The sequence below is a fragment of the Budorcas taxicolor genome, chromosome 11, assembly GCF_023091745.1.
Source record: "Budorcas taxicolor isolate Tak-1 chromosome 11, Takin1.1, whole genome shotgun sequence".
Taxonomy (NCBI): Eukaryota; Metazoa; Chordata; class Mammalia; order Artiodactyla; family Bovidae; genus Budorcas; species Budorcas taxicolor.
Window position 1 is genome coordinate 56,198,187 of NC_068920.1, and position 243,793 is coordinate 56,441,979.

Genomic DNA, 243,793 nt, shown 5'->3' on the forward strand with positions numbered 1-243,793 from the left:
AGTCACCGACGACTTACCTGGGGGGCCGGGGGCCGGAAGGCGCGTTCCGGACGCCTTGAACGCAGTGGGGACAGCCCGCAGGGCGGGTTGGCTGCTAGGCCATCAGTTTAGAAGTTTCAGGGAAAGTTTTGGGGGAGTTAGGGCGCCCCGAAGTCTCCCTGCCCCAGGCTCCGGCGCCGGGGGGCGCGGGTGGAGGCGGCTGCCGCAGCCTGGACTCGGCTCGGTCACCCCGGGCTCGGGCGCCGAGCCCGAGCGTCCGCCGCCTCCCCTCTCCCGGAGCCGTGCGCGCCGCGGGCACCACGACCCGGCGGACCGGAGGAGGCGGCCAGGGCTTGAAACACCGAAGCGCACCGGGCCGGGGGAGCGAGAGCGAGGACGCGGTGGGGGCAGCGGCGCGGAGGGAGCGAGCCGCGTTCCCCTCTCCAGACACGCCGAGCGGTGCCCCCGGCCCCGAAGAAGCCCGCCGCGACGCGCCTCACCTCGGCTCCTTGAACGACCCGAAAAGACCGATTTCATGGGATGCCTCCCCTTCTGGAGCCTGCGGTGCCAGCAGCAGAAGAAGACGATGGTGGCGATGGTGCCCAGCAGAAGCAGCAGGAGGAAGAGGGCACATTGGATGCTATAGGGTCTCAGCAGGACGAGGAACGCGGCGGCGATCATGGTGCGGGCGCGGCGCGGCCGGCCGGCGGGCGGCGGGACCGGAGGGCGGCGGCACAGGCACCCGCGCGGGGCGCACGCGGCGCGGCGAGCGCGGCTCAGAGCGTCATGCCCGGCGCTCGCGGCCCCGCGCCGGCCCAATGGCTGCGCACCCGCGCCTGCCGCGCTGTGCGAATGAGCCCGGGCTGCGGGCAGCGCTGCCCGTGACTCAGCAGACGACGGCCCGGCGGGCACTCGGCGGCGGGGAGCCGCCCCCGCCCCCCGCGGGCGCCCCCGCCCCGCCCCGCGCGCAGCCCCCGGGCGCAGCCCCGCCGCAGACGCGGCGCGGGGGGAGGGGGAGGGCCCGCCCCGCCGGCCGCGCCGGCCCCGCCCGGGCCCCGCGCATCGCCCTGCGGCCGCCGCGGCCGCAGCATCCCGAAGCCGGAGCTCGTAGGGCGGGGCGGGCGCGGGGCGCGGGGGGCGGGCGCGGGGCGCCGCGGCGGGGGCCCGCGGATGACATCACGGCCTGGCTGCGGCGGCGCGCGCGGACATGGCTGCGGCGGCTCCGGCGGCCCCCGGCTGCGCCCCGGCCTGAGCGCCCTGCGCCCTCCCGCCGGGCCGCCGGCCGGTCCGCGCCGTCCGCGGGGCTCCGGCCGGGCGCCCCTTCGCTCCCTAGCGCCGGGGCTGCCGCCTCCCTGGCCACGCGCGGCCGGATCGCTGGGGAGTCCAGCGGCAGGGGGCGCCCGGGAGCCGGGGGTAGACCGCAGGGCGCCGGCGGGAGCCGCCGGGCGGTGCTGCCCCCGCCTCCCACCTCACCGCGCCCCGACCCGCGCGGCTGGGGCTTCGGAGGATGCAGCCGGGTGAGCGATTGCTTGCGGGAGGGGGGAGTTCCTGCACGACCACGCGTGAGCCCCAGTCAGGGCCTCCCTGGGATTCGGGGTTCCCCGGAACAGGGGGCCCACTACCTCTCCGGCCCCCCTGAACTGGACGCGCGCCCCAGCTCGGGTCTGCAGACGTGACCCCGACCACCCCTAACTTGGCACAGTTTGGCAGCCGAGAAGTGGGCACTTGCCATCCCCCTCTATCCATCCATTCGTTGACCCTAAAACCTCGCCTCCTTAGTGCAGCTGGAGGGAGAAGCAATTTCAGTTTATGGAACCGGCAGATGGAGAAGCTGGAGGTTGACTTGTAAATGCTCGGAGGAGAGATTTTGTAGGCAGAGGGAGGAAATAGTGATCTGTCACACTCAAAAGGCACACACTCCTCTCCATCTTGCCCGCTCCCCTTCCTTCGTCATCAGCAAAAAGGATCCTGCAGTTGGAGGTTGTCCCGGGGCCGCTGGCGCAGTGCGGACGCAGGAGGCGCGGAGAGGGCGCCGCAGCGGCCGCCGGGCACCGGGGTCGGAACCAATGACAACAGCGACCTCGGCCGGCCGGTTTTGAGCCTCTGGCTGCTGCCCCCTAGCCGGGGCTGGTTTGTTCGTGCGGGGCTGGGTTTTGCTGGTTTTATTTACTTGAATAATGAAACAGCAATTAGAAGGACAAGGTAACCCATTACTACATGTGTGGAGTTTCTGCTAACTACTAAGGAGAAAAATATTTAAGAGGCTGAAGAAATCGTGTAATTTTGTAAAATTCTGGAAAGCAGTTAAAGAATTGATGGCAATTCTTGTTTTGTTACTTGCTTGTAGGATATCAAAATCCGTATAGTTTTCTAACTATATGTAATCTACTGTTCAGCTCTGCATAAAGGCTTAACTCTTGATGTTCTTAAGGCCTTTAACCATCATCATATCTAAGCGTTATGGGACACTCAAAAAGGCATTGCCTAGCACATGTCTTAAATGCGATTCATCACCACGGGAAACATGGGGTTGAGTTTTCTTATGAACATCTTGTTTCTTAAAACAACATGTTCTGGTTTGAAGATGGACCTTGCTTGCAGTGGTTGTATAAAGTGAGAATGGTGGATCAGAGCGCCTGCAGGATGGGCTTACCAGCAAGGTCCCAGGCTCTTGGGCTGACAGGTAGCACAGTATCTGTGCAGGTAGCTCAAAGGTTTCCTGATTCTGCAGCCACTGCAGTGAGACACCACATTCCCATCCACTGTGCAGGGGTCATTGAGGAAAAGTCTGGGAGCCTGCCCTGAGGGGCACACCAGAAAAGAAAGAATTCCATATCCCTTTGCTTCGCAGAGGCACAATGGAGTAATTTAAAGCAACAACAAAACTGAATTAACCTTTTGCAAACATTGGGAGAAATTTATCCTTCTTATTGAGGAGAATTTCTGAGTGAGAAGAAATGGCCTAACTCTCCTTGAAACATGCCTAAGAGCACAAACACAGCATAGTAACCAGTTTGCCCCAAACTGTACATTTATAACAACAAAAAGCAACTAAATAGCAATTTTGGTTTTCTGAGCTATAACTTGAGCACAACTGTTATCATCCTGAGTCTTACTGCAGCCATTTGTTAAGTTTCAAGTGCACACAAGAACATCATTTATCTCTTTTGGCAGGCAAATACTTTACTGCCCTGCAGTTAAGATTATAGATACTTCGTTTTAGAGCTGTTCATTTCTGTTCTTTGCATCAAAATCTCAAGGATATTAATAATAAGCTAACCAAATCATTGAAAGAATTTAGTATTTAGGTTCTATTGTTATTTTCTGGCATCTTTGTTGCTAATTTATTATCCCCTCTCCAAATGATGGCATGTTATTAATTGCTTCTTTCTGTGTGGTTGTGCAATGCTAATGCATTGTGGAATTCAATAAATATTAAATCAGCCAATCAATCCTTTTGGAAGTTAATTTAGTAGAATTCATACCTATTCTTTCCAGTAGGTTTTTATTAATAAAGAATAATTGATATTATAGCAAAATCACAAATTTAAAGTCTGGAGGTAGCAATGGAGGAGGAAGGTCTTTCATACCTTGGAATGAAAAATCAAGATGGAAAAGTATATATAATTTTTTTAATTTTTATGATAGTGAGTAGGCACTGTCACCCAAGACAAGTGAAGTTGTGAAAATTAGTGAAGAGAATTTGGTATCAGGGATGTAGATGATACATCCTGCAGCCCTTTTTCCCTTTAGATTTTCAACCAAATTGAGAACGCATACAAGGATTCAAAAGGAAATTAAGAGCCTGGCTTAGACTCAGAGCCAAGATGAAGCATCTTATCCCTTTTCTCCCTAACTCTGCTGACCCGCCCAGTCACAAATGAAGTATAGTCCTTCCCAACACTAAGGCAGGAAGGAACCCTACCTGTACTGCTTCTCACCTGAAGACCAGAGGCTCAAAAGAGCCTGACACCCTCCAGTCCACGTGGCCTGCAGCACAAGTGAGCAAGAGACAGGACCATCTGTGAGAGAGACCTTTCCTACACCAGCCCTGCCAATAGTTGTCCCAGTCCCTCCCCAGAAACCCTCATCAAGGAGTCATTCTGCTCCCAAAGATAAACGTAGTAAGGGGCTTAATAAGGTGACAGAAACATCTTCTACAGTATCTCCCTAGAGGTAGGAATGGCACGAATTCCTCATGTGTGCATCAGAAAGAAACATCGAGAAGTGTCTTCACCTAAGCTGTGTGGTGACCAGTTGAGGAGAAGACAGGGATTGCAGATGACTCAGGTTTGGGGCTCAGATGAAGGAACAGTTGTGAAGGCAGAAAAGACAAACAGGTTCGGACACACTGAGGAGCCGAGTTGTCAGAAAGTCATCCATGTGAAATTACCCACGGAAACCCTGCTGGGGAATCAGAAGCAGAGAAGGGTGGGAATCGCACACATCAGTTATAGTTGAAGTCACGCAGGTGGACAGAATTACAAAGGAAGAGAAAGTGTGGAAAGAACTGAAATCTGTTGAGGTTTATCCTGATGGGGCTTTTTTGTAAACCTACATTTCTGGAAATGCCTCATAGAGTAACTGTGGTTTCCTTTAATCATAAAACTATGTATTAGATCTGTGGTAAAGAACTGTAAGTCAGAACTGCCAAGTAGACTATGAAAAACTTAATGATCAAATTTTTTATCATAGATATTGTTATATCCCAATGATCTGTACTGTTCTAGTGTGTGATCGCTTAGGAGTGAGTATGATCTGAACTTCATGCATTCACAGAGTGTCTAAAATTCAGAACCATGCAGATCCATCTCCTGACCCTAAACATGGTAAATTGCTTGAGGAAATTGGATCCCAAAGATTACAGGTGAGGAACTTTGAAGTGTGTCCATATTCCATTGGAGAACAAAGAAGCTAACTAAAAGAGTTGTGGACAGACTGACATGACAGCTGTGGATTGAGCAAAACTTCTTTTTGAAAGGGTGATCTTGAAGATTCTGACTTTCGAGAACTATGGTGATTGGTAGTGCAAAGAATCAGAAGACGTGAAATTCCTTAAAAATTTATTGAATGAAATAATTTTGCCTGTTACACATAATAATAATAATTTTAAAAAGAAAATCTTTACACTTTGTGCAGAAAGTGAAAAAAAAAAATAGATTCCAAACTTTGGAGACGTCTAACCCCTTGAGGGCTGAGAAATGAGAGCAGGAAGTGCTTCCTGTTCAGGGGCTTCTCAGGACAGGTGCACATCCGGAGTAAGGAGTCAGAGCACAGAGGACCCGTGGTGAAGAACCCTCTGCACACCCTCCAGGGAATCGGTTCATCACACTGGGAGAGGCTGAAACCAGACGGGAGGGGGTTGGAGAGGGACTAGGATGTGGAGAAGAGGCAAGAGCGATGTCTACAATCTTTGGAGAAATTTAGCTCTAGAATGCATGGGCAGAAATGCAAGTAAAGCCCAGTAATTGTGCTCTCATCAGAATAGGATACAACTTGGGAGAAGGAGCCAATAGTGGAAGAGAAATTGTGAGTTGAAGGGAGGGGAGAAGACGACCACCTCTCCCATGTGTTTTGTGGTTCAGCTACTTGGTCTCAGGCTCCCTGAGTCTCCCAGACGTGTTGTTTCTGCTCTCAGGCTGCCTCTGACTCTACAGAGTTAAAACTGGCCCTGGCTGGTTGTGGTGGCTCCCTACCCCAAGCCCTCCCCACCGGCCCTGGCTACTAACGTTCAGATAGAAGAAGGATTTTTAGGGAAAGAGAAAGAATACCTTGGAATATCGCTGAGGCTATTTGTAAGTGTTTATTACAAACTTCGGTGGAAGTGAGCAGATGACCTGATTGGTAATCAGGCAGAGATATTCCACTGGAATGTTACCCTGCAAAACAAAAAATTTAGGTGAGAATGAGTCTAGCAATAAGTTACTTGAAATCATACCTTCTTGATTGAACTTGTTTACTCTCAGAAATTGGTGGTGTGAAAGGAATTGGGAGAAATCTGAGAAAGGTTGTATACTTGTTCATTCCCAAGTGGTTCTCATGACAGTCTGAGACCAGGGCCTGTGCCAACCATATACATGCCCTTGGATTGAAAGTCCAAGGAGCCACATCATTTGGGAGCATCACTACAGCATCTAATGTAATCCAGGAGGCATTTTCCAGCCACCAGAATCAGGGGCGCCATCATATGAATGGATCACTATTCTCTTTTAAAATTTTGCATTTGAAGGTAAAAGAATTATTCTTTGCAATAAATATCAAATAATATTTATAGCAAATATGTCCTATAAAAGATCTTTATTTTACCATAATAAAAATTTGAAAAACAAAGGCCATCATTAATAAGAGAAAGTATTTTATATGACATCATCCCAAATTGTTCTTTTATGTTTTAGAAATTTTAGAGCCGGATTCGGATTTGTTGTCCTAGCAGTGGCAAAATTCATAATCATTCTTGGGGCGGGGAGGGGTTTGTTCTTTTTTTTGTGAATGCTACAGACTTCTCGAAAAAGTCTGCTGACTTTGAAAGTTTAAAAACATCAATATAATTGAATTCATCTCCTCTGTAATGCTTTGCAGACAGTTTTTGGAAAGTAATCATTTATTATCCAGAAGCAAATAGACTTCATTTCTATAGTTTCCACACTGAGTGTGGGATTAGTCATGCAGCAAAATACTGAGTCATTGGGCTGGAAAATTTACTCATAGTTGTATGAACTGCCAGTGGAAGATGTGAGAGCTGTTCATAAATTAAATTATAAAGCTCTCAGAGTTATAAATCACTGCCCAAACTTGTTCATTATTGTTCAGATAGTGTGGACTACTTCTACCATTTCTAAGAATGGGCAACGTATACAAAGCAAGTTTGAAAGCAGAAGTCATTGCCTTCTAGATCCAAGATAAGAGTTGTCGTATTCATTACAAGCATTTCAACAATCTTAAGGGAAAAAAAGCAAGGTAAGCAAGTGGTTTATAGTCAAAGCCCACCTGGGCTTCCCAGGTGGCTCCACGATAAAGAATCTGCCTGCCAATGCAGGAGACTCAGGAGATTTCGAGTTCAGCCTTTGGGTTGGGAAGATCCCCTGGAGAAGGAAATGGCAACCCACTCCCGTGTTCTTGCCTGGGAAATCCCATGGACAGAGAGGCCTGGTGGGCTGCAGTCCATGGAGTCACAGAACAGTTGGACAGGACTGAGCAACTAACCTAAACAAAAAGCAAAGCAAATAGGTTACGAGATGAATAAATTCTTGATTAGCTAATGTTTATGGATTAAATTCCAGGTTGTCTTAATAAAATAACAGCAATATTTATTAACTAAAGGATCTCCATTTCTTACAACAGTTTCTGTAGGACTTTTCCATTAACTATTTTGTGGTAACAGATTTGTATACTAATGCATCAATGTGCTGGTAGCCTGAAAGGATGTCACTAAGAGAACAGAAGTAGCATGTGTACCCAGGAAAAGAGGATGAGTAAGTGAGAATTAGTAAAAGATATTCCAATAACATACAGCTCCAGATGTTATTGAAATTATCCAGGTATAATGGCATCCCATGGATCTAGGAACAGAAAGAAAAAATATATCTTAACATGACTTTGTGGTTCCAAAATACTTTTTGGAGTAAAATAGGAAAACAAATAGCAAACTCACTAAATTAGGATATAGTAAAATTTATATTTCAAAGATGAAAGCCAAAACTCTAAAGTGTGTTCTTGCTGGTCTTATCTGTGCTGTAGGAGTCTTTAACCTGGGATTCACAAACCGGATTCTAGGGACCTGAAATTATATGTAAAACTGTGCATCGCTTTAGAGGGACATGATCCACAGTTTTCACCAGGTTCTTAAGGAGTTATTACCAAAAAGAGCATCCTCAGAACCATACACAGCCGCACAGATATACCAAGGCTTCTGCAGCATCAAATCATTCTCTCCTCCATCAGCATCACATCACGTCAGTGACCACCCGCATCCCAGACTGGGGGAAGGGTCTGAAGCATCTTCAGACTAGGATGAACTGAGGAAGCTCTCGGCTGTAACTAAACAAGCCCAGGGACGTTTCCCCAGTGCAAGGGAACAGCTTGCCAGAGACAGTGTGCCCTGAGCTTCCTTGTCCTCCCGCAACTTTAAATGAGTTTTAAGAGGGACTAAAAGGCTCCTTCAGTAACTTTTATTGGGATGTCAGCTTCAACCCTGAGAGGGGGAAACCTGTATTAAACTATCCAGGGCCACTCCACAGACGTCTAGATGTTTGAAGGCAGAAGCCCATTCTGAGCCAGAAACACTGGTCCTGGAATTTAGTCTTCAGCTCAGAGTCTGCAAGGATCTCCATAAAATCTTAAAGCTCAACAGAGAGGCAGGCGGACTTCCCTGACAGTCCAGTGGTTAAGACTCCCTCTCCACTGTCGAGGGCTGGGGTTCCATCCCTAGTCGGGGAACTAAAATCCCACATGCCACTTTGTGTGGCCAAAAACTAAAAATAAGAAAAATCTTTAAAAAGAGTGAGGCAAGGACTTAGCATTAGGCTCCCAGAAACTACTCCTAGACATCCTAGTGAATTTAGCAGCCACTCCTCCTGTATCCTGCTTAAGCCACAGCGGCGAGGCTTTTCAATACCCAGTGTTCCCTAGAGGTCTGGGAACTGGGGCCCTGAATCCCACCAGGATAACCCTGCCTGAGGTGTGGAATGGGCTTTCCAGGTGGCTCAGTAGGTAAAGAATCTGCCTGCCGTGCAGGAGATGCAGGAGACACGGGTTTGACCCCTGGGTCAGGAAGGTCCCCTGGAGGAGGGCATGGCCACCCACTCCAGCATTCTTGCCTAAGAAATCCCGTGGAAAAAGGATTCCGTGGGTTCGCAGAGTTAGACACGCCCGAAGCAACGAGCACTCGCGCACGTGGTATGGAAGACGGCCCTCCGTCCCCAGGAGCTCAGCCCCGTCCTCCCACTCTGCCTTCCCCTCCCCATGGCGTGCCTGTGAGCCCCGCTCCCCTGCCCCTCATCTCCCAGGACGCTAGGTCCTGTGACCTGTCCCTGGGATCACATTCCCCCACTTCACGAAAAGGCCCTTTGTTTCATTATGGGACTTCCTCACCCCAGTGGGCAAGTCCAGCGTCCAGGGGTCCTCGTCTCTGGGTCTGGTGGCTCCATCTCCTCCAGGTTCCCTACCGATGCCGCAGGCTGTGGAAGGTTTTGTCGTTTGACATTCACACATTCCACACAGGAGCGGACTTCAGACAATGCCATTTCCAGAGTGTCTCTAGTCCCTCTGTGCACTGCTCTTGGCGCAGTTTCGTTTGGGGTCCATCTGCAGTGAAGCAGGAATCCACTTGGCTCACAGTTAGTGCCCCCCTCCCCGGTGGTCTGGGTCTTGGGGCCCCGGAAGCTGGCTGGCGTGATCGCTTTTCACCTCTTGCACTCACTCACAGGGCTCAGGACTCTGTGTGCTGGGCTTCCTCATCACGGAATGGAATACTGCTTTAACAGCGTGTGAAAGAATATTAGAGCCAGAAAATTACTGATAGTAGGTGAAGGGGCACCTACTTTTTTGTTACAATTGATTAAGTAAATTATCTGAAATATGTGACTCAGCAGATTAATTATGTTCAGATCTAAACTTTTAAGACTATTAAAGTACAAAATTAATAGAGACTGGCAATTGGTATACACTTAATTTCATTAGTATACGACATTAATATAGGGTACGTGCTTAGTCACTCGGTCGTATCGGACTCTTTGTGACCCCATGGACTGTAGCCCACCAGGGCTGTCCATGGGATTCTGCAGGCAAGAATACTGGAATGGGTTGCCATGCCCTCCTCCAGGGGATTTTCCCAACCCAGGGATTGAACCCAGGTCTCCCGCATTGCAGGTGGATTCTTTACCAGCTGAGCCACCAGAGAATGGGACAGATATTTCAAAGAGAAATTAGCTTGTCCTTTATGTTGTAATCAATAAGATAGATTACTATTTGAAAGTTGAATCACTCCTGATTTTTATGCATAGGCATTAATTCCTGCATCAGAATGATTACATTTTATGAATTTTTAAAATTTGTCTAAAAATTATTAAAATTATAGTGATCTCATCTTGCAGTCAACTTTCAAGACAGATAGAATATTCTACATGAATCAAAAAAAAATGTGAAGTGGAAGATGGTTTACATGGCTTAACAACTATCCTAATATAGAACGTTTCATTGATTCTTACTCTTCTTTAGGCGTGACTCTGCACTTGTGTTTCTGATAAATTGGGAAAAGCACATAAATATCAGAGGGTGGAGTGAAGGGACAAGTAATAACAGAGGAGTAGCCAAGGAAAATAATACTCACAAAGACTGGTATTCCTTAGAAAAGATTTTGGGGCCCTATAACCATGGGAAACTTATCCGGAGTCCTTCTGAGTTTTGCATATACTCTCTTGTGCAGACTTTCAGGTGGTCCTACACACACACACACACACACACACACACAGAGCTATAGGCTTTTTTTAATTGAAGTATAGTTGATTTACAAAGTTAATTTCTGCTGCACAGCAAAGTGACTCAGTTATACACATGTATTCTTTTTCGTATTTTTTTCTATTATGGTTTATCACAGGATATTGAATATACTTCCCTGTACTATACAGTAGGACCTTATTTATCCATCCTATATATAATAGTTTAAATCTGCTAATCCCAGACTCCCAATCATTCCATCCCCCTACCCCCTTGGCAACCACAAGTTTGTTCTCTATGTGGCTACAGGCTTTCTGTAGACATTAGAGGGGACAGGTGACATTGTGGAAGCAGGTGAAGGTTGTCTTCCACTGCTCCCAGCCTCTGATTTCCACGCTATTACTGCTCTGCTGTAAACAGCTTGCTGAACACATCAGGATGAAAATGAGGTGGTCTTACTGTCTCATTACAGAAGAGTTGGAGACTGGGCCATTTAGCACCCAGGTCAGGAGCAACAGAGAGACTTCGGTGCAAAAGATGAGGCTGGTGGCTTTCTTTGTTCAAGCTACTATAGTAAAATACCAGACACTGAGTAGCTCATAAACAACAGAAATGTTCCTCTCATAGTTCTGGAGGCTGGGGTCCTGGATCAGGTGCCAGTGTGGTAGGGTGCTGGCGAAGCCCCTCTTCCAGCTGCAAACTGCCGATTCCTCACTGTGTCCTCCCCCGGCAGAAGGCTAGGAATCCCCTGGAAGCCTTTCTAACAAGGGAACTAATCCATTCATGAGGCCTCCCCCCTCCCCCCCTCCTCATCCCCCCCCCCCGCCCCCCGCCCACTTCATGACCTCATCACCTCCCCAAAGCTCCACCACCTGATACCATCACCAATGAGGGTGAGGATTTCAACATATGGATTTGGGGAGGCACCCATTCTGACCATAGCAGCTGGGTGTAGGGAAACTAGGTGAAACTTCCTCCAGTATATATATAGTTTAAAAAATAATATGGACGTCTCCTACCACCATGTCCCACCTTGCCAGAGGCAGAGCTCAGACTGGTAGCCCATTTCACAGAGAGCATTAAACCAGCACTGGATATTTAGAAATATGTTGTCATTATTTTCCTGGCATCTTCAATTCAGTTCAGTTCAGTTCAGTCGCTCAGTCATGTCCAACTCTTTGCGACCCCATGAATTGCAGCATGCCAGGCCTCCCTGTCCATCACCAACTCCCGGAGTTGCCCCAAACTCACGTCCATCGAGTTGGTGATGCCATCCAGCCATCTCATCCTCTGTCGTCCCCTTCTCCTCCTGCCCGCAATGTCTTCCAGCATCGGAGTCTTGTCCAATGAGTCAGCTCTTCACATGAGGTGGCCAAAGTATCAGAGTTTCAGCTTTAGCATCATTCCTTCCAAAGAACACCCAGGACTGATCTCCTTTAGGATGGACTGGTTGGATCTCCTTGCAGTCCAAGGGACTCTCAAGAGCCTTCTCCAACACCACAGTTCAAAAGCATTAATTCTTCGGCTCTCAGCCTTCTTCACAGTCCGACTCTCACATCCATACATGACCACTGGAAAAACCATAGCCTTGACTAGATGGACCTTTGTTGGAAAAGCAATGTCTCTGCTTTTGAATATGCTATCTAGGTTGGTCATAACTTTCCTTCCAAGGAGCAAGCATCTTTTAATTTCATGGCTGCAATCACCATCTGCAGTGATTTTGGAGCCCCCAAAAATAAATTCTGACACTGTTTCCACTGTTTCCCCATCTATTTGCCATGAAGTGATGGGACCAGATTACAGGCTCTAAATTATGTCTCTCAAGTACCATCCTAAATATTTTAGTAAAAATGTGCAGTGAAGTAAGGCACGGAGAGAAAAAGGTTAAAGCAGTTGTTTTGCTCACCAGGAAAAGAAATGAAGATGAAGGAAAAGGAAGCATGTGACACAGCGAAACTCCGTTTCAGTGTGATAACTGAGCCCCTAGGTCAGGGTTCAGCAAACTGCTGCCTCTCTGCCTGCCTTTTGTTTCTGTACAGCCTGTAAACTAAGAGCAATTTTTTACAGTTTCAAGTCATGAAAAAATAATGTGAGAATATCGTATCATGATATGTGAGAACTGTATAAAATTGAAGTTTCGGTGTCCGTAAATTTTCTTGGAGCACGTCCACACTGTTTTGTGTACAGATTGCCCGTGTGCTTTCATGCTGCAAGGGCACAGCTGAGTAGTTGTGACAGAGGCCGCACGGGGCAGCCCGCTCGGTGCAGTGCCGTTGCGATGACTGGACAGTGTTTTAATGTCATGCGCATTGTCATACCACTGTATGACACTGCGTTTTATTTTCTTACTATCGGTGCATGCCAGTCACGCCAAAGCTAAAAAGAAAGAGAACTCTGGACTCACGGCTTCTGAAGCAGAGTGGCATGTGGGTTATTTTGTTACCAAATTAGATGGCAAAGCATTGTGTGTATTATACAAGACACTATAGCTGTGCTATAAAAAAACACATTACCAAACTCAGCACTCATCACAGTATTTCCAGCTCACCAGACAGCAAGTCACAACAATTAGAAAATGTATTTATTTTTACTTTGGGCCATGCCCTGCGGCTTGTGGGATCTTAGTTTCCTGACCAGGGATTGAACCCAGGACCTTGGCAATAAGAGCCTGAAGTCCTAACCACTGGATTGCCAGGGAATTCTCCTTGAAAATTTAAAGTAAAATATCACAGCAGAATTTTTTCACAAAAATGAGGAATGAAAAGGAGTCTGTGACTAGAGTAAGTTTCTGGGTGATTAGTTTGTTAGCAAGGAAAGCCCTTAGTGACAGTTAATGAAGTCATCCCTTTTTGCAGTAGCTAAAGGCACGTGCCCAGAAAAAAAACAAATACACTTAAGACTCTTAGTTTTTCAGCAGAAACAGTTACTCAAAGGAATGAGGACATCAGGAGCAATGTAATTAAAATACATAGCAAGTGACTGCGTGTTTCTTGGCTCATGATGAATCAACAGATGTTACTGATGTTGCTTAGCTGTTCTTGTTTATTTGGGGAGTAATTGCTGAGTTTAAAGTGACTGATAAATTAGCCATTATAAATAGTCTTTGTGAAACTACTGTGGGAGAGAATAATTCCTAAGAAGTTGAGAAAACATCGATTCAGTACAACCTGATGTGGAATCTACTAAGATGTGATGCGGTTGATGGTGGTTCAAACTGTGTGTGAAGCCAAAAAAGATTTGTTGGAAAAATTTATAAAACTTGTGAAAATATAAGTTATTTAAAGCCTACAGTTATTCATTTTATTTTTAATCAGAAGATACTTTGAAGAAAATGTTTGAACCTATTATATACATATATTTTTTTACATAGCTATATTGAATTATTATTTAAATGCTGTTCACCCATTTGAAGTACACAGTTCAATGTGGAGTTTTATTTTTACTATTATTTGTTTTATTCACAGGGTTTGTGCAACAACCACCACAATCCAAATTTTTAAAAATATCTTTGGGGCCTCCCTTGTGGTCCATTGGTTAAGACTCTGCTTCAAGCAGGGGTTATGGGTCTCTCGTTGGGGAACTAAGATCCCACATGTCACATGGCTTGGCCAAAAACATTTTTTTTTAATTTTTAAACATATTTTTGTCTTTTTTAAAAGAAACCCATCAACAAGGATTCCTTTCCCCATCCACCAATCTTTCACCTCTAGGAAACCATTAATGTATTTTTGTTTCTAGAAATTTGACAATTCTTGACATTTCTTATAAATGTAATCATACAATGTGCGATCTTTTGAGACTGATGTCTTCAACTTAGCATAAGGTTTCCAAGGCTCATTTATGTTGTAGCATGTATTAGAACTTCATTTCTTCTTATTGCTGAATCATATTTTACAGTAGGAATGTACTTACTTTTATTCATCTAGTCAGAAGTTGATAAACTTTGGGTTTTTCCACTTTTTAGCTGTTATGGCTAATACTGCTGTGAACATTTGAGTACAAATTTTTGTTTTGATGTATGCTTTCACTTCTGCTGGAGATATACTTAGGAGAGAAACTGATGTATCATATGGTGATGCAGTATTTAACTTTTGGGAGAACTGCCAGACTGTTTTCCAAAATGCATGCCCTATTTTTACAATCCCACCAGCAAGAGTGGGATTCCAGTTTCTCCACATCAGTACCAAAACTTTTTGTTTTTTGTCTTTTTTGGTTATAGCCACCTCAGTGGATATGAAGAGGCATCTTATTGTAATTTTTATGAGCATTTGTGTAATGGTTAATAACACTGGGTTATTCATTGTTTATCTTCATTGAAATAATGTCTGTTTAAATCCTTTGTTTAAAAAAGGATTTATTTTTTTGTTTGAAAATAATAACTTTTGTTAATTATCCTTTGTTTAAAAAAAGCTGGGTCATTCATCTTTTTATTATTGTATTGTAAAAGTTTTTAGATATCCTGTATTCAAGTCCCTTATGAGATCTATTTTCAAATATTTCCTTCCATTGTGTAAGTTTTCTTTTTACTTTCTTGATGGTATCATTTGTGAAAATAATGTTTTTGTTCATATCTATGAAATCGTTGCCTAACCCAAGATCACAAAATTTATATAAACTCTCAAAACACGTCAGCATTAGCAAGCGAGCATTTGACTTTAATTTTGAAAAGGAAAAGGGAAAGAAAGAAAAAGAAAAGGGAAAGCATTGAACACTAATTAAAGAAGATTTTTAAAAATTCCATTCTCCCTAGGCCTATGTTACAAAAAACTGTACTCAATTATTATCAGTTTAGTTTCAAATATGCGGAGTACATCATGAGAAATGCCATGCTGGATGAATCGTAAGTTAGAATCAACATTGCCGAGAGAAATATCAACTACTTCAGATATGTAGATGATACCACCCTCATGGCAGAAAGTAAAGAGGAACTAAAGCCTCTTGATGAGGGTGAAAGAGGAGAGTGAAAAAGCTGGCTTGAAACTCAACATCAGAAAAATTAAGATCATGGCATCCAGTCCCATAACTTCACGGCAAATAAAAGGAGGAAAAAGTGGAAGCAGTGACAGATTTTAATTTCCTGGGCTTCAAAATCACTGCAGATGGTGACTGCAGCCATGAAATTAAAAGATGCTTCCTCTTTGGAAGGAAAACTATGACAAACCTAGATAGCGTATTAAAAAGCAGAGATACCGCTTTGTCGATGAAGGTCCATAAAGTCAAAGCTATGGTTTTTCCAGTAGTCAGATACGGATGTGAGAGCCGGACCATAAAAAATGCTGAGTGCCAAAGAACTGATGCTTTTGATTTGTGGTGCTGGAGAAGACTCGAGAGTTCCTTGCTCTGAAGGGAGCTGTAATCAGTCAATCCTAAAGGAACTCAACCCTGAATATTCATTAGCAGGACTGATGCTGAAGTTCCAATACTTTGGCCACCTGATGCAAAGAGCCAACTCATTGGAGAAGACCCTGATGCTGGGAAAGATTGAAGAAAAAGGAGAAGGGGGTGGCAGAGGATGAGATGGTTTTAGAGAGCATCACCTCAATGGACATAAATTTGAGCACGTTCTGGGAGATAATGGACGACAGAGGAACCTGGCTGGAGTTGCAAAGAGTCAAATACAACTTAGTGAATGAACAGCAATAACATTTCAAATTCATGAATGAAAAGTTTTGAAGATTTATGTTCTTTCTCACTTATAAGTACCCACATAATATCCTTGATTTTGCCTCTTGGCCTGCAAAGCCTAAAAAATATACTACCTGACCCTTCACAGAAAATGTGTGTTGACCTTGCTCTGAGTAACCAGATGAATGAGATTTGCTGTAAGTGGAGACTTTGTTGACGGAATCCTCTCTAAATAATGATATATCACTGATTTAAGATTGCTTATGGCAAACACACTTAGGATCTGTGGATTCACAACTCCCTAGAGAAGGTCATGCGAGCTACACAGCTCTGAGGTATAAAACGGAGGTGTGCCACAACCTAAACACACCCACTGTGTGAGCTGACCCCCAACTCTCAGAGGTCTCACCTGTTATTCTAGAAGGAAGGACCTACAAAACCAGCAGAAAGTCCTAAATTTCTCCCCATTCTGCCTGTGCCTTTTTTTTAATTGGAGTATAATTGCTTTACAATGTTGTGTTAGTTTCTTGCCCGTGCCTTTTGATTGCTTGTATCTTTGAAATTATTAACAAAACTTGATACTAGGTAAGGTCTCTGATGTTTGTAAGATATGATAGTCTAGTCCCATGTGTTAGCTGAAACACTATTCATGCATTTAAAAACTTAAAGTAAATTTTCAAAAAGTCAAACCAAGCAGTCTTGGAAAGAACATCCCAAATATAATTTTATGCTTGGAGTAGAGAATAATTAATTTCTCTGAAAATAGGTAAAAGATCCATATTTTCTAAAAGGAGTGCTTGGTGTAATTTGGTAAGGAGCATAGTTACCTTCTGTTTAACAGTCCCTTTGAGATCAGTCTCTTCTGTAAAGTTTTATCGCGAGCATACTTAGTCCCTCAGTTGTGTACAACTCTTTGCAACCCCATGGACTGTAGCTCACCAGGCTCCTCTGTCCACGGGATTTTCAGGCAAGAACACTGGAGGGGGTTGCCATTTCCTTCTCCAGGGAATCTTCCTGACCCAAACTCGTGTCTCCTATGTCTCCTGCATTGCAGACAGATTCTTGACCTGCTGAGCCATCAGCTATATAAATTATATATCTTTTCGTAAAAACAAACCAACATTTGCAAGTGAAAAGGATTCTCGGATCGAATGTGCTGAATCATCCATAGACAGTAAAAGACAGATTTGATCATTTCCACTCTATTCAACTTAAGCACTATCATCTGCTTTATCAGGTTTTGAAAAAATGATTCTCCCTTAAAATTTTTATGAAGTCTATTACCTTTGAAATTTGCCCTCATTCTTTATAGTACTATGCTTACGTTTATACCAAAGAAGATATTCCATCTCAAAACTTTAGAGGTTTCAGAAAAAAAAAAAAAAAGGACCAATTTCTAGGCCATTATTGATCTCCCTTGGAATATTTTGGTCCTGATGAGATCTGCTGTCTTTAATGTCTTTTTCCTAAAGGTATATAACTTCCGTCCTCATTTGCATCACTTTGTAATCTTTCTCCTTAGACTCCTCATAACTGACAAGAAAAAACTTGTAAAGATGGGGAAAAAATTATACTATTTAATTTTATATGTGACAACTTCCTGCATCCCACATATTGGAAACATGACATCCTCATGATTTTGAATCAAGTGGAAGCGTGTCCTAAATAGGCTAATGGGAGAAGAAGGACAGGAAGTATGAGTAAACTAGTTCACTTATGTGGCTAGTGCCTTTATGAAACATACAGTTACAAACATATTATGTATCCCTTTGCTTTTGCTTTTTTATTTCATATATGACCAAACATCTCAAAATATCCCTACTTTTTTAGATTTTATTAACTTTATTCAACAGTCTAATAAAGATAGAAAAATGTTACAATTTTATACATACCTACATCTACTTTCATTTTTTTGGTTTATTTGTTTTTTATGGAGAGGTATTTTATTTTAAACATAGCAAGCAGTGTGTACATGTCAATCTCAAACTCCCAATCTACCCTCTCTCACTTCCTCCCTGGTAACCGAGGCAAGTTCATTCTCTAAGGTTGTGAGTCTGTTTCTGGTTTTTAAATAAGTTCATCTGTATATTTTCTTTTTAGATTCCACATATAATGGATATCATATATTTGTGTTCCTCTATGTTACTTCACTTAGTGTGATAATCTCCGGGTCCATCCATGTTGGTGCAAATGGCATTGTTTTGTTCTTTTTTATGGCTGACTAGTTGCCAGCAAATTTGGAAAACTCAGCAGTGGCCACAGGACTGGAAAACTTCCGTTTTCATTCCAATTCCAAAGAAAGGCAAAGAATGCTCAAACTACCGCACAATTGCACTCATCTCACATGCTAGTAAAGTAATGCTCAAAATTCTCCAAGCCAGCCTTCAGCAATACGTGAACCGTGAACTTCCTGATGTTCAAGCTGGTTTTAGAAAAGGCAGAGGAGCCAGAGATCAAATTGCCAATATCCGCTGGATCATGGAAAAAGCAAGAGAGTTCCAGAAAAACATCTATTTCTACTTTATTGACTATGCCAAAGCCTTTGACTGTGTGGATCACAAAAAAACTGTGGAAAATTCTAAAAGAGATGGGAATACCAGACCACCTGACCTGTCTCTTAAGAAACCTATATGCAGGTCAGGAAGCAACAGTTAGAACTGGACATGGAACAACAGACTGGTTCCAAATAGGAAAAGGAGTACGTCAAGGCTGTATATTGTCACCCTGCTTATTTAACTTATATGCAGAGTACATCATGAGAAACGCTGGACTGGAAGAAACACAAGCTAGAATCAAGATTGCCGGGAGAAATATCAATAACCTCAGATATGCAGATGATACCACCGTTATGGCAGAAAGTGAAGAGGAACTAAAAAGCCTCCTGATGAAAGTGAAAGAGGAGAGTGAAAAAGTTGGCTTAAAGCTCAACATTCAGAAAACGAAGATCATGGCATCTGGTCCCATCACTTCATGGCAAATAGATGGGGAAACAGTGGAAACAGTGTCAGACTTTATTTTTGGGGGCTCCAAAATCACTGCAGATGGTGACTGCAGCCATGAAATTAAAAGACACTTACTCCTTGGAAGAAAAGTTATGATCAACCTAGATAGCATATTCAAAAGCAGAGACATTACTTTGCCTACTAAGGTCCGTCTAGTCAAGGCTATCGTTTTTCCTGTGGTCATGTATGGATGTGAAAGTTGGACTGTGAAGAAGGCAGAGCACCGAAGAATTGATGCTTTTGAACTGTGGTGTTGGAGAAGACTCTTGAGAGTCCCCTGGACTGCAAGGAGATCCAACCAGTCCATTCTGAAGGAGATCAGCCCTGGGTGTTCTTTGGAAGGAATGCTGCTAAAGCTGAAACTCCAGTACTTTGGCCACCTCATGCGAAGAGTTGACTCATTGGAAAAGACTCTGATGCTGGGAGGGATTGGGGGCAGGAGGAGAAGGGGACCACAGAGGATGAGATGGCTGGATGACCATACTGACTCAATGGACGTGAGTCTGGGTGAACTCCGGGAGTTTGTGATGGACAGGGAGGCCTGGCGTGCTGCGATTCATGGGGTCGCAGAGAGTCTGACACGACTGAGTGACTGCGCTGAACTGAAGTAGTCTGTTGTATACATGTACCATACCTCCTTTATCCATTCCTTTGTTGGTGACATTTAGATTGCTTCCATGTCTTAGCTGTCATAAACAGTGCTGCAATAAACACAGGCGTGCATGGATCTTTTCAAACCATGTTTTTCTCTTGTTTTTCATTTTAGGGCAAAATATTAACAGAATATCCCCATCTCATGGGCTTTCCCTCCTCCCACAATTTCACAAAACCTTTGGTAACTAAGAAAAATGCAGAAGATCTTTCAAACAGAGGAAACCACTGATTCCCAAGCTCTCAGAAAAGGAAAGAGGAAAAGGATGGAGCCGATGGAGTCAGAGAATGTGAACAGTGACCCAGACAAAGCCCAGGTGGGTGTGCTGCTGCTGGGGGTCCACCGCGACTCCACAACTCCTTTCTCAATTGACTGCTGCATTTCCCCTCTTTTCTCAATTTATTCTTCCCTTTAATTCTTTATTCAACTGAAGGAGTAAAATTTCATGTTATCTTTTTATTATTGAACAAGTTGAATTAGAAACATACTCAAAAGACATCTTACGTACTTCTATTGAAGTGTGGCCAATTATGCATTGTTCAAACTTTCCTTGATATCCTGGTATATTAAAGATTAGCAAACCATCAAAAATGTTTTTTTCTTCCCCAAACCACTGGAGAAATTGGAACACGTCTTCTAAAATTTACCGGCTGCTTTTCTTTTTTGACTGCTGTTTGTAGTCAGGGCCCCTTTCTTGTTTGAATTCATTCATTTATTCCTTTCTGATCTGAGTTCCCTACTTGTACTCTCCTCCTACACTTTCGACAAACTATCCATGTGTTTATTCTGTGCCTTTTTGTGTGTCTTTGTAATGCATGAAGTGTTTATGTGTATATATTTTTAATTTTTGTTATGGTTTAGAATATGTTTTTAGTCCCTGGGAATGGTGTCTAGAGGCATCGAGAATGGTCCGGCATGTGGCACATGTCCGTCCTAGGCTGCCCTACAGCACAGCCTCTAACAAAGCTAGACTGACTTGAACCCCTGGCAATAGAATTGTTTACCTTTAAACCCAGAAGTTTGGGGAAGTACCAAAATCCACGTGTGGAATGTACCCAGGCTGACTTTGAGAAGTTGGCTCTGTGAGACCAAAAGATCCTACGAGGTTTTCTGAAATGAAATATCTCAGCTGGGCATATGGTGGGTCTGTGTCTGCCAAGTGTGTCCGTGACTGGATTACACATTCTTTCCTTATAGAGGGACAGAAAATCCTTGTAAAAGTGTTGGAGGCACAAGCACAGAGTCAGGAACCTAAATTTAAAATGAAGCCTTTTTCACCAGAAATTAATGAAATACTGTTAATCAACTATACGCCAATATAAAATTTTAGATTTTTAAAATAAAATAAAAATTAAATGAAGCACCTTTGGGTAATTAAAAAATCAAAAGGCTAAGAATTATATAGTATATATATAGTATATAGTATATATATATAATGTATAGTATGATCATTATATATATATCATATTATATAGATAGATAGATAGATAGATAGTGTGTGTGCGTGTGTGTGTGTGTGTGTGTGCCTGTAAAACATCTCCTACCCATCCTGTTCCCCACCCCCCAGCCCCCATCTCAGAGAACCGCATGTTTGGCTTTCTTGTTTATCATCCCAGTGTTTCTTTGTTAAAATAGAGCAAATTGAATGTAGATATTCTTATCCCCTCTTCTGCACAAAGAGTAACTTACTAGATAGGCTGCTTTGTACTTTGCTTTTTTTATTTAGCATATTTTGCAGATCTTTCTATTAGTGCATAAAGGACTTTCTCTTTTGCACATCAGCACCCCCTGGGGGTATGTACCCATTTTTGCTTATCCAGGCCCCTAGCATGGATATGGCTTGTTTCCAGTCTTCTTCTTTCTACAAATCACGCTGTACTGTACATTATGGCTCCATCATCTTGCACATCACTTAGTAGTATGCTGGTATCATAATATACACCTCAATCTGTTTCTGATTTTTCAATCAGTGCTGCTTTTAACTTCTGTCTATACGGCTATCATACATGATTCATTGTGTCTAACAAAGCATAGCATTCATTATTTCACATGTGCTTTCCTCCAATGATGAAGACTTAGATTTCCTCCGGCATCTTAGTACTACAAACAATGACAAAGTATATGTCCATATACATGTCCTTTTAAGAAACAGCGTGAGAACGTCTCTGGGATAATTGCTTTCATATGACCATGAAATTACTTTCCAGAAGGTGTGCGTTGGTCCACATGCCCAGCAGCAGCACCTCAGGGGTTCCATGTTTGTGCTTCCCTGCTATGGAAGGGGCTGGTGGGCATCGGCCTCTTTGCCCTAGCCCATGCGGCCTTTTCCACTGCACAGCATCGTTCTTATAGGCAATTAACAGAAAAGGAAGATGAATCACTGCCAATAGATATAGTTCTTCAGACACTTCTGGCCTTTGCAGTTACCTGTTATGGTATAGTTCATATTGCAGGGGAGTTTAAAGACATGGATGCCACTTCAGAACTAAAAAATAAGACATTTGACACACTAAGGAATCACTTATCATTTTATATATTTAATCATCATGATCAAGTACTGTTCCGGCCTTTGGATACAATAAATTCTTCAAATCAAGATGCATTGTTCTCTAACACATCATTGAAGTTACAAAAACTTGAATCACTGTGTCGTTAAGATTTTTACAAATTATAATAACAGGACAGGACACAAAGCTGGAATATTGGAGTTTGGGATACAAAACACTCCCCCATCAGTATTTATATTGATCACTTAGACCTAATTTAAAAAGTCTATGGCCCTTATTTGTACACTGTTAATCAAGTCATTAATGCAGTATAAGTTATCTGTGAAATGAGTCTTTGATCTTTCAAAGACAGAATTCTTTTTTCATTTAAAACAAATTCACATTTTTTGTAAAAGTCACTGTTTTGAGCACATTTCTTTGATAAATGTTGATGGTTTTGTAATTATTTCTTTTCTTAGATTCCTTTTGCACTACAGTTTTTAGGATCCTTCTGGAAATAGTGTGACTACTGCATTTTGAGGCATGAATGGTAGTAAATGGTCTTAAGTTCTTAACAACAAATGGATTTCTCTAAAGAGACCAAAATGGTGACTTATCAGTTTTTCTTATGCCCCCTAAAAAGTGGCTCTGCTTCAGCAGATACTTGCCAGTTTTTAATTTATCCATGACTTCTCACCCTACCCCACTCCCATATACCTCCTAACATCAGCTGTCTTGTTTCATCACTTCTCCGGGGTTCAGTGTGCAGTGAGCAATTTTTGTGTCAGAAGTTCCCTGTCACAACAAATAGATTTAACAAACTCACCTTCCGTAAAGCTACCTGTGTTCTCTTCATATATCTGTAAAAAGATGTCCCTAATTGATTATGTAGTGTGAGAATAGTTGAAGATAGACCAGAAAGACCATCCGTGAATTAATTATCCTGCCTATGTAGAAGAACAGTGATCACTGAAGAAAACTGATTAGTTGTTACTAGCCAGCTTAACTTATTCAAAGCCTCTGTTATTTTATTGCATACTAAACTAGTGAATTAGTTGGAGAAGGCAATGGCACCCCACTCCAGTACTCTTGCCTGGAAAATCCCATGGACGGAGGAGCCTGGTAGGCTGCAGTCCATGGGGTCGCTAAGAGTCGGACACGACTGAGCGTCTTCACTTTCACTTTTCACTTTCATGCATTAGAGAAGGAACTGGCAACCCACTCCAGTATTCTTGCCTGGAGAATCCCAGGGATGGGGGAGCCTGACGGGCTGCCGTCTCTGGGGTCGCAGAGTCGGACACGACGGAAGCGACTTAGCAGCAGTAGCAGCAGTAGCAGCCAACACACAGCATTTATGTCCTTATTGCATATATTTGGTAAGTGAGGGGAGAAAATGATATCTCGTTTCAATTTGCTAGTGCAGGTATGGGGGTCCAGAGGTTCCTTGAGGATAAAACAGTTCACCTGCTTTAGCAGGCCAGTGTTATAGTTTCTTTTGCAAGTTGTGTCTCTCAAAAACTTTAACAGCTGATCAAACTCTTTCTATTTGGTTTCCTTGCAAGTAACTACTGCCACACATCTTATTTGGTCCTAAATAAGCCTGAAAACTCTCCTCTTTTATTACGGCTGCCCAGCCTCTTTTCTCTCCAACTTTTGGCAGTGAGTTAATTCCCATGTGAAACTAAAGCCTTGAGGGTAATGCTCTGAAGCCAAGGTTTACTTTCGGGATGGATTTCAGTGTCTGGCAGGGAGCACTTAAACAGAAGCTCTTGAGAAAGCCTTGAGGTCACAGGCTTACCTCCTGCAATTTAGATATAGACATCATTTTTTTTTCAAGCCTTGAAGATTTAACATGGGACTCAGTTTAGATCGCTTGCTGCATTCTCAGTGTCAATGGATGAAGAAAGTCTTCTGTTTCTGCAAACCAGCTAGCACCGACAGGAAGTCACTGATGCACACAGACATTCTCTTTCCAGGCTCAACAAGCACATGGTCTGCCTCCCAAGGCATTGCAGGTGACTGTGTATAAACTGTGTCATCACTGAGGCCTAACAAGAGTCAATGACCTTCCAACAGGTTATACCTGTGCCCTTTTTGCTCACAGCCTGACCTCTAAGTAGTTGAAACATATGCACTTTTTGGGTATCTGGCTTCTAGTTTATAGCATCTACATTAGGATGCATGTTGCAAAAGCTGTAACAAAGAGCCAAATGTCACAGTGGTGTATAAAGATAGTTTATTTCCCTTTCACACAACAGGAAGCAGAGCCCTGGTTGCTATGGCAGCTCCACAATGTTGAGGATCCCTCTTATCTTCTATATCTACCTTCCTGAAGGCACAGCCTTGGCCTCTGGGTCAAGGTGGCGGCTTCAGCACCTACCCTCATGCCTCTCTCTTTGCCAGTAGAAAAAGGAAAATTGAGGCAGGATAAAACATGCCCGTTGCTCCTAAGGTCATGACCCAGTGATGATACACATGGTTTCTACTCCTGTTGATTGGTGGAAGCTTAGTCACAAAGCCACACTGAGATGCCCCGGAGTCTGGAAAATGTAATCTAGCTGACACCCACCTGCTGCGCTAAAAACCTACAGTAATATTTAGAGGAGCAGGAGAACAAAGGCCTGGAGATAGCCAGCAGGCTCCGTCACTGCCCCTACCTCTACTGAGTTTTTATACTTTCTGCTGGGTTTCTTCACATATTCTGCCGGGATTCCTGTTCTCTTCTTGTTGATTGGTACATATACCTTATCTGTTGTAGGTTTTAGAAATCTTCTCTAGATCTATCATAGAGAAGGCAATGGCACCCCACTCCAGTACTCTTGCCTGGAAAATCCCATGGACGGAGGAGCCTGGTGGGCTAAAATCCATGGGGTCGAGAAGAGTCAGACACGACTAAGCGACTTCACTTTCACTTTTCACTTTCACCTTTCACTTTCATGCATTGGAGAGGAAATGGCAACCCACTCCAGAGTTCTTGCCTGGAGAATCCCAGGGATGGAGGAGCCTGATGGGCTGCCCTCAATGGGTCGCACAGAGTCAGACACGAGTGAAGCGGCTTAGCAGCAGCAGCAGCTAAATCTATTGTCTATTAACTTTGTCTTCCAATGATGTTTACAAATGGATTCGCTTTAGCTTGATTTTATTTCTCTCTTGTATGAAATTGCTGTAAGAACTAGATCATGTATTCTGCTTTTTTTTCCAATTGCTCTGCATAGAATTATGATCTCAATAGGCATCCTTCAGTTTTTTTCAAAAATATTTCATTTCTATTTAACCAAATCTATCACCTTTTAATTTAAAATTTATATATCTACTGTGAATACATTAACTACTTGCCCACATAGGACAATAGTCACTTTCATTACCAGTATATATATATATTATATATGTCACATACATATATGGAATAATGAAATATATACACATATATAGATTTGTATATTTGTAAAATAAGGAGTGAGGTTAAATGTATACATTATCAATCATACAAAAACAAAATTGTATTTCCTATAACTGATCCTACCTGGCTTTTAATTCTCCTTCCCTGCTTGACAAGGAAGTGGGGGGATGGGAAATTCGAACTTGTCCATTGACAGCGAATTACAGTTAGAGTCTTCCGGGGTTTAAAAGTCCCTTTGAGATATTGGTATGATTTAAGTCTCAGTGAGACTAGACTCTCACCCTCCTCCGCTTCCTGTTTTTTTCTAAGAAATGATTCAAGATTTGAGGAGTCGTCTACATCACGCAGCGTCTGCGGAGGGGCGGCTGCTCTTCCACCCGGGCTCGAGTCTTCTTTGTGGTTCCTGGGTGTCCGTACTGTGACTGCTGAGGCACAGGGGTCCCTCCAGCCCCCCGGGGGTCCTGTTGGCACTGTCTACTGATGTTTGCCGTGCTGGAACCCACTGCCATCTTCTGTAAGGTTCTGTCACTGTAGCCTCTCTGTTCCCCTGTTCCCCCAGCACGTACCCAGTTCCTGACCGGGACACAGGGACCATTCGGATTCTCCAGCTGCTTTGCCTGATCTCCGAGGGGTCTGGACACTGTCTCTGGTTCACCTGGCCACACACCCCTTTTGGCCATTTCTGATCTGGGGCCCAGAAGGGCACTGTGTTGCCCTGATGGTGCTGGACAGGGAGCCTATTTAAGGCATTTATGGTGCGCTGAGAAGCCTGGAGCCGACCCTGCTGCCTAGACTGCCTTCATTCATCTGGATGTTTCTGGCATCTACCCTGACCCCGGTGATCCACCTCCATTCCCACAAAGGTCAGGGCAGGAAGAGCAGACACGAATGTTTCTGTCTTTCTTGTCCCTAATCCCTCTTGCTCCTCAATCCGGCCCCAGGAAGTCTCTTCCCCTCCTGTTCAGCAGGAGCTTTCTTGATGCCATGCCTTTATCTCTCTATATATAAAATGTATTGTAGTGTAGCTGATTGACAGTGCTGTGTCAGTTTCAGGTGTACACGTGCCTCTATCTCTTCTCCTTTGAAGTTTATTTTTATAAACATACTCCAGGCTTCTAGGTTTGGACCTTTATAAATTATATTCTGTTGTAATTTCCCAGATTTAGATTTATAAAAATATAAAGATAAGCTTTATAATTTGAGAAAATTTTTCTCTTTCTCTACACAGCCTAGGTTTTACAGCTCAAGTGTACACATTTCAGACTGTTGTCCTGCTGTCCTCAAAAAATATCTTTTAAACTAAAAGGTAAACATCAGTGCTTTGTTCTGGGTAAATCTCTCTCCTTTATCTGGTGGAATAAACTCCCAAATTGGCCTCATGGCTTAGCCTCAACAGAGAGGCTGAGGATGAGACAATGGGAGAAAAATGGAGGATGTGGATGAGTTATGAAGATCTGAATAGCACTCTGGTTGTTTCTGCTCTTTTGTTCTATTTTTCTACTTTGTGTTTTTCACTGACATTAAGCTGAAAGTCAGAATCCTGATGACTGTTTTGAGAAAGACGTGTGTGTGAAGCTTTGATGTCCTCCCCTACTCTGAGCTCCCCTGCATGGTGGAGGACCAGGCTGAGGCTAGATTGCTTGCAAGGACCCAGCTCCCTCCTGGGAGAGCAGGAGCCTGTAGGTCTGATTAAGTCCCAGCAGCATCCAGAACACAGGATAAACCACAAAGCTGCCTTGATGCTTTTGTTGTGCCTGCCTTGTATTTTAGAGAGACCCATATTCGGGAAATGCCTTTCTGCCTGGTGAAAGCTCCAGTGAGGATGAAGAGCCTCTAGCAGAACTGTCAAAGGAGGAATTGTGCACAAAAATAAAAAGGCTGAAACAAAAACTAACAAACATCCGGAAAGAAAACAGCCGCCTTCGACAGTCTTTGGTCATGCTGCAAGGTAAACCTGGAGAAAATTGACATTTTTAGATAAAAAGAAAAATACTTGATGAATGGAAAGTATTTAAATTAGTTGTCAAGAATGAAAAAATCAGTGCCTTAGAGAAAAACTTAAAAACTACATTTTAAGAAAATCTATGATTACACAATTTAACATGGATACACTCTATCAAATCCTCAGTTTATTGCTTAGAAAATTTTACATTATTCCTAAAAAATACCAAATGTTGTATTCATTTAATAATGTACAACAAATATTTACTGAGCATTTAATATAGGCCTAGACAGAAAAGATCAGTTAGACAAGAGATAGATTAATGTGTTCATGATGTACTTATCTCGTTCCCCTCTGCTAATGAAGCGCTAGAAAATGGGGCCTGTGGTGACCCCTTATAGAATCACTGGAATTAAATATTCCATATATTAAATTTCAGATTTAGAATTGGGAGGAGTGGAAAATAATCCCATTCCATTGAAGACTTACAAAGGAGAAAGAGAGGCCCAAGAAAATTAAAACTCCCCTGGTATAATGCCTTTTGGCAGAACCTATTAACATATTATGTTTAGGTGTTTATTTTTTTAGTTATGTTTCCCATTTGTAGTTCAGCATCAGGCACTATTTTTACAGCTGAATTATATTCTGTGTTGGAAAGCATTCTTTCCAACATAAAACAGTAAACACATAGTGTGTTTTGAAAATACATCCCTCTGGCTGCTGTGTACAGAATAAGTGCAAGGAGCACAGAAAGGAAAGTGGGGAGAACCACTCTGAAAGGTGTTCCAGTCCTCATACTAGCAGGATGGCAGCCTCGCACAGGGCTGTGGCCATGGAAATAAAGAAGACGATCTTGCAGTATTCTGGGAGGCAGAAATGGCAGGAGGCAGAACAATGTCGTGAGCTAGATCGACACAGTGGGATGGCTCAGATGCCTTCCTACAGTTATTGGTTAAGTTGAAGGCTTCTTAGTTTTAAGTAGAAACAGGGAGATGTGAATGGAAATAAGATATTTATTCCACCACCAAGCTATTCTCTCTTTATTTTTTACATCTTAAATATTGCATTTTTATAACTGATGGGTTTTCCTGGTGAGATTTTTGCAGTTTTCCTTTTTATAAGGATGTCAGTCATTTTGGATTAAGGCCTACCTCATTTTAACTTGATTACATCTGTAAGACCCTATTTCCAAATAGGGTCACACTCTGAGATTTTGGAGGTTAGACTTCAGCATCTCCTTTTGGGGGATACACAGTTCAGCCCACAATATTCTATATTGCTGACCCCAAAGGTCATTTCTGAAGGGGCCCATTAAGTGCCTGCTACTTTTGACGCCTTGGCTTCCTCTCCTCCCTTGGCTTCGAGGACACCTGTTTCCTCATGTGCTGCTGAGCTTTCCACCCTGGTCTGTGTGTCTGCCTCATTTCATCATTTTACCCTCCAAATATCTAAGGATGCCCAGGCTCAGCCCTTGGACTCCTTTCTTTGCTGTCTGCGTGCATTCCACAGGGGCTCATGTCCAATTCTATGGCGTTAAATTCAACAGTAACTGTGATTCTCAGACGTACCTCTGGCCTGGACTTCTCCCTTTAGCTCCCGACTCTGTCTGGCTGTATTTACATGACTGGCAGGTATCTCAGGTCCGCCTGTCCCATCCGTGTGCCCAGCCTTCCCCTCCACCTGCTCTGTATTTCCTTCTTCCTTGTCTTGGTTAAGGCTAATTGCGTAGTTAAAGCTTCTCAAGTCAAAAATCACGATGCTATCTTGTGCTTTGTCATCCTACTCTCAGTCTTTTCGCAAATCCTACCAACTTCCCCTTCAGAATATCTCTGGTTTAGACTAGTCCAGATCACCAGCTTCTCTCCCCCGGCTATCATGGAGGCTTTCTCCCTGGTCTTGCACTTTTGCTCATGCTCCTGTGCAGTCCCCTCTCAATACGCAGCAGTTACAACCCTGCTGCTTGGAGGCCAGCTCATGCCATTCCTCTTTGAAAACTCTTTGGTGCACGTCCACCTCACAGGGGGAAGAACCAAGGTCAGTTTTATGACCCCGACCTAGAATCCTTATAGGATCCTGGCACCTCCCCGCCACCTACCTTTCTAGCCTTGTTTTCTATTCTCTCCCCCTCCTGCTTTGTGATTCAACCCACCCTGGACCCGCTTGTTTTCCCTCTGAATACATCAGAGGTGATCTGACCTCAGGGTCTCTGTACCAACTTTCTCCTTGGCCTGAGATGTTACTCCCCCAGATATCCATGTGGTTTGCACCCCCACATACTTCAAGACTTCACTCTAAATTCATTTTTGCCCTGACTTACTCTCTCCATTTAAACTATCAGCCCCTCTTCCCTCAGAACGTTTTTTATCCCCCTCCCTTGCTTTGTTTCCTCTTTGATATTTGCAACCCTAAATCCTCTATTCCATATTTAATATTGTCTGCCCCCACATGTGCAACACTGGAATGTACTCCTGGAAACCAAAGTAAAATTGGCTATTGGCTGGACTTCAGGCAAAGAGGAAGAGTCAGGAACTGCCAACTGCCATCTCAGTATTCATGCATGCATTTCTTCATTCAACCAATATTTATAAAGTCCTCTATATATCAGGCACTGCTGTAAGTACCTAGGAAAACCCAGTGAACAAAATAGCAAAAGATCCCTGCTCTCGTGAAACTCATATTCCAGTGAGGCAAGCAATCAAGATCATGAAAAATAGTGATTAAATAAATTACATACTATGTTAGCTAGTGGAAAAAGCTATGGGAAAAAAATAGGTGGTCAAGGAGGATGGGGATTTGAGAGAGAGCGTGTGTGTTTTAAAATAATGTGGGTCATAGTAGGTCTCCTTGTGAATCTATAGTTGGGAAGTAGGACGATATCAAAAAGTTGAAATTTCATGTATAATCCAAGTAAGAAAGGGATCTGAGAGAAGAGTACATGGTGGTTAGTCATCTTTTGCTCAGCGGTATTCTTTGAACTAAGAATCAGTTTTTCTGTCTATAAAGCCTACTAACTAAGAAATATGGCAGAACATATATGCCATTCTAGACGTTCAGGATGGCAGATGTGTGGGCTCTGTGTGCACATGTTAAACCTTTGAAACAGATCTTGTGAACCACAACTAACCAGTACAATAAGATAGAGAAGGAAAGAAGTGCTATCTCTTCTGTACAGAATGCTATTAAATTGTTACTACGTGTAAAGGGTGAATATATACCCAGGAAAAATAATGCCTTAGCTGAAAACTCAACTCTATTAACTAAAGAGATGTCAGTAAAGAAGGAAAACTCAATTAAGTTTTGCCGAGGTTCATTTAAATATAGCAGAAAGCTGTCAAAGTTTCAGACATAGGCAAAGTAAAACCAATGGATCACTGAAGTAGTAATCATTAAAAGTTTATTGTGCTCACATCAAAAAGACAGTTTGCTAATCAGGAGCACTCAAATCAGAATATGGAATGAGGCTCAGGGGTATACTTTTATAAAGCAGCTTGTATAGTGAGAAAGCAGTGACCGTTTACACGTCTTTATAATGTTGGTTATAATATTAGAATTGTTTTTAATGGCAGGGAATTGGTCAGTGGTTGCCTGATATCAACCTTGGGAAGCAGTTCAAGTTTTGTTTATGATTTTTCAGAGATGAAAACAAGAAATGGCCCAGGACAAGTTAAGTCTTGCAAAACAAGCTAAATTAAGCCTTGTTTGTGTGATTAACTGGTTTTGTCTGCTTGGGGAATTTTCAAGGCTGGTCTCCCTTTATTTCTGATTTTTAACAAAGCTTTAGTTAAATGTGTGAATCTCCCTCTTTTCTTGAAATCCTATGAAAAAGAAACTTAAAATGCATAAAACCACAAGGACCAAGAAAACTCAAAAGGAGACCACAGCAGATAAAAGATGCCGATAGAATTTGAGAAGCTGAGAGCAGATGGATGAGTGGTAACTGAGTCCATCTGGAGAAATCTGAAAGCTCGGTGTCTGTGATGCAGGGGGGGGAGGTACAGGCAGGGGACGGAGGAAGAGGAAGTCAAAGGAAATAAGCCACATCACAGCTGAGAACCACAGAAGGCTTAGAATTGTGCTTGAGAAAGGGATTATGTTAGTCCTGATAGTGTGAAAACTGGAGGAGTCATTGAAAAACTTCCTCAAAACCCTTTAGGACCCAAAGTCTCACTTTTTTCCTGTGCAGCTGGCAACTTCCACCCTTCCCGCAGCAAAGGACGGGTGTGCTCTCTTAGGAGAGGCTGATCCAAAGCCATGAACTCAGGGACACTGGGCACAGTTGAGGGAAGGTGTGTGATCATTGGGGGAACTCCCCTAACATGTAATGCAGAGATGGAAACAAAGGGGGAAAGTGAGGTCACAGGAAACAGAGAAAATGCTGGGAGCAGAGGGAGGCTCTGTGAAACGGGTGGTTTAAGGAAGGAACAGTCAAAGACATCAATAAAATGTCTGGAAGTGAAAGTTAAGGAAGTCTTATAGATATCGCAACAAGGAGACTAAGAAAAGGGAAATAAAAGAGATTAGGAAAAACAGAGAATGAGTCCAGGAGGTCAAACATCCAAAGAAAAGAGGTCCTGATAGAGAGGAGAGAGAAAAGGGAGGAATTATCTCAAAAACAAATACAGTACACTTCTAGAACTGAAAGACATAAAATTCTAGACTAAAAGATGCCACCAAAAGCAAAAAGGCTTATTTAAGGCACAATAATGTGAAGTTTCAGAACACTAGGAAGGGAAGATCCAGAAGCTTTCAGAGGGAGCAAGCGTGTTACCTGCTAAGACATGGGGGTCAGATGATGTTGGACTTTTCACCAGCAATGCTGGAAGTTCCAAGGCAGTTGAGCAATGCCTTTAACATTCTGAGGAGAAATGATTTAAACCTAGACTTCTATACCCAGTGAAACCATCAACCAAGTGTGAGGACAGAATAATGATACTGCCACACTTACAACGGCTCAGTGTTCTTCTGTGCTTCCTTTTTCAAAAATTAAGGGAGGGTGTGTTCCTCTAAATGAGAGAGTGAATCTAGAAAGTCAATCTGAAAACGGTAGTCCAGTTCAGGAGAGGGACAGAGAGCAGCCCCAGACTAATAGTGAGGGGACACTCCAGGGGAACAGCTCCACAGTGGGCCGGAAGCAGCTGGTTCAGAGGTGGAGGGGGTTCCAGGAGAGAGATGACTGAGAGAAATGTGAAACTGAGAGATGACATAGTCGAAAGTCAGTAAACAATTGTACGAATCTGAAAAAAAAGAGTAGTTGGTTATGCTTATTCTTATTATTAAAGACTGTAATGGTGATGACCAGAGAAACAGGTAAATGAATGAGAAATTCTCCCTCTAAAGCACTAGGTACTCCAGAGTGGTAGCAGTAGGGCTGCCGCTGCTGCTGAGTCGCTTCAGTCGTGTCCGACTCTGGGAGACCCCAGAGACGGCAGCCCACCAGGCTCCCCCGTCCCCACGATTCTCCAGGCAAGAACACTGCAGTGGGTTGCCATTTCCTTCTCCAATGCATGAAAGTGAAAAGTGAAAGGGAGGTCGCTCAGTCGTGTCCGACTCTTAGTGACTCCATGGACTGCAGCCCACCAGGCTCCTCCATCCATGGGATTTTCCAAGCAAGAGTACTGGAGTGGGGTGCCATTGCCTTCTCCCAGCAGTAGGGCAGAGGACTTCTATTTTTCATTATAAGCCTACTGTATTTAAAAAATAAATGCTAGTACATAATAGGTACCCCAAATCTAACCGTAATTTTCTTAAAGATCAGAAACGGCTGGTTATATCCCTAAAAAATAAAAAGAATCTACACATATTAATTACAAATAGCTATAAAATATCTACTAGTTACCCTAACAAGAAATGTGCTGGCTTCCCGGGTGGCTCAGTGGTAAAGAGTCCACCTGCCAATGCAGGAGATGCAGGAGACACAGGCACAGTTTCAGTCCCTGGGTTGGGAAGATGAAGATCCCCTGGAGGAGGAAATGGCAACCTGCTCCAGGATTCTTGCCTGGGAAATCCCATGGACAGAGGAACCTGGAGGGCTACAGTCCATAGGGTCACAAAGAGTCAGACACAGCCAGCAACTGGGCACAGAATGTGTAGGATCTATGATGGGAAATTAAAACCTCAACAGAGAAGTACACAAATCTGCACTGCCCTGATGGCCCAGTGGTTAAGAAGCCTCCTGCTAATGCAGTGGATGCAGGTTCGATCCCTGGACTAGGAAGATCCCGCATACCTCGGGACAACAAGGCTGGTGCGCCACAGTTAACGAGCCTGCAGTCCGGAACCTATGCTCCGCAACAAGAGAAGCCTTCACACCACAGCTGGAGAGGAGCTCCCGCCCTCCACGACTAGAGAAAGCCCGCATGCAGCAACAAAGACTCAGTGTGGTCACAGATAAACAAAAAAAATACAAAATCTGAATAGAAAGACCTCAAATTCATAGATGAGAAGATGCCAGTTCAATGGCATCCCAGTCAAAATGGAATAGAATCCCAGTCAAAGTGTCAATAATTGCTTTGTTTTGGGTTTTTATCTTTGGGATAATTTGACAATAATTATTTTAAAGTTAACCTGAAAGGATTAATAGGCAAAACCAAGTAAGAATATTCTGAAAAAGAATCTGAGGGCATACTGTCAACATGAAACCATGTGGTTCTGATAATTCCAAGCAACTTGCTAGGACAGGAGGCAGCAGATCAATGGAACAGAACACACATTCCCAGATAATACCTTCCACACAGAGAAGAAATGTCCCAGAGCCACTAGGGCACACGGGCATGGTTTAGAGGGATCAAGCCATCTGGGTTCAAACCCTGGCTCTGCCACCTACTAGCTGTGTAGCTGAGTGTGAGATAAATGGAAATGATGAAAGGACTGCCCTGGGTGACATGCAACGTATTCAGAGCAGAGGCTGGCAAGGCAAGTGCATAGAGTGTTTGCTTCTTGCTGTACAGCAACCAGCACAGCCACACAGGGCTCTGCTCCTACGAAAGCCCCACATGCTTGTTAAAGGTGTTGCTGTCATCAGATTCAAGTTCTGAAGAAGCTTTGAACAAGGAGTCCTGCATTTTCATTTCATAGTGAGCATGGCAATTTACTACGTAGTGAGTCCTGCAAGCCGTTTAGGATAAGGATGAATTATTCAACAAAGGATGCTGGGCAAACTGACATTCCAGTGTTGGGGGAGGGGCAGGTTTAAGTTAGGCTCTCGTTTCACACCATATGGCATACTAAAAACATAACCGTACAGTTTAACTTAAAACTTCATGTTCTGAATTTGCATGAGTTTCAACACAAGATGAATTTTGTTTTTGAAAATTAATAATGCATCTTTTCTAATAATATTCACTGAAGAGGCTTAGAAACAAGAAACCAATAGCAAAGAGCGCTTCTAGCACCTGGGTTATGGTCTCGAAATACTGTTTCCCACTAAAAGGAGCTGGGGTTCCCTGGAGAAACAGCTGATTCCAGAACTTGCCCAGGAAATGGACAAGATGAGCCTTGTCAGGAGCGTTGAAGGGAAATGCAGATGAAAATGTTGTCCTATTGGGAAAGAAGGAGGTCAGCAAAGACCATGTGAACACGTCAACTCGAAGAGGTTCCTACTGGCCAAAAATTATCATTGAAGCATCAATAATAATGACTGTGGCAATTGGTTTTCATGTGTGTTTACATGCATGAGTTCATTCAAAAGAGAGAAAACTTAATGACCATCTGAAAGAACCAACTCATTGTTTTGAAAACTGGCAAATATAGACTGAAAAATCAAGTGTTTATCCTGCCATTATTATAGAAATTAACCTCAGGGTAACCAAATAGTTGATGAGAGAAAGTTTCCCTTGGTGGAAGAATTTTAGCTAAATGAAGAAGAAAAGAATTAGGATATCACCATTTCATAACCCTTTGTAATTTAATGAATCTAGGCAGTGATCATTCAGTTCAGTACAGTTCAGTTGCTCAGTCGTATCCGACTCTTTGCAACCCCATGAATCACAGCACGCCAGGCCTCCCTGTCCATCACCAACTCCTGGAGTTCATCACCACCGAGTCGGTGATGCCATCCAGCTGTCTCATCCTCTGTTGTCCCCTTCTCCTCCTGCCCCCAATCCCTCCTAGCATCAGAGTCTTTCCCAATGAGTCAACTCTTCGCATGAGGCGGCCAAAGTACTGGAGTTTCAGCTTTAGCATCATTCCTTCCAAAGAAATCCCAAGACAGATCTCCTTTAGAATGAACTGGTTGGATCTCCTTGCAGTCCAAGGTACTCTCAAGAGTCTTCTCCAACACCACAGTTCAAACACATCAGTTCTTCAGCTCTCAGCTTTCTTCACAGTCCAACTCTCACATCCATACATGACCACTGGAAAAACCATTGACTGCTAATATCACAACAAAAGGTTATCATACATTCAATGCCCTCTGCTGGAAGTGCTTTTAAACTTCCAAGCCTTTAGATCTAACTACCAATTTACACCAAGTACAAGGAACAAAAGAATATGTGAAACACTCTCTTAAGGGTGCGATCAGCAAAATCCAGACTGTGGGAAACCCTAGAGGTCGAAGGACTCAGTTTCTTCAACTAACAGCCTGGTGTGCTGCAGTCCATGTGGTGGCAAAGAGTCAGATTCAGCTGAGCAACTGAACAACACGAAAAACAACTATAAATCACAAGGGAAAAACTAGAAGAGGGAAAGGAAAAGCATAGTTTGTAAGAGACAGCAATGGATTGTATTAGCGTGTGTGCTTAGCTGTGTCCAACTGTGCAACACCAAGGAATGTAGCCCTCCAGGCTCCTCTACCCATGGAATTCTCCAGGCTAGCATACTGGAGTGGGTTGCCATTTCCTACTCCAGGGGATCTTTCTGACCTAGAGAGCCAACCTGTGTCTCCTGCATCTCCTGTATTGGCAGGCAGATTCTTTACCACTGCACCACTTTGGAAGCCCAACAAATTGTAATATGTGGACTTTATTTGGATTCTGATTCAAACAAACTGAAAATAACAAAGACAACAACAAGGAGAAATCTGATCATTTGCTAGTTTGTTTTTTAATGATATTCAAAAACTATTGCTAAGTATTTCTGGTTGTAACAATTGTGTTATGGTTTTATATATATATATATGTTTTTTTTAATTTCTGATCTTCGGTGATATACACGAAAATATTTACAGATAAAATAAAATGATGGCTGTGATTTGCTTGAAGTAATTTTGCAGGTGAGGAGAAAGAAGACGGAGGTACAGGTGTAATAAGATTGGCCATGAGTTGGAACTGGGGCATGGAGTACATGAGAGTTTACTATTTTGTGTATGTGTGTTTACACATTTCCATTAAAGATTAGAAAATATATATATATATATACAGGAAGAAAGAAAGCTTACTTGTGGAAAGATGTTTAGACTGTATGAAATATGTGAGTGAATATTTAACTGATCTGAATGGCTTTCTAAACAAATAAATAGTATGTTAGGGAAAAGACTACTACTTTTAACTAAAATAAAAACTTAAAATATGTGTCTGCTTATAAAACATACTAAAATTAAAATAAACACTCCAAGATAAATAATTGTAACTGATGAAAAATTAAAGTTTAAAGTTCTTAAGACAGAAGGAAATTAATAATAAAAGCAAAGCTAATACATTCTGCTTATAGTGCAGTAGGCACTCCTATAAGCACTTTACAAAAGCCGTCTAGCATATTATAAAATAGAAAAAGTACTAACATTCCTTGGTCTAATAGCTATCTCATAGGATAAGTTCAAATAATCAATCAATCAATATTTAACTTCACAATAATAAAATAATTGCAACTTAAGTTGTACTAAAATTTTTTAATTAATTAATCTTTTATTCAAGGATAATTGCTTTACAGAGTTTTGTTGTTTTCTGTCAAACCTCAACACGAATCAGCCATAGGTATACACATATCCCCTCCCTTTTGAAGCTGCCTCCCATCTACCTCTCCATCCCACCCCTCTAGGTTGATACAGAGCCCCTGTTTGAGTTCTCTGAGCCATACAGCAAATTCCTGTTGGTTATCTATTTTACATATGGTAATGTAAGTTTCCATGTTACTCTTTCCATACATCTCACCCTCTCCTCCCCAACCCACCATGTCCGCAAATCTATTCTAAAATTTTAGCTATCAAAATAGTGAAGATCATTGTTAATAATGAACATCTCTTGTTGATAGTGCAGTGACATGGCTGACTTCGTACCTTACTAGTGGTCATGTAAGTTGGAAGATTCTGGAGAGCCATTCAACAATATTGACTGAGTCTTAGAAACATTCATACCTCTGAGCCTATTGTTATGCTTTCAGGAATTTGTAGTTATCGATATGATCAGAGATACATGTATAGATGTCTCTGGAAAATGGTTCATAAGAATGTTATCTATAATCAAGAAAAACTGAAGCAACTTAAACTCCAAAAAGGAAAAAAAGGAGCATTTAAATAAATTACAGGAATCAATACCTTGAAATATTAGGAAATCATTAAAGTGTATGTTTAATTGGAAAAGAATGAATATATGTGTGTGTATGTGGGTGTGTGTATATATATATAACTGAATCACTTTGCTATATACCTGAAACATAGTAAATCAACTATTTGTTGATGTTGCTCAGCCACCAAGTCGTGTCCTACTCTTTGTGACCTCCATAGACTGCAGCATGCCAGGCTTCCCTGTCCTTCACTGTCTCCTGGAATTTGCTCAAATTCATGCCCATTTAGTTGGTAATGTATCCAACCATCTCATCCTCTGTTGCCCTCTCCTCTTTTGGCCCTCAGTCTTTCCCAGCATCAAGGTCATTTCCAATGAGTTGGCTCTTCACATAAGGTGGCCAAAGTATTGGAGCTTCAGCTTCAGCATCAGTCCTTCCATTGAATATTCAGGGTTGATTTCCTTTAAGATTGACTGGCTTGATCTCCTTGCAGTCCAAGGAACTCTCAAGTCAATCAACTATACTTCAATAAATAAATAAATAAAGTATAATTCAATAAAAAAAAAATAACATTCATCCTCCTAAAAAAAAGAATGAATAACTGGCACAACATGAATGAATCTCAAAACGTTATGCAGAACAAAAATCAGACCAAAAAAAGGAGAATATACCACCTGTATCCATTTATATGGAATTCTAGAACAGGTAAAGAAGTCACATTAGTCGTTGCTTTTGAGGTGAGTCCAGGAATCAATTTGGAAAGAACATGAGGCAACTTTCTGGGCAGACAGAAACATTCTATGAGCATATTAGTGTGTGCTAATTGGGTTTATCCTTCTGTCAAACTCATCCCCCTATACCTACTTATATCCTGTTCAGAATTTATGTAAGATCTTGCCTTTGATGCTAAGCAAATTATACCTCAAAAGGTCATATTTTCCAAGATTTAATAAAATAGGTAAAATACTCAATGTATGGTCTTAACTGAAAAAAAAAAAACAAACCATGATACAATGCTGTGGATGTAGCAAGTCCTAATTATACAAAAGAAAATGTATGACAAAGATACAGAAATAGAATTGGCAAGAAGGACATCTTCTGATGAACACGTACAGCTTTCATTATTAGAAAAAAACAGTGAATGTTTTCTAAAACCCACTTTATACGAAATTCCCTTTTTCTCTTTACAGTCTAGCGTTGGCCTTCTTGCAGTTCCTTAAATACAGAACTTGTGTTTTTGTGTTTCCTATGCTCCTGATGAACTGCAGGTATTTAATTCCTGCTCAGCCCACAGCTCTCAGGTAACTCTTGACTGCCCCAGAGAAGCCCTCTGTGCCCGTTCCCTTAGAGGAGAGGCGACTTGTCTCTCCTCAGTGGTCTTAACAACTGCAGTTTTTCATTTCTTTGCATGCACCTTGAGTTACCCAAAACACAAAGTTAAGTGCACTGTCTTCTAGATGGCCAAGTCTGCTAAGACACCTGATGCTAAGTTGCTTCAGTCATTTCCGACTCTGTGCGACCCCATAGACGGCAGCCCACCAGGCTCCGCCGTCCCTGGGATTCTCCAAGCAAGAACACTGGAGTGTGTTGCCATTTCCTTCTCCAATGCATGAAAGTGAAGTCACTGAGTCGCGTCCAACTCTCAGCGACCCCATGGACTGCAGCCTACCAGGCTCCTCCGTCCATGGGATTCTCCAGGCAAGAGTACTGGAGTGGGGTGCCATCGCCTTCTCCGAGACACCTGATACCAACTGCAAATTTAGGGTTTTTCGAAAACCACTCTCAGGCTCAGTAATTTGCTAAAAACATTAAATTCACCAAAACCTGTGATACTCATGGTTACACTTATCACAAGGAAAGAATACAAATTAGAACTAGCCAGAGTTGGAAGAGACCTATAGGGCAGGGTCTGATCAGTTTCCAAGTGAAAAATTTCTGTCCTCAGGATCCATTACCTCCTAGTCTTTCCATGTTAACAACAATACACACAGAGGATTGTCCACCCAGGAAGCTCTCTGAGCTTGGGCGTCCACAGTTTTTAACTGAAGGTTCATTATGTAAGCATAATTAATTGATTGACAGCTCACAGGGTTGAACTCAGGCTCTAGATCTTTCTGGCTTTCTGGCCATCGCCAGCTTCTGCCCTAAGAATAGGCTGTATGATTGTCCCCACCCTGAGAAACTCCTTAGCATAAACATAAGTCAGATGTGCTCTGAGGGGCTTACCGTGACACTCCTGATATTGCTGAAGAAATTCAAGGGTATAGAGATTCCTTCCCAGAAACTGGGGGGTGGTGGGTGGGGTTTAGGGCTGGTGATCAGATTTTTTTCTGAGCAGGCCAAATACTTACGCACAGCACTGTTAGATAAAGAGTGCTCCCCACCTGTCCCAGTTCCAAAAGGCTAGGACCACATCTAGTTTTGCTCCTGGTTTCATTCCTTGCACCCAACAGAGTGGTGAGCAAATGTTGAGTCGGTGTAACATTGTAGTTTACAGCAGGGGATTGGCAGAGTCCTAATTTGAATGTTGGCTCTTCTTTTCACTGAGTAGACCCTGATGGGTTAATTAATCTCTCATTGCCTCATTCTCCTCATCTATAAATTACAGGTAGTGATAATATTATATTAATACCTTTCTCAGAGAATTGCAATGAGGAGTAAATGAATGAACATAGTGAAGTTCCCAAAATAGCACCTGCTGCAGAGTAAAAGCTAGCTAAATGTCTGATATTATTAAGTGCTCAATAAATAACTGCTGATAGAGCAACTGGCTATCACATGAGAGGTGCTTAGCAAATGTTAATTGAAAAATACAGAATAAGATTTTCTTATTTAGCAGGTCTTTTTCTATTATTTTTCTATTAACATAGTATTTTTTAAAATTTTATTTTACTTTACAATACTGTATTGGTTTTGCCACACATCAACATGAATCTGCCCCGGTGTACACGTGTTCCCAATCCTGAACCCCCCTCCCACCTCCCTCCCCATACCATCTCTCTGTGTCATCCCAGTGCACCAGCCCCAAGCATCCTGTATCCGGCATCGAACCTAGACTGGCGATTCGTTTCTTATATGATATTATACATGTTTCAATGCCATTCTCCCAAATCATCCCACCCTATCCCTCTCCCACAGAGTCCAAAAGACTGTTCTATACATCTGTGTCTCTTTTGCTGTCTCACATACAGGGTCATCATTACCATCTTTCTAAATTCCATATATATGTGTTAGTATACCGTATTGGTGTTTTTCTTTCTGGCTTACTTCGCTCTGTATAATTGGCTCCAGTTTCATCCACCTCATTAGAACTGATTCAAATATATTCTTTTTAATGGCTGAGTAATACTCCATTGTGTATATGTACCACAGCTTCCTTATCCATTCATCTGCTGATGGACATCTAGGTTGCTTCCATGTCCCAGCCTTCGGAATGTGAGGAAATAATAGCAAATGAAGCAACTGACAAACGACTACTCTCAAAAATATACAAGCAACTCCTGCAGCTCAATTCCAGAAAAATAAATGACCCAATCAAAAAATGGGCTAAAGAACTAAATAGACATTTCTCCAAAGAAGACATACAGATGGTTAACAAACACATGAAAAGATGCTCAACATCACTCATTATCAGAGAAATGCAAATCAAAACCACAATGAGGTACCATTTCACACCAGTCAGAATGGCTGCTATCCAAAAGTCTACAAGCAATAAATGCTGGAGACGGTGTGGAGAAAAGGGAACCCTCTTACACTGTTGGTGGGAATGCAAACTAGTATAGCCACTATGGAGAACAGTGTGGAGATTCCTTAAAAAACTGGAAATAGAACTGCCTTATGACCCAGCAATCCTACTGCTGGGCATACACACCAAGGAAACCAGAATTGAAAGAGACACGTGTACCCCAATGTTCATCACAGCACTGCTTACAATAGCCAGGACATGGAAGCAATCTAGATGTCCAACAGCAGATTAACATAGTATTAAATGTATTGATTTGGACATATCATCACTATATCTGATGTTCAGTAATCATCTATAATTCTAAAGATTGTGTAGCTCAATAATATGCTTAGAAAAATACAAAAAAGTTCCAGTCTTTTCGCTTCTCTACCAGCCATTACCCCCAACCACAGAGTGAGGAGTTGAATTAGACAGGGTTCAAAGTGTCTTCCAACTCCAACAAAGTGTTATTTGTCCTTATGAAACAAACTAGATACAACAACAGAGAAGACCATTTTACATGGAGGCACGAAACCTATGAGTGTGTGAGTTTCCATTTTAAAAAAGGAACAAAGAGAACATTCAAGTTGACTACCAAAATCCATCTGTTATATGTGAACACATAGATTTGAATTGTGGCCATAAGTTTTTAATAGTTTGATGTCATTTGACTCCCTGGCAAATCATACACTAAGATTATAGAAGATTTAGTGAGAAACCGATTTATTTAATCTTGTCACTTAAACTGGCCTGATGGAAGGTGATGCAATCAGTAATGTCTCCAAACAAGAGATAAAGCACCTTCAAGTAATAAATACCATTAGCAATTAGAAAAAGAATCAACTTCTAAAAGCATTTTTTTAGTTACAAAGTAATGCATATATATTTGGATACAACAACCAAATGATTTAACACTGATCTACTATTATTCAGCAATTATTAAATTATTGAAAAATAAAAAGTAAATGTGTTCCAATCACTGTTCTTACCATGTTTATTTTCCAGATGTAGCAAGTGTTAACAGTTTGTTCTATATACTTTTATGCATAGACACACAATAAAAAACATCGTTCTCGCCATTTTAGTGTTACCGCAGGCCGTCACTCAGTTTGAAGAACTGGTCGGTATGGCAGAGGCAGTGCTCAAGGGTGGAGGAACCCTGTCCACATCCGCATCCACCCTCTGGAGAGCAGCGAATAACTCCTCACCAGATTCTTTTGCTTCTACGTGCAGTAATTCTAACTCTGATTCTGGTTCACCCATCTCCGTGAAAGCTGAGGAAGACCATCAGACGGATGAGAAACAGGTTAGTGGGAAGACTGTCCCATCTTTCTCTGGGGTGCAGTTACAGGCAAAATGAAAACCCCGAACAACATAGTCATTGTCTTATCAGATCACTTTATGGAATTTTAGGTCAATCATAATATTCTGATGACACAAAACAATTTTTTTATAGTAAATCTAATATCTGTGAAGCAAATATCCAGTTTAGAAAATAAATGGTGAACAATGATGAAGTTATTAAACTAGAAAATTCTTAAACCAGTGAGGACAACTATGCATTAAAGGTTATAAAACTGTATTATTGAGACCAGGTGAATTTCAGCCTGTACATGCTGGCTGAACACAATTCTTTGTCTTCTCTACCAAATTCTCTTAATCAAGAAACAGAAGCTAAAAATACAAGTTTGTTAGAATCAGCCTGGGAAAATATGCCTTCAAGGGCAACTAATAACTGTAAATGCTCACAATCTAGCATTCAGAATACTTGAATCTTAGTGTACCAGTTTCCTCCTGCGATATAACAGGATCCCACAAACTGAGTGATTTATAATATTACAAACTCAAATGCTATAAACCCAAGGTGCTGGCTAGTTCTTTCCTTTCTAGAGGCTCAGGGGAATGCTGTTTCCTGCCCTGTGGGTTCTGGAATTCAATTTCTTGTGGCGCTACGGCTGAGCTCCCTGTTTTCTTGTCAGCTGTAAACTGAAGGATGTTCCCCCATGCCCTGATTCGTGGTCTTCTTCCATCATCTTCAAAGCCAGTCAGAGCAGGCAAACCCCTCTCACGCTTCGAGTCCCTCCTTCCTCTGTGTCTTCTTTCTTGCCCGCTCTTCTGCATTCAGAGGGCTCATGTGAGCCCTCAATAGATGTTAGCCATTTTCTTTATTATTATTAAACACTTATTGTGTGCTTATTATGTACCAGACACTGCTAAGTGTGTGTATATATTTATACACATAAAACTATATATGTATGTGTGTATGTAAATATATATTCATACTTGCAATAAAGTACGTGAATTTTAAGTGTAAAAAAGGTAAAATTTAAAAACGTCTCATAATTAGATTGGGCCTTTCTGAATAACCCAGCATACTCTCCAACTTTCCCCATCTCAAGGTCCTTTAATGACTCCTGCAAAGTTGATTTTCCCATGTAAGGTGACACATTCACAGGTTTCAGGGATGATGATGTGCTTATTGTCCGTGGGCCATTATTCTGTTTAGTAGGAACGGTTGAGGGTGGAATAATCCTTAAAGCACCAAATCCAGATTACATGACAAGAATTTGAATACACTCCAGAAAAAATACCTCATAAATATTGGGAATCTATCTCAAAAATAACATCTAACTCTAACCCCTGATATATATATATATATATATATATATATATATATATATAAAATATATGGGCATCACCTTAAAGAATGTTGATTTTGTTTTCTGGTCTGTAGTAATTCAATGAATAATATATTTCTTCAGATATTCCTTTCCTTTTTCAGTTATTTCAATTATTATTTTTTATTTTTTAGTTCAAGATTGAAAAATGGCAGATTGCACGTTGCAACAAGAGCAAGCCTCAGAAGTTCATTAATGATTTAATGCAAGTGCTTTACACAAATGAATACATGGCCACACACAGCCTGACGGGGGCAAAATCCTCTACTTCAAGGGACAAGGCCGTGAAACCAGCTATGAATCAGAATGAAGTTCAAGAAATTATAGGTGATATGATTGCATTATATTGTCTCACATGAATCTGAAATTAGTTTACCATTCAACATTTAGCTGTTGTTTCAGTACCTTTTTTTCTTCAAATTTATTTTTCTCTGAGAGAAATATCTCAGGGTAGCCGAAACCTCTTATGATACATGGTGAATTTTGTGGAACAGCCTTACATTAAAAGTGGTTAATGGGACTTCCTTGGTGGTCCAGTGGTTAAGAATCTGCCTGCCAATGCAGAGGACACATGTTCGATCCCTGGTCCGGGAAGATCCCACATGTTGAGGAATATCTAAGCCCAAGTACCACAACTACTAAGAAAGACACTGTGCACCGCCATGACTAGAGAAAGCTGATGAGCAGCAACAAGAACCCAGCACGGCCCCAAATTAATTAGTTTAAAAAATTTTAAGTGGTTATTAAAATAAAAATGAATTCTATATCACTGAAAAATTTGAATTCATACAATTCATAGCTTTAGAAGAGTAAAGTTTCAAAATTCACTCCAACAAAATTTTAGTAACTATTCATATCTTGTATTCCTTTTCTTATTTTGGTTAGAAATAGCCCTTATCTTTTATTCAGAAAAGTGAAGGTTAATGTAACCATCCTACCTACAGTTTTTAAGTTAATCTCCTTAAAATAATAATCTAGGTTATCAAGTAACAATTTTAAGTACTCACTGAATCCCAGCTCTCTGTATTTTGATAGCACTTCATTTCTTAGTTGGGAAATAGTCAGAATCTGCTTGTTTCAGCTGATGCTGGGAATGGGTAAAAATAAATTCTCAGCATTTTGGGTCAAGGGCACGTGGTACGCAGAACAAGCAACAAGGGTAAAGCTGGGTGGTACCGTAGGAAGACTCATACATATGTTCTCAGTTTATGATATAGAACTAGTTATCTCTTGCTTTGCTTTGGAAAATCTGCCTATGTAGTCTGTTTAAATATCTCACAGGTGTTTGAGCTGCTTTTTCAAAATGGAGGCAAAAATTAGGGTGCTTGGTGTTTTATCTCAGTTCATATCTTAATATGCAAAGGCCCCATAATGTGGGGTTTTAATTAATTTACTTATTTTTATTCAAGTATAAATTACAGGTGTACAGTATAGTATTTCAGGGCTTCCCAGGTGGCTCAGTGGTAAAGACTCCACCTGCCAATGCCAGGGAACACAGGTTCAGTCCCTGGGTGGGAAAGATCTCCCACTGGCAACCCACTCCAGTGTTCTTGCCTGGAGAATCCTATGGACAGAGGAGCCTGGCCGGCTATAGTCCATGGGGTAAAAAAAGAGTCGGACACGGCTCAGTGACTGAGCATGCACACATGCAATATAGTGTTTCACAGTTTTTAATGTTTATACTCTATTTACAGTTATTATAAAATATTGGCTCTATTTCCCAGGTTGTACAATGAACGTGAAAGAGAAAGTTGCTCAGCCATTTCGGACTTTGCAACCTCATGGATTGTTTTCTCCAGGCCAAAATGCTGGAGTGGATAGCCTATCTCCTCTCCAGGGAATCTTCCCAACTCAGGGATTGAACTCAGGTCTCCCACATTTCGGGCGGATTCTTTACCAGCTGAGCCACCAGGGCAGCCCAAGAATACTGGAGTGGATAGCCTATCCCTTCTCCAGGGGATCGTCCTGACTCAGGATTCAAAGCAGGGTCTCCTGCCTTGGAGGCAGATTCTCTACCAGCTGAGCCACAAGGGAAGCCCGTATAGCTTACTTTATGCATAATCTTTGAACCTCTTATCCTCCCAGCCCAACATCGCCCCTCCCCTACTCCCCCACTCCCCACTGGTAACCACTGGTTTGTTCTTTGTTTTTGTGACTCTACTCCCATCTGATAAAGTGTTTTTCTGTGTTTTGTTGTTGTTGTTACAGGAATCACAAAGCAATTATTTCCCAACACAGACGACGTGTCAATCAGGAGAATGATAGGGCAAAAGCTAAACAACTGTACCAAGAAGCCAAATTTAAGCAAACCTCTGAACTCTCAGGATATTAAGTAGAACTTCTTGGTAAGTCTTGTCAATCTTTGTAATCCTTTCAGTGTGGCAAGAAGATGCAATACCTGTACCCGTGAGACAGCCTTTCCCAAACAGTCTGCTGGAGGAGACCAGTTGGCTGTGCGAAGCTGATGAGTATTTCTGGGGTGAAGCAAAGACAGGGAAGGGGATATAAACTTGGGAAATGCTGGGTCAGGTACACAGATTCTCCTCTCCCAGAGCCTCTCAAATATTCTGATGCCCTTTAAACATGCCTGAGTGCAGCAGAAATCTCTAACAAGGGCATATTGTGTACAGTGTTTCCCAAGTGCATTTCACCGAGGAAGTTTTATTTTTCTTCACATCTTAACTATGGGTGGAGCTAGAAGGGAGCCAGGGGGAAGACATATGACAATTTAGGAAGTGCTTCTCTGGAGTAAGGCGGGTACAGACCCTGGGGAGGTCCCTGAGGTCCATCACTGGGGCTGCACTTACGACACTGACTAGAGAACAAACCGCTGGTTGAGGGTCTCCTCTACCAGCCCATCCTGCTTCCCAGTGTCTCTAAATCTTTCAGTCAGTTGGTACAGTTTGCATTTGTTCAATAAGTATTTTTACCAATATATTTGTATTAAAATACTCAAAGGAAGAACTATTTGTTTTCAGTGAGTTCTAAAGGAAATTCACTTTATGATCAGGCCTTGCCCTAGGCCTTCTACTGTGATGTGGAATTGTGTTTGCTTCACTAACTGAAAGTCGTGGCCTTTTCGTCTGTCCTCACTCTTCCTCTTCATTATTTTGACGGAAAATGCATGATACATGTGCACTGTTATGCTTTTAATAACTTTTAAACAGAGGTATATGATAAGCAAGTGAAGGCTGCTTTTCCTTCCATTTTCTTTACTTCTGCCTTTGGCTTCCACTTTGTCTGCTCTCTGCCTGAGACCTTGAGACCTTCGTCACCTTGAGACCATGTCATTTGTCTTTTTCTTCTGACTGTGTTTTAAATGGATGTGGATGTGAGGGTAATACAGTGATTCCCCCATCCGTCAGTGACTAGCACCTCATCCTTCTGGAGGGCCCCTTACTATCTTGCTACACATTTGAGGCTACCTCTGCTGAGGGTCAACAATAGTCTCTCTTCCCATAACAAAACAAAATGACCAAAAAACCTACTTATGACAGCTGCAGGGAAATTCTTTCCCTTGGCTCATACATGCTGGCAGACCTACCTGAAGAATTTATAAAAGGTAAAGATACTGGTATCCTTTGCCTCCCCCAGGGATTAAAAATTCCAGTAGATGGTGAATCTCACAACCACCCAGTTAAGAGCTAGTTGCTTAAAAGAGCCCTTGGAACGTCTTGGGTTTTTTTAAAAATTTATTTTATTGAAGTACAGTTGATTTATAATGTTAATTTCTACTGCAGAGCAAAGTGATTCACATATATATATTCTTTTTCATATTCTTTTCATTATGGTTAATCCCACGATATTCAAAATATGGACTTCTTTTTTGACATGAAGCTACTCAGTCGTATCATGGCCAGGTTCCCCATCTACGGGTCATGTTACCAGACCTCCAAGTCATAGGGCTCTCTTTTGGAGCACATAATTGTGTCTCAGAGCTCTGCAAAGCATTTTCATATCCTAACTTCTTCCTGCTGAGGGTAGGCCTGAAACTCATATCTGATAACAGCAGAATATTGAAGAAATTAAAGTTAAAAGGTTTTTCTATCAGTTTTGCTTGCACTTGCCAGTCATAAAATCACCCGAAGATGACATTAATTGAAACTGAAAGGAAGAAGAAATCTTTTGTCATGAATATAGGAAACTCTGGTGCCTGTGCCCCTGAGCTTGGGTGCCAAGATGCTTGGAATAGAAATGCATATATTTTGAATCAGAAGTAGAGATAAACAGTAGAATGGGATTTTTGTTTAACTGGCAGATACGTTTCATTTGAAGTATAGACTCAATCCAATTATTTCAAAAGGACCGAGAAAATACACTGGGAAAGACAGGGTCACAGAAGACCTGATTCAGCCGCGCCTGATGAATGAGTCAGATACAGCACCACCTGGTGGAACACTGCTACACTTTTCTCTTCTTGCTCATTTAACGAGTAGGAACCTAAAGTGACTGCATTTATTCAGGCAAACCATACTCCTTACCGTGCCTTCAAAAGTTTTCTTTGGAAAAATCATTGTTCTCCCATTACTGCAGTAAAAGCAGTAGATACTGCAAAACCATGTAGATTTCTATGAAACCCAGCAGGCCTACCGCGGCTCTGGTAGACTGTGCCCCCCATTCAGGACTGAGCTCCCAGTGGCCCCCAGCTTGGATTTGAGAAGACAACCGTTTCCCAGCTCAGACTCATCTTTGTAAGAATAAGAGCTAAGCCCATCCTGCCACTTTGAGTCCACTCCTTCTCACTTCTGTGACTTTTCTGTCCTTCTCACTTCTGTGACTTTTCTGCCCTTCTCACTCTGCCTAGAGCTTCATGTTGCCAATCTTTCTGAACTTTCTCCATTGTTTTGCTCTTTGCTTACAAGAGCTATAGAAAATTTTATCTATAAGGATTACAGAATATTAGACTATCACCTCTGTAACATTCCTCTGTGGTCAAACAGCCTTCTGAAATGTCCACGGCTGTTGCAGTGTATATAATCTCTACCATAATATTACATGTGCATGTAACTTAAAGGTGATCTAATGCAGCAGTGCTCAAACAAGGTGGGAGGGATTTTGTCCCCTGCCCCTCAAAGGGGATGTGTGAAAATGTCTTGGAGGCATTTGGGTTAGAGAGGCGCCAGGGATGCTGCTATGCATCCAACAATATACAAGACAGCCCTCATAACAAAGAATTACCCAGTCCAACTGTCAATTCTGCCTAAGTTGAGAAAGTGAAAGTGAAAGTTGCCCAGTCATGTCCGACTCTTTGCAACCCCATGGACTGTACAGTGCATGGAATTCTCCAGGCCAGAATACTGGAGTGGGTAGCCTTTGCCTTCTCCAGGGGATCTTCCCAACCCAGGGATCAAACCCAGGCTTGTCCCATTGCAGGCAGATTCTTTCCCAGCTGAGCCACAGAGGAAGCCCAAGAATACTGGAGTGGATAGCCAATCCCTTCTCCAAGGGATCTTCCCGACCCAGGAATCAAACCGGGGTCTCCTGCACTGCAGGCAGATTCTTTACCAACTGAGCTATGAGGGAAGCCCAAGGCTGAGAAAGCCTGACATAAATGATTTCCTGGTCACCAGGATGGTAGAGTAGGAAGACCCTAAGCATACCTCCTCCCAGGGGCACACCAAGATTAAACCTGTTTGCAGACCATCTATCAATAGGAATGACCTGAAGACTAGCAGAAAAGCTCTTCTACAACTAAAGATATGAAGAAGGAACCACAACAAGAAGGGTAGGAGGGGTGGAGACATGGCATAGTCAAGACCCAAGAAAGTAACCAACAAACAGGAGGATAGTCACAATTGCAGAGGTTCTCCCCAGGGAGTGATGGGTCCAAGACCCACATCAAGCTTCCCAGCTGTGGGGGTCCTGGCACCAGGAAGACAAGCCCCCAGAATATCTGCCTTTGAAGGTGCAGCTTGCATTCAGGAGAGCTAGGGGCCTGTAGGAAATAGAGACCCCACTCAAACAGGGCACGCGCAGAATCTCACACACTGTAAGTCCCAGTTCAGAAGCAACAATCTGAAAGAAGCCTGGGTCAGACTCACTTGCTGCCCTTGGACAGCCTCCTGGACCAGCAGGAGGCAATGGGATTTTCCCTAGAGACAGAGACACTGGTGGCAGCCACTTTGGGGAGCTCATTCTACCACAAGGACACTGGTGCTGGCAAGCACCATTTTGGAGCCCTCTCTCTAGCCTGTTAGCTCCAGGACTTACCCACCCACCAGCCAGTCACCACTAGTCCTGGGATCCCTCAGGCTGAACAGGGACCTGGCCCCACCCTCTAGCAGGCTGGCAGAAGCCCTGGTACCCCCAAGGCCAGAACCAGCACTGGGAGCCCTGGACCCACAGCCAGCGTGCCAAGACCACACCTCACACCAGTGGGCTGGCACAAGCCTCAGGATCCACTGGGCCCCACAGAGCCTGTCCTGGATTACCCTAACCCTGCAGCCAGTTCACCAGGATCCTGCCTTGCCCAGTGGCTCAGCATAAATCCCAGGGCTCCGCAGGCCTGGCAGCCAGCTGTGCCAGGATGTGGCCCCTTCCACCAGGAGCCAGTAGCTTCTGCAGGTGGCAGGGCCTGGCAGCCAACTGGACAAGGGAGAGTTCCATATACCAGCATGCCCACAGCATGCCCCACCACAACGGGAGGGCCCACTCAGCCTACATGGGGTACCCTGAGAGCACACAAGGGCCGTGCGCTACTGGTACCCACAGCGTGTCTCCTACATAAGTCTACTTCTCCAAAATGTGGATGGAAATGTAAGCAAGGGAACTTCCATTCCACTGTCAGCCAACTTTTCAACAGAAACCATGCAGGCCAGTATAGTCAAAGGCACAGTATAGTCAAAGTGATAAAAACCAGAAACCTAAATCAAAATAGTCCACCCATCAAGGCTCTCATTGACATTTGGAGGAGAGATAGTTTACCAGGCAAGTGCCACACTCTTTAGTTCCTCTTCACTTTCTGCCATTGTATCATTTGCATATCTGAGGTTGTTGATTTATCTACTGGCAATCTTGATTCCAGCTTATAATTCTTCCAGCCTGGCATTTTATATGATGTACACTGTAAAGAAGTTAAATAAGCAGGGTGACAATACACAGCCTTCTCATACTTTTTTCCCAATTTTGAACTAGTCCATTGTTCCATGTCTCATTAACTGTTGCTTCTTGACCCGCATACAGGTTTCTCAGGAGGCAGATAATGTGTTCTGGTATTCCCATCTTTTTAAGAATTTTCCAGTTTCTTGTGATCCACACAGTGAAAAGCTTTAGCATAGTCAATAAAGCAGAAATAGATTCCAAATTTCCTGGAATTTCATTGTGACCCAATGAATTCCATTGTGATCCAACGATTCCATTCCGTGATCCAACGAATGTTTAAAATTTGATCTCTAGTTCCTCTGCCTCTTTGAAAACCAACTTGGACATCTAGAAGTTCTTGGATCACATACTCCTGAAGCCTAACTTGAAGGATATTGAACATAACCTTACTAACATGTAAAATGAATGCAATTGTACCCTAGTTGGAAAATTCTAAAAGAGAGCATTGCCCTTTCTTGTGATTGGAATGAAAACTGACCTTTTCTAGTACTGTGACCACTATTAAGCTTTCCAAATTTGCTGTCATATGGAGGGCAGCACTTTAACAGAATCATCTTTTAGGATTTGAAATAACTGGAATTCCATCACCTCCACTAGCTTTATTCTTAGTACTACTTCCTAAGGCCCATTTGACTTCATACTCCAGGATGTTTGGCTCTAGGTGAGTAATCACATCATTGTGGTTATCTAGGTCATTAAGACCTTTTTTTTTTCTGGTTGACTACAGCTTTTCTTAAAAACATGTAAAACTACTCCCACTTGTGAGTTAGTATATCTACATTATTACCTTTAATTGCAATCTACTGTTTCATGTTATACATCACTATAGTTTTTTTTTTTTTGTTTTGTTTTGTTTTTTGGTTTGTATTTTAGTTTATTTATTTTTTCATTGAAGGATAATTGCTTTACAGAATTTTGTTGTTTTCTGTCAAACTTCAACATGAATAAGCCATAGGTATACTCTACACATGGACATCACCAGATGGTCAACACTGAAATCAGATTGATTATATTCTTTGCGGCCAAAGATGGAGAAGTGCTATACAGTCAGCAAAAACAAGACCGGGAGCTGACTGTGGCTCAGGTCATGAGCTCCTTCTTGCCAAATTCAGACTTAAATTGAAGAAAGTAGGGAAAACCACTAGACCATTCAGGTATGACTAAATCAAATCCCTTATGATTATACAGTGAAACTGAGAAATAGATTTAAGGGACTAGATCTGACAGATAGAGTTCCTCATGAAGTATGGACTGAGGTTCGTGACATTGTACAAGAGTCAGGGATCAAGACCATCCCCATGGAAAAGAAATGCAAAAAAGCAAAATGGCTGTCTGGGGAGGCCTTACAAATAGCTGTGAAAAGAAAAGCAGTGAAAAGGAAAGATATAAGCATCTGAGTGCAGAATTCCAAAGAATAGCAAGAAGAGATAAGAAAGCCTTCCTCAGCAATCAATGCAAAGAAGTAGAGGAAAACAACAGAATGGGAAAGACTAGAGATCTCTTCAAGAAAATTAGAGATACTAAGGGAACATTTCATGCAAAGATGGGCTCGATAAAGGACAGAAATGGTATGGACCTAACAGAAGCAGAAGACATTAAGAAGAGGTGGCAAGAATACACAGAAGAACTGTACAAAAAAGATCTTCACAACCCGGATAATCACGATGGTATGATCACTCACCTAGAGCCAGACATCCTGGAATGTGAAGTCAAGTGGGCCTTAGGAAGCATCACTACGAACAAAACTAGTGGAGGTGATGGAAATCCAGTTGAGCTATTTCAGATCCTGAAAGATGATGCTGTGAAAGTGCTGCACTCAACATGCCAGCAAATTTGGAAAACTCAGCAGTGGCCACAGGACTGGAAAATGTCAGTTTTCATTCCAATCCCAAAGAAAGGCAATGCCAAAGAATGCTCAAACTACTGCACAATTGCACTCATCTCACACGCTAGTAAAGTAATGCTCAAAATTCGCCAAGCCAGGCTTCAGCAATACATGAACCATGAACTTCCAGATGTTCAAGCTGGTTTTAGAAAAGGCAGAGGGACCAGAGGTCCAATTGCCAACATCTGCTGGATCATGGAAAAAGCAAGAGGGTTCCAGAAAAACATCTATTTCTGCTTTATTGACTATGCCAAAGCCTTTGACTGTGTGGATCACAATAAACTGTGGAAAATTCTTCAAGAGATGGGAATACCAGACCACCTGACCTGCCTCTTGAGAAATCTGTATGCAGGTCAGGAAGCAAAGGTTAGAACAGGACATGGAACAACAGACTGGTTCCAAATAGGAAAAGGAGTACGTCAAGGCTGTATATTGTCACCCTGCTTATTTACCTTATATGCAGAGTACATCATGAGAAACGCTGGGCTGGAAGAAACACAAGCTGGAATCAAGATTGCTGGGAGAAATAACAATAACCTCAGATATGCAGATGACACCACCCTTATGGCAGAAAGTGAAGAGGAACTAAAAAGCCTCTTGATGAAAGTGAAAGAGAAGAGTGAAAAAGTTGGCTTAAAGCTCAACATTCAGAAAACGAAGATCATGGCATCTGGTCCCATCACTTCATGGGAAATAGATGGGGAAACAGTGGAAACAGTGTCAGACTTTATTTTTGGGGCTCCAAAATCACTGCAGATGGTGACTGCAGCTGTGAAATTAAAAGACGCCTACTCCTTGGAAGGAAAGTTATGACCAACCTAAATAGCATATTCAAAAGCAGAGACATTGCTTTGTCAACAAAGGTCCATCTAGTCAAGGCTATGGTTTTTCCAGTAGTCATGTATGGATGTGAGAGTTGGACTGTGAAGAAAGCTGAGTGCCGAAGAACTGATGCTTTTGAACTGTGGTGTTGGAGAAGACTCTTGAGAGTCCCTTGGACTGCAAGGAGATCCAACCAGTCCATTCTAAAGGAGATCAGCCCTGGGTGTTCTTTGGAAGGAATGATGCTAAAGCTGAAACTCCAGTACTTTGGCTACCTCATGCGAAGAGTTGACTCATTGGAAAAGACTCTGATGCTAGGAGGGATTGGGGACAGGAGGAAAAGGGAACGACCGAGGATGAGATGGCTGGATGGCATCACCAACTTGATGGACGAGAGTCTGAGTGAACTCTGGGAGATGGTGGTGGACAGGGAGGCCTGGCGTGCTGCGATTCATGGGGTCACAAAGAGTCGGACACGACTGAGTGACTGAACTGAACTGAGGATTAGTTCTCTGATGGTGTGGGGTCTTGGAGTCAGCGCCCCCACTCCAACGGCTCAGGGCTTGATCTCTGGTCAGGAATGAAGATTCCAGAAGTGGTTTGTTATGGCATTATGTAAGATTAAAACAAATACCCCAAAACAAGGAACCAAAGATGAACCCCAGACAAATGGCAGTTACAAAATCAGGCAAAATAATTAAAATAATGGAATATACATATACACCCATAAGCAAAATGAGAACAGTCCAACAAAAGTGAAATACAATAGATTGACCTGGAGAACAAAGGAAACCAAAAATTATATCTATCAGTTAGGAACAAAACTAACTAAAGCACAAACTGGAAAACAAAACTAGAGCAAGGTGCCAGTTGAGGATTAAAGCAAAGAAAACAAAACTAGCAAATATATTGAGAGGAAAGTAAAGGAGAAAAACAAAGAAAGAATAAACACTCAAAGTTAAATAGAGGTAGATAAAGAAAATTCATATACATTAAAGATTAACTGCAAGGGGGAAAGAACAGTAGGAAAAAGCAAACAGGAATAAATGTAGAAAGAATAATAATAGGTTAAAAAAATTAAAATTTAAAAAAAGAAGAGGAAAGAAAAAAAGAAGAAAAGGAAAGAAAAAACATAAAATAAAGGAAAACTCCACAGAATTGCAAAGGCCCAATGTAGAAGCAGAGGTTTATAACAACAATAAAAAGTGTGATTGAAAGAAAATAACTCAAAAGCTGATTAGCTTTCATAGTGCCAATAAAATCAACAACTACAACAGAGGAGGGGGGAAAGAGGGGAAAAGAGAAAAAGAAAGAACATCTAAAAGAACCACAGAGCAAATGTTCAGTTCAGTTCAGTTCAGTCGCTCAGTCGTGTCCGACTCTTTGCGACCCCATGAATCGCAGCACGCCAGGCCTCCCTGTCCATCACCATCTCCTGGAGTTCACTCAGAATCACATCCATCGAGTCTGTGATGCCATCCAGCCATCTCATCCTCAGTCGTCCCCTTCTCCTCCTTCCCCCAATCCCTCCCAGTATCAGAGTCTTTTCCAATGGGTCAACTCTTCGCATGAGGTGGCCAAAGTATTGGAGTTTCAGCTTTAGCATCATTCCTTCCAAAGAAATCCCAGGGTTGATCTCCTTGTAACAAATGTTTTTCTTGAGTTACTACTGTCAGGGAGTCACAGTCCACCTCACCTCCCTAGGATGCCCTACAACACTGTGCTGATCTCTGGACCTGATGTGGGGGCTGCTCAGATTCTAATCTGGTCCTACTCCTGTATCTTCTTGCCTCCAATATCCACAGCTATCAGAACTAGTGCATTTTCTTCTGTGGAAGTTCTCAAGGTCCTTTTATCTATTCCATAGACACAGGGTCTGCCTAGTTGATTGTGTGGATTTAATCTGCAGCTTGTACAGCTGGTGGGGAGGTTTTGGGTCTTCTTCCGTAGCCACACTGCCCCTGGGTTTCAACTGTGGTTTTATTTCCACCTCTGCATGTGGGTCGTCCACTGGGGTTCACTCCTGAGGCTGCCCTGGAGGACTTGGGTCTGCCCCTCTGACGGTCAGGTGTAGAGGTGGTACAGCTGCTTGAGTCTCAGGGGTTCTGGCAGCAACAGTACTCAGTGGGGTTGGCGGCTAGGGCAGCAAGAAATATAGTGCTCTAGATGGGAATGGCAACCAGTATTGGCCAGTACACTGCAGTATTCTTGCCTGAAGAACCCCCCTGACAGAGAAGGCTGGCAGGCCACAGTCCACACGGTTGCAAAGAGTTGGACACAACTGAAGTGACCCCATGTGCATAGGCTTTTCTTCGCCTGTGGCAGCTCTGCCCCAGTGAGGGTTGAGTGTGAAGGTGGTGCAGCTACTTGGGTCGCGGGAACCCTGGTGGCGCCAAGTGTGCAGGGACATGGACTGCCTCAGCCTCAGGAGTTATGGTGCTATCAGTCTCTTTTTGAGCCTCTGCTGCTAAGTCGCTTCAGTCACGTCCGACTCTGTGCGACCCCAAGACAGCAGCCCACCAGGCCCCGCCATCCCTGGGATTCTCCAGGCAAGAACACTGGAGTGGGTTGCCATTGCCTTCTCCAATGCTAGTAGCTAGCAATCAGAAGGCCTCTTTGGCTAGTCTTTCTCCATAGCTCCGCCCATTCAGGCACTTAGAGGGTTCCCTTGCCTGGGGTCCTTCTATGTTGTTCTGAGTGTCAGGCACATAGAGGGGCCCCCCTGACTAGGGTCCTGCTCTGGAAATCAGCATGTCAGGCACTTAAAGGGGCACCCTGGGTGGGGTCTTAACTCTAGTTCCGTGCATCAGGTACTTGATGGGCCATCCTGTCTATTGATCAGCTGCCAATGCCGACGTGTGGGGGAGAGAGAGGCTATGGTGATGGCTCCACTCCCTACGTGTGACAGGGCAGTATCCCCTTGCTTCCATGGCTGCCTGGCTTTCCTTCACAGGCATTTCCCACCACAATCTCCTCCCTCACATCCTCTCTGTCCGTCTCTCCCCTGGGGTTGCTCCACAATCCCTAAGCTCCAGCTCCCAGCCACTGCGCCTTCTAAGTGAGGGACCTGTGTCCCTGTCCAGGGTACGTATGGCTGCAGCAAGGACTGTCTGATTCTTATTCCATTTAGGATGATACAGATCAACTGTTTCACTCTCAGCCTTAAATGTTTTTCCTCTGACTCAGACAATTGCGCCGATGTGGGGATCAGACCCCTGCTTCAGTTCCACCACCCACTGAAGGCAGGTCCAGACCTAGTAACACTCCTGTTTTCCCCCTAGTTCCTTCATCCTGACAAGTTTTGCATGGTTCTATATATTCTTTTCCACTGGTCAGATACTCCTGTCCACTCTCAGCTGGTGGTCTTTATGGATTTCTGTGTGTGAAGGTGTATTCCTGATGTATCCGTGAAGAGAGATGTACTCCGTGTCCACCTCCTCCCCCGCCATCTTGTTCTCCAAGACCTTTTTTGTATAGTTCTGTGTATTCTTGCCACCTCTTCTTAATCTCTCCTGCTTCTACTAGGTCTTTACTATTTCTGCCCTATATTGTTCATTTTCTTGCATGAAACAGTCCCTTTATATCTCCAGTTCTCTTGAAGAGATCTCTAGACTTTCCCATTCTGCTGTCTTTTATTTCTTTGCACTGTTCATTTAAGAAAGCTTTCTTGTCTCACTATTCTCTGGAAGCATTCAGTGGGTGTGTCTTTCCCTTTCTCCTTCACCTTTCACTTCTCTTCTTTGTTTCACAGACAACACTCTGTGAGCCTTTGACCTGGTTCCTGTTGTACTCCAAGGTCAAACTTGTCTGTTACTCCAGGTATCTCTTGATTTCCTACTTTTGCATTCCAATCCCCAGTGATGAAAAGGGCATCTTTTTTGATGTTACTTCTAGAAGGTGTTGTAGGTCTTCATAGAACCAGTCGGCTTCACCTTCTTTTGCATTACTGGTTGAGGCATAGACTTGGATTACTGTGATGCTGAATCAGTTGCCTTGGAAATGAACCAAGTACGTTCTGTCATTTTTGAGATTGAACTTAAGTGCTGCATTTTTTATTCTTTAGTTGGCTATGAGCGCTGCTACATTTAGTCCACTGGATTCTTGCCCACAATAGTAGACATAATGGTCATCTGAGTTAAATTCACTCATTCCTGTCCATTTTAGTTCACTGATTCTGAAAATATCAATATTCACTCACACCATCTCCTCCTTCATCACATCCAATTTACTTTGATTCATGGACCTAACATTCCAGGTTCCTATGCAATATTGTTCTTTACAGCATCAAACTTTACTTTCACCACCAGACACATCCACAACTGAGTGTCGTTTCCAGTTTAACCCAACTGCTTCACTTCATTCTTTCTGGAGCTATTAGTAATTGACCTCCTCTCTTCCTCTGTAGCATATTCTGATCTGAAAGACTCATCTTCCAGTGTCATATCTTTTTGCTTTTTCATACTGTACATGGGGTTCTCACAGCCAGAATACTGAAGTAGTTCTTCTAAAGGGACTTCTCTAAGTGAAAAAGAAAAACCAGAAACTCCAAAAAAAAAAAAAAAAAAAAACCAGAAAATAGAATTATATTTCTAGAAAAACAAGAAAGATAAAATTTCACAAGGAAAAAAAACTCACCAGTAAGAGCAAACAGACAGTAAAGGTAGTATACCCACCACTTATAATGCTAGTATGAAAGTTAAAAGACAAAATCATCCATATTGAATAGTTAAGGAGTACACAAAATACAAAGACATAAGTATGATGTAAAAAACATAACACGCTCTGGGGAGGAAGTAAAAATGTAGGATTGTTAGAATGTGTTTGAATTTAGGAGATTATCAACTTAAAAAAATTATCTGTATATATAGGTTGCCATATATAAACCTCGGGCTTCCCAGATAGCTCAGTGGATAAAGAACCTGCCTGCAATGCAAGAGACATGGGATCAATCTTTGGGTTGGGAAGATCCCCTAGAGGAGGGCATGGCAACCCACTCCAGTATTCTTGCCTGGGAAATTCCATGGACAGAAGAGCCTGGCAGGCTACAGTCTGCTGCTGCTGCTGCTGCTGCTGCTGCTAAGTCGCTTCAGTCGTGTCCAACTCTGTGCGACCCCATAGACGGCAGCCCACCAAGCTCCCCCGTCCCTGGGATTCTCCAGGCAAGAACACTGGAGTGGGTTGCCATTTCCTTCTCCAGGCATGAAAGTGAACAGTGAAAGTGAAGTCGCTCAGTCGTGTCCGACTCTTCGCAACCCCATGGACTGCAGCCTACCGGGGATTTCATAGATATATGAGATTATATATATGTATATATATAAATGTCTCACCCCAGGCAAGAGTACTGGAGTTGGGTGCCATTGCCTTCTCCAAGGCTACAGTCTATGGGTTCACAAAGAGCTGGATACGACTGAAGCCACTGAGCACGCTCATATAAACCTTATGGTAACTAAAAACACAAATCCATAATACATTTCCCCACAAAAGAGAAAGGGATCCAAACGTAACTCTAAATATAGTCAACAAACCAGAGAGAAGAGAGCAAAAGAAGAGCAAAGAAAAAAAAAACAAAGAAAAAAGAATAATGAAAGAAACTATAAATAAGACAAAAAGTCACCCTACTGAATGGGAGAAGATATTTGTAAATGATATACTCCATAGGAGTTAATATCCAAAAGACAGAGAACCCATACAATTGAACATCAAAAAAACAAACAGCCCCATTAAAAAATGTATAGAGGACCTGAATAGACATTTTCCCAAAGAAGACATACAGATGGCTAAGAGGCACATCAAAAGATGCTCAGCATCACAAATCATCAGGGAAATGCAAATCAAAACCACAATGAGATATCATCTCACACCTGTCAGAATGGCTATTATCAAAAATACAGCAAATAACAAGTGTTGGCAAGGATGTGGAGAAAAGAGAACCCTCATGTACTGTTGATGGACTGATAAATTGGTACACCCTCTGTGGGAAACAGTATGGAGGTTCCTCAAAAAATAAAAAATAAAACTACCATATGAGCCAGCAATTCCACTTTGGGTATTTTTCCAAGAAAAACAAAAACAGTAATTAGAAAAGATGTATGTACCCCTGTGTTGATAGAAGCATTATTTACAGCAGCCAAGCTTGGAAGAAGCCTAAATGTTCACTGACAGATGAATGGGCAAAGAAGATGTGAGACATTTATATATATACATATATATAATCTCATATATCTATGAAAGAGGTAAGGTAGGTTTGGGAAATTTCCTAATATTTAAACACTCAGCGAGTGTTACTGAAGAGTGACAAACAGAACTGTAGATAATTTTCTAATATGGGTATGTGGGGATTGTTAATTTTCCTTTGTGTGTTCAAGTTTTTTTAAAAAGTCATTTGAAATTAAAAATATATGTTAAATATTTTAGTTGTTACCTATGCAGGAATTCTTCAGAGTAGATCATAAAATAATTCCTTTGCCACTGAGCTATCAGAGAAGCTTATTTAAAAAAAAACAAACCTAACAACTGTTAAAAATACTGTAAGAACTCTCACATAAATATGTTCTTCTTTTTTTACTTGCTTCTTACAGGTGTCCTAGGTTCCTGAAACAAGAGCGCCTTCAGTTGTAAGTCTAATACTGGCTCTTGCTGGAGACTCTGCTGCCTCCCTGGCAGTGAGCACAGGGACAGACGCAAGGACAGGCTGAGAGGACATCGCTGGCCATCCTACTGGAGCACAAGCTCAAGAAGAAGCTGCATGTAGACGCCACCCTCAGTACCAGTGATGCATCAAACCAGAGAGTTTCTTGCAGGCCCACGGGCATGCAGTATAGTTTCTTGGAGATACGCGCTTTCCTGCCCCAAAGTGCTTCCCTGTACAGCTAATCCAACAGGATAATCTGAGCTCTTGTCATAACAACAAAAACTTTAACCCCTAAGATTCATCCTGATCAATCCCTGTTCATTTATTATTGCCAATGACTCTCCATTTTAGCTTTTGGATCTTTAGTATAAGCACATGTTTGGAAAAGTAAACAGTGAAAAAAATCAACGTTCACAAACATGAGAGCAACAAAATCAGCCTAAAATCTGATCATCATACCTAACGAACTACTAGTATTTTAGCAATAAGATTACATAAAATTCATAAAATAAGAATCTGAGAAAATAAGAACAGGAAGACCTTTTCATTTTAATATAAACTATTCCACTGTATTCCTGAAAAAGAAATAAATCCAAATTTTTGATTGTTAAAACATGCATCAACTTTTTAAAAAAATCTTTTTTATGTTTGTCTGTTTACATGCTTATTTTTATTGCATAAAGTATATTAAATGCATGTATGTAATATAAAGCATCAATATCACCTAAAACATTGTATATAAGATAAAAGCCTTTGTTTTTTGTTGGTTATACTGCTACATTGCTTAGTTTTAACTAATTTGTTTTCATAGTTTCAGAGGAGAAAATAAAAATGGGTTTAGTAATTAGCCACATACACAAATACCATTTTGTAAATGAATGAAAGATAAAATATTCTTTATCAACAGATTTCTCATTTGACATCAGGTTGTCACAAGTGACAATTGTGCAGTGTCAAGCCATGCTTCTTCAGCACAAAAGGCCATGCTCAGACTTGGAGAGGAGGATGCATAAGGTAGTTACAAGTCCAGTGCTTTGGACCCGGGAACATTCCATAACGGTTGCTTGATAACAATGTGATTGTACAAAATATTCTTAAGAAAATAACTTAGGTTGACATTTGCTACTTTTAACTAAATATGAATAAATTTCATTGAAAATATAAAAACCATTTGCTTGTTTCTTATTAATGTGAAAAATCCAGGGAGAATATAATTTTCTAGGCTGATAGTTTTTTTACATAACATAGGGTTGCTTGTATTTGTATCTTTTCAAATCATAGTTCTGTCTGGATATATGCCCAGAAGTGGAATTGCTGGATCCGATGGTAACTCTAATTTTAGTTTTTTGAGGAATCTCAATACTGTTGTCCCAAGTGGCTGCACCAATTTACATTTCCATCAACAGTGTAGGAGGGTTCCCTTTTCTTCACACCCTCTTCAGCACTTATTATTTGTAGACTTTTAAAAAAGATTTTAAAAAACTAAAAAACTGAAAAGCTTCATTTATTTAATGATTGTTTATGCTTGTCAAATAAGAGCTGAGGTGAATTTTTTTCTAAATTCAATATCTGTGATGTCATTGTTTGCTCTCTGGGTTTCAAGTGTGTGGTCACCTGATAGACCATCCACTGGAAGTGTATGTCCATGTTCATTCTTTGGACCCTGGTCATTGTGAGGTGGAGCCTGGCAAGGGCTAATCGTCCTGGGGGTCAATAACAAATATCAGTGCTCCTGTTAACCTTGTCATAGTCAAATAGAGGGTCAAAAAGTCAACATGTTGCAGGAAGTTCCAAATGTGAAAATTAGCAAAGCAGTTGAAAGCTACAGCTAACACTATATTTCATAATGGAAGAGAATGCTTTCTCTCTAAAGAAAGAACAAATCAAGAATGTTTATTCTCACTACATATAGTCAAGATTATGTTGGAGCTTCTATCTAGTACAGTAAGCCAAGGAAAGAACTAAAAGTCATTCAGAATAGAAAAGAAGCAGAAAGATTCTCTTTATCCACAGACAACAGGTTTATCTATGCAGATGATCAAATGGAGTGTTCAAAAAGAACTAAAAAGTAGAAAAACTAAAAAGTGAGTTCAACAAAGATGCAAGATATAAGATCAGTTTACAGAAGTCAATTGTATTTCAGCTGTCGGGTCAGCAAGATGGCAGAATAGAAATTTACTATCATCATTTTCTGATAAAACATGGTCCACTGGAGAAGGGAATGGCAAACCACTTCAGTATTCTTGCCTTGATAACCCCATGAACAGTATGAAAAGGCAAAAAGATAGGACACTGAAAGATTAATTCCCCAGGTCAGTAGGTGCCCAATATGCTACTGGAGATCAGTGGAGAAATAACTCCAGAAAGAATGAAGAGACAGAGCCAAAGCAAAAACAACACCCAGCTGTGGATGCCAATGGTGATGAAAGTAAAGTCTGATGTGTAAAGAGCAATATTGCATAGGAACCTGGAATGTTAGGTCCATGAATCAAGGCAAATTGGAAGTGGTCAAACAGGAGATGGCAAGAGTGAACATTGACATTTTAGGAATCAGTGAACTAAAATGGATTGGAATGGGTGAGTTTAACTCAGATGACCATTATATCCACTACTGTGGGCAAGAATCCCTTAGAAGAAATGGAGTAGCCATCATAGTCAACAAAAGAGTCAGAAATGCAGTACTTGGATGCAATCTCAAAATGACAGAATGATCTCTGTTCATTTCCAAGGCAAACAATTCAGTATCACAGCAATCCAAGTCTATGCCCCAACCAGTAATGCTGAAGAAGCTGAGGTTGAACGGTTCTATGAAGACCTACAAGACATTCTAGAATTAACACCCAAAACAGATGTCCTCTTCATTATAGGGGACTGGAAGGCAAAAGCAGGAATTCAAGAAACACCTGGAGTAACAGGCAAATTTGGCCTTGGAATATAAAACAAAGCAGGTCAAAGGCTAACACAGTTTTGCCAAGAGAACGCGCTGGTCATAGCAAACACCTTCTTCCAACAAAATAAGAGAAGACTCTACACATGGACATCACCAGATGGTCAACACTGAAATCAGATTGATTATATTCTTTGCACCCAAAGATGGAGAAGCTCTATACAGTCAGGAAAAACAAGACCAGGAGCTGACTGTGGCTCAGATCGTGAACTTCTTATTGCCATATTCAGACTTAAATTGAAGAAAGTAGAGAAAACCACTAGACTATTCAGGTATGACCTAAATCAAATCCCTTACTATTATACAATGAAAGTGACAAATAAATCAAGGGATTACATCCCTGAAGAACTATGGATGGTGGTTCGTGACATTGTACAGGAGGCAGGGATCAAGACTATCCCCAAGGGAAAGAAATGCAAAAAGGCAAAATGGCTGTCTGAGGAGGGCTTACAATTAGCTGAGAAAAGAAGGGAAGTGAAAGGAGAAAAGGAAAGATATACCCATATCAACGCAGAGTTGCAAAGAATAGTACAGGGAGATAAGAAAGCCTTCCTCAGCGATCAAAGCAAAGAAATAAAGGAAAGCAGTAGAATGGGAAAGACTAGAGCTCTCTTCAAGAAAATTAGAGACACCAAGGGAACATTTCATGCAAAAATGGGCCCGATAAAGGACAGAAATGGTCTGGACCTAACAGAAGCAGAAGATATTAAGAAGAGGTGGCAAGAATACACAGAAGAACTATACAAAAAAGATCTTCAGGACCCAGATAACCATGATGGTGTGATCACTCACCTAGAGCCAGACATCCTGGAATGCAAAGTCAAGTGGGCCTTAGGAAGGATCACTATGAACAAAGCTAGTGGAGGTGATGGAATTCCAGTTGAGCTATTTCAAATCCTAAAAGATGATGCTGTGAAAGTGCTGCACTCAACATGCCAGCAAATTTGGAAAACTCAGCAGTGGCCACGGGACTGGAAAATGTCAGTTTTCATTCCAATCCCAAAGAAAGGCAATGCCAAAGAATGTTCAAACTACCACACAATTGTACTCATCTCACATGTTAGCAAAGTAATGCTCAAAATCCTCCAAGCCAGGCTTCAACAGTATGTGAATCATGAACTTCCAGATGTTCAATCTGGATTTAGAAAAAGCAGAGGAACTAGAGTTCAAATTGCCAACATCTACTGGATCAGTGAAAACACAAGAGAGCTCCAGGAAAATGTCTGCTTTTGCTTTATTGACTAGGCCAAAGAAGTTGACTGTGTGGATCACAACAAACTGCAGAAAACTCTTAAAGAGATGGGAATACCAGACCACCTGACCTGCTTCTTGAAAAATCTGTATGCAGGTCAAGAAGCAACAGTTAGAACTGGACATGGAACAACAGACTGGTTCCAAATAGGAAAAGGAGTACATCAAGGCTGTATATTGTCACCCTGTGTATTTAACTTACATGCAGAGTACATCATGCGAAATGCCAGTCTGTATGAAGCACAAGCTGGAATCAAGATTGCCAAGAGAAATGTCAATAACCTCAGATATGCAGATGACACTACCTTTATAGCAGAAAGCAAAGAATAACTAAAGAGCCTCTTGATGAAAATGAAAGAGGAGAGTTAAAAAGTTGACTTAAAACTCAACATTCAGAAAACTAAGATTATGGTATCTGGTCCCATCACTTGATGGCAAATAGATATGGAAACAGTGTCAGACTTTATTTTGGGGGGCTCCAAAATCACTGCAGATGGTGACTGCAGCCATGAAATTAAAAGATGCTTGCTCCTTGGAAGAAAGTTATGCTCAACCTAGACAGCATAGTAAAAAGCAGAGACATTACGTTGTTGACAAAGGTCCATATAATCAAAGGTATAATTTTTCCAATAGTCTTATGTGGATGTGAGAGTTGGACTATAAAGAAAGCTGAGCACCAAAGAATTGATACTTTTGAACTGTGGTGTTAGAGAAGACTCTTGAGAGTCCCTTGGACTTCAAGGAGATCCAACTGTTGTAGCCACGCGTTCCGGGAAACAAACTCACTCAGAAGGACAATGCAGATAGTGGAGTGCAGTTTATTACACCGGTGGACCCAAGGCAGAGTCTCCTCTTAGCCAAGGACCCCGACCAGCATTTGTGAAAATCTTTTATACCCCATGTGTACCTGTCTAAACCCACCACTCCAAATTCCTTGAGACTTATATAAACCAAGGAAAATACAATCCCAATAACCCCATCATTCACATGCTATGTGCTCATGTGCTCAAACAGTCAAACAATTAGCCAATAATGAATTAACCTGAGGTTACACTCAGATAGATACAAAAAAATTTATGGCCTGTCTGGAGGAAGGGGTGATTAGTGTATGTTTTCTCTTAGGTGATGAGTAACCTAGATACTATCTTCAAGGTTCCCCTGTCTGGAGGGGGTCTTATCCTTCTGTTGTTGTTTTCATAGGCACTAAACAAAGAGTTCAGAATCCATTGGAAAGGTGGCCGAGCATGATCAGCATGAACAGGCCAAAGATGGAGTCCAGGCCCTATGAATTTCTTCTTCACAACCAGTCCATCCTAAAGGAAATCAGTCCTGAATATTCATTGGAAGGACTGATGCTGAAGCAGAAACTCCAATACTTGGCCTTCTGATGTGAAGAACTGATCTATTGGAAAAGACCCTGGTGCTGAGAAAGATTGAAGTCAGGAGGAGAAGGGGACGACAGAAAATGAGATGGTTGAATGGCATCACCAATGTGATGGACATGTGTTTGAGTAGGATCCTGGAATTGGTGATGAACAGGGAAGCCTGGATTGCTGCAGTACATGGGGTCACACAGTGTCAGGTACAACTGAGCAACTGAACTGAACTGATCATCATTTTCATCCATGGATGAGAGTATCTTTCCTGTATTTTCATTCTGGATGAGAGCCCCCAGGTCCAGCAAAGAAGTTCCAGCACACCATTGAACAAAAGAAGTACAAGAATAGACAGACTGAAGATGGTAAAAACAGTTTCACTTTACTCACATCACCACGCCCCAAAGTGGCATAGCTTAGTGCCAAGAGAAACCTCCTTGACCCATGATTTCTCCCATATGGGTAAGAGTGAGGTAGTGAATGAGCTGGCCCCAGTAAGTCATGCTGAATGCTGGTTAAGAGGCCCACTTCTTTCTTGCCCTTCCAGAATACCAAGGTATTTGGCATGGCTGAATAGGGGAGAGGCTGTGGTGCAGGGAAGAGAGATAAGAATCACAAGCAATGAAGGCTTAAACTGAACAAAAGGCCAAGGATCCCACTGATTGACAGGCTCCCCCAGGAGGCCTGCCAACCAGTGGAGTGGGACACCTCACATGTAGACCCCGACAAATGGGACACCCCTACTGGTCTCTTCATAGATTATAAGAATAATACTGTTAAAATTTCCAAACTACATTAAATGATCTACAGATTCAACTGTAATCTCTATCAAAATCCCAATGGCATTTTCAAGAAATAGGACAATTTTTATGTTACCACAAAACTCCTGAGTAGCCAAAGAAATCATGAGAAACAAAAACAAAAGTTGAAGACATCACAATTCCTGATTTAAAGTTATATTACAAAGCTATAGTAATCAAAACAGTATAGTACTGGCATAAAAACAGACACTGGCATAAAAATAGACAAACAGAACAGTATAGAAAACCTAGAAATAAAATCACCCCATATACAAACATCTAATTTTTGGCATGGGCACCAAGAACACACAATGGAGAAGTACCAGTCTCTTCAATATTTGGCATTGGGAAAACTGGCTATTCACATGTGAAAAATAAAATTGGGCCCTTATCTTACTTCATAAACAAAAATTAATTCAAACTAAATTAAAGCCTGAAACTGCAAAACTAGTAGAAGAAAATGTAGGAGAAAAGCTCATTGACAATGGTCTTTGCAATGATTTTTCTGGATACAACACCAGAAGCACAGACATCAAAAACAAAAATAAATAAGTAGACTGCATCAAACTAAAAAGTTTCTGACACAGCAAAGGAAACAATCTACAAACCAAAATCAACCTGCAAAATGGAATGAAATATTCACAAACCACATACCAAATCTCTTTTAAGAGAGATTACTATCCAAATATATATGGAATTCTTACAATTCAATAGCAAAAAACAAATAACTCAATTTAAAAATGAACAGATAGATATTTTTCCAAAGAAGACGTACAAATGACCAGCAGTTATATGATAAGGTGCTCAATGTCATTAATCATCACAGAAATGAAAGGCAAAACCACAAGGAGATATCTCTTCATTCCTGTTAAGGTAACTACTATAAAAAAAAAAAAAGAGAGAGAGAGATAATAAGTGCTCTGGCAAGTGTGCAGAGAAAAGGGAATTCTTGTACATTGTTGATGGGAATGTAAATTGGTACAGTCACTATAGAAAACAGTATGGTGATTAAGAATAGAACTACAATATGATTTAGCATGTGTCTCCTGGGTAATATAAATAAAAAATAAAAAGAAATAAAATCTATATCTCAAAGAGATATATGAACTCCTGTGTCCATTGCACCATTGTTGCAATAACCAAGACATGGAAACAACCCCAGCATCTGGTGGCAGAAGACTGGATAAAGACAATACAGTATAGATACCCAGTGCAATGGGCTTCCCCGGTGGCTCAGTGGGAAAGAACCCACTTGCAATGCAGGGAACGCAGAGGATGCAGCCTTGATCCCTGGGTTGGGAAGATCCGCTGGAGGAGGAAACGGCAATCCACTCCAGTGTTCTTGCCTGGAGAATACCATGGACTGAGGAGCCTGGTGGACTACAGTCCATAGGGTCACAAAGAGTCAGACACGACTGAGTGCACACACACACATACAGTGGAATACTATCCCACTTTAGAAAAGAAGGAAATCCTGCCAAAATCCTGTGGTAAAATCCTGCCATTTTACAGCAGTGTGGATGAAACTGGAGGACATTATGCTAAGTGAAATAAGCCAAACACAGAAGGACAAATAGCATATGATCTCATATGCAGAATCTAAAAAAAATTGACTTATTGAAACAGAGAGCAAAATGGTTGTTTCCATGGGCTGTGGGTATGGGGGGAACGAGGGGATGTTTGTCAAAGGGTACAAACTTCCAATTATAAGATGAATAAGTCCTGGAGACTTAATGTATAGATAGGTGGCTAATGTATAGATGACTCTAGTTAACAATAATGTTTTGCATACTTGAAATTTGCTAAGAGTGGATCTTAAGTGTTCTCACCTCACACGTGTTAATTAGTTTGTGGGAATCTTTCCACAATGTTTAATAATATCAAAACATTGTGTTGAACACCTAAATGTACACAATTTTTGTTTGTCAATTATAGCTCAATAGAGATAAAGAAAAATAAGTTTTACATGTAATAACAATGAACAGTCAGAAATTTAAATTTGAAAAATCATACCAGTTATAGCACAAAAATATGAAATACTTAGCAATTAACAAGATATATGAAACATCTCACAGTGAAAGCTACAAAATGTTGCTGAGATAAGTTTAACATCTACAACAGTTAGAAAAAGAAGATAAAGCTGAGAGATCAACATTACTTGATTTCAAGACATTGCAAAACTATAGTAATTAAGAAGATAGTGTGGTACTGGGTATCAAAATAGACAAATTTCACCAACAGAATATAATTCAAAGTTCAGAAATAGACCCACATGAATATGGACAATTGGTATTTGACAAAGTGCAAAGGCAATTCAAATGAAAATTATTCTTTTCAACAACTGGTCCTGGAACAATGGCATATCCATATCATATCCCACACCATACACAGAAATGAATTCTAAGTGTATCACAGACATAAAATTAAAACCTAATTCTAAAATTTCCATAATAAAACAAATGAGAATATGTGTAACTTCTTAGGCAAAGATTGGAAAACACCCTGATGCTGGGAAAGATTGAGGCAGGAGGAGAAGGGGATGACAGAGGATGAGATGGTTGGATGGCATCACCAATTCCATGGGCATGAGTTTGAGCAAGCTCTGGAAATTGATGATGGATAGGGAATCCTAGAGTACTGCAGCCCATGGAGTTGCAAAGAGTCAGACATGACTGAGTGACTGAACTGAGCTGAGGCAAAGATTTCTTAAATACACCGCCAAAAGAAAAATTTGATAAATTAGACTTCATCAAATGTAAGAACTTCTCTTTGAAAGACAACTTTAAGGAAAATGGAAAGAAAAGCCACAGACTGGGAGAAAATATTTGCAAATCACATATCTGTTAAGGACTTTTACCTGAATAAATTAAGCAATTCTCAATATTCGACAAGAAAATAAATAATCCATTTAGGGCTCAAGATGGCGGAGTAGAAATATGTGCGCTCATCTCCTCCTCCAAGAGCACCAAAACTGCAACGAGCTGTTGAAAAACCATTGACAGGAGGACACTGGAACCCACCAAAATGATACCCCATATCCAAAGGCAAAGAAGAAGCTGCAGCAAGATGGTAGGAGGGGCACAATCATGATAAAATCAAATCCCATACTCACCAGGTGGGTGACCCACAGACTGGCGAACAGTAATACTAAATACTAAAAGTAATAACCTTCTTACACTGTTGTGAAGGTTCTGAACACCATGTCAGGCTTCCCAGCCTGGGAATCTGACAAACAGACTGGGAATCCCAAGGGAATCTGGCCTCAAGGGCCAGCAGGATTTTATTATAGGACTTCCAGAGGACGAGGGGAAGCAAGACTCCAGTTTTAGAGGGCACAAACAAAACTTAGCATGCACCGAGACCCAGAGGATAGGAGCAGTGACCCCACAGGAGACTGAACGAAGGCTACCTGCTAGTGTAGGAGGGCCTCCTCTGGAAGTGTGGGTCAGTAGGGCCTTACCACAGGGACTGGGGCACTGGAAGGTCCCCCTTGGTGAAAATCCTCTTGGAGTTTGCCATTAACCCTACCATAGACCCCATGGCTGGGTCTCCTCAGACCAAACAACTACCAGGGAGGGAGAGCTACAGTACCATCCATCAGCAGATAATTGGATTAAAGCTTTGTTCAAGCTGGATTTAGAAAAGGCAGAGGAACCAGAGATCAAATTGACAATATCCGTTGGATCATCAAAAAAGCAAGAGACTTCCAGAAAAATGTCTACTTCTGTTTCGTTGACTATGCCAAAGGCTTTGACTGTGTGGATCACAACAAACTGTGGAAAGTTCTTGAAGAGATGAGAATACCAGACCACCTGATCTGCCTCCTGAGAAATCTGTATGCAGGTCAAAAAGCAACAGTTAGAACCGAACAGGGAACAACAGACCGGTTTCAAATAGGGAAAGGAGTACGTCGAGGCTGTATATTGTCACCCTGCTTATTTAACTTCTATGCATTACTTATATAATTCAGAGTACATCATGTGAAATGCCGAACTGGATGAAGCACAAGCTGGAATCAAGATTGCTGGGAGAAATGTCAATAACCTCAGATATGCAGATGACACCACCCTTATGGCAGAAAGTGAAGAAGAGCTAAAGACCCTCATGATGAAAGTGAAAGAGGAGAGTGAAAAAGTTGACTTAAAACTCAACATTCAGAAAACGAAGATCATGGTATCTGGTCCCATCACTTCATGGCAAATAGATGGGGAAACAGTGACAGATTACTTTCTTGGGCTCCAAAATCACTGCAGATGGTGACTGCAGCCATGAAATTAAAAGACACTTGCTTCTTAAAAGAAAAGTTATGACCAACCTAGACAGCTTATTAAAAAGCAGAGACATTACTGTGCTGACAAAGGTCCATACAGTCAAAGGTATGATTTTTCCAGTAGTCATGTATGGATGTGTGAGTTGGACTATAAAGAAAGCTGAGCACCAAAGAACTGATGCTTTTGAACTGTGGTGTTTGAGAAGACTCTTGAGAGTCCGTTGGACTGCAAGGAGATCCAACCAGTCCATCCTAAAGGAAATCAGTCCTGAATATTCATTGGAAGGACTGATGCTGAAGCTGAACCTCCAATACTTTGGCCACCTGACACGAAGAACTGACTCACTGGAAAAGACCCTGATGCTGGGAAAGATTGAAGGCAGGAGCAGCAGGGGACGACAGAGGATGAGATGGTTGATGGCATCACTGACTTAATGGACATGAGTTTGAGTAAACTCCGGGAGTTGGTGATGGACAGAGAAGCCTGGTGTGCTGCAGTCCATGGGTTACACAGAGTCAGACACAACTGAGTGACTGAACTGAACTGAACTGAGGAAGGCCCTGTCCACCACAGCAAGATCCAGTTTTTCCCATCACCAGTCCCTCCAATCAAGAAGCTTACACAAGACTCTTAGCCTCATCCATCAAAGGGCAGACAGAAGCAGCAAGAAGTACAGTCTCACAGAAGCTAAAACAAAAATGTATTACAAAGAGTTAATCACAATGAGAAAGCAGAAAGTTATGTTCCAGGTGAAGGGAAGGGACAAGGTAAAACCAGACAACTAAATAAGTGGAGATAGGCACTTTCCAGAAAAACGATTCAGAATAACGATAGTGAAGATGATCCAGGATCTCAGGAAAAGAACGGAGGCAAGAAATGTTTACCAAAGACCTAGAAGAACTAAAGAAGAAACACACAGAGATGAATAATACACTAGAAGGCATCAATAGCAGAATGATTGAGGAAGAAGAATGGATGAATGACTGGGAGGACAGAATGGTGGAAATCACTGCCACAGAACAGAATATAGAGAAAAAAAGTGAAAAGAAATGAAGACTGCCTAAGAGACCTCTGGGACAACATTAAACGCACCAGCATTCTCATTACAGGGGTCCCAGAAGGAGGAAAGAAAAAGGACCTGAGAAAATATTTGAAGGGATAATAGCTAAAAACTTCCCCAACATGGGAAAGAAAAGAGTCAACCAAGTTCAGGAAAAACAGACAGTTCCAGGCAGGATAAACCCATAACACACTGAGACACATAGTAATCAAACTGACAAAAATTAAAGACGGAGATAAAATATTAAAAGCAACAAGGGGAAAATGACAAATAACATACAAGGGAACTCCCATCAGGCATCTCAGCAGAAACTCTACAAGCCAGAAGGGAATGTCATGATATATTTAAAGTTAAGAAAGGGAAGAATCGACATCCAAGAATACGCTACCTAACAAGACTCTCCTTCAGATTTGATGGAGAAATCAAACCTTTCCAGACAAACAAATGTTAAGAGAATTCAGCACCACCAAACCAGCTTCACAACAAATGCTAAAGGAACTTCTCTAGACTGGCAACACAAGAGAAGGAAGAGACCTACAGAAAATAAAGTCAAAGTAATTAAGAAAAATGGTCATACGATCATACATATCAATCACTAACTTAAATGTAAATAGTTTAAATACACCAACCAAACAAGATAGACTGACTGGGTGCATGAAAACATGTGCATTTATGCACTTCCACTTACCACATCACTGTGCTTGACTCCCCACCCCCCAATTGTTTGTAATTATTTTATATTGTTAAGTTAATCATGTTCCCATTATGGCTTGCAATTGTAATTTTTATTTTTTGCCTGGTTATTGATTGTGTTGATTGTGAAAATCAATAAACATCTTTTAGTCTTGTGATTAGAACTCCCTTTCACCAAAACTAGGAGCTAATAGAAAAACCTATAATCACTTTTTAAAATCCAGATGCATATCACATTTTGAAATTAAAAAAATCTTTTTTTGAAATTTTTTGAAAAATACAAATGCTAAGATATTGATTTTTTTTCTCATTTAAGAACAACTGGACTATATGATGATCTTTTATTTTTGTCTGGTTTATTTCACTTTTTCCATTTCATAGTCAGTACTCCCATTTCATTTAGTTTATGCTCTCCAATTTCTGCATCTCATCTCTTTTTTTTTGGCTGTTCTTTCTCAATTCTTTATCAAGTGTAGTAGAAAAGATTTTGTATACCTATATATGTATGTATAGTACATATTTTCGGTTCAGTTCAGTTCAGTTGTTGAGTCGTGTCTGACTCTTTGCAACCCCATGGACTGCAGCACACCAGGCCTCCCTGTCCATCACCAACTTCCAGAGTTTATTCAAACTCATGTCCATTGAGTTGGTGATGCCATCCAACCATCTCATCCTCTGTCATCCCCTTCTTCTTCCACCTTCAATGTTTCCCAGCAATATATATTTTAGAAAACATTAATTTTGCCTAACTAAAAAGTTTATGACATTTTGATTCCATTTGTTTGACTTACTATGAATAGAATGCTAGATTTCTACTTAAAAAATAAATGTTCAACAAGCAACAAAGGTTTTCTATACAGCAAAGGGAGCTATAGTCAATATCTTGTAATAACCTATGATGTAAAATAATTTCAAAAATAATAATGTGTATTTGTATATCTGAATCACCTTACTGTGTACCTGAAACATTGTAAGTCAACTATACTTCAATACAATATATATTTTTTTGAAAAAAGAAAATAAATAACCCATTTAAATAATGAACAGAAGGTCTTAACAGACACTATCAATGAAGATACTTGCTGTTGTTGTTTATTCACTAAATAATGTCTGACTCTTTTGCAATCCCAAGGACTGTAGCCTGCCAGGAACCTCTGTCCAAGAGATTTCCCAGGCAAGAACAGTGGAATGGATTGCCATTTCCTTCTCCAGGGGATCTTCCTGACTCAGGGATCAAACCCATGTCTCCTGCATCTCTTGCATTAGCAGGTGGATTCTTTTACCACTGAACCACCTAGGAAGCCCCAAGAACACTGGAGTGGGTAGCCATTCCCTTCTTCAGGGGATCTTCCCAACCCAGGGATCAAACCCAGGTCTCCCACATGGCAGGCAGATTCTTTACCATCTGAGCCACTAGAAAAGCGAATGGCAAAGGAACTCATAAAAAGATGCTCAGCACTGTTAGTCATAGCTACGCCGTGCTGTGCTTAGTCGCTCCATTGTGTCTGGCTCTTTGCTCTTCCATGAGCTGTAGCCTACAAGGCTCCTCTGTCCATGGGATTCTCCGGGGAAGAATACTGGAGTGGGTTGCCATTTCCTTCTCCAGGGGATCTTGCCAACCCCTTACAATCCAAACCACATCTCTTACATCTCCTGCATGGGCAGGTGGGTTCTTTACCGTTAGTGCCACCTGAGTATCCTAAATGGAAAAGACTATCCCCTCAACAAATACCAAACGGAAGGTCATGAGCCCATGTGGGCTCTAGACATATACTTGGCTGTTGTTTTCCAAGAGCTTAACTGAACTATCCCCCCACCACCCCTCACCCCTGTCCCCCACTAACCCCCCCCACCCCCCACCGCCCACCTCCGCCAGCAAACTGTCACAGTACATTTCTACTGAATGTTTATTAGAACATTAGGAAAACCTTTTAAAGGCAAATCTCTCCTAGACATTTAAGGGATTTAGAAATGGTTACTTTACCGGTAGCTTTTGGGGAGGTCATTGTGGAGGTCATCCTGTCTGTTCTCAACTTTCCTCTACAAGCCTCAAATTTAGTTGGAACAAATACACCTGTACTTTTTGTGCACTCTTTGTGCAGTTTGTGAAAAAGAAAGAAAAAAAACACAAAACAGTTGAATCTAATACCAGCTATGTCATGTTCTCATTTACACCGGCAGAAGAGATCTCCCACAAGAAATTAAATGTCTGCCGGGCAAAAATAACTCGTGTACATAAAGCCAGCTGAAACATTAACAAGGGACAAGATTTCTCCCAAAGAAACACGGCAGAAAGTCAAAGTGGCTTTGATAAATAGCACTTTTTACCTGCTCAAAGAGAAACTTTGTTCTCTAAAATCAGAGTAGGAGACACTTTGTTCTTTGAAAATGTATCAGGAAGAGTGAAATACCCTTCTGTTGGTTGGTCTCTTTAACACAGAGAACCAGCCTATCTCATGTCCAGCGCAGGAGTTTCTGGACACATCAAATGATCTATATTAAGTATATATATATATGTATCAAGTATCTATATTAACTTGAAGTTCCCAAGTTGGCAAGACCCTTTGCAACCCAGACCTAATATTGAACCCTTTACACATGGCCCTAAAGTTGGCTGTGACCCTATGAGAACACTGATTCACCAACATTTCACCTCCCTACACCCTTCTCTAAAATCTCATAATAATGACATTCATATCCCCTGAGATGCCCCATGGTTTTGCCACTGTATGACCTTGCTTACTGAAAGCCAGAATCAGATCATAAACGTGATTCTGTGATGATACACGTTTGTCAGACTACAGACTGATGGGAAAGGAGAAAAAGTTCTGCATGTTCTCAGTTAATACTGGTTTTCACACATTTTATCTATTTACAGTTGTTTGGATGTGAGAGTTGGGCCATAAAGAAGGCTGAGCCAATGAAGAATTGATGCTTTCTAACTGTGGTATTGGAGAAGATCCTTGAGAGTCCCTTGGACTGCAAGGAGATCCAACCAGTCCATCCTAAAGGAAATCAGTCCTGAATATTCATTGGAAGGATTGATGGTGAAGCTGAAACTCCAATACTTCAGCCACCTGATGGGAAGAAGTGACTCATCATTGGAAAAGATCCTGATGCTGGGAAGGATTGAAGGCAGGAGGAGAAAGGAACGACAGAAGATGAGATGGTTGGACGGCATTACCGACTCAATGGACATGAGCTTGAGCAAATTCCGGGAGATGGTGAAGGACAGGGAAGCCTGGCAGGCCGCAGTCCATGGGGCTGCAAAGAGTCAGACAGGATTGAGCGACTTAACAACCAATTATAAACAAAATCCTGGACACTATTTCACTAGAAAGTATCTAGACGATAGTGTTGGTTTAAAAAAGAGAGAGAAAGAGAGAGGGGGTGCTGGGCAAGAAAGATCTCTTATGATTTTACTTGAATAGCACAGTCTTTAGGAGGAGGGCAAGCCTCGTAGCTCCTTGTTCGCGCCACTCCGCACGCGGAGCGGTGTCGCGATCGGAACTACATTTCCCAGTAGCCTTTGCGGCGAGGCTGGCCGAGCGGACTACAGTTCCCAGAGGCCCTGAAGGCGGGAGAGGAGGCGGGCGCTGTGTAAGGGAGGCTGGGCGCCGCTACCCTAGCGGGCGGCCTCTGCCAGGCGCGGCTAGCGGTCTTTTCTGCTGTGGTGGCAGTGACGATTCGGCAGACGGGAGACGCAGGGTCGGAAATGCGTGGTGGGCTGGGCCCGGCCTTGTGCAGAGTCCGGCAGGTGCTGGGCGGGACCTGGGACTTGGGGGCTCTATGGTCCTGGGGATCCTGGGCTCCGGGGGACTGGGGAGCCGGGGGTGCGGCGCGGGTTCCGAGGCCCGTTGGCCCCGCGGGCAGGCTTCCTTCCTCGGGAGAAGGGGCGGGAGGGGGCCTGCGGTCCCCAGCGCCAGCGCTGTTCTCCGGCGGGTCGCGGGGGCTGGGGCTCCGGGCGGTCTCCTCGAGAGCTCTGCCTTTTCATTCCCTTTGGAAAAATCGCCTCCTGCGAGCCGTGGCTGTCTGGATAACCGTGTTTTGGCTTACTTTATAGATAATAGAATGTGTCCCTTCCAGCTGGGCCTTAGGCGTCCGAATCAACCGTGGAGGAAAACGAAGATGACAACCAGTTTGTGAGTGTAAGTAGCAGCGGTATTTGGGTTTTTCCGAGTCAGAGATTGTGTGGGACAAGCCGCGATGTGATTTCCCTCGCCTGTTCACTCATCGTCCAGCAAACGTGTGGACGTCTCATCCCGACTGGACAGTGTGGAGCAGGGCGCAGGAGCGGGTATCAGGGTGGACACCGTGGAGCAGGGCGCAGGAGCGGGTATCAGGGTGGACACCGTGGAGCAGGGCGCAGGAGCGGGTATCAGGGTGGACACCGTGGAGCAGGGCGCAGGAGCGGGTATCAGGGTGGACACCGTGGAGCAGGGCGCAGGAGCGGGTATCAGGGTGGACACCGTGGAGCAGGGCGCAGGAGTAGAGTGTTTGCCCAGAGAGAGGTCTCAGCCGCTTCCTTAGTCATCTCAGAGACTGTGGCCTGAAGGCCTGTACCTCCCCCTCTGCTTTGCACATGGAGCCGCTGGTGTGCACAGGGTTCTGGTCTCCTAAGACTGTGTTTGAATTGAGACCAGAGTAACTTCTGAAAGATGGCCCCCAGGTTAGGGAGAAGGGGCTGCTAGTGATAGGGAAGGAGGCGTGCTGCAGGAGGTCAGCATCAGAGCCTGTGTGTCTCTGTAGAGTGGGGGCAAGTGCCCTGAAGACCTGACTGAGCTCTGAGGTCACCCTGTTACATCACAGTCCCTCAGGGCAGGTTCATGGTATTTTGTGCACCTCTAGATAGGTGTAATGTAAGTGTTTATGATATGTGTTTTACTTTTGAGAAATACAGTAAGACTATAAAATTGATTTGGAAAAAGAAATAGGTACAATTTTAGTGTCATACTGTGAGGTTTAAATGCATAATTATATTACAAATTCTGACAGTTAACATATCCACTTGTGTTCAGCTGAGGTTTAGAACTCAAATTTATTTTAAATGTAGAGAATTTTTTGTATCTTTGCATCCAGAGGAGTGTATATCCAACCTGATAGAACCTCTTATAAATAGAAATAGCCTTGTTTACAAATAGAGGATTAAAATTTGACAGCTCCGTAAGAAGTGAATTATATGCTCTGAGTGGAATTGCAATATGAGAAGAATCTAGTAAAAATATTCCTGTTGCATTTAAATGGTGCCACAGAAAAATTATAATTCAATTCTATTTTAAGCTACATTCAGATCATAATTTACTTTCCTCTCACCCCATCCTATGCTGGGTCCCATCAGGATGTGTTTATTACTATATTTTTTATAGTACCATCCAGCAAAGATGAAATGCAACTGGGTACAACTCTCTGCTTGAGTGTTCTCAGATACAAAAAATTTTGCATTCTTTTTATATCTTTTATCAAGAAGAATGTTACTACTTGATGTATTCTGGTTTAGGTTTCTTAGTTTTTTCATATAAATCTAATTTTCCAGCCATCAGTTTGCATTATGGCATAGCATCCTCTCTGTATATTGCCATATATGTAAACACCAAACTAAACACAATATTGTTTATTGATGCTTTTGAACTGTGGTGCTGGAGAAGACTCTTGAGAGCCCATTGAACTGCAATGAGATCAAACCAGTCAATGCTAAAGGAAATCAGTCCTGAATATTCATTGGAAGGATTGATGCTGAAGCTGCAACTCCTATACTTTGGCCACCTGATGCAAAAATCTGACTCCTTGGAAAAGATCCTGATGCTGGGAAAGATTGAAGGCAGGAGGAGAAGGGGACAACAGAGGATGACATGGTTGGATGGCATCACTGACTCGATGGACATGAGTTTGACCAAGCTCTGGGAGTTGGTGATGGACAGGGAAGCCTGGCTTGCTGCCGTCCATGGTGTCTCAAAGAGTCGGACACAACTGAGCGATTGAACTGAACTGAAACACAATATGCTGAAAGAAAGGAATGATGAAAATTGGGGAGTACAGAGAGCACCGGTATCTTTGGCGTAATTTTTCTGAAGTTCAGTGTACTACAGAAGAGGCCACCAGCTGGCTCACTGTTCTCCTTGCCCTCACTCTACATTAGTACTATATTACTGTCTGTCTGGATTGGTTATCTTAACTAATCATCCCCCATTTCATACTCTGCTAATCTTCCTGAAACACACCTCTAATGTGGTTCCCATCTCAACACTACTAACTTGATTCCTTTGCCTGTAGAATAAAATCTAGATTTTGACTGGGGTATTTAAGGCCTTATTGATGTTGAAGGTAGTATGTGTGTAAGGAAAGGATTGAGGAAATTTGATATTTGATTTCATAAGGATAAAGAGGATGAAGCCAAACTATCAAAGAATTCCATGATTTTGAGCTTAGAGATCTAAAAGATTATTGATAGCCATCCCAGTTGTAAAATACTGTACCATGATATCTGTATTTTTAACATTATCCTTGGACTATTTCCCTATTTCCAAGGAGTACATGGCTTTTTCCCCTCTCTGTATATTTAGGCTCTTTTTGGGTTTTATCATTTTGCGTTATTGGTCTTCTCTGAATCTTTACCCCTGCTGCTTCTGTTTCTGATTATTTTGTGCCACCTATGAGGCCTCTTCTTCATAGGAATTCTTGTTAATTCCAACCAAAAAACCCCAGTGATTGTAAATGTATATGTGGTTTCAATGATTGTTCATGACTTGTAAGTTTGCTGACTTCCTTTTTAGGAGAGACCATCAATACCTGTTCTTGAATACATTGAGCTGATCTGTGGTGATGATAAAGAGCCTAGAACCTATGGTAGTGATGTAAGTATGTTTATGTTTCTTCAATTCTGTCATTAAGTGCAGTATGTTCTGGATATGGCTTGAACTGGCTTGCAAGAATCGATTGTTAAATTTGAGCTGATTGTTAAACATAGATATTATTAAAACTTCAAGTATAACTCAGCCATAAAAAAGAATAAAGTAATGCCATTTGCATCAACATGGATAGACGTAGAGATTATCATACTAAGTGAAATAAGTCAGAAAGACAAGCACAAGACAAGGATGATATTACTTACATATGGAATCTAAAATATGATACAAATGAACTTATTTACAAGACAGAAATATACTTACAGAGATAGAAAACAAACTTACAGTTAACAAAAGGGAAAGAGGAGAGAGGGATGAATTAGGAGTTTCGAATTAGCAGATACAAGTTCAGTTCAGTTCAGTTCAGTTGCTCAGTCGTGTCCGACTCTTTGCGACTCCATGAACCCGCAGCACGCCAGGCCTCCCTGTCCATCACCAACTCCCGGACTTCACTCAGACTCACATCCATTGAGTCAGTGATGCCATCCAGCCATCTCATCCTCTGTCGTCCCCTTCTCCTCCTGCCCCCAATCCCTCCCAGCATCAAAGTCTTTTCCAATGAGTCAACTCTTCGCATGACGTGGCCAAAGTACTGGAGTTTCAGCTTCAGCATCAGTCCCTTCAAAGAAATCCCAGGGGTGATCTCCTTCAGAATGGACTGGTTGGATCTCCTTGCAGTCCAAGGGACTCTCAAGAGTCTTCTCCAACACCACAGTTCACTGCTATATAAAAAGAAGATAAACAACAAGGTCCTATTGTGTATTGTAATAACCTATAATGGAAAAGAATATATATAACTGAATCAATTTGCTGTAAGCCAGAAGCTAACACAACATTGTAAATCAACTGTACTTCAATTAAAAAGTTCAAGTGTGTAAAAATTTAAAAGTAAATAGGTTATCATTACATTTAAGGTAATAGATACGCAAACCTCTCTGTATCCTAATGTCTGCACACTTGAGGTTATTTGTGTCTGTTGTACTGTGTGGTAGAAACACTGTAGAATGGTGTGCTCCTGAAGGATGATGGAGTATTTACAGCAAGGTAGTTGACAGACTGCAAAGCAGGGGTTGGTTTATTTGTTGATTGTCTGAACTGAAGAAAGTGATCAGTGAAATCTTAATACGGATTAAGCTTAAAAATGTGATATGTCTCTAACTACTAGATGCTATTCTGTACGAAAAATTGAGGAAATCTTGCAGTATTTGAAAACTCTTCATTGATTCAACAAAAATGTTGCTGTATCATTGATGAATGAGTGGAGTTCTGATATGTATATTTTTTAACTTTCTTCTTAATCATGTACATGAAAATATCAACCATCCTTCACACTAGAACTGTCTTTACTTGTATAATGTATGAGCAACTTTTATGTTGAATTGGGTGATAATCAAAAATTAAGTCAGATTTTGTGACATTATTATTGGCAATATAATTTAAAAAACTGATAGTGGATTTTTCAAGAAATTGCAAGTCATTGAAGTTATAGGCACAAACTGAAAATCAAGGTAAGTATTTGGATTAAATTTTATTCCTAAAATTAAGAAATCATTAACAGAACTTTTTGCATTAACCCTAAAAGTGTTATCATAAATTTTACTTATATTTGTAAAATTATTTTTCAGATTTTGTTCTCTAAGATGACAAAATGACAGGGTGATTTTTTGCATTTTTTAAATGCGAAGAAGATGAAAACAGATACAGAAAGTAGTGATAGTAATAAGAACTATTGTGGGTTGTCTAAGTCAAAGGAATTGGATTTCAAATATGCTGAGCAACCAATCATTGAAGAAAAGCCATCATCTTCATCAAAGGAAAAAAATGGATAATCTTGTGCTTCCAGATTGTTGGAAAGAAAAACAAGTGGTTGTATTTACAGAACAGTACAAATGGCTTGAAATAAAAGAAGGTAAATTAGGATGTAAGGATTACTCAACAGTTCAGCATTTGGGATTAAAAGCAGAAGATCATGTCCACACATCCAAGGAGTGGATTGCATATTTGGTAACCCCTAATGGCAGTTATACAGCTACTAGACAGGCTTCTCTGCGAAAAAAAATTAAGGAGCATGATGTTTCTAAAGCCCATGGTAACATTCAGGATTTGTTAAAGGAATCAATTAATGACTCAGTTTCTAATTTAGTGCATAAATAATGTAATAAAAATATTGATGCTACTGTAAAAGTTTTCAAGACGGTTTATAGTTTAGTAAAATATAATAGACCTTTGTCTGATATTGCAGAGGCTGTAGAATTACAAGAAGAAATGGGGTGAGAATAGCAGAGCATGTCGCAAAAGAAATGAAGATGACAATATTTAAGGATATTATAGAAGAGAAGGCCAAAATCTGTGTTATAGTTGATGAGGCATCCGCGGTTTCAAAGAAGAGGATCCTCGTGATTTATGTCCAGTACACAGTATAGTCAGCTCCTGCACCGGTTATGTTGTTTGTTACTTTAAAGGAACTGGTGTCAGCCACAGCAGAATGTATCTTCAATACGTTATTGAGCACTTTAAATGATTGTGGCTTCACTAATGAATATTTGAAAGCAAATTTAATTGCATTTTGTCCTGATGGTGCTAATATAATGCTGGGTAGAAAGTCCGGAGTAGCCGCAAAGTTGTTAGAAAATTTTCCTGAAATTATTATTTGGAACTGTTTAAACCATCAGTTGCATTTGTCACTTGATGATTCAATATCTGAAATAAAACAAGTGAATCATTTAAAAATACTTCTTGATAAAAGTTGTTCCAATTATCATCCACCGAATAAAAATCAACAGAAGCTTTTAGGGAATGTACCTAAAGATCTTGAAGTTGAAATTCTTAAAATTGGCCAGGTAAAGGGACCAAAGTAGGCAGCTTGTAGTCTACAATCTGCTACTGCTGTGTGGCATGCATATCCTGTATATATTTGCATTTCTCTCATTTGCATTCTGGTTTGGCAAAGTTTAGCTAACATTCCAATTTCTTGTAAAACCTTGCTTTAATGATTGACAGTCTTGAAGAATTTTGACTACTTTTAACTGCACTACAGTCAAACTCAACTAACATTCAGAAAGCACAAAAATTGACCGAATGCACAATAAAAACCTTGGAAAATTTAAAAATTGGTACTGGAAAGCATGAATCTCAAATCGAAAGTTTGATTAAATCAGGTAAATTTAAAGATATTCCATTTAATAGAAATAATAAATTTAATGCCCTTCCTAGGAACATGTTACTAGAAAATATAATTCAACACATGAACTTATGTCTTTTATCAAACAGGAAGCATGATGAAAGTATTTTGAATTATTTTAATTTGCTAGAACCTTCTACATGGCCTTATAAAGATATAACTTCACCATGGATAACTGGTGAAAAAAAATTATTTGTGTGAAATTTTAAAATTTGAAGTTGATTTGAATGATTTTGGGGAATTTGTAAATAATAATATAAAGTCAAATAATATTTCAGTTCCTAAAGCTAATAGCACCATTGTAGTCAGTACTGCTGAAGTAGTGCTGAAGCTGAAAGAGGTTTCCATTTAATGAACATAATTTGTACAAGGGTGAAAAACAGTTTAACTATAGGTTATATATCCGATTTAATGACAATAAATTTGTTGGAAAAAGAATTAGCTGGTTGGGATGCAACTGCCTTTGTAAAATCCTGGTCAAACTGCAACCACAGGTTAGCTATAGATACGAGAGTTCAGCAAAAGTCAACAAGAGCCTATGAGAATCAGCTGGCTCTCTGGAACTTACAATAAAGGGTACTGTGTTGGAATTCCCTTGTGGTCCAGTGGTTAGGACTCGGTGCATTCACTGCTGTGGCCTTGGTTCAGTCCCTGGTAGGGAAACAAAGATCCTGCAAGCTCGCCAGAAATAGGATTGTGTATGATTTGTTATTTGTAAGTGATGTGTTCTGCACACTATATATACATAAATTTTTATTTTGAAAGTCAGTTGTTAAACTTTTATCCATATATTGCTGTTTAAAGGCATTCTCCAAAGAGATTGTTTTTAGGAGCAGTGATTGTTTTTAGGAGCAGTGGGTTTTTAGAGGTTGGCCCATGTCTGCTAGAGTAGGCTGAATATGTATTTCATGGACTCTTATAAGAACATCCAATGATTCCACTTTTGCTTTGTTTTACATTTAGTAAGGATATAATAGAGTAATATAACCCAGATTACTTCTAAACCCTGAAAGTTATAGCAAATAAAAGAGAAATAGAATAAAAACTACAATCCTTGTGGCTTTTGTCTTTCTTATTTCCCTATCTATGTTATCAAATATGGTAACCACTAGCAACATATGCCTATTAACATTTGAAATGAGTAGGACTAAGGAAGCAAATATTTAATTTTAATTAAATATAAAAAGGAAAATATTGTAAAATATTTTATTGAACTCACTTGTTTTTTAAAAAATACATTTTAAGTTTGTTATCTTGCTTAAAAGGTGATTGTTAGAGTGTGCTAAGTCTGGTATTACATATAAACATCACTGAGTTAGTGTCAGTGTATGTATTCAGTGTATTTTTTCCTTTGAATCAACGTAACATAGTGTGTTTATCTGAATATTTTAGGTTGACAGAAGGAATTATAGTGATTACTTTTGTAAATCAGAGTTGGTGATTAAAATAAGGTGCTTGATTATTTTTCTATTTTAGACATGAATACGAACAATTTTTAGTTTAAAATGAAGGCATGCTGAAAAGAACAAGCAGAGCTGGAGAAGCTAGTACTGCACCTAGGACAGTAAACAGAAAGACTGGAGGAAGGTCTGTGGCATTATCACAGTGAGTGATGATTGCAGTTTGTTACGGCAGAGAAAAACAAGCTATAATTTTACAAAAAATAAGACAGTAAAGTCGACAATATTGAGACAGTTCCAGAAAATGCATAATGAATGAATGAATGAAGTTACCTTTCAAAGGTCAAAAAAGAATTGAAATTTAGACACCTGAAATCTCAGTGAAATTTCTAACAAAAAATTTTTAAAGGATTGAGTATGTTAAATTTGGCCAGATATGAAACAGCTTGAATTCTTGCATGAAAAAGAACTAGCTTTACATAGATAGGTAGTAATATTAATTATTTCAGTTATAGAAATTGTTAGAAATTTATGAGTTAAAGCCTGAAAATATCTTTTGAAAAAAAGTACAGTCTTTAGTTGTCACCAAACGTTGCTTGTGAAATACAGAAATTTATAACAGTATTAAAGATTAATTGATTCAAAAGCTGAAAAATTACGAGTACTTTTCTTTAGCTTTAGATGAGTTACTGTCCAACGAACACTTGGAGTACCTTTTGTCTCATCAGGCTTAAAAGCTTATGAAATAACTTCAGTTCATGGCCTGAGAAGTCAAATGTGTATAGCTATATTTTAATTAATTATCAAAAGAATTTCAGCTAGATGAAGAAAAAAAAAACTTTTTGTCACAATAACTGGTGTTCCAGCTACGTTAGGTCAATGTCAGATTTCACTGGGATTTTTAAATGAGTCTAGTGTTTCCCTTATTTCTTTGTTCCACTGTTTGATACAGTTTGAAAGTATTTGGGCTCAGTTTTCTGAAATGGTTTCTCTGAGAGATGTCATGAGTACAGTTGTTAGGCGTTAAGTGCTATGAATCAATGTCAGCTTATAGGAGGGTTGCTGAACAAATTAAAGGACAGTAAACTTAGTGATCTCTGCCAGTTGGTTGAATTGTGAAAGAAACTTACTATGCCATTAACACCAGTTCAAGATTTTCCTGCAACAACAGAAATGCTAGCCAAATACTTGATTAGTAATTAGAGAAAATGGCCGTTTTGTGCCCAGTATTACATAGCATATGAATGATCTAAATTTGAAACTCCAAATATGGGGAAAAGCCCATTTCTAGTACCTAGACAAGTACTAGAATTTATTTTGAAATTGAAACTTTAAAAATCAGGTAACTTCACACATATTTCTAATATGAATCAGTATGGGTCAGATTTTAACTTTGACAGTTATATAAATTTACTATAAAAACTACAAGAAAAAATTTTAATGTTATTTTTGATCAATTTAGAGTTGCTTTTCAATTTACCCACTAACACTGAATTCAGTATTAATAATACTGAATTGACATAAGATTTATTGAATTTACTTAATTTGGACAAATGTAGTTTGTAAACTGATGTGCTTTTGCTCTGAAGGCAAATCAATTCTTTTAAAAAAGATGAATAGGAATTTTTCTGTGTGGATTTAAAAATAAAAGTATTTTCTTTAAGTCTCCTTGTGTCATTCTTGCTCCTTCCAATCCATCCTCCATAATAACTCAGGAATGGCCATTCTGAAATATACATTTATTCTTAAAACTTTTATTGGTCAAGAAGATATTCAGATAACAGAAAACCTAACTTAAATCACTTGAATGGACTTATTTTGAATAACAAATCTGGAGAGGGCTGCAGGCTTTGCTTGAGTAGCTCGATAGTGTCATTACTGTGTTATCTGGGATGCTTTTGGCCTTTTAGGGTTACAGGATGGCTGGCACAGTTTTGTACATGCTGGATTGAAGGCAAGAAGGCCAGGCTGGAACAAACCCTGGATATCAAAAAATTAAGAGCTTTGCCAGAAACCTTTTCAAGTGGGTTTGCATTTCACTGGCCAGAAGTGTATGAATGTGGCCATCCTTCATTGCAGTTGAGGCTTAGAATGTGAGCTTTTACATTTCCTGCTTCAGTAATAAAGGTAGGCAAGCGGGGGAGGAATGTGGTTTACCATTTTTCTCCCCTGCTGAAAATTCTTTGCTAGTTTCCTACTGTCTTCAATCTTTCTGCTTCCCTTATAAGAGTTCAATTTTTTGTCTCCGCACTACCTCCTCCAAGTAGGTAGTGAGTTTCTGGGAAAGAGTTGGGCATTGGTGATTAGTAATGTCTATCACATAATAATAGACTCTCAGTAAATGTTTGCTTAGTTTTGGTTGTTTCCTATATGTCAGTTCGTTTTTATGAGTTGTTTACATCTCTAAATATTCCTATTTCCCAGTGAACTTTTAAGGGAAATAATACGCTTCAGTTTTAAATTTCAGATATATAGTTTTTATGCCTTAACCTTTCATGTTTACTTTGAAGAGAAATTGAGGTAGTCTTAAAAATTAGTTGGAAATATTTCCTATTTGTTTAATGTTGTAGTGATGTTCATGGTTTAGAATTTTCAACAAGATTTTTATACTTACCATTTTTAATAGCAACTGATAATGTGGAAAACAAACAAAAACATCTTAGAACCACTGAGTTTTTGCCTCATATATCCCAGGCTTGGAACTGAAGAAGCCAGTAACCTGGAAATGCCAGTGGTTGCAGACAGAAAAACCCTGCAGAAAGCCTGCCCTCTCTAGTCAGAGGATCAGGGAAGAGCAAGCTAGTAAGACAGAAACTATTTTTCTTTATACAGTAACCTCTCTGCTTCTGCCCACTACCACAGAAAACATGGTAGCTTCATCCAAATCACCAAAGGCCATATGGAGAGCCTAGACTTCATCTCTGCCAGTTTATAAGAAAGTACCACTGACCTGAATCCCACCCCACTGCGTTGATATCAGAGGAGGCCTAATGGAGAGTCATGACTTCTACTTTGCTCAGCATTAAGCCTCTTCCTCAATTTCAGGTATTAACAGAAGATAACTAGGAAGCCTGGACTACTTCACTACCTGGGAGTAACTAGGCAACAAACCACATCCCCCTTCCTGCTCCTAAATTGGTATCTGGAAAGTTTAAGATCTAAGGTCTCATAACATAATAACCAGTTGTATCTGTTTCAATAATAAAGTCACATGTCATTCCTAGAACCCAAACTATCTCAAGTGCAAAAAGAATAGATACCAACTGAGTTGCCATAGATGCTAGAATTATACAGATTTTAAAGCAGTTGTCATTAAATGCTTCAATGGGCAGTTAAGAACATGCTTTTGAATTTGGAACAAAAACATAGAATGTATCTGCACAAAAAGAGTAAGTCTCAGAAATGGAAGATGTAAAGAACCTATCTCATGTGAAGAGTCAACTCATTGGAAAAGACCCTGATGCTGGGAGGGGTTGGGGGCAGGAGGAGAAGGGGATGACGGAGGATGAGATGGCTGGATGGCATCACCGACTTGATGCACATGAGTCTGGATGAACTCCAGAAGTTGGTGATGGACAGGGAGGCCTGGCATGCTGTGATTCATGGGGTCGCAAAGAGTCGGACGCAACTGAGTGACTGACCTGAACCAAAAGAAGATCCAAATGAAAACTTCAATAATGGAAAGTATAATAACCAAAATAAAAACCCTGGATTGATTCAGGAGAAGAATGTATGGAACAGAGGAAGGAATCCGTGAATCTAAAAGTAAAACAATACAAGCTACACAAACTGAACAAAGAGAGGAAACAGACCTGGGAAAAAAACGATCCAGCTACAGGGACCTCTGGGGCTGTAACAGAGTTTGGTGTTCACGTCACCAGGGAACCAGAAGGAAAGGAGGAGGGCAAGGGTAGAAAAGTATTTGAAGATACATTTTCTGAAAACTTCCCCTACTGAGCAAAGACAAACCTGAATTCAAGAAGCCAAGTGAATTTAAAGAAGATAAATCCAAAGAGATCCATACCAACTGTATAGAGTCCGACTTTGGAAAACTAAAGATAAGTCTGGAAAGCTTTGAGGAAAGGCACCTTACATATACAGGAAGATAATTTGAATAACAGAGGAGACCAGAAGGAAGTGGCACAGTTTTCAGATACTGAAAGAACTGTCAACATAGACTATATGGTGAAAATATCCTTTAGGAATGAAGGAGAAGCCAAAACATTTTCAAATGAAGGAAAACTAAGGAAATTTGTCATCTACAGACCAATGCTAAAATGAATGTTTAAAGGAAGTTCTGTAAACCATTAAAGGAGAATCTTGCAACATCTGAAAGAAAATACGGTAAGTGAAAAATAAGAGTAAGCAGAAAGCAATATTGTGCTACTTAAATTTGTTGTGAATATATGTTGCAAGCACTGGAAAAACCACTGAAAATTTTTTAAAAATATAATTGATATGCTAAGAGAGAAGATAAAATAGGATCATATAAAATGCTCAAGTAAAACCAGAAAAGGCAGGTAAAGAGTGGAAAACAAAAACAAAAGAAGGAAAAAAGAACAAGGTAACAGATGTAGGATATGTTAATCTGTCTAGACCAATAGTCATTTTATTTATTTATTAAAGTTTTTATTTGTTTGACCATGCCACGTAGCTTTTGGGATCCTACTTCTTCAACTAGGGATCGAACCTTGGTTCCCTGCTATGGAAGTGTAGAGTCCTAACCACTGTGAAAGTGAAAGTGAAGTCGCTCAGTCGTGTCCGACTCTTTGTGACCCCATGTACTGTAGCCTACCAGGCTCCTCTGTCCATGGGATTTTCCAGGCAATAGTACTGGAGTGGATTGCCATTTCCTTCTCCAGGGGATCTTCCCAACCCAGGGATTGATCCCAGGTCTCCCACATTGTAGACAGATGCTTTACCATCTGAGCCACCAGGGAAGTCCAGGGAGTTGCCCCAGTAGTCACTTTTTAAATGTGAATGGTCAAAATATGGTAATTAAAAGAGATTATTGAATAGATTAAAAAAGTAAGATCTAACTATATGTTGTCTACAGAAATATTTAGGTATAAATCTAACAAAAGATGTGTAAATTCTATATGAGGAAAACTTAAAATTCTGAAGAAGGGAATCAAGATCTAAGTAAATGGAGAGATATTCCAGGTTCATGGATAGCAATACTCAATATTGTTAAGATATCAATAGCAATTGCTATTCAGAGGTGCAGTGCGACTCCAGCTCACCTTCTTTTCCTTACAGCCTATCTCCTCATACTCCTTAGGGCTCTTGTAATCTTCTTTGTCTCTGATAGTCTAGAATTGGATGAAAATGTGCCTGTTGTTTATCTTTTTAAATTTACTGTGCTGGGTGTATGATGGACCCTTTCAATCTGGATACTTATATCCCTGAATTCTGGGAAATTTTATTACTTTTTATACAAATCCTATGTAATGTTCTCCCACCCTTCCTTCATTTTATCTCTCTGATGTTTTTTGTGTGTGTCTCCCAACCTTCTTTCTTTTTTCCATTTCTGGGACATTTCCTTGGCTATATAACTTCCAGACATCTATTGAATATTTAATTTCAACTGTCAAAATTCTAATTTTGGAGACCTGTTTCTTGTTCTCTTGTTTCATTTCCAATAAAATACAGTGTTTATTGCTGGATGCCCTCTAGAAAAAAATTTTTTAATATTATTTTCTGGGTAGTATCTGTTTCAGTCAGTGTGTTAGTCACTCAGTCATGTCCAACTCTTTGAGACCCCATGGGCTGTAGCTCACCAGGCTCCTCTGTCTATGGAATTCTGCAGGCAAGAATACTGGAGTGGGTAGCCATTCCCTTCTCCAGGGCATCTTCCTGACCCAGGAATCAAACCTGGGTCTCCCGCATTGCAGGCAGATTCTTTACCATCTGAGCTACCAGGGAAGCCCCATTTTCAGCTAGGATTCCCCCTCTCTTTTTTTCTTGCTATCTTAGATTTACCTTTCCTCTCAAGGGTCTTAGTATTTGATCCTTGGATGTTTTTACATATCTAAATGTGGAGTCCCTTGGTAGAAAGCGATCTCTGTGGGGGATTATCCTGATTATCCTTAATCTGAGACTGACTCCTTTGATTGGTACTGATTTGTTCTCCAGAGGAGCCTGTGGTTCTCCTAGTGATAATACTTTGCACACATGACAGGGGAAAGGGGCTGGAAGTGACAGTGTTCCCCAAACAAGACTTTCATTGAATTCTCTTTAGCTCTTACTCATGGTGTCCTGGGCCCTGGATGTCTCCTTTTCACTTACTGCCGAGAATATCTTGTGAATAGAGATGTGGAGACGTGTAGGAGAAGGGATTTAGGGCCCCTTTATGCAGTCTTTCAAGCTCTCTTTGTTACATGGAACCTTATCTCCATCATCTGTTACAACCTGGTGTCAGTTCTGAGTCCCTCCTGGGTTTTCTGGGGCAAGCTGGTTTGTTTCCTCTATCCTGTGAAATCAGTTACTACTCTATTTCATTTCTCACAAAGGTTTTTCAAATGGCTCATGGAGATGATACCAGATAATACACCATTAGTTTATATGGATCAAATGAAGTTATGTGTGTAAGATGCATAACAGATTACCTGGCATAAAGTAGTCATTCTACATTCCCAACACGATGATGACAAAAGAAAGTCTCCTCTGTTGCTGTCTTTATGGACTTATTTTTTAAATATTCATTTCAGAAAAAAAGTGGGAGAGAACTGAAATTAATTTATGCCTTAATTCTGCCATTTTAATGTCCTAATTACTAGAGATTATAATACCTGATAATTACAGCTAAAAAATTTTTTTTAACAATGTTTTGACAATTTTCATGTTTTTTAAACCCCGATAAGTTTTATGATCAGTCTTGCCTAATCCCTCTTCCCTTTAAATACCTTTAAAATTTTCACTGGAATTGTCACCGTTGTTGTTTCATCACTGAATTGCGTCCTACTCTTTGTGACCCCATGGACTGTAGCCCACCAGGTTCCTCTGTACTCCACTATCTCCCGGAGTTTGTTTAAATTCATGTCCATTGAGTCAGCGATGCTATCTAGCCATTTTATCCTCTGCTGCTCCCTTCTCCTTTGACTGCAGTCTTTCCTAGCATAAGAGTCTTTTCCAATGAGTCGGCACATTGCATCTGGTGGCCAAAGTACTGGAGCTTCAGCATCAGTCATTCCAATGAATATACAGGGTTGAATTCCTTCAGAATTGGCTGGTTTGACCTCCTTGCTGTCCAAGAGACTCTCAAGAGTCTTCTCCAGCACCACAATTTGAAAGCCATCAATTCTTCAGTGCTCTGCCTTTTTTATGGTCCAGCTCTCACATCCATATATGACTACAAGAAAAACCGTAGATTTGACTATTCAGACCTTGGTTGGCAAAGCCATGTCTCTGCTTTTTAATATGCTGTCTAGATTTGTCCTAGCTTTCCTTCCAAGGAGCAAGCACCTTTTATTTTCAGGGCTGTAGTCACTGCAGAAATTTTGGAGCCCAAGAAAAAATCTGTCACTGCTTCTACTTTTCCCCCTTCAATATGCCGTGAAGTGATGGGACCAGATGCCATGATCTTAGTTTTTAAATGTTGAGTTTCAAAGCCAGCTTTTCCCCTTTCCTCTTTCACTCTTTATCAAGAGGCTCTTTAGTTCCTCTTCCCTTTCTGCCATTAGAGTACTGTCATTGGCCTATCGGAGTTTGTTGATATTTCTCCCAGCAAACTTGATTCCAGCTTGTGATTCATCCATCCTGGCATTTCCCATGATGTACTCTGTATAAAAGTTAAATAAATGGTGACAATATACAGCCTTGTCATACTCCTTTCCTGATTTTGAACCAGTTCATTGATCCATGTCCAGTTCTAACTATTGTTTCTTGACCAGCATACAAGTTTCTCAGGAGACAGAGAAGGTGGTCTGGTATTCTCATCTCTTTTAAGAATTTTCTACAGCTTGTTGTTATCTACAGAGCCAGCAGCTTGATTGTAGTCCAGAAATCAGAGTAGATGTTTTTTTCTGGAATTCTCTTGCTTTCTCTAAGACCCAATGAATGTTGGAAATTTGATCTCTGTTTCCTCTGTCTCTTCAAAACCCAGCTTGTACATCTGAAAGTTCTTGTTTCACATACTGCTGAAGCCTAGGATGAAGGATTTTGAGCATTACCTTGCTAGCATGTGAAATGAGCACAATTGTACAATCGTTTGAACATTCTTTGATATTGCCCTTCTTTGGGATTACAATAAAAACTGACTTTTTCCAGTCCCATGGCCACTGTTGAACTTTATAAATTTGCTGACATATTGATCATCTTTAAGGATTTGTATTAGCTCAGCTGGAATTCCATCGCTTCCACTAGCTTTGTTCACAGTAATCCTTCCTAAGGCCCACTTGACTTCATACTCCAGGATGTCTGGCTCTTGATGAGTCACCACACCATTATGGTTATCTGGGTTGTTAAGACTCTTTTTGTACAGTTCTTCTGTATATCCTTGCCACCTCTTAGTATCTTCTACTTCCGTTAGGTCCTTGCCATTTCTGTCCTTTATCATGTTCATCCTTGCATGAAATGTTACCTTGATAGCTCTAGTTTTCTTGAAGAGATCTCTAGTCCTACCCATGTTATTGTTTTCCTCTATTTTCTTGCATTGTGCATTTAATAAGGCCTTCTTATCTCCTTGCTATTCTCTCGAACTCTGCATTCAGTTGGGTATATCTTTCCCTTTCTCCCTTGCCTTTCACTTTTCTTCTTTCCTCAGCTATTTGTAAAACCTCCCGAGACAACCACTTTGCCTTCTTGCATTTCTTTTTCTGTGAGGTGGTTTTGGTCACTGCCTCCTGTACAATGTTATGCACCTCTGTCCATCCTGCTTCAGGCACTCTGTCTACCAGATCTGATCCAATTTGCCTGCAATGCAGGAGCCCTGGGTTAGATCCCTGGGTCAGGAAGAGCCCCTGGAGAAGGGAATGGCAATCTACTCTAATATTCTTGCCTGGAGAATTCCATGGACGGGGAGCCTGGTGGACTACAGTCCATGGGGTCACAAAGAGTCAGACATGACTGAGCAACTAACACAATGAAAGTGAAAGTGAAAGTGAAGTCGCTCAGTCGTGTCCGACTCTGCGACCCTGTGGACTGTAGCCTACCAGGCTCCTCTGTCCATGGGATTCCCTAGGCAAGAGTACTGGAGTGGGTTGCCATTTCCTTCTCCAGGGGATCTTTCCAACCTAGGGATCAAACCCAGGTCTCCTGCATTGGAGGCAGAGATGCTTTAACCTCTGAGCCACCAGGGAAGCCCAACTAACACAATACAACTGTATAATTATAAGGTGTTTGATTTAGGTCATAGCTGCATGGCCTAGTGATTTTCCTTACTTTATTCAATTGAAGCCTGAATTTTGCAGTAAGGAGTTCATGATCTGTGCCACAGTCAGCTCCAGGTCTTTTTTTTATTGACTGTATAGAGCTTCTCCATCTTTGACTGCAAAGAACATAATCAATTTGATTTTAGTATTAACTATCTGGTGATGTCCATGTGTAAAGTCATCTCTTATGTTTTTGGAAAAGGGTGTTTACTGTGACCAGTGTGTTCTCTTGACAAAACTCTGTTAACTTTTACCCTGCTTCATTTTGTACTCCAAGTCCAAACTTGCCTGTTACTCCAGAAATCTCTTGACTTCCTGCTTTTGTATTCCAATACCCTATGATGAAAAGGACATAGTTTTTGGTGTTAGTTCTAGAAGGTGTTGTAGCTCTTCATAGACCTGGTCACACAAGCATTGTACATGTGCTTTAAGCAATCCACTTAAAACAAACAGTGATACATGTCATGAATAGTTATATTCTGTGAGAACTTCACTAGAGAATTTTTTTTTTTATCCTGATCATTGGGGTCAAAATTATGGTTAGAAGAAAAACATAACTTTCCATTTTTATAGAAAGAAAAACATTTGGTAAACAGTGTACTTGAATAGTTGGATGGTTCTTTATAGGCCTGCCTCCCTGGTGGCTCAGGTGGTAAAGAATCCTCCTGAAATGAGGGAGACCTAGGTTTAGTCCCTGGGTCAGGAAAGTCCCCTGGAGAAGGGAATGGCTACCCACTCCAGTATTCCTGCAGGAAGAATTCCATGGACAGAGAAGCCTAGTGGGCTACAGTCCATGGGTTCACAAAGAGTCAGACATCACTGAGCGAATGTTTGAGCTTTCAGGTTTTTACAGGCCTGGTCCAGAAATTGATAGCTTACAGTGAATGGTATTGGATTCGTGATCTCCAAAAGAAGAAGAATTTGGGACCAGGGGACCAGGCTTGATCGCTCAAGATCTTTTATATGGGAGAGTTTTATTAAAGTATGAAAGAGGGGCAGAGAAAGCTGACATAGACATCCAAAGGGGGACAGAGGGCGCCCTGCTTGCTAGTCTTTAGCAAGGAAATTATATACTTTTTAATTAGTTACTACAATAAATCAAAAGAAAGTCTCACGTTTGTGAAAATTTTACCAGACCCACTCCCACAATTTACATTTTAGGATAACAGGATTAGAAGTTAACAATAGAAAGATCCTACCAAACCCACGTTTCTGACAAAATGTGGTCCACTGGGGAAGGGAATGGCAAGCCACTTCAGTATTGCCTTGAGAACCCCATGAACAATATGAAAAGGCAAAAAGATAGGAGACTGAAAGATGAACTCCCCAGGTCAGTAGGTGCCCAATGTGCTACTGGAGAAGAGTGGAGAAATAACTCCAGTAAGAATGAAGAGACGGAGCCAAAGCAAAAGCAACACCCAGTTGTGGATGTGACTGGTGATGAAAGTAAAGTCCGATGCTGTAAAGAGCAATATTGCATAGGAACTTGGAATGTTACGCCCATGAATCAAGGCAAATTGGAAGAGGTCAAACAGGAAATGGCAAGAGTGAAAGTCAGCATTTTAGGAACCAGTGAACTAAAATGGACTTGAATGGGTAAATTTAACTCCGATGACCATTATACCTACTACTGTGGGCAAGAATCCCTTAGAAGAAATGGAGAAGCCTCATAATAAAAGAGACCAAAATGCAGTACTTGGATGCAATCTCAAAATGACTGAATGATCTCAAGGCAAACCACTCAATATCACAGTAATCCAAGTCTATGCCTCAACCAGCAATGCTGAAGAAGCTGAAGTTGAATGGGTCTATGTAGACCTACAAGGCCTTCTAGAACTACACCCAAAAGAGATGTCCTCTTCGTTATATGCGACTGGAATGCAAACGTAGGAAGTCAAGAAATACCTGGAGTAACAGACAAATTTGGCCTTGGAGTACAAAACGAAGCAAGGCAAAGGCTGACAGAGTTTTGCCAAGAGAACACACTGGTCATAGCAAACACCCTCTTCCAACAACACAAGAGAAGACTCTTCACATGGACATCACCAGATGGTCAATACTGAAATCAGATTGATTATATTCTTTGCAGTCATAGATAGAGAAGTTCTATATGGTCAGCAAAAACAAGACCTGGAGCTGACTGGCTCAGATCATGAACTCCTTATTGCCAAATTCAGACTTAAACTGAAGAAAGTAGGGGAAACCACTAGACCATTCCGGTATGACCTATATCAAATCCCTTGCAATTATACAGTGGATATGACAAGTAGATTCAAGGGATTAGATCTGATAGAGTGCCTGAAGAACTATGGATGGAGGTTCGTGACATTGTATAGGAGGCAGGGACCAAGACCATCCCCAAGAAAAAGAAATGCAAAACAGCATAATGGTTGTCTGAGGTGGCCATACAAATGACTGAGAAAAGAAGAGAAGTGAAAGGCAAAGGAGAAAAGCAAAAACATACCCATTTGAATGTAGAGTTCTAAAGAATAGCAAGCAGAGATAAGAAAGCTTTCTTCAGTGATCAATGCAAAAAAAATAGAGCAAAACAATAGGATGGGAAAGACTAGAGATCTCTTCAAGACAATAAGAGATACCAAGGGAACATTTCATGCAAAGATGGGCACAATAAAGGACAGAAATGGTATGGACCTAACAGAAGTAGAAAATACTGAGAAGAGGTGGTAAGAATAAACAGAAGAACTATACAAAACAAAGATCTTCACAACCCAGATAATCACGATGGTGTGATCACTCACCTAGAGCCAGACATCCTGGAATGTGAAGTCAAGTGGGCCTTAGAAAGCATCACTCCAAATAAAGCTAGAAAGGTGATGGAATTCCAGTTGAGCTATTTCAAATCCTAAAGGATGATGCTGTTAAAGCGCTGCATTCAATATGCCAGAAATTTGGAAAACTCAGCAGTGGCCACAGGACTGGAAAAGGTCAGTTTTCATTCCAATCCCAAAGAAAGGCAATGCCAAAAATGTTCAAACTAGTGCACAATTGAACTCATATCACACACTAGTAAAGTAATGCTCAAAATTCTCCAAGCCAGGGCTTCAACAGTATGTGACCTGTGAACTTCCAGATGTTCAAGCTGGATTTAGAAAAGGCAGAGGAACCAGAAATCAAATTGCCAACATCTACTGGATCATCGAAAAAGCAAGAGAGTTCCGGACAAACATCTGCTTCTGCTTTGTTGACTATGCCAAAGCCTTTGTGTGGATCACAACAAACTGGAAAATTCTTGAAGAGATGGGAATACCAGACCACCTGACCTGCCTCCTGAGAACTCTGTATGCAGGTCAGGAAGCAACAGTTAGAACTGGACATGGAACAACAGACTGGTTCCAAATAGGAAAAGGAGTACGTCAAGGCTGTATATTGTCACCCTGCTTATTGAACTTAAATGCAGAGTACATAATGCAAAATACCAGGCTGGATGAAGCACAAGCTGGAATCAAGATTGCCGGGAGAAATATCAGTAACCTCAGATATGCAGATGACACCACCCTTATGGCAGAAAGCAAAGAAGAACTAAAGAGCCTCTTGATGAAAATGAAAGAGGAGAGTTAAAAAGTTGACTTAACTCAACATTCAGAAGACTAAGATCATGGCATCCTGTCCCATTACTTTATGGCAAATATATGGGGAAACAGTGGAAAGTAACAGAGTTTATTTTCTTGGGCTCCAAAATCACTGCAGATGGTGACTGCAGCCATGAAATTAAAAGACATTTGCTCCTTGGAAGAAAAACTATGACCAACCTAAACAGCTTATTAAAAAGCAGAAACATTACTTTAGCAACAAAGGTCCATCTAGACAAAGCTATGATTTTTCCAGTAGTCATGTATGGATGTGAGAGTTGGAGTATAAAGAAAGCTTAGTGCCAAAGAATCGATGCTTTTGAACTGTGGTGTTGCAGAAGACTCTTGAGAGTTCCTTGGACAACAAGGAGATCCAACCAGTCCATCCTATAGGAAATCAGTTGTGAATATTCATTGGAAGGACTGGTGCTGAAGCTGAAACTCCAGTACTTTGGCCACGTGATGCAAGGAACTGACTCATTTGAAAAAGACCCTGATGCTGGCAAAGATTGAAGGCGGGAGCAGAAGGGGACAACAGAGGATGAGATGGTTGGATGGCATCATGGACTCAATGGACATGAGTTTGCATAATCTCCGGGAGTTGGTGATGGACAGGGAGGCCTAGTGTGCTGCAGTCCATGGGATTGCAAAGAGTCACACACGACTGATCGAACGAACTGAACTGAACTGAACCAGACCTACTCCCATAATATACATTCTGAGATACCAGGATTAGTCAGAAGGTTTTCAGGAAGGAGAAACTGCTTAGGCAGGATACATTGTTTTTATATAATCCCTAGTACAGAGTTTAAACTGAGTTGTTTGTTGTATAGACATCAGTTCCAAGTGTAAAGAAAAAAACTGTTTCATGTGGCTAAGACTAAGGAATGTAGAGAGAAAAAGAAAAAACAAGACATTTGTCCTTTCATCCTCCTTGAGAATTCCAGACCCCTGTCTTCTCCTTGAGAATCCCAAATCCCTCTCTCCTTGGGGACCCCTGGACTTCTTATCAACCTGCCTAGGAATTGACTCTCTCAGTATTTCTTGCCTGTATTCCATTGTTGTCTAGACAGTCCAGTGCAGAGGCCCCTCTTGAATGGGAAATGTGAATTCAAGGGTCAGTTCCCTCCAGCTTTGTTGCACATGCGCTAGTTAAGAGTACTTGATATGCGTTCTTTTATCTAGTTTGGAGACCATCCTTTAAATGTTGTCTTTTTCAGTGTGTCTAGTCTCTTAGTTGTAGTTCACAGGACATCTGATCTTTATTCAAATATAGATTATTACGATCACATTTAGAAAAGCTTAGAATATTATTCTGCTAATTCAACTAAGCATTATAATAATGTAACAGAGCACCAAGGAACCATCTTGGACATAGATAATAAATACTAAGCCTCAGTAGATAGAAAACTTTAATATCCATGAAGGTATACTATGTATATTATGGAGTATTATGAGACATAATTTTCCTCTCTAGATCATTCTTTCTACTGAAGTGAAGCCACTCAGTTGTGTCCAACTCTTTGTGACCCTGTGGACTGTAGCCTGCCAGGCTTCTCTGTCCATGGGATCTTCCAGGCAAGAATACTGAAGTGAGTTGCCATTTCCTTCTCCTTTCTGCTAAATCCAGCCAAATTAACGCTTATTCGTTCAAAATAAGTCTGGTTTCAACAAACGTGGCCTGATTATTCATATAATTGCTCATATGGGCTCTTCTAAGTTGGCTGCTGCACTGGAGCCTTTCATTAGGATCTTCAGAGTAAACTTTTAAAAGGCCTCTCAAGGCCAAGAAAGCCATGCCCATGGCTTGCCTTCAGATTTTGCCTGTGATATCTCTTTTTTAGATATCCAGAATATCTAGAATCTTGTACATGTCAAGAGACAATCCATTTCATTAGGTTCGTAAGTTTGCTCAGAACTCAAGAATCTCCAATTTCTGGAGGAACCAGATAGACAGAAAAGGAAAATATTTTAATTTTACCCAGAGGTGTACATTACTAAATTGTTGTAAATTATAAGTAGCTTGTAGAAAAGGGCTTTCCAACATCTGAAAAACAAAGATTAGAAGCCAGTAGTATGTCAGACAAGTCATAAAAATTATAATCATATTTAACTGTCCATTTAATCCCATATAGTTAATCTTTGTTCCATTTGAGTCCAGTTTTTTTTCCAATTAGTTTTGTCAACCTTGTCTCATGATTAAGGATGATAGTGACAGTGATAATTTCAAGAGGTTTGTAAAGTTTTTGTTAATGTTTGTATGATTTGTCCAGAGAAGTGGTTGTCTTGATTACTGGATTGTAGAATCTATATTCCAGGTGGGAATCATATTTTGTAACCTTTTCCTTTTCACTGTGAAAGCATCAGCCCTGTAGCCAGGGAAGGCTTTAATCCATCAAATAGAAACTGAGGTTTATTAGGGAGCCAGGAAAAGCTAAGCCACCATCTTGGATTTCTCAAAGCCTTGATTTTTTTAAGTTAGAGCTATTGTCTATTCATTTAAAATTCACTGATTTAGGAGTAGACTGTTGTCATGTTTTAAGGACATCAGGATAGCAAAAGTCTGACCATCATTATTTGTAGAAGCAGAATGAACTTTATATGTGTCATAATACTCATAAATCATTGTGAAATGGTACTCATTTACTTTATCAAAGTAACAAAATATTTTTTAAAAATATAGATCATTTAAAGCCAAAGAAATTTACATAGTCTGTTATCAAAAGTTATATTCCAAGAAAATTTTGTATTCTTAACAGAGAAAACCAAATTCCAATGTGATGCTAGCTTACTGTTAATAACAAAATTTGTTTATCTAGTTAATTTTAATTTAATCTTAGAAAGTCCTTTCTATAAATCTTGAAGAGGTAGTATTTTTCTAAGGCATCAGAGTGAAACAATAGCAATCTATAATGACAGAAAGGCTCGAGAAGACATACATAAAATCTGACTACAATGCAATTGACAAAAGTAACTTGGTTACTGCTGTGACATGTAACACTTTAAGACAGTAACTAGAATTATGACTAAAAACATTGTACCAGGACATACAAGATCTTTATGCTGCTGCTGCTGCTAAGTCGCTTCAGTCGTGTTCAACTCTGTGTGACCCCATAGACGGCAGCCCACCAGGCTCCCCCGTCCCTGGGATTCTCCAGGCAAGAACACTGGAGTGGGTTGCCATTTCCTTCTCCAAGGCATGAAAATGAAAAGTGAAAGTGAAGTTGCTCAGTCTTGTCCGACTCTTTGCGACCCCGTGGACTGCAGCCTACCAGGCTCCTCCACCCATGGGATTTTCCAGGCAAGAGTACTGGAGTGGGGTGCCATTGCCTTCTCTGAAGATCTTTATGAATTCTGTACAATTTCTAGATTATCTGTATTGGCAAAATTTACCAAACAGTATTACCTGAGAAGATTTATTACTTATTTGACAGTACTTCCCATGTACCTAGGGCTTCCCTGGTGGCTCAGAGGTTAAAGCGTCTGCCTGGAATGAGGGAGACCTGGGTTAGATCCTTGGGTCAGGAAGATCCCCTGGAGAAGGAAATGGCAACCCACTCCAGTACTCTTGCCTGGAGAATCCCATGGAGGGAGGAGCCTGGTAGGCTACAGTCCATGGGGTCGCAAAGAGTTGGACACGACTAAGTGACTTCACTTCACTTCACTTCACTTCCCACGTACCTTCCTATCGCTTCTCTAGGGGATCTTCCTGACCCAGGAATCGAACCAGGGTCTCCTGCATTGCAGGCGGACTGTTTACTAACTGAGCTATCAGGGAAGCCTTTTAACATACCAAATGATCCTAATTAGTTTAAAATCTATCTTTGAGAGGCCTAGGGCCTTCCGATGTGGTGTTAGTGGTAAAGAACCCACCTGCCAGTTCTGCCAATGCAGGAGACGCAAAAGACACAAGTTCAATCCCTGGGTCAAAGATCGCCTGGGGTAGTAAGTGGCAACCCACTGTAATATTCTCGCTGGGAAAATTCCATGGATAAAGGGACTTGGTTGGCTACAGTTCATAGGGCCACAAAGGGTCAGACACAACTGAGTGACTGAGCACATTGGGATGCCACTGAAGCACCCCAAAGTTAGCTAGAGGTCAAACGAACTTTATTAGAATTTGGTCTTAGGAAGTTTCATCAAAAAATATAGAGTTTAGAACATTCAGTGAGACAGGATCATAGGTTGCTGTGAAACTGTAGTTACTCATTCAGCCAAAGTAACAGTGAAAGATTTCAAAGGTAAATATTGAAGAGATCACTTAAGAGGTAAAGAAACTTACAGTCTGTTGTCAAAGGTGGTTCAATATCTTAAGAAAACTTGTATCATGTACAAAATACTTTTCTTGGGGTCCACTTTCCACAAAACTTTTTATCACTCTCTGTATCCCTTATTTTATTTGTCCATTCAGAAACAGCCACCTGTAAGTCAGATTTATTTCCTTTTCCCTTAAAATGTAATGCTGTTCCTCATACCTTCTTTTGCAGCCGTCTCCCGCTTCCATGGGCTTCCCTGATGGCTCAGTTGGTAAAGAATCCGCCTGAAATGTGGGAGACCTAGGTTCAGTTCCTGGGTCGGGAAGATTCCCCTGGAGAAGGGAAAGGCTACCCACTCCCGTAGCCTGGAGAATTCCATGGACTGTATAGTCCATGGGGTCTCAAAGAATCGGACACAACTAAGTGACTTTCACTTCACTTCCTGCTTCCTTTACATATTGAAATGTTTCCCTTATCATTTTGGTAGCTTTAATTATGTGTTGTCATTTTTAACACTTAAAACCCCTCTCTCTAGTGAGAAACAAGAAGAAAGCAATTGTGAACTGTTTGTCATATGGGCATTCTCTGATTAGCAAACTTAAGAACATGTTCTGTAACCTCTAAAACATGCATTTTCCAAAAGCATAAATTCTTTTCTCAAAGTGGCACAAGACATGTTTAATAAATGCAAGCATCCTTAGTTTCTCTCTTTCAAGAAGACACAAGTAGGTAAATTTAGATTTGTTTCATTTGTAAGCACTTACTTTTCTTTAAGCCAATTAAGTAGAGCTCATTTACACATTAACCTCAGCAATATTATCCAAAGACAAAGAAACATACTGAGAGATACATATATCCAGACAGAGATCTCATTTCATTTTTTTATATTTTTATCAGGCATTGTAGTTAAATTTATTAGTTTATAAATAACAGAATAGTCAAATTTACATATTTGATTTAAAATTGTTTTCCCCCCTTGGCTTGAAGTTCTAATAAGTATCCCAAGGCTGACGTCCCAGGAAAACTGGGCTGTATTTGTACTTCAAGGACATGATAAGAGTTAACGTCAAGTTTTCTTCTAAGAATGTTTTTATTCTCTTGAGAGTTAGTGTTCTGAAAAAATGTATCAAGCTAGCTTTCTCTAACTGCACATGCAAAAAGAACAAGTTTTGGAATTTCAAAACAGTTTCATCTCAACTGATTTTTCCGGAGCCTAAAGAATATTGTGACCACATGATGTTAGATTATTTTTTCCTTATTTATAAGTTTATAATTATTGGTTTACCAGTCTGCAGAAATTTTCTAGGGAGTCTGTCAGATGAAATTCAAGGAGCACTTCTCATGTTGAGTCAAATTATTACTATATACTCACTGGCAAAACCAAAGGAAACCAAATCCTTGCCAGCCAAACAGAAGCCACAAAGCAAAAAAAAAAAAAAAAAAGCAAAACTCAAGTAGCCCAAGGCTTAAATTGGCTTCCAAGTCCCCCTAAGCCTGTGGCCTTAGTCCAAGTGGCGCCTTATAAACAGGATGAAAAAAATCCTCCAAAGGGAACATAAGGTTCGCCAAACAGACAAGGTCAAGTGGCCTCAGAGTGTATGCCGGAGGACTTACCAAAGTGCTGCCAGAGGTGTCATGACATCCAAAATGCTACTCTTCTCCTTCCTCAGAATATTTTCTCAGCAGGAAGTCAGGACTGTTGTGGGCAGGAGAGGAGGATGTCCTCAAGGGAAAGGTAGCTTTGGCAGCTGCTAGGGAAGCCTCTCTCCTATCTTCCATCCCTGCCCCATACACCAACTATCAAAATGGCAGTCTGGATATGATTGGGACATGGCCCTGTGGTGGGGGAATGCCTGGCCATTTGGCCTCCAGAGGAGTCTCCCAACCACCCTCTGTCTCCCCCCCCCCCCCCAGGAGGCTGGCTTGGAGAAAAACTCAGTCCAATCAAGCCTAGCAGCCCCACAGGGCCACCTGCCCACCAGTCAATCCCAGACGACGCCCCAAAATTCTGTTGCCAGAACTCAGCCTCTGTTCATTGGTGCCAGAGAGAAACATACAGACAGTTTTGGGTGCAGTAGAAAAGGGTAGCTTTTATTGCTTTGCCAGGCAAAAGGGGCCACAATGAGCTAAGGCCCTCAAGACTGTGTTGAACCATCCTTCCCCCACGCCACTGTGGGAGAGGTAGTGAGAAGTCTCAGTGTTTAAGGAGAAGGAAGTGATCAGCTCAAGGCTAGTTCTTGGATTGGTTGGCACCAAGGTGAAGTTTCAAGCATCTCCAATTTTGTTTCAACCAGTTCAGGATCTATGTTCTTGTGGTCAGCAATTTTTATCTGGGGGTGGAGGCTGCTTCCTGTAAAAACAATCTAGGAATATGTATCAGGTCTTTATATCCTTCAGGGAACTGGGAGTTCAGTAACTGTGCTATGTGGCAGAATTATAGTCTAAATTGTTACCAGTTCCTTAGCCCAACAGCTATTCTTTGTTTCTACATCTTCACATTTCCCAATCACTAACTCTTGAGTCAGCATTTTGCTTCAAAAGACAAGGACACAGGGGTTTGTACAGTTTCAAGGGTAGGGGTGAGTCCAGAGGTCAGGCTGGAGGGGTGGCTTAGGTGGTTTGCCCACCCAAGTGGTGCTGTGTGCAGGGGACATGTACAGTATCCTGCTTTGGCTCTGGGCTCTTCAGAAGTAACAGTTGAATTTCTTGGTCTCTTTTGTTCAGAATGTGTCCTACCTGTGCTTGCATTTTTAGTCCCATTTAGTTTTCTTGTATTCTGTTGCTGGAAGAGAAGCATGTCGAGCTGCAAGCACTGCAGCACTGCAACAAAGGGTCCCAGCCTGTCCCTTTCTTATGTTGGTAAAAGTGAAATTGTTAGTGGCTCAGTTCCTTCTGTCAGACTCTTTGTGACTTCATTGACTTAGCCAGCTAGGCTCTTCTATCCACTGGAATTCTCCAAACAAGAATACTGGGGGCGGGTAGCCATTCCCTTCTCCTGGGGATCTTCAGAACCCAGGGATGGAACCCAGGTATCCTGCATTGCAGGTAGGTTCTTTAACTTCTCAGCCAAGTACATGCCAAAGTTTAACCATTCCATTCCCAGTCAATAGACATTTAGATGTTTTCCGATTTCTGCTATTACAAATTTGTGGTAAATAAATTTTGCCTGACAGTTTTCCTACAGATTAAATTATGTCCTCATGATAAATCCTTGCAATGAAAAGAATTGAAGAGTTATGCTCATACTTGGGTTCTTCTTTTCCAAATTTTACCCATTAACTCCTACCTACAGTTAAAGTGAATTTTCCACTGAACTCTCCGAAGCACATTAGAAGAATTCTAAGTTTTGTGTAGACATTTAAAAATTTTAGAAATATTTACTTCACATACAACTTTTGAGAAACACAGCAAGCAGATCTCTCATTTTCAACTTGCTTCTACAAATTCTCAAACTTACGAAGTATAAAAGCAACTGAACTCATAAACTCATGGTGGAAATGCGGCAAGTACAAAATTAAGCAATAATTACTGCCAGTAACAGGTAATCAGATGTTGGGCATGCATGCAGACAGGCAACAAAGGCGCCTAAGTTTTAAAAGAATTTTCCGACTTAAATTCTTTTCAAAACCTTCGAGTGGGTCTTTTTGGTAAGGCTATAAGTGAAGAAAATGAGAACACATATCTGAACATAAGTGGACTATTGTACAGGTTTTTTTGAGTGTGAACACTGGAAAACAGTCAACTAGTCTATTTCACTAATCTACTACCTAGGAACATCTTTAAAAGTTCGATATGGTATCACTGGTCTAGGGCCCAAAGATACAGTTGGCCGGACCTCGGCTCCTAGACGTACTGAGTCAGGGTTCTCCAGCCTTGCCAGTTTTCTTCAGGTCAACCCTAGCCTTCCTCCTCAGGTGCGTCAATACAGGCTGAGTGGTGGCTGACATGGTGAACAGGTGATCAGGGTAAGGCTCCCTCAGATTTCTATTCTGATCTTAGTCTTCAGCTAAACAGCCAGATTTCCGACCCGTCGAAGAAAAAACTACTGATAAATTAGTGCTGCATTAACACTCAGCCTTGAAGGTTAAGACTTATCAGTGAGCTTCGCTTCCACAACCGCACAGAACCCACGCCTATGCCCTGCTCTCCATCCTCGTCGCTCTCCTTCCCTGTGAAACAGGACGCAGCCAGTCCTCCGCCGGGCGAGCGGCAGTGACGTCAGCATCAAGGAGCGCCGAGGGATCTTTTCCCCTCCAACGGTTAGGGTCTTTTCCGCGCGCTGTTCCATTGCCTCTTCGGGAGGTTTATGTGTGGGAGGAACTACATTTCCCAGCAGCCCTTGCGGCGGGGGAAGTTGGCCCGAACTACAGTTCCCAGCGGTCTTTGCGGCGGGGGCGGGAAGCCAGGGCGGCGCGAGGGAGGCTGGGCGTCGCGGGCCTAGCGGGCTGCTCTTCCCGGGAAGCGGCGTGCATCTCTTTACGCCCGCGGCGTCGGCGGCCCGGCGGCGTAGTCGGCGGCTCAGCGGTCACGCGGGAGCGGGTCACGGCGGCGCGGGGCTGACGGCCGGCCAGGCGGGGGAGGCGGCCGCGGAGACCGCAGCGTGGGTGCCGGGAGGCGGGCGGTCGCGGAGATGGGAGACCCAGGGTCTGAGGTGAGTCGCGGGCTGGGCCGGGTGTGCTGCGGGCTCAGAGGGTGCGGACTGGGCCCGGGGGCCGATGACCCTGGGTCCGAAGCCTGGGGGCCAAGGGGCGTGGGCCGGGGGCAACAATGGCCGCCCGGCCTGGCCCCGGGGCCGGGGCTGGGCCCGGGCGCTGTGCGGGTTCCGAGGCCCGTTGGCCCCGCGGGCAGGCTTCCTTCCTCGGGAGAAGGGGCCGGCGGGGGCCTGCGGTCCCCAGCGCCAGCGCTGTTCTCCGGCGGGTCGCGGGGGCTGGGGCTCCGGGCGGTCTCCTCGAGAGCTCTGCCTTTTCATTCCTTTTGGAAAAATCGCCTCCTGTGAGCCGTGGCTGTCTGGATAACCGTGTTTTGGCTTATTTTATAGATAATAGAATGTATCCCTCCAGCTGGGCCTGAGGCGTCCGAATCAACCGTGGAGGAAAACGAAGATGACATCCAGTTTGTGAGTGTAAGTAGCAGCGGTATTTGGGTTTTTCCGAGTCAGAGATTGTGCAGGACAAGCCGCGATGTGATTTCCCTCGCCTGTTCACTCATCGTCCAGCAAACGTGTGGACGTCTCATCCCGACTGGACAGTGTGGAGCAGGGCACAGGAGTGGGTATCAGACTGGACACCATGGAACAGGGCACAGGAGTGGGTATCAGAGTGGTAACTGGAGCAGGGCACAGGACCAGGTATCAGAGTGGACAGCGTGGAGCAGGAGCAGGGCACAGGACCAGGTATCAGGGTGGACAGCGTGGAGCAGGGCACAGGAATGGATATCAGTCTGCACACCGTGTAGCAGGATGCAGGAGTGGATATCAGTCTGGACACCGTGGAGCAGGGCACAGGAGTGGGTATCAGACGAGACACTGTGGAGCAGGGCACAGGAGCGGGTATTAGACTGGACACTGTGTAGCAAGACACAGGAGTAGAGCGTTTGCCCAGAAAGAGGTCTCAGCCGCCCCCTTAGCCATGGCAGAGAGTGTAGCCGTCGCAGAGACTGTGATCTGTGGGCCTGTTGGAGCCTGGATCCCGCCTCCCCCTTTCCTTTGCACACGGAGCCGCTCGTGTGCACAGGGTTCTGGTCTTTAAGACTGTGTTTGAATTGAGACCAGAGTAACTTCTGAAAGATGGCCCCCAGGTTAGGGAGAAGGGGCTTCTAGTGATGGGGAAGGAGGCAGGCTGCAGGAGGTCAGCATCAGAGCCTGTGTGTCTCTGTAGAGTGGGAACAGGTGCCCTGAAGACTGACTGAGCTCTGAGGTCACCCTGTTACATCACAGTCCTGCAGGCCAGGTTCACAGTGAGGGGCCTGCGTCACAGGAGCATCCTGTATCTTTCTGTATTTATCCCCTTCTGACAGAGTTTTCAAGCATTAGCGAGTGGAAGTGTGCAGAGTCCTGCTCCCCACTCCAGATGTATGGAATCAGGATTTGTAGGTAGGGCCCAGGAGTCTTCATGTTGGTGCAAGGGTATAGGAAGCTCTGAACACAGTTAGGAAAACATTGGTTGCAGTAACCGAAGGAGGTGCTGTGATATATTTGGGGATAATTTCCACCTCAAACTGTTAAAGTTTCATAAAGATTCTGCTTAAAGTAGTATTTTAGTATCCTTGTTAGCTGGAGAATTGTACTGTAAAGGATTCTTTTTGAATTCTGCAGTTAGTTGAAGTTTTGTTATTGAAGGTGTATAATCTTTCTTTTGGAGAAGGAAATGGCAACCCACTCCAGTGTTCTTGCCTGGAGAATCCCATGGACAGAAGAGCCTGGCAGGCCATGGTCCATAGGGCTGCAGAGTGGGACATGACTGAAGCGACTAAGCATGCATGCATGCGGTTTTTCTTTAATTCCCTGTCGGATGTGTATTTGTGTATTTTGGTTCTTGGGCAGTTTTAGTTTTGAAAGATTGGTTATTGAACAGTGTCCTCTGTGTACCCCAACGTGAGACCATTGTGATGATCTACTGTTGCGTTGTGTTTCAGTGGGTTTGTTTAGGAGTCTTTCACAAGACCATTTCTTGGCTTTTTTTTGCCTTTGCCCATCTGTGTGGTATGCTGTCCTTTTCATTTTAATTTTTTTAAGTTTTGGGGGATGGTGGTAGAAGAAATTGAACTCTGAAGTTTGTTTGGCTCTTTAGGATAAATGTTTCAGGTTCTCCCTGAATATGGCAAAATTTATGAATGGAGAATATTTTGGCATTTTGTGGAAATTAAAGAGGGACACACTACCTCATGAACTATAGGGCTTACTTTGAGAGTCACAGATGGACTCTACAAAAATAAGATTTAAATATATATATATATAGGTACTTGGTTGAATGGAGAATTGTAGCTTGTTAGTACCTACTATAAGCTTGTGTTACTCTGAAGTTGAATATTCTTTTTAAGTATTACTTTAAATGTAGAGGATCTGTTTTATCTTTGTATCCAGAATAGAAAATATACAACCAATGTAATTGTGTTCAACCTGATATATTTTGTATTCATCTCTCTTTACAAATATAAGTTCAAAGGTTTGCTAGTTCCAAATGGAGAAGTGACTTACATGTATTAATGCAATTACAGTACCAGAAGAAACCTATTACAAACATTCCTTCTGCCTTTTTGGTGATAAAACTTCAGTGACAATAAAAACACGTTTGAAACAGAATCTTTTACTTCACTCTGTAACCCAATCTTATATTTGACAGTTCTGGATATTGCTTGTTCAATAAAGATAATGACTAGTTCTGTGCTTAAGATTTTTTCAGATACAAAAAGCACACTGATGTTTCTTCTTGATTTACTCTGGTTTAGATTTATCAGTTCATTCTTTGTCTAACTCTCCTGTCTTTAAGCCGTGTGTGTCTGCCTAGTAGCACAGTAGTCTTTGGGGGTTTGGAAAATGCAGAGTTCAAAACTAAACTTAGCATGCTGAAGGAGAGGAAGGCTATAGATGTGGAGGTGCAAAAATGAGCCCTTTCATTTAAATTTTATTGAAATACACATACAGAGAATTGCACAGTTTGTAACTGTACCCTCTGATTTTTTCAGAGCCAGCACACCTGTGTAAACAGCCCTTAACTCAGGAGACAGAATGTTATCATAAGGTGGTGGTTTAGTCGCTAAGTCGTGTCCGACTCTTGGACTCTTGCTACCCCGTTGACTGTAGCCTGCCAGGCTCTTCTGTCTGTGGGATTCTCTAGACAGGACTACTGGAGTGGGTTGCCATTTCCTTCTCCAGGGATCTTCCTGACCCAGGGATCGAACCCCAGTCTCTTGCATTGCAGGCAGATTCTTTACCAACTGAGCTATGAGGGAAGCCCAGATGTTACCATACACACTTCTCATTTAGGTTTTTTACTCTAATTTTCTCTCTAATTTAGTGATATTTCCTTTCCCTTTTTCAGCCATCATCTTTATGCTCTGCATCCTTTGAAACTGCAGATATGTTAGTTAATTTTCTCCCAGAGAACCATGTTAACTTAGGGCTGATGACATGATCTTTCACAGATAAAAGATATACTTTAAATAAGAAGGTATCAGAACTGCTGAGGCAGCCTGTTACAATGTTGGTAACAGCATGTGAGGTTTAGGCTTCAGCCAAGATGATTGGTATAATGTGGAATCATTGAACATGTGGAAATAGGGAAGAAAACCCAGGTGTATTTTCATAAATTATTTCAAGGGGTCTTGGACAAATAGTGAGGGTGGTTTTTGGCTGAGTGTCTTGGGGTTGTAACTAGCTCAATAAATGTTGAAGCTCGTAATATGTCAAGTCCTGAATGAAGTACTTTAGAGCTGCAGAGATTAACTGGAAATAAATCCTACTCATAAGTGTCAATGTTTCAGTGTGAGAGATGAGATAGGGAGGAGGACTTTGTAAATAGTTGTAGGAGAGAGTTCTTTTATAAAAAGTACATGGTGCAAAAAAGACAGTGTGCTATTAAAAAAAGACATGATTTTCAGTTTGTTACTTTTGCACAGGGAGCATTTTGTGTTTGTATGTGTTTAAAAGGGTATTTTGAGATGAAACAAGTCATCAAAATGAGAAAACAATTATGCTTAGTTCTGGAGGATAAATTTTTTTTTTTTTTAAATGGGAGAGGGGCAGTGGGACAGATAGTATAGATTTTGAATTGTGGACTAAATTTGAATTAAAGTAGGCATTTGGGAATCATTTGAAATGTTTGAATCAGGCAGGACTGTAGAAGTTCATTACGTCTGGAACCTTCCTTTGTGTGGGAAAATATATCAGGTATTTAGGGTTTCAGATTAGATTTTTGCATCTGTGCTTAAATTCATGTTGTTTGTCTTAGACTGAAGTAGACTGTCTGCCTTTTCTGTAGACTGTATTTTAGTATATTGGTGTCACTTTTCAGTTAGTAGGTAATTGGTGTTGGCATTGTATGAGAATCAGTTTTCTAATAACAAGATGAAAGCTTTTTTGGAGAAGGAAATGGCAACTCACTTCAGTATTCTTGCCTGGGAAATCCCATGGGCAGAGGAGTCTTGTGGGCTACAGTCAGGGGGTTGCAAACGAGTTGGACAGGACTTAGCAACTAACTAGCAACATCATCTCATACAGGTACAAAATTAAAGAAATAGAAAAGAAATTAAGGATGAAAGCTTTTTATTTCTTCAAAAATATTTTTTAAACCTTAGAATATTAAACCATGTTCCTCAACTGTTTTGCTTCTGCCTGTGCTCCTGCCCTTAAATTGTTTGGCCTTGGAATAGAATTCTTTGACTTTGTTACTGTATTGTCGGGAAAGAGTTGATAGATGGAACAAATTTAAGAAAAAAAATACCTTGTGATTGGAGAACCACACACGTTTATACTTTTTGATATAAGCAGACATTGTAAACATAATAAGAAATTACCTTTTCTTAATATTGGTATTATAAACATTACTGTTTGGGGAGAATTAATAACTTATCTTTTGGTCAGTTTTATGAGTTATTCAGAGTTGGGAACAAGAGCAGATAGTCTTTTTGCTCATATTAAAGGCGAAAGTAGCTTATCTTAGAAGCTTAGGAAATAAGTATTGATTTAAAAGTAGCGTGTATACTTTGGACTGGCTCAGAGTTGGTGTGGCCACACAGCCAGCGTTGTGATTACAGAATCAGGGGGACCTCACTTAGTTTTCTCCTTTGTTACATGGCGTAAAACCCAAGTATTGGGGGATTGAATGGAACAGTGCAAGTGAAAAGTTGAGCACCATTGCCTGTATGAGGCTCAGTGACAGATGTTCCCCATTAGAGTGAAAATAAATGGAGTGCCAAAGGGTTTTGATTCCTTAGGTTCATTATGATGGAAGCTTGTCCATATCCACTGTAAAAATTAGCTGGAGTGTAGAGTGTTTGTAAGTAGTATTTTCCTTTGGGATAGTTACCTTCTGTTTCTTCCGCTCAGCCTCTTCCTTTTGGGGTCTCAAACACATGCTGTCTTCTTCTACCCGTCTGTCACTTATAACTCTGTAACACTCTTTGAGTGAATGAATAAATGACCCCTGCTTTTTCTCATTTATGGGCCTCAATCCTGATTGTTTATTCTGCTGGGAATCCTAAGTCGTTATCGTTGAGTAGTTCAGGAGTGGGCTTGTGTCAGCGTTGTGGCTGACCCCAGTGGGGCCATCCCTGCTGCTCTGATCTCTCCTTATTCCTGCTGCTCCGATCTCTCCTTATTCCTGCCTTCCCTTCTGTTTCTGCAGCTGCTTTTTCATCATTTGTGGCCATTGTCCCGATGGTGGTGTTTTCTGTGTATCCCGTTGTGCTTTGTGCCCTGTTAGCCTGTCATCTCCCTTTTTTCTCTACCTGCTTTCCCTTTGTGGAAGCTCTGCCCCAGCCTCTGGGTGTTCCTGGTTTCTGGTAGCTCAGGAACTTTCTTGGTGTGCTGTCTCAGTGGGCATGTAATCAAGTTCCTGACGTACATTTCTTGAGGAGAGCAAGCTAGTATAGTTTTTCTCCTCCACTGCCTTCTTGGCTCAACTGTATGACTTTGACAATCTTATGACAAGTGGCAGGTTTGGGTCTTAAAGTAGGTGATTGACCTCTGTGATCCCAGAGGAAAATATTCTTCTTACCCTCTTTTTTTAAATGTCCATTTTTATGGTTTAGGCAGAAATCCTGATTACTTTATCATGTGACCCCCTGCCCAGTTTTGCTGTCTGGTTTTATCTTAGCAGCTGAATCACCTCTCTGTGGGCTTCCCTTGTGGCTCAGTTGGTAAAGAATCTGCCTGGAAAGCGGGAGACCTGGATTCTATCTCTGGGTTGGGAAGATACCCTGGAGAAGGGAAAGGCTACCCACTCCAGTGTTCTGGCCTGGAGAATTCCATGGACTGTATAGTGTTTGGGGTTGCAAAGATTGGACACAACTGAGCAACTTTTCACTTTCACCCTCCTGCAGGGAAAGCGCTTTCCTGCTTGGGGAGGGATGGAAGCCTGGGAGAGAAGCAAGCTGTCTGTAGGACTGGATGCCATGTCTCAGAGAGAGGATTTTACCTAGATGTTATCCTCTGTCTCCTGACCCCAGGTCTTTTTCTGTTAGCTTTTCCACTGAGCATATCACTTTGGCTTCCCAACAGCCATCTTTCCCAACCTGAGAAATCTTTCCGCAGCCCTAATCTCCCCTGTGCTCCTTTCTCTTTTTTTCAACATAGACTTTTTGAAAGAATAATCACTCTTGGCCTTTGCTTCTCATTTTCTGCTTAATGTTGTAGTCTGACTTGTATGCTCACTGCTTTCTTGAAGGTTGCTCCCTGAAAGACATTTTAAAATCTGCTTGTTGCTAAATTTTGTGGCTTTTTTTTTTTTTTTTTTTTTTGATGCTCAATATTTTTGGCCACATCTGCACTGATACCTTTTCATTGAGGTTTTCTCTATCTTTAGGTTCTTTGGATTTGTGCATTCCTGATTGTTCCTAGATCTCTGATTACTTACTTAGCTCTTCTTAAATCTTAAAATTGCATCATTTCCTCAAGAACCTCCTCGAATTTCTTCTTTGTCCTCTTTGCTCTCCTTGGTAATATCATAGTTCCAGTTTAGTTCTAGAGCTAATAATTTTCTAGGGGAGCAGCTTTCCACTCTGCATTTTCAGTAATGTTCCTGTACCCAGATTAGAGGCCTGCCTTTCCAGCTGTCTGCCAGTTGCCTCTGTCTGCCAGTTGTACATCAGCCCATTATGGCCAGAAGAATGCCAGCCTTCCATCTCCATATGCCAGATGTATACCTTTTATGTGACTGTTGTTTAGTCATTCAAGCTTGAAATCTTAGAGATAGCTCTGACTTCTTGTTATGGTTTGACTTCTGTTTTTTATAGTTGATTAGTTTTTGGTGTTTGTTTCCACCTCACCTTTGTATCCTTTTGTATATGCACCATGAAAGTGAAAGTGTAGTCGCTTAGTCATGTCCAACTCTTTGTGAGCCCTTGGACTGTAGCCTGCCAGGCTCCTCTGTCCATGTAGTTCTCTAGACAAGAATACTGGAGTGGGTTGCCATTTCCTTCTCCAAGGGTTCTTCCCGACCCAGGGATTGAACCTGCATCTCCTGCATTGTGGGCAGATTCTTTACGGTCTGAGCCACAAAGAAAGCCCTTCTGTTACTTTTGCCATCTCCGCTGCTTAGTTTTGCATTATTTTGTTGTGGACTGATAAAGTGTCCTGCTCCTGCTTTTCTTGCTGCCATACTTCTCTGTGTGCTTGATGTTATTCTCATCTTGGTATTTGTTGATTGCCTTTTGCCTACAGAATAAGATTTAGGCTTTTAAGTTTCATGTTCAAGACTTGGTCTATGGTAGAGTCAGAGTGGATGGAAAGAAAAGATGAAGGAGAGCCAGGTTTGATGCTCAACTGCAGGGGGCTGAGATACAGCCCAGCTTCTAGTCAAAGATCCCCATCTCATCTGAAAAGCATTGGCTTAGAGTATCTGTGTTCTTGCAGCACTGTTCCTGTGTTACTAATCCTCTCCCCAAGGAGTCAGCACAGTCCCGATACCCTTCGTGGCTTGGGCTCTTTCAGGTTTTATGATTTATTAGTCATGGACTCTGAGGATTTTCCTCTACATTTGTTCTGATTATTTTGTACCACCCATAAGGGTTCCTCTTCAGAAGAGTTCTCACCTGTCAGTCCCAACATCAACAAAAAGGATTGCCTTAAATGCTAATTTAGCTTGAGTAGCTCTGCATGATTTGTTAGTTTGTTCATTCTTTTCTAGGAAGGACCGTTGAGACCTGTTCTAGAATACATTGACCTGGTCAGCAGTGATGATGATGAGCCCAGCACCTCTCAACGTGAGGTGAGTACATTTAACTTGCGTTTCTTTGCTTTTCATAGTTCAGAGACGTCCTCTAAAGGGAGTCATCAAGTCAATGTTTAGGTGCTGTTGTGCTCTAGGAAACGGCCCATTTCTGTTGGAATAGCCCTGAGAGGTAGTCCAGGGAGTCCTTAGCCTGGAAGATCTGCTTCCGGCTTTGTTCCTCTACTTTGAGCGAGGATGTGAAAGTATTATATGACACAGGAGCGTCCTAAGTCTTGAAGGTGGTATCTGATGAAAGGGAAATGGAATAAAACCGCAAGCCTTTGGCACCCTTTTTCTTTCCTGTCTTTCCTCAGATGCCCTATAGAACTGGATCCTTTTCTTCCAGAACCACGTGGCCACACAAAATTTATTCTGTTTGGAAGAAAGGCTGTGAGAAGCTCCTTTAGAAATGGAGTGTGGGGAAGGCTGCTGGGTCATTCAGGCATCGTCCCTCTAACCACCTCTTCCCCTAATATTTGGGGTTTTCTCTGAACTGTCGTTTTTTTGGCTGTGTGTTTGACCCTTAAACTAATCCTTCCCTTACTCTGAGAGCCAAAGTAACTGAGCCGTTTGTATCAGTCTTGTCTTGCTTTTGTCTTAGCCCGAATTTCTATTATTGGACTGTTTCCTTGATGGATCAGAGGACTCCTGGCTATGTGTTCAGGGTGGCCTATGATATATAAGGGATTGGGACTGGGACTCACAATCAAAATACCTAGGTTTTAGTTCCCGCTTAGCTCCTTATTATTCTGTGAATTTCGATCAGTAGCCTTTTAACTTTAGTTTCTTTATCACATAAGAATAATAACCTACCTCACAGGGTTGTTGTGAGGATGCAATAAGGTTACAAAGCTCCTGAAAACTACAAACTGTAGAGGAGAACTGCCCACCTGGAAAATTTCGTTATTTATGGTCAGTGAATGAGAATTTTTAAAGGGACCTAAAAGTGTCTCTGCAATGGGGGACTTTTAGAAATATTTTTTTTTTTCTCTTCAGTGGAACTTTTCCACGTTCTCTCTGCCATTGTTAACTTCTGCTTGTTGCCTTACACATGTTCAGTGGGATTTTAAAAAAAACTATTTTCATCAGCAGTCTTGTTACCTCTTATTCTAACTTGGAAATAAGCAGCAGGCTAGGATGGTGCCCCTTGAACTGGGCTTGTTTTTGCTCTTTTTTCATAGAGTGCCAGGTTAATGCCAATAATTGGTATTGGGCTTTTGGGGTAATGAAACTTGTGGATTTGACTTCTGTGATCCTGTTGCTGACCTGAAGTGGATTGTTTGTTTCATTGTTAATGATAATAATTTAAAAAGTTGAGTTCTACTTACTGGACATGCATCTCTGCACTTGAAAGTTAACATATTAAAAGCATATTTTCTTTCTTCCTTGGTTCTCTTGTTCACGTGGATAACCCAGAGAATGCCTGAGTCTAAGGCGCCAGCCTCAGAGAGTCGTCGCCCAGAAATGTGCTCTGGCTGCAGTGCTCCTCCTCCCAGTGGAGACAGCAGCTCCTCCTCTGGGCGCTGCGCCAGCAGTCCTCAAAGGATGGTTTCTCACCCTTCTTCCGTTGAGAACCCATTGGAGACCCAGAGAAATGATCACAGTAATTCAGATATTAAGATCTCTGAGACAGAGACACTTGAGCCATCACAGAATTACCAGAGTCTGCCTCCATCTCCACTCCTGGTCCCCCAAGAGTCTATGGCCTCCTCAGAGGTCAAGGAGGGTTTGCCCGTAGAGTCTCCAGCTTCCCAGCACGGGCGGGATGCCCTCCTCTATCTCCAGACACAGGTGGCTGAGATGTCTCGAGTGATACGTGACCTGCAGTCCAGGAGCTGCTTCCGATTTCATCATTCCCGCACAGGTGAGGCCTCCTCGGTTCCTTGGGACATCTCCACCTCCAGAGAAGAGCACTTATCTGCAGTCGAAGAAGAGGCTGAGTGCAAGTCCCCCTCGGCTGACGACAAAGGGCAGCCAGCTGACCCCAGTCAGTCCAGCTTCACAGGGCTGTTGAAAAGAATGGAACAGAGAGGTGTTATCAAGAGAGTCACCTTGCAGTCAGAAGCAGAACCGTGTGAGGGCAAGCCTGACTGTGTGACCTCCAAGAAGCGCTTGGTCCCTCCGTTGCATCCTCTTCTGAGAATTGCCACCGCGGAGGTTTTCAAAGACCCTGCTGATTGCCATCCTTCTTCTTTCATGGGACACAGGGTGTATCCTGTGGCTAAGGACACCTCTCCTTTCCAGCCAAATCCCCCAGCAGGAGGCCCCATCGTCGAAGCGCTAGAGCACAGCAGGAGAGGAGGCACCACGTCGCCCCTGGATTCCACCTCAAAGGAGATGGAGGTCATGGGCTGCAGGTTCTACCATGCTGCTTCCATCGCGGCCCGAGCTGCCAGCTACATGGCCTACATGACGCAGTATCAGCGTAAACTCTGGGAAGACATGGAGGACCTGGTCCATGACCCCGAGTTTGATCGTGGGAAGGCAAGATGTATCATATCTGATGGCATGGATGCAGGCCTCTGGCAGCTGTGTACTACCAGGGACATAATGGACTCTGTGGTCAGAGTTATGGCGATGGCAGTAGACTACAGAAGGCAGGCTTGGCTTCGGCTCACATCCCTCACAAAAAAGACCCAGGAGAAGATCTCACACTTGCCCTTTGATGGTACTTGCCTCTTTGGACAAGATGTGAATGCTGTTGTTGCAGAAGAAAACAGTGTGAAAGAAAATGACTATAAAGACCACAGTAAATACTATAGCCAGCATCGATACTTCTACAGTCACGACCAGAAAGCACATTGCCACAGTCGTGGGTACTCCCGAGGGGACTGGTACAGACCTCGCAACCACCCCTATAGACACAGAAAAAGGGCAGACTCTCCGGAACGCCATGGGTACAAGAATTAGTGACCCATTCACGGTCTGCAGTGCAGCCATGCACGATGCCCCCTCCCCCACAGGACACTGAACACGTGTCTGGGATGATCACAGCTGACACCGAGTTCTAGACTTTGGGAATGAAGTACATAATACAGAGACTCACGCTTTCTTGGCCAAGTGAGCAGTAGAGACTTTCAGTTGGATTGAACAAAGGTGTACGCATTATTTCTAGTCCAAGATAAGTCTAGAAGTGGGTCCTCAGGAATCCAAATCCTTTTATGATTAAGGAAAAATATAAAGATTTCTTCCCCCTCAGAAAACTCTCACTGATAAACTGATGGCGAGCAGATTTTGGATCTGAAAATAACCTACCATTATCTCTAACACCAGAGGCAGATCATTCATTTTTAGGTCATCAGTGCTTCCTAGTTTAGGCTTCCATTTGTCAGATCGTCAGAAAAGATCTTTTTGTCCACAAAACTGCAAATCGGTTTTAATCTCTCTGTATCAGGGTGATCAGCTCACCGAGTGTCCATACTGCTGTCAGTCTCTGTAAGATTCAGAATCAGCCTTGAAGCTATATGTCAAGAACTGGAATTCAAATCAAAATTTGCCAAATCCATTCCCTACCGGTGGTGTGGCTGGATGTCCTAGATCGGCCGTGGACACCAGCTGGAGGAAGACTTTGCTGTGATATCCTTGGAAACTTTCACAGTAACTGTCTTCACCACCCAGAGCTACACAGAATTACCTGCAGTTGTCATTCCCAAGTCTGTCAAGCATCAACAAGCTGTGAGACCTGATCATGCTGTTCTCGCAGGATAATCTGGACATTTCACCAAGGTGACCTTGACTGCTTTCTAAACTTTGAGCTTGATGATTCATCAAGCTCTAAATACAAAAAAAGAGAGAGAGACTGCATATTAGTGCCCTGGAAATCAAGGATTTTACACCGTCTCAGCATGCAAAATCTGAACTCTTGAAAGAGCAAGAATTCCAAACATGCCTGACAGTCTGGTCCTCTGATTGTAATAAAGGGATGCTATCAGTCTAGATTTTACTGAGAAATCCTTCAGATTCAGAGTGTAACTGTGGATGTAGTAAAGAGTACATTTCACACACTTCCCTTTCTAGATTCCATTAACAATTTCTTGAAAGTCTGAAGTCAAGACTTCAGTGATGTGTTCTTGGTTTTTCAGTCCCTTAACCTAGTCACACTCTACCATGAGAGACAACTTATATTTTTGTTCCCAGCTCTTCGAGTTACTGTTGCTCCATCAGAGTGGAACTGACAGCAGATACCTAAGCTAAACATCCTGTAGTATTTTTATCTTGAGGCAGTGGCTGTGTGGTGTCCCAGCCCTTAGACCCTTGTCTTCACAGCGTGACTTCAGAGATGGAGAAGATGCCAAATTGGAGGGGTCTGAATACATCATCCAATATTATTTGCTTGGCCAAATAGAAAAAAATTTTATCAACAGACTGATAATTTTATAATTTCTTGGTTTGTTAAGCATCTGCATTTTTTTCCATGTGCTTGACCATAGTATTTTGGGTTCACTGTTTGTGGACTCTGACACCGTTTTCGCATTTATGTGGTTTCTGTTTCTTGCCTGCATAGTGGTGCCTGATGTTTTCCTGGTGTTCCGCCTTTTAATGGCTTATTGGAAGGCCATCCTCTCTCCTCGTCATAACCACCTTCAGCACACTTTTTGTCTGCTTTTTCTTCCTTTCCTTGTGTGTGCTGTAGCAGTCAAAGATGCATATATCCCTACTTGGAAGCTACTTTATTTTGTTAGATAATTTCAGGGATAATTTATAATTGATTCTGTTTGTCCTATTGGTAGATGAAGCTTAAGTTGCAGTCTTGATAGTCTCCTCTTGGCAAATTTGGTCAGGGCATATCTAGAGTTAACATTTACCTTTAATTTTTCTGTACTTTTCACCAAGTTTTACTAACGCTGTTTGAGGCCCATGCTCAAAGAAGCTGTCTTTCAAACTGAACCCTAGAAGAGCACTGATAACTGGCTGAAAGAACCAAAGGCCTAAGAAATCACACGAAGATGATAATAGGTCACGATATTTGGCCCACTAGCTCAGCGGCCTCACGTGCCCTTGCCATGACCTTCTAGTTTCTTCTGTGAAAGGATAGCCATGGGAACTTAGAGAGAGAGACCTTGACACTCCGGGATGGCTGCCCGAGGTATTCCCGGTTAGCTGAGGCTGCTTCACACTGCTCCCACTTCTCCATTTCTCTCCATCCCTTCCCTGAATTAGGTGCTGGGTCACAAATTTGATGATTTTTGAGAACTCTTGATTTTTCAAAATTCAAACCAGAATTAATGGTGCTTGAAGACCTGACTCTCAGACTGCTCTGGCATTTTCACCTAACCTGCTCTTCCTTTGAAACTTTTTACTTTTAATGGTGTTTAATAAAGGACACAATGTAAAATTTACCATTGTACCCAGTTTAAGTGTACCTTGGAGTAGAGTTAACTGTTCACTCTGGGGTGTTCCTCCTTTCCCTGCTGCTCACAGAGCAGCATTTCTTTTGTCTTCCTTCTGCGTTACGTTTGGTGCTCCATAGCAACAAGATAAGTAGCATTTCTTTCCCACTCTCTGATTGATATGCCCAAGGACCTCCATAGGCCTTCCCTAATGGAAAAGTATGAGGAATCATGAGATTAGTGGTCAGGTAGCCGGCTTCGGAGGCTGCGGCCGTTGCGTGGGGATGGAGCAGAGCGCAGTTGAGTGGGAGCAGGTGTGGTTGTAGGTGATGCGGTTGACTGCGGAAGGAGCGATATCCTTGGCCTGGTTTCCATTATTGCTATTTTAAAGTCCTTCTCTGGCATGCTTGAATGATGGTGTTATAAAACTTAAAATGGGGACTTGGTCTAGGGAAACAGCCGCAGTAGTATTTGGAACTCATAATTAGTCAGATGACAGGTTTTCAGGTCACGTCTGCTGTGTGCAAAGCCAAGATCCTCCATCAGGCCAGCCTCTGATATTTGAACGTCGCTGGGTTTTCTAGGAGGCCTCGTAATCATCACAGGTTGAGTGATGTGGTGTTCCTAAAAGGGATGCATCTAATGATCCTTCTTTAAAACGTTATTGTTTGACTAGATGTAAAATGTATGTGGAAACTAAGATTTCTTGTGTTTACTGTGTGTACACAGAAATACTGTTTCCATTCATTGTTATATGAAGTGCCTTTTTAAATTTTACACTATTGTTTAAAACAACATTTTAATGTCTTGCATATGTTGCTGGTGATATTTATGTGAATTCTGTATAGTGATTTTTTTATCTTGTAGTTTATGTCTCATCTGTACAATTGCACTATCTAAGGGTACTCTCCTTCTGAATGTTACTTTATTTTCATTACAGCACTGTTGATGCATTTCAGAAGGACTTGTAGAGTATGTCCCCCCGCCTTTATTTAAATAACTTAGCGGTAGCTATTTTAGTTACTAGTGATTGGCTCAGTTTTCTGGGCACTGAGGCAGCTTTCTTTTCTGTTTCTGATTGAAGCATTTGTCTTATGTCTAACCTTGTTCATAGCCATAGTAACACAGCTCATTTGTAAGTGGGTGTTTTACTTGGTAATAAGAAACAAAGATATTTGGAAACTATCTAATTTGTTGACACTATCTTTTTTTTTCAGACTGTGTGACAGCTTATCAGTGTAATTGCATTTAAACTTATTATTATTTACTGTGTGACAGCTTCTTTATGTATAATTACATTTATTTACCTAGCTCTCAAAATGACATTTTGAGGAGAGCATAAACTCAGGCTACTTGGGTACTATTTAGTATATTACATTACGTTACATTACCATTTTACTAATTTACTGAATGATGCCTAAGTGTCCTGATTGATAATGTCCTTAAAGGCCTGCTCCATCCAGGATAACCTCTCAGGTACTGTAAACAGGAGGTTGGAATCAGCACAGTCCAGAATCTCTTTTAGCTATAAACTTGGATACACAATTAAATGACATGGATGAACAAAAATTAAATGCCACATTCAGTATTCTTGAGGATACACTTAATTGACTGGGATTCTGGTGAAGGTTAGAAATTAAGGATTAGATCTTTGCAGAAATAGTTTAAAGACTGCAATAACTGAAAACTTTTTTTTTTTAATGGCGTGAGGCATGTTTTGCCGAGACTTGCACTGTTCAGGTTTCCTTATCTTTTGAAATTCGCCATTTTTAGTGGCTAGTCCCATAATTGACTGTCAGATCTGTATGCCTCTCCTGCCTGTCATTACCCACTTAGTTGTTTTTCCAGATAGAACTAGTTTTGTAAACTGTAAAAATATGATGTGGAATTTCTCTTCCTGGATGAGTGCTGAGAATATTGTTTTATTAAGTCTTTTTTTCTAGTATTGATTAGTGGGGTGGTATTTTTGTACTACTTTTCTTTTCATCTGCTTGACTTTATAGGAATGAAAACCTTTTTTGTAGTAGTGTTTGGTGCCATTGAGATATTACTGGAGATTATTTGAGTTTCTGGTGTGATATATTGGGAAGTGATCACAGGCCAAACATGTCCTTTTGATGTTAGCATCTCAGTTATTCTTTGTATTGATCTTTTCTTCCTCTTTATGTAAACCTCTTCTTAAAAGGATGTCTTATCTTCCTTAATCTCTTGATGTTATTCTGCCAGTCTATACTAACCAGGATTTTCATGTGGTTTTATATGATTAAATGCAATGCCTTCAGCATTATTTTAAGAGGTTTTCTAGTTCTCTCTTAAAAATGTCCTTTTCTTAAAAAAATAAAAGTAGCCAATTCAGTGTCATCCTGCTCTTTGGCTATTGAATTTCCTCAGTTTTTAATGCCTTCTTTTTTCCTGATAGTACTGTTTTCTCATTTTTGTATAGTCTTCACACACATGAATTGCTATACGTAATTTGTGGTCAGTTGCATCTTTTCTCTCTTAACAGAAATTTTAAGTTCATCACCATGAACTTATAGTACCCCTCTCACATGTACTGTGTGTGTGTGTGTTGAGTCACCAAGTGTCCGACTCTTTGCAGCCCCATGGACTGTAGCCTGCCAGGCTCCTCTGTCCATGGGGATCTTCTGTCCAGGCTCCTCTGTCTGGGCCATTTCCTTCTCCAGGGGATGTTCCCAACCCATGGGTAAACCTGAGACTCCTACATTGGCAGGTGGATTCTTTACCGCTGAACCAGTAGGGAAGCCCTGACATATTTAATACCATATCTTAATCAGTTTTCTCTAGGTTGTAAACGCTGTACTGGTTTTGTCATGGTAACTGTCTATTTCAAGTGATCTGTTGGATTTTCTGACGCCTTGTCAATTCAGTAAGAGTTCTCAGGTTGTCTGTAGCTTTTTTTAGGACTTTGGAGATCTCTCAAGTTGCATTGTGTTTTCTAATATTCCTGAGTAGTATGTTTCTTGGTGGAAGTTATTGTAAACGCATTTTATCTGGTAATTAAAAAAAAATTCTTTGACCTTAAATGCTTCAAGTGTTATCTTCTAGGTTCTGTTGATGGCCCCTTTGTAAGAATTTCATAGCTGTTTTTTTCCCATGAGCTATCCTGTGCTTTCTGTTTTCTTTCATTACCCATAAAAGTGGCTCTATCACAGCATTCAGTTTTAAGGGCTACAGTTAGACCTCTTGTTAACTCTTGCTCTTATCTGTAATGCCTGTGTTTCACACTTGCTTGACGTGCTAGAAGAGTCATGTTTGATCCATTTATCTATACTGCTTTTATTTAGTGAGGCAACAGTGGTGTGGGTGATGGGGAAAAAGACATTTTCCAAGTCACTAAACACAGTTTTAAATTTTCAGTTCCATTAAAAAAACAAACATATAATCACAGTAAGCTTCTTGCTTTCAAGTATGTAGCCCATTCCCTTCTGCCTTGGGTAGAACACAGATAATTTGTGATTAGTCTCATTTAGATTATTAGCACAGTTGGATGTATGTTGCTTTGTCTAATGGCTTATATCAGCTCCTGTTTTCTTTAACTTTTGACAAAAGTTGTATTTGACCAATGTTGGAAGCCCCTTGATAGTATTGGGTCAAAGTGTTGTCTCCCTGCCTGGGAAGGAAGTAGAGGGGAAACCTCGTTCAGCAGAGCTTCTGTGTACTAGGCACTGTGCTGGCCACGGGGGACTCTTGAGGCAGAAATGCACCCTTATTTTGCAGGTGAGAAAGGGGAACTGAACGGTAAACAACTTGCTCAGGTGGAGGAGCTGAGCTTCTCGCTTCTGCTCTGTTCTTAAAGTCTCTACTCAGCATTGTGCTCGGTGGCCTCCGTCGGTTTTCAGAACGCCACTTAAAGTCTTAACCTCCCTGAGAAGCTAATTTGTCAAACAGCTAGCCTTCTCCTTCCCTGGATTTTGTGTTTATGGCTGTACTGTCATCCCTTACAACTTGATGTCTTCATTAACTAGTTCCTGGTTATTTCATTTACGTAATGAGAAACCTTGGTCATCGTGGACAGTCATGCTCACACTGAGGTTTTGCTGAGATTGTTCTCAATGTGTTGTCTTCTGTTTCGTGGATTCCTTATTTGTATCCTATTCATTGTCAGCACTGATCATCTCCACCATGGTTCTTGATGCTGTTTTTTTCTTTGTTGTACCTTTTTAATTTGTTATACTCATTTTGTCTCAGACACACACTTAAATTTTTTAAAAACTAGTGTCTTGAGGATATTGGCTTAATGAAAGATGGTGGAATGATGTTAGGCACGTAGTGTTTGAAGTCCAGAGACCTTGGTGTGAATATTAGTAAGTCACTTATTCTCTGAGACTCAGATTTCCTACTCTCAAATGAGATAATCATGCCTAGAAGTACTTTGGAAACTTCACAGCCTGATACCAATTGCATTTCTTTAGTGTTTTTGCCAACATTTATAGATTTCTCATAACCGTGGGATAGTATTGATACAGATTCTCTTGAAGGTGTATTTAATAGTATGTAATAGTTCATGTCATCACATCATGCTGCCCTCTTTATAGTTTTTTAAGGCTGAAATATTAAGCTGCATATTATACAAGTCCAACAATGGATTAAGGTATTGAGAGATGTATTTAAAGTAAAACAGTCTCGTAAGTGCAAGCTAAGAAATGACATAATCAACAATAAGAAAGTTAAAAAGAATGTAGAGTGAAGAGCTAGGATGTGTACGTATATGTATACAATTTTTGATGGGTGGTATTTTGTCTTTTTGTGTCTCTGATGGAAACAATCTTTTTATTTGTAAACATCTTCAATACCTGTTACATGCAGGCAGACCCTGAGGAAGGTCTGTGGATACTGTGAATTAATAAGAATGGTATATTCTCTTCAGAAGAGAAGGAAATGCCAACACAATGTAATTGTCCTGTTAGAGGAATGCCTGTGGTGAGACTGGGGCAAAAGAGAGGGCTGTCTGGAGGGCCCAAGGAAGCTTTTCTTTACCAGATGCTCGAGCTGAGGCTGGAATGTGACTAGAGAAGAGTGAGTGGGGCCAGTGGAGGAGCAGGAGCCAGGCATCAGGTGAAGGCGCCAGTTGCGTGCGCAGTGCGGGGCACACAGCCTCTCTGCTTTCAGAACCGCGGAGAACCGCCTTATTGGGCACAGTTGAGATCGGGTTGAAGAAAGGATAAATTCCCCATGAGAATGTATTGGTTCTTATGTGTTCAAAGTGTACTAAGATGTATAGCTGTTACTTAATAAGGTCATCGAGGTAGTCTGTCAGGAAGTTTGTCACTACGGACATTTAATTCCTTTTCTCCCTTAGACTGATATGAAGGGAGGCTCTCAGACAGTGCAGCACTCGCCCACGAGGGCTCCGCCGCTGTCGGCAAGCGGCGACGGGGATGAGCCGGGAGCTGCCCCCGGGGAGGCCGCCCGTCCATGCTGGCCGGCGCCTGCGGGGCAGCTGCGGGCCGCAGCCCCCGTGTGGCTCGCTCCCTGTGCCCTGGCCTGCAGATGGCCTGAGGGTGCGCTTGGGGAGGGAGTGCACTTGCTCAGAATGTAGCTTCGCTGGCGGTTCGAGGTCTTGTGTTGAAGCAGGGGCTGAGCCCTGTGCCCGTGGCATCTCCAGCGTAGCTGGAGGACACTCTGTCAGCTTCCTTTCTGTCTTTTCCTCTGCTTTGGATTTCTTTGGTTGTTCTGGTTGCCCCTTTGACCTTTTCTCTCCTCTCCTCAGTTCTTCCTTTTCAGTAGAGCGCCAGTGGCCCTCAGGATTGAAGCATTGTTAACTCCCTTTTGCTTTGTTACAACTTCATAGTAGGAGATGCTTAAAAATTCTCCTAAGTTCCGCGGTGGTTTTGGGGGGTTTGGGGGGTGGGTCCTGTATCAAAAGAGAATCAGTCATTCTTCCTGGGAGGGGAATTTTATAAATACAGATACTGGTGATTGACCAAAAGACAAGGTGGGAAGAAGCTTATTGAACTGGTTTGATAGTACGGCCTTCTTCACCAAGTAGTACTTTACAGAATATGGTGTATCTGTATGTGTTTTAAAACTTGTTCATATAAGGCGTATGTTCCATGTACTTTGTAAACAATAGTTTGGGGGTGGGAAGGAAGTTGCTTTGTACAACAGGATTGTTTCTTGGGTTTAAAGCTTTGCTGCTGGAGTTGGTAAATAAATATTGTACTGCTTTGCTGTGTTTATTTCTTCTGCTCTCTCTGTATTTGAATATAACATTCTTGAGAAAAATTGTTGCTTTTCAAGATGTTATTTGGGAGTATAGCTTCAGGTACAAGCTAGGTACAAGGGGATTCTGGGAAACAGAACTTACTCTGGGAGTATAAAGCTCATGAGACCAAACCATGGACCAAACTTTGAAGGATTGATCAATGAGAAGCAGGCTTTGAAATTGGAGTTTGTGTGAAGTAAGGCATTGTTTCAGGAGTTCTGTTCAGCCTGTTGAACTGAGAATGACTTGCCCTAATTCCTGATTAATGTGTTTTTGTTATGTTTGGGCAATAATGTAGTGCAGTCATTGTACTTCTAGAGACGAAAAGAAACCCGGAGGGAAAAAGTTAAATACAATTTACTAAGAAGATTATGTTCCTTTTAGAGACAAAATTTCCACCTGCTTTTGTGAAGGATAGATGTTAAACTTATATTTTTAAAAGGTAAAAAGTAGTGATTTAAACCAAATCCATTGCATTTCCCCTGGGGAAGGAAATGGCCACCCACTCCAGTATTCTTGCCTAGAGAATCCTGTGGAGAGGATCCTGGTGGGCTGCTGTCCATAGGGTCGCACAGAGTCGGACACGACTGAAACGACTTTGCATGCATGCATGCATGCATTGCATTTCCAAACAGAAGGTTGCAATCTTCAACACTTTTTGTTGTTCATTACGTTAACAATTTTATTGCATATTCTGATGTAGAAATATTTGAAAACAGTTTAGAAAAGGAAAAAGTCCCTCTAGACAGAAATAAATACTGTTAACGTTTTTATTTTTAGCTTTCTAGATTTGGTTGCTTCTAAGTATTTTTACCAAAAATAGGATCGTTTTCATTTTAAAACAAATACAGGTGATAAGAAAGACATTGAAACATGTATGTTAGAGCTTCTAGGTGGGATTATTGTGCCGCGTCATTCGCATGGTTAATGGTTTTGCGGTTCATATAGCAGGTCACAGTTTCATAGCAACGCTAGAAATTTTAAGTTACCAGGAAATTTTTGTTAGCTCATTAAACTGATTAGTATATGAAAGTATTAATTTCTTCGGTAAAATTTTTGCCTAAATATTGGAATTCTCATTGGACATGATTCCTGATGATTTTTTATGAGCTAAGTTCATAAAAGTTATGAGTTCATGGTCAGAACTGATTTCAAGTTCATTTGAACTGATTTCAAGTTTGAAGCAGTGTATTCATCTGTAGCAAAAAGAAAGATCAGGACAGTGTAGCTAGTTTTTCACAAGGTTAAGTTTATTCAGTAAGGAGACTTCTGAGGGAGGTTTTGAAGTATTAGCTTGAATTTGTGTCTTCATTCTTATAAAATAAAGACACAAATTGATACTGGTTCCCTTTTGAAAATGCCCTTACTTGACAAAATGTGCTCAGTCCTGTCCAGCTCTTTGCGACCGCATAGACTGTAGCTTACCAAGCTCCTCTGTCCATGGAATTTTTTAGGCAAGAATACTGGAGGGGATTGCCGTTTCCTACTCCAGGGTACCTTCCTGGCCCAGGGACCACCCTGTGTCTCTTGCACCTCCTGCACTGACAGGCAGCCCCTTTACCACTGTGGCACCTGGGAAGCCCCTGTACTCTGTTAGCCAGAAGAGAGAGGAGGGACGTGGCAGAATGAGGGACCCCGCTGTCAGGCTTTGCTCCCTCCCTCGCTCTTGCCCGAGTTAGGACACCCACCACTGAACCCCACTACTGCAGATCAGATGTCAGGAGAAAGCCTTCCTCCTGTCCTGCCCAGGCTGTATGTTTTTAGACTTGGAATTTTGATGGTAACTACCAAACTCCATTAAAAGATAAACATTATCCTTTAGAGCAGAAAAATTCTTGCTTACTGTCTCCTATATAGGCTTATCTTTTGTGGATATGTGCACTCAGATTTAACCAGTATCCTTAGTCTGCTGCCATTTCTAGGACACAACTCAGATTTGCTTTGTGTGTGAGAGATCTCCTAGTGTCCAGGGGTGAATGTCGACGGGCTGCAGGGGCAGGCTGCGGGAACCTGGCTTCCGAGGCTCTGCAGCAGTCTTTCTTCCTTCCTCGGTGTGGCCCTCATTCTGTAACCTTCCAGCTCCTCCACGGATTTGTATGTCAGACTATGTCATTGGAATCATACCTCTGGTTCTCACTTAAAACCATTTTACTTTAAAAAAATTTTTCATAGGGACTAACTAGAATCTGCTTTTTCTGGTGTTGAAACTTTCTTAATTCTGTTAGGACCCTACACAGCTTCCCCAGTGGGACGGGCTAGGTATGGAAGAAAAACTGACTCAGATGTAAGGTATTGACAAACGGACTTTCCTGGTGGTCCAGTGGTTAAGATGCCCTGCTACCACTTCAGGGGCACAGGTTCAATCACTAGAAACAGATCCTGTGTGCCATGTGGCACAGCCAAAAATATATATATTTATATATGAGCATATAGAGACCCTCCCTCCCCAGTATATTTCATAGGACTTTTCTTTCCTGTGCATCTCCCTGCAAATAACACAATGGATACACTTTCTTGCTGATAATTTGCTATCATTGTGGACTCCAATGTTACTCTGTGCTGCTGCTGCTGCTGCTAAGTCGCTTCAGTTGTGTCCGACTCTGCGACCCTATAGACGGCAGCCCACCAGGGTCCCCCGTCCCTAGGATTCTCCAGGCAAGAACACTGGAAAGGGTTGCCGTTTCCTTCTCCAATGCATGAAAGTGAAAAGTGAAAGTGAAGTCACTCAGTCGTGTCCGACTCTTAGTGACCCTATGGACTGCAGCCCACCAGGCTCCTCCATCCATGGGATTTTCCAGGCAAGAGTACTGGAGTGGGGTGCCACTGCCTTCTCCAGTGTTACTCTGTAGTAGTATTTAATACAGAAGTTAATCCAGGGTAATCACAGCAAGTGCTTCAAGAAGAGAATCTACAGCTGTGAATAACTTTCTAAATGAAACATGAAGCACATTGTTCTTACCAGAGCCAGTTCCATTTCTAGTTTGAGAAGTTACATATCTGAAAGTCTGACCTTTCTTAGAAAAATCTCCAAGGGCCTAAACACTTCTTTAGACTATAGGATTTTGAGGAGAATGCCAAATCTAGCCTAGGAAGAGTCCTGGAATTTTGTGAGTTCACCTTAAATTGCAAGCATTGTGGCACTAATGGAATGGTGGAAATTCCCAAACTGAAGAGTATATTAGTCCCTATTCATCTTAGTTCTACAGGAAACCTTTAAGACATTTTCATCTAGCCTAAAACTAGTTCAATTTCTGCCCGTGTGCCTGATGATACTGAAGCTTTGGTTCTGCGGTTGGGTCACCAACAAGGTGGCCTGCAGTAAGTTTCTCCCTCCTGAGTTCTGATCATTTAAAACTTATTTCTGAACCTATTGAACTTTTGGATTACCTGTTAAAACTTCTGTCCCAAATAAGGCCTTCTCTGACCTAATCGGTGAATTTCCTAGCATGCATTTTAATATCAGCGTTCCCTCTGTTGTGGGATTAAGTGAGATCTGAGGCCAGCTCTCATCTTGGATCACTAACCACGGAAATCCCTGGGACTTGGCTTTCCGGAGAGAGTGGGTGTTCGTAGATAACCCACTCATGCGTGGCTTTAACCAACAACCTTGATCCCCAAGCCCAAGTTTGTGGTAGAAAAGTATCAAATGAATATCACCCTGCTGCACATGGTCTGTTTCTTTACCCTTTAAGAGAAAACATTTTTGTTTAAAGTACTTCGGTTTTATCATTTTTAAATGCAACGATTTCAAAGTTGAAGCTCCTCCTTTCTCTAGCTAGCATTTCTTTTCATCTACTCCTAACAGAGTGTCTCCCAGATCTGCTTTTCTGCTTGCTTGCTTTTTTGAAAGGTTTTTTAATGTGGGCCATTTTTATAGTCTTTGTTGAATTTGTTACAGTATTGCTTCTGTTGTTTATGTTTTGGGCTTTTGGCCATGAGGCCTGTGGGATCTTAGCTCTCCGACCAGAGATCCAGCCCACACCCCTTGCATTGTCCTCTGACTTGTAAAAGGATATTTTGAAGTTGGTAGGATGCCACCTACTATCTGGTGCAGTGGTATGGCCATTGGGATGACTCCCACCCAGAGTGATCCTGTGAACACTCTTTATTGCAGAAATGCAGCCTTCACAGAAACCCGTCAGTCTTGTTATATGTGTTCACTTCAGTGGAACTCCTGTGTGCCTGGGGAATCACACCCACTCCTTGGTTTGCTTGATGCAGCTCAATCCCACTTTCGATAAACTTTGGTTTGTATGTGTGTAATTAATATCTTACTAAACCAATCTTTCTGGTAGAAAACATTTTTAATAGAGTTTATTTTTTAAGAAAACTTTTATTTCAGATTCACAGCAAGAAAAGAGGAGGAGACTTCCCATATACCTCTGCCCACAATGTATAGCTTCCCTCACTGTCAACTTCCCCCAACATAGTACATCTGGAATAATCAGTGAGCCTGTTGTTGACACGTTATCACCCAAAGTCCATCGTTTACATTAGGGTTCACTCTTGCAGTTACACGTTCTATGAGTTTGAACAGATGTAGTAAGATACCTACCTGTACACGCTGAATAGATTTTCTACCCTAAAAATCCTCTGTACTCTACCAGTTCATCCCTCCTTCTGCTGTTCCCCCTGGCAACCACTGATTTTTTTTTTTTAATTGTCACTATAGATTTGCCTTTTCCAGGATGCCATATAGTTGGAACCATACAGTATGTAGTGTTTCCAGATTGGCTACTTTCATTTAGGAATATGTATTTAGGTGTTCTTCCATGTCTTTAAAGATTTGGTAGCTCATTTCCTTTTTGTTGTTCAGTCGCTCAGTTATGTTCGACTGTTTGTAACCCCATGGACTGTAGCACGCCAGGCTTCCCTGTCCTTCACCATCTCCTGGAGCTTGTTCAAACTCATGTCCATTGAGTCAGTGATGCCATCCAACCAGTGATGCTGAGGCCATTGTCCTCTGTCGTCCCCTTCTCCTCTGGCCTTCAGTCTTTCCCAGGATCAGTGTCAGCTTTTTGCATCAGGTGCCCAAAGTACTGGAGCTTCAGCATCAGTCCTTCCAGTGAGTATTTCTTTTTAGCAGTGAATAATACTCCATCATCTGGATATATACAGTTATCCATTTACCTATTGAAGGTGCTTGGTTGCTTCTAAGGTTATGAATAAAACTGCTGTGAATGTCTCATTACACAGGTTCAGGCAGTTCAGTTCAGTTCAGTCACTCAGTTGTGTCTGACTCTTTGCAACCCCATGAATTGCAGCACACCAGGCTCCCTGTCCATCACCAACTCCCAGAGTTCACTCAAACTCACGTCCATCGAGTTGGTGATGCCATCCAGCCATCTCATCCTCTGTCATCCCCCTCTCCTCCTGCCCACAATCTCTTCCAGCATCAGAGTCTTTTCCAATGAGTCAAATCTTCGCATGAGGTGGCCAAAGTACTGGAGTTTCAGCTTTAGCAGCATACCTTCCAAAGAAATCCCAGGGCTGATCTCCTTCAGAATGGACTGGTTGGATCTCCTTGCAGTCCAAGGGAGTCTCAAGAGTCTTCTCCAACACCACAGTTCAAACACATCAATTCTTCAGCGCTCAGCTTTCTTCACAGTCCAACTCTCACATCCATACATGACCACCAGAAAAATCATAGCCTTGACTAGACGGACCTTTGTTGGCAAAGTAATGTCTCTGCTTTTCAATATGCTATTTAGGTTGGTCATAACCTTTCTTCCAAGGAGTAAACGTCTTTTAATTTCATGGCTGCAGTCACCATCTGCAGTGATTTTGGAGCCCCCGAAGATAAAGTCTGACACTGTTTCCACTGTTTCCCCAACTATTTCCCATGAAGTGATGGGACCAGATGCCATGATCTTCGTTTTCTGAATGTTGAGCTTTAAGCCCACTTTTTCACTCTCCTCTTTGGCTTTCATCAAGAGGCTCTTTAGTTCTTCTTCATTTTCTGCCATAAGGGTGGTGTCATCTGCATATCTGAGGTTATTGATATTTCTCCCGTCAATCTTGATTCCACCTTGTGCTTCTTCAAGTCCAGCGTTTCTCATGATGTATTCTGCATAGAAGTTAAATAAGCAGGGTGACAATATACAGCCTTGACGGACTCCTTTTCCTATTTGGAACCAGTCTGTTGTTCCACGTCCTGTTCTAACTGTTGCTTCCTGACCTGCATATAGGTTTCTCAAGAGACAGGTCAGGTGGTCTGGTATTCCCATCTCTTTCAGAATTTTCCACAGTTTATTGTGATCCACACAGTCAAAGGCTTTGGCATAGTCAAAAAAGCAAAAATAGATGTTTTTCTGGAACTCTCTTGCTTTTTCGATGATCCAGCAGATGTTGGCAATTTGATCTCTGGTTCCTCTGCCTTTTCTAAAACCAGCTTGAACATCTGGAAGTTCGCGGTTCATATATTGCTGAAGCCTGGCTTGGAGAATTTTGAGCATTACTTTACTAGTATGTGAGATGAGTGCAATTATGTGATAGTTTGAGCATTCTTTGGCATTTCCTTTCTTTGGAACTGGAATGAAAACTGACCTTTTCCAGTCCTGTGGCCACTGCTGAGTTTTCCAAATTTGCTGTCATATTGAGGGCAGCACTTTCACAGCATCATCTTTCAGGATTTGAAATAGCTCAACTGGAATTCCATCACCTCCACTAGCTTTGTTCGTAGTGAGTTACTTCACCCCTAACTACTGTTTGGTTTATTTGCATATTGTTTTCTTAGGAAAAGCATGTCATCTGCAAAGTAAGGTTTTATTTCTTCCTTGATTTCTGATTTGGTGTCTGCTGTTAATTTGGGGAAATTGTTATTGCTTCAGATGTTTCCTCTGTTCTTTTTCTTTCTCCTGGCATTCCTGTTATGCATTTGCTATATCTTTCGTAACAGTTGTTGTGTGTGTGCTGTGCTTAGTTGCTTAGTTGTGTCCGACTCTTTGCGACCCCATGGACTGTGTCACTCAGTCATGACTATTTGTGATCCCATGGACAGTAGTCTGCCAGGCTCCTCTGTCCATGGGGATTCTGCAGGCAAGAATACTGGAGTGGGTTGCCATGCCCTTCTCCAGGCCATCTTCCCAACCCAGGGATTGAACCCAGGTCTCCTGCATTGCAGGCGGATTCTTTACCACCTGAGCCACCAGGGAAGCCCAACAGTTCTTGTATGTATGTGTGTATATATATATATGTTTTCTTTTTCCGTCTTTTTTCCGCTGTCTTCCAGTTTGGGAAGTTTCTGTTGACATACTCTCAGGCTCAGAGATTTTTTTCTTTTGTGGTGTGCAGTCTGTGGTGAGCACTGTTCACTTGTGTTGTGGTGTTTTGATGGCTGATTTCTTTTTGGTTCTCTTTTAGGATTTCTATCTCTCTTACATTACACATCTGTTCTTGCATGTTGCCTGCTTTTTCCATTAGGGCTCTCAGCATAGTAATCTTGGTAGTTTTAAATTCCTGGTCTGATAATTCCAACATCCGTACCAGCTCTGCCATTCTTTGCTTGCTCTTCAAACTGTATTTCTGCCCTTTGGTATGCTTGCAGTTTTCATTTTGAAAGTGGACATGCTATCCTAGGTAAAGGAGCTGCAGTAAACAGAAGGGTCGTGCTCTGTGACTGGTCTCAGCCGCGGAGAGCTTGCGACCCTGGGCTGGAACCATGTCGGGGCTTCCCAGGCCTTCCGCTCTCCTGGGAGGATGGCTATTTCCTGTCTCTCAGGTTGGAGTTTCTCATGAAGTAGCTTCTCTGAAAGGCACACATCAATAAGAACTTAATGCTCTTGACATATTTCAAAATACTCACTTTTTTCTCCCCCCACTGGAAACATGATGGGATTTTTCTTCAGTTGTCACTGAGGACCTGGTAAAGCTTCTGAAGGGCCTCACGAGAGGGTGAGGCCCTCCCATGACTGAGTTCCTCTGGCATTTAAGTCTGGTTAAAACTTGCCCACACTGAGCTCCCAGTGCCTGGTCAGTTCCAGGCCAGGTCCCCACACCAGCACTGGTCCCATTGAGCTTTCCATGCATGGGTTTCTGCTCCACTCAGTTGACTTCACAGTTCATTCAAGCTTTTTACTTGTTATAATTGAGTGGCTGTTTCTAAGCTTCTTCCTTGTATGTTGGGCCAGAAAACAGAAATTAGATCATTTCTTTTTAATCAATAATTTCTCTTATATACATACTGTCCAGGAATTGCTAAAAATCCAGAGCCAAGAGTGTTTGCACTGTCAGACCTTTTAGTGGGTGGACTAATGGCTCAAAATTACCTTACAGGCTAAGAGCAAAGCAGAGCCAAACTTTTTAGTATCCAGATTTTTATAAAGGAAATAAAGATGGGACTTCTCTAGTAGTCCAGTGGTTTAAGAATCCACCTTGGAATGCAAGGGACACTGTTCTAGGAAGATCCCACGTGGCACAGAGCAGCTAAGCCCATGGGCCACACCTGCTGCGGCCCGCACTCTAGAGCCACCGAGCTGCAACTATGGAGGCTGTGTGCTGTGACTGCTGAAGCCCCCGCGCCTTAGAGCCTGTCCCTCAGTAAGAGTAGCCTCCACTTGCTGCAGCTAGAGAAAGCCCATGTGCAGCAACAGAGACCCACCGCAGCCAAAAAATAAATGAATAAACTTAAAAAGAGAAGGATATAAGGATGATTGATAGGTTATGTAACTTTGTGAAAATCAAAGGTGCTGGTGGGTGATTAGCTGTCCTGCAGACTACCACAATTTACACATAAACAAGACAAGTTCTTAGAAATTTGATAATATTAAAAGTAAATAGTTCCTTAATCAACAAGGAGCTGCTGTGTAACACAGGGAACTCAGTATTCTGTAACAACCTATATGGAAAAGGAATCTGAAAAGAATGGATATATGTATATGTATAAATGAATCACTTTGTTGTATACCTGAAACTAACACAACATTGTAAATCACCTGTGCCCCAATATAAAATAAAAATTAAATTTAAAAAAGTAAGTGGTTCTTTTTAGTTTTTTGGCTGCACTACATGGCATGCGGAATCTTAGCTTCCTGACTGGGGATCAAACCCATGCCCCCTGCAATGGAAGCACAGAGTCTTAACCATTGGACTGCCAGGGGAATTCTGTAAATGGTTCTTTAGTAACTCTTTGGTAAATGGATATATGTAATCCCAAAGCTAATTTTGTTAGCTAAAAGGAATGAAAATTGTTTTCAATTATAGGATAAGCATAAAGACCATATTGACCATCAGAAGGATAAAGTCGCCTTGACTCTGGCACGCCTAGCCCGCCATGTTGAAGTGGAGAAACAGCAGAAAGAAGAAAAGAATAGGGCATTCAGGGTATGTGGCTGCTTTCATTGATGTTTTACCAGATTATAGAATTGTTTGTAAGAAAGTTAAATAGATACTTATATAATCAAAAGATACATAATTGGATACAAGTTCAGCATGAAATCTAAATCTGCTCATGATTTAGTAGTAGTTCATGATGGCTTTTTATATGTTTTTGTTTGTTGGATTTTGGTCATATATGTATACAGACCAAAAAAAAAGAAAAAATAGACTTGAGTGGACTTTATTTTGGGAATTTAAATTCATGGGATTATATAAGCTTCTAGGTACTTTATCACAGTTTATCAGGGCTTCTGTAGATACAAGCTGTTCAAAGGTTATTTTCTACGTAGTAGAGCCAGACCACTTTCACTTCATCCTCTTCCTTCGATTATTGAATTACGGCAGTAGAAGATGAAGCCTGATTTAGAATCTTGCGTGATATAAACCATTTCAAACTTTGACTTGCTTTATAGAAGGTTACCAAATGAAATTACCTTAGAGAACTCTCCCAATACTGCCAGATATCTATTAGAGTAAAATGTTGGCCAATTGGGTAAAAAAACTTCCTCTTGGGAGTTTAAAAATGGAAGTACAAATCACAGCATAATTTTACCATGTATGTTTTTGCTTCCTTGTTCCGTTGGTTATTATAAAGGAATTTATATATTTCTGTCACCTTTGTTTTAGTATCTCCTTAATCTAATGTAAAATACCTTAATCTTTGAATTTAGAAGTACCTTTGTTTGGGGACTTTTATTAATACTTTATAATGTAATGCCAATTAAACTAGAGGATAGTATTCTAATTGTATGTTTAAAATGCTTAATACATTAGTGATTTTTTTTTTTTTAAAAGATTATTTCTTTCCTGGCAGAGACACTATTCATTTTTAAGGAAGCTTCTTTCCGCAAATTACATTAAGTGTGTGTGTATGGGGAAAGTCTCAGAGAGGAGTGGTTATCAAGATATCCTCTTTTTCTACCCATTTCCTCAGTGATGCTCACTGCTTTTGTGATGAGTTCAGAGTAGTTGCTATGATAGCAAGGATTTTTCTCAAGGATAGTTTCAGCTTTTACCTTTGCAAACGTTCATCCATTGTATTAAAGACTTTAGCTTGTTGTTGGAAAAAGTTTTTTAAAACTGAAATATTTGCTTACCCAGTTTTAAAGAATGCATTTTTCTAGATTTCTTTCTAAGAGAGAAAGTGACTCACACAGGTTCTGTAGCTCCTTGCTTGCTATCCATTCATGATTTTTTGAAAATTTGGTTCTCCTTTATATATAGCTTATTAAAAAAAAAAACTATTGATAGATGACAGAAAACAAAAAACAAAATAAACTACCTAGAAAGAAAGATAATAAAACTAATTCTTGAAGAATTGTAGTAGGTGTTAACTCTGACTACAGAAGATAGTAGGAAACGTCTTCCAGCTCGTCTAGACCTTTTGATTTTTGGTGTCTCACTGTTAAAGTGTATTGTCCATCTTTTTAGACAGAAATTTTTTTTTTTAATCTATTAAAATCTTCATTGAATAAATCACTTTCAGAGATAATGTGTTGTGCTTGACTAGTTGACCAGTTACCAGCTTTGCTTGTTGATATTCTAGGAGTTAAAATGACTCACAAGAGGGGATGTGCCCCTAACATGCATAGGAATAGCTATATAATGCATATGAGCATCTTTGGAGAATTAGTACTCTATGGCTGTACTTAGAACAGTGTTGTGTAGCTCATTTTTTTTCTGATTACAATCTTGAATCTGCCTGCCCCCCTCTTAACTGTGCTGATAGAAGATCCTGTTACATTGCTAACAAGGTCATTCAGTATCCAGGTCTGTTTCTTGCAAATCTAGCGTTTGTGGCTTTGTTATTTCTTTTTAAGGATATAAAAACCTTTTTGAGATACAGTATGGTATACTGGTTAAGTGCATGAGTTCTAGAATCAGATTAGAGAATGAAAGTTTAAATCCTGGCATTGTTATTTGTCCGTGTGCAATTTATTTGAACTTCCTATGCCTCAGTTTTCCCATTATAAAATGGGAACCATACTGGTACCCATCTTACAGAGTTATTGAGAAAATAAGATCTAAGATGCTTTAAGAATAGTGCCTGGCACATGGTAAGTGGTTAATAAGTGTTAATTGTTATTAGGTTGGTGCAAAAGTAATTGCAGTTTTGCATTGTTGAACTTTGCCATTTGATATTGAAATACATTCTTAAACAAATGTGGTTATGTTATGCATCATTTTAATGCACATTTCCTGCTATATTTTTTTTCTGATATCTTACTGTTTATTTTATATGTATTTAGACTGGAAAATGTTAGACTAAAAGCAAATTCAAGCGATTTTCTTACTCGAGTTCAAACGGTTCATTAAGCAGCAGAGACAACTTGCAACATCGACAGTGCAGTTGGCCCAGGAACTGCTAACGAACGTATAGTGCAATGCTGATTCAAGAAGTTTTGCAGAGAAGACCAGAGCCTTGAAGATGAGGAGTGTAGTGGCCAGCCAATGAAAGTTGACAGTGACCAACTGAGAGCCTTTATTGAAGCTAATCCTGTTACAACTACACAAGTTGCTGAAGAGCTCAACATGGACAGTTTTATGGTCGTTCAGCATTTGAAGCAAATTGGAGAGATGGAAAAGCTCAATAAAGTGGGTGCCTCGTGAGCTGACCAAATAAAAAATATTGTTGCTTTGAAGTGTCTTCTCTTATTCTATGCAATAACAATGAATCACTTCTGGATTGGATTATAACATGCAATGAAAAGTGGATTTTTATGACAACCAGTGACGACCAGCTTAGTGGTTGGGCTGAGAAGCAGCTCCAAAGCACTTCCCAAAGTCCAGCTTGCACCAAAAAAATGTCATGATCACTATTTGGTAGTCTGCTGCCAGTCTGATCCACTACAGCTTTCTCAATCCCAGTGAAACCTGCCATCTTAGAAGTATGCTTAGCAAATCAATGAGATGCACTGAAAACTGCAGTGCCTGGCACCAGCATTGGTCAACAGAAAGGGGTCCAGTTCTTCTCCATGACAACATTGGACTATACATTGCACAACCAACACTTCAAAAGTTGAACTAATTGGGCTACAAAGTTTTGCCTCATCCACCGTATTCACCTGATGTCTCACCAACCGACTACCACTTTCTTCAAGCATCTCAACTTTTTGCAGCGAAAACACTTCCACAACAGCAAGAGGCAGAAAATGTTTCCCAAGAGTTTGTTGAATCCCAAAGCATGGATTTTTACGCTATAGGAATAAACATTTCTTGTTGGCAAAAATGTGTTGATTGTAATGGTTCCTATTTTGATTAATAAAGATGTGTTGAGCCTAATTATAATGATTTAAAATTCATGGTCTGAAACCACAATTACTTTTGTACCAACCTATAGATACAGCATGATTAGAGTATGCAAATAGATTCATCCGTAACATAACCAGAAAGATTTAGAGACTGTAAAAGTCTAAAGCATCTAGTTTAGTAGTTGGTGCTGGCCCACTGCCTGTTCTTGTAAATAAAGTTTTATTGGAACATAGCCATGCCCATTTGTTTACATATTATCTATGGGTGTTTTTGTGCTGCAGCAGCAGAGTTGAGTAGTTACAAAAGAGACTGTATGGGCTGCAGAGCCTTAAATATTTATCCTGTGGCCCTTTATGGAAAAAATCTTTGATCTAGATGGAGTAGATGTTTTGTACTGGTACATATTAAGTACTAATGAGGGTCTGCTCTTACACTGTTCATTGAACAAATATTTAATAGGCTTCTATATACTTCAGACTACATGTGGAACATTTGAAAAAAAAGTGTTTTAAAATGTAAGGATGAAAATAATCATTCGTATTTCCATTCCAGAGATAACCATTGACATTTATCATATTTATCGTCTGCCTTTTTCCCTCTCTGCAGGCAGAGTTACATATCGCTTGAAATAATCTTTGCTTATATTTGACCCTATTCATTTAATACTATTTGGTAACATACTTGATATCAAAAGTATATTCCTAATTCATTGAAAAGTTTGCTTAGTGTTTCTAATGACTTTCATGAAATGTACACACCATAATTTACTTAAACAGTACCCTGTTGTTGGAGATTAAGTTGTTGCAAACTTTGTGCAAATATAGATGACATTGGGATCAACATCTTATTTAGAGCAGGAAACTTTGGTTTGACTTAGCTCCTTAGGATAGAGTTCTAGACTTGGAGTTACAGGTATAAAGGATAATCAGTATTTTCTGATCACTGTTGTGACAAAATCATTTTCTTAAGGAAACAAGATTAGTAATCACAGTTTAATTGATTTTTTTCTTAATATCTTTAGGAAAAAATCGATTTTCAGCATGCTCATGGGTTACAAGAATTGGAATTTATTCGAGGACATTCTGATACAGAAGCAGCCAGACTGTGTGTGGACCAGTGGTTAAAAATGCCAGGTATTCTTTTAGAGATCAGAGGCTTCCCTGAAGCCCTAAGGCATTGTGTCTGTTTATTCAGTTGCTAGTAAGTATATAAAGTATTGAAATTTACTTAACTGGAGGCCTGCTTTACCTACCAGTTGTCTTCCTATTTTGGCAAAAGTGTATTTTGAATAAAAGTAATCCTTGAGCTGATTAGATATTGCTCATTTATTCATTCATGTGTGTCCTACATGAAATAGTACTATGTGAGGCTATGTGAAGGTGTGTAACAGGTTATTTGAGGTCAGGATTCTGTAAGGAAATGGAATTTAAGCTGAGATAGAAATGATTAGCATTTACTTATTTATTTGTCCGTGGAACCTGTGTAGATATTTTGTTGGAAGTGTTGACATTGGAGGCTCATCTAAAGCAGTGGGTAGCTTCTTCATTAGTAACTCTACAGACCTGAGATTCCTGGAAGAATTACTGTGGAGCATTTTCCTTCCACCAGATAATTTGGTAAAATTTTTGAGTCAGTAGGACAGTCCCTTAGGGTTCCCTGGTGGTTCAGACAGTAAAGAATCTGCCTGCAATGTGGGAGACTTGGATTCTATCCCTGGGTTGGGAAGATCCCTTGGATAGGGAATGGCAACCCTCTCCAGTATTCTTGCTTGGAGAATCCCTGGAAAGTGGAGCCTGGCGGGCTACAGTCCATGGGGTTGCAAAGAGTCAGACATGACTGAGCAACTAACACTTTCAGGATAGTCCCATCATGGCAGCTTTTCTAGCCTGTCTTGTACAAGACCCACTGAGCCCTTAGAGGCTTGGGTTACTCACAGAAACCTTAGCTGTGGATTTAATCCAGCCAAAAGTTTAGTTGCAAAAAGTCTTAGAAATGATCTTTGTATGCAGTGCTCAACTTTGAACCTGGATATCTTGTTCTGTAGTTTTCAGAGCGCTTTTCTTTGAACAGAATAAAATTGCCACTTTTAAAATAATTCCAATAATTTGTAGGTATTTTGACACTTGGCTACTCCCTGACACTGCATTTCTTATCTCCCGGTATGTTTGTGCCTGGCAAACTCCCCCCTTGCCCTATCCTCCCTCTTAAATACCTTTAACTTTTTTCTTACTTGCCCATGTGGTTAGCCACAGGCAAGTAAGTACTACATTCAGTACTAGAGGGTGCTAGGTTTTTTAGTCTGCCTAAGTTTGATTGCCCAGTTGTCTTTGATGCTACAGTGTTTTATTCATTTTTTGCCTATAGTTTTTACCCTGTTGTGTTGGATTGATATGTTTACATATCTGTGTCTTTTACTAGATTTATATGTTATGGGAACAGAGGCTAAAGCCTAATTAATTTTTTTAGTGTCAGTGCCTAAGAAGGCGGCTCTGCACAGAGATGTCCAATAAGTGTTGGTTGAATATTATACCAGAGTGGGCAATGAGTGTTTGCATATGAACACAGAAAGGAAGCCTAGAATCATGTTCCAAATGTGACTGTCATTCAACTAAACAAAAGAATTGTTTGGTATTCCAAACCTACTTTAGAAAAGTTTACTTGAAAATTGCTGTCTTTAGCTATATCAGAATCACTTGGGAGTCTTAAATACAGCTTTGGGCCTCACTTCTAGAGGGTATCTGTAGATCTGGGAAGATTTTGATACAAAAATGGTGTAGAACTACAAGGCTTACAAGATCTCTTGTAAAATTGTTTCTCTCATATGAATCTAACACTTTCAAGTCTTGCCTAGAATGATTGTTGGGTCAGTAATATATCCCTTTAGGCCTAATCTCTGGCTTTCAGCTTGTCAGAATATTTTCAGTTCAGTTCAGATCAGTTCAGTCGCTCACTTGTGTTCGACTCTTTGTGACCCCATGAATCGCAGCACGCCAGGCCTCTCTGTCCATCACCATCTCCCGGAGTTCAAACTCACATCCATTGAGTCAGTGATGCCATCCAGCCATCTCATCCTCTGTCGTCCCCTTCTCCTTCTGCTCCCAGTCCCTCCCAGCATCAGAGTCTTTTCCAGTGAGTCAACTCTTCACATGAGGTGGCCAAAGTACTGGAGTTTCAGAATATTTTAATTCACTGTAAATTGAATTCATGAACATCTGAGTATATATTTTTCTGAGTGGATCAAGTGGGAACAGATGACTCAGTTAGCTGTCTTTATAATTCTTGTCAAGATGTGGTACTGTAGATCACTTCAGGTCACACCTGGTTCATTGGTGGCTGATAAGCTTGTGCTGTGAATTAAGGTCTTTAGTTACATTCTTTTTATGTGGTGGTTTTATCTTCTTGCTTGGTCCCTGCCACACTGTAGCACTGAAGAGTTACGGGGCTCTTGCTGGCATAGCGGCTTTAGCATTGGGCTGTACTTGCTGTGGTGCCATTTCTTTGAGGAGCGGAGAGCTGGGGAAAACAGAGATGTCTTTTTGCTGTCAATTATAAAAAGTGAGATTCTACTTCTCAATAGCATTAAGGGACTCCATTCAATCTATTCCAAAGTATCCAGCCATTATAATTCAGATCTTTGATTAGAAGTAGTGTAAGGACATTACAATTATTCAAGCTTTGGAAATCCAACTTTTTTATAGATATTTATAGTTAGACCAGTTTCCGCACATTTGAATACTTAGTCATTTAAAAACAACACACTATACTATTTAAGGAAAAGAGCTGTTTAAATCTCTCTGTATTTTGCCTTTCCCTGGATAAAGCTTATTTTCTTCTAATTGATTGCTTTCTCCACTTTAATTTTTATCCAGAACCTCTATGGCTAAGTAAAGGTCTTAATAGGCAACACCTGGGATGTGGATGGACAGTAAAAATTACTCTTAATTCTGACTGCATTAAAAAATGAAAGCAAAAAAAGGTGTATTATCATTAATTTCTCTTTGAATATGATTAATGCTGTGTTAGTCCTTTTTTATTGATAGAACACATTTATAAGCATTTTGACAGCATTTAATAGAGCCATTTCTTCCATAAACAGAAGAGCATTGAAACCTTCAACATAGGTAACCATTTGGGGATCTTAACTAGATGATGTTAAAGGTATAACATTTTATTCCAGTTAAATGCTTAAGGACTTGGTAGAAATTGCCATAAAGATAAATACACAATTTTTTGTTATATGAAGTATTCAAAGTATTTGAGTGAAACAAGTTATAAGAAATAATAATAATCAAACTATATATCAGAATCCTCCTAGCACTTTTTAAATTCTTTGTTTATAGAACTTAACTCTAAATTTTTCACTGTACAACATGCATTGGGAGTTTGCCTGGAAACAGAATTTGGCTGAGGCTGGAAAGTTGTGTGACTGTAAGACCAAGATTATGACGGAAAGGGATAATCTTCACCAGATAAAAGGACTGGTGAAGGCATTCTCCTTGTCCTCCCCATTCCCGTCCCGTCTCAGTTACAGCCTGTATAACTGAACCTTAAAATGTGTGTAAGATACTTAAAAGAGAAAATAAGAATTAGAAGAAAAAATCTTTGTCAACTTATATAAATGAACAGAAGGGAGGCAGGTACAGTGGTTGTAGAGCAACTGGTTTTCTGATATAGTCCGTCTTTGACATTTCTTGGCTGTTGAACTTACGGGAAGAGTTCTTTTCCTCAAGATAATATTACTTGGAGATCTTAATGGCTTTCCTTGTCCCAAATAGCTATTTATTTGTAGGTTGTTATATCTTTTATAAGAAAGTTTGTAAGCACTTAATTACTAGTAGGATCACCCATTTGATGCTGCCCAGAAGGCGATGGCACCCCACTCCAGTACTCTTGCCTGGAAAATCCCATGGACGAAGGAGCCTGGTGGCTGCAGTCCATGGGGTCGATAAGAGTCGGATACAACTGAGCGACTTCACTTTCACTTTTCACTTTCATGCATTGGAGAAGGAAATGGCATCCCACTCCAGTGTTCTTGCTGGGAGAATCCCAGGGATGGGGGAGCCTAGTGGGCTGCCGTCTGTGGGGTCGCAGAGAGTTGGACACGACTGAAGTGACTTAGCAGCAGCAGCAGCAGCAGTGTTTTTCTGTTGTTTTTTCATAATTTTGATTACCACTCCAAAGGACAGTTACCTGAAATAGGAACTTAAGAGTTTATATTCTGATGATACAGGACTCAAAACAGGCACAATTAATTCTGGAACAAAAGGTTCATTCCGAAGAGGAAGCCAGATTCGAGCATCTGGGAAACCAATTTCATGTCCCATAATGCACTGTAACAAGGAATTTGATAACGGGCACCTTCTCTTAGGACATTTGAAAAGGTAAGTGTGATGTTCAGAACAGTGGGTGCTGAAGGAGAACTGAGAGCGTGAGGCACCTCTGCCATTGCGATTGTAGCTTTATATTCCAAACTCCTACGGTAATTTACATTTCTTAGGCTTCCTAGGAGGCTTGAAGTCAGATTGTTCTAGTGATATTCAGTCCTAATATGTTTCATAAAATTCTGACCAGACTGTTTGCATTGATGTACATTTGGATCAGTTTTACAGAAATTCAGTCTGTTAGCAAATTTTAAGAGACACAAAGCATTTACAGATATGTGGGCTAGCCCAAAGAAAGATAATATGTCATTGCAAAGTAAATGCTAAAGGCAAACCAAGTGTAGCAAAGTTAATAATAAATGTTCTATTTATGAGAGCCATGATTTACTGAATTTTGAATAGTAGAGCTTGAGAAAGTAAATATCAAGAGAAGGCAATATTAAAGGAGTTAAATAGTCCTTACCTTCGTAGTCTCCCCTTCTTATAGTTTGAAGAGGGGAGTTGATAGTTTGGGGCTCTCGACCCTCTCCAGATGTCTCACCCTGCTTATGCCTGACCCTGCTGTGAGAGCCTTCTGGAGAGGGGTTCAGTATTCTACAGATAACTGTATTTTAAGTGTTTTTAATTTTTAAAAAGTCTTTGAGGCAGTTTTCAATGACACAAATTTGTTAAATGATTAAAATGACATTAAAAGGATTAAAAGCCATTTTTAGGAAATAGGTGTGTACCAGAAAGCTTGACATTACATTATTATTCTAGTGATTCATTTACAATTATTTCTGAGTTTTATTTTGTTCTTTGCAAGAAGAAATGGATAATGGCTGTACAGTTTTCCGAGTGGCAGTTTACCAATTTGGCGAAATATGCTTAAATCCATTTTATTGTATCTTGAGTACTTTTTTGAAATTTTAAGCTGTTGGTCACTGTTTCAAGAGATAGCATGGTATACGAGAACCACTTGATACTTCTTGAATATAAAGAACATTATTTAATACTTTAGTAGAAGAAGTGTAAACACTTGAATATGTGTGTCTAACTTAACAAATGAAGCAACTGAGTGCTGCCTCTAGAATATGTCAGATTTTCTAATTTTACCTCTGTTTTGCCAAGTAGGTTCGACCACTCTCCGTGTGATCCAACAATTACACTGCATGGACCTTTCGTCAGCTCCTTTGCTTGTGTAGTATGTTATAAAAATTTTGTTACTCAGCAACAGTATAGGGATCACCTTTTTGCTAAGGTAAGAACATGTCCTAAGGTAAGAATAGGTATTCTTTTTCTAGAGATCCGTGGGGTGTTTTCTTGCTGTTCTTAAGCTTGCAGTCCATAGTGATGCACATAAGGATCAAAACTGTGATTGTCGGTGATAAATGAAATGATTTGGAACGTTATTGTGGGCAGTTAACCCTGATAGCTGAAAGCTAACAGTCCTAAAGATTATCATTGAAACTCTTTTTATTGAATTGCTCTGTGAAATTGACTTACTTTGTTCAAGATGTTCTGTGAGTAAATCACATGATAATCAGAATGATATTCTTAAGGACACTGCTGTTCAGTGCTGGTTGACATGTCAGAGCCATGTAGTCAGTGATGATCCTTTATCAGTGCTGGTATTAGGAGATCAGGTATTTAAAAGGTTGTGTTACATGACTCACATTGTGTGAAATCTCAAGGGACATGAGATTGAGTCATACTATTAGCAAATTCAGTGTAGTAAAGAGCCCTGTAATAACTGTTTATCAGACTTGATATTATTAGCAGGTATCTCACTTATTAATGTTACAAAATGTTAATTATGTGATATTTTCACTCTGGAAAAGTTTAAAAATACTAACAAAAAGAAAGAAAATAAGAAACCCCCTTTAAAAAAAATTTATTAAAGTATAGTTGATTTACAGTGTTGTGTTAATGTCTGTTGTGCAGCAGAGTATTTAGTTATACATATATAGACATTTCTTTGCATATTCTTTTCCATTATTGTTTATCACAGTATATTGAATATAGTTCCCTGTGCTATTCAGTAGGACCTTGTTTATCTATTCTAAACATTATAGTTTGCATTTACTAACCTTAAACTCCCAATCCATCCCATCTCCACCCCCTCTCCCCCATGGCAACCACTGGGAAATCACTCTAATGTCACTATAGAGATAAGCATTATTAACGTTTATATATATATTTCTGTTATTTCTCCATACATAAATATTTTTATATAAGATAAGGTATCTAAATTATTTCATAATTTAAAAAAGCAGTGTGTTGTAAGCATAAATGTTTAAATGTTGAATCAGTATGTACATTTAAAATAAGTGAATGGCATTCTGTATGACTATAATTTATTTACTTATTTATTAGTGATTGGCTGTGCTGGTCTTCGCTGCTGTGTGGGTTTTCTGTATAACGATATTTATTTACTTGTGGTTGGCTGTGCTGGTCTTCGTTGCTGCGTGGGTTTTCTGTAGCGTGCGGGCTTCTCACTGTGGTGCTTCACTTGCTACAAAGCATGGGCCCTTGGGTGCAGGGGCTTCAGGAATTGCAGAGCATGGGCTGAGTGACTGTGATCCCGGGTCCTAGAGCACAGGCTCTGTCGCTGTAGCTGGCCACTGGGTGAGTTACTCTGCAGCATGTGGGATCTTCTTGGATCAGGGATCAATCCTGTGTCTCCTGCATTGGCAGTGTGGATTCTTTCCCGCTGAGCCACCTGAGAAGCCTCTCTTTTAATTTCCTATTAGATGTATTAGTTTAAAGTTTTCTGTCATTATAAACAATAACACCTTAAATACCCTTGTAGCTAAAAACCTATGAAAAGATTGATACTTCAGGTATTTGCTGAGTAAATATTAGGTTTTGAAATAGTAAAACGCTAATGTCCAAAGACTAGTAAGGTTTTTCTTTAAGCCATATTTTCAGAATTCACTAGTCTGTGACCTGTTCTTGAAAGTCATGTCAGTAATGCCCTGGCTCCTGTGTAGGGTCACACAGAGTGGAGACTCGTGCTCTCAGCTGTCTCTGATTGAGTTCTCTGTTCCTAGAGTAGACGTGCCTCCTGGCAGTCAGTTTGCTCCGCTCCATCGTTAGTTTTGGGGAGCCTGTGTCTTGTTGAGCCCTGACGAGTGGCTGTAGTAGGAGGGGAATCCATGTGCTCTAGAATGAATAAGCCATAATGGTAATCGTCAGAGGAAACAGGTTCAGAGGAAGGGGACAGAAGAAGCTGGAAAAGTTGGCAGAGCCCTGCGGAGGAGAAGTGGTCTTCCAGGCTTGGATTCAGATAGATGGAAAGGAAAGGAGCCTGCAGAGAACAGCAAGTAGGGAATAGGGCCGGTGCAGCGAGCAGGGTACACAGCAGGCCCGAGACTTCCATCCCTAGATGGACTTGCTTGTGAGGTTGGCACCGAGCTGTCTGGGAACTTGAAATTGGCAGTTTCCCAAAGAGTCTCTGATGAGTGGCTCTTTGTGCCTGAACTGTGGGTGCAGGTGGTGTGGTTTATGCTGAACACTTGCTTTCCATGTGGGGTTATAGCATTTTGGTCTGTACTAGGCGGGTATGACCTAACCCCCCCTGGGCACTGAGTCTTTTTTTTTTTTGAACTCTTATTTAAAAATTTGAACTCTTTTCAAAAATCAACTAATTAATTTTAATTTGAGGATAATTTCCTTACAATATTGTGGTAATTTTTGCCCTCAGTCAGTTCAGTCACTCAGACTCTTTGCAACCCCATGGACTGCAGCACGCCAGGCTTTCCTGTCCATCCATCACCAGCTTCCAGAGCTTGCTCAAACTCATGTCCATTGAGTTGGTGATGCCACCCAATCATCTCATCCTCTGTTGTCCCCTTCTCTTCCTGCCTTCAGTCTTTCCCAGCATCAGAATCTTTTCCAGTGAGTCAGTTCTTCGCATCAGGTGGCCAAAGTATTGGAGGTTCAGCTTCAGCGTCAGTCCTTTCAATGAATATTCAGAACTGATTTCCTTTAGAATGGTCTGGTTGGATCTCCTTGCAGTCCAAGGGACTCTCAAGAGTTTTCTCCAACACCACAGTTCAAAAGTATCAATTCTTTGGTGCTCAGCTTTCTTTATAGTCCAACTCTCACATCCATATATGGCTACTGGAAAAAATCATAGCTTTGACTAGACAGATCTTTGTTGGCAAAGTAATGTCTCTGCTTTTTAATATGCTGTCTAGTTTGCTCATAACTTTTCTTCCATGGAGCAAGCATCTTTTAATTTCATGGCTGCAGTCATCATCTGCAGTGATTTTGGAGCCCCAAAAAATAAAGTCTGACACTGTTTCCACTGTTTCCCCATCTATTTGTCATGAAGTGATGGGACCGGATGCCATGATGTTCGTTTTCTGAAGGTTGAGCTTTAAGCCAACTTTTTAACTCTCTTTCACTTTCATCAAGAGGCTCTTTAGTTCTTCTTCATTTTCTGCCATAAGAGTGGTGTCATCTGCATATCTGAGGTTATTGATCTCCTGGCAATCTTGATTCCAGCTTGTGCTTCCTCCAGTCCAGCGTTTCTCACGATATACTCTGCATATAAGTTAGATAAGCAGGGTGACAATATACAGCCTTGACATATTCCTTTCCCTATTTGGAACCAATCTGTTGTTCCATGTCCAGTTCTAATTGTGCTTCCTGACCTGCATACAGATTTTTCAAGAGGCAGATCAGGTGGTCTGGTATTCCCATCTCCTGAAGAATTTTCCATTTTATTGTGATCCACACAAAGGCTTTGGCATTGTCAATAAAGCAGAAACAGATGTTTTTTTGGAAGTCCTGGGTTTTCGATGGCCCAGCGGGTGTTGGCAGTTTGAGCTCTGGTTCCTCTGCCTTGTCTTGTGCATGCTCTGTTGTATTCAGCGCCACTGACCCTGCAGTAGGCCACCGCCGACCCACACCTCCGCCGGAGACTCCTGGACACTTGCAGGCAAGTCTAGGTCCGTCTTCTGCTGGGTCAGTGCTCCTTTCTCCTGGGTCCTGGTGTGCACAAGTTCTGTTTGTACCCTCCAAGAGTCTGTTTCCCTAGTCCCGTGTAAGTTGTGTAGTCAAACCCCACTGGCCTCCAAAGTCAAATTCCCTGCGATTCTTAGTCCCTTTGCCAGATCCCCGGGCTGGAGAATCTGTTGTGGGTCCTAGCCCTTTCTTAACAGTGCAGGAATTTCTTTGGCATAATTGTACTGCAGTTTGTGGATCATTTTTACAGTACTGTGGTGGTTTTTGCCCTAGCTTGACTTGAATCACGCACGGCAGGCACTGAGTCTTTAAGGTGGTATTAATTGTCAAGTGTGTTCTGTTTGTCTCCATGGAGAGGATCTTTGGAATCTTAAAGCTAGTTCCTCTGGGCTCTGCCCAGTGTGCCTTTCTGCTTGGTTTCCTTTTGCTCTAATAAATTATAGCCATGAGTATAGCCTTCCCCCAAGTTCTGTAAGTCCCAGCCAAACCCCTAGCCCTGGGGGTGGTCCTGGGGATCCCAACTCAAGTCATAACTGGACTGCACAGCTACAGGATTTAAACTTGATATTGGGCAGGTCCTGGCACCACTGTAGGATGTGACCTGATGAGAAGAATGCTTATGTCTTCAGAGTTAGAGTGCTTTAATTCTAGAACCGAAGTCCTTCTCCTTTTTAGGGGAGGGGGTGGACACCAGAGACCGAGTAGTATTGGAATGGCACCCGTGTTGAGGGTGGAGTCAAAGGTACGGACAAGGAGACCAGTTTAGGTGACTTTGGCAGTAATGCAGGTTTGAGATGAGAGAAGAGTTTACTTAGATAAGGGTATTTAGAATAAAGACCTTAAAGTGGACCCAGAAGACACCATGAAGAAAGAAATGGTAGACCTGTTGAATGTCCTGATCCAGGTGGGGGGAGAGAAGGGGAAAAGGTGCAACTTCATCACACAGTTTTGAATCGTTTGCACTGAGTTGTTAGTATTCTACCCTTTTCAGAACTAGAACTCCTTCAGGGCATGTTTTTTTTTTTTTTTTAATTCCATGCTGTAAGTATGTTTATCCTTTTCCTTCAATAAATCTGAATAGGCATTTTAACCTTTAAAATTAATGAATACTCACTCTCATTTTTGTTTTCCCGAATTTCATTAGTTTTCCGTTCTTTCTAGGAGTTGCTCGTTCCATGCTCTTTTGCCCTCCTTTTCGCCATCTCTCTGGGAAGTAAGTTTGTAATGTTCAGCCTTCCCGGAGGCAGTATGGTGAAACAGCAAAGTCTTTGGTGTCAAAGCCTGGATTCCATATCAGGTTTATTAACTGTGTGTTCTCACCAAGTTACGGCACATCTGTGAGCTTAGTTCTTTATCTCTAAAGTGAAGTCGTTACACTTTCATCCAGAATTGTTGAGAGAAAGCATAACATGTTATAAAGCACTTAGGGCCTGCCATACAGTATTTAATAAAGACTTTTTATTGCTTATTCTTCGGAGTGTCCGTCACAAGGACTCAAAATGAGCTAGCGTGCATGGGGCTGTCATTGCGTATCATGAATCAACCAGAAGAGGTCGCTAGAAGATTGCTTAGCTGTGCATTCTGTTTCATAAAGATGATGTTCTTCAGTGAACTGTGAAACTGTTCATAATTTATTTTTGACTTTCTGCCCTTCCCTTTTTGTCTCCAGTGTCTTCTGTCTGGACTGGTGCCTCTCAAATCTTAATGCACACCAGTCATTTAAAGTGCAGGTTAGTGTTGTGCCTTAGAGTCAGGATTTCTAACCAACTTCTGAGTAATGGCAGTGCTTCTAGTCTTTGGGTCACACTTTGAGCAGCAAGTGGTTAGCCTTTTTTTTTGACATTCAGGCTAGTGGGTCTGTCCCCAGGTAGCTTGCTGCCTTTCTCCCTCTTGGTGCGGGGGGCGGTGGTGGACGTGTTGTAAGCCCAAGGGTGCTTCAGCGTCACTTGTGGGTGAACAGACCTTACCTCCCATAGTGTTTTCAAGGCTCGTCCATGTTGTAGCTTGTGTCAATACTTCATCCTTTTTATTGCCAAATAAGATTCCATTGTGTGAACATATGCCACTTTTGTTTGTCAGTTCAGCTGGTGGACACGTGGGTTATTTGCACTTTTGACTGTTGTGAATAATGTTGACAGAAGCAAATGTACAAGTCTTTGTGTGGTCATATGTTTTCAGTTCTCTAATGAGCTAATTGTTGGGCCATTCAGTTATTATGCTTAAGTTTTTAAAGAACTGCAAACTGTTACCCAGCGCAGTGTGTCAGCTTGCCTTCCTATGGCTCCCATTTCTTCACAGCCTTGCCAGCACTATTATCTGTCTATAAAATACCCATCCTAGGGGTGTCTGTGATGTGGTATCTTGTTGTGGTTCTAATTTCTATGGTGTATTTTGATTTAGTATGACTGGAAATACAGTGGTAAAAGGGTTTGAGTACTTTTAACTTACTGGACATCATATTTCCCATTCCTTCTCCTGGTTTTTGGAAGATATTTGCAAATATGCTATACCTTTGCAATTAGGTATATTCCCATAAAATTTTATGTGGAATCACAATTTTATTCTATTGAGCAAACAATTTAAACAAGCTTGTTTTGAATTCAGTTATAACTCACATTTGAACTACAGCTTATTTGCTTAGAGTTCTTCAAGTAGGGGCCATTGTGTAAATTGGTAAGTTATGTGTATAAGTTAGTAAATACTTTTAGTGCTCTTGTTTGGAACCTTCTAATCAGAATGTAGAAAGTCAGACTAGGGGTTATCTTTTGGCTGTCACCAAAATAAAGTGGGTGAAGAGTAACGAAAAGAGCACAGGATTTCCCACCAAAGCTGTGAAGCTGGGTGAATGGCAGCCCTCTGTCTTCTGAGGGTGCAGCTGAAAGGGTGGTGCTGATTTTGTTGACTTACCTAAACTTTAGCTTTCTCATTAGTAAATAATGAAAATAGTACTTCATGGGTTATTGTAAGGATTAACTGGAAAAGCACATTTGAACCATAATGTACTTAGTATGAATGTGAATTTCCTGTCCCCCCTCATGTTGCATCTCATAAGCAACTACACAAACTATTGTGTATACTTAATGATAGAAATTTAGGAAGACACAATAGAACTTTTAAGGCTATTACTCTAAAGACCATTAAGTTAAATTATATTTATATACAAGCACATGTACATATACATACACATATAAATATACACTGAAAAATACTTCCAATTTTGGGATAGAGGAGGCTCTTTTTAAAATTTTTATTTTTGTGGGGATCATGATATTCTTTTTCTAAATTTTTATTTTTAGTTGGAGGATAATTGCTTTACAATATAGTGATGGTTTCTGCCATATATCAACATGAATCAGCCATAGGTATACATATGTTCCCTCCTTCTTGAACTTCCTTCTCACCTCCCACAGAATCCCACCCCTGCCTCTCTAGGTTCTCAGCAGCAGATCCCACTAGCTCTCTGTTTTACATATGGTAATATATATGTTTCAGTGCTACGCTCTCAAACCATGCCACCCTCTCCTTCCCCCGCTGTGTCCAAAACTCTGTTCTTTACGTCTGCGTCTCCTTTGCTGCTCTACAAATAGGAGCATCAGTACCATCTTCCTAGATTCCATATAAACGTGTTAATATATACAGGTTTTTCTCTTTCTGACTTACTTCATGCTGTGTAATATAGGCTCTAGGTTCATCCACATCATTAGAATTAACTCACACATGTTCCTTTTTATAGCTGGGTAGTATTCCTTATCCATTCATCTGCCAGTGGACATCTAGGTTGCTTCCATTGCCTAGCTATTGTAAATAGTGCTGCAGTGAACACTGGGATACTTGTGTCTTTTTCAATTATTGTTTCCTTGAGATATATGCCTAGGAGTGGGATTATTGGGTCATGCGGTAGTTTCCAGCCAAAGGCCTAGAAAAGGTCAGTTTTCATTCCAATCCCAAAGAAAGGCAATGCCAAAGAATGTTCAAACTTCCACACAATTGCATTCATTTCACATGCTAGCAAAGTAATGTTTAAAATTCTCCAAGCCAGACTTCAACAGTATGTGAACCGTGAAATTCCAGATGTTCAAGCTGGATTTAGAAAAGTCAGAGGAAGCAGAAATCAAATTGCCAACATCCGTTGGATCATCAAAAAAGCAAGAGAGTTCCAAAGAAAAACATCTACTTATGTTTTATTGACTGTGCCAAAGCCTTTGACTGTGTGGATCACAACACACTGTGGAAAATTCTTAGAGAGATGGGAATACCAGACCACCTGACCTGCCTCCTGAGAAATCTGTATGCAGGTCAGGAAGCAACAATTAGAACTGGACACGGAACAATATGGTCTCAAATTGGGAAAGGAGTACGTCAAGGCTGTATATTGTCACCCTGCTTATTTAACTTATATGCAGAGTACATCATGAGAAATGCTGGACTGGAAGAAGCACAAGCTGGAATCAAGATTGCCAGGAGAAATATCAATAACCTCAGATATGCAGATGACACCACCCTTACGGCAGAAAATGAAGAAGAACTAAAGACCCTCTTGATGACAGTGAAAGAGGAGAGTGAAAAATTTGTCTTAAAACTGAACATTCAGAAAACTGAGATCATGGTATCTGGTCCCATCACTTCATGGCAAACAGATGGGGAAAAAATGGCAACAGTGACAGACTTTGTGTTTTGGGGCTCCAAAATCACTGCAGGTGGTGACTGCAGCCGTGAAATTAAAAGATACTTGCTCCTTCGAAGAAAAGGTATGACAAACCTAAACAGCATATTAAAAAGCAGAGACATTACTTTGCTGACAAAGGTCCATCTATTTAAAGCTATGGTTTTTCCAGTAGTCATGTATGGATGTGAGAGTTGGACCATAAAGAAAGCTGAATGCTTTAGAACTGATGCTTTTGAACTGTTTGAATTGAACTTTTGAACTGCTTTTGAACTTCACCAACACTGTGGTGTTGGAGAAGACTCTTGAGAGATCCAACCAGTCAATCTTAAAGGAAATCAGTTCTGAATATTCATTGAAAGGACTGATGCTGAAGCTGAAATTCCAATACTTTGGCCACCTGATGCGAAGAACTGACTCATTGGAAAAGATCCTGATGCTGGAAAGATTGAAGTCAGGAAGAGAAGGGGACAACAGAGGATGAGATGGTTGAATGGCATCACCAACTCAATGGACATGAGTTTGAGTAAGCTCCGGGAGTTGGTGATGGACAGGGAAGCCTGGCGTGCTGCGGTTCATGGGGTTGCAAAGAGTCAGACACAACTGAGCGACTAAACTTAACTGATGGCAGTTTTATTCCTAGCTTTTCTTTTTTTTTGTTAAGGAATCTTCATGCTGTTCTCCGGAGAAGGCAATGGCACCCCACTCCAGTACCTTGCCTGGAAAATCCCATGGACGGAAGAGCCTGGTAGGCTGCAGTCCATGGGGTCGCTAAGAGTCGGACACAACTGAGTGACTTCACTTTCACTTTTCACTTTCATGCATTGGAGAAGGAAATGGCAACCCACTCCAGTGTTCTTGCCTGGAGAATCCCAGGGACAGGGGAGCCTGGTGGGCTGCCGTCTGTGGTGTTGCACAGAGTCGGACACGACTGAAGCGACTTAGCAGCAGTAGCAGCAGCATGCTGTTCTCCATAGTGGCTTTATCAATTTGCATTCCCACCAACAGTGTAAGAAGTTTCCCTTTTCTCTACACCCTATCCAGTGTTTATAATTTGTTAAGTTTTGATAAACAGCCAGAGCAATCTTGAAAAAGAAGAATGGAGCTGGAGGAACCAACTTTTCTGCCTTCAAACTGTACTACAAAGCTGCAGTCATCAAGACAGTATGGTACTGGCACAAAAACAAATATAGACCAATGGAGCAAGATAGAAAGCCTGGAAATAAATCCATGCACCTATGGGTACCTTATCTTTGACAAAGGAGGCAAGAATATACAATGGAGAAAGGACAAGTGGTGCTGGGAGAACTGGTTAGCCACCTGTAAAAAAATGAAACTGGAACACTTTCTCACACCATACACAAAAATAAACTCAAAATGGTTTAAAGATCTAAATGTAAGGCCAGAATCAAGAAAACTCTTAGAGGAAAACATAGGCAGAATACTCTTTGACATAAATTACAGCAAGATCCTCTATGACCCACCTCCTAGAATAATGGAAATAAAAACAAAAATAAACAGAGGAAGTTCTTAACCAGGTTTGGAAACCTGGACACTACAAAAGGCATGCCCATTTGACTATCAGAATTTTAAGGTGACCATATACAAACTTAATAGACAGGTGTTTAATGAAAAATATTTTAAAGATGGAGGATGAGACAGAGTTAGTTTTGATAACAAAGAATGGATACAGGTTGACCAGAGGGGAAAAAATAAAACTTGAGACTGGAATGGAGTAAGCAACACAGAGAATTATATGAATGAAAGCTCATAGGACAAGTAGACAGGAAAGGCAGGTTAACACAGCACATGTCTATAAGACTGCAGACACAAAAATAAGGTCCATAATTGCCTGTACCAGACTCATTTGGTGCTAGGGAACCTGAATTGGTAGAATCTTTTTGAGCAGCAGTTACACAATATCTTTTAATTACCAAAAACTTTTAACCCAATAGGGCCACTCCTGATAATGAGGGGAAAGCAGTATATAATAAGGATATGTAGTCAACAATATAGTTTTATAAATATGTTTACAAAATCATTGTAGTGGCAAAAAAAAAAAAAAAAAAAGCCTGAAAATGAATAGTTGACTAAATCTTAGATCCACACTATGAAGTAGTTTGTGGTCATTACAGAGAATAAACTAGAGTGACACCAGCTGATTTTTAGGGATTTCTGTTAGGTATTATGGAATAAGAAAACTGAAAGGCAGAAGATCTGTAAGAGGACAATATTTGGTAAAACAATGGCAGTTCCCCTTGTATATTTTTTATAAATGACAAACATGGAGAAATTTATGGAATACATATTTGTAAACATAGGTTATATTGCAGAGTGGGCAAAGCAAAACATAAAACATATGTGATATGAAAATATTTATGCATTTGTATAATATTGCATATATATAAAAAATGTCTAGAAAGCAAACATACTTTTATCTTTATTGTCACAGAAAGATGGAAACAATTTGTTTTTAAGGAAAAGATTTAAAAATTCATATATGGGACCTTATTTATGATAAAACAATTCCACAGTTCACAGGGAAGAAAAGTTTTCATGTTAAAAACTGATACAAAATATTCCAAATCTATAATAAATAGGTTATTTTGAAAGTTGACTTAAGAAACTGAATATTGATTTTAGTTGTCTATAATATAGCTTTGCCTTGTATTTTAGGAAGCTGCAGATGATGGACATAAAAACAACCTTCTTCCTCAGATTATTCAGTGTTTTGCGTGTCCAAATTGCTTCCTCCTTTTTAGCAGCAAGGATGAGTGTTTGAAGCACATGTCTGGAAAGAATCATTTCCATCAGAGTTTTAAACTGGGTGGTATGTTCTTACTCTCTTCTGATGAAAATTATTAAACTCCCTTAACCTTTGATGATTTACTGTACATCTCAGATAATTCTTGAGATAACTTATTTTCACATTAATTTTGAGAACCGTGAAAGTGAAATATGTTTATCTCAGTTTTTCTTTTTCAAAAAAAAAAGATTCTTAATATTTATCTGTACCTAAGAGTAAGGTTTACTTTGAGGAATGAAGACAAACTTGGGAAGAAAACATTTATGCACAATAATGTTTTTGTATATCCATTGGGAAGTTGGGTGTTTCCCTGCATTTAAACTCAGATTTTAGTTTGAGCATGAGTTCAGCATCCATCACACTTAATTGAAGCTAGAAAATGACTTTTCTTAGATTTTTATCACATAAATAATTATCTTCTTTCACTTACTAACCGGATGTTGAGAAAGGCAGAGGGGAGGAAGGCCGGGTCACTCCACTCGAATCTTTGCAAGTTATAGTTCATTTTGTCTTTCAGATGACAAGGCAGTGGCACAGCCAATATCATTTCCATCTTTTGCAAAGAAACTTTTGATCTCTCTGTGCAAAGATGTTCCATTTCAAGTTAAGTGTGTGGCCTGCCACCAGACCCTACGTTCCCACATGGAGCTTACTGCCCATTTCAGGTTTGTACTGGTCCTGCCCAAAAGGCTCTTCACCAAGAGGGGGATTCAACAAATAGTTTTATATTCTGTGTTTCTCTCCTTTAAAATGAGAATGGATATTTGCCTGAACGTTACCCAGATTTACCATAATAAGAGGAGAGGTATGAGGAAAGTGGATTCATTGATACTGCTGTAGACGTTAAACAAGCTGACAGTTGTAAGTCTTGTATGGATTGCTGAGGGTTGTGCCTGTGGGAGGAGAGGGTTAAGATAGAATGTTGGCTTTGAGTCAGCTAGCATGGAAAGTATGACAAACGTGAAAAATTGCATGTCAATCAAAGGCCAAATTGATCAAATAATCGAGTGTGGTATTTTTGTCTTTACAATGAAAATTATCAAGCAATATACAAAAGTAGTGAGTATAATAAGCCCTAACACACCTGTCACCAGGCTTCAGTAGTTGTCACTACATGACACTTTCATCCCTGCAAGTTCTTACTTTTGAAGCAGATCTTGTTATTTTATCTGTAAATACTCCAGGATATACCTAGGGATGATAAGCATTCTTTCTTTTTTTTAAAGAAAAATAACTGTAATACTGTGATACCTAAAAAACTAGTATTTTAATATCATCAAACATCTGATCAGTTATCAAATTTTCCCTGGTCACTTCATGAAGTTTTTTACATTTGGTTTGTTGGATTCATAATTCAAAGACTGTAGTTCGCATTTGATGCTCTCTTAGGTCTCCCCCCTCCTTATTTCTTTAAAATGCATTAAAAGTTTGTATCTACTAAGTGATACAGTTGCATTTGTTTACTTAGAACAGTTGTTTTCACAAACTTTCAAGTAAAATACATTCTCTAAAAATCAGGCAGCTGAGTATAATTACTCTGTATAAACTTGGTATAATTACTGATGTTAACAGTTCTAGTTCTGACTTGTATTTCTTGAGTTCATGAGTTCAAATCCTCATCCTGCCAGGATTTTTATTCTTAATTATTTCATGGAAAATTTCACTATATGCACGTCAACAGACTAGTATCAGTTCAGTTCAGTTCAGTTGCTCAGTCGTGTCCGACTCTTTGCGACCCCATGAATTGCAGCACGCCAGGCCTCCCTGTCCATCACCAACTCCCGGAGTTCACTCAGACTCACATCCTTCGAGTCAGTGATGCCATCCAGCCATCTCATCCTCTGTCATCCCCTTCTCCTCCTGCCTCTAATCCCTCCCAGCATCAGAGTCTTTTCCAATGAGTCAACTCTTCGCATGAGGTGGCCAAAGTACTGGAGTTTCAGCTTTAGCATCATTCCTTCCAAAGAAATCCCAGGGCTTATCTCCTTCAGAATGGATTGGTTGGATCTCCTTGCAGTCCAAGGGACTCTCAAGAGTCTCCTCCAACACCACAGTTCAAAAGCATCAATTCTCATCCATCTCCCAACTTTGATAATGCTCAACACCACCATTCTTATACATCTTTATGTGCTTTATCACGCTTAATGATTGTTTATAGTTCTTTGTTTCTGACGTATTGTTTCAATTTATTGAAGTTTACAAATCTTAACCGTTATGATTTTTTTCATGTGTTTTTCATTCCTAGCCCTCTGCCCCCTTAACCTTTATGATTTGTAGACTGGATACAGCTGTCAGCCCATCCTTCCTTCCTGGTCATCTCCCACCCTCTCATCCCCAGGCAGTCTGTTCGGATATTTTTTCTACCTTACATTGATGTATCTCCTCTAGATCTTTATGTAAATGGAATCATGTATAGTATGCACTCTTTTGTGTTTGTCATAGCATCTGTACAATTCATCCATATTGTTTAGTTCATTGTTCTTTTTTATTTGTGAGTAATATAGCACAATTTGCTTATTCATCCTCATGTTGATGGACCTTTGGATTTTTTTCAGTTTTTAGCTGTTGTGAATAAAGCTATTATGTGCATCTTATACAAATCATTTTATAGACATATGTTTTCATTTCTCTTGGATAAATATCTAGGATTGGAATTGCGAGATGAAAGAGTAGATGTGTATTTAGTTTTATAAGTCTACTGGACATTTTCCCAGTGTGCACTGGTGCGTGTTTCTCCCAGCTGGGTGAGAGAGTGTCAGTTTCTCTACATCCTTGCCAAGGTTTGCTGTTGCCAGTCTTGTTTCATTTTAGTTGTTCTTTGGAGAGTCTCATTTGGTGTTAATCTGGATTTCCCTGATGAACAGTGATGTCGGACACTTTTTAGTGTAAAAGCAACCATGAGTATGGCATGCTCCTGACCTAAAATGAGTCCACTCTTAAAGAACAGGAACCAGGTTGTTGAGAATGTCACTGTCGTGTTCCTCTGTACCATAGAGAAGTTGGTTACCTGCTTGTCTCATAACATTCCTATCAGTGCATTTTACATTGTTTCTACTTTTCTAAAATTTGTCTGGATTAAAAAAAAATTTTTTTTTTGATTCTAGTTTTATCCTTTGGTATATGGATTAAAATCAGATGAAATGTAGGTAATGTTCAGGTAGATAGGATATTATTATATCATCTGCCTCTTTGTTGAAAAACAGTCTTTAGTGCTATGTACATGCTTACTTAATAATTACTACAATAAAAAGCAGAGATACTGCATTTAGAAATACTTACAAGTTTATCTTTTTATCCAATTTAGAGTTCGTTGTCGAAATGCTGGTCCTGTAGCTCTAGCTGAGAAGAGCATTGCTCAGGTGGCAGAGAAATTCCTCCTGAGAGGTTACTGTCTACATTGCAACCATGTCTTTGTGGATGAAACCAGTACCTGGAATCACAAGCAGAATTCAGGACACAAAGTCCGACTCATTAACTCAATGGAAGAATCAATCTTACTTTATTGCCACAGCAGTGAAGGGAACAAACCTCCTTCTGACTTGGACCTGTTGCAAGATGAGTCAAAATTTTCATCACTGAAAAGAAATATGTCCTCTCAAGAATCTAGCTCACAGGATTGTAGCACTGTTCCAAAAAAGAAGATGAATTTAGGAGTTAAAAGCCTTGGGGGTGTGGTTTGTTTTCAGAAGGAAAAGTCACTTGTTAAAACCTGGTTTTGTGAATGCCATCAACGCTTCCCCAGTGAAGATGCAGTAGAAAAGCATGTTTTCTCAGCAAACACAATGTGTTACAAGTGTGTGGTCTGTGGGAAGGTGTGTGAAGATTTGGGAGTCATCCGTTTACACATGAGCCGCATTCATGGAGGGGCACATTTAAATAACTTTCTTTTCTGGTGTCGGACATGCAAAAAGGAGTTGAGGAGGAAAGAGGCTATAATGGCCCATGTGACTGAGTTTCACAGCGGACACAGGTATTTTTATGAGACGAGTGAGGTGGCAGGTGACACTTTGCCATCATCCTCTACAGCGCTGGTGAGTGATCTGACTGCTGAGAATCCTTCAGCTATTACTATTGTTGATCACTCCCCAGCCAACAGTCCTCTGAGGGGTAAATGGCAATGCCGAATTTGTGAAGATATGTTTGACTCCCAAGAATGCGTAAAGCAACACTGCATGTCTTTAACAAGTCACCAGTTTCACAGGTACAGCTGCACCCGTTGCAAAAAGACTTTTCACAAGATGGAAACACTGCAACGACATTGCCAGGATGAGCACGACAGTGAGGTGAAGATGAAGTACTTCTGCGGGCTTTGCGATCTGAGTTTTAAAGTGGAAGATGCATTTTTGACTCATTATAAGGAGCACCACAGTACAGACTATGTATTTGTGTCAGAAAAAAGGGAACCTTCCATTAAAACGGAGAGTGATTTTCCCGTAGTAGAGACGGGTAATCTGCTGACCTGTGGCTGCCGCGAGAGCTACCTCTGCAAAGTCAACAGGCGGGAGGACCACGGCCGCTGTCTGCAGACCCTGCTGGGCCAGGGCCGCCTGTGGTTCCGCTGCGGCATTTGCTCAGCCACAACTCAGAGCCTCGGTGACCTGCACACGCACGTGCGCCAGGCGCACGCGGACCTGGAGGCCCCGCCGCGGGGCCTCATCAAGTGCGGCACGTGCACCAAGGCCTTCCAGGACCCCGAGAGCGCGCAGCAGCACTTCCACAGGAAGCACTGCTCGCTGCGGGGGCCGGTGGGAGCCCGCCTTTCGGCAGAGCCCAAGAGCCCACCACCCGCCCGGGCAGAGAGAAAGCCCAGACAGACCGCAGGCGGGCTGCAGACTGCAGAACCGGAGAGAGCCACAGAGACGGAGCTCAGCGGCCAGAGCGCAGGTACGGCCCTGACGCGTGGCGTCCCACGTGCTGGTGATTGATAGGCGCGCGCCAGGAGGCAGCCCGCCAGGGGTCGGGTGAGAAGGGGTAATCATTTCTGCAGCGGGTACAGAGATCCGTGTTCCCGATGCTTCCTGCAACTGCCCTTTCAACCTGGGGGAACAAAGAATACCTGTTACACTAATAGGTGTTTTAGATAACGTTTTATTTTCTTTTCCAAAAGACTTGGGAATTTTGAAAGATAAGGAAAATGGGTGGTCTTTCTGAAAGTCAGATTTGAAAGTACACTGCACGTTACTATCATTTAGACTAAAATTCAGTAAAAGGATAAGTCACTGATTTCTTTTTGTTTCTATTTTGGCCTTATTCTCTGAGAAATCTTAAAGATCACTTGAGAATTTATTTTCCTTATTCCTTTTTGGAAGAAAAGCTTTTACTTAGAGTTAAAATAGCAATTAGAAATTAGTTGTTAAGTGGAAACAAGAAACCAGGCAGAATACTTAGGTGTGGATTACCCTAGACTTTCCTTCTATGATAAAATTGAAGAACTCTACAAGAGTGCAATGTTTTTATTTTGTTTAGAAGTATGATTGTTTCTTTTGAGTATAACTTTAATTATATATTCTTTTAAATAAAAATTGACTGTAAATTACGCAGTGTAGAGTGGAAAAATGAGGATATGTAAAAGTTTCGGCTAGTAAAGCATTGTTAAGAACTACTGAATTTTTAGACTTGCTCTGTAGCACAGGTAGCTCTTGTCATCACCATTAGGCGTTTGTTTTATGTTGATTAAATGATGTTCTCCAGCCCCATTCAACTCTTCTTCTAACAGTGAAACCGTGGCCATACTGCTTTATGTTCTGTTCTGTTCTTTTTGGGGAATTTGTGTTGGTCTGTGTTTGACAGGAGGTCACTGTCATATCTAAACCTAAATTACTGAGTATTTTAAGAAGAGAGATAAGAAAATACATGGTTTAGAAATGAGAAAGAATGGCAGGCTCTTTCTGAGGCAGTCTTTATTAGGTGGAGTAGAAGCTGTCTGTTTTAAAAAGAGTTTAAACATTCAGGGTTTTCATTGCTACCACTGGAAAGTGTAAGGCCCTGTCAAAGTAGAGAGGTGTGACAGGAGGGAAGAGGAAGGAGAACAAGAGTTGGAGAGGGTCAGGGCGGAGAGGCCCTGGGAGAGCGGAGATGTGTCTCTGGCGGGAGGCGCCTAGGAGCAGCGGGTGGGCTGTCTCGTGTCTGCACTCCAGGGCATAGCATAGAGCCAGAGGCGTGGCGATAGATCAGTCTAGGTTAGGAAAAGAACAGACTCCTGGTAGCAAGAAAGTTCTTAGCAAGTAACCTCTAAAGTTTATTTTGATGAATGGTTCGAGTTTTAGTTGTTACTTAGCCTTAAAGCCTGGTCTTTTAGATCTTCCAGTACACTAATTAAAAAATAAAAAATTCCCTTTATAAATGACTTTTATTTTATTTATTTTTTTTTAATTTTTTTTATTTTTTTTTTAGTATTAAGTTTTTTATTTTTTTAATTTTAAAATCTTTAATTCTTACATGTGTTCCCAAACATGAACCCCCCTCCCACCTCCCTCCCCATATAAATGACTTTTAAAGAAAGCCAGGATCAGTGGCACATATTTGTAGAAAGGACAGTCATTTCTGAAATATTCAAAATATTTTTATCTAAATATACTGTGTCATTTGGATTTCACAACATGCCTTAGATAGAAGTAAAAAAAAACATGCAAGATTAATGTTAAGTTGACAAGTTGAAAAGTTTTTAGCTAATTCTTCTCAAATTCCTGTCAATGTTTCTTTTTTCTCAGATGAAGAGCTTGTTGAGCTCCCAGACTTGGATTACCTGCGAACTATGACTCACATAGTCTTTGTTGACTTCGATAACTGGTCCAACTTTTTTGGTCACCTACCAGGGCATCTTAACCAAGGAACATTTATTTGGGGCTTTCAAGGTATGGCAATAAGAAAAACATTTGAGGCAACGTCTCCCACTCCCTACACACGCCTTAGAATATGTTTTGCTTTAAAAGGACTCTTCTTGAACCTTTCTGAGTAGGAGATAGAAACAAAATTGAAATTTTGTCACCTTGCATTATAGTTACAGTACTAGAATATTTTTCTCCTTGCATTTCTCTGTGATAGGTGTTACCTCTTTTTGGTGGACCCACAGTTTATAAATCTGTAGCTACAGATTGAAAGAGCCTTTTTATTCAATACCTACAGTATGCCAGGTACTGTGGTTTTTTTTTTTTTTAAAAGAAAAATAGTCACACAGTCGTTTTTGATTCTTTGTGACCTGATGGACTATAACCAGCCAGGCTCCTCTGTCTGTGGAATTCTCCAAGTAAGAATACTGCAGTGGGTAGTCATTTCCCTTCTCCAGGGGATTTTCCTGACCCAGGGATTGTACCTGGGTCTCCTGCAGTGCAGGCGAATTCTTTACCACCTGAAACCACCAGGGGAGCCCATGCTTACTGATTATTATAATTTTCTCCCTTTAAATATAAGGAATTAGGCTGAGAAGTTTAATTTTTTTTTTGCCAAGTATAAAAATAAAATAATAGAGTTAGCTTTTGAACTTGGACCTTGTAGCTACAGAATTACTGTGTTTTCTACATAACTGCCTCTTCAGTTTTTCCTTACTGTTTATAAATGTGCATCTTTGTATAAATCTCCCATTCAGGTACTAACCAGGCTCAACTTCAGAGATGACAAGAGATCGGGTACATTCAGGTTGGTTTGGCCGTACACTAAATTTCTTTATAAGCCATTGACCAAACCTGGGAGAGAGACTTCTCTTTGATTAACTGAAATTTAGTACAGTAAGCCTCTTGCGTATAGGCATACCCAGTAGATAACTGAAGTTTCAATTCCAGACCACTGCAAGTCACACGAATTTTTTTGTTTCTCTATGCATATAACAGTCATGTTTACACTATACTTTAGTCTGTTAAGTCGGCAAGAACATTATGTCTTAAAATATGTCTTAATTGAAAGACATCTTACTGCTATAAAATGCTAACTATTACCTTAGCCTTCAGTGAGTCATAATCTTTCAGCTGGCGGGGGTGGTATCTTGCCTCCATGTTGATGGCTGTTGACTGATCTGGGTGGTGGTTGCTGAAGGTTGGGACGACTATGGCAGTTTCTTAAAATGAGACAGCAGTCAAGTTTGCTGCATTGACTGACTCTTCCTTTCATGAATGATTTCTTTGTAGTCTGCAGTGCTGTGTGATAGCGTTTTACCCACAGTAGAACTTCTTTCAAAACTGGAATCGATCCTCTCAAACCCTGCTGCTGTTGTATCAACTAAGTTTATGTAATATTTCAAATCCTTACTTGTCATGTCAACAGTCATCACAGCATCTTCACTAGGGTAGATTCCTTCCCAAGAAACCACTTTCCTTGCTCATCATCCATTACAGGTTTATCTTGAGGTTGCAGCAGTTCAGTCACATGTTCATGCGCTACTCCTAATTCTCGTTCTCTTCCTCTTTCCACCACATCTGCAGTTCCGTTTTCTACTGAGTTCTTGAACCCCTCAAAGTCATCCGTGAAAGTTGGAATCAACTTCTTCCAAACTCCTGTTGCTGTTGGTATTTTGACCTCTTCACATCTTCCCAATCATGAGTTTTTTTTTTTAATTTTAAATTTTTAATTTTGTTTTGGTGTATAGCCAATTAACAATGTTGTGGTAGTTTCAGGTGAACAGCAAAGCGACTCAGCCGTACATATACATGTATCCATTCTCCCCCGAGACCTCCTCCCTTCCTGGCTGGCACACACAACATTGAGCAGTGTTCCGTGTGCTATACAGTAGTTCCTGGTGGTTATCCATTTTAAATAGCAGTTTGTACATGGCCTTCCCAAAGTCCCTAACTATCCCTTTCCCCTGGCAACCGTAAGTTCATTTTCTAACTCTATGAGTCTCTTTCTGTTTTGTAAGTAAATTCCTTTGTATCAGTTCTTTTTAGATTCCACATGTAAGGGATGTCTTACAATATTTCTCCTTCTCTGTCCGACAGACTCCTCTCAGTATGACACTCCTTAGGTCCATCCATGTTGCTGCGAATGGCATCATTTCACTCTTTTTAATGGCTGAGTAATACACCATTGCATATATGTACCACTCCTTGTTTATCCGTTCCTCTGTTGATTGAGGTTTAAGTTGCTTTCATGTCTTGGCTATTGTAAACAGTGCTGCAGTGAGTGAAGGACAGGGGTGCGTGTCTCCTTTCGGATTGCATTTTTCTCCAGCTGTATGCCCAGGAGTGGGATTGCAGGGTCATATGGTAGCTCTGTTCAGTGTTTTCAGGAACCTCCATACCGTTCTCCATACTGGCTGTACCAATTTACATTGCAGCCAAGAGTATAACAGGGTTCCCTTTCCACCACACTCTTTCCAGCAGTTGTTGCTTGTGGGTTTTTTGAAGATAACTGTTCTGACTGGTGTGAGAGGATACCTCATTGTAGTTTTCATTTGCATTTCTCTAATACTTAGAGATGCTGAACATCTGTTCATAGGTGTATCTGTATGTCCTCATTGGAGAAATGTATGTTCCAGTCTCTGCCCATTGTTTGAGTGGGTTATTTGTTTTGATGCTGTTAAGTGTCATAAAATGTAAATTTTGGAGACTAATCCCTATCAGTCACATCATTTGCAAATATTTTCTCCCATTTTCTGGGTTATCTTTCATTTTCTTTATTGTTTCCTTTGCTGTGCAAAAGTTTTTAAGTAGGTCCCATTTGTTTTTTTGTTTTTATTTCATTATTCTGAGAGATGTATCAAAAAAGATGCTGCTGTAATTTATGTTAGAACATGTTCTCCCTATGTTTTCCTCTAAGAGTTTATATAGTCTTGTCTCACATTAAGGGCTTTAATCCATTTTGAGCTTATTTTTGCATATGGAATTAAGGAATGAGCTAATTTAATTTTTTTACATGTTGCTGTCTTCTTTTCCCAGCACCATTTGTTGAAGAGACTGTCTTCCCACCGTTATGTAAACTTGCCTACTTTGTCATGGATTAGCTGGCCTTAACTATTTGGGCCTGTTTCTGGGATTTCTGTCCTGTTCCGTTGATCTATATTTCTATATTGATGCCACTACCATACTGCTTTGATGACTGTAACTGCATTGTTGTTCAGTTGCTCAGTCATGTCCAACTCTTTGCAACCCCAGGGACTGCAGCACACCAGGTTTTCCTGTCCTTCAGTATCTCTCAGAGTTTGCTCAAACTCATGTCCATTGAGTTCATGATGCCACCCAACCATCTCATCCTCTGTCGTCCCCTTCTCCCCACTCCACCAATCTTTCCCAGCATCAGGGTCTTTTCCAATGAGTTGATGCTTCATATCAGATGCCCAAAGTATTGGAGCTTCAGCTTCAGCATCAGTCCTTCCAATGAATATTTAGGGTTGATTTCCTTTAGGATGGACTGGTTCAATCTCCTCACTGTCCAAGCGACTCTCGAGAGTCTTCTCCAACACCACATTAGAAAGCATCAATACTTTGGCGCTTGGCCTTCTTTGTGGCCCAGCTCTCACATCCATACATGACTACTGGAACAAACCATAGCTTTGACTAGACGGACCTTTGCCAGCAGAGTGATGTCACTGTTTTTTAATATGCTGTCTAGGTCTGTCATAGCTTTTCTTCCAAGGAGCAAGTGTCTTTTAATTTCATGGCTGTAGTCACCATTCACAGTGATTTTGGAGCTTAAGAAAAAATATCTGTCACAGTTTCCATTTTTACTCCATCTGTTTGCCATGAAGTGATCGGACTGGATGCTATGATCTTAGTTTTCTGTATGCTGGGTTTTAAGCCAGCTTTTTTCACTCTCCTCTCACTGTCATCAAGAGTCTCTCTAGTTCTTTTTCACTTTTTGCCATTAGGGTGGTATCATCTGCATATCTGAGGTTGTTGATATTTCTCCCTGTGATCTTGATTCTGTCTTGTGATTCATCCAGCCTGGCATTATGCATGATGTACTCTGCATATTATATCTACTACTGTGGGCAAGAACCCCTTAGAAAAAATGAAGTAGCCATCATAGTCAACAGAAGAGTCCAAAATGGAGTACTGGATGCAGTCTCAACAACTACAGAATGATCTCTGTTTGCTTCCAAGGCAAACCATTCAGTATCACGGTAATCCAAGTTTATGCCCCGACCAGTAATGGTGAAGAAACTGAAGTTGAATGGCTCTATGAAGACCTACAAGGCATTCTAGAACTAACACCCAAAAAACATGTCCTCTTCATTACAGGGGACTGGAATGCAAAAATAGGAAGTTAAGAAACACCTAGAGTAACAGGCAAATGAGGCCTTCGAGTACAGAATGAAGCAGGGCAAAGGCTAATAGAGTTTTGCCAAGAGAATACACTTGTCATAGGAAATACCCTTTCCCAACAACACAAGAGAAGACTACACATGGACATCACCAGATGGCCAACACTGAAATCAGATAGATTATATTCTTTGCAGCCAAAGATGGAGAAGCTCTATATGGTCAGCAAAAACAAGACCCGGAGCTCACTGTGGCTCAGATCATAAACTCCTTATTGCCAAATTCAGACCTAAATTGAAGAAAGTAGGGAAAACCATTAGATAATTCAGGTATGACCTAAGTCAAATCCCTTACAGTTATACAGTGGAAGTGACAAATAGATTCAAGGGATTAGATATGATAGGCAGAATGCCTGAAGAACTATGGATGGAGGTTTGTGACATTGTACAGAGGCAGGGATCAAGATCATCCCCAAAGAAAAGAAATGCAAAAAGGCAAAAGGGTTGTTGGAGGAGGCCTTACAAATAACTGTGAATAGAAGAGAAGCAAAAAGCAAAGGAGAAAAGAAAAGCTATACCCATTTGAATGCACAGTTCCAAAGAATAGCAAGGGGAGATAAAGCCTTTCTCAGTGCTCCATGCAGAGAAATAGAGGAAAACAATAGAATGGGCAAGTTGAGAGATGGCTTCAAGAAAATTAGAGATACCAAGGGAACATTTCATGCAAAGATGAGCTCAGTAAAGGACAGAAATGGTATGGAACTAACAGAAGCAGAAGATATTAAAAACAGGTGGCAAGAATACACAGAACTATACAAAAAAGATCTTCCTCACCCAGATAATCACGATGGTATGATCACTCACCTAGAGCCAGACATCCTGGAATGTGAAGTCAAGTGGGCCTTAGAAAGCATCACTGTGAACAAAGCTAGTGGAGGTGATGGAATTCCAGTTGAGCTATTTCAAATCCTAAAGGATGATGCTATTAAAAGTGCTGCACTCAATATGCCAGAAATCTGAAAAACTCAGCAGTGGCCACAGGACTGGAAAAGGTCAATTTTCATTCCAATCCCAAAGAAAGGCAATGCTAAAGAATATTCAAACTACCGCACAGTTGCACTCATCTCACACACTAGTAAAGTAATGCTCAAAATTCTCCAAGCCAGGCTTCAGCAATACATGAACCATGAAGTTCCAGATGTTCAAGCTAGTTTTAGAAAGGCAGAGGAACCAGAGATCAAATTGCCGACATCCGCTGGATCATCGAAAAACCAAGAGAGTTCCAGAAAAACATGTGTTTCTGCTTTATTGACTATGCCAAAGCCTTTGACTGTGTGGATCACAATAAACTGGAAAATTCTGAAAGGGATGGGAATACCAGACCACCTGACCGGCCTCTTGAGAAACCTATACGCAGGTCAGGAAGCAACAGTTAGAACTGGACATGGAACAACAGACTGGTTCCAAATAGGAAAAGGAGTACGTCAAGGCTGTATATTGTCACCCTGCTTGTTGAACTTATATGCAGAATACATCATGAGAAACACTGGGCTGGGTGAAGCACAAGCTGGAATCAGAATTGCTGGGAAAAATATCAATAACCTCAGATATGCAGATGATACCACCCATACGGCAGAAAGTAAAGAAGAACTAAAAAGCCACTTGATGAAAGTGAAAGAGGAGAGTGAAAAGTTGGCTTAAAGTTCAGCGTTCAGAAAGCTAAGATCATGGCATCCGGTCCTATCACTTCATGGCAGATAGATGGGGAAAAAGTGGAAGCAGTGGCTGACGCTAGTTTTTGGGGCTCCAAAATCACTGCAGATGGTGATTGCAGCCATGAAATTAAAAGATGCTTCCTTCTTGAAAGTTATGACCAACCTAGATAGTATATTAAAAAGCAGAGACATTACTTTGTCAGCAAAAGTCTATCTAGTCAAGGCTATGGTTTTTCCACTGGTCATGTATGAATGTGAGTGTTGGACTGTAAAGAAGGCTGAGTGCTGAAGAATTGATGCTTTTGAACTGTGGTGCTGGAGATGACCCTTGAGAGTCCCTTGGACTTCAAGGAGATCCAACCAGTCCATCCTAAAGGAGATCAGTCCTGAATGTTCATTGGAAGGACTGATGTTGAAGCTGAAACTCCAATACTTTGGCCACCTCATGCGAACAGCTGACTCATTGGAAAAGACCCTGATGCTGGGAAAGATTGAAGGCAGAAAGAGAAGGGATGACAGAGGATGAGATGGTTGGATGGCATGACCGACTCAATGGACATGAGTTTGGGTAAACTCTGGGAGTTGGTGATGGACAGGGAGGCCTGGCGTCCTGCAGTCTAATAGGTTGCAAAGAGTCTGACACAACTGAGCAATTGAACTGAACTCTGCATATAAGATAAATAAGCAGAGTGACAGTATACAGACTTATCATACTGCTTTCCCAATTTTGAACCAGTCGTTTGTCCCATGTCCAGTTCTAACTGTTGCTTCTTGACCTGCCTTACAGGTTTCTCAGGAGGTAGGTAAGGTGTTCTGGTACTCCCGTCTCTTGAAGAACTTTTCACAGTTTCTTGTGATCCGTACAGTCATAGGCTGAAGTAGAAGTAGATGTTTTTCTGGAATTCTCTTGCTTCATCTGTGATCCAGTGGATATTTGCAATTTGCTCTCTGGTTTCTCTGCCTTTTTTATATCCAGTTTGTACATCTGGAAGTTCTCAGTTAATGTACTGCTGAAGCCTTGCTTGAAGGATTTTGAGCATTATATTGCTCTCATGTGAAATGAGCGAAGTTGTGCGGTAGTTTGAACATTCTTTGCCATTGCCCTTCTTTGGGATTGGAATGAAAACTGACCTTTTCCAATTCTGTGGCCACTGCTGAGTTTTCTAAATTTGCTGGCATATTGGGTAGAGTGCTTTATCAGCATCATCTTTTAGTATTTGAAATAGCTCAGCTGGAATTCTGTCACCTCAACTAGCTTTGTTCATAGTTAATGCTGCTTAAGGCCTATTTGACTTCACACTTCGGGATGTCTGGCTCTGTGTAAGTGACCACACCATCATGGTTATCTAAGTCCTTAAGACTTTTTTTTCCCAGTTCTGTATTTTTGCTACCTCTTCTTAATCTCTTCTGTTTCTGTTCGTTTCTTGCTGTTTCTGTCCTCTGTTGAGCCCATCTTTGCATGAAATGTTCCCTTGCTATCTCTAATTTTCTTGAAAAGATCTCTAGTCTTTCCCCTTGTATTGTTTTCTTTTATTTCTTTGCATTGTTCCCTTAAGAACACTCTCTTATCCTCCTTTCTAGTCTTTGGAAGTCTGCATTCAGTTGGATGTTTCTTTCCCTTTCTCCTTTGCCTTTTCTTTTTTCTAATTTTCTTGAAAAGATCTCTAGTCTTTCCCCTTGTATTGTTTTCTTTTATTTCTTTGCATTGTTCCCTTAAGAATACTCTCTTATCCTCCTTTCTAGTCTTTGGAAGTCTGCATTCAGTTGGATGTTTCTTTCCCTTTCTCCTTTGCCTTTTCTTTTTTCTAATTTTCTTGAAAAGATCTCTAGTCTTTCCCCTTGTATTGTTTTCTTTTATTTCTTTGCATTGTTCCCTTAAGAACACTCTCTTATCCTCCTTTCTAGTCTTTGGAAGTCTGCATTCAGTTGGATGTTTCTTTCTCCTTTTTCTCCTTTGTCTTCTTTTCTCAGCATTTGCACAGCCTTGTCAGATAACCATTTTACCCTCTTGCATTTCTTTTTCTTTGGGATGGTTTTGGTACCATGTTAAGAACCTTTTGTACCATGTTATGAACCTCCATCTATAGTTCTTCAGACACTCTTCTATAAGGTCTAATTTCTTGAATTTTCAGTTCCACCATATAATCATAAGAAATTTCATTTAGGTCATACCTGAATGGACTAATTTTGTTACTTTCTTCAATTTAACCCTGAATTTTGCAGTAAGGAGCTCATGATCTAAGCAGTAGTCAGCTCCTCATCTTGTTTTTGCTGCCTGTTTAGAGCTTTTCCATCTTTGGCAGCAAAGAATATAATCAGTCTAATTTCTGTATTGACCATCTGGTGATGTCCATGTGTAGAATCATCTCTGGTATTGTTGGAAGAGGGCATTTGCTATGACCAATGTGTTCTCTTGGCAACATTCTGTTAGTTTTTGCCTTGCTTCCAAGGCCAAACTTGCCTGTTATTCCAGGTATCCCTTGACTTCCTACTTCTGCATTCCAATCCCCTGTGATAAAAAAGATATCTTTTTTTGGTGTTAGATCTAGAAGGTCTTGTAGTTCTTCATAGAATTGTTTGACTTCAGCTTCTTCAGCATTAGTCATTGGATTACTGTGTTACTTGGATTACTAAAATGTTGAATGGTTTGCCTTGGAAATGAACCAAGAGATCATTCTGTTGTTTTTAAGACTGTACCCAGTACTTCATTTCGAATTCTTTTGTTTACTATGAGGGCTACTCCATTTCTTCTAAGGGATTCTTGCCCACAGTAGTAGATATAATGGTCATTTGACTTAAATTTGTCCATTCCCATCCATTTTAGTACATTGACCTCTAAAATGTTAATAGTCACTCTTATTTGACCCCGTCCAGTTTACCTGGATTCATTGACTTAACATTCCAGGTTCCTATTCAATATTGTTCTTTATAGCATTGGGCTTTACTTTCACCATCATACACATCCTCAACTGGGTGTCATTTCCGCTTTGGCTCAGCCCTTCATTCTGTCTGGAGCTATTTCTCTGTTCTTCCCCAGTAGCGTATTGGACACCTATCAACCTGCATGGTTTATCTTCCAGTGTCAAATCTTTTTACCTTTTCATACTTTTCCTAGGGTTCTCTAGGCAAGAATACTGAATTGCTTTGCTATTGTAAAGTCAGGGCGCCTGATTCCTCCAGCTCCATTTTTCTTTTTCAGGATTGATTTGACTATTCAGAGTCTTTTGTCTCTCCATACACATTTTGAGATTTTTCTGTTCTAGTTCTGTGAAAAAATGTCATTGATAGGGATTGCATTGAATCTGTAGGTTGCTTTGGCTAGTATAGTCATTTTTGAGTCAGTACTGATTCTTTCAATCTGCAAGCATGGTATATCTTTCCATTTGTTTATGTGTTCTTTGATTTCTTTCATCAGCATCTTAATAGTTTTTAGAGTACATGTCTTTTGTTTCCTTGGGTAGGTTTATTCCTAGGTGTTTTTTTTTTTTTTTTTCTGTGATGTTATGGTAAATGGAATTGCTATATTTAGTATCAGGTCATCTGCAAACAGTGACAGTTTAACTTCTTCTTTTCCAATTTAGAGTCCTTTTGCTTCTCTTTCTCACTGATTGCTATAGCTGAGACTTCCAAAACTGTGTTGAATAAAAGTGGCGAGAGTGGGCATCATTGTCTCGTTGAGCTTTTCACCATTGAGTATGATGTTAGCTGTACATTTGTCATGTATGGCCTTTATTATGTTAAGGAGCCTGGCAGGCTGCAGTCCATAGGGTTGCAAAGAGTTGGACACCATTGGGCAGTTACACTACTGTGTTCTGTGTACCCTCTTTGCCCCCTGTCTGGAGAGTTTTTCCTCATTCATGAGTGGTGAACTGTGTCAAAAGCTTTTTAGTCTGTTGAGATGATCGTATGGTTTTTATTCTTCAGTTTGCTGATGTGATGTGTCACGTGGATTGATTGGTGGATGCCTTGCATCCCTGGGTCATCATCATGATCTTTTTAATATACTGTTGGATTGGTAGTATTCTGTTGAGAATTTTTGCATCTGTGTTCATCAGTGGCTTTGTCATTGTTTAGTCACTAAGTCGTGTCTGATTCTTGCATCCGCATGGATGCAAGATGCCTGCCAGGCATCGCTGTCCATAGGATTCTCCAGGCATGAATACTGGAATGAGTGGCTATTTCCTTCTGCAGGGAGTCTTCCCGACCCAGAAATTGAACTTGAATTTCCTGCATTTGCAGGCAGATTCTTTACCACTGAGCCACTAGGAAAGCACTAGGAAATCATCAGTGGTACTGGCCTGTAATTCTGTAATTTTCTTGTGGTATCTTTGTCTGGTTTTGGTATCAGGGTGATGGTGGCCTCATAAAATGAGTTTTGAAGTTTTCCTTCCTCTCCAGTTTTTTGAAACAAGTTTCAGAAGCATAGGTGTTAACTCTTCTCTAAATGATAAAATTTGCCTGTGAAGCTTTCAGGTCCTGGAGTTTTGTTTATTGGGAGGTTTTTAATCATGGTTTCAATTTCAGTGCTTGTGGTTGGCTTGCTCATATTTTCTATTTCTTCCTGGTTCAGCCTAGTGAGACTGTACCTTTCTAAGAATTTGTCCATCTCTACCAGGCTGTCCATTTTATTGGCATGCAGTTCTTCATAGTAGTCTCTTATGACCCTTGACATTTCTGTGGAGTCAGTTGTAAATTTTCCTTTTCCAGGTTTGATTTTATTGAGTTGAGTCCTCTCTCTTTTTTCCTTGATGAGTCTAGCTAAAGGTTTTTCATCTTTTCAAAGACCCAGCTTTTAGATTCATTGATCTTTGCGATTGTTTTGTTTGTTTCTATTTCATTTATTTTTGCTTAGATCTTTATGATTTCCTTCCTTTTGTAAGGCTTAGGTTTTCTTTGTTTTTCTCTTTAGGTTTTCTTTTTCTAGTTGTTTTAGATGTAAGGTTAAGTTGTCTATTTGAGACTTTTTTTGTTTCTTGAGGTAAAGATTGCAGTGCTGTAAGCTTCCCTCTTAGAAGTAACTGCTTTTGCTGCATCTCATAGGCTTTGGACCGTTGTGCTTTTGTTTTCATTTGTTTCTAGGTATTTTAATTTCCTCTTTGATTTCTTTAGTGATCCAATGGTTGTTTAATAGCATATCACTTAACTGCCACATGTTTATGTTTCTTAGAGTTTTTTTCTTATAGTTTATTTCTAATCTCATAGTATTGTGATCATAAAAGATGTTTGATACGATTTCAATTTTCCAAAATTTACCAAGGGTCACCTTATGGCCTAGCATGTGGTCAGTCCTGGAGAATGTTCTGTGTATGCTTGATAAGAATGTGCAGTCTGTTGGAATATTCTATAAATGTCAATTAAGTCTAACTTGTCTAAAGTGTCATTTAAGGCCTCTATTTCCTCATTAATTTTCTGTCCAGATGGTCTCTCCATTGATGAAAGTAGAGTATTAAGTCCCCCACTAATACTGTGTTCCTGTCGATTTTTCCCTTTATGTTCATTACTATTTGCCTTGCGCATTGAGGTGTTCCTGTGTTGGGTGTATATATATTTATAATTGTTGTATCTTCTTCTTGGATTGAATCCTTGATCATTATGTAGTGTCCTTCTCTGTCTCTTATAACGGTCTTTGTAAGTTTATTTTGTCTGATATGAGTAATGCTGCTCTATCTTTCTTATCATTTCCATTTGTGTGAAATACCTTCTCCTATCCTCTTACTTTCAGTCTGTAAGTGTCCCTAGATCTGAGGTGGGTCTCTTGTAGATAACGTGTATGAGCCTTGTTTTTGTAGCCACCCAGCCAGTCTTATGTCTTTTGCTTGGTGCATTTAAATTTTAGGTAATTAATGATATGTATGATCCTAATACCATTCTTGGTTGTTGCTGCTTCCCTTTCATCACTTGGACTATATCATGCCATTCCCTTCTGGCTTGTAGAGTTTCTGTTGAAAAATCAGCTGGTAACCTTGTGGGATTTCCCTTTCATGCTCTTTTTCCTTTTTCCCTTGTTGCTTTTAATATTTTATCTTTGTCTTTAATTTTTGTCAGTTTGATTACTGTGTGTTTGTGTGTTTCTCCTTAGTATATCCTGCCTGGTACTCTGCACCTCCTGGACATGGTTGACTGTTTCCTTTCTCATGTTGGGAAAGTTTCCAGCTGTTATCTTTTCAAATATTTCCTTGGGTCCTTTCTCTCTTTCTCTCTCTCTCCCGTTCTGGGACCCCTATTATGAGAATATTGGTGTGGTTAATGTTGTCCCAGAGGCCTCTTAGTCTGTCTTCATTTCTTTTCATTCTTTTTTCTATATTCTGTTTTGCAGCATGATTTCTGCCGTTCTATCTTCCAGATCACTTATCCATTCTTCTGCCACAGTTATTCTGCTATTGATTCCTTCTAGTGAGGAGATGGTTGGATGGCGTTACCAACTCAATGGATTGGAATTTGAGCAAGCTCCAGGAGTTGGTGATGGACTGGGAAGCCTGGTGTGCTGCAGTCCATGGGGTTGCAAAGACTTGGACACAACTGAGTGACTGAACTGAACTGAGTGTATTGTTCATTTCTGTTAGTTCTTTAATTCTTTTAGGTCTTTGGTAAACATTTATTGCGTCTTCCCCATTCTTTTTCCAGGATCCTAGATCATCTTCGCTATTATTATTCTGATTTCTTTTTCTAGAAGGTTGCCTATCTCCAGTTCATTTAGTTGTTTTGGGGGGATTTATCTGCTCCTTCATCTGGTATATAATCCTGTTTCTTTTCATTTGGTTAGCTTTCTGTGTTTGCGGTTTTCTTCTTGGGGATTGCAGGATTGTAGTTCTTGTTTCTTCTGTCTGCCCTGTGGTGAATGAGGATAAGAGGTTTGTGCAGGCTTCTTGATGGAAGGGACTGGCTGTGGGGAAAACTGGGTCTTGCTCTGATGGGCAGGGCCATACTCAGGAAAACTTTAATCCAATTGTCTGCTGATGGGTGGGGCTGCGCTCCCTCCCTGTTAGTTGTTTGACCTGAGTCGCCCAGTCCTAGAGTCTGTAGGTTCTACGGTAGGGCTAATCACAGCCTCTAAGAGAACTTACGCCAAGATGCGTCTACCGGACCCCTTTCCCCATGGCAGGCCACTCCCAACCCTTGCCTTCTCTAGGAGATCCTGAAACACTGAAGGCAGGTCTGACTCAGTTTCCTGTGGGGTTACTGCTCCTTTCCCTGGGTCCTGGTGGACACATGGTTTTGTTTTTGCCCTCCAAGAAGAGTCTGTTTCTCTCAGTCCTGTGGAATTTCTATAATCAAATCTCACTGGCTTTCAAAGTCAGAGTCCCTGGGGATTACCTGTCTGCTTGCCTGATCCCCAGCTGAAAAGTGTGATGTGGGGCCTCAGTTCAGTTGAGTTGCTCCATCATGTTCAACTCCTTCTGACCGCATGGCCTGCAGCACACCAGGCTTCCCTGTCCAGCAACAACTCCTGAAGCTTGCTCAAACTCACATCCATCTAGTCAGTGATGCCATCCACCCATCTCATCCTCTGTCTTCAGAGCACTTTAACAGCATGACATTCAGTGTAATACTTCAGATGCCATCCAACCATTCTCCTCTCACCTTCAGTTTTTGCCAGGATCAGGGTCTTTTCCAGTGAGTCAGCTCTTCGCATTAGGTAGCCAAAGTACTGGAGTTTCAGCTTCAGCATCAGTCTTTCCAATGAATATTCAGGACTGATTTCCTTTTTCAACTGACTGGTTTGATCTCCTTATAGTCCAAGGGACTCTCAAGAGTCTTCTCCAGCACCACAGTTCAAAAGCATCAGTTCTTCAGTGCTCAGCTTTCCTTATGGTTGAACTCTCACATCCAGACTTGACTACTGGAAAAACCATAGCTCTGACTAGACAGACCTTTGCCAGCAAAATAATGTCTCTGCTTTTTACTATGCTGCCTAGGTTGGTCATAGCTTTTCTTCCAAGGAGCAAGAGTCTTTTAATTTCATGGCTGCAGTTACCATCTACAGTGATTTTAGAGCCCAAGAAAATAAAGTTTCTCACTGTTTCCATTATTTCCCTATCTGTCTGCCATGAAGTGATGGGACCAGATACCATGATCTTAGTTTTTTGAATGTTGAGTTTTAAGCCAGCTTTTTCACTCTAATCAAGAGGCTCTTTAGTTCTTCGCTTTCTGCCATAAGGGTGATGTCATCTGCATATCTGAGGTTATTGATATTTCTCCTGATAATCTTTATTCCAGCTTGTCATCAGTTTGCATGATACACTCTGCATATGTTAAATAAGCAGGGTGACAATATACAGCCTTGATGTACTCCTTTCCCGATTTGGAACCAGTCCGTTGTTCCATGTCCAGCTCTTAACTGTTGCTTCTTTACCTGCATACAGATTTCTCAAGAGGCAGGTCAGGTGGTCTGGTATTCCCAGCTCTTGAAGAATTTTCCACAGTGTGTTGTGATCCACACAGTCAAAGGCTTTGGCATAGTCAATAAAGCAGAAACAGATGTTTTTCTGGAACTCTCTTGGCTTTTCAGTGATCCAGCGGATGTTGGCAGTTTGATCGCTGGTTCCTATACTTTTCTAAATCCAGCTTGAACATCTGGAAGTTCACGGTTCATGTACTGTTAAAGCCTGACTTGGAGAATTTTGGGCATGTGAGATGAGTGCAATTGTGCGGTAGTTTGAGCATTCTTTGGCATTGCCTTTCTTTGGGATTGGAATAAAAACTGACCTTTTCTAGTCCTGTGGCCACTGCTGAATTTTCCAAGTTTGCTGGCATATTGAGTGCAGCACTTTCACAGCATCATCTTTTAGGATTTGAAATAGCTCAGTGGGAATTCCATCACCTCCACTAGTTTTGTTCGTAGTGATGCTTCCTAAGGCCCACTTGACTTCACATTCCAGGATGTCTGGCTCTAGGTGAGTGATCACACCATCGTGATTATCTGGGTCGTGGAGATCTTTTTTGTATAGTTCTTCTGTGTATTCTTGCCACCTCTTCTTAATATCTTCTGCTTCTGTTAGGTACATACCGTTTCTGTCCTTTATTGAGCTCATCTTTGCATGAAATGTTCCCTTGGTTTCTCTGATTTTCTTGAAGACATCTCCCAACTTGCCCATTCTATTGTTTTCCTCTATTTCTTTGCATGGATCACTGAGGAAGGCTGTCTTATCTCTTCTAGCTGTTCTTTGGAACTCTGTGTTCAAATGGTTATAGCTTTCCTTTTCTCCTTTGCTTTTTGCTTCTCTTCTATTCACGGCTATTTGTAAGGCCTCCTCCAACAACCCTTTTGCCTTTTTGCATTTCTTTTCCTTGGGGATGATCTTGATCCCTGCCTCCTGTACAATGTCACGAATCACCATCCATAGTTCTTCAGGCACTCTGACTATCATATCTAATCCCCTGAATCTATTTGTCACTCTACTGTATAATCATAAGGGATTTGATTTAGGTCATACCTGAATGGTCTAATGGTTTCCCCTACTTTCTTCCATTTAAGTCTGAATTTGGCAATAAGGTGTTCATGATCTGAGCCACAGTCAGCTCCCGTTCTATCTGTGGCTGCAAAGAGTATAATCAATCTGATTTCGGTATTGACCATCTGGTGATGTCCATGTGTAGAGTCTTCTCTTGTGTTGTTGGGAGAGGGTTTTTGCTATGACCGGTGTGTTCTCTTGGCAACTCTCTTAGCCTTTGCCCTGCTTCATTCTGTACTCCCAAGGCCAAATTTGCATGTTACGCCAGGTGTTTCTTGACTTCCTACTTTTGTATTCCAGTCCCCTATAATGAAGAGGACATGTGTTTTGGGTGTTAGTTCTAGAATGTCTTGTAGGTCTTCATAGAACCGTTCAGCTTCTTCAGCATTACTGGTCGGGGCATAGACTTTAATTACTGTGATATTGAATGGTTTGCCTTGGAAACAGAGATCATTCTTTCATTTTTGAAATTGCATCCAAGTACTGCATTTCGGACTCTTTCGTTGGCTATGATGGCTACTCCATTTCTTCTGAGGGATTCTTGCCCACAGTAGTAGATATAATGGTCATCATATGATGGTCATCTAGCTACAGGCCTGCCTTTAAGCCTGTCTAGTCTTTGGACATTCCTTTCTCACTGAGCTTAATCATTGCTAGCTTTTGGTTTAATTTGAGAAATTGAGACTCTTCATTTCACTAGAACACTTAGAGGCCATTGTGGGGTTATTAATTGGCCTACCTTCAATATTGTGTCTCAAGGTGTAGGGTGCCCAGAAGGGCAGAAAGGCAGTAAAGGGCAAGTTGGCGGAGCGATCAGAATGTACAGAACATTTATTAGTTAAGTTTGCTGTCTTGTATGGGCATGGTTTGTGGTGCACCCAAGCAATTACAGTGGTAACATCAGTGATCACCATAACAATATAATAATGATAGAAAAGTGTGAAATATCATGAATATTGAAATGTGACAGCAAGTTAGCAAATGCTGTTGGATAAATGACATTGATAAGCCCAGTCAAGGCAAAGTTGCCACGGACCTTCAATTTGTAATAAAAAAAAAAATAGTATTAAAGCACAGTACAATGAAATACGGTGCATTTGCCACATTTGATAGGAAACCGTATACAAAGAAGAGGATTAGGATTTAAGATAGAAACCCACTGACCTGGATAAGGCTTTTAGTAAGTCCAGCTTTCCTGAATGACCACTCTTTTAATTCAGCGAGCAGCCTTAACATACTTGTAAAAAATCCACTAATGCATACATTCATGTAGAACAACACCAAAGAATTTCACACACATTACTGTGGTTCTGCTGAACGTCCCTGTGAGTCTTCTGCTTACTAGTCAGGTTTGGAGCAGTTGTCTACTTTCCTGTGGTTTCAGCAGCACCCTGTGCTGGAACTGTCTATTCTGCCTTCTACTCTGGTACTTTTTTTCTAGAAATATTTTTTTCCTAGTATTTGTTCTTCCTTATGGAGTTTTCAGTTACGTCTGTTCTTCTGTTCTGGCTTCTTTTGTTTGACTCCTCGTTTATGCCTGTTGTAAACAACAGTGTTGTTTATTGTTCTAAACACGACAGGGGGAAACACCAACTGGAAGCCCCCGGCCCACTGTAAGGTCTACAACTACCTGAACCGCATCGGCTGCTTCTTCCTGCATCCTCGCTGCAGCAAGAGAAAAGATGCTGCCGACTTTGCCATATGTATGCATGTGAGTCATTGCTTTATTCAGAATCTCCTGTGACTCTAGGACCCATTTGACTAATCTTCCCACTTACATCGTAATGACACTGTAGGTTCCTTTCTAGTGCTGGGTCTTTTGCATAAAACCTTTTGCATCAAGTTCTACTTGAGACCGTTGGGAGCAGGAACGTGTAGCACGCGCTTACTGCTTCACCCCCAGGTCCAGCCAGCCCTCGGCTGTGCGTAGTAGGACCTTAACTGTTTGTAGAATAAATGATCAGGTGGTGTCACTCTCTGACGCCTGAGGCGCTTCCACATTTAACATCTCTGAAATGAGCAGGCCCTGTGACAGTCACTGTTGGCCCAGGTGAAATCTGCATTTGCTTCTGTCTCAGCTAGTTGCCTGGAGAAATGACCCACTTGAGACCCAGTTTAAATTAAATTTTCTGCTTAAGCTTTGTGTCACACTGATAACATGAATTTACTCTGTAGACTTGTTGATTGCTGCTTATATTTTAAACCACAAGATAATTTCTTTTTCCATCTAGCCAGTTTTAAGGTTGAGCTTGCTTGCTTTACTGTGACTTTGCTTACTTTAGCCCTGTTACTACTGTTTCGCCTTTATATGGGGGCCTCCTCTTTTTTTCTTTCTCTCTTAGTGGCACATTAAACAGTTTATCTTAAAATTGACAGCACTTTACATTTTTAAAATATGGTATTAATATATTTTATTTATGAATGAGATCTTTATATCATACTTTAATGGGAGCAAGGGGACATGCGAAATACACCTTTCTAGGTAGGTGTTCATTCTGAAACAGCTGTAACTTGATTGGAAGCACAGATGCTGATTTGACGTGTGCCATTTGTTCCAACTTAGGCTGGCCGTCTAGATGAACAGCTGCCCAAGCAGATTCCTTTCACCATCCTCTCAGGAGATCAAGGTTTTCTGGAGCTAGAGAATCAGTTTAAGAAGACTCAGAGGCCAGCACATATACTCAACCCTCACCACTTAGAGGGAGATATGATGTGTGCCTTGTTAAATAGCATATCTGACACCACCAAAGGTATGCAGCTGCAGCCTCGGGCCAAACCGCCCAAAAGGAGGAGACTTCACTGCTGAGAGAAGCCAATAAACTGCTGCCCACTCTCGCCCTGCGCCTGCTTACTAAGCTGCCCCGCGCTCATGCTTGTTGTGTTCCATTCCTTATCTGCTTTCATTTTGAGTGTATTAGAAGGAGAATGAATTCGTGATTTTCTGGAGCCCTTTTTCGTCTAAAGGATGAAATTTATATTCGTATATTTAATGGTTTGAAATATGCTATTAGAGTCTTGTAAAGCTCAGAATCTGGATCTTCATTTTGTTTTGGAAATTCTAAATTTATCTTCAGTTTTTCAGAAAGCAAAGTGCTTATAGGAGAAACCAGAAAGCAGTAAATATGGCAATACCCCCCCCCCCCCAAAAAAAAGCATTTAGGAGGTTGACAGTGACAGAACGAAGCCCTGAGTGATTTTTATTACCTTGAAGGACTAGGAGCCCCTGTCCTGCACTCTCTCTGCCTTTCTGAAATTGTTCAGTGAATGGGCATGCTGGTGGCCAGTTTAACTAACCAATATTTAGGAAAGGGTATAATTCTAGGGACCCAGATGGTTTTGTTTTTGTTTTTTTTAATTTCTAAAGTAAATGTGGGTAGGAGAGAATAAAGGAATAGTTTTTAAATATCCTAATAAGTTGCAGCCATGAAAAGAGTTTAAAGATATTGATGAATGACTTCAGTGAGAAACTGACTACTTCTTGGAATGTTTATTATTTGCCTTTACATTTCCCAAGTATGCCCTCCTCCTTGCTAATTTCTTCATTTCATATATGTAGAGCCGCATTTTGATTGAAGATTTGTTCTGAAGAACTTTGCTCTGGTCACTCATTGCAATGGATAAATTCAAAGTTAGGAACCATTGAGCTGCTGGCACACTCGTGCTCTTTAAAGGAAAGTCAACTCTCTTTTGCTTATTTATGTCATATTGTAGTACTGAATGTTATCTTCCTATTCTGTAGTTTTTGTTTTCATTCACTTGCTTTTTCTGTTTGTGGCCTTTATTTTCCTTTTCTTTCTTTTTTAAAAAATTTTAATTAAAATTTTTATTGGAGTATAGTTGATTTACAATGTTGTGTTTTCAGGTGTACAGCCAAGTGAGTCAGTTATGCATATACCTGTAAACCCTCTTTTTTAGATTCTTTTCCCATATAGGGCATTACTGAGTATTGAGTGGAATTCCCTGTGTCCGTAACTTTTTTTAACCACTTTTTCTTCCATTCTTTTATCATCCCTTCCCCGATCCTTAAAAACATCTATGTAATATTTCATAAAATATTTAATTTTTACCTTTGCCACCCAGGCCAACCCCCTTGTCTTCCTCCTGCTCCTCTTGGGAGCGTTGCTTTGGTATTGAGAGCTGTTACGATTTTGCCTTTTTTTCAACTTTATTTGGAGTGAAAGCTGCATATAAATGGGTATGTTAGGGTTAGAGGTAAGGTGTAGGTTATTGTTATATACTGAAGTTCTTTTATGAATATTTCTTATACTCTACGTATTTTTAAAATCATTTATTCATAGTCAGTGCTCATTTGAACTTACTGCTCTTTGGGGGCACATGTGTACTTTATTTTGAATTTTTGTGATAAACAGAGGCAATGCAGTGTATAAAGAAGGGCATGGGCATTTGTTCAAATGCTAAGGTAGCTGCTTCCTAGTAGTGTGATTTCAGGCAAAGATATTCAACTTTTTGTGAGTCTCACTTTCATATCTATAAGTCTGTAAGAATTAGTGACATGTATAGTGTCTAGAGTCCAACTCTTTGCACCCCTCTGGGCTGTATAGTCCATTGAATTCTCGAGGCAAGAATACTGGAGTGGGTAGCCTTTCCCGTCCCAGCAGATCTTCCCAACCCAGGGATCGAACCCAGGTCTCCTGCATTGCAGGCAGATTCTTTACCAGCTGAGCCACAAGGGAAGCCCAAGAATACTGGAGCGGGTAGCCTATCCCTTCTCGAGCAGATCTTCCCAACCCAGAAGTCGAACCAGAGTCTCCTGCATTGCAGGTGGATTCTTTATCAGCTGAGCTATCAGGGAAGCCGAGAAAGGTGCTCAGTAAATAGCAGGTATTATTAATTATTACTACCATAGAAAGGAAACATGATTCCCAGCCACTATATATGTTTTTAGATTTTCTCTCCATTGTTTTATTTTTTTTAATTGTACTAAAATATACATGCTCTTGGGCTTCCCTGATGACTCAGATGGTAAAGAACCCACCTGCAATGTAGGAAACCCAGGTTCGATCCCTGGGTTGGGAAGATACCCTGGAGAAGGGAATGGTTACCCACTCTAGTATTCTTGCTGGAGAATTCCATGGACAGAGGAGCCTGGGGGGCTACAGTCTGTGGGGTTTCAGAGTTGGACATGACTGAGCAACTAACACTTTCACACATAAGATTTACCATGCTAACCATTCTGAAATGTCCAGTTGCGTGGTGTGTTTGTATGAAGTCACTCAGTCACGTCCGACTCTTTGTGACCCCATGGACTGTAGCCTGCCAGGCTCCTCTGTTCATGGGATTTTTCAAGCAAATAGAATGAGTTTCCATTTCCTTCTCCACGGGATCGTCCCATCCCAGGGATCGAACCCAGATCTGCATTGAAGGCAGATTTTTTACCACTGAACCACCTGGGAAACCTGTTGTGTGGTGTTAACTGCATTCACTTTGTTGTGTGGCCATCACCACCATCCATCCCCAGAACTCCTTTCATCTTGACAACTGAAACCCCACGCCCAATAAACAGAAACTCCCCACTGTCCTTCCCCCAGCCCATGGGGAGCCAGCATCCTGTCTCCTGTCTATGAATGGGACTACCCTGAGTGTGTCCTGTAAGTGAAATCATGCAGCCTTTCTATTTTGTGACTGGCTTATTATTTCACTGAGAAAAACGTTTTCTCAGGTTTTACTCATGTTATAGCCTGTGTCAAAGGGTCCTTTATAAGGCTGAGTAGTGCTCCATTGTATGTCTGTGCCCCCTTTTGCTATCCATTTACCCGTTGGTAGACACTTGGTGCGTGTTCATGCTTTAGCTGTTGTGAGTCATGTTGCTGTAAGCGTGGGGGCAGGCATCTCTTCCAGACCCTCCGATCAGTTTCTGTGAGTATATGCCCAGAAGTGTGATTGCTAGGTAACATGGTAACTCTATTTCTAATTTTTTGAGAAACCTCCATACTGTTTTCCACATGGACTATAATATTTTACATTCCCACCGATAGGTCATGAAGGCTTCAGTTTCTCTACATCCTTGCCAACAATTGTTATTTTCTGATTTTTGTTTTTGATAATAACCATCCTAATGGGTACACAGTGGTATCTTATTTGGGTCTTCATTTCCATTTTCCAAATGAGCATGTTTTCATGTGCTATAGCCAATGCATTTTAAAAGTAGTGAAAATTATTAAAATTAAGTGGCCAAAGAAGTATATAGCCTTTAAGTTACATATTTCATTTAGGTCTGAATTCAAAGATGCTTTTATAACTCTGAAATTTCAAACTGTTATCCTGAATCATAGTATATTCAGATTGTTTGATTTAAGACAGTTTTTTTTTTTTTCCCCTTCATGGAAGACTGTGAAAGGCCTAGTAGTAAACTTTATAACTATCAAAAAGACCAGTGATTTTTGTGAGTAACTTTATTTGTTCACCTTTCCTAACAAATGGCCTTAAGAATAATAATAGTTTTTGTTAAGAAATGGTATTTAATACGCATGAGAACTGAGAAGCATCTCTCGATGCACAAACGTCGGCGTGTACCCCGCACGCTCTCACAGGTGCTAAATGTTACTGTGGGTACTGTTTGGGATAAATCGGTTACTCTCTGTAGCAGGATGAGCCTTAAAGTTAAGATTAAGGTTTGAATGTGTCATGGTTTCTCCCCTGTAGACTCAGTCTCCTGTGCATCAGGGCTGCAGCAGCAGCACTTTGATTGCAGTATATGTATATCCCTGTGGAGACATGTAACGATACTGACCTGTCCTGAGTTGACACCCATGGCCCCCTTATCCTTCTTTTATATTGTACTGACTTTCACTTTTTAAAAGTTTACCAAGATACATGGATGCTTTCTAGAGATCCTGGTCAGGGGAGCCTGGTAGGCTTTTTCTTTTTTTAAACCTTTCACATTTTATTCACGAATATGTGTTCATTCTAACTCAAGCCTCATATCTCAGAGATGCAGACATCACTTGTCACTTCAGTGTTGTTTTAAAGAAGAAAAAGGGAACTAATCTTGCTACTGAGGACCTACTGTGTGCCAGCTGCCGTGCTAGGTGTTTTTTGTATTTGTAGTGTTGAAGATGTTTATAACATTCAAAGAACTTCTTCCATGTATTATTTAATCCTCCTTGCATCACTGTGAGGTGGGATATGTTAGGTCGCCCCCTTTTGTACATGACGGAACAGAGGCCCAGAAACGTTGAAATAGCTGCGTGGGGCCAGGCAGCCATCATCTGCGAAGACTGAGGTTTTCACTGATGCAAAGCCGCGACTTTATGTTAGAGGATCTAGTGCGCGTTGTTGGCTCTTACCACGCCCTTGAAGAAGGAAGATGAGAGGCACTCTGCTGCAGTCTAGTGACTTCGCAGAGTGTGTGTAGATACCAACTATGAGTGCTTAAAATAGTGACAGGAAGATGCTTTTTCTTTTTGTAGAGGATAAAAAGATTTGATTGTTCATTCTGGTCCTTTAAAAAGTAAGCTGATTGTTTGTCAAATATAGCCAACTTGTCATTGTAAGTTCCCTAGGATCTTTTGTAAGTAAACTAGGAAGCCCTGTTTTCTTTCTTTCGACTGTAGAATGCAGTCACCATTTGTGAGGGCGGCCTGAGTTAAAGGAACCATGTCAGCAGCATTTTTATTTGCACTGTGTGATGTTGCTCCTGGTTGTCACGCTCTTTGTAAGATAAAATAACTGCTACTTGTTTTTATATAAGCTCTTAAAGATCTGTTTGTGTAAAGAACTTGACATTATCTTATAGGTTGGTTCAAGAGTACTGATTTGCTTTATGTAAGATTTTCTCTTTAAAAACAGTTTGTGTATTCAGGTGTTTATAGTTCTTCAGTAATTAAACATCTTTCTTTGAATTTTATATAAAGTTTGAACTTTCCTAGAATATTTTTCTTCAGTAATACAAGGGTGAACTAGAGTATAGGCTGTTATAATTACTGAATTTAAATTGAAAACAGACTTTAAGTCTGTTTACTGTTTAAAGACTTTAGTAAAGTCTCTTTAAAACATAGTATGTTTCAAGATGGTTTTTGTTGAATCTGAACACTGTCTGTGGCCATCTGGTTTATGACCCTGGGACTTTGTTGTATTTTTTTGGTTTGTGTCTTCATTTTGAAATGAATTGGATGGAGGTTGGTACCAGTTACATAGGTTTCTAAAGCCATCTTAAAAACTGAGCACATGAGTTGACCCCTGCTGTGACAGTGTAGGTGACTGAAGCGGTGGCGTGCACGGTTGAATAGGCATTATGTGAAATAGCTGTTGCACCGGGTTCTGGGCGTCTGTCTGCCTCTTTCCGTATGATGCAGTTAATTCTATGCAAGGCACCGAAGACAGAAAAAATGATTCATGATTTTCTCTGTTCTGTGGGTGGTGCTGATTGAGGCAAAAGAAAACTTTAAAAATGTTTACAACCTAGTGTCAAACTCATAGCCCTCAGGACTACATAGGCCTTCACTGCAGTGATGGGTTATTTAGACCAGTTACAACACGCTGCTTTTGACTGGCCTTGACTTTGAATTATAATAACAGAAAGCTTGGGCATTTTCTTTGTTCCTAATATTTGAAGAATTAATTTTTCTGTTCTTCAAATTGTAAATATAATGTTTTATTTCACTAAGACATAGCTTGAAATATTTGAAGTAGTAAGTGTATATAACATATTGTAGAAAAAAACATTGTTTTTGCTGGAATAGCAAAAGATGACATAATAAATTTTTGCACTAAAGGAATATAAGAGTTATACAGTGGTTTCTATTTGTAGACTATGGTAAATTGATTAATTTTAAATGTATATTTTAGGATTTTACATATTTTCATATATACGTCCATATGATTTGTATTCAGTTATTTAAACCCTGATTCAGTCACTCTGATAGAAATTGATTTAAATGTAGTGAAAGTGAAAGCCAGGTCCCTGATGGTACCATGTTCAAGTTTTAAGTGGCTTTTGACAGTCATGTCATTCATTATTTTAAAGCCTTAGGTCTCTCATTAGTAAGCATATAAGATATCAACTGAGATAAATGCTTATGATTTTCAAACTAAAGGAGAATTTTTTCTGTCACCTCTAAAAAATCTTTTAAAGATGATTTAATGCAAATGAAACTTGGAGTTTATTTGCTGGGTCCAAATAAATTAGCTTTTTAAAATTTACAGTTTTTAAAAAAATACTGGAACTTGTTTCCTGAACATACAAGAAAACCTTTTCAAATAATCTTTTGAATATAGAGCTAAAAGTGAATTACCTGTTTCATTCATTTTTATTTTTTCTTGATTTAAGTAGTAGTATTTGGTAATCATTCTTTTAAAAAACTAGGGAAAGATGTGTAATACTAATGGATTGTAATTAGTAAGCTTGGGTATGGGAGGAGTCGTTCAAAGTCATACCATTTTAGTAAATTAATGGCACAGTAACTTTTTCAGAAGTACATTTGCGTTTATTGATTCTTCCTTACAGAATGTGACAGTGATGATAACCTGGGTATAAAAAGTGCTTCAGTGGGAGAAGAATTCAGATCCGCAGAAGGTAACCTAATGGAGTTAACCCTTCACCTACTTGATTCTATGTTTTTTAACTTCTTCCTCCCTTTCTTCATCCCCCTCCTCCCACTGTGTTTTGTTCTGTGTTTTAAAGCTGTTCTTTCATTTAAAGGATAGTTTGCGTTTCCTTGTGTAAGGTGATTTAGGGGCCAGGATGAGTGCGGTTTTGCCGGAGCCCATCCGCACTCTTGTGTAAGTGTGGGCTGTGCTGTTGCTTTCTCACCGCAAGAACAGTAGTTGTGACACAGATGGTATAGATCCTGCCCCATCCCGCAGCCAAACCTAGAATAATTATTTTTTGACCCTTTGCAGATAAAGGTTGCTGTCCTGGGGCTAAGAAGGGATTTTGGTTTCCTAATTTTTATTTAAATAGTATTAAATTAAAAATATTAAAAGTTATGCAGTGGAACTACGAAAGCAAGCACTTATATCTGGATATTACAAGATTTTTTTCTATAAATTAGTTATGTTTCCCTTCATAGGTTTAAGAGAACTTTTTATATTACTTCACATCAAATCATTTACCAACTGCCACTGTTTGGTTGTGATGTAAGTCCCAGCTTTTACTGTGGTTTTTCCATAACAAATTGTGCTTTTTAATAATCCTGGGCAGGAAATGAAACAACAGGATTTTGGAACATAAGCTTACTGAAAGTTGAAACTCTCACATTGGCATCTTTGACATTCAGGAACAATAGTAGGAGTCTTTTTTTTTTTTTTTAAATTTTTTGGCCATGCCACACAGCATGTGGGATCTTAGTTCCTCCACCAGGGATAGAACCCATGCCCTCTGCAGTGGAAGTGTGGAGTCTTAGCCACTGGACGCCCAGGGAATTGCCACAGTAGGAGTCTCAGTATACGTTCCAACGTGGTGTTTGTTGGTGGAGATTTGAGAGTGGAAATGCATACTTAGGGAAGGAGACGTGGCAAAACAGGCGCACAGAACGGCCTGCTGCTGCGCTTCTGTGTGCTGGCGCTGCTCTAGAGTACAGTGGACCTGACTGGGAGCACGCTTTGTGCCGTTTGGGGCAGGGAATTGAGTCTGGCAGAGGAGTTGGTTCTATTCAGTGCAAATTCTATTCAGAGAAGACTGATCTTTCTCATATTCAAAATTCATTAGTTAAACAAAATTGGCAGTAAGTCAGTGACTTAATTGGAAGCAAGTTTTCTGACCAGCTTGTTTTCCCAACATGGTCTTGCGAGGTCTGGCTCGGTGCTAAGCAGCCACGTAATGGCAGGTTAAACAGATGCAAGAACATTTGTGAGTTTTAAACAGAAACTGCCAGCTAAGTTGTTGATGAAGTCCACGAAAAGAGAAATACCACTGAGCACGTAAGTACTTCAGACTTCGCAGTCTTCACTTACTACCCATGACTAATCCCATGGAAAATGCCAAACAAAATTATAGCTTTTAAATAACCACACTTGAGAAACATCCACAGTCCTGTGGGCTCCTAGCTAACCCAGGAAATCTGAGATCTGTATCACTGAATATGTATCAGAATTTCTAGCATTTTGTATCTATGTTATACATTTTATGGCTGGGAGATTTGATAGTTTTTACATTTTTATCACTTCTTAGTTTGGAAAAAGTATTACATTAGTGGATTCAAGTAAAGATACTTTAAACTTTTAATTAATTGTCCTATGAAGCAGAGATATAATGCTCTAATTCCAAGAAAAATCAAAGTGGTGTCATGTGTGTTTTCATTTCCTGCTTTATGTAAAATGAATATGAGAAGCACACAGTGTCCACTTGTAAGTTACTGAGCCATGGCCTCCTCTGTACTTGCCGCCAATGCCTTCCTTTTCCTTCCTTTTCACCCAGCAAGAACCAGCTCAAATATCCTCTTAGGTTGAATTGCCACATTGTAGACAGTTTTGTATGATCGCTGCCTCTTAGATCTTCCATCTTTAGAGAAAGCTAACCGCTCCCATCTCTAGACATTCTCTGGGTTTAAACATTTTTGTGTTTGTATTTCTCATGTCCACCAGACTGTGAGCCAGTCAAGGAGTAGGATCATGTTTTATTTATCTTTATTTCAATAACACCTAGCACAGGGTTTAAGCACTAAATGATTGTTGAATAAATAAACTTCTAACAAACAAGTTAGGGCTGCTAGGACCCAGCTCCCTATAACTGGATAAAGGAAATTAAGACAGAAACCATTTGGCTGGAGAATATTGATTGGGTGATTGAGTTGACCCTGCACCATGGAAGCAAAGTGATGTTCTGGTCCAAACCTCATAGCAAAACTCAGAGTTTAAAACTTCTCAGATCTCTTCTCATTCCTTCTCTTCTCAAAACAGCATTTTAAAAGCCTGACAAATCGGTGGTAAAAAGCAGGGTCAGTTTGCTTGTGACTTTTTGCCCTGGGAAAAGACAGTTTCTTTTGTGGCCGCCTCCCTCCTTTCCCCCCACTGTGATTATCTCAATCTTTGTTATTTTCTGTAGACCTATCAAGAGTCTTTCCCCAAGCCCATTATAAAGATCCTGGTTAGTCTCAGCTTTGCTCTCTATGAGGATATGATATTGTCCAAGTCCCTTAACTTCACTGTGTGTCAGCTTCCTCAGTTTTAAAAACAGAAATTCTAGTATACCTGCCTTACTGGAGTAGCCTGGCACATGGTAAGCAGTACGTGTATAGGTTGCTGCTGCTTGTTGGAATCTTAGTTCCCCAAACAGGGATCAAACCCGCACCTTTAGTAGTGAAAGCATGGAACCAGGGAATTCCCCATAATGGTGATTATTATCATTATTCACTGTTTACCTGCACCTAAGATCTGCTCTGAAGTATACACGTTCAATAGAGATATTCTGACCCAAATCCCTGGAAAAGAAGTAAGACAGCATTATGTGGGTTGCTGCTAATGTAAAACCATCTTTCTGTAAGTGTCAGCAGTTTGCCTAAGAGTTCCTTCAACTAATAGCAGTTGTCATACAATTATAACAAATAGTAAAACTATAACATAAACAGTCAAACAGTATAACTCTGTGAAAGTGAAAGTGTGGTCAGTCGTGTCTGACTCTTTGTGATCCCATGGACTGTCGCCTACCAGGCTCCTCAGTCCATGGGGTTTTCCAGGCAACAGTACTGGATTGGGCTGCCATTTCCTTCTCCAGGGGATCTTCCCGACCCAGGGCTCAAACCCAGGTCTCCCGCATTGTAGACAGACGCTTTACCGCCTGAGCCACCAGGGAAGCCCTCTGTGGCCAGTTTAAAGAATAGAGAAAGAAGAGACTGCTGTGTTCAGTTTTCACTTGAGTTGTGTATGAAACAAACCTAACATTTAAAATTGCTGTTAATTTTAACAACCTATAAGAGTTAGAATATTTCCCCTATTTTTCATAAAAACTTAGTTTTCCAAACATTTAGTAATTTGCTTTCAGATTCATAGCCTCCAAATGAGTGGAGCATGATTTAGTATAGGCCTTCTAACTCCTGTTGCTGAGTTCCTTCTTAGTCATATTACCTCTCTTTCAAAGAGAGTGAAATAAAGGCAGAGAGGAAAGAGAATAAGGGAAATACAGACTTAGCCATAGCAGAGAAACGAGGATATATTTGCTGTCAGTGTTCTCTATTTCTTCATGTAGCTTTGAATCACTGTCTAAATTTCTTCTCATTTCAACCTGAAGGATTCCCTTAGCATCTCTTGGAGGGCAGATTTGCTAGTAACAGATTCCTTTAGTTTTTGTCTGGGAAGGTCTTGATTACTTCTCCATTCTTTCTAGATATAGAATTCTTACTTGACAGATTTCTGTTTGTTTTCTCTTACAGCGTTTTAAATATGTTCTCTCACTGTCTTCTGGCCTCCATGATTTTTATGAGAAACAAGCTGCTCATCTTATTAAAAACGGCTTACACATGATGAGTTGCTTTTCTCTTGCTGCTTCTGTTGACTTTGGCTTTTGACAGTGTAACTGTAACATGTCTTCAACATGAATCTCTTTGAGTTTCTCCTGTTTGGAGTTTGCTGGGCTTCTTGGATGTGTAGATTCATATCTTTTATCAAATTTGGAACATTTAAAAATCTGTTGATTCTTTTTTCTGTCTGCTTAATTTTGTTAAACTCCTGTAACAAATTTTTTCATTTTAGTTGTACTTTTCAGCTCCAGAATTTCTATTTGGTGGCCTTTCATAATATCCACCTCTTTATGATATTCTCATTTTATTCATACATTGTTTTCCTAATTTCCTTTACTGTTTTGCTCATGGTTTACTCTAGGTCTTAGAACATAAGACAGTTGGTTTAAAGTCTTTGTTCAGTAAATTCAATATCTAAGTGTCCTCAAGGGACAGTTTAATTCAATTTTTTTCACTTTGTATACTTTACTGTTTCTTTGTATTATTTGTGTTTTTGATGAAAATTGAATGTGCAAATATTATAATGTAGTACTTTGGAAATCAGATTCTCTGGTGTGCTGTTTGTGATTGTCAAAGGCTGTAGTTGTCCATGTGCTTAGTTCCAGATTATTTTTGCAAAAACTGTATTCCTTGTTATGTTTGGTCATTGAAGTCTCTGTTCCTTTAGCTTGTTTTCAACTGTTGTTTTGACAGAGATTTCCTTGAATACCAGGAGCAAACAGCAGTCTCTCCTGAGCTTCAGCTGTGTGTTAGCACCTTCAGCATGTAGCCAGCTGTGCACTGAGCCTGGTGGCACAGTGGTAAAGAATCTGTCTGCACTGCAGGAGCCACAGGAGGCTCAGGTTCCATGCCCAGGTCGGGAAGATCCCCTAGTGGAGGAAATGGCAACTCCCTCCAGCATTCTTGCCTGGGAAATCCTATGGATGGAGGAGTCTGGCGGGCCAAAGAGTCCAACATAGCTGAAGTGACTTAGCACACACGCGTGCACTGAGCCTGCAGACCAGCCAGTGGTGAAGGCTCAGTGTCTTCTCAGGCATTTGCTGAGCATGCATCCTGTACTGGCTATGTGCCTGGTTTCTGAACTCTCCAGGACACAGAGGCGCTTTTGAATGCCCTAATTTCCCAGGGAAATTCTCTTCATGGCTTTTCCTCCCAGATATCAGATGTTCTATTGTATGTCTCACCCGTCATCTTTTATCCCAGGCCATGGGCTTTTTGTCTGCCTCACAGTGTTTCTGAGCCATGCAGACTGCTTTTCTGCTCCGTGTGGGGCCTGAGCTTGGTAAAATAGATGATGCCTTCAGATACAGGATAGAGCAAAAGCAGTAAGTTGTGACTTTGCTCTGCTCTGCCTGGAGCCAGGGACGAGGGTCCCACACTAGGAGTATGGGCTGCTGCAGGGAGGGATAGGGACGTGGTGGGGAAAGGGCATGTGAAGATACCACTAGGCTTTCCTGTTGTGTTTTTTTTTTTAAATTATTTTATTTATTTTTGGCTGCACTGGGTCTCTGTTGCTTTTGTGTGGGCTTTTTCGAGTTGCAGTGAGCAGGGCCTGCTCTTCATTGCTGTGTACGGGCTTCTCGTTGCGCTGGCTTCTCTTGCTGTGGAGTACAGGCCCAGTGGTTGTGATGCGTGGGCTTAGTTGCTCTGAGGCGGGTGGAATCTTCCTAGATCAGGGATGGAACCGTGTCCCCTGCATTGGCAGGTAGATTCCTATCCACTTCACCACCAGGGCAGTCCCCGTACTGGTGTTTGTGTGATCTTTGTCTTGATTCAGTGTTTGCTTCGTTGCTGTGACCCTTTGAGGATTTTCCAAACTTTTGAGAAAGTTGTTTCTGCCCAACAGTTTAGGCATGTATTTCAGTGTTTTATGTGGAATGACGGGTGTTTGGAGCTACCTGTTCCACTAATTTGTTGCATATTCACTCTAGGACCTATTCTTTTTCTTCATGTCAGTTTTGGAGAATAATGTTTTGCAAGAAATTTGTCCATTTTACCTTGATTGTCAAATGTACCAGTGTAAAGTTGTTCATAGTAGTATTCCTTTATTATATATTTTTTATTTCTTTAGGATCACTGATGATATCATCTCATTTTTCCCCTAATATTGGTAATTTTTGTTTTCCTCTTCACTGACTTGAAGTTTATCCGTTTATTTGGTCATTTCAAAGAGTGAACTGTTTTTAGTTAATTCCTCTCCTTTTGGTCTGCTCTCCATTTCATTGATTTCTGCTCTTTATTATTTCCTTCCTTCTACTTTGAGCTTAAATTTTGTCATCTTTTATAGCTTTTTAATGTGACACTTAGACTGTTGATTGGATTGTTTTTCTTGTTTTTTAAATGTAAACATTTAAAGATGTTTATTTCCCTCTAAGCCAGGATAAGCAAGCTTTAAGCTTTTTCTGTAAAATATTAGATAGTAAATATTTTAGGCTTTGTACTTCCTGTGGTCTCTGTTAGTTATTCAACTCTGCTATTATAGCATGAAAGCAGCCATTCTCAATACATAAACAAAGGAGTGTGAAGTATACAGTGAAATTTACAAAAGTTACTCGTGGACTGGATTTGGCCCACAGACTGTAGTTTGTCAACTTTCTACTTTTTACTGTGTTCCACAACCTAGACAGCATATTAAAAAGCAGAGACATTACTTTGCCAACAAATGTCCATTTAGTCAAAGCTATGGTTTTTCCAGTAGTCATGGATGGATGTGAGAGTTGGACTATAAAGAAAGCTGAGTGTCAACAGAATAGATGCTTTTGAACTGCGGTGTTGGAGAAGACTCTTGAGAGTCTGTTGGACTGCAAGGAGATCCAACCAGTCCATCCTAAAGGAAATCAGTCCTGAATATTCATTGGAAGGACTGATGGTGAAGCTGAAGCTCCAATACTTTGGCCACCTGATGTGAAGAACTGACTCACTGGAAAAGACCCTGACGCTGGGAAAGATTGAAGGCAGGAGGAGCAGGGGACAACAGAGGATGAGATGGTTGCATGGCATCACCAACTTGATGGACATGAGTTTGAGTAAGCTCCAGGAGTTGGTGGTGGACAGGGAAGCCTGGCGTGCTGCAGTCCATGGGGTCACAAAGAGTTGGATACGACTGAGTAACTGAACTGACTGTATTCCACAAATTTTCATGTTTTTGCTATCAGTTTGAAATATTTTCTAATTTTCCTTATATTGTCTCCTTTGATCTATTGACTCTTTAGATATATTGTTGAATTTACAAATATTAATATTTGAACATCTTATTATTTCTAATATAATTTTGTTGTGATAAGAGAATATACTCTGTAAAACTTAAAACTTTTTATTGAGACTTACATGGCTCAACCTGTGGTCTATCTTGATGAATATTCTGTATGCACCTGAAAAGAATTATTTCTGTGTTTTTTGAGTAAAGGACTTTATCAATGTCCGTTAGGTCAAGGTGGTTGATAATACCAGATCTTCATCCTCAGTGATTTTTTTTTTGTCTAGTTAACCTATCAGTTACCACAGTAGTAACAGTGAGCTTCTTCATCAAGGATTGTAGATTTATTTTTTCTCTTTAGTTCTGTCATTTTGTATTTTGTGTTTTGCAGTTCTGTTTTTAGTTGCATACGCATTTCTGATGTGTCTTCCTAATGAACTGATCTGTTTAGCGTTATGATACTATGAACTGTTCTTTATCTCTGGTAATATCTTTTATCATAAAATTTTTTTGGTCTGATATTAATATAGCTACTCAAGCTTTCTTATGCTTAATATTTACACAGTGTATATTTTTCCATCCTTTTACTTTCAGTCTATTTATATCTTTATTTTGAAACTACGTCTCTAAATTTGATTCTAAATTTGAAACTACGTCTCTCAGTTTGATCTTACTTTTTGATTTACTCTGACAATCTGTCCAGTTTTTTATGGTTGCTCTAAAGGTTACAATATATATTTTTTTGCTTTTGTTATAAACACTATAAGAAAATATTACTTTTTGCTCTAAACATTGCTTTGAGTTTTGAAGAAAGAAAAGAAGAAATATAGAGTTTTTAATATTTATCCACATAGTTACCATTTCAAATGACCTTTCATTCTTTCCAGTAGATTACAGTTTCTATCTGATGTCCTTTTTCTTCAGCTTAAAGAATTTCCTGTCCTATTTTATATTAATGTAATGCAGTTTTGCTAGTGTTGAATATTCTGTTTCATTTATGAAAGTATCTTTATTTTCCCTTTAATTTTGAAGTATATTTTCTCTGGCTTTAGAATTCTGGTTAACTAGTGTTTTTTTCTTCAGCACTTTAGAGCTCGAACTCCGTTTTCTTGTCTTGTGGCCGGCCTCCTCTGTTTGTCATAACAAATGACCATAATTTCTATTATTGCTCCCCTATATGCAGATATGTCATTTTTTCCCTCTTACTGCTATTAATATTTCCTCTTTGTCCTTGAATCTTAGCAGTTTTTGATAATGTCCCTAGATGTAGCTGTCTTTGTATCCTGATTGGAGTTTTCTTAGCTTCCTGTTATTTCTAAGTTTATAAGTTTCCCCCAATTATTTCTTCACAATTTTTTGTCCCACTTTGTGTCTGCTTTTCTTTTGGAACTCCAGTTATGCATGTTAGATGGTTTAGATTTATCCACAGGTTTGTCATTTTCTTCCAGTATTTTTTCTCTCTTTTCTTCATATTTGATCACTTCTATTATCCAGTCTTCAAGTTTATTGTTCAGCCTTCTGCCACCTCCAGTGTTAAGCTGACTTAGTAAATTTTCAGTTTCAAACATGTATTTTCTCATGTGTTGCAGAGTTTCTGCTTAGTTTTCTTTTTAATAGTTTTTATTTCTCTGTTGAGATTTTTTATCCACTCAACCTTATGTCCTTGAATAGTTTTAACTTTTCTTGAAATCTCTTTTCTGCTAATCCCAATAGCTTGATTATCTTGCAGGGCAGTTTCTTTTGACTGCTCTTCCTCTTGACTGCGCGTCTCATTTCTTCTTTCTTTGCAAGTCACATGATTTTTGATGCATGCTGGATGTTTGTGATGTAAATTATAGATTCTCAGAATTCTGTTAACTTCCTCTGAGGAATTTCTTTTTTTCTTGTAGGTAGTTAACTTGCTGGACTCGGACACCAAACTCTCTCTCCGCCACAAGCAGCAGTCACTTGCTTCTTTTAGCTTTCTGACTGCTGTTGCTCACCGAGAATCTTGGTTCCTCTCTCGTGTATGCAGAGTTCAGAAGTCAGCCAAGGATTTGTAGATTCGGAGGATCCTTTTCTGTTGCTTTCTCATTTCTGCTGGGATCTCTTTCTGCTGTTCCTACCCTCCTGCCGCCAGCTCCCCTTCGCACCCTCTGTTATCTATCTGACTCAGTTTGCATCTAGTTTCACAGGGATGTAGGCAAATGAGAAACAAAGTGTAAAGCTGCATATTTAGCCCTGTGTAATTCATTTATTTCAATAATTAACTTCTGTCCTGTTTCTGCCTGATTTTTGTTGTTCCTTAGTGCCTTAAAATAGTTTATAATTGTTATCTAGGAGAGAACTAATCCAGTATAAGCTGCTGCTGCTGCTAAGTCGCTTCAGTCGTGTCCGACTCTGTGCAACCCCATAGACGGCAGCCCACCAGGCTCCCCCATCCCTGGGATTCTCCAGGCAAGAACACTGGAGTGGGTTGCCATTTCCTCTCCAGTGCATGAAAGTGAAAAGTGAAAGTGAAGTCGCTCAGTCGTGTCCCACTCTTAGCGACCCCATAGATGGCAGCCAACCAGGCTCCTCCGTCCATGGGATTTTCCAGGCAAGAGTACTGGAGTGGGGTGCCATTGCCTTCTCCCCAATATAAGCTACTCTATTGTTACTGGAAGTGGAACCATTTAGTTGCTTTCGTTTTTATCCATTTTAGCTGGCAAGTTTAATTCCCGTAAGTTCACTGTAGATATTGTTTTTGTGTTTATTTCTGCTATTTCACTCTTAGCTTCCTCTTTTTGTTTTTTCAAGTTGGTGTGTATGCTGTGTATTTGTTTCTGTTCTTTCTGTGGTTACCTTGGCATTTTATCACATTTTTTATATGTAACTTAAAGACTAAAGTGTATGTACATATTGTCTGCCTCCATGAAACAATAAAAGGACTCTGGAACACTTCAACTCTGATCCTTTTCCCCAACTTATATGCTGGTCCTCCAGATTTTTGGTTCTCTCTGTGTGTATATGTGTATATAATACACACAGAAATTGTACAAAACATCTCACAAAACAGGTGACCATCTTTCAGATTAAAAAAGAGCATTACCAGTGGATTGATTTCCTGGGGCTGCTCACCTAAGTACTACAAACTAGGTGGCTTAAAACAAAACACGTGTACACCCGTGGCAGATTCATGTTGATGTATGGCAAAACCAATACAATATTGTAAAGTTAAAAAAAAACAAAAACACAACAATAGAAATTGTCTCACAGTTGTTGAGTTCACCCATCCAAGGTCAAGCTGTTGGTAGGGCCGTGGTCCCGCTCCCAGATTCTGGTTGTTAATGTCAACTGTAGGTGAAGGAAAGTTGCATGGCTCAAGGTAGCCTGGAGTTAAAACTCCCCTCCAGGTCCCACCATTCTATGCAAAACAGAGTACTCTATCACCAGAAGGAAAAATGGACGTTAGGTTGATTACTCCCAGCTCCCAGCCGGTGCAGCCTCTGCCCAGTCTCCAGAATTCCTTGCCCCAGCTGTTTAAGAGAGAACTACTCCGAACAACCCTGGAGAAGAACAGGCCCCCTTAAAATGGTAGGTTTCCACATACATGCCAGTGTATACTTACTCTTTTCTTGGGTTAGTGCAGCAGCTCACTCATCTGACTGCTCCCCCTTCTCGCCTCATTAAAGGTGATCTGTTCCTGTAAAGTGCCGGTCTGGGTCTTTTTGAACCTTGCCTTCTCTAACTCCCTTACCCAACAGTAGGCATTCCTTGGCTTGTAGACGTATCTGTCTGTCTCTGTGTCCATCATCACGAGGCCATCTTCTACCTGTGTGTCCATTTTCACGTGGCATTTTCTTCCAGTAAGGACGTCAGTCATACCGAATTAGGGCTCACCCTAGTGACCTCAACTTGGTCACACCCACAAAGACCCTGTTTCCAAATGAGGTCACATTGACACATACCAGGGTAAGAACATATATTGAGGGGGCCACAATTCAGCCCACAGTGGTCAGTTCCCTAGAAGCATCCCCCTCACTTAATTTCAGTTATTCAGAACACAAATAGCCACATATAGTCAGTGTGCATCGTATTGAACAGCAGAGTCATGGTCTATATTACTGATAATTTGGGTCCGAATGCCTTTAGTTAACATTGTTTTACAGATTCATCTGATTGTTAGCATGTAGCTTTGGTTTGTTCATTTCCAGTACCTGTATGATAATTTTACACATAATTCATGTATCACTTACAGACATTTGGTTGGCTGTTGGAAATAATTCCCACATTTCTCAGAATATATACTGAGGTGGAGACTTGCTGACATTCAGCTCTAGTAGATTATGGCAAGGTTTTTTACAAAAGTGGTTCCATTGTTTTTTTCATTCCAGTAGTGAATGTGAGCTCCTATTGATCTGCATTTTCACTAATCAATCATTGAATTATTGGTCTTTTTAATTTTACCTAGTGATAGGCATTTTTTTGTGGTTTGAATTTACATTTTTCTGATGATTAATGTTTATTTGACCTTTTGACATCTTTTGCCAGTGCCTTTGTAGATTTCTTGACAGTTTTGACCATCTTTTTACTGATTTTTCTGGGTTGAAAATCTTTCTAGGTATGAGATCTGGGTATTGCAAATATTTTCTCTTTATGTCTTGTCTTTTTACACTCTCACTTTTGATGGATTCAAGTAATTTTAATGCATTCCGAAGTACCATTCTTTTTCACAGTGTTTTTTGAATTCTGTTTAATGTCTTTCCCTGCACTAAGGTGCTGCGCATATTCCCATGTCTTTTGTTGTTTTGTTTCACCTCTGCTCTTATGCAGTAAATACACAGTAAATCTGAAATGTATTTTTTGTATATTCCATAAGGTAGGGGTAAATTTATTTTTTTTCCATATGGCCTACCAGTTGTCCCTCCATCATGTATTTAAAACCCCACCTTGCCCCACCATTCTGCAAGGCTGCCTGTGTCATCGGTCAGGTTTTCATAGAGCTGTCTGCGCTGCCACTTTGGTCTGTTCACCAGTTCTTGGACTGGTTTGTTGTAGTTGAGTCACTAAGTCGTGTCCAACTCATTGGTACCCGACCCAATGGACTGAGATTTCCCAGGCAAGAATGCTGGAGCGGGTTGCCATTTCCTTCTTAAGGGGATCTTCCCGACCCAGGGATCGAACCCGCATCCCCTGCATTGGCAGTTGGATTCTTTACTGCTCAGTCACCAGGGAAGCCCTCTTGCACTGGTACCACATTCTTAATTACTAAAACTTGGTAATAAGTTTTCATAAAAACAAACCTTGTCACCCTTTTCTTCTTTGCTTGCTAAGAGCAGCTTGGCTTTTCTGTACATTTCTTCATCCCTTTGAATTCATCTTAGGGCAATGCACTGAGCTAGAATCTAGCTTTAACACAGTGTAGAGTAGCTTGTAGTGTTCTAAACTCCTAACGATGTAACACTAGTGCCCCAGCTTATAGGAAGAGGTGGCTGCATATTAGAGGAATTATTGTGCTTGTGAACTCAGTAGACTGCGGGAGACCGTGGACTGGACAGGATTAGATAAATCTGGTGTGAGAAGCTAGTGGAGGCCAAGAAACTGACACCTAATTACCCTCTTGAGTTTTTAGCATCATTCTCAGGAAATAGAGAAAAAGACCAGTGAACCCAAGAATGTCTGTCTTGTTCACTGTTGTATTTTGTGCCTGATATACAGTAGGCATTCAATAAATTTGTTCAGTGAGTACATATGTATATATAATAAATGCTTCTCAGAGGATATTAAATAGCCTTGAATTTGACTCTCTGTCTTAGATACTAGAAAAGTTAAAACTAAAATTTTAATAGCTTTTGAGGTTTTGCCATTTTGTGATTTTGCCTTTCTTTTTCCACTGGTAAGTTTTATGTGTATTAACTCAGATCTTTTTGGAAATAGATACTCTTTTTTTCCCCTGTTACGTCTGGTGATTACCTGTCAGTCATTCTAGAAGTTTGTTGTCTTTCTATGTCCCTAAATGGAAGTAACTAATAAGTTTCTTATCATATTTAGCTCAGATATATTATAATTCAGTTTAAGATCGTATCCAGATCATATCTCATATTTCAAAATAGTCAAGTTTTATGATGAAACTGCCAAGTTATCTTCAGTTTCTCCAAGTTGTATTTGCTTTTCTTCCTGAAAATACAGATGTAGTTGATGAGACTTACATTAAGTGCATTTTTATCAGTTTTCTGCCCTAAATGTTAAAATTCTCTTTTTTAATGCAGATGTGGAATTAGAAGAAGCTATTAGAAGAAGTCTTGAGGAAATGTAACTAAAGGTATTACCACACAACATCAAGTGGCCTTGAAGAGACTCAGGATGATGAATTCTTGAGTTTGTTTCCTAAAGGAGACCACAAATCTACTAGTACAAATGTATTTGAAAACACACAGTTTTTGCTTTTGTATGTTCAAACTCTGATATTGCTTTGTGTTTTTGTGCCATTTGCAAAAATGTATAGAGGAACAGAATATATTAATGCAAATACAAATCATATATTCTAATATTGGTATCATGTTTCCCAGGTAACCTTGAATTCATATACTTAGGTTAAAAGGATTTTAAAAAAAGAAATAAAGAAGCCCTTGACTATTGTTTATATGTTTCCCAAATAGAATTGGTTCTTTAATTTTATTTGTACTGTACAGATGATTCTAGTTTATTTTTTTAAGAGTGAAAATGAATATAAATAAAGCTATCATAGCTCATTTTTTCTGTAAATTTTACTTCTCATGTGGCACCAATATATATAATCTTTGAGGTCTTTTTATGATTATTGGAAGAGAGTAATGGAAACTGATTGTGCAAACAGATGAAAAATTTTATCACCAATGTTCTTGGTGGTTTTCACTCAGATGTATAGTCCTGCTTTAATTAGAGCTGTACATTGCTGGAATGAAAAAGAAAACTAACCTAATTTCTTTGAAAGTAGTAAAAAGAAACTTTTTCCATTCTTTTTACCTACTTTGACTTTCATATGACTTGTATTATTTACTGTTTAAAGGGAATGATGTAAAAGTATTTGCATAGAATTAGGCATACTTTTAATATTAGTCCTTTTATATATATATATATATATTTGTGTAAACATAGTATTCTTTAGAAAATAATGTTGAAATTCTACTCAGGCGTAATCTTCCTTAACCCTTTAAAATTTTTATTTCATATGGAAGTATCTTCATGTTAGTTATTCATTAAAATATCAATGTCCTACAGTTGGTATTACATATTTAATTTTTAAATGTTGAAGCCCCATGATGAATAATAAAAAATATTATATAACTAGAAGACTAAGAAGGGGCTTGTCATACAGTCTTTGTGAATATACTTCATGTTATTTGACCAGAAATGTCATCCCTAAAAATTTTGAGTAGTAATTATTTACCAAACTTAAAATTTTCTATAGATACAAATTTTTCTTTAAGACAAAAAAAAAAATCATAGCTAGAACTTTGGTCTTTCTCTGCAACTAGATAATTTAGTGTTAAATAGTATGACTTGTTTTATTATTATTATATAGTCTTTTCAGTCCACATTGGAAACCCCAGTTTGTGTTACTTCTTTCTTAAACTGTCAGTTCTGTCTTCCCTGCTTGCTTTTTAAGTAGACGTCATAGCTTGAGAATGTCGTAGTCATTTTTCCAAAGTGAGCACACTGTACTGTTAATTTGTTAGAGTAGTTTAAGGTTTTGGGAGGTGGTTACAGAGCTGGACCTTAAAGACGTCTGGGGAACCTGCTCAGCAGTGGGAGCTGAACGGGTGTCCAGGAGACGGCTGTGCTGGAGGCGCCCGCCACGCGGGGGCGCTGTGTTGCTGTGACACACGGATGTGTATGGTCCAGAGTGACACAGTGGGGAAGGGGTAGTCATCATGATCCTTAAAATAAGGTCATTGGGTTGCTTAATGTTTTAATAATTGTTACTGATTGTATTTCTACTTATTACAAAATTAAAAATCATTTTTCAGTTCAGTTCAGTCGCTCAGTCGTGTCCGACTCTGTAACCCTATGAATTGCAGCATGCCAGGCCTCCCTGTCCATCGCGAACTCCCGGAGTTCACTCAAACTCAGGTCCATCAAATCGGTGATGCCATCCAGCCATCTCATCCTCTGTTGCCCCCTTTTCCTCCTGTCCCCAATCCCTCCCAGCATCAGAGTCTTTTCCAATGAGTCAACTCTTCGCATGAGATAGCCAGAGTACTGGAGTTTCAGCTTTAGCATCATTCCTTCCAAGGAACACCTAGGGCTGATCTTTAGAATGGACTGGTTGGATCTCCTTGCAGTCCAAGGGACTCTCAGGAGTCTTCTCCAACACCACAGTTCAAAAGCATCAGTTCTTCGGCGCTCAGCTTTCTTCACAGTCCAACTCTCACATCCATACATGACTACTGGAAAAACCATAGCCTTGACTAGATGGACCTTTGTTGGCAAAGTAATGTCTCTGCTTTTGAATATGCTATCTAGGTTGGTCATAACTTTCCTTCCAAGGAGTAAGTGTCTTTTAATTTCATGGCTGCAGTCACCATCTGCAGTGATTTTGGAGCCCGAAAAATAAAGTCTGACACTGTTTCCACTGTTTCCTCATCTATTTCCCATGAAATGATGGGACCGGATGCCGTGATCTGAATGTTTCTGAATATTTTCTGAATGTTGAGCTTTTAAGCCAACTTTTTCACTCTCCTCTTTCACTTTCATCAAGAGGCTTTTTAGTTCCTCTTCACTTTCTGCCACAAGGGTGGTATCATCTGCATATCAGGTTATTGACATTTCTCCCGGCAATCTTGATTCCAGCTTGTGCTTCTAGCCCAGCGTTTCTCATGATGTACTCTGCTTATAAGTTAAATAAGCAGGGTGATAATATACAGCCTTGATGTACTCCTTTTCCTATTTGGAACCAGTCTGTTGTTCCATGTCCAGTTCTAACTGTTGCTTCCTGACCTGCATACAGATTTCTCAAGAGGCAGGTCAGGTGGTCTGGTATTCCCATCTCTTTCAGAATTTTCCACAGTTTATTGTGTTCCACACAGTCAAAGGCTTTGGCATAGTCAATAAAGCAGAAATAGATGTTTTTCTGGAAATCTTGCTTTTTCGATGATCCAGCAGATGTTGGCAGTTTGATCTCTGGTTCCTCTTATAATTGTGAAACCAGCTTGCGTCATAATTTGAACTTAATTTAGACACATGGAGGAGAGTGGATGTTACATAAAGTAACGGAGAATATTATCAAGAGTAAATGTTTCTGACGATGCTTGCTTGTTTGCTTTTATTCGTCTTTCATTTTACTGATAGGTTGTTTTTTCTTTTAAAATTTTTATTGTGATGCCTTTTTATACCTGAATAACTGCTTTTGTCAAAGAAATGATGAATGACCATGTTTATTTTAAAAAGGATATATAGGTAATGTACTGACAGCGTCTGGTTCGTGGTATCATTGACTGTCTTAAATAAAAATTCCTTCCTTAAAGAGTTTGTTTTTGGATGCTTGGTATCCTACCAGCCCAATCCGTTCTTCCGACTCCTGACCATTTGGCCACTCAGACCTCTCCCAAGAACAAGGTGCAAGGACTCTCCTGGACTTCTTGGGCAGGGTAACCAGAAACCCAGTAGCATAGCCCTCAACTGAAAGAGCTTTCTTTTTTCCCATCAATTTTTTTTTCTTTTAAATTTCTTTTAAACCATTTATTCTTTCACTCACAAAGTATTTATTGAGTACTTAACATTTGTCAGCGACTATTCTAAGCACTTGAAATACATCAGTGAGCAAAAGGAAGCCCTCACCTCCGCAGTGGGGCACACTTGGGCGGGGGTGCTGAGATGAGGAAGGAAAACAGCCGCCCGAATGAGCTGAGGGGCGGTGGGGGTGAGGCGGGGGCGGGGCTTGCTGTTCGTACTAGAGTGGTCGGGGTCCTTAGAGAACTTGAGCAAAGGCCTGAAGGTAGGGAGTGAGCTTATCCAGACATGCAAAGCAAGGCCAGTGCAGGCAGCAGGCGACGAGAGTCCTCTGAGGCCTCTTCTGAAGACCTTGGCTTTGACTCATTTCACAAGTGAGGAGCGGCTGAAGGTTTCTGAGGAGTCATGTGCTGTGCCTTATTCTGGATCACTGCAGCTGCTGAGCTGAGCACAGACAGTGGTGCAGACAGCACCAGACCAGATGGGAGGGCAGGGCTGGGATGCTGGCCCAGTGGGGAGTGAAGACGGGCCTGGGTATTCTCTGGAGTTGGAGTCCACTGAGTCTGAGGTGTGAGAGTCTAGCACATTGACAAAATGTCTAAGGATTCCAGGTTTGTCATGATACAATAAAACGTCTAATGAGGCCAGATGACCCCCTACAGCAGTTGTGAATTAGTAGTTAAGAGTTCAGAGGAACTGGGATCTAGCCTTAGGGGCCTCCTCTCTGTTCAAGTACCTCGACTTTGATGTCAGATTAAAGGCTGGGCTCCAGCCTGGAACTGTTATTACCCCCTTCCCGGTACCCTGTGCATCCCCTCCGTGTACTGCCGGGCAGAGCGCCTCGAGGAAACGCGCGCAAAGGCCCAGTGTGCCCCGGGCCCGCGCGGTGGCCGAGCGGCCTCCACGGTCTTCTCATAACAGGAGGTTTATACAAATGGGGCTAGAAACGGCCTTAAATAACAATCATTTCACTCGAATTCCAACCAGTAACTTTTAAACAGAGAAGTCATTACAAATGCTTTCATGAGAGTGGGTGTGAAAACGATGAGGTTCACCCTGACCCCTACACGCAGCTGGACAGGGCGGCTTTTTGTCTTCTGCTCTGTTGGCTTCGCTGTTGGCGTCCAGACTCCAGTTCTCGCCTCGGGAAGGTGCCCGGGAACCACGGCTGCGCAAAGGACCCCTTCCTCGCGGCGGAGGGCCCCGGAGCGGGGAGAGGGCGGGGCTGGCGCGAGCCCGCCCCGGGGCGTGATCGGGGGCGGGGCCCCGCGGGCCAGCCTGGGTGGGGGCGTGGCTCACGCGAGCCCCGCCCCGGCCACGCTTGGGGGCGGGGCCTCCGCAGGTCGGGGCGGGGCGAGGGCGTGGCTGGCGCGGGCCTCGCCCCGGGGCGTGCTCGGGGCGGGGCCGGGCCTGGCGCCACGCGGAGCCGCCCCGCCGCGCCGCCCCCGAGGCAGCTCGCGCGGTCGGAGTCCGGCCGCCAAGCCCTCGCGCCCTTATCTGGGTGCCCTGGCCCCCGACTTCGGGTTTGCGGGCAGCGCATCCGAGTAGACGGTTGGCGCGTGGGGACGGCGGTGACCTCGGGCCGCCCGCCCGGCGCAGATGGCTCAGGCGAGGATCAGCGCCAAGGCCAACGAGGGCCGCTTCTGCCGCTCCTCGTCCATGGCCGATCGCTCCAGCCGCCTGCTCGAGAGCCTGGACCAGCTGGAGCTCAGGTGCGCGGGGCGGGGGCCGCGCGGGGACGGAGCTGCGGGCGAGGACCGGGGGGCGAGGGCGGAGCGGAGGGCAGCGCGGCGCTGGGTCGGCGCGGCGGCCCCCCACCCTTCGGCGGCCCCGAGCGCCGGGACCGCGCGACCCCGAACAGAGGAGGTAGGGGGGACGTGACTCGAGACGACGGCCGTGCCGCCGCGGAGCTTCCAGAACCTTCCGCGTGGGGCCAGGTGTTTCCGGCCCACTCCCCGCCGCATGCGGTTTTAGGACCGGGGCCGGCTAGTGGTTTCTGTGCTGGGCGACCGAGCCCTTTGCAAAACGTAAAAATCCGTTTGGCCTCAGGCCCGAGAGCAGCGGACAGGTGTCTCCCCAAGCCGCGCTCGGCCTCACCGGGGCGCCGTCCCACCTTCCGGGCCGCCAGAGCCCGAGCCGCAGCGCTCCCTCCCGGTCGGGGTGTCCCTGTGGTCGCTGTGTCCACGGCGGTCAGCGCGTCCACGGCGGTCAGCGCGCAGAGGGAAGCCCTGGCGGCGAGGGTCGGGCCGAGGTCAGCGAGGATGTGACTTTGGAGCAGGGCCCGGGGTCAGGCGCGCGGAGGTTACCACCGGTCAGAAGGAGCTGCTGTCTCCCTTAAGGCTTTTAGTGCTTTTCTGAATTTGAGAAGATTTAGGAATCTGAGTTCCTGAAAACCTGAGAGCCTGTTTTGCCAGTTTTCCCAGAGCACAGAGTGCCTCACCCCGGCTCTTTCCCTAAGTTCTTTCCAGGCTGTGCTGTCAATTCCTATAGAAACCGGTGTGGGGACACTCCTTAGTGACAAATGTAGTCACCGGCTTGTATAGGATTCCTAAATAATGTGTAAGAAATTTGGGAAATAATTTTTTCTCTAACAGTGAATGAAGACTTATGTGTACTTCCCATAACTGCTTATTGTCATTGAAGTTCGTGTAAATTGTGTGCAGGTGTAATTACAGGCAAATCTTACCAAGGCGTCCAAAACTCGCTAAAACCACAGGTAATTTTTCCCATAGTTGCCAGACTCTGAGTGAGCAAAGGAATATATGTAACACAAAATTTTAAGAAGGGCTGCATATGTGTCTTTATCTCAAAACAGGACAAGGGGTCTGTTTACCAGTAAAGTACACTAATAACCAAATGAGGCACTTATTATCATTTATTAATATTTATGTTGACTTTTGTCATTTATTGTATAGTTCTTTTTATTATATTACAGAGAGAAACAGTGTCTTCTCAGAAAATGAGACGCTCACCACCACCACGATTTCATGGAGAGTGACAATGATCCTTCTCCAGCTGAAGCAGGTGGAACAGGCAGAGCAGTTCCTGTGGACGATTTTATGTAGCAGCGTTAACAAGTGACTGAGTGTCTCTGGTCTCAAGAACTTTGAGGGCATGTTCTCAGCCATTTCAGGGGGGCTCTTCCCTAGCTGGAAAGAAAGGATGTTTTCTTCTAGGATCGGGCAGGACACAGTTCCTTTCTTGAAGCTGAGTTATTGTTCTAAGACTTGAATTGATGCCTCACATAGAGCAGGTGCTCATCTTTAAAAGGAAGTTTCTTGTTTGAAATATTACGTTCTAGGGCCTCCTTAATGTGAAATGAATTCTGATTACCGTGTACAAGTGGTTAATCACTTGCTGAATTAACCCTTGACCTGAGACTGATAAATGTGTGTTCAGTTGTTCATTTTAAGGACTTTTCTAGTTTTAGACTGATGAGCTTTGTTTCTTTCTTTTAAAAAAAAAGTGATGCTGACAAAATTAAGTCTTTTGGAAGGTTAAGTAAAAAAGAGAAGTTTATGAAGGCAGATGGGTCATGGAAGAGAGCACTGTGCTGTTAGAAACTAGAATCAGGCCCAGAAGATCAAGTTTAAAAAGAAAACAAGACATTCATGTGTTAGCTGTCATTTACTTTCATGTTACGAGTGGCTGATAAAGCAGTGTTGCAGGCACGCTGAAGATCACAGGCTGTACCACGAGGCCTGTGCTTACTGTCCCTCTGCTGCGCTAGTCTCAGCAAAAACTTTCTCCGCATGAAATCGAAAACAGAATTATGCTCAGTGCTTCGGACCTGCCATGTGAACTGGTGTCGACGGTGTTTAAAGTTTTCAAATGTTTGCGGGCATCTCACAAGTCGCTGAAGAAACTCCAGTTGTTTCTAATGCGTTAGCACGAAACTAGATCTCCTTTTTTGCTTCCTCCTAAAAAGGTGATGTCTCTCTCTACTGGTTTCGTGACCGTGCAAATGGCCTCTGACTTTTCCATTTGTCAGTGGCTCTGAGCACTTTGCTCACGATTGTTACTATTTTAGCAGTGATCATATAATTCATAAATGATACCCTCCAACAGGTATTTTAGTTAACCAGCATGACTCTACAGGTCCTGTGCCTTAAAATTGAGGCTTGAGAAGTTAAAAGAGCTCAGGAGGAGTGGCTGTAGAGCTTAATGCTTTACGCCTGAATTTTTTGAGTTACTATGTCATATTTCAAAGTGTAGGAATAGCATATGATTTTACTGAAAGAAGTGAAAATTCCACTTAGATCCGGGTTTAGATCAGGGGCTGTTGAATGCCATCTCTGCAGGGTGTGAGTGGCCCTGAAGCTCCGGCTGGTGGTGAAGATGCTTGGCCATTAGGTGTGGAGAGCAGCCCAGGGGACAGACGGGACGGGGAGCTGGCTGTTCACAAGTGTCCGCAGAGCAGCCTCCTGGGCGCCGGGCCACCAAGGAACAAGGGAGGGAGCAGGGACCTGGGTCCTTTAGCTGAGCTTCCTGCTGGGCTGACCCGACCCCAGGAGCCAGAAGACAGCACCCCAGTTAATACTGTGTCAGAGCCTGTAATTTAAAAGGTCACCTCTCATAGACGGTATCATATGAACCTTCCAAAACCCTCCAAGGCAGGAGGACATCCATTGCCTCCTTTAGCAGCAGTAAAGGTCCAGAGGGACTGAGCGGCTGCCTGAGGCCGTCCTGCTCAGGACTAGCTCCTGACCCTGAAGCCTCGGCCCATTTTAACGCCAGTGTCTCAGCAGTGAGTGTTCCTTACTGTTTGGGTGATGATTAGGAGCCTTGTTACTTACAATCCTGCGTTCATAGTGCTGAGTGCATAAGAACACCCGGAAGCTGGTGTTCACGGCCCCAGTTCTGGGCACGTGCTGCATGGGGTGGCCCCTCGGTGACTGCAGGGATTGGTCCAGGGCCCCTGGGTACCAGAAACCAGGGATGCTCCGATTTTTCCTAGAAAATGGTGTAGGAGTCAGCCCTACATATTCGTGGTTCTGTATCTCAGTTAACTCATAATTTAGTCCGTGCGGTCAGTTGGTGAGTTAACCACGTTGACTTCATTCAGTCACACCTACCGTCTCATGATCCCTGTGTCACAAATGAGGAAACTGAGGCAGAGAGAATGTCAGCAACTGCTCGAGGTCACTCAGCTAGGACACAGCAGCAGAGCTGGTATGAGCAGCGGGCCCGCACCCGGCCTGGGGCGCCTGCTGGGTCTGTCTCCCGGCACCTCGTCCCCCAGTCCCCGGGCTGCCAAGACCAGCTGAGGAGGCACACACTCCAGATTTTGGCCTCACGGAACATTCTGAACAGTTCCTCCGTAGTTAAAGTGTAGTTGTGATCTCATGCAGAGAGTTTTCCAGGAGCACAGCCCAGGCCAGTCTTGCTGTGAGGATCAGTTCTTTCCCAATTTGGACACATAGCTCTTGCAGGATCCGCTAGTAAAAACAGAGCTGCCCCTCTGCCAAGGAGCATTGTCAAGTGATGTGTTAAGAAGGTGAAGGATAAAGTGAAATGGGCTAAGGCTCTTGTGGGCAAAGTTCCAGGAGAAATCACGGAAGGGCGGGTGGGAAATATTTGAATATTTAGTAACTAACTGTTCTAAAACTAACACACGGGACAGGGACAAAAAGATGTATATATAAGTTGAATTTAGGGCTTACCAGGTGTTGCTAGTGGTAAAAAAACAAAAAACCACCTGCCAATGCAGGGGAGGTAAGAGACACCGGTTCAGTCCCTGGGTTGGGAAGATCCCCTGGAGGAGGGCACAGTAACCCACTCGTGTTCTTGCCTGAAGAATCCCATGGACAGAGGAGCCTGGCGGGCCACAGTCCATAGGATCACAGAGTTGGACACGGCTGAAGCGACTGAACACAGCACATGTGAGCTGAATTAAGACCAGTAGCTGGTAAACAGTAACAAGATGACTTAAGCAAACTAAGTAGAGGTTCAGCTTTTGAAAATATTCGTTTGGTCGCACTGGGTCTTCACGGCAGCACGCAGCATCTTCAGTTGCAGTGTGTGGGGTCAGGTTCCCTGGGCAGCAGTCAAGCCTGGACCCCCTGCACTGGGAGCTTGGAGTCTTAGCCACTGAACCAGCAGGGAAGTCCCAGGTCCAGCTTTTTAAAATAAAAAACTAATAAGCCTGTGATGTAGTCCATGCCCTAGACAGATGTAGTTCTGAATGCCTCAAGGGAGAGGAAGGAGGAAGTTGCTAAGGAAACATTTCTGCCAAAAGGACTGGCTTTTGAGAAAGGACCACCTAGTGGACCTGGGCCAGGGGTAAAGAATGTTCAGGAGGTGAGGGGCAGCAGATGAGAGGGCCACACTGCCAGAAAGCAGATCCTCAGATCCTGGGGATCTACGTGCTGAAGAATGGGATTGTATCTTTGCTGTGAAATGAAGTTTACATAAAATCACATATTAAAAAGTCTAGAAAAAATAAAATCTGTTTTTCACAGGGAAAATGCCTGGCAATTTCTAACCGTGGGAGAAAAGCCCCATCCAATTTCCTCTATATTTGGTTTCATTTAATGACAAAACATCTTTATATGACAGATTAAATATTTTTTTGGAGTGTCTCCTTTCAAGCCATTTTCTTGTTACAATTCCATGAACATACTATTATAAATTATTATTATTATACTTCTTTTGAGTAACAATTCTCTTTATCATCTTATATTTGAACACAGACTCAGGAGAGCTGGAAAGTTCAGCTCTTCTTCCATTGTGGCCTCCTTTACCAGTGACTCGTGTGCCATCTCAATCCTAGAGTCACTTTGGTAGCACGTTTCTTGTTCATGCTCACCCCACCGCCTTCGTGTGGCCCAGGCCGAGTCTGCTTGTGTGGAAGGTGTGAGTGCGCTGTGCGTGCCACTGGAAGGCCGCGCGACGCGTGGCCACTGTCCTGCCGAGTTCCCCCGGTTCTGACTGCTTTCCAGCCACGTTGGCCTCACAAGGTTCTTACAGGCTCTGTGCTTCTACTTGCTCTCACAAGCAGAGTCCAACGTATACTCAGTATCTCGAGAATCGAAACCTTGTGACTTTGCAGTGTGTTGGTGCTATTTTGGGGGTGACAGGTGGGTGCCTGTAGGGGAAGAGGCCTGGGTGTGGCTGGGATGGGGCGGGGACCCCACAGGGTTCTGTTTTCTCTTGCTCTGATGATTTCACAGCCTCGTTCTTTTAGTCACTGGTTGTGTTTGTGTGTCTGTGTAGTAAGTGAATGTGTGTCTAGGTGAGGGGGGGTGGGTGGAGTTGGGGCAAGTGGTGCTTAGGAATCGATTTCAGAGGCAGGCAGTGCAAATCATTGAGGAAAAGATGGATTTAGGGTGGATAGTGTTGGGGAAAATGGTTCACTATTTGGAGAAAAACCAAAATCCTTATCTAATCATAAACAGAGGTGGATTATGAGTGGATGAAGACATGAGTGTGAGGAAAGTGAGAGAGTAAGTTAATAGGAGATGTAAGCAAGTATGTTCTGACCTCGGGATGGGAGGACCCTGAAACAAAAATTCACTGCGTGAGCCAGAAGGTGGAACAAAACCAAGAAAAAGATGGGTCTGATCACTTCAAAGTAAGGCTCTGTGTTCAGTGAAGGACATCCCAGACACAGATTATATGGGGTCGGATGGGAGATAAGCCAAGAGGACAGTAACCCCAGTTTAAAAAAGAAAGAGCAAAACAGGCAAAGGCTGTGAACAGGCTCACAGGACTACAAAGAGATGTCCAAAATTATTAGCAGTGAAAGAAACACAGATTAAGTGCTGACACCCCGCTTGTCAACTGGGGGACGCGAGTGCTGGCGGGGCTCCCGGGACCCAGGGGCGCCCCGTGCGGCTGCTCTGGAGAGGAGTCCAGAGGGTGACACACCCTGGGTCTCAGCTGTGCCACCCTGGGGTGGGCCTGCCTTCAGGGGACAGGAGTCACGGGCGGGTGGTGAGGGGAGCTGGGGGCTGGGTGACAAGGGAACCCGGCGGGTCTTAGTGAAACATGCTGCTGAGTGAAGAAGCAGGGACAGTAAACAAGTACAGATGTTTATCTACAAACAGAAAAGCACTAAACAGAATGCTTGCCCTGTGAGCAGGGAGGCACCTAGGAGCCACGGGGCAAGTGGACGAAGAAGGAAAAAAGTACAGAATAAGAGAGAAAAAGGACTGAAGCGTTAGGGGCGTGCCTGATCCTGCCAGCTAAGCTGGAGGCAAAGGCGGAAGGGGCGCAGGCGGCTTCTGTGCGCTGACTGTGTCCCCGCCCGCAGGGTGGAGGCTCTGCGGGAAGCGGCCACGGCCGTGGAGCAGGAGAAGGAGGTGCTCCTAGAAATGATCCACGGCATCCAGAACAGCCAGGACATGCGGCAGATCAGTGACGGTGAGCCCGCCGGGGGCGCGGGGGCTGCGGGGGCGGGGGGGGGGGGGGGCGCGCAGAGGACAGGAGCGGTGGGGGGGCGCAGAAGACAGGAGCAGGTGGGGGGAGGGCGCAGAGGACAGGAGCGGTGGGGGGAGGCGTGACGGGGGTCAGGCACCCCTGCAGCCCCGGCTGGTGAGCCCAGGCCCGGACCCAAACCGTCACACGGCCTTAGTGGGTCAGCGTTGCCCGCTATCCGCCCTGGCCAACCAGCAGTGAACTTGGAAAGCGTTATGCAGAGCTGCACAGTGAGAGGATGACCCAGCACCCTCCTCGTGCTGGCTGAGACTCAGACCACAGGCCGAGTTGGTCGGACAGGATGAGGTCAGCGCCTCGTTTCAGGCCAGCCTTTCTCCTAGGGTCTTGGCTCTGTTTCCTCCGCCAGAGCTGGGCATGGTATGCTCACAGACACGGGATGTGCTGCCCAAAACATGCCTCTGCCCTAAGGATTATCGGGGCTGGTCATTTTTGAGAAACCGCAGGAACAGGAGCAGCTCTGGAAATAGCTGAGGTCACAGTTTTGTAAGAGAAATGTACATTTACACTTCCTAAAGGAAACCTCCGCTTCTGAGGGGTCTCCATGAAAACCTCACCTCTGTGGTCCTCTTTCTGAGGCCCTCGAAACTCGCCTCCCTCCCCATCTCCACCTGAGGATGGAGGCCTGGGCCATCTCCAGGAGTCACTCAGTTTCCCTGGGGGTCTCCCATGTATACATGAGGTCTACACGATAAGGTTCTGGTTTTGTTTTTGCTTGTTAATCTCTCTTATTACAGGGTCTCAGCTAAAAGCTCAGAGAGGCAGAAATTACCATTTCCTCCTCTAGTACACATAGTCGTGTAGACGCAGGGCATCATTTCCTGCTCTGACCAGCACACCCGCCCCAGCCTCTGCAGACATGACGACCACGGCAGTCACCTGGCGTCCAGGCTGATCCTCTTCACCACTGACGCTGTTCCGTCGCTCAGTCCTGTCTGACTCCTTGTGACCCGATGGACTGCAGCACGCCAGGCCTCCCTGCCCTTCACCATCTCCCTGAGTGTGCTCAGACTCCCGTCCACCGAGTCAGTGATATCATCCAGCCGTCTCATCCTCTGCCGCCCTCCTCTCTCTCCTCTTGCCCTCAGTCTTCCCTGGCATACTAAGTTAATCTTATTGCTAACAGTATATACCTTTAAGAAATGTATAGGTGCTCGCAGGCTAGATTTAACCACACACAAGTGCCTTAGTGTTCTTGACATGGATGTAGGTGTGTCTCATATTGATTGATATTTCAAACTTCTTATGATTAGGAGAACGAGAAGAATTAAATCTGACTGCGAACCGTCTGATGGGACGAACCCTGACTGTGGAGGTTTCAGTAGAAACAATTAGGAGTCCCCAGCAGCAGGAGTCCCTCAAGCATGCCACGCGGATCATCGATGAGGTGGTCAGCAAGTTTCTGGACGACCTGGGAAACGCCCGGAGTCACCTGATGTCACTGTACAGCGCGTGTTCCTCCGAGGTGCCTGCGGGGCCGGTGGACCAAAAGTTCCAGTCCATTGTGATCGGCTGTGCTCTCGAGGATCAGAAGAAAATTAAGAGACGGCTAGAGACTCTGCTTAGGAACATTGAAAACTCTGACAAGGCTATCAAGCTGCTGGAGCATTCTAAAGGGGCTGCTTCCAAAACGCTGCAGCAGAACGCTGAAGCCAGATTCAACTAGTGTTCAGACCTAACAGTCCTATAAACAATCATGTAAAAACGATAAAGAACTATCTTAAATGAGAATGGTTATGTATGTCATATATAACTCATTTGATACTGATAGTTATTTCTGAAGAACAAAATATCTCAGTGTTGTTAGTTTTGTGAATAACAATTAAAATTAGAAATATTTTGATTACCTTTCTAGAAGTTTTTAGATTGAATTCTTGTCTTGTACTAGGATCTAGCACCTCCTATATCTATATTTTACTATTCTGTGGATAACAGCATGTGGGGAAACAAGTGCTTGGCTAGGGGCAGAAGCATTATGGTCCTCTCCTGGACTTTGTCTACAGACACATGGGCACGCAGGGCTTTCGGCTGACCAGACAGCCTGTTCATAAAGCAGCTAGACAGTGACTGACCGCACCTCTGCTGAGAGCGCGGCAGTGAGCTTGGAGGGATGGGAAGGAACCTTCGGTACACCACATCGCCTTCATTCAGCAGGTTTTTAGTCATCGATATCAAATTATTTTGAACTTAAAGACTTACACAACTCCTAATATGCATTTCTCGGTAAGACATGAAAACATGACATCAGATGGGAGACCCCGCCTCTGATGTTGCCACTCTGAACAACTACTTCATCCCCTTCATCCGTTTCAAAGTGCAGCATTTCTTTAAAGTTTTAATCATTAGAGAAATATGATGCTGTAATTTGCCTTTAAAAAGAAAAATGCTGTTTTAAAGTTTGCTTTTAATTCTCTAAAGCCTCTATCCTGTGTAGTTATACAATTTGCCTCCCATTCCACTTACTGAACGTTTAGGTGGTTTCCAGTTTGTTGCTTATCAATGCAACAGATTTATGCACACCAAGCTTTTCCCTTCTTTTGTTTCCGATTTTCTTCATATAAATTCTTAGCAACTGGTTTTACTGAGTCAAAGGGTGTATGCATTTTCATGGCTTGATATGTTTCCAAAGTTTTTTTTGTATGAGAGTTATATCAATTTATGTCTTCAATAATTAAAAAGTAGCTGTTTCACTGAAAACTTTGCAGCATTTGAGCATTTTTCCTAATACTACATATGAAATACTTTTATTTAGATTGCATTTTGTTCACTAACGAGGATAACCAGTGTATTGATTATTCTATCTGTATAAACAGCACAAATATAGACAATGATAGTGCTTACTACCTTCCCCAAATACTTCAAAATGAATATATCACGTTCAGTTTTCATTAAAAGGTAGGTACTTCTTCAGACTGGGAAGAAAAAAAAAAAAACACTCAAGCTCCAGACTGGTTTTATATATTTATATGTCTTTTCATAAAAAGCAGTTATAATCTGAGGACATTCATGGTAGTTTCAATGCCAGCCCAAGTCCACCTTACATAAATCTCTTCTCATGGGAGACATTAATCCTTACTGATAACTGTAGCAAAGTCTCTTGATTTGTCAAACTCATTTGCTATCATCAGGTTCACTATGAGATAAAAGATTTTCTGTTCCATCTTTATCTTTCAGCAGACAACCAGGTTTTCCTCAAGTTCTCAAAGACTGTCAGCGTCTGGGAATCCTGCCCTTCCCATTCACTCCAGTTCAGCCCAGGACTGCCTCGTTCACCAGATGAGTGCATGTGGGACAGATTTTTACCGATCAGTTCATTTTGTTTCCAGAAAAACACACCCTAGTGACGGGAGTACCTCAGCAAGTTACCAGTCAACTATTTGAAAGGTGTTTAAAAGGAGGCAAGAATCTGACAGTCTTTAATATGGGATGTCAGGTCCTGCAGCCGAGTCCAGGACCTCAGAGGAGAGCCCAGCCTGGACTCCGGGCACAGAGGGGCCCTTCAGTGATCCTGCCCATGCACGGCACTGCCAGCTCCGGGGACACCCAGACCAGCATGTGCTCAGGCCACGGTGGGACGGTCTCTTCTTGGTAATGATAGTTTCACTTGGTTTTGAAGAAGTATATGAGTGTTGTCAACTTTGGGCAGATAAAAAGGAAACCATTTAGCTTGATTTAATATAATTCTGTTGCTTCATGTGGGCTATTCCATATGCTATTAATTCAATAGGCAGACGTAAGAGGAAAAGGAATCCTGAGCATTCTGAGACCAGGCAACCACACCACAGCTGAGGACCAGCCACGATGTAGGGAAGCGTATCAGTGCACAGATGCACAGTGTCCTGGGGCCTTATTTCTTCAGCAGCCACGGTTCAGAAATTAGTAGTTATTTAAAAGAATTAAAGGTCTTGGCAAAAAAAATTTAGTGTCAATTTTGAAGGTTTTACAAACTGAGAAAGTAACTTGGGGCTGATTTTGGGGCCTATTTAATTATTTAAATTAACCAATTATGGTTAGGTAAAATACAGAATTGCAAATTAAAAATTCAAACGTGTAACAAAGATCCCAGTTCTCCTTAAAAAAATAAAACTACATAAGATTATATTACAGATATCAAGGGAACTGCAACCATCATCAGAGATTACATTTTTTATATAGAAAAATAACAAACTTTTACCCACATACATTTAATTAATGTGAAATAGAACTACAACATTTTATATACTATGATTTTTCTGCTATAAAGACTGTTTGCTGAAAAATATATTTTGTGCAAAAATTAAAGGGACTGTATTTCCAGAGAGTAGAAAAGGGAAGATGAATTGCCAGTGGGCACCCAACGTCAGGAACAGGGTTTTCTCCCAACACCTACCCCACTGCCAGCAGTGGGAGTGGTGACAACTGGTGACATAAAAATAAAAGATTTTATATTACTTTGAAATAGATAATGCCAGATTATTTCAATATTATGAAAAGCAAACATTCACTCCTGACCATTTAAAGACATGCCCTAAAAAATTCTATTCTGTTCTCAACATTAATCTGGACAGGGGGATGAGGGTGGTGCAGATGGCAGACTTAAAGAGAAAACATATAAAAGGAATATATAAAACATTATGCATTTAGTACAAATAATGAAAACTGCCTTCGTGACACACTTTCTAAGAAAAGTTATTTTCACATATTTTTAAATCCTGTAAAGACCAGGTATATGTTGCAAGGGGTTAAAAACAAGTCATTGATGAATGATAACCAGTTTTAGTACAGTTCATGCAATTATTTATCTGCACTGGAAAGCTACTGTCCAAATCACAAAATGTATGCTCTGCCACAAGATTACATATTAAAATCGCTTCTTAAATTACTTTGTATTTGGTGCTGACAGAGCTCTTGAGAAAGTTCTATACAAACTGAAGGTTATAGAAATTTTAAAATTATAATCTGAAAAAAACATACGAAAATGTGTAAACAAAAAGAAGCTTTAGAGTTGCAGGGCATTATAAAATCCGTAATGTGGTTTAAGACAAAAAAAAAATCACCTCTTGTATGTTTAAAAAAATTGCTAGTATAATCCTAAAAGTTCAGAATTGTGTTGTCAACAGCAAAAGGCCCCGGGTGTGGGGTGGCCACGCTGCCCAGGGCAGGGGTCCTGCCTCTGCCAGCGCGAGCCTGCCACCCACGTGCAGGGACGTGGACAAGATCCCGTGACCAGTGCCACCTGGGAGGGGCTCTAGCACTGGTGCATTTACATTCCTCTTTCACCTACCCTGTTAGAGAGGAGAGCTGCTTTTAAAAGAGACTATCAACAGTATAAATTCTGGTAAAGCACTGAGAATTAGGTATGAGATTTTTGGCACAAAGCACTTTTAAAATTCAACCTCATTCTGCAAAGTATCTACCTGGAATTTCTCATTTGAAAATAAAAACTTAGAAATACACATAAGTGTGTACATGGTTTCATGAATGAACAAGTTAGATTCCATGTTTCCTTAAACACTGCACATACCTTCCTTTACTCTAGAACCAGGGATCTGCATGCACACACCTCCATGTTCCACATATACAGACACTGCACAAGTAACATGGTCAAGTACACACTAATGCAGTCGGGCAAGATTAGCGCTCGCCTTTCAATATTATTCTTCTAAGTACTCAAGAGTCAGCATTATTTCCCAGAAAAGCTAGATGACCAATTTCAGAAAAAGAACTCCTGCTATCTTTCCTTGACCCCTAATATTAAAATCTATACCAATATATTTAGGCATTTCATTTATGTGTTTCTGCATTTCAAATTCAGCAAAACCTGTTTTTGATGTTTCTTATATCGTTCCTTCAATAACAGGAGAAGCTTCGTCTAGTGTAAAAAAATTAAAATGCGTCCACAGGGCAGTAATTTTTCAGAGATCTTGCTCCATTCTGAAAAGCACTGCAGAATAATGTTTAAGTCTGTCAATTTTCAGCCAATTAGGTGCAAAGTCTGCGAAACATCGTGTAACATACCGTGATAGCTGGACGTTTCTTACTGCACAATGTAATTCCATTTCCTCCTCCCTGAGGCCTGTTAGGGTATGCTACAGCTGCTGAAAGGATTTCGGTTTTTCTTGGTCCTCTGTCTGTTGGGCCTGAGGTTGATGACATCTCCACCATTGAGGGTACTTGAATTCTGACCCAAGTGACTCCCAGCAGACGTGCTAAAGACCCCTGGATAAAGTGAGGGACAATACAGATGTTGACACTGAAGGACTGCAGGCTCATCGACTCAAGACTGTGCTCCCAGCTTCTTAGTAAATTAGCGACATTTGCAAGTATTTACAATATGAAGCTATTGTTTTCACTTCAACCATTTTTAATAGACAATTAAGAGTTCAAGTTCAAAAGGAACCAGAAGGGTGGAAGTGAAGTCTCTCCCCGCCAGTCCCCCAGAGCCCTGCAGCGCTGCAGGACGCATATGTGGGGTCAAGAGTGCATGGAGGCCTTCCTGCCTCTGCTGCCCAAAGGCGACACTCTCTGCACATCCCTCTGCCTCTTTTCAGTAACAATCAGTTTTTGAAATTTAAAATCTGTATGATCACTTTAAAAACTTCACTTACTAACTTCACATCACACAACTTCCTCAATAGCATCTGTCTTGTTTTATGTCATATTAATGAAGATGCCACACATGTAAGAGCTGGCAGTGACGGCAGATGTTTCTGTCCAGCCTAAAACAATGGCAAGATGGTCTGCAGATCCTCAAAGTGATGCGCAGACAAAAGGGATGAGCTAAAGAAAAACTTTCAACTGTTACAGTTTTCATTTTGCACTATGAGGGTCCCACAATGTAATCTCCAATCCATGAGCTATTTACCATCCATGATACACAAGACTCTGCCACAGACACTTTGGGCGATACCATGACCACCAAGACTGTTCCTGCCCAAGAGGCTTACACTCTGAGGGGTGCAGTGATGCTGCAGGACATGACGTTAGGTGTCATGAGAGAGACGCGAGGTCCCACAGACAGCTCAAAGGAAAGGTCAACACATCTAACTTGTAAGAAGGACAAACGACAGAAGAAGGGACTGGGCCCTGGACACACCCTGCACTCAGGTCTCTGTTCCTTTAAGAGAAATGAAGGCCGTGCTCCAGCCAGAGTCAAGAGCTTTCTTTGGACACAGACCTTGAAGGATGCACAGTTCCAGACAGAAGATGGGAAGGGGAGGCCATTCTTGATGGAAGAGCCAACATGAGCAAAAGAGAAGACTCAAGATTAACAGCGGGCCTTCAGTGGAACAGTAAACAAGCTATGTGATGGAAGGGGGCGTGAGGCTGTGCAGGAAGGATGGACCACACAGTCTTCAAATGCCGGGATGCAGTGAGCCTGCACTGAATGTGTTCCACAACCAGAATCTAGCATAAGGTTCTACTCAGTGGACTGGAGGAGACAGAGCGGGCCCAGGAGGCCAGACACGACAGCAGCTTGGCACTACTGCCCGGGCATGGGTCAGAGCACGTGCGGGGTCTGACAGTAGGAACACAGGCAATAAAAAAGGTGAAGAAAAGTTTAAAACAGGTCAAGAAAATGCCGTGTGTGAACGTGTAGGTGAAGGTGCAGGCAAGGGTCCTCAGGACAGGACTGGTACCTGTCCTCCCAGAAATCCACCGTCCAAAGTCAAGACACGGGCAGGTGGTCCCTGCTCCCTGGCGAGCACAACACTCTGCTGGCATCGCATGCTAACACCAGGCTGGGTACTAAGCAAGGCAGCAGGAAAGGGAAAAGGTGCCGAGACAGGGCAGCTATCAAGTCAAACAGGAGAGACCTTTAGAAAATTCCTCAGGTAAACAATCTTTTAACTCAATATACCTTTAATAAGAGAGCTGACACTCCTAATAATCTCACATTTCTTTAAAGAAATGAGCATACTGTATCTTTTAAAGTAAATATGATAATGAATGGAAAATAAATTTGCCAGGTAAACATGGGGCTAAAATTCTGGGTACTTACCAATTTTGTTGCTACTTGAATGCATTGATTCTGGATTCTCAGCGATTTGTTGTTTAAGCTTTTGAAGATATTTTTCAGCCAAATATTTAAAAACTGGAATGAAAACAAAACCAGAAACCTTGCCAGGTCAGTATAATCTATGCATGTAAAACCTGTTATTTTACATCACTTATTATAATATTTATATTTACGAAACAAATTTAAAATTAGAAGTATACAAATGACTTGAAAAAAATTCAACTTCTAAAAATTATCTGAGTAATACCTAATTACGATGGTAATACTAATAAATACACAGTGGCATTTTATTAGTAAAGAAATAAAATAACACTGTAGTCATTGGCTCTTTAGTTTTAAGTATACCTTAATAGTGATTAATATTCAGCAACACTAATCTGACTCAGTCTTAAAAAGATGCCTCTTTCTTTAGGTGAGAAGTATTACTTGGGACACTGAAGCAACAATCAAGCTGCAATCTAACTAAATAAGTAGCAATTCCAGAATGAGAAAAATAACCATCCTCTTTCTCCAATCCCAGAAAGTAGGAAATACAAGTTAAGGTTGCTGTAACTACCTAGTGGGCGTCCACTGCTATGTTCCAGGACAATGCAGCAACTTTAGAAGGTACGCTTGAAAAACACACATACACACTCACACACACAGTCAGCTGTATTTTTAAAGATAAAAAACAGAACAAAAGCCCACTGGAATTCTTCTGTAGAGTAAGAACTATTCAAAGACATTAGTAAATAACTGAGGACTCAAACCCAGAGCAGCATCAAGCCTTTACACTACTTGGTGACATGTAACAACGAGAAAAATCCTATTCTCATTACAAATAAGACTTCTAGAACTTATCTGGTGGCAGAGTGGGTAAGAATCCGCCTGCCAATTCAGGGGACACGAGCTGGATTCCTGGGTGGGGGAGATTCCACGTGCCACAGAGCAACTAAGCCTGTAGTCACAGCTGCTGAGCCGGCGCCCAAGAGTGCTCCACGACGAGGGAAGCCTCCACAATGGCCCGTGCAACGCGGCCAGAGGGCAGCCTGCTCCTCACAGCTAGAGAAAGAGCCTGCACAGCAACAAAGGCCGGTGCAAGCAAAACTAAATAAAAACATTAAAAATACAAACATGATTTCCAAACAACACAGAGAAAAGGCATAAGAAGAAAAAACAAACGTCTTGCCATTAGTGTTAAGAAGGCACTTTACCTTCACTGACATTCAGATCCTCCTTCACTGAAGTCCTGTAGAATCTCAACTTCAACTTTTTTGCCAGCGCCTCAGCTTCCTCACTACACATCAAGTTAAAAAAAAAAATGCATGTAAAGGTACTTTCTGAGCACTTGTTTTATTACATTTACTGCATACAGCCTGAGGAGGGGTCAGTGCCCGAGGAGGGGGAGGTCAGTGCTCAAGGCGGGGGGTCAGTACCCGAGGCGGGGGGTCAGTGCCTGAGGGGGGGGTCAGTGCCTGAGGGAGGGGGGTGTCAGTGCCCAAGGTGGGGGGGTCAGTGCCCAAGGTGGGAGGTCAGTGCCCAAGATGGGGGGTCACTACCCAAGGGGGAGGGGTCAGTGCCTGAGGCGGGGGTCAGTGCCCAAGGTGGGGGGTCAGTGCCCAAGGTGAGGGGTCAGTACCCGAGGGGGAGGGGTCAATGCCCAAGGGGAGGGGTCAGTGCCCAAGGTGGGAGGTCAGTGCCCAAGATGGGGGGTCACTACCCAAGGGGGAGGGGTCAGTGCCTGAGGCGGGGGTCAGTGCCCAAGGTGGGGGGTCAGTGCCCAAGGTGAGGGGTCAGTACCCGAGGGGGAGGGGTCAATGCCCAAGGGGGGGCTTGGTGCCCGAGGGAGAGGGGGTCAGTGCCAAGGTGGGGTGGTCAATGCCCAAGGTGGGGGGTCAGTGCCCGAGGGAGCAGGGGTCAGTGCCCAAGGTGGGGGGTCAGTACCCGAGGCAGGGTCGTCAGTACCTGAAGGGGGGAGGTCAGTGTCTGAGGTGGGGTGAATGCCTGAGGGGGGGGTCAGTGCCTGAGGCGGGGTCAGTCCCCGAGGGAGGGGTCAGTGCCTGAGGTGGGGGGTCAGTACCTGAGGCGGGGAGGTCAGTGTCTGGGGGGGTGTCAGTGTCTGAGGTGAGGTGAGTGCCCGAGGTGGGGTAAGTGCCTGAGGTGGGGGGATCAGTGCCTGAGCGGGGGTCAGTGCCCGAGGGGGGTAGTGCCTGAGGAGGATTTTCAGTTGTCATTGCTCTTGGAGGGTAAACACCAGCCATCTCACTGTAATTGTAAAAGACACTTTTCCATGAAGTCATTAATTCTAGCCTTAGAATAGCTAAATATCACTTTTCTTTATCTAATACTTTAATTTTCCCTCTTCCATTTTTAAAAACACTTGAATTTAATTACACTCCAAGAGTCTTAACTGCATTACCTATTTTACTGTTATTGGCTACAAAACTACTTTGCTGCCTAAGCCAAAGTCAGTATGTTCAAGTGTCTCCAAGAGAAGACCCCTAATTCTAGTTTCATTACAGCTGCTGATTCTTTAAAAGGGTTCCCAGTGACTCCTCTGCCCACACTGCCCCTCCCTGTAATCAAGTTGGTCTGTGTCATCAATAACACAACAGTGTGTGACTCAGATTCCCTCATAAGCGCCCTAAGAGGCACTGAGGCTTTTTTGCCTTTCCCTCTCTGGGATCACATGCCTGGGACAGAGGCTGCCACGCCATAAGGACACTCCCAGCTCAAGAGAGGCCTCCTGCCTGGAGCCAAGCAAGGGCACCAGCCTGACAGCAGACCCCCTGCCCCAGTCAAGCCTTCCAGTGACCACAAGGCCCCAGCAGCATCTTGACAGCAACCTCATGAAACACCCACAACGAAGCCACCCAGCTAAGCCACTCCCCAATTCCCGACCCACAAAAACTATGAAATAATGTTTGTTGTCTTAAACCACTAAGTTTTGGGCTAATTTGTTACATAGCATCAGATGACTAATGAACATGCCAAAAAAAATAAGCTAAGAACCAGGCAACTATTTTCAAAGTCAGCAAAACGTCAATAATGCAACAAACTAATACAGAGAGAAATTATCTGGATGCCAAATGCTGTTCACACATGTGAACATAATGGCACTGAGTACACAAAACAGTGTGAATCTGAACTGCTTACCTACTTAAACTCATCAACATGCTTATGCTAGATACTAGAATACAGAGAGTTAACACTCATACTCTGTCTAGATTTGACTTCACACAGAGTTGGATTGAGTTGCAAGGACCTAGAACTCTAAAAGGGTCTCCAAAATGTATTCCTTTAATTTTCTTTACTTCTGATTCAGTGTGAACTTTTAAAAACTCAAACCAGTCACACAATAGCTCACAGAAAATTTTAAGTATAAACCTGTCTTTTGTAAGTCTATGCAAAGAAATAAAACAGGTTTTATCTTTCTAGAATTACCACCACCCCCTCAACAACAGCCATCTTACTTCTTTATACAAGAGTCATCCAGGAGATCGATCTTGTTCTGTACGAGTGCAGTTGGTATGTCTCCAACTTCAGCCACCACTTTCTCTCTCCAACTGGAAATGGCTTCAAAAGATTCCCTGTCTGTGGTAGAAAATACAAGTACACAAGCCTGGGCTCCTGTAAGGTCACAAAATAAAAATGTTATTTACATTAATGAAACAGTCCTATGCAGGGTGCAGGCAACTTTTATGTACTCAAAATGATTTTTATGTAAGTAAATGTTGAACTCATCTTTGTAGCACTGCTTAATTTTTTAACATATAAACTCTATTTTCCATTTCAGAGAACCAATTTTTACCAAGAACAGTGGTTCTCAAATTTGTGCAAGTGTCAAGGTACCCTCAAAATTATACACATTCCTTGTGAAATACCACAAAATACTAATAGTTTAATGATACCATAAGAGCCAGAGAGAACAGTAAACTAGGCATGAATAACAGGCTGTTGCCAAATTCTTCCTGTTAATCCCTGTCACTTTTTTCTTAATTTCCTTCAGTGCAGATTTAAGAAAAAGCACAGTTTTCTCATTCTATTTACTTTCGAAAAAATCTGTATTATTTTATTTTAGAAGAATACCAATGATGCTAAAGAACACAACTTAAGAACCAATGCCAGACTTCCCTGGTGGCACAGTGGGTAAGAATCCGCCTGCCAATGCGGGGAACAGGGGTTCAATCCCTGGTCAGGGAAGACTCCATATGCCGAGGACCAACTAAGCTCAAGTACCACAACTACTAAAGCCTGCATGCTCTAGGGCCCACAAGCCGCCACTACTGAGCCTACGTGCTCCAGCTACTGAAGCCCACGTGCTCTAGGGCCCACGAGCCGCCCCCACTGAGCCCACGTGCTCCAGCTACTGAAGCCCGCGTGCTCTAGGGCCCACGAGCCGCCCCCACTGAGCCCACGTGCTCCAGCTACTGAAGCCCGCGTGCTCTAGGGCCCACGAGCCGCCCCCACTGACCCCATGTGCTCCAGCTACTGAAGCCCGCGTGCTCTAGGGCCCACGAGCCGCCCCCACTGACCCCACGTGCTCCAGCTACTGAAGCCCGCGTATGAAGAGTCTGTGCTCTGCAACAAGAGAGGCCACAGCAGTGAGAAGCCAGCGCCCCAGCACAGGAGAGCAGACCCACTCTCCCAACTAGAGAAAGCCCGTGTGCAGCAACAAAGGCCCGTGCAGACGAAAATGAAAATAAACAAATAATAAATATAATAGTGTCTACATGTCAAAAAAAAGAGAATCAGTGCAGTGCCAAGAGTAAAATATTTATATATGACAGAGAGGAAGAAAGTTTTAGTTTTTCATCCTGTTCAACTTAATTCCCATATCATACTCACTGACAATATTTTAATCATCAACTATCATATTAGGTTGATAATATCTAATTTTAAAAATAAGCAGCAATCTTCTGGAAGAGGGTTTTGACAAACGATTAGCTCTGGAATCAGGCAGCCTGGTAACAAGAGCAGGTGGCAAGAGAAGACTCTGCTGGAGCCAGAGGGCTCCTCACTGCTGCGCCTTCCTTCCAAGTCCCTCAGGGGTGACCTTCCTGCCACTCGGAGGCCAGACACAAACACTGCGCTACTAGGACACTCTGAGGCCAAAACAGAGGTGCTTATCCCCCGAGGGAATTTGGAAGAAAGCCAAAGAACAATGAATGAAGGAAAAACCGGCAGTTCACTATGGCTGAAAAGCAGATGCTTCCCTCCACTACAACAGGCTTGAAACCAAAGAATAAATCAGTTGTGCAAAACTCAGGGGACAGGCAGACAGATAAGACACACCCTGAGACTTTCTCAGAATTGAAGGAGAAAGAAACTGAAGCGATCACAGTAGCATACTGGACAATAAATTTATGTTTAACTCTCATATTTACTTAAAACTATAAATAGAACATTATTTACTCATACTTTAAGAAACCATTAATAAAACTGTTAGCTTTAAACACAGAATTTTATATCCAGTCAACTGTCATTTAAATTTGAGGGTCCAACAGGGTATTTCCAAGTATACAAGGTCTCAGTCACAAAAACAAACAAACATTCAGAGAAGCATGTAAGCAAAACAAAAGCAGCCAACAAACAACAGAAATCTGAGCAGACAGCGCCAGAGCTAAGGGCAGTAAGGACGATTAAGGAAAGCACAACTTTGTTTTTAAAAAATCAAGGATCAAAGGATAAAAATATGTCCATAAAACTCAACATTCTTTAGTAGGGGGCTGTGTGGAGAGAACCCACAGGACTGGGAAGGGGCACAGTGCCTGCTGAGGAGGAGGAAGAGGGACCTGGACTCGATTAATCCACAGGGAGGTGGACGCAGGAGAGCTGGGGGCCCCCTCTCACCTCCAGCACAGGCTGCAGGGGTGCTCGTCTGCCCAGGCCTCAGAGGACCCCTGCTTTAGTGCACCCCGTGAGGCCTTGACGCCTAGGGAGGAGTAGGGGGGGGTAAAAACCTCAGCTTGTCTCCCCAGCACCTAACTAGGGTGGACACCCAGCTGCCTGCAGCAGTAACCGGCTCATCACTGCACCCTCTGCGGATAGCTCTCCTTCCTTCCCTGGCTTCTCACTTCTACACCCCACACCCACCCCGTGTGTGTGTGGGGGTGGGTGTGTGTGTGTGGAGGCGGTTTGTAACCCAACACGGAATCTTAAGCTAAAAGGAATCACCCTAAGAATAAAAAGAATGTGTGACTATCAAACCAAAGGAGAAAAGTAGAAATATCCAATTTTAAATGAGAAACTACCAAACTGAATAGCCCTACAAAAATACAAAACTTGAACTCAAATGAAAGAAGTATCATAGCAAGAGTAATTCCAGAAAAAAGGGGGACACAAATATCTGAAGCAGGAAGGTTCACCTGACAGAAGCCTTCAGAGTGGATATTGTGACCACGTCATCTTTTTACTTTTTAATTTGTAATAAAATCACCTTATATTTGTATAGCTGTTTAGAATTTACCCATTTTTAAGCTATGTGAACATCTCATTTTACCTAAGTATACTATCAAAATGAAAAAGAAGAAACAAAAAAGACCACCCAGATTACTTCTGCAGTTATGATAATCCTGACAAATAGGGACAACTAGTTATTTTAACTCCCTCTAACTGAATATTTTATCCATGCATACAGATGAAACTGTGATGCATTATGGATATTTAAGTTTCAGTTCAGCTCAGTCACTCAGTTGTGTCTGACTCTTTGCGACCCCATGAATCGCAGCACACCAGGCCTCCCTGTCCATCACCAACTCCCAGAGTTCACCCAAACTCATGTCTATCAAGTCGGTGATGCCATCCAGCCATCTCATCCTCTGTCGTCCCCTTCTCCTCCTGCCCCCAATCCCTCCCAGCATCAGAGTCTTTTCCAATGAGTCAACTCTTCGCATGAGGTGGCCAAAGTACTAGAGTTTCAGCTTTAGCATCATTCCTTCCAAAGAACACCCAGGACGGATCTCCTTCAGAATGGACTGGTTGGATCTCCTTGCAGTCCAAGGGACTCTCAAGAGTCTTCTCCAACACCACAGTTCAAAAGCATCAATTCTTTGGTGCTCAGCTTTCTTTATAGTCCACCTCTCACATCCATACATGACTACTGGAAAAATCATAGCTTTGACTAGACGGACCTTTGTTGGCAAAGTAATGTCTCTGTTTTTCAATATGCTATCTAGGTTGGTCATAACTTTCCTTCCAAGGAGCAAGCATCTTTTAATTTCATGGCTGCAGAAAACCCAAAAAGCTAAATAAACAAAAAAAGCCCTTTCTAAAAGATACTAAAAAAAAAAAATAAAAGAAGACTCTTACAGAATTCTGACTGAGGCACTGACAAAACAGATGACAAATATCAGATTCCAAAATGTGTGTGAGAAGATCATTATTTGCCAAACTTACAAAGAAATGCCTACAAACCTATTATACAAGTCTGGAACTCCTTTAAGCTCTTCAAGGATTTTTTAAAAATTGAGAAGTGGAAAGGCAGGAGATTCTCGAAGGATTTCCTTATAGAAGCACTGCCCGCATCCAAGCTGAGAAAGCATGGGATGGTGGGACCAGCAGACAAGAGCTGCATCTGCAGGGTAACTGTGCCTCCACCAACAGCAGGACCAACAGCACACGTGGGTCTCACATGGGCAGAGGTGAGCCACGTCCAAGACATAAGCCAGCGCAGGATCACTTCAAACCACGTCCAGCAGGGCCACTTCGGGGCACTGGGAGCTGGCACCAGGTAAGATGGAAGGGGAGTGCTGACTCCCACAAAAAGGAAGTCAGCTGACAGAATCAAGGACACATTTGTCCCCCAAGACCAGGAAGCACCGAGGAAGCCAGGATGAAGTCCAAGAGAGAACAGCACCTGCCACCATCCGCACACAGAGGCCCCGGCACCACACCACCCTGCCACCCTGTTCCGTGCCTGCTCCAGGGGCCTCAGGGCCGGGCCCGCTCGGGAGGAGCTGGGGGTGAAGCCATCGGCATTCCCCTCCCAGACCACAGGCTGGTCCCAGAGAAAAAGAGATTTACCTTACATTATCTGGCTATTCCTGCTACCAAACTGAGACATGTTTATGACTAGAAATCACTGAGGCAGCTGAGAAAAATTATTTAAGAGTGACCAGGAGTTGGCCTGGATGGGAGGTGAGTTTGTGGGAGAATGGGTACATGTACATGAATGGCTAAAGCCCTTTGCTATTCATCTGAAACCATCATGACACTGTTAATCAGCTATACTCCAACATAAAGTTAAAGAGAGAGTGGCCAGAGGAGACATGAGCTGAGGGTATCGCCAAGGAACTGCTGCTGCTAACCTGCATCAGTCCTGTCCGACTCTGTGCGACCCCACAGTCAGCAGACCACCAGGCTCCTCCGTCCACGCACACATAAAGAGGAGGCGAGACACAGAGGTAGGGAGCTGCATTTCCCTACCTTCAGGAGCGATGCCTCTCCAGCATGACAACTGTAACTATTTTTTTTAATGTGTCTATTTTTCATTGGAGGAGGAATGCTTTCTAATATTGTGTTGTTTTCTGCCATTTATCAATTATAACTATGTTTAATTTTTAAATGACATAAAAAGATAAAATAAAATGACCCCATGCTGCTCTCCATTCTTTTTCTTCCTCCAGCCTCTAGCTCTGTTAGTGCTAAGCATCTTTGGAAAAGTTAATGTTTTCTCTGTTGTTGACACTGAAAGGCAGCTAATGTCTTCTATCCATATATTTTACAAAGAGCTTTATTTTCCTATTATTCAACATACCTTCAATACTACCTACCCGAAAAACCGGAGCACTGGAAAAGTTTCTTCAACATCATAGATAACATAAATGGGTCACTTCTAACAGTTAATAAACTACCCCACTTATGCACAGATCAGAATACAGAGCTCTGAATAAATTTTTGGTGTCAATGACAAGATCACCAATAGCAAGTATTTATTCCTCATTAACAATATCATTCCAAAAAAGTCACCATGTTTTAATACAATTCAGAAAATACTCTCCAAGATACGTAATATCCAGAGTTAATTCTGTCCTCAGACCACTGACAGATACTACAAGACGGTCTGCAGGCTGGTCCAGAGTGCCTGATGAGCAGCATCAGTGTCACCTGGGAGGCGGTGGAAATGCAGGCTCTTGGAGCCGCAGATCTAGGGAAGTCAGGCTGCATTTTAACGAACTCCTCAGGGGATTCCTGTGCACAGCAAGGCACAGTGTTCTAGAGAACACTGGAAAAGGCCAGTCAGAATCACAAGGTTTTAAAAACACTATTATAGATATTACTAACGATTTAAAATGCTGGCCCCTATTCTTTTTGACACTTTATAACCTAAAGCACACAAATTATTCAATGAACCAATTTGTCACAGATTCTATGCTCCTGTAACTTCAAAACAAACCTGACACTTGCAATCTAATTCTGTTATTCCTTAATTCTTGCGTTTATAATTATAACTTACAACCAGTTTCTTGTCCAGAGCTATTCAATTTCCAACAATTTATATTCATTTATATTTGTGAAATAAAGTTGTTTTTTTTTTTTTAAGAAAATAAGTGTTTTCTTCTACTTATGTGAGTTCAGTATAGTCGCTCAGTCATGTCCAACTCTTTGCAACCCCACGTACGGCAGCACACCAAGCTTCCCTATCCATTACCAACTCCCAGAGCTTGCTCAAACTCATGTCCACTGAGTCTGTGACAATATCCAATCACTTCATCCTCTGTTGTCCCCTTCTCCTCCTGCCTTAAATCTTTCCCAGGGTCTTTTCCAATGAGTTGGCTCTTTGCATCAGGTGGCCAAAGTATTGGAGTTTCAGCTTTAGATCAGTCCTGCCAATGAACATTCAGGACTGATTTCCTTCAGGATGGACTGGCTGGATCTCCTTGCAGTCCAAGGGACTCTCAAGAGTCTTCTCCAGCGCCACGGTTCAAAAGCATCAATTCTTAGTGCTCAGCTATTTATGTGCATAATCTGAAATAACAGGTCTTAAGTCTAAAACCTCATTTCCATATATTTAGTCAGAAGCTTTTTTTCCCTGAGAACCGAGTCACAGTAAAAAACTGTAATGAAAATCTCTTTTATGTTGTATGCAACTTTCTAAGTATAATTTCTATTGCCAAGGGTGGACTTTCGTAAGAGTTTAAGAGGAGTCATCTGGGATGCTAAAGGCTTCCTAATATGATCTGCGCTGTTTTAACCTACTGACAAGGAAATCATGTTTCCACATGCCTCGCTGTGCAATTAAGCCAGTATTTTAAGAACATAACGATCTCTTGGAGCAACAATCTTGCTGTAATAGGTCTTTTAAATGAATTATAATAAATTTTTTTAATATAATTTTTATGTTATCTTGAATAACACATTTTTAGAATGAAAGTTCGTAGGTCATAATTTTTTAAGGCACAGTGTTTCAGTCGCTGAATCTCCATCTGAACTCATTCTGCCCATCTTACCTTTTCTCCCTACTCTTTATTTCTGCTTAATTAAATCATCACTGGAATCTACACTAGAAACAGATGTTACCTGGTGCCAACTGTCATCCTGCGTCCCTGCTTCTGATAACACCTCTCCCTCTCTGAACAGCAGCCTACAGTTTAGGCAGCCAACCCTACCATCTGCCCTGGGGGGGCCACATGTGCACCAAGCTGATTAGGTTAATCACCTTCCTCTGACTTCTCACTGTAATCTGGTCAAAGGTGGTCTGATCAGATAAAAGCTGCAGACTTTTGATGCACAGCTGTGGGAAGTAACCTTGGGTCCCCAAGGATGTGAACAAGGCACTGTAACCTTGCAGCCTAGAGGAAAATCAACATGAGGAGGAACCCCACGTGGGGAGGGTGCCAGCCCGGAGATTAGCGAGGCTACCGTCCCAACAAACCGCAACTGAAAGCTACTCCCACTAACAAGTCAACAGACGGTAAATAAGTCAGTCTGAAATCAATTTTCTGCTGTCAGTAGCCAAAAGCATTCTTATGGAGCCTCAAAAAAAAGCATAAAAGAATGTCCAATATGTCAAACTGACATAATGTTGCTACTGTCTGTTCCTTAATTCAAATAGGGATGTGAGGGGAAAAGCTAAGGCTTAAGACCTGGCTCAGCATCCACCCTCTGCTATTTTAACAGAGTTGGCTAAAAAAAGTTACATTTTAAGAAAAGCTTTTAACAGATCTATTTATACACTTATGATAGCTTTAAATTAAAATGTTAAATACAGGGAGATCAAATCTGTTTAAAGCCTTCTAGTCCAAATGAAACAAAGGGAAAAGAAATTTGAATATCACCCATAGTAAATTAAGATGTTCAGTTCAGTCGCTTAGTCGTGTCCCACTCATTGCAACCCCATGAACTGGAGCACACCAGGCCTCCCTGTCCATCACCAACTCCCGGAGTTTACCTAAACTCATGTGCATCGAGTCGGTGATGCCATCCATCCATCTCATCCTCGGTCATCCCCTTCTCCTGCCCTCAATCCCTCCCAGCATCAGGGTCTTTTCCGATGAGTCAACTCTTCGCATGAGGTGGCCGTGAGAGTAGCCATTGGAGTTTCAGCTTCAGCATCAGTCCTTCCGTTAGGGGGTAAATACTAATAATTATGCACTCTCTTTTTAGTTTCTGGCAAAGAATGTCTTTCGTAAACATATGAAAGAGAATGGATGATATATGCAGAGTACATCATGAGAAATGCTGGGCTGCATGAAGCACAAGCTGGAATCAAGATTGCCAAGAGAAGTATCAATAACCTCAGATACGCAGATGACATGACCCTTAGGGCAGGAAGAGGAACTAAAGACCCTCTTGATGAAAGTCACAGAGGAGAGTGAAAAAGCTGGCTTAAAACTCAACATTCAAAAAACGAAGATCATGGCATCCAGTCCCATCACTTCATGGCAAATAGATAGGGAAACAAGGGAAATAGTGACAGATTTTATTTTCTTGGGCTCCAAAATCACTTCAGGTGGTGACTGCAGCCATGAAATTAAAAGACATTTGCTCCTTGGAAGAAAAGCTATGAGAAACCTATATAACACATTAAAAAGCAGAGACATTACTTTGCTAACAAAGGTCCGTCTAGTCAAAGCTATGGTTTTTCCGGTAGTCATGGATGAATGTGAGTGTTGGACCATGAAGAAAGCTGAGCACCAAAGAATTGATGCTTTTGAACTGTGGTGTTGGAGAAGACTCTTGAGAGTCCCTTGGACTGCAAGGAGATCCAACCAGTCCATCCTAAAGGAGATCAGTCCTGAATGTTCATTGGAAGGACTGATGTTGAAGCTGAAACTCCAACACTTTGGCCACCTGATGCCAAGAGCTGACTCATTGGAAAAGACCCTGATGCTGTGAAAGGTTGAAGGCAGGAGGAGAAGGAGACGACAGAGGATGAGATGGTTGGATGGCATCACCGACTCAATGGACAAGAGTCTGAGTACACTCCAGGAGTTGGTGATGGACAGGAAAGCCTGGCGTGCTGCAGTCCATGGAGTCAAACAGTTGGACACAACTGAGCAACTGAACTAAACTGAACAAGTTAAAACAAGAAGTCTGTGACAAACTGGATGAGCCAAGTTAAAAAAATTAACAGATAATAATGAACACAGTCTTATGGCAAAAACTGGAAAACGGGTTATAACCTCAACTGCAGTGGAAATTAAAATATTTTTAGCTACCTGGTCTTTTTCTTTAAATTAGGGACCCAAATGATCTCCTTAACTGTACAATTCCAACATCTTCTCCTTTTTATTCATATACAAATAAAATCATTTTTCACACTTGACCAGTTCTTTTTTTAACTTTGAGATAATTGTAGACTCACATAATTTTGTCTTATTAGAAATACATAATGGTAATTACTTTCTCAAAAAATAACCACACTACTGAAAAAGTAATACTGACAAATCACAGTGTTAAAAGCTTAAAAAGAAATAAACCAACCTATTTCTCACAAAAAGAATACATTATATACTGAGAATTTAGAGAAAAAAGCTAGGTAGGTAAAAAGAGGAATTCTGCCCACAATTTAGTCTTAGATCCTATCATGGTAGCTCTTTCCTTTCACTTGTACCTCATACATCTCTGAATCTGTGCAGCCCTGAAAAGGCTTTAGGACTAAACACATTAATGTCATAACAAAATGCCATTTTGTTTGCTGGAGTTTTCCTTTTTCTTAGTTTCCATTCTCTGACTATATAGTCATTTCCCTGGAGTCAGAGAAGACATTTCATAGTTTCTGACTTACTAGGTCTGGGAATGCCTGTATGAGTCATGTAATTCTAAGGCGGAGACAAACAGTCTATAGTATAAAGCATTATTTACCACCCAACAAGATCTTTATAAGAATAATGGCTTGGGGTTTTAAAAAATACTTTGGAATTAATGTAAATATTCTTAAAGAGAAATCTTTCTATGGGGAACAAAAAAGGCAAAATTCTTTGTTCAGCCAAAAGAACACAACCAAACAGACTAAAGACACCCACAATTTACCTCGATAGTAGGCCTTGGTTATCGCATCAAACTCCTCCTGACCTGCTGTATCCCATAACATGAGCCTGACGTCTTCATCATTAACTCTGAAACAAGAGATGAATTTATTTTATATGCAAAGGAAATGTCTTTATTTCTAAATCTGGAGGTATTAAAACTACATTGTGGGCGTCAATCAGAAAAAGTCTTAAGTGCTTTTAAATGCTGAAACCATTAGCCACAGTGAGAGTAAAGGGTGAAAGACACCCCCTAACGCTGTCACTTTACACGATCTGGAGTCACCTGTCCTGTTTCTTCCTTCAGCAACAGTCACAGATAGTGGTGGCTCTAGGACTAGCATCAGAAGGGTCCACACCTGCAGATTCAACCAACCGCAGACAATGTATTTGGAGGAGCTTCTCGGGCGGCTCAGTGGTAAAGAAGACATGGGTCCGATCCCTTATCCTGGGAGATCCCACAGGCAGCAGAGCCACCGAGCCTGTGAGCCACACTATGAAGCCTGTGGCTCCAGAACCAGGAGCCGGAACTTCCGAGCCCGCGCGCCAGAACCACTGAAGTCACGCCCTAGAGCCTGTGCCGCACATGAGAAGCCTCCGCAATGAGAAGCCCGCGCACCGCAACTAGAGAAAAAGCCCACTCCGCACAAAGACCCAGCACAGCCATAAATAAATAAAATTATTTTTTAAAAATATGTGGGAAAAACTCTAGAAAGTTCCAAAAAGCAAAACTTGAACATGCCATGTGCAACTACTCACGCAGCATTTACCTTGTATTAGATGTTATAAGTGATGTGGAGATAATGAAAGTCTACGGAAGCACGTGTGTAGGTTAAATGCAGATACTATGCCATCTTGTACATGGAACTGAGCGTCTGTGGAGGCTGGTATCCACAGGATCCTGGCCTGTCCTGAGAAAGCTTCCTCAGGTCAGCTGCCCCCTCCGGTAGCCCCACTCTAAGGGGGAGACGGGGAGGGGGAGGGAGAGGGGAGAGGGGGAGAGGGGGAGAGAACGAAGCAGCTCACTGCTCGCTGGCCCCTTAATGCAGACACTGACTGTTCTGTCGCACCTGCTGTCTTACTCACAGGCAGCAGTCCTTTTATAGAGCCACTGCCAACAGCCAGTCCGCAAGTCCTGAACCACCGCTCTGAGCGAAAATACCCGGCAAGGGGCCTTCAAGCTCCTGGTTACTACTGTATCAACCGATCAATATATAACTTCTTTTTCTGCACTGTTCTGTTTAAAGACATCTTATTTAATATATATTGTAGATTCATCAACTTTGAACTCATGGCCAACAGCACTATTACCGGTACTTGAAAGAAGCTTATCTAACACACGTGTCTTCCCCATGAGGCACATCACAACTCACCAGACAGCACTTGAGTTCTAGGCCTCTAAACAGCAAAACCAACAACACACACAAAAACAGAACATGAAAAGGCCACGTATGTACTTATGAGAGATGAAACAAAAAGGTGGAGGTCGTCTCGTTCAGCCTCAACCAGACCTGTGTGTGCAGGTGATGCAAATGTTTCGAGGCTCTGTGCATGTCCATGAATGGGGTCCAGAGTCTAGGGTTGCAAATACATTTTAGCAAGTAATGAATCTGAACATACAAAGTCCACAAATAATGAGAAGTAACTGCATACTTAAAATATTAACATGGAATCTACAAGTAATGAGGATCAACTATATACTTGAAATATTAATTGGGTCCAGATAACAAGTACAAAAATAAACATCATCAAGATTTAAAATGAATCCCCTTAAGACATTTAAGAAAGGAAGCAAAAACAGAAGTATTTTTAGAAAGAAGATAAACAGATTATAAATTCAACAATTTTAAAAACAATGAACACAATCATCTCTGATGCTAATGTCTGGGACAGTTAAGTCAGATTTGTTTAATGTTACTTATTTCTCTGTGATAAATTTTAGTTTGTCTCCTACAATTTAAAATGACCTCAAAAGTTCTCAGGACTAAGGACATAAATTGTTAGTTTGATGTGTTTTAGAACTGGATTTCCTTTTCACAGGCGTATTTAATCCCCTCGAGTCTTTCTCTTATTTCTTTAAAGTAAAAATAAATTATAATTCTCTAGCTTCTACATAGTCCTGTCCAGTTTTAAAAAGAGAAGATTATACAAACAGATCCCTTAATATATGAGAGATGAAAATTACTGTGAAAGGTAACTTTCCTTCCCAATAAAACTGCGGACAGAAGTCTCAGCAGAATCAAGCACTGCTTTCTGTTTAAGAAGCGCCCGCGATGGGCCGTCCCTGTGGCCTGGCGGTTAGCAATCCGACTTGCAGCACAGGGGACAAGGGCTCAACTCTGGTCAGGGAGCCAAGGGCCACAAGCCACGGAGCAACTGAGCCCGCGAGCTGCAACCAGAGTCCCTGCACCACACTGAGACCCAACACAACCAAAAAATCAGTAAGACTGTTTAAAACGTGCCCAAGGTGCCACCAATAAATGTAGAACAGGTGCAAGTAGAGAAAAGGGAGAAGGGTAGCAAAAAATAAGAAAAATGAGAGGACAGGGAGAGATGGAGGAGGGGGGAGAAGGACGGGAAGACACACAAAGCAGTGAGTGACCGAACGTCGCTGCCACCCGACGCCTAGTGTTTGTGCTGCGACCAGTCACCGGCGTTCCGACACTGTCGTCGGACATGGCTCACAAACCAAAACCCAGAGGATAAAGTGGCCAAGTACATACTGGATTTGTCGCTCCAAAAAATCAACTCCAATGGTTTTCTTGTAGTCTTTTGTAAAAATGCCTTTGCAATACCGCTGAATCATACTTGACTTTCCAACTGCACCATTCCCTACAACCACCATCTTGATGGCCACTTCCATGTCTTCCTCCAACATTTTTGGAGTTGAAAAGGTTTCTGTGCCAACTTTAATTCCAGGTGATCAGATCTTCTCTCTCAAACCTGTGGTTTAAAATGAAATTATTCTTTTCATGACATAAAAATAAGCTATAATTATTTTATCAAGAAATAATCAAACTGAATTCCAAGAATTTGTTTCCATGATGAAGGGCCCCCCTCCCCACTCTGTTCATTTAACTTAAATTCTTTGAAAACAGAGACAATAATATTCACTTTTGAATCAGCACAATGTATGACTTTCAGGTAGTGATAAATGAGTAGATTCTGCCTTTCACAAAGATTAGCCCATAAAGACTATGGGCTTTAGAGTTGAGGCCTGATTTAAAGTTGCCTTTTACTGGTCTGTGCACTTCGTGAAGTTATTGCTTATCCTCTTCAAGCTTCAGTTTTCTGAAGATATTTAACCTCACAGGATCGTTGATCGATACATATAAAGCACTTAGCACAGTGGAAGTTAAGCATTGAAAAAATGGTAGTTTCATATACCATTAGAAATCCTCCATAGACAGTCAACACCAAATGGGAAACAGATACAAAGTCTAAGGAAACTGCTCATCATCCTCACAGGTGATAATTAACATCCCTAGATCGCACCCAAAAGAAGAGTTTTGTGTAATACTATGCAACCAAGTAATAGCATCCAGCCCTTAAGTTAGAGTCCTTTAGTATTTAGGTTACAATGAATCCATTACACATAATCTTATATCATACTTTTTTTTCTTTACTTTCAGACTATAGTTATTCACACAATGGAAGTAGTAGTAGGTGTACTGTTTGCATTTTAGACTGAATGAACTGTCTAGACCCTTAGAACAGAGGGCTAATTTTTTCACATTTCTTAAAATTATTAATGCTATTTAAGTTCCTACCTACTTAACTATTATATTCTAGCTACCTGAACCAAAAATTCATTTATACAACCACTACACAAAACATGTCTGAAATGTGAAGAGCATTCCTTTCTTTGTCCCTAATGGAGACACAGTAACTGGCCCTAGGGCTCCATAAACTTGCATGATTTAAGAAGCATCTAAAAGTACTTGTTAAAGTACAAGTACTAGGTCTCTACCTCAGACATAATTAAATTATTAAAACAACCTAAAATATCAGACACAAGAAAGATGACAGAAGCAAAAATATGGATAAATACAGAAAGACTTATCCTCTTGAATGTTCTATGTTACATTTGACAGTTGAAAGAAAAATCATAATACTGTTCGATGTCATTTTCAATATACGTAGAGAAAACATTTAAGACAATTATTTATACATGGGAGAGGACAAAAGAACGTGAAAGGAGGTAAGGTTTCCATACTTCGCTTGAGCTAGTAAAATGCTGACACCAACAGACTGTGATAAATTATCTACACGGCTAAACAAGTTACACACAGAAATACTCAAAAATATTAGAAAACATGATAAAACGAAACTCTAAAAACACCATAAAAATATCAGAATGTAATTGACATTTATAAAGCTGTCCACACAACAGCAGAACATTCTTCAAGCACCCACTGAACACGTATTAAGATAGGACATAGTCTAGGCCATCAAACAACCCTCAACAAAATTAAAATAAAGAGACCACAGTGGAATCAAACTACAAGTCAGTAACAGAAAGATAACAGGAAAGTCTCCAGGCATTTGGAAACTAAAAACAGATTTCTCAACAATCCATGGGCCAAAGCAGAAGCTCAAGAGAAATTTTAAAAATAACTGAATTGAAATAAAATGAAAATATCATGTGTCAAAAATTTGTGGGACGCAACTAACTTAGTGCTGAAAGAGAAAATTTACAGCACTAAATGCTTACTTTAGAAAAGAAGAAAAGTCTCAAAGCAATAACCTGAGCTCCCACCTCAAAAAACTGGAAAAACAAGTACAAAATAAACCCAAAGCAAGCAAAAGGATGGAAATAATAAAGAGAAGAAATCAATAAAATTGATATAACTATTAGGAAAATAAAATCTGTAACTTTAAAAACTCAAAAAGAAAGCTCCAAACTCAGGTGATTTCACTGAAGAATTCTACCAAACTTTTCAAGAATGATACACAATCCCCCCAGAAAATAGAAGAGGAGGAAACATCCCCTAACTTATTTTATAAAGCCAGTATTATCTTGATACCAGTACCACACAAAGACAGCACAAAAAAAACTAGACAGACAGCCCCTCATGAACATAATGCAAAAATCTTCAACAAAATATGAGTAAATCATATCCAGCAATGCATAAAAAGAATAACCAGGACCAAATGGCTTTACTTGGGAATGCAAGGCTGTTTCAACATTAAAAAATCAATGTAGTCCAGCACATTAACAGAATAAAGAAGGAAAACCCCATCACCATATCAACTAATGCAGAGGAAATATTTAACATAATTCAACATCCATTTGTCAGAAAATTTCTCAGCAAACTAGAAAGAGAAGGGGACTTTTTCAGCCTGATAAAGGGCATCTATTAAAAAAAACACACACAGAAAAACCTACAGCTAACATCATACTTAATTCTGAAAGATAGACTGCTTTCCCCCTTAGAGTGAGAACAAGGCAAGGATGCTCATTTCTACTACTCCTGTTTATCATTAGGCACAGACAGAACAACAGCAACAAAAATACACAAAGTGCCTACAGACTGGGGAAAAACTATCCCTATTCACAGATGACATGATTGTCTATGGATTGTCCAAGCAATCAAACAAACCATCCTGAAACTAGTAAGTGAATTTCCAGGGACACAGGATACAAGAGTAACACACAACACTGAACTGTATTTCTAATATCCTAACAAGGTACAATTTGAAGCCCCCCAAAATTTAAATGATATTTACAATAGCATCCTCTCAAAATGAAATTCTTTGATATGAATCAAATTCAGACACGACTGAGTGACTGAATTGACTGAAAGCTGGAGAAAACCATACCACCCAATTTTAAGACACTATAAAGCTACATTCATCAAGAAAGAATGATACACAGCACAGGCCCAATACAACAGAAGGACCAAAAATAGACCCATGCAAATACAGCCAATTGATTTTTGACAAAAATGCAAAACGACTAAATGGAGACAAGGCAGTCTTTTCAACAAATTGTGATGGAGCAACCGGACATTCATATGCAAAAAAGTAAACCTTCCCCTAAATCTCACACCTTCTATAAATAATTCAAAATAGATCACAGATCTAAATGTAAAACTTTAACATCTAGAAGGTGAAAACCTTCTTGACCTGGGATTAGCCAAAGTTCTTAGACATGCTACCAAAAGATGTACAAAAGGAAATACAGGTAAATTAGATTTCATCAAAATTAAAAATATCAGCTCAGTGAAAGATACTGTTAAAACAATAAAGCAAGTTATAGACTGCAGGAAAATAGCTGCAAAATATACCTAACAACTTGTATCCATAACATATAAAGAATCCTTAAAAGTCAACATAAGAAATTACCAAATTTAAAAATAGGTAAAAGTCTTGGCCAGATATTCACCCAAGGTTATATATGCCAAATAAGCACACAAAAAGATATCCAACAGCTTTGGCCATTAGTTAAAGACACACTGGGGTCCACTGCTGCGTCCTACTCTTTGCGACCGCACAGACTGCAGAGCACCAGGCTCACATTCTGTCCATGAGATTTCCCAGGCAAGAATACAGGAGGGGGTTGCCATTACCACCATATGCCTATCAGAATGGCTAAATTAAAAAATCGGACCACACCAAGTGCTAGACAAGAAGTGGAGCAACTGGAACTCTCACATTTTGCTGGTGAGAATGCAAAATGATAGTCACTCTAGAAACCTGTGTGACAGTTTCTTATAGAGTTAAACATACTTCATGTGATCCTACAACCCCAATCTTAGCAGTACCCTAAAGAAACAAAAACTTACATTCACACAAAAACCTGCATAGGAATGATTACAGCAGCTATAGTCACCATAAACTAGAAACAATCCAAACGTCCTCCAGTGGATGCATATCCATCCACCAGAATACTACTCAGTAATAAAAAAGGATACGTTGATACATGCAGCAACTTGCAGGAATCTCAAAGGCATTATACTGAGTGAAAGAAGCTTGCATGTTGTATGATTCCAGTTACATGACATTCTGGAGAAGACCAGTAATTGCCAGGGGCTGGAGTAAGGAGGAGCTTATGAGAGGACAGACTGCCTGATATTCTGATTATTATGGTGGTTACATGAATCTAAAATTCACAGAACTGCACACTCCCCAACAAAGTCCACTTTATCAGATGATAATGTTTAAAAGAATAAAATATAAAGAAAAATAAGTTGAATCAGATCTTAACACAGGCAGTCTGACCCTTGTGATTATCAGCCACTCACTTCTCTACAGACTAAAAAGAACCAACACAATCAAGTTCTTAGAAAAGTATAATTCTAAGTATAATACCTTAAAAGCTTGACAGTAACACTGTATACGTGTTCTATTCTCAAGTTTAATTTTACAATCAACAGCAGTCCAATACATTAAAAAAGGAAGAGTTAACTCAATGATCAAAACAGTGGTTTTTCCATCACTGCCTGTACTTCAACACATGTATGAGTATACTTAAACACGGAAAACCTCAGGTTCACTTAAGTTACCTGGAAGATAACCTGACCTGCATGAAATCTAGAGACGTAAACAGTCCTTCTCAGACTGTAAAGTGACTTGCCCGGGCCGTGACAGGGAAGCTGCCCCCGTGTCACACCCTCAGGGTCCCGTCCCCATGGGAAGCGACTCTGCGGCGCCCGGTGTCAAGGGGAGCGCGCAGCCGGCTCATCCGTATTCCAGGGGCGCGTCGGCAACACCCCGGGCAGGGTGCGGCCGGGCAGGGAGGGGCCCGCTGCCTGGACCCGGTCTGGAAGTCAGGGTGGGCTCAGGCCCTTTCCCAGCCAGCCCCGACCGGCACTGAACGGCCCGCCACGTCCAGGGAGACGGGGGCGAGGACAGACCCGGGCGCGGGGAGACGCGGGGGCCGGGGGCGGGGCGCGGGGAGAAGGGAGAGCGGGGAGACCAGGGAGCCGGGGAGACGCGGGGCGCGGGGAGACGGCGGCGCGGGGAGGGGCGGGGAGGCCGCCGCCGAGCCCGGGCCCGGGCTCCAGGCGTGCGCGCGGCGGCCGGGTGGGGGCGAGCGCCCGGCCTGGAGGCCCCGCCGCGCCCCTGCGCAGGACCCGGCGGGCGCGTCCCGGGCCGCGGCGAGGGCGAGGAGAGCGGCCGCCGGCCCGGGCGCGAGCCGCTACTCACCCTCCCCGTGCCGCCCGCCGCCCGGCGCCACAGCTCCTCCGGGGCGCGGCGCCACCGCCGCCTCGCCGCGTCCGCGCGCGCCGGCCCCAGGCCGGGCGTCCGGCCGGCTCGCGCCCTCTTCGCTCTTTAGGGGTGACTGTGATGCTTCGGGAACTTCACTGGCAGCAGCACTCGGAACGGGGGGCGCGAAGTACCCCGCCGGGAAGGGCCAGGAGCGGGGACCCAGCCTCCGCTCAGCCCGGCCCCTCCGCGCTCAGAGCATGCGCTGCGCTCGCGGTGCGCACGCGCGCGCGGGGCCCCGCCCCCC

General features: G+C 41.5%; 5 protein-coding genes, 1 long non-coding RNA gene, 1 other non-coding gene and 1 pseudogene across 9 annotated transcripts in view; 6 read left to right on the plus strand and 2 right to left on the minus strand.

Moving 5' to 3' along the window:
- DST (dystonin) overlaps window positions 1-660 on the minus strand; it is a 522,678-nt gene extending 522,018 nt beyond the window's left edge. Inside the window, exon 1 of the mRNA XM_052648315.1 lies at window positions 480-660. Coding sequence (XP_052504275.1) covers window positions 480-660 — 181 coding nt within the window. The remainder of the gene's footprint in view (window positions 1-479) is intronic.
- Window positions 661-4,498: 3,838 nt separating this feature from the next.
- LOC128057094 (small nucleolar RNA SNORA18) lies at window positions 4,499-4,626 on the plus strand. Its single transcript, XR_008200276.1, has one exon. It is a non-coding gene; the product is annotated as a small nucleolar RNA SNORA18 (small nucleolar RNA).
- Window positions 4,627-19,888: 15,262 nt separating this feature from the next.
- On the plus strand, window positions 19,889-46,695 carry BEND6 (BEN domain containing 6). Its single transcript, XM_052649327.1, has 5 exons — window positions 19,889-20,008; window positions 27,349-27,526; window positions 42,767-42,987; window positions 44,494-44,686; window positions 46,568-46,695. The coding sequence occupies exons 1-5, from the start codon at window positions 19,889-19,891 to the stop codon at window positions 46,693-46,695; spliced, it is 840 nt and encodes a 279-aa protein (XP_052505287.1).
- LOC128056544 (ER membrane protein complex subunit 5-like) lies at window positions 21,877-22,348 on the plus strand (annotated as a pseudogene).
- Window positions 46,696-76,869: 30,174 nt separating the features above from the next.
- On the plus strand, window positions 76,870-82,709 carry LOC128056705 (uncharacterized). Its single transcript, XR_008200174.1, has 4 exons — window positions 76,870-76,953; window positions 77,260-77,344; window positions 79,967-80,047; window positions 82,341-82,709. It is a non-coding gene; the product is annotated as an uncharacterized LOC128056705 (long non-coding RNA).
- Window positions 82,710-106,431: 23,722 nt separating this feature from the next.
- Window positions 106,432-202,298, plus strand: ZNF451 (zinc finger protein 451). Of its 2 annotated transcripts, none has more exons than XM_052648749.1 (15): window positions 106,432-106,547; window positions 106,935-107,018; window positions 114,742-114,822; window positions 135,583-135,702; window positions 140,030-140,141; window positions 144,239-144,389; window positions 145,503-145,629; window positions 156,682-156,835; window positions 157,329-157,476; window positions 160,116-161,695; window positions 163,522-163,665; window positions 180,747-180,877; window positions 181,730-181,916; window positions 188,633-188,701; window positions 202,008-202,298. In XM_052648749.1, the coding sequence occupies exons 1-15, from the start codon at window positions 106,527-106,529 to the stop codon at window positions 202,052-202,054; spliced, it is 3,156 nt and encodes a 1,051-aa protein (XP_052504709.1). In that variant the 5' UTR covers window positions 106,432-106,526; the 3' UTR covers window positions 202,055-202,298. The 2 variants fall into 2 exon arrangements, with proteins under 2 accessions (XP_052504709.1, XP_052504711.1); XM_052648751.1 differs by lacking the exon at window positions 202,008-202,298 and adding an exon at window positions 197,667-198,600.
- A 4,604-nt stretch (window positions 202,299-206,902) lies between these two features.
- On the plus strand, window positions 206,903-216,572 carry BAG2 (BAG cochaperone 2). The gene is made up of 3 exons (XM_052648812.1): window positions 206,903-207,161; window positions 213,704-213,813; window positions 215,139-216,572. Exons 1-3 carry the CDS (start codon window positions 207,049-207,051, stop codon window positions 215,549-215,551), a joined length of 636 nt encoding a protein of 211 aa, XP_052504772.1. The 5' UTR covers window positions 206,903-207,048; the 3' UTR covers window positions 215,552-216,572.
- Window positions 216,573-216,842: 270 nt separating this feature from the next.
- RAB23 (RAB23, member RAS oncogene family) lies at window positions 216,843-243,522 on the minus strand. 2 transcript variants are annotated; one of them, XR_008200128.1, is made up of 8 exons: window positions 243,487-243,522; window positions 238,059-238,278; window positions 235,340-235,425; window positions 225,337-225,493; window positions 223,078-223,160; window positions 221,867-221,959; window positions 219,883-220,083; window positions 216,843-217,521 (listed from the first exon to the last, which is right to left on the minus strand). XR_008200128.1 is itself a non-coding variant. In XM_052648550.1 (7 exons), the coding sequence occupies exons 2-7, from the start codon at window positions 238,211-238,213 to the stop codon at window positions 219,944-219,946; spliced, it is 714 nt and encodes a 237-aa protein (XP_052504510.1). In that variant the 5' UTR covers window positions 238,214-238,278; window positions 243,487-243,522; the 3' UTR covers window positions 218,138-219,943. The 2 variants fall into 2 exon arrangements, 1 of the variants encoding a protein (XP_052504510.1); XM_052648550.1 differs by lacking the exon at window positions 216,843-217,521 and having other exon boundaries at window positions 218,138-220,083.
- Window positions 243,523-243,793: the final 271 nt, after the last annotated feature.

Excerpts from the sequence above, each read along its gene's own strand:
- BEND6 (XM_052649327.1), top strand. The coding sequence starts at position 19,889 with ATGCAGAAGATCTTTCAAACAGAGGAAACCACTGATTCCCAAGCTCTC. Across the intron at positions 27,527-42,766 it reads GTCTTTGGTCATGCTGCAAG|TGTTACCGCAGGCCGTCACT; the intron begins GTAAACCTGGAG and ends TCGCCATTTTAG. Across the intron at positions 42,988-44,493 it reads ATCAGACGGATGAGAAACAG|TTCAAGATTGAAAAATGGCA; the intron begins GTTAGTGGGAAG and ends TTTATTTTTTAG.
- ZNF451 (XM_052648749.1), top strand. The coding sequence starts at position 106,527 with ATGGGAGACCCAGGGTCTGAG. Across the intron at positions 106,548-106,934 it reads TGGGAGACCCAGGGTCTGAG|ATAATAGAATGTATCCCTCC; the intron begins GTGAGTCGCGGG and ends CTTATTTTATAG. Across the intron at positions 114,823-135,582 it reads CCAGCACCTCTCAACGTGAG|GATAAGCATAAAGACCATAT; the intron begins GTGAGTACATTT and ends TTTCAATTATAG.
- BAG2 (XM_052648812.1), top strand. The coding sequence starts at position 207,049 with ATGGCTCAGGCGAGGATCAGCGCCAAGGCCAACGAGGGCCGCTTCTGC. Across the intron at positions 207,162-213,703 it reads CTGGACCAGCTGGAGCTCAG|GGTGGAGGCTCTGCGGGAAG; the intron begins GTGCGCGGGGCG and ends CCCCGCCCGCAG. Across the intron at positions 213,814-215,138 it reads CATGCGGCAGATCAGTGACG|GAGAACGAGAAGAATTAAAT; the intron begins GTGAGCCCGCCG and ends TCTTATGATTAG.
- RAB23 (XM_052648550.1), bottom strand. The coding sequence starts at position 238,213 with ATGTTGGAGGAAGACATGGAAGTGGCCATCAAGATGGTGGTTGTAGGG. Across the intron at positions 225,494-235,339 it reads AACCAAGGCCTACTATCGAG|GAGCCCAGGCTTGTGTACTT; the intron begins GTAAATTGTGGG and ends GTGACCTTACAG. Across the intron at positions 223,161-225,336 it reads GATGACTCTTGTATAAAGAA|TGAGGAAGCTGAGGCGCTGG; the intron begins GTAAGATGGCTG and ends CTTGATGTGTAG.